Consider the following 288358-nt stretch of genomic DNA (forward strand, 5'->3'; position numbering starts at 1 on the left):
GCGAGATGGAAGATAAAGAGAAGCGAAATTGTAAAAAGAAGTACCGCGAAAGAAGGAAAGTAAATGAACGTTATCGACGTTAAACGCTCCACAGCCGATGATTTACACGCGCCTTAAATCGTCGACACCGGAGGATCTCCGGGAATCTGAGAGGTAGGTAGTCTCCGTGTATGACCGGTAATTCGTGCCACGAAATTACCGTCGCCGTTAATACACCGCCGGTGATTTATTCGCGAATCCTTTCCGGCCTAACGAGGATTCTACGTGTCAACCGTAGAAATACACCGACGCCACCGGTGGAAACCTGTCATTCTTATTACGACACGGAACCCCGACTTGGCGTGAAAGGGGAGAAAGAGAAAAAGAGAGAGAGGACGAGGAAGAAGAGGCAGAGGCCGCAGAAGTGCGGAGATGCGCGCGGCTTTTTCGCGAAGAGTATACACGCCGTACCTGTCCGCTGAAATCCTATTTCCATCGTGAACTTTACGACCCGCCTGTACCGTCGCCCATTGACGAATAAATCACTCTTCTCGGCGGAGAGGCGGCTTCTCCTCGGGACTTACACACATAGAAGCGAGAGGATGAGGAACGAGAGGGCGAGACGAAAGGGGAAATTCGATTAGATGGAGCCGTCTTCCGCTCGAGTTAGACTTCCTCCTGCCTTCCGATTCGATGGCCTTTGCTCCGCCAAGATTCGACGTGCGTGAAGAACCTTTGATCATGTCGAAGCGTCAATAACTGAATCTTTTCGTCACGACGAAGCCTAGTCTAATATTAAGTTTCATTCAAAGAAATACCACGAGAACTACTTTCCAGCTGTTTCATTCTCATTTCGTATTGACGTATATACAATTGCTATTTGTAATCGATGATGGAAACAATTTTTTAACTTCTTGAGATAAAATTTCGTTCCTCAGCACTTATCGAAACTTCAGTGTAAATTTGTATGTGTGTTTTTTCGTTTAATTTTATTAGTGCCAAAATTGTTCATAAGACGAAAAACAGACGGCGCGTAATTGCCGTCAGTTATGGATCACCGCCGACAAATTTCGCGTAACGGCAAATGAGGCAGTTCTAAGGACTATAAATCCTGTGTTTTTATGAAAACAGTGAGTATTTCGCTTAACGACCGATGAGTCGCTCCTTGCCGTTTTTTTCCCGCTTCCTCTCTTTGGAGAACACCGTTAGTGACTCCTTGTGAGGATCGGTGTCTTAACGCGCGGTACTGAGTACCGGTGTTCGTAAAATGGTCATAAACAATCCTGTTGACGAAATACATCCATTTTGGGCAATGTTCGAAGACGCGGTCGTGCATTCGCAGGCGTCTTCGACGTTCCGCGTACGTCGATGTGTCCTAGTCAAGGTTGACCGAGGCACAGCGACGCGACGACTGCCGTCACGCTCGAGGAGCTTCGTTTCCCAATTCGGTTTTTGCTGCATTGCCCACTTCCCTCGGTACGTCGACAGCTGGTGGACGGATGATACCGACGAACTGCTCGTAGAGAATAAAGTTCGTTTCGTAGATTTCGAGGTTACTAGGAGGAAACGGAAAGAAAAAAAAAAAAACAGCAACGTCGAAAATGCAAGGAGTATCAGCCTTTAACTAGAAACATATCTGCGAAAAGGAAAAAGTGTAAGTAAAGAATCTTAAATCTCATTCTCACATGGTATATTACACGCCAGCATTGATAACTTTGACAATAAAAATTTGAGATTTTCTTCTCTTTATTCGAAATGCGTTAATGTAATAATAAATACTTGATACAACTTGATATTCTTTTCCTGTTTCCTGATCCTACAGGATATTTACATCCGTGGATTCAGTTGGAATATAGTTAACGAATAGACACTATTCGAAGTGTTAACATGTAGCTCCGCGATGCTAACAATGGGCTAACTGTTACCGCGAGAATGATTTCCACGCTTCTTACTACTTCTCCTCGTCTTCCTCTCTCTTTTGCGCTCGGCGACTAAACCCATATAAAGATACCCCACGTACAACGCACGACGTGCCTATTCTTTTCCCGTTTCTTCCGCTTCTCGCTTCTCTTTGCATGCTATTCTGTTCATCTCTGTGAGGCCGGCAGATAGTCCGTCCGGATAGATCTATCTGCGCGCGCAAGCGTTCATCTTATAAAGTGCAACTTGTACGGTAATCTGAAAATAAGGAATCCTTCTTACAGTAAATTGAATGGTCAAATGGCAAATCGCATCATCTATAAACGTGATCGCACGAATCACGCGGTCTTGGACATGCATAAGAAGTTAAACGGGAAAGATAGGATTTATTAAGGAGCGTCAGATCAATTTTTGCACCTTCTCCTTTCACCCACAGAATTATAAACGCTCTTAGAATCATTATGGATACAATTCCAGAAATAGTTGACTTGAAGTAGTATCGGCCGGTTCTTCCTGCGACTTCTTGCCAGACCTGTCACGAGCGTGACACATCGCTTCGCTTCCACTCTCGAATCGCGACATCGGCGAAGCGCCGAAACCTGTCACGTTCATTAATCAGTCTTCTCGGAAAAAGCTTCAGGAAGAGGACGCGAGGAAGAGTGAAGTACGAAGAAAAAGGGGTGAAGTGGATCGCTGACGAGGAGGACCGAGAGGACAGGGAGGGGGGGAGGGGGGCCTGTCAGGTACCGGGCATCGCCGTAATATGTCTGCCCAAAAAGGTTGTCGCGCGTTAAACGCGTAAGCCGGGTGCAGGAAGATGGAACGTCGGGAACGTTCAGCGAATACCAACGGCTCATTTACCAATTTTCGGAGAGATCTCCGTACCAGCCGGGGGGACGTATCGCGAGAAAAAGTAAGAGGTGGAAAGGAAGAAGGAGAAGGAAAGCAGCACGAGTAGCAAAAAGGAAGAGGAGGACGAGTACCCTTCTTGACTTCCCTACGTACTCCGCAGGGTCTTTGATTCGCGGTGACGCGGTATAAATAGAAACCTGCTCCTTCTTACAGGCCGAACCACTCACGGCCTCCCCCTGCCGCCCTCCCCACGTCACCCCTCCCGGTCGTTTCACCGCATCTCGTTCTCCTCCTCGCTCATCTTCTTCTTCTTCTTCTCCTTCTTCTCTCATACTCCTCGCCCCTCTTCAGGAGTTCTTGCAGGACTCTGCCCTGCGCGCTTTGCTCCTCCCGTTTCACTCCGCTCCGAGGTAACCTGTTATTTCAGGATTGCGAATCACCGGGTGTTTTTGCGGGTCTCCCGGCGTACGGCACTATAAATATCAAAGTCTTTCTCTCTTTCCTTCTGCTCGCAGGCTGTTCGTCCGTACGACGACGACACGACGACGCGAGGACGCGGACGCGGACGAAACTCCTGCGTCTTCTCTTCCCAGAAAATCGAAACGAGGCGCCTCTTCGTGGCATCTGTCACGCGCGACTACAACCCCCGTAATTAAACAAGATCACTGCCGAGCCGGACGACCTGCGTGTACAGTATATACGTATCTACCCCCATGCGTATATATACGTTATGGAACATCGACGTAAGAAATACCTCGCGAGATGATATGCTTCCTTCCGCAGGATCCAATCGGACAATGGGCAATCCTTGGGAAGATTCCTCCACGGTCTCTCCGAGTCACGAAGATCCGTGTAAGATCGTGAGGATCATGTCTTCGTGACTTAAAAGAGTTTCTTTGCAGGGCACGATTATCAGTAATGAGCGGAGCAATTATTTTAATGTCGGCCGGGTATTACGTAAATATTCGTAAAGGCGACGTTTATTTAAACTCATCTTGTCGTACCTATCCCGCATATAAAGTCATAAATGGTAAATGAAACTCAGATAACATCCCCCTTCGTAATGTCGTGCCGCGTCCCCTATAATTTTTACTTGTGCACGATAGAAACATAAAATCATTTTAATAAAAACTTATAAAACCTACCTTACATTTTTCTTTTATCCTTTTAATAATATCATATCACGGAAACATGTTCTTTCCGACACGATGTGTTATGTCGTAGATTAAAAAAATAAAGCTGTGATAGTCGATTTAAAATATTAAAATGTTGCGCGGTTAAATGAAATATGCTATATACTTTAGCAACGAGAGGCACGCTATTAAAAATACGCTTGCTTTCGAAAGAAAAATACATATTTTATTATCTCTAAAATGCGCTGGCAAAAGAACGTAATTACAAAAGGACAATTAGATACGAGTGATAGCGTATCGGGAACAAACGGCTTCAGACTCGGTCCGTGTCGTAACCCCGCAGTCACAAACGCGACAGGAATCGCCGCGGTCGTTATTGGTATTCAGCGAGCGTCGCCGTGAGTAGCCCTGATTCTAGACGTAAGTCACAGAATTCTCGTTTTGGGCAGACCAAGAGTCCCTCTATTCCGGCACGCTGGATGCATTCCTGATTAACCCGCGACCGCGTACACAGAAATTCTGGAGAAGAAGGATGTTGATTTTCCGATCGGCTGCGGAGACGCGGGAGACGCATCGCGCCGGGCGGGATCGATTCTTCATGCATTTATTCAGCCGTCGTACCACGGGCATGCCCATTGGCGGTATCACTGATAACCGGGGACCGCGCTATATAGCCCCGGCACCGAAATTAATTGGCATTTTAATCTGGCGATAAGGATGTGCCACCGACCGCTCATTTATCTTTCGTTGTCGGCCGATTTACCCCACGCCGCCCGATTAATTTATTTCGACGCGCGGCAGACTCAAGCGAGAGAGCCTCTCGATTAATTGCTTCGGCTCCGGTCCTTCACCCCTGCGACTTTAATGGAAGAGCTTGTCTGCAGGGTCCTTGTACATACATATTGTTACAAACTCGAGTGTGCGCGCCAGTTCTGAAATCATTTAACTCTCGAGCGATGTATCAAAATCATAGATCATAAAGCGCTGATACTGATCTGAAAGTGAATCTTACACGAGAATCGTTTCACACGAGAGCGTAAAAAAGAAAACGAGTTTGAAGAAGATCGTCATCTCTAAGTGATCTATAAAAGTAATCTGTAAAAGTAAATCTAAATTTATTTAATGTAACATTACTTATGCTAGCTGCGCGATGGATATTCTTAATTTTTAATATAAATAATTACTATGGCAAAAAAAACTAACTATATAGGATAACTCGTTTTGAGATAAAGCATTGCTTTCCGCTTTAATTTATTGACTCAAACATCTGCTGTTGTTAACATTTGTCATCCTTCATCTCTCTTCCGCGGTCAATAAAGTTATTATTATTGCTCACATTACATTTGTTTTATAGTTACATTCGACCGAGTCAACGACTTAGCCAGAATAAACGGTTGGATCAAATTCTCATATTTTATCGACGTATCCCAAGTATACTGCCTCAAGGGTCGGTTAACCGTTAGCTTGCATCCTGGTTATGTCCTGGCAATGCGTTATATCGGATCCGAGATTAATCGGGTCTCTTTGTCTCAATGAACCACCCGCCGCTTGCTGGCTAACATCGCCGATACATCGATAGCGGTCTCGACGGCCGTCGTATCGCAATCTACGAGCGATTTCTCAGAACGAATCCGCGTATCGTTATGCACGAGGCTGCATACCCCTCGGCGCGGAGACGCTCCCGCGGAAGCGCAATCACGATGAACGCCTCGCTCCAATGATCCAGATCCATTTACCTAGTTTCCTGGAAACGTCACCTGGAAACGGCAACGGCACCGGCAACTCGTTCATTCGCGAATACGATAACCACTGTCTCCGCCGTGGTGTCTTGTCGCGACAAGTACCGCAGGTCTAGTGGACCCCCCGCGCCGCCGTCGGGCCCCATCGGGCGTCGCGCCGGCACGCGCTCGTGGCCCGTAACGCGCCGTATACGAGAAGGAGAAAAAAAAGAAAAAGGAACCGCTAGTCCAGTGGCCCCCTATCTAACTGGTACATCGTTTTCGAACGAACGAACCGTTCGCCAGATTCCACGCGAGATTTGCGTCCGGTGTGCGAGGTCGCGGCCACCGCGTCACGGCGCGCTCTTTAGCCCGTACGTCTTGCCGGACGCGACATTCCGGATGCGGCGTATCACCCGCGTGTGCTTCCGGTATCACATCACGGTCAGTGTCGGACCACTGGCCCATCTCACGTTATACATGTTGATAATTAGCAGTGTAGACGGACTTAAAGCGGAATGCCCGTTCTAAAAGTCACATTTGTCTCGTAGGAAACAAGAAGTAGTATGTCAAGTATAATAATTCTATATAAGATTATATCATGTACCATTTATGAAGATATTTATAATTCTTTTACATATTAAATAATTTATTATAAATTATTAAATTAAATTAAATATTATATTTAATTAATATTATGTATAAATAGTAACAAAATTTCTGTTTTAAATTTGAGCTTATGAATTGCTCGAAATATAGACACATGTTATCAAATATTTTGTTCGCCGTTAATATAAAAATAACTATTCAAATCGATATTTGCAATGCAGAGATAAATTTTACAAAAAATGTGAATATATGAAAGTGTATAGATAAAATATTAGTGCCGGTCAAACGAATAACAAAAGAGAATCTCTAAAATTAATTCATGTTATAAAAAAGCCAATTTTTTAAATCAGACATTAAATAGTTAACAGCTTAGCATAATTAATATAATTAACATAAATTCCGATCAGTTCCCAAGTCTCAAGAGAATTCTTAAGCATGAGAAATTGTCGGCCACCTTGCAGCTAGTTGTTATAAAGTGCCGTTGACTCTCTCAAAATGGAATCACGAAAGAGATATAGCTCCAGGCGAGCCGCCACCCAATCATCTGAAATTAAACGAATCTCTCGCATCTCGCTGTCGCGCGGCCAGCTTTGCCGAACGAATTAATCTCGTTAGGCGAGAAAATTAGATTCTTCATTCTTCGCGCGCTCGAGAATTGTAACCCCTCGTCGGAGGCCAACCAAATTATTATCATTATCGTGGAAATTTCATCGGCCGGTCGGGGATAGCTGATTCTCTCCGCGATGAGCGAGGGCTCTCGTTTCACGTCCGGTTCCATTTGGCTCGCCATATGACGTCACGGGCAGACACTAATAAGGGTAGTAATCGCGAATAACGTGGGACTGTTTCAACACGGCGTAAGTAAATCAATGTGATAGCTATAATCTCCGACAATCGCGTGCTCGCGTGAATATATATGAGCTCGATAGAACACTCACGTACACGCATATAAGGGGGCGCAGCCATCGGCCGCAAAAACTGTCTGGACCATCCCGCGTGTCTGATTAGCAGCTTTCGTCGGGTGTTCGGCAAAAAATTGAGATCGCGATTAGAGGGATCATTCTAAACAAGCTATACCATTAGGCCGGCGCGATACGCACGATTAATAAACATATGGACTCAATTAATAGTGCATCTCCTGGCGAATTCCGTGCCTTCGTCGAAATCGAGAGTTAGAACACGTGTGGTTTCTGGAAGATTTTCGAGGCGGCCGCTCTATGAGAGATGATCTTGCCTCAGATAAAAACTGCCTTCCTTGAATTAAAAAGGGCGGCTTAGGAAAGGATATATAAGAGATATATATCCTCCAACGTTCTTCATTTTAACTATGGACTTCTTTTTTATCTCGAAGTCAATTTTCCCCGAATATAGGAGGATCGACTGTTAGCCTCCACTGTGTTAGCCTCGATGCCAATCTCTTCCTTTCATTTCGTACTCGTCTCGGCGATCTTTAGATACGCATATATGTCAAGTATAGCCACGTAATTTCCAAATTTAATCGACACGCCGCCGACACGTAAGCCGATACTATGTGGAAATGGAGAAGGATTTCCTCACCCGCTTTCGAACGTGCCTCGCGGCGTTTCGCCGACAATTAATTGCAAATTAATTTCGGCGCCCACGCACAACGCACACCCCACGAGAGAGCCATTGTATCAGCCAGATTTAATCCATCGCCCGTCGCTCATGATGAAAAAACTCATTGGTCTTTCGAATTCCTCTCGAAAGATTCACACCATCTATTATTAATCACATGATACATTCATTTCCTTTAAGCAATATCTATAAGTCTGAGATATATCTTGTTTAAAATTTTTTTAATATAAAAGAGACTGAAAAAAAGTCAAAGTCTTTTATGTTAACACTTATTATTTATAACACTTCACTCTTTTTAAAATATATACAATTATATTTAAATTAATAACTTGAACTCTGTTATAGAATTAATAAAAAAAATAGAGACAACTTGACAAAAAATAGAGATATAGAGAGTAGGTCGCCAACTCGGATAACTAGGTTGCCACTATTCAAAAGAACCATACAACTCGGAAAAATTAATTTTGCCGTGCAAACGTAGTACGCGCGATAAAGGAAGCGAAAGCACGAAAGGCGGAGTATCATAACGTTTGCTCGTCGTCGCACGGGCTGCGAATTCACAACGAGAGTGAAGTTGCCGAGAACACGACGACGCGGAGGTCTCCCGCGATCCGCTTTGATCTCGAAAATTAGCTTACAGTTTATTGCATTTTTTACAGCGCCTTTCATCTCCGAGATTTCACACGCGCCAGCTAAAATCTCTCATCAATATGCAGGGAGAACTGGGGAAGAAAAAATGTGTAGAGAAGGGACGACAAGGGAACGGAGATACGAGTGAAAAAAAGAAACAGCAAGAAGAGAACGGATGAAAAAGTTGTTCTGAATCAGCTATGAGCATTCGATCGGGCGCTTATCGCTTTTTCGACTTATAGATTATTGATTATCGCACATATACGCGTATATGTAACTTTTGCAATAATTAGAACCTGATTGAATTAATATGCGATTTGTCACGGTATTAATAAGATGTCAACCAAGGTGTAATGTCAGTCATCGGCTGTAATGGCTAATAAATGAAGGCAAGGGGATAAAAGTTAATTAATTAAAAAAGTTAATTAAAATTCAAATAGATGTTTAATATTTAAATATAAGGATATTGATTCTTTAACACATCGCAAAATGTTTAATCATGCAATATGCGAATGCCGATAATGAAAAACACGTGAAAAACAAAACGAGCACACGACATCAATTTGCTTGAAGAATATTGAATATCCGCGATTCCTTGAAAGCGAAGTGTCGTGACATCATCATAGCGTTGTATCTTTATCGTGTGTGTATTACACGTACGCTAGCTTGTATTAGCTCATTGAACGACATAATGAAAATAAATTACAGTACTTAGAAGCTAATGAAAATTGAGTTCCGAGATACAGTAAAACTATTTTATTTTATCATGAACGATGATTATTAGCGCGCTTCTATTTCTCAGGACGGGTTACGTTATCTGGTCGATAATTATAGATATTTATAATCAAGCCATCTTGGAAAAAATGAAAATGTAGAAGATAATTTTATTCGATTTGTTATACTATATTTCTATTTGTATGATGTATCTACGGATATGTGATAAAAGGAAAAATATAAATCTATTATTTTTTTAACTAATTGTAAGATATAAAAAAAAAACATTTTATTTTTAAGAAAATGTTTCATTTCTCGAGAAATTTAAATTTACGAAAAATAATAAGATTCAATCGGCAGATTTTGTTTTTTACATTGCCAAAATTATAGCCATTTATGTGTTGATACTTACAGAATAATATTATTAAAAAAATTATTTACCTCTGTTTTTCTGTCTACTTCCTTACAAATAATTAGTGAAACAACATATATTTCTTTTTCTAAACTATCTTAAATTGACATCGTTACTCTCTTCTCATAGAATCATCTTCTCGCTTCGAGAATCTTTCTGTATTCCAAATTGATCGCGTATTATCTAATGTATCACAGTGTTACATCGCGAATCGGTCGCTGTAAATCGGCTCTTAAATCCCGCCTCACAGCGGGACGCTTTCGAGTATTACAAAACGATTGTCCAGATGCGTTGTCGGGGCGCTCCATTCTTTTCGAGTTGCCGACTTCGTTTCTCGGACGCTACGCGAGGCTCACCGTCCCTGACCGTTCGCGCCTGACAGGAGGATCCTTCTCACGTTTAGTCATCCTCCCGGCGCGGCGACGACGATCGCGCAAACGATCGCGGACCTAAGAGGAGGAAGAAAAGAAGCGCCGCACGCGGAGATCGCAATCGCATCCCGAGCTACGACATCGTCGACGAATCTCGAACCCGGGGATGGCTGCAACCTCCGCGATCGCGCTGACCGGTTCGTGATGTCATTCGGCATTTCCGTTTCGAAAAGGACGATACCCGCGTGGCCGCGTCATCCTCCAACCCTCCGTCTCCGAGTCGGGAAAAGGCAAATCGCGGTCTCCGGTTTGCGTTCCGCTGCGTGGAGTTCTTCTTCTCGGGCGTCCGTCTTCTCCTCGAACGTCGCCGAGGGAATGAACCCGAAGATTACACTTTAATTGCCTTCGCGCCGTAGAGATTGCCGCTTGTCAAATTTTTCGCTACAGACCACTGATGCAAAATCAGCTCGTCAAAAACACGTTTCCTATGTACATACAAGCCGAGTGGAATATGTTATAAGTCGATGCCGTAAAGGTGTCGTGCGTGTCACGGGGTAAAACGAGTTATACCGCGAATAACATTGCCAAACTGTATTTATGAATGCCGCGGGAAGCACATTTTTTTCCTCTTTCTTAACGAGAATAACAAGTTTTCTCTAGTCTAAATATAAAGAAGTGGACGTTGTAGATTTATTTTGGAACGTAAATCCGCAAAGAAGGGAATAAGGAAGCGCGAATACGCTTCGTGAGTATCGCCCAAACTATCGTGCTATCAGCTCGGAATGCCTCAGGGGTTTGACGAGAGCTAGGCGTGTTTTGTTTCTCGCTGAATGGCCCGCGAGTTTACGCGTAAAGTGTCCAATAATGGCCGACGGCGGACCTCGACATTGCTCGACGGCACACAATGTGTCCGTTGTCTTTTTCCCTCGGTCGAGAGAACTCACGCCTCGAAACAAGGCAGAGGAAACAAAGCGTCGGAGAGGGACGACATCCGGTGTACATCTTGTGTCGTTCAACTCGCGCCGGGTTATCTCGCCAGGAAAGCGAACCGGCCATCTCCTCTCCGCGTCGCCGTCCCGCGACTAATGGCACTCACGACTAATTGAGAACTTTGTTTTCCGGGAGCGGACGGAAAACACGTCGTGCCTCGAGTGCCCAGCGAGGATTTCGTCCCGCGCCATTGACGTGGACGCGAGAGGCGTGCGCCCATGGCAAGGAAACGTTCGCGGAAGTAATACCTTTTGTGACAGATTTCCCCGACGACTAACGAGAAGCGATGCGACTAATATCGCTCCATTAAAGTAATTTTGCGAGGCGAGGTGACGCCAACGTCTCATTGGGATCTGAGCTCTATTTGTCGATTACATCGGCGAAAAAGGACGAGCGACGGTTCCCAAGGAGTTAAAGAAGCGAGACGCACGTACGAACTTCCGTACCTCGAGCTGGCGGTATTCCTCTCCCCTCTCGACCGGAGGTCTCGCTCAACGTAAACGTATTAACGGACGAAAGCATATCGCATCGTCATACAATATAATCTATTAGCGATCAAAGGACTCGTGTTCCCCCGACGCCATCCGGCCTCCATGCGGCGGGAATTGGCTTTTTTCCGAGGCATGTGAATGAAACTGACACGTTCGCATGATGGGAATACCTTGGCGAACGCAGGACGACGGGCGCCACGGCCGATAGCACGGTGATTCACCGAGATGATAGCAAGTGGGAAAAGATGAGAAACCGGGAAGAGAAGCGCCTTCGGTGGGAAGAGCGTCGTCGACGACGATGGCGGGGATGACGACGATGATGACGAAGAAACAGCAGCGAGCTCCGCAAAGAAAAGAAAAGGCAGAGACAAGAGAGGAGGTCTAGGATATCATCGCCTATAAATACTCGTGCGCAGCCTCGGGCAAGGACGCGGTTGCCCGCGGAGAGGTATCCTGAGACCCTCTCGCGGAATGTCTTACGACGCTTCCGACGAGCTGCGCGCTCGACGTACGCGTCGGGCAACATTGACGCGCGCTAATTGGTATCCTGAGCGGCATGGAAAAGGGATCGTCCAGAGATAATAAAGGGTATTAGCAGCGGGGTGGATTCCAGGATATATATCCACGTACGTACGTACGCACGCGTGTATACGCACTCGCGTAGTCGAGGCGCATTATCCGGAGATAATGAATCTTGGAATATGATATATTACCGGTCGCCTATCCCGAGGACGGAAGGATACACCTCGTTGTAAATTTGCTCGTCAGCCCAGGCAGGAGTAACGGATCGAATCCTGCCTCCGTCTGCCATATCGCGACCGTCTATTATGCCTTGATTAGAGTCCCGATTAGAACCCGGGCGTTATTACGCAATGTTTTAATGCCGTGCCGTGCCGTGGAACAACGCGTAATGAGACCGCGTCGGGGTCGGATCAAGATCAAAGTTGAACCGATTAGACGTTAGCATACGCCGTCAGCGTTCTTGATCATGCGAAACAAAGTTTTAATCATAGTGTAAAAAAGAAAAATTTTTTCAGATTTGTTCTTCATTCTTTTTTTTTTATTGGATATGATTAAGATAATTGAATTAAGTAAGCCATTCTCTGTCGGTTTTAGAACGAGATGTTGAATTAAAATCAATTGGAAAGTAGAAAGAAAAAGTATGTCGATGATAATTAGAAAAAAAGTATATAATATATATACTACATCGTAAGTGAGGAATTTTCCTTTTTCGATAAAATATCTACTCGGTGATTCTCGTATGCGCCTTAACGACTCCAGGGCATCGCTCTCCCGCGCGCATCGACTTCCTTAACGATCTCTGATCTCATTGTGGGTTCCTGCTTAGCTTTAACAATTAGAATTCCTGAACGTTTCCGTAAACATTTGCACTTATATTAACGCTAATTCAAAAAGTAGCAAAAATAAATATTTCTACTTTTATTTACGTTCAATCGATTGGCTGAACGTCCGAAACGATGAAATTTTTATTATCAAGGAAAACCTTTTTGCTACGCACATGTCTCGGCTACAATCAAGAGAAAATTGACTTACAGAGTGACGTTATTCTTCAGTCGAATACATCACGATGCTATGGAATTACTTACGCCGATCGTTATCATCGGCTGCTGCCGCTGACGTAATCGTCGACTCGTGTCTCGTGTTTACAATGATTACGATCAATCAACTCCATCGAATGATGGCGACTGATACTTTCTATCCAATGACGCAGACATCGGCAAATGAAAGTTTGAGTCTTCGATCGTTCCTCGATAATCGCCGACGAATTTACTGGATTCCACCGATCATCGATGATCATCGAGCTCGACCTAGTAGCCAAGGACGCAATTGATTACAGCACATCGGTTAATTATCGGCTTTGGTTTCACGACTCGATTACTCATTGCATGGCGCGAAGATCGGGAACGGTATTATAGTCATGTTTACGACTCATAAATTCGTGACGCTTTTCAGTGTGGGAAAACTTGCATGGAGAAACGATTAAGGACTGCGGCTACGTTTGGTTGAATTATCACGTCGGGAACGAAAGAAAAAAAATAAACGGACGTTGCTGAATAGAACGACGTTGGTGAAACCGGCCCTAAATATGGAGAATGAAACGTTCTCCGGATACAGACTAGCGCCAAGTCGATTCTAGTCAAAGCGACACACTGTAACGCAAAGTTCCCTCGTTACGTTCGTTTGTTCGGTCCGAGGAAGTTACATTCTGCGTGCGCGGACACTTTTACCCAACTTAGCCCATTAGCGGGCCCTTCTAGGATAGCTTAGGCTCTCGGCTGTTACTCGGAACCAATTTCAGGCGGCAAAAGCCGCGAGATAAATTCTGAAATGGATGTCTGGGAAACGTCACGACGCGTACCGTCGTCGACGTTTGGTCAATAAATACCGATTGTTGATGGCGACGTTGAACCTCCCTCGTCGTTGATCCGTCTCCCACGTATCTTCACGCGCGCGCCAAGGACAACGAACGTTTTGTACGGAACATTTGACGGGAGGAAGGCTGCCGTGAAGTGCCGGAAGACGGTCGTTCCTGCTCATGCGTACGTACATACGTACGAGTAATATCTTAATAGGACAATGGCTACACACGCGACGAAACGTTATCCGGGAAACAATGTATTTTTCTCGGTGCCGGAACAGTTCTTCCTCCGAAGTCATTGCGCTGGGCGGATAATGTTGAGAGTCAACAACAACAGTTACACGACAGGACTGCTGTCGGGCGAGACTTTGTCACAGCCACACCGGGATTCCCAGTCGACTCCCCCGAGCGAGATTTCCAGCGACGTCGGCAGATTGTACAAAAATGATATTAGGTGGGATAATCAGTGTTTATGTCGCAGGCACACACATGCACGCAAAATCGCGTTGATGAAGCTTGCGTGATGCGCAAGCAAAAGATATGCGAGTGCGTTAGTGCCTCGGCGCTTACACGAGTTCAACGATAAGAGATACTCGCGCGTACGATGTAATGAGAATTTAATTCTCGAGAGCGAGGCGTTTTGCGCCCCGAGTCGCACACGGGAAAATGATTATACGTGTTGGAAAACCGTGTTACTGATTTAGAAAGAGAAAGAACGACGAATGATTATCCTTCGTCCTTCCCGTTGGTCTTCGATCCTCCTCGACGGATTTCGTGTTCGACTTGAATTAGACGATTGAAACTTCACACGTTGCGTGTCGTGCCACGCTAACCGACTTTGTAAATCGCGCGAGCCTTGTATCTCGATGTAACGCTACATAGTAGCATGAGCAACGCGGAAAATTAAACGCTCCAAAGCGTTTCCCTAACGCGATAAAGACACGTTTTCGTAACTGTAACTTACGTTAGCTCGCGAGTCAAATTTGGCCGCGTGATGGATTTCAAGGCCCTTCAAGGCGGAAACAGGAGAAATGATTTACACGAGGTATCCCCCGAAGCGGGAACACATTAATTCAGTAATTAGGCGGGACGTCATCCACATGAATGAAAGCACGTGTAATTTGCCTGGCAGTGATTTTGATTACAACTCGCATACGCGCGAGGGACGTTGAATTTCAAAATATCCCGAACGCCACGTGTGTAGCTGTCCGCGCCGTATGCCGGGGTTTCAGGATTTACTTCCCGCTAAATGACATCCCTCATGCGCGGCGCGAGGAGCCAATCTCTTAAAAAATTAGAGAGAACGTCACTCTTCTCCACGGATATCTCGGCGAGAGCCGTGCCGTGAGTCGCGCGCAGAGCGCAGCGCCGGCGCGGCGGGTCAACCACCTCCTTCTGGTTGCAGTTCTGGGTGATGTGCGCAAGCACGAGGAATGGTGATTACCGCGATGGTAGTCCTTTTCAAAGAATTATATGGTATTTCTTAATCCCCGGCCTCTGCCGCGACGAGCGGCGGCAGGTTAATGACCCGAAATCGTTGACGAGAATCGGGCAGCAGTTCACTTCCTCGTTTCGCGCCTCGTGTCAGTTGCGTGCCGCAATTAGAATCGGCGGATTCACGAAGGCACGAAGCATTAAAAATCTATCTCTGGCCCGGCTGTCTATCTATTACCACGTCGCCTTGAATTATCGCTAACGGTGAAGGCGGCAGTGCCGTTTTCTTCAGCTTTCTTTAGCACATTAAATTATATTTATGCGTTACGCAATTCGCTTTCAATTCGAGCCAGAGTTCTAATCAGACTTCTACTATTAGCTATATTGGAATTCAAGTCTATCGACGAAATTAGCATTTACATAGAATTAATGTTAATTTTTTTGTCCCGTCCGTTTCATCTAAAAAAAGTTATTTAAAAAAAATTATTTATTAGAGTATTTATTTGATAGCTGTCTAACATCGTTAAGGATATGATAGTAGTTACAATTTGTGATCTAACTGTTCCTCTGCCAACGAGGTTCTGGATTATTAAATGCCGCCAGACCGTAACACAATACTCTGAGAATTCCCAGTGCGACCCTTCTCGTGGTTGCTCGTCGGACATCCTGTTTTATTCGGAACTGACAGAGGGTCGTAGACGATGGAAGAATGATACGAAGATCCAAGAAAAAGGGGCCCGCACCGAGCCACGTGGTCTTGCTGAATGCTGCGCCGTGTGGTCTTGTGTAGTTTAGTTCGTGAAATAGTAATCAGTGTCATGTTACCACCTTTGACGGGCTGGCGAAGGCTCGTAAACTCTTCTAGCGGCGCGACACACGAAGTCAAGGTCTGTTGAAGTCGCAAGGAACCACCCACCATGAGGCACCGGCCGTCGGTAGTTTGGTCGCTCAGTAAAAGCCCGAGCCTGCAAAAACAAACGTTCGCGTGCTTTTATAGCGGGAAACTAAAGGATTTATTAGGTGCATTAGTAATGTACTTAATTTCTTTTTATATCGTTGTCTTTTTTTTCTTCTTTTCGTAAACTCTTCACAAAGGGAAGAAGAAGTGACTCTTAGATTATCTATTATTTTTCATTTATTATTATTATATTTATTTTTAGAATATAATTAGTTTCTCATTCTGGGAAATAAAATGCGCAATAATATTATTTACGTACACATAAAGTTGCCCTTGCAAAGTAAAATGATAACTTAAGTGGAATCCGTTGCATGCCGCAAGAAGAAACATTTCAGGGAAAAGAAAAAAGTTTCACGAGAAAAAAAGACAAAAATTGAACTTGACGAATAAAATCCATAGAATATATATGTTGTTTCCTCATTTACATATGTATAAATCTCTTCCAGTATACACGTCGTGTTGGCATTTCTATCAGGCGGTTGGAACGTAACGATGGAAGATACATTGCGACTGAACGGAATGGACGGGCATTGAAATAAAGATATTGAAATGTTATGATCGCTCTATTCTCGATTGATCCCGCATGGTTATTGAAAGCATTCGGAATCGCGCCCCTTGATAACGGGGATCGTAGATTGCTTCGGCGACGACGAAGCTTATCGTGGACCATCTAAAACCTAAATAGATGAAGTTGCATGTCGCGATCCTCGGGCTTGTATAACCAGTGTCGTCGCCGTGTGATCGACGACGACAATAGAATGCGCATCGTATGTGCTACAACTTTGTATCTACGTTGCACATACACGACGCGCATATCTTACAGATTCTACCATGATATTTTTTTCGACGATAGAAACTATCTGCAACAAAGTGTACATAAAAGACATAATATATCTTTGGTGACATTAAAATGGCAGTGAACGGTCACTCCACTTGCTTACATTCGAATCTTAATAGAATCTTGTCGTGTAAACGGAGACAGCCTAATCCGGAAGGTGTAGATTTCCCTTTCTCTTCTGTTCCTCGTCGCAATTATATCGCAAGATACATCCGCGTTCATGGGACCAAGATAGACGGAGCAGCATTCGAGATCGGCGATCGCGGAAGCGTGCGAGCATAGCGATCACCTCTGGTACATCCCCGCGTAAAGTAAACCCCGCTCGTGATACTTGTCCCCCTATTTTACCGTCTACGGCGAACGATTCCGCCACATAACTGGCTCAAGTGTTGCGTGTTTGCACCTACGCGAAACTCGTCCGCCGCTTCCTCGTTGGACCGTCGAATCATCCTGATGTCGGAAAGGAAACTAAGAATCGGTGCAAACTTGATATTAATAATTTTAGAATTAGTACGATAAGATCAGATTAAATTTACTTATGATATTGCGACGGTTATATATATATATATATATATATATATATATATATATATATATATGCATTATTATCGAAATGCAAGTGATGAATATGTTGACGAAATTCACAAAATCGTAATGCCAACGTATGTCAAGTCATACCTTGAGTTTAATAACTTTACTGGTAATAATAATAATTTTTTGTTGGTTTTAGAAAGAGTTGGCGTCTAGGAGATATGACATATGATGTATTCTTTTGGCCTTCTTTTATATAGATTTTGAAATATAAAAAGCAATATAAAATTATATAAAGTGCAAATAAAAAATCAAGAAAAAAATAACAATGACTAAAACATTATTTCAGAAGTATATTAAAGAATACGTTACACTTTTTCAGCGACAGCGACTATTGAAATTTAAAAAATAAATATCTCGCACGTTTATATATATATATATATATATGGTATATATGGATCAACAAAAAATTGAGCGAAATTCAACTGCCTTATCCATCTTGTTTACAATCCGCTTTACTGGATTGTAAGCTACATAAGTCCAGCGAACGAACGAACACGCGGCGGCTCCGCGTTGATGCAGCAGCGTTGATATCGGACGGCATGCACGGAAATCGTTCTCCCCTGCTAATTGAAACGAAGCTCATTGTTATCGGGATACGAACGGGAGCTTAATTGGCACCACGGATTGCAACGGATTATGCCGGAGCGTTTACGCGCGCGCGCGCGCGCGCACGCTCGCGCGATTCCATAAACTCACCGTGGAGCGGGTCGCGAAACGAACGGACGTCGGGAGGCTCGACGTCCGCTCAATGTACGTCGATGTTGAACGAGGAATGCCGCCGACCCGCCGCCAGGAGAACCTTCTAACTACGGTAGTGCATGCGTGTTCCGAGAGGATCGGTGGAATTTAATGGAACCTAATGGTTATAGCTTCGAGGTTAAAGTCTCGTGGAGAGCCGACGCTTTTTTTCTCGACGAGAGCTACCTTCCCATCCGCGGGTATTAAGACGCGTGTCCCGTTACGAAGCTTATGAAGTGACGACTCCGCATTGACTTCGGAATTAATGTACGTCCGATTGCTTTTTGTCTGGAGTAACAAAAGGTGCGCCGATGAGAATGAACCGCGTCTTGTCGTCGCACGTTCGTTGGGACAATAGAAAAATCGCGGCTCGAAACCGGTGTTATTATGGGGTCTGGAGTTCAATATGTGTTACGAATTAAGACAAACTTAAATTAGAATAATTTAAATATCTTTAATTGAGATAATTCACATGGATGCTATTTATTATAAGGACCGCAGCACTTAAGGAGAGGTGTGAAGATCACGTTAACATCCTGTCTGTATAGAGACTCACGATTTAATACTCGCCAATTTTCGTATACTCGTAAAGCAATGGCGAATTATCCCTCTAATTACATTAGCTTGCCAATGCGCGCGCGTTCCGGGAAGGACAAGGAAATTTAATGGAATCTAATGGCGCAGAAGGTTAAACCCGCGCGGGTTTATTTTGCCGATGCCGATTCCGTTGCAAGGACTGTCCACGGTCCTGTGAATGGAGACTTAAATACGTGTCCCGTTATAACAACGCGCGAGTTCCAGGTTCGCGTAGATTTTCCGTGATAAATTTCTTTCCTTAACGACACGATGGAAATTCCTGTTGTCGCAAATCTACGGCGAATGCTGCGTCATGCTGAGTTCATAGTCGTATGTGCGTTTCGCCTTGTACTCCCCGGCGAACATTCATCAACGGGATTTTCGTAACGAGTCGATCTTGCAAAACCGGGAAATAACGATGATCGCAGTCGCGAATTTTTGCTCGCGTTCGAGCCTCCCGGCTCAGTCAAGGTCGCCAAGTCAAGAATGGAATATACTTTTCGTGACTTTAGACGAGTGGAAAGTTTTTTTCTCGGTTAATTTAGTTCGTTCCAGAGCGATCGGACACCAGCTAGGCGAATAGTGGCGAGCTATTGTTATTCGAGAAACGGTACGATGGGTCACGATTGACAGAAAGTAGGCGCCTTCTGATTCCTAGCGATTTGCCAGAAACAGCGCGGTCTCACATCCCGAACGACTTCCAGAAGTCGTGTCCTCTTAAAGAACAAGAGCGTCGAAGTTAATGTGAAATAGTTCACAATGAGAAAAAGGCTCGACAAGACCCTCGATGACAATTACGTAGTCATACTTCGACGAATATGTATATCGATCCTCGTATCCAGGAAAATAAAGTAATAAACTTTCTGTTTATTCCGATGTTACGTAGAAATGGAGTCAATTATTCGAGACAATCAAATGTCAAAAATTCCCATTTACTTTATGAATTATATTGAACAACGCCGATCAAAGCTTTTTACCTAAAAATAGACTATTATTTTTGAAGGAGAACAATTATTATAAAACAAAATTTCCATTTATTATTAAAGAAAAAAATCCACAATCTGTACGTCTTTATTCGTATAATCTAATATTTATTTTCTTGCCTTTCGTTTTTAATTGGTCATAATATTGAAGCGAATAACAGTTTGTTGACGCAAAATCGAAATTTGCCAACTTCATTAATATCGCGTTAATCTCGCGTTCATTTTGTCGCGATTGTCGCGCGACACGAGCATGATTAAACGCATAATAGAATTAAAATCAATGCGTCCAGCCGCCTTATAATCCTGCCAGGACCTCTTGACCACGTCCATGGCTGACAAGTCGCTGAATGGCGACTATCGCCGATGATGAATCCAGTCATTAACTTGATCTTCGTCTGTGCATTCGATCGTCATTGGGCGTCAGAATTATTAGCGGTGCCTAACGTCGAAGTTGCATCGTCGTTACCGTTCGTCGAGCACGCGGGTTAACGAGTCTACGTATCTTCGGTCATTCGGGTTATTTCGTTATCGCAGCAGGAACCACGACCTCTCTCTCTCCCCCTCCCTCTCTCTCTCTCTCTCTCTCTCTCTTTCCCTCCGCCTTTCCAGCTTTGAACTCAATCAACCTTCCGTCTCTGTATGCATATTGCAAATAACAGAATGCGTTTTCCCGTTGGTCCGTATCTTTTTACGACCTGCTCGTCCACGTGTCGCTGGTCAGTTTTACTAATCGACAGTAGTTTTGTCATAACTGTTAAGAAGAGACCTCACTTTATCCAGGCGCATCCGCTTCGCTCGTTTCTCTCAGATTCTCATCAAAGACTCTTAGCAAACTGGTAATGTGTTTTTTTCAAAAGATGATACGCTTTTGTCTCGATCAAAAAATAAAACGTATGAAAATTATTTGAACAAATAATATAATTTTCTTAACCAAAAGAATGAAAATCTTAAAAAGTTTTGAGTTGAGTCTATAAAAGAAGTCTAAAGACATCTATCTATTTTCATTCAGATGATTGCAATTAGACTTTACTTCGATCGAATATTTATGTCGCATCTACGTCTCTACAATCTATTCTCTCTAATTCGTAAAACTCACCAGAATAACAAGAAAATCTTTCGATAATCGCCGAGGGTTAGCGATCTATCAAACTCCCGGAATGTACCAATCGCTAATTAGCCCTGGAATCTGTTTTGAAACAACGAGAATATTGCAACAAAACAAGGTCGAGCATCCAAGGCGAAATTTATCTTTGCCATCCAAAGAGAACGATGAATAACTGAATAAGCAAAATGCGTCGGTCATCATATTTCATAAACCATATTTCATAAATGTTAAATCAAAAACATAACTATAAAAATATAACATATTACGACATTCTTTAATATTAGAGAAATTTTAAAAAAATTATAAAATTAAGATATAAAAATATTAATATTTCATAAATAAAAGAATAAGCTAACACTTCCTTGAATGTAACTTGGCGCATTTACAAGGCGACTTTTCCTTTTAGCAATTTACCGTCCGATCGCACACTCGCCGTTCTAATCAACTGCAGGCGATCGCGAATTCATTAACACGAAAAGAAAACCGGATTCGGAATCCGCGCGCGAGGAATACACATTTGCATGAGTCATCGTCATTGGCGGCCGCGGCTGCAGCGCGCCGCGTCATCCTCCTCGGCCACGTTCGAGTCCTCTGGCGTTTTGATACATTAACGTGATAATCTGTAATCTATCTTATCTCATACGCTTTTACTTACATCTATCAGGAACGCAACAGATATAAATAATCCAACCGTATCATATCGAAACATCCTCTAGAATCGGGTATCCATGTTTCCACGTGCGTCAGTCGTGTTCTTACACACTTCTCTTGGATTTCGACAATTCTTTACAATTTCTCTATATTCAATTGTTATTATAATCTCCAAATTTAATTAAGTGTTGAGTAATAAAGTCTAATTATTATTTTTTTTAAATTTTGCTGACGCGGATTATCATCTATATTTGTGTCTCTAAAATTTAATTTCCGCGCGAGATTTTTTATTTTCAATCGCTTATAACATTAACAAAAATTTGTCGCAGCAAAATCGACTTCAGATTCACCAACGCGTCCGTCTATAACGTTCCATTCTGCGTGAGCCTTTGCACAACATCTCCGAAAGACTAAATGCGACGATTAAGGGCGGACAGGGTAGATGGAATCGAAACCAGGGTAAAGGAGTGGGACAAGCGGAACGAAAGCGGATGATGTATAAAGGTGGACGTTTTGCGCGAAGCCGCGTGGAAAACGAGCATGCACGAAGCGGGCCGAGCGAAACGGTACGACACGCACTTTGTACGGTGAAAGAGAGACAGAGAAAGAGAATGATGCACGCGAGGCGTATCATGGCGTAATTGCGTTATCGTCCATTAATCATGTTACTTATGTCCCATGTAGTTCTATGTATAGCGTGTAATTGTATCGTCCGTCCCGACGGACGTCCCTTTACGAAGGGGCTTCGTTTTAGCCTTTCATTTTTCGCCACTCGTTGTCGTCGCCTTTGATGGCAGATTGTGTCCCGGCCGGTCGGGTTGAATGTGTTTTCGAAGAAAACGCGTTCCGCGGCGCGAATGATGAAGCGCCGTCGCGATGAAAACCTGTTTTGATTTTTGATCCATCGCCGATACTATATAATAATTGCATCCGCGCAACGTTGTTAGCTCCGTCACACGCATGGTGACGTGATTTATGCGATCTTCGTACCGAGCTATTTTTTTTTCTTTTTTTTTTTTCATGCAAACTCGCGACGCGCGGAGTAACATTTTTTTTTCATGCGAACTCATGACGCACCGAGAGAGAGAGAGAGAGAGAGAGAGAGAGAGAGAGAGAGAGAGAGAGCCATACGCGAAGTCACTGTCGGAGTGCCGCGCCTCTGACCACTTTGGTTTTTATCTCTTTGCTCGAAATCGATCAAGCGCGCCGCGATTTCTCCATTTTCTTAGCCTCGCGATTGGCGGCCACAACGCGCGTCGTCGATCGTTCTTCACTCCACCCGCCGAGGCAAACGATTAATTATCAACCTGTTGACACGTCGAAATAAGTGATTATCGTTCTCTCGCCATTCCCTCGCGCGCGGGAAACCGGCTATCCGGAATAACCGCCGCCGTTGACAAATAGCGAGTGTCGGCGGGTGATTTACCGACTCGGAGATAATTGGCGACGAATGGCGAACGCGCGCGGAACACAACGCGCGCGTTTCGTTATCTCGCGGGAACACGACGGACACAACGAGCGGCCGGCACGGCGATTCCGTAATCGAACGTCGCGAAAATCTATCTGTATCGTACCGTTATGCAGAGATAACGCTAACGAGAGGGGTTATCGGCGCTCTCATTGTGCGGCGCCAGGCGAGAGTAGCAGCAACAAGAGCTATATTCTAATTACAACCTACGTGCATCTCGATAATTCCCGTCGTCCCGCGCGGAAAACGCGACGTGGGACACGCCGCACGCCGCGTAGAAAAATATCTCGCTCCGTTCAACGAATACATTAATACCCACCCATTACATCACGCGAGCATGTTTTAAACGTGATAACTTGTTCGCGCGTAAAATTCGTGCGGTCGTAACTTTCTTCTGTAATATTAACCATATCCGTAGCGACTCGTCTCGACTCGACTCGATGCGGCCTGACTGAATATACGACGGACACCGTATTGTAAATCACTCAGCACGCTTATTTAAAATCAAGGAAGTTGTTTATATGAAACTACCGGAGAAGTCGCGCGCTCGCTTGTCGATCACGATGACGGTTTACGAAAAAGTGGCACTTTTTACCCGCGGTTTGCAAGCTACTCACCTTGGAGTCCTCGTAATTACTAGCGATTAGCTGCATAACATGTCTACGAACAAAGACGCTTTTGTTGGTGCTCCTCGTATCATACGCCTTAAATTTTTTTACTCTTATTTTTTTTGTGTGCACCACCGAAAGAATCATTTGGTCCCTCGCAAACTCGTCGATATATTAAAATTTTTAAATGGCGATTTTTAAATGGTCGATTTCCGCATCTTTGCGCGTGCTTATCGCTCCTCACCATATGGAACATCATTCTGTAACTTGGAACAAGTACCGGTCTTCGACGGTTCTCCAACATGGGCGTATATAGTGAACGGAGCAAGTGAACACATCACGTTCGTTAGACACTTTCAGATCATCTCCCGTGCGTGTAAAATCTCATCCCGCGAGTTCCTGACGTTCAAGTTCTGATGCTGTAATCTGGAGTCGCTCTTGAACCGGCGAGTCCGAATAACTGTGATTATACAATCAGCCGCTGTCTATCGCGGAACTTGCCGCCATAAAATAATTTCCTCGCCTCGCGCGGACATCTCGCTTCATCAGGGGGAGAGGCTCATCAGGTTGCGGATCGCGATGCGCGATGTGCGTAATCGATCGGCGATCGCGAGGTCGCATACGCGGCGTCCGTCGCGCGCGCGCGGCTCGAGGAAGCTTTCTGTAGAGCGAACGAATCTCGTCCGGCTGCTTTTTACCATGTGTTATTAGGTGCAATAACTATGACGCTCGCTTACCATAATAGCTCGGACACGCGGTGCAGCGAGGAACAGTGTGTCGGTTGAAAGCTTCCTTCCACGTTTTTTGCCGCGTCCGGATGAAGCGCGGACGAGGCGCGACGCGAAATAAAAGATCGGATTCGAGTTCTTCGCGCGCATGATCGATGACCGAAGAAACGTCCGATGTCGACGACGATGCGAACGTCAGGGAACGGGTTTAATCGAGAATCTGATTTTTTTTTCACTTCGCGTGCGCGAGTGCGATCGCGAAGCGGAGAAGAGATCGCGTAGCGTCGCTGTAATCTGGACATCAAATGAACGTCGTAAGAAGTATCGAATCGACATGAATCAAATCTACCTTCAAATCTACACTCTTATATTTTCCGGAAATCGAAAAGAGAAAGATAGAGAAAAATAACTTCATAGGCGATAAATGAGAAGAAATAATCTAGTGATACTCGCCGATTAAAATCGCCTGGAGTTCTCGCGCAGCGAGAGTAAAATCCGATCGGCGATTTTCCACGGAGTCTGATGACGATCGGGGCAAGGTTGCGGCATGCCTTAGTCGGCGAAGGTACTTCGGGTAACTAGGATACATGCAACGTAGTTTTAGAATCCTCCCGAGCTATATTTAGACGAGAGATAGCCGTGTGCGCAAAGTGTCTCCCTCCCCGCCCCCTCCCGCTCAGAGCATAGATACTCGCTTATCGGACCATGACTGCATCGGCTTCTTCATCGTGCCTCGTTGCTCTTGTTCGCCTTCTTCCCTTCTCGAGGAGAGACTACATTCGCTTCTTTTTCTCGTTCCACCGCCGCCGTTCGCCGCGCCGCTGTTCGGAGCCTCGAGCGAACGAGTTTTCAATATGATATGCGTGTTATGGTTACGGGAGGATAATCAGCTACCGGATACTTGTTTTAGCTGGGTTTCGCGTTGGAAATTAGACGAGAATGCGAGAGAAAAAATCGCCATGTTGTATAAACAGATCGTTATCATTTTGCGCGGGCAGAGCGCGCGGGAGCGACGGCCGACCGGAGCGCGTCGCGCTCCGATGGCCACGAAGCCGAAGAACTCGAAAGAAAAGCGACAAAAGAGGAGGAGCGAAAGTTTAAACGCGGCTGTAAAAATGATACGTTTCATGATGTCGTTCTTTTCCCCCGCGCGCGGCGCCATGGCTCGCGGGGATATTACCGCGTGATTAAACGTTGCGGAGCGACCGGTGAAGCGATTCGGAATATGCCCTATCTAATGCCACAGCGTTCGGGTTTCCGATAGATGATGAGTCCGCGGAAAAACGGAAACGGAATTAGATGGGCAGTTTGAAATATAAAAGCGATTAACGACGATACTTACAAAGGCACATTAATACAACCGACGACGTTAATTTACAATGATGAGACTTACAGATGCGTTTTAAACGTTGAGCGTTGGCGTGAACGTGAAGGCTGATTCCGTAGCGAGGATGATAAGTTCCCGATGCGTGCCTCACGTTGCGTTTATGAGCGACGCGTGATAGGACCAAGAAATTAATTCCGCAGACAAGGTGCCTCATAGTTGCTAGTTGCTGCGAAACCGACACTCGGCGCCCGACCCGAGGACATTTTTCCTCGATTAATCGCTAAATTGACGTGCGGACGGGCGGCGCGGGGAACGTGACGAGTCCAATTATCATTGTCAGACGTAACGCGCGGGGTTACGCCCGCTCTACCTCGCTGCCGCAATTTGCCGGCGGTTATTTTTACGTATCGGCGACGGGCTTAACGCGCCTTAATGGGATGATTTTCCAGTCAGCTTTTCGCGCGATACGATGGCAACGCGACGCGACATACGCGCCACCGTCGGAGAGACGCGCCCGCTCGTTAAGCAGCCGTGCGTGCGTGAAGTCGAAAAATCGAAGGAGAGGCCAGACCTCTCCTCCTCGCGAGAGTGAGAAAAGAGAGAAAAGCGCGAACGTAGGCACGGAGGTACGGAGCGAGAGTATCTCCGCGGCGGAGAGGCGGGTGAGGCGGCGCGGGCTGTTTTCGCCGCCGCGTAGCGCGAGATTGAAATTAAAATCGATTAGCCTCGGGCGAATAATCGTTAATCCGTCAAGTTCTTTCCGTCGCGAGCACGAAGCTGAAGAGGGAGGCTACCGCCGCCGCCGCTGCCGCCGCCGCCGCCGCCGCCGCACCGCGTCGTCGGCGGTATCCAATTAAATGACCATCGTGACGCGCGATCGAGATCGATGAAAAATCTTATCGGGAAAATAAGTGCGACCAATATTATCCTTCATAATGCTCGCGTGCATAATATCGTTTTAAGGATTTATGAGGGATGCGTATTTCAAGCAGTCCATATACCGATTAGCTGGGTGGTGGGAAGCGAATGATACTATATACGTATAAGATCCTATCTAAAAATACTTTCTGGTTTTAGAGAAAAAGAAAGAGGGGGAGAGCACTCGATATTATTAAAAGTTTATTTAATTATTCTGTCTAATAATTATATCGGATATATTTTTAATCCAAATTTAAAATCTTATTAAAGGACGTCTTTCAATTAAATGCTAATTACCGACGATACCTAAAAAGTTCTCGATACTTATCATAAATATCAAATCAAAGTACAACACTTCGAAGTCGGCACTTAATTTGAGCATCAATATTCATTATCACGACTCCGAGTTCAGTCGTGCTCAATGTGATTTTTCCACGCTGTTATGACATTACAGATATGGAGATTATCGTCCTACGCGGCATTACCTAGCTTCGTATACTTCTTCGAACGACCGCGGTACGGAAACGTGAGAAACACGCGCTAATAAGACGCTCAACATCGCTTATCTTAGAGTAAAATAATCTGTATTATATTAACGAGATAAATAATCGTCACCGAGAGCGCGCCGCAATATGCCTCGCCGTTCCCTCGCTGGGTGGACGGGGAGGACGAGGAGGATGAGCGCGCGAGGTACAAAACTGGTCGGATGAAGCTGGAACGAGGGAGATCGCGCGGAATCCCATGAGACTAACGATGCCCGATGACTCTCGATATCCCCGTTAAAACGGCTCCTATACGAGGCTATCGAAGCCGGTTTACGACGCGTCCGAATCGAACTTTTGCGATTGCGCGGCGCGGCATAATCGTTACGTAGGGACATAGCGCCGGTCTAACCAGTCCCGATAAGATCTTTCCCAGGCTAAATATAACGTCGCACCGGCTAAATCCGTATCGCGCCTATCGGGAGGAATCGATCGGACATACGGAACACATACCGGGCGCGTCCATTCAAGTGACTTCTCGAATGACCGCCGAGTATTACGGCGGTGCGTAAACGCGCGGACTTGGCACCGATGAGATGTGGTTCTCGCCCAGTAAGGAACGGAGATCCGTCGTGATAACTTCGGACGCTCAATTCGACAATCCATATACAAATATTTAATAGCAGCTTAAACGTCTCGAGCCTCAATCTAGATATAATTTGACTAATCTAAACAGCTCTCATTTAGGACTATTTAGAAGAGCAATAATGCTTTATTCAAATACATTAAAGCGCGCGTTCTCTTTCAAGTCTCTCTCGAGAACTCAGGACGCTGTTCGTCAAAGGACTCGCTGTTTACATCGATCTATTCGCGCTGTCTGAAAGTCATTTTGTCGACGGTACCGATTATTCCGCACGATCGATTCGAGAACAGGCTCGTGATAATAAACAGAGTCAAGGCAGTCGACGATGTACAGCGATATCCCATGCTCCATATACTTCATATAAGACTAAAGCATTCCGACGATGGGGTTGGCATTTCCCAGTAGAATCCGCATAGCTGGTAACACATGAAAGGAGAAATCGAGATTTGTGTCAGGGTGTCTGGGAATTACGGCCGATGTCGAGCGAGTATATCAATATTACGCGCATTGATCCGATAAGCAAACGGCCGAGGATCTCTCTCGTATCGCCGTAAAGCGTCGAACTAACGGTTCGCCTCTCGCCGCTAAACACGAGAAGTCACAATTATTTTTGCCCGAACATTATCGCGGGTCTTTATCGGCCGGGAATTAAAATCAGCTGAGCGTTAGCGAAATATGCACCCATGTTTCCGACGTTGTCTTTGCGCGTGGGAATATCCCGCGTGTGTTACACGAGGTATGAGAAACGGCTCACACGCGGCCGCGATGCGCGCAATTATCCAACGCGAATAAATTTACGCGCGATTCCACGACGATCGACTTTCGTCTTTATACCGGCGTATGGCTTTCCGATGCTCCAACTCGGTGTACATGTACGTGTACGTGCGCGACGCTCGAGCTCATATAAGCTAGCCCGTTAGATATTATGAGCCCACGAGATACAACGAGGACGGGAGAAAGGAGAGAGTGGGAAAGACGCCGTCGGTTCGTGCCGTTATATCAAATCCAGGTCGTTACACGTGCTTCTAAAACACTTCCACATTGGGAGCGTTCCTTAAACTGCATTTTCGTCTTTCTCACGCCGCTCTGCCGAGTGAAATTAATAATACAGCCGGTTATAATTTAGAATTGTCAAGAATATAAATTTAGGATACTCGTTCGCCGAAATCAGTACAATTATGCGGAATTATATCGAAATATTATATTATCGAAAATTGCATTTTATAAAAAAAAAATTAATAAAATTAAATATTATAAATTAAATATTATAAATTTTTCAAATTTTTTTGTTTATTTATTGTTATATTAATTCTCTGTTTTAAAAAGGAAAAAAGATTCGACTTCTTAATTTGACATCAAAATTCCGCTAACTAGGATCTGCGAAGACCGGAAGACGCGATGCCATCACACCACCTTGTTAATTACGAGATGAGGACAATCATGCAATTGGATCTCAATGCCTAATTACAACGAAATTACGACGGGGAAACGTGTTTGTGCGGAGAAGAAACATTAATTGTCGTCGTCGTTGTCGTCGTCGTCATCGTCATCGTCATCTCTAGGGGCGGATCTCAGTTCATTAACCAGACGGCGTAAGAAAGAAAGATGCCGTACAAAGAGATCGACGGCGATAAGTGTACACCACTGGTGAACACTTACCGGAGGTAAACAAAGGCGAGTTCTCGCCCAGGTGACAATGAACCTGGAAGCCCTTAGGTTACATTAACAGACTCTCCGCGCGGCTCCAGACGTGTCGAAGACGTCTCGGACGGACGTGATCTCGTAATTATGCGGATCCCGTAGACGAACTGTCTCTGCCATCGCGCTTTTCTCTCCTCGTACGCGTCTCTATTTTCTTTTCGTCGAACGTGCACGCATTATGCATCGACGAGCGGAAATTGCACAAGCACATTTCTCTTTCTCTCTCTCTCTCTCTCTCTCTCTCTCTCTCTCTCTCTCTCTATCTCGAGTACCCGATTTCTTTTTTAAGCATAAGTAAACACTTATAAAGTGAAAAAAGACGCTCGGTCACGTAATGACAAACGGCTTTGTAAAAAAAAAAAATAACACTAGTCTTTTCTCAATGGTGTAAAATGTGCAGGAATAATCGTGAGAGATGTAAAGTTCATCATTTTACTTTTCTATCGAAGTACGCGAACTGAAAGTAATCTTCTGCAACCTAATCGAGATGCTGAAGGTACGCACTTGGCTCGCGAAAATATCCGACATCGCGGGCGAGCGTTCCGCGAGCGTGGCTGAGTTATCGATTCAATACGCATTCTATTTCAGAAACGTAACCGCGGCGATTTCCTGACCAATACATCCTCCCCTTTACTCCCCATTGTGTATCGTCCGCGCGCGTATCGCGATATGCGGTTATCATTCATCGGTGGCTAACAGTACCCCGCGACTGGCATCACGGGGAGGCATCGAGGATATACCCGACGCTTCTCCCCGACGCACCTATATATACCTGCTTGTCTCCTCCCGATCCTATCGCGGCCATACTGTGAGTAGTACCTGCTGATATTTTACTGTCAACCGATGCTTCCGAACCGCTGTCCCGGGATCAGATTGCTCACCGACACCGGCTACCGAGAAATCACGAATGATACGGGAGATGCCTACCGTCCGCTTCTCCGTCCTGTTTTCTAAACGTCCTCTCTCGAGCTGTTGACTCTTGTAAACTTTTATTACGATTAACAAGTATCTTATAAATTATCTAAGTAATCGCCATATCTGTCCCTCAGAAATCAAACGAGTCCTCTTCCTCTTTTTTTATAAATAGCTAAATATATCGCCTCAGTCACGTATAATGACGTTAATAGACATTCAAGCGCAAAGGCGCGTCATTTTTAGCGAGATGTGACTAAGAGCGTTGCATATATTCAGTCTGGTCCTGGTTTGGCACGTTCGCGGGACTATACACACAAGCGCTTTCTGAAATAAGCATTGATGAAAAAAGTAAGTAAGTAACCTGCCACTCGCTTCACTTCGCTACTGGTTGTGTGTAAACTCGCTGTAGCTAACTTGACGTTGTTCCGCATTGCCCAATTTTTATCTGTTCTCGGGCTAACGGCGGTTTTCGGTTTCGAGGAACTCTCTGTTTCCACGAGAGAACGTCATCCATGAAAGAGTGTCAATGTCCCGCACACTTTCGTCACATGTTCAGGGATCCACCTACCTGGTAGATCTCTCTCTCTCTCTCTCTCTCTCTCTCTCTCTCTCTCTCTCTCTCTCTCTCCCCCCCCTCCTTCCTCTAGTTATCTTCGTCGTGGTTATATGTTTGTTTTTCGCACACCTTACCGAGACATCGCCTCGCGTTCGTAAAACGATACAGTAAAACGCAGCAGGCAAAATAGGCGATTGCCCGAGAGCGAGAGGTCGATGGCCGGTCCGGCTTGGGCGTGAATGTTACGAGAGAGCCTCTCGCGTGTTATATCGATGGGACCGAATTCCGGATCCAAGATGGAAAGTGGGAAGTCTCGTCCATCAGTGATAGAGAAACGTCGCGATTCTTCGATTCGCGATCCTTACTCGTCTTTCTTGGCACTCCCTCCTCTCCCCCCCCTGTCCCCCCTGCCCCTCCCCGACCGGATGATTCGCCGATTCGCCTCGGGTGTCAATCTGGATCTTGCGAAAGCGTCACGGCATTGAACGCGACCTTTTATACGCGTAGATACTTGTGTCCCAGGTAAAGGTTCGTTCCAGAGGCAGCGCGGAAAAAGCGCGCAAGACGCGTTCCGAGAAGCGCAGTTCCTCCGAGAGCCGGCATTCATCGCGACTCCGCTCCGTCTTTCACATCGTCGTGCTCGGGACGTTTTTTCGCGAAATCGGATTTGTGCAGCGACGTTTCTTGCAGCTCCCTCGCCGGCCATCGCGATATCCATTGTTCGTCGTCGAGGACGAAAGAAAAGGCTCGTTAAAGATGCGCCCCGGCCTTCGCACCGAGCGACGGAGGGCGAGGAGGACCGGCAAGAAGGTGGCTCTCGAACGAGGCGACTTAATGGCGATGCCAATTGCACTCGCGGATAACCTACGACTGGTTTATCGCCCATCGAAGAAACCAATTGTGCAAATGGCTTAATCGCCACGGAGCCAGAAATCATCCGTGGCGAGAAATGGTTCTCCCGTTCATGACTCTTTCTCCGATGTTACCTCAATTGGCTACGGTGATTTCGACGTGTCAACTTTCTCTCAAGACCTTAAATATTACTTTTAATTCGGCAGGATTTTAATTCAAATCTCCATTAAATTCGAGAGCGGTTCTTTTCCGTTAATACAAAAACAAATATTGATACATCGTTTCGCGTTTCTACGAAGCAACACTGACTTGCTATTTCTTCTGTGTTTGTTCCTTTCCGTAACTCTCGCCGTAATATCCTCTTCATTCTAACGAGGAGTAAGAAATGATTACGATGACTCGAGGAAGCGGTTCATTTCAATGATTTCATCCAGCAGCGTCACGTGTTCTCGTATGCGCGGCGGCGGCGCGGCGTCGAGGCAATCGCCCCGGTGCGAAAATCGAATAATCGTCCCACTATAATGTAACGTCGTACCGGTTATTGGCTACGCATCGCGTGGATCTTCTTCTCTCGCGATGGCGATCGAATTACCCGGTAAAAATTGCCGACGTAATTGGTTCTGGACGATCGACGATCGTAATTACCGGTAACCGGATGATTGAGGTAAGAGGCGAGGTCTTGGCAGGTCGTAAAGAGCAGTTTACGTGCTGGGAGCACGACGTTGTACACGCACTTGAGCGTCACTCTCGTAGCACAGGCGAGAGATCGAGATCGATAACGTCTGATACGGGGAAGGTAAAGATCAACGACTCTCGACGCCGACGTTGAAACGACCGCGAGCATAAACTCGACTATTGATCTAGATAAACAGCTCGATTCCTTTCAACTCGCGACTAGTTTCAACTTGATCGCGAGGGTTCGATAAACGTGTATCCTACCGAAAGTGGTGTGTACGCAGATTCCGCGGGATTATTATATCCACGATCGTCTTAACCGTGTGACAGCCTGAAATTGCACTCTGACTACTTATTAATATGCTTAATGCAACATCGTTTCGATATGCCCGGGAAGGGATCTCTATCCATCCGAACGATTTCAACCTACCGACTCTTGTTCCAGAGAATCGGGAAACGCGGACACATGTCGAGCGATGAGGGAAATAAGATGAAATCACGTAGTGCGTTTTATGGCCGCACCGTGAGAATGTCCAAGATGCCGGGGGATGCGACCGACCAGGATGAGGCGCCGCGATCCTTCCGCGAGGAACGCTCCTGTGGAGTTCGTGAAACGGGTTAACGACATCTGCACGAGTCGATTCGCGATTAACTACGACCTACGTCGGAGTCGCGGGAGTCGTCGGCAACGACGATTCAGATGACCTTTTATAATCCGAGTCTCCGCTCTTCGGGGGAGGGTGAGGAGGGTTCGGCTGAATCGGCGAGAAAGTCCCTAACACCGTTAAGCACCACGAACGGTGTAGAACAGTGAACGATTATCACGGCGGGAATCTTTATCGGCCGATTGGCGTGACCTACGAACTCGCAATTATTATCACACGTACGCGCGACGAAACTACGGATTTGCGACGCGACATAACTATAATCTTCCATGTAAATACCGGCTTTGATTGATTCGAGCCGCGGGTGAAGAGCCGCCGTCTAAAGTGCCGGTCAAACGTAATCACTGTTATCCAGCGGGAACGACGTTGAGAAATGACTTTTCCTCTGTCCTTTACGCGCCGTAAATACGCAATGCGGGGGGATATAACGCGAGAGAAGTATTCCTTAATGCTTACAATAATACGACTCGCGATTTCAATGACTCCGCGATCATTACGGAGAAATAAGGGAGAAATACGGATCTTATCTTTACGGTTCAATCTTTCGTGTGGAATCATCGAGTCGAGGGTGGCCGAGGATCAACAGCGATAAGAGATAACGGGTCGAGACGTGGCGGTGCTATGCTCGAGTGTTTGCTTATCGATACGCTGCAAGCGGAAGAAGACATCTTATCCGTTACAGTTCAAGCGTTTCGTACCGCGAACAAAGTTGCGATTCGATGGAAAATTCGCAAATCAATTAAAAAAAAAAAAAAAATCTTGGTTTATTATTAAATTTTGTGGGATAAAATAAACAGTTGCTAATCCTACATGTAAGCGTACAAATTGAGGTCTTGTGAAAAAAAAAATATATATATATATATATATATATATAATGCTACCTTTTTATATATTTATATAACATTTTGTATCGCGCGATTTACACATTCACGCAAATTGATGCCGCAATGTCTGATGTAACAGATATAATTTATTAACAGTGTCTAGTCTTTTATATATCTCCTACAACACGCGCTCCACGCTGTACGTTTCTCGGCATTCGAAGCAGCCGCTAGAAACATCAACGTGTCCGAGTCTCAAGGCGACTCCATAAAGTATTCCCGAAGGAACGTCAGGTGAATTCGCCTCTCTACGAAACTACAAAGTGGCGAGCTTTCTAAAAAGAGAGAAAGAGGAAGAAAGAGAAGAACGCCGGCTGCTGAGCCGCTCTCTCTGTACTCTCAATCCACGTGATTCCACGAAGTCATGCGATTCCCGACAAAACGAGTCTACGAGTGATAAACTTACCCGGGAAATTAACTAGTCTCGAGGGAGCGAGCAAGTCCAAACTCGTTACAACTCGGTATTTGCTCTCGGCATGTGCTTGTCGGATATAAACGGCGCATAAACAATTTCCGTATAACTGGCATTCCGTTTTTAGAATTTCGATATAATTGGTAGAATTGAAGTCTAGAATTTTTTTGAGAAAATATTGGAACTTTATTGATTAAAATCTTTAGAAAATAGAGTATTGAGTATTTTCAAAGATTAAACGACCTCACGCCGAGATTTCGCTATGCCGCGAGAGAACCACCTTTTTTCGCCATAACAATTCCGTTATGTCAAGAGTGTTACGTTTGCAGAAGAAATCTCTCGGTTAACGATACAAGTGCGTAGCAGTTTCAAGAACAGTTTAAATCCAGAATATTGACTGCCAAGACGAAAAAAATTAATTTCCCGATTGTTTCGGAGAATAGATTGTCGACTGCCTCTTGTCGCACGCACAGTTCTAGAACTAAATAGTATCATCCGGTTTCATGACGGGTACGTGAGTAGATACGAGTGACTAGAAGTCTTAAGATCGTGCTGTATCGTCACAAGGACAAGACTAAAAAGTACGTTTAAACTTCACTCTTCACTTCATTCTGCCATAATGGACTTTCGTGATAAATTGAATAGAAACGTGCCTCGTGTGTTAAGAACGCGTGACATATTTCGTGTACGTCATGCGTTCGATATTCTTAAAGATATTCTTCAAAATATTCGTTCGTACGACAAAATTTTTAAGATGTAAAAAGTAGAGCAGAAGAAATCCGATTGTAATTTAGCGGCTTTCAATGAGAGAAAAAGTATACGCGAAAAAAAAAACACGAAGGTATGCATTATCTCGACTGGAATTTCACGATGCACGCGCCCTGTATAATAAATCTTGGCAACGTTATATGCGCGGATTCTTCGCTGGTCTTCTTGCCGCGTTTCTTTCGCCGGTACTTGAATCACGTGGTAATTGCCAGCAAATATTTTTCGCAGCGTCAGCTGAATAACGAGTAAGGAGAGAAGGTTTGCCGCAGATAAATAGACACGATTGGTCAATAAATAAATAAAGATCAATGTCGCTCCGCAATTCTCCTAATTAATTAGAACATTAATTATGTAACGCGATTCACGCACGACTGCTTTTTTCTAATACTAAGGATAGAAAATGTTTTCTAATTCCACTATTTTAAATCGACATTTTGTTAAAATTCCCGCATTTCCGCATTAATAATCGTCGTTTATCGATATGCGAGCTTGCGAATAGCAACGGGACGTCACGACGCGGCACGAAGAGTCAGAAAGAGAGAGAGAGAGAGAGAGAGAGAGAGAGAGAGAGAGAGAGAGAGAGAAAGAGAGAGAGTACCGCTCTAGCAGAGAGTGTTTACTGTTTGGTCGGGCTGTAGATCGCTTCTATCTTCGATCTGGTCTCTCTTCTGACCGAGGCTCAACCTGAATGGCAAAGAGGAACGAGCTACGTTGAAGAGATCCCCGCGTCACATGACCGCTACTCACCAGGGAATTTACAATCGCGCGCTGTTCATCCTTTATTGGGCGGCATTCGGCTTACATAGATCGCAAAATTCGCGTGGAACGCGCGGCGTGTGTCCGCGGCCGCGGGTATTCTCGATCGTGACCTCGAGCAAATCCCTCGGCAGGAAGCACACAAACGTCGACGGCGAGTTCGATTACCTCGGTCAAAGAGTCGCGAGCTCTCGACTAAATTTGAAACAAACCGTTCGACGGCAATACACGTGGTTTAAAAAGCAAAAAGACAGATCGAGGAATCGAAACGAGTCCTCGATAGAGATAGCGAGGATTGAATTACTCACGATATAGCATCCTTATCTTCGAATGAACACTCAAGGGAGCATTCATGCTCGAAGGTACACAAACTTATGAGAAATCAATTTCCATATATTTTTACATTAAAAAAAATATATTATTGTCCGAGAACGTCTACTATTTCTTTTAATATATATCTCAAGTATGTTTATACTGATTATAAACATTTTTATTTTTATTTCAGTATTATTTTTAACTTTTGAATATGAATATGATTATATATTTTGAATTTAAATACGTTTAATCTTTTTACATAAAATTTAAATTAAAAAATGAAATTTTTTTATCTCTCGCGTAGCTCAAATGAGCGTTTCGTGTACTCGCTTGCGTCATGGAAATCCCGTTCGTTTTCATTGACAAGTGACGAGGACTCGCTCTTGTCTTCTCGAGAGGGATCACAAATTCGACGATGTCTGGGCACGCCGTTAATATCTGCGTACGTAATAACGAGTGCTCTCGTGCAACATGCGGCATTATTCGACACTTCCACGCAATGAACGCGTAGGTGATGCTGAACACATCGAATGCCGATAGCGCGTCCGAGTGACGACGTTTCATCCCCGATGAACGCCAAAGAGTCGACGAATTTTTAACCAGTTTTTAGATTTAACGCCGTTATCTCGCGCGTTTTGTCGAGCCACGCGACAAAACATCGGAGCCAACGAATGGCTCGCCGGCGGCTGTGGCAGCGAGGCATAATTTAAGTTGCGTAATTTACAATCGTACGATGATTTACGGAATTTGAGTATTTCGATGTAAAAACACAATCTCGAATGCGAGAAGATAATGTGGTACCGTTACCACCGGACGCGCCGGATCGCCAGATAGGGAATTATTAAACAAGATATCTTCGAAATTATTTGGCATTCGACAAAAACGTCGGCGTTCTGCCAATCACATTACGGATTTACCATACGCTTCATCATTATTTCGCAATTTAGCGCCATCGGATGTCAAATAAATCGCAACGATGATCTAACAGGCTCATTATGAAAATCTTATTACGTTTTCATGCAAAATATTAAGGATATTCATATTGGTATAATAATTTATCTAATTATAATAAATCTTGTTCATCTTGCATTATAATTCCTGTAAATTTAACTAATAATAAAATAAACTGGCAGATATGTATTTTTCGTATCTTGGGCCACAGAATTCAGTGAAATCCTGTTTGAAAAATAATCTCTCACCTGTCTCTCTTTCTCTTTCACTTATTTTAAAGAATCTTTCAAAAATTCGCTTTCCTACGTGCAATAAAAGCTAAACAATTAACAAAAATAAAAAATAGTTGCACTTTTCTCAATAATTCTAAAATTTGATCGATTATAGTTAATCAGAGTGTCTCATTATTTGCATGCTGACCTTCCTTTTTGACATTGCTCATCCCTACAAAGTACACACGAACTCCGTTCGTCTCGGTGAAAAGACGGCGAATGGTTTATCTGGCCGATGTTTCTTGTATCGTTAAAACGTATGTCCGATCATTTCTTCGTAGAAGCGAAAGCGGAGAAGGGAAATCGCGCGCGTTGTGGCACGTTGGTGCATCGCGTGCAGGAGCATTGCGCGCCTGGAGGTCCCGTCCGAGGATCAGTGGATCAACGCTAGCAACATCCAGACTGGGCGCCATACCCCGCCGCGAGACGTTCGGCCACGTCTCGAAAGAATCGCTCGGTAAATTGAATCTCTGAAACCCGCCGGACGAGCCATCTTCTATTCGGAATATTAATTTCGACTCGGCGGCGCACCGCCGGAGACGCGACGGGATTTATTCCCAGCGCGCGACATAACTGGCATATCTCCGCTGATAATCGAGTGTAATCGAGAGATTTGTTTGCCCTATCGAAGATCGCGAAGCTATCACTCGATCGACGAATTCAATCTTCCACCTTGCGCATAAGCAAACGCGCACTCCACGTCGGCCGTTTTCATTCTGATCTTGGCGCGTCTCTCGCGTGCCGGCCAAACCCAAACGTTTAAGTAACATTGTTGCACTGCGAAACTATTTCTTAAAATATTCGAGTTATCAAGTAGCCCTCGAGATTCTATCCTATAAGGAATCTTTAAAATATTTCATGTATTATGCTATAAAGTATAATCTGGATTTTATGACCCCGCGCAAGATTCCATGGATAATAATTATGCGTGTTTGACGCGACTAAATAAATTCAAAATGGATAGGTACAAAACGCAAACGTACAATTCAAACGTTTATAATATTAAATATTTTCATCATATATATTTTAAATTTGCAAATATATTAATTTAAACTTTATAAACTTTTCTTAAATAAAGATCCGATTTCTGTTGCTTATTTGCATTTTTGGAACTTTATTAGTCATTTTTGGAACTTTATTAGTTTTCAATAAATAATTAAATTTATATATTAATACTGTTGTATAATTAAAACAAAATAACAAATTTAGATGTTTTACAAATCAAGGAATAACTGACTGAAAGACAACGTGTAAGAGCAAATATTTTTCCTGCGCTTTATCTACTTTTTTTTTAGGCCAGAACGTCACTAGTTACAAGACTTTATTACGGACTGATCGGTTTCGATAGAAAGATGCTCGTAAGCATTTTATATAAAGGTGACGTAATAATAACAGTATGTGTAAATATTTGACTGGTTACGCAGCATTCCAACCAAGCAAGGCGAACGTTGCCGCGCACCTTGACCTCAACCCTTTCTCAGATCGACGTATGCGATCGCGGATAAATCATTAGTCACGCTTCTCTCCTTTTTGTTGATTTAACGAAGATGTGCCGTAGGAATGAGTAAATATACATTCCCCGCGTATTTGCATAATTTCTGCGCGATATTACTTAGTAATTATAATCTGTCGATCAAACTTTATGCAACTTGAGAAATAATGATTAAAGAAGTGGATAAACGAATGCAAAACCAATTTATTGCTGGTGAACAATAAATTATCATTATCTTTAATATCTGAATTAATTGTTGTCTTAATCCCCCAAGTCTATCGCGTATCAGATATAAATATTGTGTCCAAACAAATCTAATCAACGATCTTTCACCCTTACAGATAATAAAGATGACTCGTCCTCAATCTTTAATAACTGTTCGGTCTTCGTTACAGCGTTATTACAATAAAGACCGAAGTATAAATTATTATTCTTTTCGATTACGATCTACGGCCTCTAATAATTTTTAAAAATTTCACAAAACTTTACATTTAATATTATAGAAATGAACGATATTTTATAATTGTAAAATCAAGCTTCTTTTCCTCTCTGATTTATCGTCCGACGACAAGTTTTATTCTTGCGTATGTAAATTTCTATCTCGGCGTACATCGCGCGATCTCTGTTAGAAAAAAACAATGACCTAGTAGAAATAACGTGACGCATAGGTATAATCGTTTGTAATTGTTGTCCGACTCTACTTCTTTCCGAGCGCGCGTATTGTGTATGGTACGAATGTTCACGCGTAAATCTACAGGTTAGTAGATAAAAAAAAAAAAAAAAAAAAAAGAAGCGACGGTTTGCATTGTCGAAGGTGATCGGTACTCGTCTCTCGCAATTACCCTTGGTACTCGTCGGTTGGTCGAAACCGATACGATCTCTCTCGCTGTTGAATCTCACGCGTCCTTGCACCCGCGCGATTCCCCGTGCACAATTTACGTAAGTAGAAATCCATTGCGATATAATAGTAACTCATATCGCCTACAGTGGTTACCGTGAGTGTACGAGCGAATCGTTTAATCTCGATCGCCGGTGAATTAAACGATCGCGGCGCGGACGACGCTAAAACGTTCATGGCAAACATCGTGTGATCGCATATTGAGATCCCGAGACAGCGCAGGCCGGAATAAACCATTGTACTGTAATGGATGCTCCATTAAATAAATATTAATGCGTAGAATAAAAAGCAATTAATGTCATTGTTATATATGAGACGATAATTTAAAACAAGGTTATACTTTTCTTTAAAGATTTATGTGTTTGCGAGATCTGGAGTACCGACCGAAAATAGGCGCGATTCCGAGTACGGGACTATGGGATGCCGAAGCTTATTCGCTTGTCCGAAATAATTGGCTCGGCAAAGTTACGATACGACGACGGCGACGACGACGATTTGAGAAATCCGATGCGCCAGATACTCATTACGGCGCGATCATTACGCGTTATACTATCTGCGTTATTTTTCTTTTTTTTTTTCCTTTCTCTCTCTCTCTCTCTCTCTCTCTCTCTCTCTATCTATCTATCTATCTATCTATCTTTTTTTTCGTTACCTTCAGCGCGCATTATGATTGCAACGGTGATTATTACGGCTTCTTATCGCTACGTAGCGCGCGTAATTAATTCCACGCCGCTCGTAGCGTCGGATTTGTTAAGGTACCGATAAACATGCGCGAGAGATTACATCGCATACGCGAACTTTTCTCCGCGAGACGCTCGCTCGCTCGCGCGTCCTCGAAGGACGCGTCGAATATGCGCGGGATTGCAGTTGTAAAGGTGATGCACGGACGACGCCGACGACGGTGGCGGTATGGAAAAAAAAAAAAAAGGCAACGCGGTGCATCGCGTTAAGAACGTAACTAAACTGTTTGCCCCGAAAGCCCGACTCACTTCACTTCGATCCGGATCGCTCGTATTATTTATTCTCTCTTGTATTAAATAACGCCTACCGCGCGGAGCGTATGCACTTTTTCCGTCCTTGAAACACGGAGGACTACGAGCGTATGGTGGTGCTCGCAAAAGTATAGGGCAGTAACGTCTCTCGGTTAATTGCTCTGGTTTTACGCTACGTCTCGATGGCGCCAGATCGTACACCCTATAGAAATATCATCTCTTCGGAGGAGCCAAGACCGCCGATTATTATCCGCGCGAGATGTGGATTAGCAATACGAATCATCGTCCGTTTGCTCGACCGCATAACGAGCCACGACTTCATCCAATACCGGTGGCGTTTTCTGGCAGGGACTATAAGAAAGACACGAATAACTTCGGCCTTCACATTGTAGGCGCTGCTGCTTTGCGAAGAAGTTTTGTCTATCCTTTTGTGCTATTAGAGTTAATATGTATCCTGTTATTGTGCTTGAAATTCGTTGAACTGGTTACAAGTCATATTTATTAACGACGAGACGCTACCAGCTCGTCTTTGTAAAGGTACAGCCGCAATAACATAAATCTCATCCTACATGAAACCTTGAAACGCGACTAGAATAACAATGAAAGATGTTTTATCAGGGTGAACCACGAAGCTTTTCCGTCAGCGTCGCTGACAGCTTTTCCGAGTCGCGGGGGCTGCTCGCAAGTAGTTCCGGGTGAACAGAAGAACGAGCCTGACATTTTGGCGACTGGCTTTGCTAATGAGACTCCTTTATGCTAATCGCTCGCGTGCTCGCTCCTGCGGATCCGCTTAACTCATGAATTTTATCGCAAGGTTCTATCATTTTCTTCGTAGGCCACGAGCCTACGGAGGAACGGATTGAGTCGTCAAGGTGGCAAGAAAGAAAGAGAGAGAGAGAGAGAGAGAGAGAGAGAGAGAGAGAGAAAGAGTGTTCTTCTTTTCCATACCAGGATGCGATGTTGCTAAGACCTCGATGGAAACCAGAGCTGTCGCAGAAAAATCGGAAACGTTCTCGAGGGCGAGGAGCACGACGATCCAGATAGGTAACAAACCGGTGGGCATTTTATTTCGACGCTATGGCCATCATCAGTTGGCGATAGAGAAGAGCTGTAAACTCGCCAATGGAAGTCCGTATCCTGAACTAAAGTTATGCGCTATTATATCGTGGCCGCGCATTCTGCTGATTTGCTGCAGCATCTGCCGCTCTCAGGATGATTAAGGAAGATAAATATGGAGCATCGAGCACATTAGCGCGCACGTAGAGAGCTAGAGAGTTACGGTGTAATCCCTGAAGGAACGGCGCAGTTTCTGAAGTACCTCGCGTAAGGTCCAAGGTAAGAAGGCAAGGATACCGAGAGAGAGAGAGAGAGAGAGAGAGAGAGAGAGAGAGAGAGAAAGCGTCAACACACAAAAGTAATCGAGAAATTCCAAATTTTTTGTGATTATTGGCCGATTGCAACAAGGTCGATTAGCGCCAACCTTGGACAAATCGATTTCTAAAGATACGGTAATTTCATTTTTAAAAATCATCAAGATGCTCCCGCGTTGCTCGAGCAAGTATTCGTCTGTTTAACGGACAAATACTTACCTGGGCTCTCTTGCATGTCGAAATCTCGAATTGGAAAGTATATCCGTAAATATTCTTTTTAACGCGCTACGCGCGTTTAGAATGCGTGTGGAGTCAAGGCAACGATATATCCTCCATATATCGCGCGCATTGAAGCTACACGGAGGAAGGACGAATTTTTCGTCGATAGTTTTACAAATAGACAAGGAAGACAAGAGGAATACCAAAAGAACTCTCGCAGCACGTCGAGGTGCGTTTCGTCGCGAAGGCGAGAGCGCGCGCTGTAGGAGTGCGACTCGGGCACAAAGGGAGGAACGTCCGTCCCGACGTTCGCGTATAACGCGACGGCCAAGAATTAAGCCGACGATACCTCGAAGGTCCTGACCTTGGCGTAACGAGCCACGCCGAGAAGACGAGAGTCACGCCCCGCCGTGAGAAAATTAATTGATATACATTTTTGTCCGGTGTTTCGCCTCTCTCGCGCCTCTCGCTCTTTCTCCCGCTCTTTACCTTTTCTTTGCCCTCTCTGTCTCGCCTCCCTCGTTACTTATATTACCGAGGATCGGCGCGCGGTCGCTACCGACCGCGGCGCAGCAAACCTCGATTACCAGCGACGGACGGCAGCAACAACGACAACGGCAACAACGAACAGCGGGAGCCCGCGCCGCGCCGCGCATCACGCCGCGAAACTCGATACAATGGGCGTAACAAATGGCGGAGCTTTATCCCCGCTGTCGTAATAATAAAGTGGTGGATGCCGCAATCGTCTTTGCGGTCGATTAGTAATGATTATGCGCGATTAAACGGCAGCGATTACGGCCACCGCACTCTGATTCGCCATAGAGAGGCGAGGAAGGGAACAGCCGCGCGCGTTCGCGCGCGAGCGAACGCGAACGCGCGTCCTTGCAAGGATAAAGAGAGCCGCTGAACCTGATGTAACCTGGTGCAAAATTCATCGCGAGAATATTGCGCCGCGCGAGAAACACTCGTGATCCCGTGTCTCTCGGGACTCGGGAAGGCGCCCTTACCAAGACCGATGGCATTCTATCAGGCGCGCGTTTCGCGTTGGAATGAAATTAATCGCGCGCAATCAAGGTCCAATTATGAGCGGAGCGGCGCGCGCGCGAGAATGCGAGCGACCGCCAGTCGAGGGCTTGATTCAAGAGAGCGGTACAAGCGAGAAAATGGCGATAACGCGCCTTGTGATATGTGTTTCGACGGCAATGAGAAGTATTGTAATTATAATGCGAGAAGCGTATTCCTCTATAAGAGCAGAGCTGTTAAAATCTAGACTTCAAATTAATACTCAAACGCGAATTTTTTTAAACATTTTTCATAATTGCAGCTTGATCGCAAAAGAAAGCCCTTTTTGTAAAGAAAAAAATAGCATCAGAAAGTGCCAAATATATAACTACGATATTTTTCTGACTTGCTAATGATAATTGATAATAAAAAAAATATAAATAACTTTAATCTTTAAAATGGGTTCTTTAATCTTTAAGAAGCACAATGCTTTTTAGGAATATCATACATTTTTCTTTCATTTGTACATTTCGAAAATCTTTAAATCACTCTTTAGTCATATTTTTACATATCAAACAGCACGATCAATGTTAGCTTCAAGTAAAAGAATCATAGTAATGCAGCATTTCTAAAATAGCACATTCAATAATATCAGAGTGAGATTATGATGACATTATAGTACGTTTGCCCGCGGTGGATAAATTTAGGTGGATTCCGCGACGCTCGTTCGCTTCAAATAAATCATTTTCCATCAGCGAGATGGAACGTCGCGCGTTTTCTTCTCCGAAGTCACGGGGGGGCCTTTATATATAAATCAGGAAATCGCCTCGTTCGAACGGCGTAGGAAGTGCAAACTCCGCAAACGAAGGACTGCTTACGCGAGAGATATATATATATTTGCCAACTTTTAAGTACTTAGTTACATGGTCCGGCGACATGCGCGGTCGCGGATGCCGAAAAGCGTTTCGTCGGCCGGTGCGGCTGCAGTCATCACGCGCATAATGATTCGTCGCGCGGCGCGTTCTCCGCCCCTTTCCCCTTTCCTTCTCCGCGCGCATTAATCTCGAAATTATAATGCGCGCGCGGTGATTTATTTGAGGTGCGCCGCACGCGCGCGTGCTCGCGTCCTCGATTATTCCGGGAAAGTAAGCACGTCGTGCCGTCGTCCGTCGAGGAGGGTCCTTCATCGTCCTTCATCGTGCTCCTTAAATTTGTACACGAGGAAACGCTCGCTCGTGCCGCTCGCGCGAGAGGGAACACCTGCGTCGCCGCGTAACGCAGCGCGAACGAAGCTGACACGCGAATACCAACGTCCATTCAATGACGCGCGAGCCAACGAATCGCAGACACATGCGCTCGTTAATCACGGAACGCACGGCCATCTCCGTTCGGGAGGAGGAGGAGGAGGAGGGGGGTGGGGAGAAAAAAAAGCCGACGAAGCATGTCGGAAAATGGAAATCCACGACGCGCCTCGATGAGAAACGACTTAATCCCGCGCGCGGTGTCGCAGGTGGTAGTATGGAAAGTACTGCGTTCGATCGGGCAGAAAAGGAATGCCGTACGGTGTCTCATTGCCACGCTAAGCAGCATCGATAAACCCCAAATAAATTCAAAGCCCCCCTTGCCCCGGCAGGTTTAAATAATTTTAACGAAGCTCCCCCTTTCACGCAAACAAATAATATTATTCCCCGGATTAAGTCCACGGGACTTTTTACGTCCACGGTTATATTATTCTAGCGTTCGCGGTGCATCGCGCCTCTCGTGCATGAGTCCGCCGATTAGTAATTACAAATATTGCTTATTAACGCGACAGCGAAGGAGAACAGGTTCTTTTGCAAATAAACGGTAATCGCCGGCCTTTATATATAATTTTTAAACTACAGCAGTACACGTAATCTTTCAACGAAAAGGTCAATAAATCTCGATTTCCCCGTGGTATCTCGCGCAATTAATCTCTCGCGAAAAGCTCTTGTACACTACAGGAACGGATCTACCACCGAAATCGATGAAGCAACACTTTGGGTCCTACTTTTTAAATTTCCTTTTTTTTTCAACTCACATACTTTCAATAATTATATAATTCTTTTTATCAGCTTTCTCATTGTCAGCGCATAATAAAGTAGAAAGGAATTTCTTGCGTTTTATTGCATCAAATTTTTTTGTTAAAGCTTACTTTAATCCCTCGTTTTATCACCTCAAGCTCTGGAATACGCACAGGATACAAGAGAGAATTATTGGATAATTATTCACGTTTTGTTTCGTGAAAGAGGATTAAATTTACAGCTGCATTAGTACACACAACTACACTAAAGATAGAGAGAGACAATGATGTGTAATACTTTTGTTACAATTATTACTATATAAATCCGCTCAATTTTACGATTATCGATACTAAACGGCTATGTTTGTAATCATTAGACAAATCTCTCTCTGGATTAGAGATACTTAAATTTAATGGAGTAATAATTCCTTAGCTTTATTCACATCTGGTATCAAGCATTATCTGATGGCCTTACGAAGAGAATAGATATCCCACAGAATTGGCATTGCCATGATAATAAAAGAGGAAGATTTTTGCATCGATAAGTTAACGAAGGATCAATGCGAATCCTTAAGATTTTATATATTAATATTACACATTATAATTCCGTGTCGTTTAAAAATATATACTAAAAGTTCAGAATTATTATTCAAATTAAATCTTTATTCCTAGCTTTTCAACGCGCACAATGTTTTCTGCTTGATATCGCTTTCGTATCAGTACATGACTAATATCAAAGACAAAAGACACGAGGTGGAAGCGAATATTGTAAGCAGGCTCTTCTCGCCAAAGTTGTTTCCTCCTGGTTTCCTCATTGAATCTTTCTTCTTTTTTTTTTTTTTTTTTTTTTTTTTATTGAGACTGCAACTCCACGCGCAGAACAGCGTAGCTAATAAAAAAAAGTTAATATTGTACAGCGCATCGTACGAGAGCCGTTTCATTGGAATCGGTATTACGACGGAGAGCATATACCCATGGAATCGGCGAGGTCACGGCGGGTGACGTCATTCATGGATGATCACTGTCTTTACAGAAGACGCGACCTTGAAGTGTCTCCGCGCTTCGATGTAGCAAGCCAGCTTAACGATCCATCGATCGCTTTCGATCGCAGCCGGCCGGCCTCCCGGCCGCTGGAAGTTAAGTTGATCGGTCGGTCAGTCGTTCGGTTGGTTCGTGTCCGCGAACGAAATTATCACTTTCCGACGGTTATTAATTTGTGCGCGTTAATACTCGAAATTACAGTTGTCTGCATTCGTAATGTGTTAATCTCTATGCTAATGGCGCGATTCCTATGCCTATAATAGCGTTTCTTTCAGAACACGCGTAAATTAATAGAGCATAAATTAATAAAGCAAAATATCTGTTTTACTCTCGATCTCGATACTTTTAATATTCATACCGATATCAAGTGTCGCGAAACACCATGCTGCTTTTAATCTTCAAGTGACATGCGTCGCTTTAAACTTCTAAAGACAACATCTACATTATTTGAAAAGTCGAGCTTACTCGAATTGAATAATCGATTACTCATTTCTAACTTAAAGATTGATCATTTGAGAAATTCTACGAGACGTATTTTTTTCAATCAGAATTCCAATTTTCATATAAAAAAAATGTCGTTATTTGAGATTAATAGTCTGTAATACGATGGTAATAACATCTCTACGTTTCACCGTACCTTGAGAGAATGCGCGAGAGAATAAAACGATAGAATGACGAAGGAGGTCGATTTCGTGATTGCGCGTGGAATAAATGAAAATCGATTAGTTCCTCGTACATCCGGTTCCATTACCGCGAGTATACCGATAACATTCCTCTCCTTGACACGCGTCTCGATTGGCTAATATAATATCGGCTATTTGCGGTCGCTTATCATAGATCCTTCATCAGTTAATTACCGTCGTGCCTTTTCGCGAAATTTTATGCTCCCTCGTTTTTCACAGTCTAAGCTAAGTTATGCCGGAGCGTCGCCGTTCCTTTTTTTTTTCCTCTTCTTATCGATTTGTCGCACGAAACTTAATTACGAGAAGGAATTAACGAATTAATGATCCTGAGTGAAGTTTACTTCTACTCTATGTACCGTTATTACCCCGTCGCGCAAATGCGTAAACACTTATGCATCGAGGGCAAGACGCGCGATCCTAGAGAGAGATTTATCGATCATTATCAACGTAATTCCATTATACGCAAGTTATCGTAAACCAAAGAATTTCTCGTTGTCGCGTTTGTTCACGTCATCGTGATTACGCATCGTAACAACCTGGAATTCCTCCATTTACAGCTACTATCAATAATAATTCCTCTCTTCGCAGCGAATATAAATAGATTATTGAGCATGCTTATTGCTAGCGATAATCGCGATTCTCCACGATTGAAATCATTACTTTATTAGGCGCTTAATTGCTTCGTTAGTTCTCCAACCATGTCCCCGTAAAAAATGCACACGTACGTCCATAAATACGTACTAAACGAGAAATGAAGTTTGCAATTCAAATTTTATAAAAAGATGATGAAATTGCATTACTCCTAAAAATCGCACATTTTTTTGTTAATCTCATTCCTTTATTAAAAACACAATAAATTATTCTCAATTGTTTTTTCATCTTTTCTCATTAATATGCTAAGTATACCAGTTTTTATTTTATGAAATAAAAAAGATCCTTCTTTTATGTAAATAGAGAAGAAGGAAGAAGTTTTGCTGTATTATATACTTCTATTTGCATAAGTTAGTTGATACAAGGACTATCGCGTTTTCGAAGTTTCGGGACAAAATCGTCTGAACAAGATCCATTTTCTCAGATTGTCCCGCATTACACAGATAAAGAGAAAATCGAGTAAGAACGATCGTCTAGCCTATTCTAACAACTAATCGAGTTAAGAGAGAATCAAGAAAATCAATTGCTGCAATATGGCATGGGCGACTCGTTCTCCCTTATACTTTTGAGTGAGTAGCAGCTAATTTCATTGTATATAAATACTGTCCTGAAATCCTCAATCAATAGTCTATTTTTTAAATACTATTTTTTTAAGCTTTAAGCAAAAAAAAAAAAACACTTGCCTCTAATAAAGTACGAAATAAAATGATTAAAAAAAAGATCAAAAAAAAAAAAAGATTCATGATAGTATTATATTATAATTTCAGCATTAGCGTTCAATCAATATTCTGCGAACGTCTTGTTCGCCCTTTTTTCCCCCTTTACCAAATGAAAATCTACATACTAAATCTCAATATCGCATAGGTGAGAGCTTTATGGAGATTCCCTCGAACCGAACCGCATCGGACGCTACAATCCGGGGGCAAGGACCGTCGAGAATGCGGGTGGTTTTTACAACGTCGAGGACGGGCTCGCCGCTCATGCCGCGTCGGGCGGCATAGGTCGAGTTTAATCGACTGTCCGGTCCAGCGCTCGCAGATGAGTTATCGATCGGCCTGTCATCGGCGACAGGTTATTGTTCCACGACGCGCGCGGATAAGGCGTAAGTCAGTCTCCGAGAGCATGCGAGAGCGCATACATTGTCGGTCGAGTCCCGATGCGGTGTGGCGCGGCGCGGCGCGGCGCGGCGCGGCGCGGCGCGGCGCGGCGCGGCGTCTCGCGAGATCACGAGCGAGGCCGGCTCGCTTGGGCGATTTGTCACCGCCATTAAGCTCACGTCAGATCGGTTTTTCATCTCTCGATCTCCCGGACTGCGCGAGGGGTGGATAGGCCTCGATTCGTCACAACGTCTCTCTACGCTCGCGGCCAGAAGTTAACAATAAATACGAACGATAATTAGTCACGGCGCGGAGGGCCGCGCGGGGCTCCGCGCGGTATGCGATACGCAAAAAGTGCATTAACTATCGGATCGCGATTCTCGCATTCTTATGTCGCCCGCGAAGATTCATTGAAGTTGCGTCGGGTCCGCATTGTACGTACCGCGCGGCGTGAAATATAGCGTTAGACGATCGCACCGTTAATGCACCGAGAATGCAGACTATTAAGGATCGGAAATGTGAAGAGATCCAAAAAAGGCTTTTCGGATTATTCCGAGAGTGTGTCCTCTGACGAAAAGGAAACAGAATATTTTAAATGAGATCGCGGAAATCAAAATCAGCTGAAATCTCATTTCTGGAATTCTCTTATGCATTTAAATTCCATTTATCAAATCGCATTTGCGAACGCAAATTTTGCAGAACAATTTTCCGTGATGCACTCTTTGTCGGTACCGCGATTGTAAACATCAGAAATGTTCAAAAGAGAAACGGAAAAATGTCGTTCTCGCTCGACGTTGCGATTTGTGTGCAGCTCTCGGCGTCCCTTAACGGGATACAGAGAGCAAAGGTGAGCGTACGAAGAAGCGCATCCAACGGATCCGCGGTCCGACAAGAAATTATTTACGAGCCGTCTAATTAGGAGCTAATTATTAATAGCACGAAGAGATCGACCATGGTGAACATCGCTGATTATCGTGCAGGACGAGCGCTATTAACGCCTAATTAACATATTCTGTGTTTCATACCTTCACGATTATCATCACCTCTCACAGAATCCACAAGTTTTTGTTTCATTTCACATAATTTTTCAATTTTTCTTAAAATTATCATTTTTTTATATTAACAAAATCAAATCCTTAAGATCATATCAAGAAAAAAATTTTTGTCCAAAGTTAAAAATGCTTGAATGTCTTTTTTTGTTAAAATTGTCAAGTATCAATCACTTCATTTCTTTCTTTTCGAACTGTGAGTCGTAGGCATATTCACAAAAAAGTGTCCATCATGTAGAAGAAAAAAAGTTATCCATGGTATACATAGTAGGTATTTTCGATATTATAAGCAGCGACAGGGATGCAATTGATGAGCAAACAGGAATTCAGTAGCTAGACAATCGTGAAATCCATCGGTTTTGAATTATCGTTATAATATTGACAGACGATTAATTTTTTTTTTCTCCAACAACTACGATACTCGTATATTTTCATTGAGAGCGTGACTCAAGCACTCAATTTTACAATAACGTCGCATATATTATTTTAATTTCCGACACATGCGAGAAAAAAAATTATCATATCTTGCAATAAAAAAGATTTACTATATAAAGTTTGTTAATTTTTATTTATTTTTTTCCATCGCTTGGCCATGATATACATGAAGGAGAACTTTTCTGCGGCGGACTTCGGTAAACAGTATGTTATTGAGACGCTAAACTGACGTTCCAAGATCGACGTGGCTTGCCATTAACGTACGAGCTCGTACGTCTGGAACGATCGGAATAAATTGCTCGATTGTAACCGCAATTAATTACACGCACCGGTAACACGGTCCCCGAGGCCTCTTTGAGCGAGCACCTGCGAACATGACAATCAATTCGCTCTGCGTATGGTAGTGCGATCATCTAATTTACCATGCGCCTTGTACCGATTTCCATTTACAGGAATCGCGTACATTCCTCCTGTAGCGTAATCGTAATTTAGTACCATACATTCGACGCCTTGCCTGCCTTAATATATTATTATAATCTTCCTCCCTTCCTCTCTTTTCTCTGCAACAACTAGCATCGTCATTACTTAAAACGGTACAATAGTTCATTTAGGTCACACGCAGGATATCCTGGGTTTTCTTCATTTCCTCCCGCCTGGAAATTCAATTGATCTGAAATGCATTACATATTCATGAACAAAAGAGATACTAATAAGTTTAGAGATACAAACGATTAAATGCATGAAAAAATATAAAAGAAGGTCCACGCTTAATCAAATTTAATTTTTTTAACAATCACGAACTTCAACGCTCGCGTTCAATTAAATAAACGAAAGAAAAAAAACGCCACCCAACATAAATTTTAATTGTATAAATTTTCAGAACTAGGGTTCTGTATTTATGTATTCTTTTTATATTTTGGCGACCAAAAGGGTTTCAGTTCCCGGCCGATAATTGATCGCGATTCGAGCAAACGCCGCGCAAAGTGGCGCGTTCCGCACGAGGCACCGATAATTACGTCTCGGTACCGGCGGGCATTAATTAGACGCGACGAAATAATTAATTTCCAGTACTTAGATCATCCTCAGGAATTCAGCGACGCCGTATACGCTTGCAAACGCACGCGCGGCAAACACTCGCCGCCGGGAGGCTCGACCTCGTCGTCGCCGTTGAACAGATCGATTTATCGAATTTATTGCCGTCTCTATCTATCGACGATCGCGCGTCGCTGTAATCGCTATATATAGAAATCGCGAAGACACCTGCGATTCCGCCTCTCCTTCCCCCCGTCTCTTCTAACGCGTCCTCTCCGACTTGCCTGTACGCATGTATGTAGATAAAATGCATCGAGCATTCGATCCGCGGAATCACGCGACACCGCAGAAAAAGCTGCTTTTCACGGCTGTCCGATCAGAAATTGTGGAGGCCTTTGGCCTTTCCGGTAGTCATCGACGGTGATTATGATGAAAAGGAATGCTACTTTGGCACAAATTCTTGGTGCACGTCGCGCCGCTGAAAAATGAATCTCCGGAGATGTCTCAACAAACGTTTATTTAATTAAACGACCGCCTTCGTTGCGTTTCCGTAGAAACCATCCAGACTTTAACGTTTACATTCGCAGTAAACAAACGCGAACGTGGGTAGCCGCCATTACCTGCCGCTCGAACAATTCAGTTTTGTGCACACAAATGATGTAGCTTTAATAAAAACTAAGCTAACAATTAAAAATTCGGCGCGGTTTGATAGCGTGCGCGAGAAAGGGAGGAACGGAATGCAATTGAACGTATTGTGTAGAATAGAACTAGAATAGAATCAACTCAAATCTGATAGAGCAATCTCGATGTTTGGAAACTAAGTTTGGAATCGAAGAAACAATCCGCGTGATTAAAAGGGAAAGGCGTCGAACTTAATCGACTCGAACACTATTCCTACCGGGATACACATCGCTTCAAATGACAATCAAACGAAATCGATTTCGAAAGTCCGACGTGTCTATCGAGAATGAGGTGAATTTACACGAGAGCGTTTGCTTAACAGTCTCGTGCAATACAAGGTCGTACACACCGGGAAACGCAATTGACTGCCGAAATTTGCATTTCAAATCGCGAGGGCGACGGCGCGGGGTAATTTAGCAAACGAACGTTAGAGATAAAAGCCGGTTGTACCGGGAGAGACTCTCGGAATTTAGATTTGGATTTTCGCGATTTTCTCGAATAAGACGGGGGAGGGAGGGGGGGGAGGAGGCGAGGCACAAACTTGATAGCGATAATACAAAGATTCTAAGTCGCCTGACGTAGTAATAAAGTCGACGAACAACTGTATAAGCCGCGCCCGGATTTGACGGATGATCGATTGACAGCCGTGGAATATCTCCGTCGGCTCCGAGAGAGACGCGCACACTTGTAAACACTATGCTAAGGCTCCATAACGCGGAGTACGCGACGTGAATAATTTACAGCCAATTATTTATATCCTTTCTGACGATCGCGCGTCTCTCCGAGCGGCGCCATGTACGCAGCTTGTTCAGTGATTGAACTACGCAGAAATCGGCGATGTTATCGACACGCGATCGCTAATATATCGTCGATTTAGCAGCGCGTCTCTCTCTCTCTCTCCCTTTCCATCTTATCAGGCTCATACGATTTGCATAACGGACTCTTCTTCTTCTTCTTCTTCTTCTTCTTCTTCCTCTTCCTTCTTCTTCTTCTTCTTCTTCTTCTTCTTCTTCTTCTTCTCCTGGGATTTTCATGTACCAAGTGCATAGAGTTGCGCCGGCTTGTATTATGCGCGCGTCGCGAGTTAGCCGCATCTCGATCCCATAATCAGGTAATTAATCGTCGAGTCATCAGCGTGAATCAGCTCTTCAGGATGGCTCATACATCGATTTACCCGATACGCATTTGCATTTCGACAGTTCATTCAGTAATTCGCGCGTCAAAGCAGAAAGCGCTCCGCCCCGGCAAACAGCCGGTTAATTACGCTCGTTACGTTCATAATTACACACCGCGTCCGCGCGTTAAGTCCAGATTATGAGGAGGTCCCGATTCCTCTTGAGGTGAAGAACGGAGGATCGATATTGGCGGCAGACATGGCGGGGGACAGAAACAATCACTGGTTTGTCCGCTGAAGCGCGACGCTATTATCCGCGAGATTTGATGACATAATGAAAGAGCTATTGAAATAATCGATGATATAATCACGGATATTAACGATAATTACTTTTACGCTCACTTGAAGTATGGCGTTAGACTGTCATCGGACGGCGCTCAATTAACTTATCTAATGGTGATTTATTCTCTTAGAACACGATTCTCTTTCTCATTGTGAGCTATGACGTAAACTCAACTATGCCAGAAATTAATCTCAAATGCAATTTATACCTACCTATCTCCCTCGAGCTTTATTTACAAATAGCAATGACATAATCGATTATTTTTAAACCGAAAGCAATTTATATTTTGCATTTTTAGGGAAAAACAATTGACAAGAAATCTTTCTTCGTTCAAAGGACTTCCCATTAATCTGATCTCTATCCGGAACATCCTTCCATTATATTCGTTACAATTACAATCGTGTCTTCCTGCTTTATTACTCATTCATAACGTGGTAGCGTGTGCATAAGTTTCAATTAGCGTAAACACAATACGGATTTAATCATCACTGTATATGCGATTATTAACATGCTACTTGGAATGGCAGACGGCTTTATCTGCTTGTATCGTGCTGTTGTTGGCACTGCACAGGCAACTCGTCGCGCGACCTTGTCTACTTAAGACACCTTCATTGTAGCTGCAAAGTGAGCATAATAATGGATACTTAACGATTCGGTATGGAAAACAGCCTAATTGCGCGGATACGTTTAGATGCGCCTGCCATCACCAGGAAACGTAGCTGCCAAGTCGCGCCGGGGAACATTGCGAAATGGTTTTCTTGGGAATGCAAATGACTCGACAAACGCTCATTCTCGCCTCTAGAAGCTGTTTGTTCCGCAAAACGATATCTAATCATCTAATTACTTGATTTCTATTTTTATTATTATCACTCCATTAGCGCTCGTATAGATCTCTCTTATTTAATTTCTCAAGATATTTTATTGTAAAAGTTTAAAAAAAAGCACATTATCATTTCCTCTCGTCACGTCGTTCTCTCGTCTGAAAACGGCATACCACTTTAATTACATTCCACAGAGTAATTTTAAAAATGTACTACACGAAAAAAGGGTCACTGCACTCATTTGAAGATATTTCCGGTGACTGAATGTTTACCGTATACCCAAATCTTAATTAACAAACTTAATAGATGAATTAACGGTGTTGCTAGCCTCCCACAACGGCGCCTAAGTTTCGGTTACACCATGAAGACGACGCAATGGATTGGATCCCACGAGCATTTGCATTTTTCTACCGGAACGGAGTGTCAAGTTCACGGAGAGTATGCTAATTGAGATTCTTCTCTCGCTCTTAATGGAACCTGTAATATTTTTTTGCTACCTGTAATATTTTTTTTGCTCGCACGTCTAAGCCAATTCCGAACTTCCACGGCAACTATGATAGAATTGCTCGTGCGAAAGCCGCTCGCGACATTTATCCGCGTCAAAATTTTCTTGAGGTATAACGGGCCATCATATATATGCGCGGAAATATAAAACTTTAAACTTTCGTCGAGATTTAGTAAATTTTTAATCAATCTTTTCCTCGGTAAAGCTCAATTTAAAGAGATCATTTGTCACAGGATTTATTTTTAAATATCCCTGCCATTAAAACCCGAATTAAAATTCCTCTTTTAATCAACACCTCGATTAACTTAATTTGGCTGCAATTTGTACCTCTTCCAGAATAAACGATTCAATTACACATATGCGCGATGTGGCGGTTATTACTTCCTGTTAACCCCGGGCTATTGACCGAACGTTTATAACTTCATTACGATGTTATTTCTGCGCGTTCGATATATAGCCCGCGAAATTTCGCGGCGGGATATCTCACGGTGAAGTCGGTAAACTCGTCGTTCGTAGCCGTCGTGGCTACGTACGTAGAGGTACGTGCTTAAGTTATACGTACCTTCGGTATCTGCCTCCTCGAGGCGTACAGGCCACGGGAAGAGGTCAAGTACTGACTGGACTTGGTCGACCTGCAATTTCGGTAATTTCGCGCGCGCGCACGTTCGGTTATCGAACCTCCGCCGAGACCCTTCGGGACCCTTTCGCAGGGCGGTCCGACCGATACCCCGCGTTTAGGTTGCCCGGCTCTCCTCATCCCACGCCGTTTCTACGTCCCCACACCGTAGATGCCGTCCTTCCCCTATCCCACCGTCCCCCGACACTTCTTCCCGATGTTTAAAATCGATGAGTTTGCACGAGATCGTTCGATACTCGTTTCGATACTCGGTCTTCCCGCCCACGTCAAAAGTTTGTCGAAAATTTGCAGAGAAATTCCGCGGAAGAGTGTACCATAAATATCCCGATTACGATATCGAGCAGCGAAATTACACCATTATTTGCGATTAACTTTCACTCGAGTTTGTTGGGGTTTATTTAAGTCTGATATATTAAAAGTGTTCTTTAAGAATAACGCATCCGATACACCCGCGTTAAAACAAACAAATATAATTCGTAATTTAATCAATTGAAATGATCTGAAAAAATAAAAGTGAAATCATTCTGTTAAAGGATACTCATCTATCTAGGAAAGAATATAAATTTAGAAGCGTAACTCTGTATTGTATTCTTCTAAAGTCTCATAATAATACTCTCATTAATATAAATAATGAATCATTAAAGGAACTTAGTGATGCAACGGGAATTGTTGTTTGATTCAATCTTAGATGGGAAATTTTGGATAGACTGTAACAAAGTTAAAGAATTTTATATCCTGAGGGATTCTCTTTAGTAACGAGGGATGTAACGTACGTATTGACTTTTATTTCTCGAGAACAATCGCGCGAACAACAGAATGGAGAGAGAGAGAGAGAGAGAGAGAGAGAGAGAGAGAGAGAGAGAAAGAGAGAGAGCAAATAAAAACGAAAGAGAAAACGTACCCGAGGAAGAAGAGAGAGTACGAAGTAGACGAAAGTTGAGACGTTGACCAACAGAAGAGGCAGCAGCGCCGCCGAAACGCCTCCCTCGTTAATTGATTTCGTTAACGGCGCAGCCATTAAACCGTAATAACTCGAAGAGTCCTGCCGGGCAGAAATAACCAGCCGCAAGCTGGCGGAAGAGGATTCGCCCTTTTTCCATTATCGGACCGGGAGATTTATCGATTGCACAACGCACGCTATCTCTTTCCCACAGAGCGGACGTGTCGGCTCCACGTGATTGGCGAACGCCTCTAATAGATATATCAGGAAACCGGGACGATTGAATGACTGCAAAGGAAGATGTAAAAAAAGGGACACGTCGAGAGGAAGCTGCAAGAACGTGCGGCACTCACGAAAATATACGAGAATTCGCTTAACGTACGACATCGGATCTGCAAATCAACTTTGACGTAGGAAACTGATATAGTAAGTTGCAAAATTACGTGGGAGATGGTACGCTCGGCAGAGATAATTCAATCACGACTGATGCCGCAACGATACGCCACTGCGTGTTAGACGAGTTAATATCTGTTCCACACGATACATAGATTATACTCACGATCGATCTAACGGAATACACGCGAGTTAGTAATGTGCAAAGCCGTCGAGCCGTCGCAACGTTTCCGAAACGTGTTGCCGTTAATAGGACATGTTAATTGCACGCATTGTAACGAGGACGGTAACCCCGAGGAGGTGTAACCTTCCGTCCGCATTCTTCCTTTGTGTTCTGTGAAATTAAATCATCGCAATTAACTCGTAGCCTTAAGTAGCGAACGCGATAACGAGGCAGATAATGGATAATAATAATTTATATTCTACACATCTAATTCGCGCCAACACACGCACATTACACATCTTAAATATAATAATCAAATTAAAGAGCGAAGAAGAGTTGCCAATTAAAACACAATTGCCTCAATTCGTACAGCAGAACAATAAATCTCGGTCGCGTCATCGTAAAACAGAAATATTCTTATAATTAGATTTCCTATTTTTATTCTCAAGCGAGATGGCTTGATTGTCTGAGGACAATCACGCAAATCGCTTTGCATTCCGGTATAAATAGTATAAGTCGAAAGATGTCGATCGCGATAATTCGACGTTGTTTACGGTACAAAGGCGTGGCGAGCATATCCGGCACATCGATATTTTCGATACCATCCTTTTTTACATGCTCTCTCTCTCTCTCTCTCTCTCTCTCTCTCTCTCTCTCTCTCTCTCTCTCCTCCCGCATCCTCGCCCGTAAACGATTATCGGGCGTTAATCAGGTTCTCGCGCGATACCATCAATTCGTCGAGTGAGTCGATTGTGGGTAGAGTCAACGAACCGAATCGGACGAGAAGTAATTATATGTTGAGACGTGACGACAAGGAATCGACAGAATCGAGGGCCGTGCGAATGGGTTGACAGTACGTAGGAATAGGCCAAAATCCGAGTGAGGGTCATCATCCTCCGGCGCGCGTAGCGCGCTTGGAGAACGCGCGCAAATCGGCCTCGCTCAATTACGGGCTAACCCATTTAGAGACGAGGCGGGCGCCGAATCGATGAGCGGGACGCGATAAAATTGCGCCGGCGTTTTCGCGCCGCCAAATAATTCATCCGTCTAATTTCGATCGCGGGCATCGCGCGCGCCCCGCGCGATTCGTCTCGGCTCGGCGCGTCTCCGCGCGCGCGGCTGCGAGGCCTATCGCCCTCGTACATCTGCCCCGGAGGATCTCGGGATTTCTCAGCTGGCGTCTTACCAATGACATACGAGCTAATTAAAGTAAACCGTTTCTAACTGTACGCGCGATCGTACGATCGCATCCGATCCGGGCTTTCATTCAGAGGGAATCGCACGCGCGAGTTAAGATATTTGTCGCTCCCCGGAGAGAAATCGTGATGCTTCGCTGACTTCGGATTTTGTTCGGGATTAAGTCCTGATTCTGTGAAGAAGATCAGAAAACGTATGTTCGGCAAACTCTCCTTTACTTGATGTGCTCTACTTGAATACGCTTCACTACCGTAAAGAAGATTCAGAAAAAAATAATGAAGCAGTGTGCTGGGCATATATCAATGATTAAAATCAATCTATTTTGTGTACAATTTATTCTCCTTTTTTCTATAAAATTGATTGAACAATGAAATATTCTTTAAACAAAAATCAATAAAGAGATATCGCAACATTTCATAAAATATTTATTTTGTATGTAATCTAATAATATGCTCTTTAAGCTAGAAATAGCGATTCGAAATGATTTTTATACCTCAGAAGCAAAAAATAAAGTTTGTCTGTTTATTAAATATTTTTTTATTTCTACTTTGTGAATATCGGAAAAATCGGAAAAAATTTGTAATGTGTTGTTAACAATAATTTTTAATTGGAATATAAAAAACGAGATAATTGTTTCAGCAGAAGGATCAGATGACTACTCCACGAATAAGCATTTAAATTAAATATTTGTATTACTCTAATAACTTACGCACATTAATAGAGTATATAATATAGTATGTAAAAAATGTATTTTATGTGTATATGCAAAACATGTGCTTTATAAACTTAGAATAGGTCATCTAGTTAATGGATCCTTTATCTATTGCAAACATAGAATCAGTGAAGAAACAGGCTTCTCGAATAAATTCTCAATCTGCATTATTAGGGTGGAAGTATCGAAGAATGCCGGAACGGATAGAAATCGAGTTATGTTAAAGAAAACGGAATCTGATTTATTTTATTCGGCCTCGATCCAAGTCGGCATTCCAAGCGAGGTCGATATCGCGATCGGCAAAACGAACGTTGTTATACAACACGCTGTCCTTGAAACGCATAATACGCCTCCGCATCTTACGTCCACCTTCGTATACGTTTCACCTTGCGTATCGACTTTCTTTATTACATAGCAGCTTCCCACAATGATGCTGCACCGGAAATAGAGATCAATTATATCTTAAAAAAGAGCTAATAATAAAATGTTAATGGCTTATAATAAATTTTCTTTTTTAAAACGTTGCGAATATTCGAGATAATTATTAGCTCTTTGATTAATTTATTATAAAATTGATATAATTGATATAATAAGCTTATATTGATTTTTGCTATTTATTTAGTTTTGTCTATATAATATTTCATTATTTTAAAAAAAGTTTGTATGTAATTGCCACTTTGATTTGTACAATTTTTTTCTCTATTTATTACAAAATTAAAGTCCAGTGAAAATTAAAAAAATTATTTAATGTAAATCACTCATGCAATTTGACGTCAAAATTATATTTTATTGTATTTATACGATAATGTATTTATTGATATAAAATATATTATTATGTGTTGTAATCACACATGATACCATCAATCGTCGATTCATCATCAACGTTATCGAATGACGTGAGTATCAAGATGAATTTAAAAGAGTTTCTATCTCGTCTTCTTTTTCTATTTACCTTTACATATAAAAACCGCTGCTCATCAAGATACTATGTTTCAATTCGTATACAATTCGGCGATATACCATATAAATCGAATTGCCGTGAAACCGGCAAGCAATTCGATGAAACTGATTGACTATTGAATAACGGGATTCAATTGTACCTATCAAAAATAGAGATCTATCACTTCTTTTTTACAAATGAACTACGTGTGTCGCAACTTCAAAGATAAGAAGTATAAAATCGATTCTTTTCAGCAAAAGTATCCAAAGAAAATCAGGAAATTAAATATTCTAATAATAAAGAATTTCTTATTTAATCTTAGACATCAATCTCAAAAGTTTTATTTCAAACTCCTATAATTAATTATCAAAATATTTACTATTAAAATAAAGTTGCACAAAAAAACGCCCAATTATTAGGCATTGTTGTTAAGGAATTAAAATTGAATGATAATTAATCTCACATTTTACGATAAATTCTTTATATAAAAAGTTTTTAAATCGCACAAGCGAAATGTTAATGTTAAAATGAAATATTAAATTAAAATGTCAAAAATATTTGATGTGATTAATCACAAATATATAATGTTGATACATCACAGTAAGGGAGCAGTTCATTTATAGTCCAAGGGGCTAAACGACGAGGGGACGATATTTGGGGAGTCTACTCTCTCATTTATCGTAAAAATAAACGCGTATTGATCGATGGCCAGCGGTATATCAAACCGTCGTTTGTTAAATAGAATACCAGGAAATATTACAAGGTCCAGTCTCATGCGTAAATCCCGACGAAGATACAACGATGGCGCTTCGCCTTAAGCCATTGTCGTAAAGTCATCTCAAGTCACATTAACACCGAAGTTGCTACTATTAAATCGATCGGAGGGCAGCGAAAGACCCAAACGGCAGTCAATTATCTTCAACGTCGCCATTCCGGCTACATAGCCAATTTTGCCCACTATCGAATATCCTTACTACGCTCCGTACTGTCGCATCCCCGATATTTATCGTCACTCGCGTTTTCGCTCAGGTTTCCTCCCGGCACGAGACTACTTAATGACGAGGAGAAAATCTGCAGCAAGGGAGACAATCACCGTGACAACAACAGACGGGTCACCATATTATATTGCGCGCGGGAGCCAACATCGGAACACCATCGTCACTAAGAGTCCAGTTTTATCGCGAACGAACTCTGTGCGGAGTGGAGAGCTGCCCCGAGCAGACGATACGCTTTTAGCATCGATATAAAATCCGTGAATCTCGCAAGTACGCCCGCTGGTCGATCGGCCATCTCTTGTTCGTACCTACACACGCGACTCCTGCCATACAATCGACATTTTTACGCGAGACACTTTTATGACCGGGGCTGATCGCCTAGATGGAATCGAATGTCCAACGAATATTTGCGCGCGATCGCATCGAGGCTCTCCATCAAGCTTTTTTTCCTCTCTTCTTCTTTTTCCTCCTTTCTTCGTTCGAATATACCGGTCCGATATACCGGTATTCCTCCTCCAAAGATAAAAGACAGAGAAAAGAATGAAGCAAAAGTACTAAATGCGCTTCCACAGAAATCGAATCGGACCTCTCAGTTACATCTCGGTTATCTTTTTTTATTAAGTATATGTAAAAATTAAACATCATCTTTATATTCTTGAAAATATCTTTCAGAATGTTCTTCTTGTTTTATCTCTTTTCATTTTCATTCAAAAAAATTACAATTCTTTACATCAAATTTATATTCCGTTCTTTTAATAGCATGGATTATTAATAACGTTTATTTATCCCTCTTGCATTTATTAATATAAAAACTTTGGAATTAACTTTCTACGTTTTTCTACTATCTATTTACTAGTATCTATTTAAATATTCTAATAAGCCGTTCTTACTTCGGAACCAAAATCAGGTTTATTCTCTTCCTCTCCCTCCGTTGATGTGCCAGCACTTTGGCAATTAAAAGATTCCTCCCTTGCGAACCAAAAAGACACACGCGAGAGGCAAGGACGAGAAGGAGAGAGGGAAAGAGATAGGGGGTCGCGGAGAGGAAGGAGCGCACGTACCCCGACATTATGATGGCGAATATAGCGCGAGTGTGATGTATGGTGCAATTGGTCGTTCGACATGGGATGCAGGCGGAGGTGGGGTGACGGAGGAGAGAGATACGTCCCTCCTTGATCCACCAAATAATTGATGCATGTTCGAGCCTCCGCAGGGATTCAACGGATAATGATGGGGGTCCGGATTCTGCCTGGACTCCCCGGGCTCCGCAGTTGCATCCCGCTCCTCCATCAACCGCGCATCTGTCCCCCTCCCCTCTCATCTTGACTGCAGACATAGACTTCCTTCATCCTTCGGCAGGAACGAAGGGTTTGAGGGAGATCTTCTACGCTATCATACTAAATTAGAATCCCGCGATAAAATGGACGTACCGTGATTGGTACCGCCACGGTTCGCACGTCAAATATTCCAAACTATTGTAGTCTAAATCACCGATTCATTGTGAAGCGATTTAACACAATTTACTATATGTATATTACATGAAGTGTTTGTTATGACAACTTATTATGATTTTTTAAGCTTTTACGAAAATTAATAGAGGAAATGTATCGCATTGCAATTGCACATTGCAATTTATAAGTACTTTTTCTTGGGTAAAAATATATATATTTCAATTAATTATATCTTTCATATATTTTGCATATTTCACAAAAATTAACATATTTGCGCCAGTATAAAAGCTAATGTAAAAAATTGAAAGTAAATAACAATTCTACCGATTGACTAATGGTACTGTTATTTTAGCCTGTCCTTTTTCAGCAAATTGTCACTTTGATAAGCAGATATAGTTAATTCGCAATGTATTTTCGCCGAGTGCAGAATCCGTGCAATCTAAAAATAGCGGGTTCGCAGCAACATGGACGTTATGTGAACGCTTGCTGATATATATTAGCATTCCGCCGGCAATCGCGCGAGGTATTTCGATAATTCGACGGAGACGTGTCGCCGATCGTGATCGGCGAGTGAATTCGCAAAACGGGGTGAACAGTATCGAGCACCAATGCGTCCCACGCACGTGGGTGTGCGTGCGAGTATATACGTGTACGTAACCTGAGAGAGATTCCTCCGTTTCTATGCTCACATAATATATCTCTCTCTTTGCGTATTTAATCAAGGAAGAAGCGACGAATATATTCGCGAAAACGCCATCGGAATATCTTTCCCTTTGAATAAGACGTCACGCCGAAAGCGGAAATTCCAATTACGATTACATCCATTAATTTCTGAACGCAATTGAAACTGCAAGGTAAATAATAAAAAGCAAGTAATAAAAAAATTAATATCCTCCATTATAATGCATCCATGCTGTAAAGCATCTATTATCCCGCTAAGAAGAATCCATATGACATAAAAAGATTTAAATATTGAAATATTCACCAAGCAAAATTCTTTATTAAAAATACTATTGAATGATCCAAAGCACTTTTTTCGTCGGTTATCGATCTTTCACGGGGAGACGAATCTAACATCTTTGTAAGTCTGTATTAAACCATCTCTAACTCATTCTCCATTATGACTATACCGCGATCCGCGTGCCCGCCGCGATAATTAATCGAATAATGGCATGGAAATATTGCATGGATTTTTCCCAACGGCACGGGGGTCGGCGACCTCGTGGCTCGTCGAGGACCCCAAACGTACGTACGTATGTATAATGCACCTATACGCATACGAGACGACGTTCACACGTATGACAACATAGAGTGTCGGTATCATCGCGCGAGAATGTCGAATGGAATTACGTCAAGAGGAGATATCCCACTCTGTGTTGCTGGGTTTACCGTTTTGCCTTCGCAGCCGAGCATCTCTTCTTCTTATTCTTTTTCTTCTTCTTCTTCTTCTTCTTCGTCTTCTTCTTCTTCGCCTTCGCCTTCGCGCGGCGCGACGGCTCAAAGGTTACAAACGCACTGACCCATGCGTGTCACCGTTATTCCCATTGATTTTTCTCCTCGAAAATCCCCAGAGCGTGCGATCGGGTATGCGAGCGCTTTTCTCTCTTCCTCTCTTTCGATCCGTACGATCGACACGTACGAAACGAATCGGCAAACTCGAGACTCTCGCTCCCGCGAGAAGGGAGATACGTGTCATTACCTTATATAGTACATGGGAAGCTGGAGAGCGGTTTTCCAGTGGCGGAGAGCTACTGTATTTGCATGATGAACGGACTCTCACGAGAGAAAGGGAAAGAGAGAGAGAGAGAGAGAGAGAGAGAGAGAGAGAGAGAGAGAGAAAGAGACAGAGAGAGCGAGCGATAACCCTCAATTGTGGACGAAGGTACGAACGGCGGCCCTCTCCGTCCTATTTGTCTCGATGCGCATACTTATTAACGTTGTTGCGGGCTTAATCATAGTTGCTGCTGGTTTAATCTCCAGTGTAATTCTGGATTTCCCTTCTGGCTCCGCTCGCGATTGATTAACCGCACGGAAGTCCCTTCTAATCTATCTTTCGTTCGTCTTAAGGGAACATAGAATGATGGATATTGTGCGATATTGTAAATCGCCCGGAGCTAAGCTGCGACTCACAACTCGCTATATCAGGACAATCAAAACTGATATAATTATACTCAAACTCTGTCAGTATGACGTACTATAAAATTGTGACTAATGCATGCCGTATAATCCGAATTAGGAGAGATACGTACCATTTCTCAAATTATTAATGATTGTATCATAAATAACGCGTTTGAGCGTTTGAACGTTGCTCGGTCTTTGCGCGAGGACGTCGAACGACGATAATGGAGAACATAGCTGATAATAGCGCTTACGCGCTATTTAAATTATCGGTTAAATAATTCGACTTCTCTCGCGTAATTGTGAGAGCCGACTTGACGGTGGAGTAAATCGTCGAGCCGAGGGATTCTCGGCGGCTCCTCCGGAGGAGGAGATCGTGCAAACACAGAGAGAGGCGGTCCCTCCGCCGAGACGATTCACCCTCGATATTATCGGAACGTAAACCCTGGCAACCCTCCTCGCAGAGTCGAGACGTTCCATCCCCTCGTGGCGGGGCGGATTTGCGACGTTAGGATCGATATGGCGCGCTGTGGTTGTCACTGCACGCGCGAACGCGCCTCTCGAGCACATCGATCATGTGCGTCGCGAAGATGCGCCCTTAGGCTAAGTTCCATCTTACCTTACGCCCGTCAAATTGAATCTTGATACACTCGGTTGACCGCGGCTGTCGCCTCTAATCCAGCTCTTACGGGACGAGAATCTTATCGTACCTACGTAGCTCGAAGGTCGAAAATTTCTCAGCCGGTGGCTTTCGGTATCTTCAGATGCTGGCGTAAGTAGGAGTTGTACCGTTTTAGAATATTGTCTGACGAAAGAGGAAGAGAGAGAGAGAGAGAGAGAGAGAGAGAGAGAGAGAGAGAGAGAAAGAGAGGTCGAACGATAGAGAAAAAGATTCACGAAGAAGACGTAATGTCCCAAGAGATACTCATTTATCAAATATCTAAGGAAACATCGACCCAAGGTTCATTAAAGAATCTATAATTAACGCAGAACTTACTTCGCACGTTATTTAAATATGAGATATTTTCGTTAAGGAAAAATGGACTTTAAGCTCGAAGGACACGTTAAAAGGAATCGTTTAGTGTCCCTGATAATAAATTTCATCAAATCCGGTTGCGGCATATGACTTAATGTATCGATCGTCGTAGTTACACGCGGCGGAACCCGCGTCAGAATATTTTAACGATACAGACGTGGTGTGTCTGTGCGTTGTTAGATTGCAGCGACCCGGGCATCTTAAGCGCGCGAGTTTGTCTCGAACGTCTTCCGGGCCTTCTTCTCAAGGCTGTCGCTCTACCGTGGCTCGGTTCGGATACCGTTAACCGGTGAGTTTTACCGGCCCGAAGACACGTAACCGTCTAATAACATTAATAATGAGAAATGCCTCGTAGGTGGCCGCGGACCAAGGGAGATTTTCATAGATTGGTTCGATCAGGGAAGAGTATCGTGCTCCGTCGAAGTGTCATTACGCGTAAGTACGGCATGCATCATATGATTACGTCTGTGATGTCAGGCAGTAAGGAAACGATACTCTCAAGCGACTTCAATTAAATTACCCGTCGATACGGGCAACGGCGAATACTCAATATTCGCATAGAGATTGCGAGTTATTATCTCGACACGTACTTTACATTGGGAGGAATTACTTTCGTCGGAAAAGTCTCCTCGCTATCGAAGTCACGTTTCATTTTTCGACGATGCGTAAAAGATGGATAAACATAATTCTGTTCGATCAAACGCAATCTTCTTTCGAATCCATCTTTCGAAAACGTCAAACGTACAAGCGGGAAGATAAATAAAATAACGGAACCCCGATTGCGTCTTATCGGGATTGCGATACGGAAGAAAAATCCTCGCTGAGTTATAAACATGACGGTCTCGCAAGCGGAACCCCGCGAAACGATATAAATCGTGCGGCTTTAGTAGATCCTTTATTTTCCTAATTTCGCTTCATGGAACCTCGGTCTTGACTCCAACGCGAACGAGACTGGCCGCAATGGCGCATTTGGCCAATCTAAACGAGCGCAGACACCACGAGCGTTGTCATGCGGTGACCGTTGGGTCCGTACCTTCACGCGCGATTGCCCGACAGATATCCCTCCTGTACCCGTGCCCGCTTCCTCGGACTCGCGCTCGCGCCCGCGTGCACGCACACAGCACGCATGCACGCACGCACGTACGCACGCGTGTACGGAACGCACGCAAGCTTCGTGAGAACGGCGTTCTCCCGATTCCATTGGCGCCACGCAGCGCCGCGACTGACGCAAAAGAAGAAGAAGAAAAAGAAAAAGAAGAAGAAGAAGAAGAAGAAGAAGAAGAAGAAGAAGAAGAAGAAGAAGAAGAAGAAGAAACATGGAATACGACAAATTTCAGCGCTCCTCGATGCTCTTATTCAGAAATAATTACGTGTTATCGATTTATATTCTGACGACAAATATTGATGTATCTCGTGTAGTAATTCGCATAAATATGTGTAATTAGATATAAATATAAGATGCGGGGATTATAAAGGAAAAAAGTATACTTTTCTGAAGTTGATTTTTATATGAAATATTATTTTTACATACATGCAAAGCATAATTTATGTTATTTGTAATTTTATCAGAGAGAGAAATCATTAATATTTTATAAAGAAATGTAATTTCTTCAAAGATAAATTTTCTTAAGTTCATTTTGTATCTTTACATCTTTATGTACAGGGTGATTCTAAATAAGTACGGAACATTTTGAGAGATGATTTTTTTATCGAAAATTAAAGAGGGAGGTGTTTCATATGAATGTTTCATATATTCCTATATATGGAGGGATATAGGAGCATGTAAAACCTTTTTCTCCTTAATTTTCGATAAAGAATCAACCTAAAATGTTTCGCATTCATTTAGAATCAACCTGTATATACACGAATGTACTTATTTTTTAATATATGCATAATAAAGAATATTTATTTTCTTGTTATAAATATTAAATACTGGATGTGTGGGAAGAGACTTGAATATCAACTTCTCCTTTCTTAATATCATCCCTAGTATAATACCTATTCCACCATCTGCTGTATATTCTATATGCTTAGCCTTTTATAAGAAAACAGACGCGATATTAGAAAGACATGATATTAGAATCTCTCTCTCTCTCTCTCTCTCTCTCTCTCTCTCTCTCTCTCTCTCTCTCTCTCTCTCTCTCTCTCTCTCTCTCTCCATACATCAATTTCGCAATTGTGCAAATATTGATACGTGCACGCGTATCATTCGCTATTTGATCTAAGTACTAAACAGCGCGTATCAAATTCGATACGCGCATATCTGCCGTGCATGCGTGCACACACGCGTTACGCACGTCTCGAGCACGTCGCGATAAGCACGTCGCTCTGACATTCGTTGCACAATTCCATCACGTGTGAACGAATTTGCGAGCACTTGGCCAATATAAATAAATAATGACTATTAGTATGCGGGACATGCGAGGCCGTTTACGTGATCGATTGTCCAACGCGAGTATCGCGAGTTGCACGTCTGTACGGTAATCGATCTGTAATCGTCTGCCAGAATCGCGAGAAGAAGAGAAAGAAGAGAGGAATTTGAATTTGAATTCTTAACCCCTTCTGCACTCACTTGATTTTTATATAAAAAAAAAAATCATTCAAATTTCTTCCTCATGGTAGTTAAAAATAATACATCGCTTTACCTGCATGGACTTTTCAGATTCAACTACAAAACTCTATAAAAATAAGTTGCAAAACGCGAAAATATAACATGTAGAGTGTCTGATTTCTAATTACGAAGTAAGAATCGTCGAAAATAAAGACTTCTATATCCGAGATCAACGACTTTATATCAAGTAATAATTGTTTGCGTACGTGTACTTTATTGAAGATTACGTTTCCTCCACGGCTAATTTTACTCGCGCGGTCAAACAAAAGTTCATTCGAGTACGCTTTTAAAGTAGACCTCGATCAAGATTTAATTAGTTAACGTTCATTTCGATTTAAATCGGCTTCGGGAAATTGCACGAGGCATAATAAAAACGGGAGGTTCGCCGTAACGCGAACGAGAACAACAAGTCAATTTTCACAGTGAGTTAATTAGCCAATTAAACATAACGTAACGAATACGAGAGAGAGGCATCGCGAGCGCCTGTACGTCGCGTCCATGCGCTCGCGTAGTTAAAATCGAAATGACAATATTATCCGGCTTACGTCAGAGAGCGAGCGGCTCCATCCAGAATCCGGATACGATCGATGACGTGCGCTCCGCGATACGCCGGCCGCGGCGGCAGCAACGGCGATTAACGACACTCGTATAAAGTGACGGTTGCCTCTGCGATGCGCCGGCAGTTTACGAGCGGTGACTCACGCTCACGCCAACTAACTATCGATAAAACCCAGTTAAATTATGTAAAGGTTCACACGCGCGTTCCGACACGTCGGCCGGTCGAGCCTGCGAGCTGCGCGGTTACCCGGGAGCTATCGCTTTTAATGAGATGCACGAAGAACGCAAAAGATCTCGCCGTCTATTTTCGCTCTTAAATTAAACCGGACGACTCGACCGGCATTTCAATCACCGCAGGTTTTCAAACCCGGTGGCAGCGAATCAGGCCACGGAATTATTAAATTCCCCATTTTTCGATATATCGATCGATATTTCTAAATACGTCGCGCGTTTCTAGTTTCGAAAGTTAAAGCATGAAAACGATATTATTCGAGTTGTTACATCGAAACGTGTACGGAAAAAAACGATTCCATGAAAATTTAGACGAATTTTGTAGAAAATAATTCATTGGACCACCAAAATTATATAGAATGATTAAGTATGATAATAATAATGCAAACGTTAATGTGAATCTGTAATTTAAATCTGATCAAATTTTTAGATTTAGCTTCAACAAAACTGTTGTTTCCGTAATTCTAATATCTAACAGTTGAAAGAAAAAAATTATCTCTTGCGTCTTTCGCTTAATTATTAAAAATTTTTAAACATTTATCTTATTTATCTTATTTCATGAATAAAAATTACCATAAAAAAGAGATAATAAAATTTGGATACTGCCAACTTACCGTACAGTCTTCTGCTCCTTCACGTTACTTCGACAATTACTTTTAGATCCAACAGCGTGGTACAGCGAGGGATTCCCCGGTCTTTCGCGATGATAAGCTTGATTCACTGGAGCATTGTCTCCGAACGATACGCATACAATGGCTCAAAGCGATCCGAATCTAATCTATGACTTATGGCCGCGATGCTCGCCTCTTGAATGAACAATGTGCCGCGATGCACACATTTTCCCTTCCCCGTTTTTCTTCTTTTATTTTACGATTGGTTCAGCCGGCTATACACATATTTCTTCTTAAAAATCGTGCTCAATCTTTTACTATTGGCCGATAGTAGTAATCGATAAAAAAAAAAAAATCATGACTTTTCGCACCTGCTTCCTCTCGATAAAAGTAAATGCGCTGAACATTTTAAGATATATATCGAATTCACATTTACAACTAAACCAATGAACACAAATTGTACATTCCCTTTATTGCTATATATTATATAACAAAAATACAATATAAAATTCAAAAAGTTAAATCAATTATATTGAAACTGACAAGAACTTCCATTCATTATTTTATATTGTCAAATCACCTTTTGCGCTATAACAAAATAAATAAATTTAATCGGTTATAATAAATATGCTAAAGCAAATAAATAGCTAAACCAATCTAAGAAATATATTAATTCAAAACAGCAAAATTTCGACGGAAAGACTTTTAAGATGACTTTTGATTTTCTTTTATGATAAACGGAGAAAAACTGATTAACTTCTTGTATTTACGGGATCTTTGCTTTTCGTCTACCTTTACTATATGGCATACAGCATACGGTTTTGCACCTCAGCATGGCAGAAGTTCCGGTCACTCAGCCGCTTTGACGAAAGGGAAAGAAGAAACAACCCGCTAACGCAAAACGGCATATTGCGCGGCGGCGACTTCAGTGCAGCAAGTAACAACAACAAAGTCGCCCAACGTAAAATGCTGGGCAAAGGGAGGAAGTCAACGGCCACGACGATGTGCATTTAGCGGTCGGAAAGAGCATTACCTAACACACGGCGTGAGATTGGATCTGCTTGCGCGGACGAGGACGAGGAAAAACGAGTGGATGTGACTTCCTATATAGATAAAGATCATCACGGACGAGTATCCTCTTTAAACGATGAGGTCGAGCCGATCCTATGCCCGGTATTATGCGATTTTTTTTTTTAAATTAATCGAGACATTTGACCTGATATGTGCCCGTTATCTCTCCTCGGAAGCAATTCAATGAAACTTCTCAATGATTCAAAGCGAATGAAAAACGATACGATACTCGGTAATTTTCTTTCTTTCTTTTTCATTCTTTTCAATATTGATCTTGTTCTAAACGTCAGTCTAAAAAAAAAATAGAATTAAGAAATATTAAAATAACCGAGTGTTCATCCATGACGTCTAATATTTGAATAGTTGACGGCTATATTTTCCATACTAAATTAAAATTGCAAATAAAATAATTGTATCAAATAAATTGTGCCATTTTTATATTCATTTGCAGTCCGACAGTCACAACAATCTTAGCTCTGACAATCTTAGATCTCGTCACCGTTTCCGAAACGCTATTTGCATGTCGTACGGGCGATGCACGGGCCTCAATGAGCGGGCTGTCGCGTCGCGGGAAGGAAGCATCGGGATTGCCGGGGGATGGCGAAGGGTAGGCAAAAGCGAAAAAAAAGGGAGGACAGGGAAAGGTGGAGAGTGCAACAGACTGCGAAATATAATAGGTCTGAGTTACGGCCGCGGCTGTGTGGTCCTGGTTTGACCCCCGGTCGCGCGAGGTAGTTAGCTTTGAGGCTTGACACGCGGTGCATGACGTACGCAACACGGCCGAAGCCGCGGAAGAGAGCAATGGTAGGTGGTGGTATAATGCGGCTCTTTCGCGAGGAGCTACGTCGCGCATTTGTTCGCCCAACGATGTTAACGCCAGATCGGCCCGCGCTTTTATTACCTTGAGATACCTTATCCGTGCCTCGCGTTATCGCGATGATGCCGGCCGCTGATCAACCTGCTGCTGCGTTTACGAGAGAATTTCTCGCCTGCGCACCTAGAGAAGAATCGTTGGGAGATCTCTCATCGCTTAAATTAAATTATTTAACACGGTCGCAACACGGTGTTTACTTTATATACTTAAACACTGGACGATAGTGACGAATAAATGCACGGATTAAGTGTATAAAAGAAATGCCAGCGTTTGCTTGAAAATACAGTAAAGCAGTAAAATAACAAATATGTTTTTTCAGACAAAGATTATTTTAACACATTCCGAATGGTTAATATCCTTTACAAAAATGAATTTTACAAAATTTTTATTTTGTAATTTATTAAATATGAATTATTAATTTTGCAGAAAATTTATAAAAATATATAATTCTATTTTGAGAGCACTATAACGTTATTTCTTAAGAGGCTTTTTGTCGCCGGGATAAGAACCGACAAGAGCGCACGATTACCGCATTCGCATAGTGTGCTTGCCGCATTTCGTAACCCAGACGAGTCAGAAGCGCTCCGACGAATGCAGAAAATACATTCACGAGTGAACTGTGCGTGAAAGGCGAAGAACATCGCCGCAACTTGCTTCTCGATGTCTACCTGCATCCGCAAACATTGCATAAGAGTTCGAAAACAGAATTCGCGTCTCAAAGGGAGAATGATGAAGATTTGTATGATTAAACCATACATGATGAAATCATTTTTACCGAAATTACGTCATATGTACTTCAACGGAAACCATAAAAATCAGTGTTGCGTCACTTATCGATTAAAAATAATCATTAATATAGAGAGGCCCAAAAAATTGTCTTTAAAAATTATGTTTTCACTTTAAAAATTATATTGTATTATTTCTTTAGGTTTTTTTTTTCTCTAAAGAGGATGTATGTACGTAATTCCAAAAATTTTAATACTTTGAATATCAATTTTTATGAAAAAATTATGGGAAAAGAAATATATACAAATTTAACTATAAAATTTAATGTAAAATATATACGTAATATATATTAACAATATCAATAAAATATGAATACTATTTATGTCTTGTAGTACAAATTCAAAAGAAAAAAAAAGCAAATTCAAGTTGAGGATTAACATAAAATGAATTTATACGTACATAGTCGTTTTTGCGAGAGGACCAAACTCACGAAAACGCGTGATCTCAAGATCGTAACCCCAGATCGACGCTCGAAATTCTTGAGGCTCGATTATTCCCGTGGCTTGGCGAGATAAAAGAAGCTACGTCCAAGTCGAAGTGGCTGCACGAAGCCCACCCGGCGCGATCGAGAGTCATCCAGTCGCCGCGGCATCCTGGCTCGCGGCTAGCTGACTTCGCGAGAATACACCACCGGCCGATCGAAGCCCCGCGTAGGTACACCCACACGCAAGTGGGCAAGTGTGAGAGAGAGAGAGAGAGAGAGAGAGAGAGAGAAAGAGAGAGAGAGAGAGAGAGAGAGAGAGAGAGAGAGAGAGAAAGAAAGAGAGAGAGAGCTCAATGTCTACCTACCACACGTGCAATGACCCCGTGAACTTGAACTTGCGCCAGTCTCGCTCGTCTCGGCGCGGCTCGGCCGAAGGATCGTTCGCCGAAACACGTTGTCAAGCAGCGCGAAAAGAAAAGGGCCCGGCCCGACCTTCATTCGAGAGCGACGAGCGACGAGGGGGCGAGGGAGCGCGCGGCAGCGGCGCGTATACACGAGAGGTACACGCGAGAGAAGTGCGTTTGTTCGCGGAAGGGGACAAGTGGGGAACGCACGATGATGTTAATCGCTACCAGGAAACAGCGGGGGCTCGCAACGCAGTTCGCAGCATCATCCGCGCCGCCGAGGAGAAGCGACATGTGTGCGTTTCCTCGCGCGTGTCAGGATCCGGCAGGATGCGAGCGGTCGAGATCCCCCCCCCTCCCCCTCCGGCCCCCGATTTGCTTGGCTCTTCCTCAGCTTCGAAAACACGCGATCCGGCTAGATTTCAGAGATGCGTCGAGAACGAAACGTGCATTCATACGCGCGTGCGGACGAATCTTTATGCCGCCATATAGCGACGGCGGCAGCGGCGGTCGGCCTCTTCCCTCTATGTTTTCTCCCGCTGGTTTTATACTCCCGTCAGACAAGTGCGGGCTGTTGTGAATGCGATTACGTGCTTCTCGCATAAACGCGATGCCGTCGTGGTCGCTGCCGCAGCAATGACCAACCGGTAGCCACCGTCGCTCGTTCCGATCGCACGAGCTCGCTGGCTCGCTCGCCAAATTAAAATTCAACATCCGTCAACCATTTAGAATCATTTAATCCTGTACTCGAAGAATTAGTACGAATGAACATTCCTGTCAGTATCGACAAAAGAATCGATAAGGCTTGATATAAATAATATTCGGACAGAAATGAAAAGAGGAAAAACGAACAGAGGCAGAAATCATTTAAATTTGATTTTTCATATCAATTTAAAATTTGGAAATCCGTTTTACAGACATTCAATAAATTTCTCGGATTCAAAAATTCTATTTCTGAAATATTTCTTCCATTTATAAATCCGGATGAGTAATAAAACATCTCATCTCATACTAAACATTTTTTTAATAAAAATTTTATTTAAAAAATCTTTATCACATCCAGATATTTAATGTTGGAAAATTTAAAAAATGCGACAGATCGGGATAAAATCCCGAAAGTGCGTACAAAAAAATAGACTTTTATTACGGAATTTTACACAACTGAGGAAACACCGCGATGACTCTGATGTTCGCGCTAATAAAGAGGATCTTCATCTTTGATATCGACGATCGACAATAGCAAGCGGCAAGGCAACGCAAACTCATCCTCGCTGCATCGGTCCCGACCGGAGGACGAGGTAACTCGGTATGCGGGTCACCCCGTTCGCCAGTGCGCGTAGTATCGCGAGATATTGTCCGATCAGATAGCACGCGCGAATTTACGTTATCTCACGACTGCTACCATATAACTCTCCGCCTTTTCTCTTTTGGTTTTTTTTCTCTCTCAATTCGCTCGAATTTTTGTTTGCACATAATTCGATTAAACTGACTTAATAAAAAGCCCGAAACAAGCACGTCTATCTGTGACTGAACATCGGAATTTTCGTTAACTCTAAAATTTGTAAAAAATAAAATCAATACTTGATATTGAGAAAAAAAAAATTTTAAATATCTACCTAATAACAGTCGTGAATGTTATAACGAAAAAGTAGTTTACGGATAAACACATACGAATATGACGAATGTCTTGATGAAAAATTTAATATACTTTTATATTTTTAGATTTATCATCATATGTAAAAGAAACGAAAGTAATTATAAAAATAATTCTGAGAGTGCTAAATGGTTCGCAACCATATCTCTGACATCGTCTGTCTCCCGACTAAGTTGTTGAGTCTACGTCACGTTACGTACACTTTCACGGTACAGCGTCGATGGGTATACGTGAGCACTTATACCTTTAGTCGCGACAGACGATCGTCTTTCTTAGAATTAGATAAGTCTCTTTATTGATGATCAGATCACTGCAGCAGCAGCAACAGCGACGGCGGCGGCGGCGGCGGCTTCAAGGTTGACTGGGTAAAAATAGCTGGATCTTGCCGGACTCTCTTGCCGGACGGAGAACGTGCTGCTTCTCCTGCTGTTTCTGTTGACTATGCTCAACCGGAAACGTACTGTCCGCCATTGATCGCTAAGACACTTCAAAGTTAATCCCATCGAATAATATAACTATCGCATGCTGACGTTAAAAGCAATCGAACAAATAAATATTTAGGACATCAAAAGTTGAAGCACATGAAACGCGGTATTCTCGTACTGTATATGTTCATTGAATCTTTATATCAGATTATATCTAATTAATTATATCTTTATAACAGATCATTGTCTACCATTTATTACTTATACTTTTCAATTACTTATACTTCTAATTTACCTAAAACTTTTAAAGTCACTGGTAATTACTGATAATTCCCTTTTAATAATTATCACTTTTTATCGATTGTAAATCTATAAAATTCGTATCGTTAATTAGAAAGAGTGAAATATAATAAAAATATCTTTTTATATGCAAATTTTTATTTTAGGCGAAACAGTTAAACTCAAAGATAAAAACGAATAATAGTCAAATATAGCTAATCTAAAAATGCGACAAAATCGTTAGATAATTAGTGACATAAGGCACGACTCACGCTTCGAAGGGAATCGTGATGCCGATAATGGATATTGGAATTTACCGATCGCGGCAAGAAACAAGCACATATTGCCGTGATGATGCTATAACGGTGCCTGTCGTCGCTCGTGGCTTTCCTGAAAAACGTATCTGCACACACCTCGTGAAGAAAAAGAGTAATACTCGAGATGACCTTAGTCGTGCACCTAAGAGAAATACCGTGCGCGAACCTTTGACGATGAAGATATAACGAGGTCGAGCATGTTAACGACTCTATCATGGGACGAGGATATCCCCTTCGCGTATCTCGCAAATCTAAATCTCGCGAACTAGGTAAAGAGCACGCAAGACAGGTCTAATCTCGAAAAGCCCGACGTGCCGGATTCCAATTTCGCAAAGTCGTAAATGGCCCGATAAAAATTACACGTTGTCGCCAGCCGAATAGAAGATAATTAAAATTAAAGATTAATTTACTAGAAAGCAGAAAATGAACAGGAACTGGATAGGTTTTGACGTAGATTCTGAAAATATCGCTCTAATAAGCAATAAAGAGTATTATATACTAAATATCATATAATTATAATAATTATAAGGTACATAATGTAATAACGCTAGTCTCAACTTTTTATTGAATATTCAAAGTGGTAACACTATTAGTAGCGACATTTTTCATAATATGTAATAAACGATTAGCCTAAAACTTTTTGCTCTCTCGTAACGTCATCCTTACAATTTTCTCACCATCATTTCATAATTTTCGTATCGCATTATCGGCAAATATCTTCTGAGACGAAATACAAACGAATCGTGTTCTTCTGCTTCGTCGCATAATAATACACGTATATAGATTTATTAGAGATATTGCGAGAATCTAGCATAAAATCGGTGAGTGTATTTATATATGTATAATTATATATAAGTGTGTTTAATTATATATAATTATATATACCTATATACAATGTGGATATAGGTACACTTACGGTGCAAGAGTTATCTCGGAAGCGGAAGGCGCGCCAAGAAAATGTAACGCGGGATTTCGCTTGTCCACCTCCGAGATAAATCGGCTCTAAAAATCATAACGTCTATCTTACGTCAAACGTCTATTTATAATTCTCAGGCGTTTCTCAACTTCTCTCTCTTCTTCTTTCTCTCTTTCACAAGCACGGGCTAACAATGAACTCGATCGCGCGCAAGCCGATCGTAGGAGTAGTTAATAATCGACGTATGCAACTTCAAAATTGGAAAGACCAGAGTGAGTGGAGTGAAGATATATGTTATATTAAAACAGTAAAAATGAATAATGATGCTCGGGGACGGATAGTCTTATCAAGGTGGCTTATTCATGGGTAGAGTCTATTGCACCGCTGTGACTATTGCAGAAGAGAACTATTGCGATAATATTGTAAATATATTGTGTGATTGTGTGATATGCCCGGAATACAATTGCAACTATACCCTGATCGTTATCCCGTACAGCTAGGTGTTAAAAATTATCACTAAACACTTTCATTAAAAACCGATCGTATGTGAAATGCAAAATAATTCGACAATTATTTAAATTTCATCTTTTAATATCTTATTTACACTCTTCCATTCTTTTCTGTAAAATAATAATAGATAGAAAAAGTAATAGATAATGAGATAAAAAGTGAAAAAAATAACAGATAATAAAGTGTTAACTTTATTTAAAAAAAAAATATGCAATATATTTCCAAACATATATAACGTATCACTTCTTATAAAATTAAAATTTTTACTCAATAAACTTTACAGAATTTGGAACGTTTTAAGATACTGTCCAACTTAATTGTAATTTTTTACGATTTATTTTAATCGTAAAAATATTTCGAATTGGTCGGTTTAAGAAGACGAGTGTTTTGTAATAATTCTTATTATATATTCGACTGCAAGGTGCATTCGCGCAATCGATTTCGCTCGCCCATCTGTCGCATACTTTTACATCTTGAATGTCTACCACCGATTTAATTGTCGGTCGCTTACGGCAACCGAGTACGCACATTAAAAAGGCTACGAAAGGCTATACTTAGAAATTAGTGAAACACAATGACAGTGTACAGTGTCGTCGGTGCTTCGAGCGGGCTTCATCAAACTCCATCAATATACGCCGCACTTTCTCTCGCCGTGGAGGTTCGAATAAAAAATTGAGCTAAAAACGACGACGAGGGGGAGAAGAAGGTGACAGGGAAAAAGAAAAAGACGTCAAAGCAAACGGACACGCCGAAGGACGAGAGGAATGGATAATTTCGCAGACGCGAAGCTCGCGTTTCTCTTTCTCTGAGTTTTTTCCCTCTGTCCTCTCAGCGTGCCGATCTTGGATCTTGTGAAGTATCGTTGACGAATGCTACTTCACCATCTCCTCGTGATGACATTAAGAAGTAGTACACTTAAATAAGACCTCAACGCGTTTCGCAAAAAAAGTAAATTTACGCTATCCTACTCCGCGCAATAGTATCTTCCTCGTCGAGAAATAATTAATCCGTAAGTAATAGTAGAGTCCTCGTACGCAGATATCCTTTTTTTTTTTGCAATGGAAAGAAAATATTTTCCCACCAGACAGTTCGGTAAAGATATTTTAATATGCTTCTTACATGGCCTTAAAATACCGGTGAACAGACACCCTTAATCGACAACACTTTCTTCTGCCCGAACGATGTGGTTTCTCAAGCGTAAACATCACGGTGTAACGAAACAATTCTGCCCGGGTGATGCAGTGGGTGGGCTCTTCTTCTACTTACCGATTCGATTTAATTCGCAGGAATTCCGACAAGACTTCGGACAGCATCGAGATTTATCGTAGATACGATTTTTAGTATGTCGAACGTTTTTTCCCCCTTCCGCCGACTCTGTCCTCCTCCGTTAATCTAATTGCCATTCTCTCGCTCTCTCTTTCTCTCCTTCTGTCTCTTTTTCACTTCCATTCTTTCTCTCTCACACGCATTCTTTACTAAACTAGGGAGCATTAAGTAACTATCTTATCTCTGTTGAAAAATAGGACATCGTGTTCGCTACTCGATCATCGGTCCCGCATTTCCTTGCTGGTCGCGCGCGTGCCTCGACCGCTGTGCGCTTCCGAAAGGTTTCTCCCGAAAGATAAACTCGTATACGTATCAGGCAAAATCGAGTAATATTTAAAAAAAAAAAAAAGGAAACACCGACGTCGGCGCGCAAGTCGCATTTGCGTTTTCCGGAGGATTTATCGTGACGGTAAAACGATCTCAGTACCTCCATTCGATTCGACGTCACGCGAACCATTTTTTGCAAATCTTCGCACTCAATTGTGATCTTGATCGCACCTCGACAAAGCCGAGTAAAAGTAACATCAAAAACCTTATCAACACGATTCCGACACGGAATGTTTATAATAGCGATCGTGACAACATTTGCAGGATACATTTATTCTTTACTTATCGATAAAAGCTAGTCTTTGATATTATAAAGAACACCATACGGTTATGCAATCATGTAACTCACTCTTTTCTCTGTGTAATAAAATCAGTTTTCGTCGTTTTCGTTATTTCCTATAATCTTAAGCCAGTAAACCAGTAAGTTATACCAATATACAGATATATAAGCAAATACTCGAAAGTAACAAAAAAAAAAGAAATATGTCAATTATATCCACTTAAAAACGATCGAAAGAAAATCTTCGAAAATCTATAACTAATATGTAAAATATACTTTCGATACTAAATACAAGCAATCTTCTAACCTATTTTAAATTATAATTATATTATCAATCATTAATTTTATTTAAAAATATATTTATATATATATATATATAAATATATTTTTATATATATTATATATAAAATATAATATTTATTATATATAAATTTTATATATATTATATATATATATATATATAATAAAAACAGAATATAATTTTTATCTAGATTTGATCGTAGTCCAACGTAGTCCAACGTCGATTTTCGAAAGTAAGCGATTTTCGATCGTTTCTAATGTTATCGAAGGTGATTATCGATCGACGACGATCGAGCACACGATCAATGATCACGTTACATCGATTATCATTGCAATCTTGGTGATATTCCTGACGACACACATAGTACTCGTTGGAAATAAATCGTCGTTAATAATTTACTTTATGGCAGCTTAAAGGTAATGATGTTAATGACTTCAACATTAAGAAACGGAGGGGGGGGGGGAATCGCTTCATGGAAAATGTCACGGTGGACTTACGCGGAACGCGTAAAAAGATACATTTTGCAATTACTGGCAAAACGACAAACGCATCATATCTTCTCAAACCACACACCGTATATAGGATATAAAAATTTTAATAATAACGTCTGAACATAGTAAATATGGGCGAACAAAATCATAGAAAATAATCATCCGGTCGCAATAGGCGGCCGTGCTATCGATAAAAAGAAATCTACAAATAGTGACAATACTTTAAGACAATAGTAGTATTTTTTTTTTATACCGGTTTCTTCGCTTTTTTTCGATACATTCACGTTCCCCTCGGATTGGTCTCATGATTTTACTTCGGTGTACACTATGAATGTCCTGGATTCGACGTGTCTTTCGGACCGTCCGTTACACGGTCCTCGTGTGAAAAGACTCTCTTCGGGATTTTTATGTCTGCACGTTCGAGATACACGGAACAGTTAGTGTTACAAGATAGGTAGTGTCACGCTCATTCTCGAGGAGCCTTCGAATAGCTCGCGTTTCCGGCAAGCGAAACGGCAAGCGACAGGCTCCGACATTATTTCTTTTCCCGTTTTGTCCGTACCGTACTTCATTCGCAATTTTACGCGACCGTGAGCGCTTTGCTTTTTCTTCTATAGAACTCGCTCCTTGCTCACCGCACTTCGCGGTTTCTCCGTGATAGGACTTTAAAAAAATTTAGAAAAAAAAAGGGGGGAGTACCATCGGGAGACTGAATCTGAATACTCAACCTGCGGTGGACTTATGCGATAACGTCGTGCCCGCATAGTCAACGGTCAATTGGCGAAAAAGATCCGCGACGAAGATCCATCGGCAATGACGGGCGTTCTTTTTTTTTTCTTCTTTTCTTTTTGTTTTTCTTCTCGTTGCGTTTGGTCTCGTTTGACGTTTGGTCGGGTTCGCGCGGCGGGAACACGGGAAATTTCTCAGGTGAGAATCGGAGTTTGTTGCGACCACGTCATGCCGTCTCAGCCGAGTCCAGCCCACAGCATGAAATCGGGAACTTCCCTCACGGGCACGTCCCTGGCGAGAGCCTTCACCCTGAGGTTCCGGTCCTCCGTGAGTAGAACCACCTCCCGTCTCAAACGCCTCGGCTGTCCCTCTTCTGTTCGGACAACCGGGGTTCCCAATTTTTTTATTAAGCTTACGATCTCCCGTTACTAAGTATTATGTATTCTCGTCTCAAAAGTTTTCAATAAATTTAAACTCACGAAATATTGTCTCTTTTCTTAGATATTCTTTAACAAAGAAGATTTCTTCTACATAATCTTTAATAAATTTAAATTTAAAACTATAGATTTAAACTATAGATATTTTTTGATAAATGTAGACTTTAGTATAGACGAAAATAATTTCTTCTGCAGTAAAAAGTAAAATCACAAAAGAATATCAAATATATAAAACATTTAATCGTGAAGTGAAGTTTTTTGTAAAACACGATATTTTAACGCGTTCTAATATAGTTCGAGATACTTACCTGCGTTTGCTTGATCCTTGTTGCTCCTGCAAAGGCTGAGGCACGTAGTTAATATCCTGTCGTCGTTCCGTGTCAATCCATCCTAGAACAAGATAATTGAAATTCCGAATATATCGATGAATTCAGTAGATAATTACATTCCATTTAAGTTGTGACAAGTAGTTAAAAGGACCGAGCTTCCGTGTTCGTCGCAGAATTATCATTAAAATTGAGTCTTCGATTACGTCACGAAAATTAGTACGGAAATAACTAGGTATAAACCGTAAATACCCGCAAAAAATACTTTGCACGTACACCACGTGGGTGTTCTCGGCTCGTTATCATTCGTTAACATTCGCTTCAATGAACACCGTGTTCGAGTGTCTGCCCCCTCTTCTGCCACCATTGATCTTCGAAACGACTGGTTTGTGCCATGGCTACTTTCCGCGTATGGCTGTTAGAATCCTATCGACTGAATGTCACAATCGATTTGCTTTATCGCTTGTCGTGGCATGCCACGAACGAATTTTTAGATGTAAAATCCCGATGAAAATAATGACCTCTCGATAATTTACTAGTATTCAAATCAAGTCGGAACGAATTCTATAATCGCTATTAATATTCAAAATCGTATTATCTGCTTAATGAAATGGAAATAGACAGATGTGTCAATTGGAATTGATAAATCATGACACATAATGACAAATATTGGATTAAAGAGTATTTGAATATGAATAATTAATCGGACTTTCTTCCTAATAAGTTAAGAAAAAAATGCGAAATGCAGAAGAGGAAAATCATATAAGCGACTCATCTTCGAGCCGCGGCAATTTCGGAAAGTCTTCTGAAATTATTAAATAAGAAATAAGTAAAAAAATGTAAAACAGATTTGTACATCGGAGTGCTACACCTAGTTGCGGTCAATGATCGATGCAAATTTACCTTCTGAATACCTCGGCCAAATACAGTTACTTAAAAGGCTAAGCGTATCGAATCGCTGAGGTTCGTCTTGTTTCTTACTTACCTTGTCGACGTCTTCCTCGACTGTAAAAGTACTGGATGTGAGAACGGTGCCCCTCGTGGTTAAGCACCGGATCGCCGGATTTCGGCTTCTCGCGAAGGCCAGTGCCGCCTTGGCGTTCTCGGCAACTCGCGCCACATGCTCGGGATTTAGAGTCGCTCTCGACGCTGGAGGACAATCTCTCGCGTCGGCACCTCGAGCCAGACCCTCGAGTTCATTTAGTACTGTAACCAAAAATATTTCCGCTTGTGAAACATGCGCGAGAGGACGCGCGTGTTGAAATTCGTGTCGCGTGCACGCTTCGCGAAATTACAAAGAAATCAAGGTTAATCATTGTTGAATTAGTTATTATTACGAAAAAAGCGTGAATATTCAGAATTTAAGTTCAACGACCGAGAAGAAAAGAAACTATGCGTTACAGAAAAACATTAATTTACTATAAAAAACATGATTATTATTATTATAATTTATATTAAATTAGCACATATTCTATTACATCAATTTATATTTATGTTGAAAGTAGCAAATCTTTATAAAATATGAGATATAAAAATAATACTAAATATATAATTATAAATACAAATTCTCTAAATTTTGTTCGCATCATTTTATTACAAAATTCGTCTAAACATTTAAAGATCTGATTGATTCAAATCTCTGATTGACAAATCTCCACACGAAATTTTCTATTTCATAAGTGAACAACGCAAAATTTAAAATTTTCTTGTTAAATACAAAATCTAAAGATTTAAGAAAAAAATCGAATCTGTGATTGCCACCACGCCTCTGCCATGTATTCGCTCGACATCGGATCGATCTCGTCTTCACGGACGAGATTGAGGAAAATGGGATGGCGATGTGCTGTTAAGGCAAAGGGCCATCACAGTTGTGTTCAAAAGCCACTCTCTCCGACGATCGGTGACTACCGTACCGATATCGTAGCCAGAAGGCAGTCTGCAGTATGCCGTTGCCATCGAGCTCCATCGCAAGCGTTTCAAGCCGCATACATGCATTCATGTATGAGCCGTGAGAACCTAACTGTGAACGCTCACCGTTGCTCGCCATCGACCAGAGCCAGACGGGCCCGTGGTCGGCCGACTAGCCGGCGAGGTCAAAGGGCAGCACGCCGGCCGATTTTGCATGAAGGCGCACTTTCGTTTTTCGACCCCACGACTCGCACAAACGACAAAAAGGAAAGGGAGAAACAAAGTGCACAAAGTGCGAAAAAGTAACCATCCCGAGCAGAAAATAAAGCTTTTCTCAGGAGCGATCTTATTATAGTTGAACATTCATTATCATTATTAATAACAAGTAAGGGCTCGTGAATGAAGAGAATATTGCCGACTGATTACAGTTTGGCAGTTAACTAATTTGTTAACTTTAGAAATTAATTAAAGACGACTTACAAGCTTTATAATAGAATTTTTACAAAGAAATAGAATCAAGAGTTTTAAATTTGTTCCAAACAGATGATGTGATAAATAAAATAATTTTAGAGTTTGATTTTATTTCGTAGCTCATCTTGTTATCTACTAATTTGTATTTCTTTGTACAAATAGACATATTGAGTTGTTTTAGTGGGATTATCGTGAATGTGTTATGAGGGAGCTTTATCAATTTCATTCGCCGCAGATTGCCGCGCGAACGCGCACAGAGAAGCAATCTACGGAAAATGCAAATAGGAGATTCACCAAACTTTCCCCGACTCGATAAATTAACCGGCTGCCAGCCTTATCCTCCTTTCAGACCGACCTCCGAACGAACTGGTAAGGGCGGTCGGCAGTGGATGAAGTTTGCGAGACAGGGGGGCGGAAATAGAAAGAATAACTGCGAGGCGAGAGAATAGGGGAAATGGTATTATTTATCATCTAGGCTTGCAGACATCGTTTATCACTACGTGATAAATATTCTGTTGCTGAAGTATCGACATATACGATAATTAATCTTTAAATTATAATATCCGGTTAGAATAAATTAAAATAATTATTCTACAACAAATAGAATTTAAAAAATCAATCTTAATTTTTTGCAATTATCTATAATATAATATATAATCTTAGCGATTTTCAGAGAATATTAAATCTATTTCCAGAGAATATTAAATTTTAGCATAATCTAAAATGTAATATTTGTACGTCTTGTGGGGCAATCTATATTTAAATAATTTATTTTAAGAGCGAAATTTAATGAATTTAATGATAATCCCAAAAAGCCCCAAATATTAAGACTTAGACAATCCGAAAGGATAATGTTCCGAAAAGGATAATGTTCATTTTGATCTATAATTTTTCGGAATATTATATCATTTTTCATATTTCAGGATTATGATTCCTTTCGGGATATTGTCTAATTTTTTGAGGTTTCGAGATTGTTTTTCGAGATATTGTCTTAGTTTTTCAATTTTCGTGATTATGATTTTTCACGATTATGGCTTTGCATGTTCACCAGTTCCCATAATAGCTAATCCTGTGAATTGAGGCTCCCTATTATTTTTACAACAGTGCATACAAAACTGTTTATGCATATAAATGCATATTTTCTAACCAAAATAAAATAATGCGAGGATAGAGTGATAAAACTTTCCAAACGGTAAAGATATGTTTTGCAAACTAAAAATTCTGTGAATTTTATGAACTATAAACTATTTCGTATAAATCTGCGAGTGTATATATGTAAATGTGTTATATTTTATAACAATCTCTTCCCTTTGTAACGAGTAATTAATCCATTTCATTCATTTTACATTCATTCATTTTCTTCTTCTAGCATGCTTATTCATCTCAACTTTTTTAAGATTCAGCTTTAATATTTTATCTGCTCTATTTCCTTATAACTTTTTCGTAAGTGACGTAAGCAGTCTAACAAGTCTAACAAATATGATGAGCCATGACCAATTGATGATCACTATAATACTCATCAAAATCCTCGAAGTAAGACGATTGTCCTTGCCCTAACGTAACGGCCACGACCTCGCCTAACAAACGTCTCGACATTCGAAGCTCTTCCGTCAAAGAAGATCGACGGATAGCTCATGACAAAATAGGACAGTGACGTAAGCTTCCGCAAAATGCCGTCTCCAGATTTGCACCGTGAATCGATTCTGCTGAATCAACGATTAGATCACCGTTAATTGACGATAGCGATGATGATTGATGAGCCTTTCGATTTTCAGCGGCCTTGAACCTTGACATCAGCCTTGTTTTCGATCGAACATTAAAGCAAGTGTGTCGCGTGCAACTTTCATGATCATCGTCAAGAGACTTCGTCAATACTGATTTATTAAAAAAAAAAAAAAAAAAAAAAAAGAAAGAAAAAGAAAAAGAAAAGAAAAAATCATTTTTCACATTACGTATAATACGATGTTTCAGTTAATTAAGTGAATTAAATGATTATAACTTCGCTGGAAAATGATTTGTATATATGTCTGAAAGTCAGATACAGGTTCTAAGATAACTATTCACAGAATGAATACATCACAACTTGAATTAGAGGCTCGAGCGGTCTAAGATATACGCTCTCGAGGCAACAAATGCTCCGAATGTCCGTCTTGTCGTCACAGCCGTAACTCCAGACGCATTACTATAAACCACCGTGAAAATGTCAGCCGCGCCGTGGAAGATTGTAAATTTATCGCTGATTGCGTTTCGCTGAGTAGCGAGTGTCTATAAACTGCGACTATTAAAAAAAGAAAGAACCGGTCGTTCCGTCCTGTCATGCGTCATCGTTGTTGTCATCATTACTAACTGATTGACAGAAACAAGCATCCTGTATACATATTATTATCGTATTGTAAAAGACATGCCGTGTACAACGTGCGATGTGTTCTATTGTTACGTTAGCCTTCTGTTCAATAAATTAACTCCGATTATATCAAATTGTTTAGGAAAAAAAAATATTTTTTTTCATTATAAAATAGTTATTTTCCAGAATATTAGATTACAGAATTATATTTTAAAAAATTTCCCCTTCTTGACTATAAGATCAAAGTACAAATAAATTCTATTCTATGTTTTAAAAAAATTTTTGATAAACTAAATTTTAATCTATATTTTAATCGAATTAATCAAAACTGAATATTTCTGTTAATTGATTAAATGAGAATTATCGTATGTCTGTCCATTAACATGTGTCTTTCTATATATAATAGTAAATTTAGTTACCGATATCTTGATGCATCAAATAATGTTCATTAAATTGATATGGAAATAATAATTAACAATTTTTATGACGTAACATTATATATCAGTCAAGTATCATAAGATTTAAATTGAGAGATTATTATGAACAATTTGCATCAAGGTTCCGCATCATTACCTTTTTTGTAAAAATAAATTCCATCTTGCGCCTCGAAAAAACTTTGATTAAAAGCCATCATCATCATCAATTACAATAGTTTTTCAACGTTAAATACCCCGACAATTAAACATATCGCATATTAAGATTCTATTAATTCTAAAATGAGATAATTTATCTCGGCGATATAAGCTGAACTTATAAGATTTTAGCTCGTAAAAAAAAATTGCAAAATTTATATAAATTTATACACATATATATAACCGTGCGGACACTGTTATATCCCCATAGCGGGAAACGCAATGTGTGGCTCCAAGTCGGTACGCTGTTAGCAAGGTGCTACGGATTTAACTGCTCGAGCGCGACGATGACTCGAGATTGTGATTTCGTTCAGGTCGTATCTCAATGTGGAACCGTTAAAGGAAACCGCGCTCCGACAATGCATGCGACTGATCAACGGCTCTCTCTCTCTCTCTCTCTCTCGAGAGAGAGAGAGAGAGAGAGAGAGAGAGAGGAATTGCTCAACGCTAATTGGAGCGGAGGAATTGACGGCGGTTCGCATTCCTCGGTGTCATCATCCTCCGCCGTCGAAAGAGAGTGACTGGGAGCTGACGCAAGCGCCGTTAATGACCGTCGGAGTTCGATCTGGCAAACGGCTCCCGCCGATTGGACAAAGCGTCTCGCGCATAGCGTATATATGGGACAATCCATTCTCACGGGAGCCGGGGGGGGGCCGGGGGGAGCGAGGGGACTGGAAAGTTGTGCGACAAGTGACGCGTAATGACGATGACCTAATGAACTATTCTCCGCTAGGGATCAACGGATAGACGATCGTCGGCGACTCCACAGCGCCTTAACTGTCGGGAGACAAGGCGAATCGAGTGTGTTTGCGCACCGGCGATTGCTTTGACCCGAGACGCGACCTCCGACTGGTCGCGTCATTTCTCTTCGATGACATTATCTGGACACAATCCTCGGGAAGGTGTGTTTGGTCATTGTACGATATTTTCAGATATTTCACAGATACGTTCGATGCGCCGATAGATGATTAAAGTGCTATAATAACTGATTTAACTGTACACGCTGACGACCGAAAAGATGGAGGCAATTTAATCTATATGTAAAAACAGGAATTCCCCTATCGAGATCCTGTAGATTTCCGGCATGTCGTAGGCGATTTCAAAAAAAGTTATGAGGATTTTATGACAATCGAGATATTCGATTTTCTTCCCAAAGATTACGATTTTACGTTCAATGAGGATCGTTTCGCAATGGCGAGATGTTTCCAATCTTTGAGATAGATGATTTTTACGAGATAAACGAAATAGCATGGCGATGAGATAGAGTCAAGTTTACGACAAACTGAGATTCTCCTTTATTTTTGTTCATTTGATATAAATAAATGACGGTTATAAAGATAGAAAGATTTTCTCGTTATTCATCGGTATCGTTATTTCGCAGATACGCGGTTTTTTGAAGAAAGGAAAAGAGATATTAATCTAAACAATATTATTGCAGCATCCATCTTCTCTCCGAGATAACCGACGATCTTCGATCAAAAAAATGATGGACGAGGTCGGAGGCCAAGCATGTGTCGATCCTTCTTTCGCGCTAATAATATGTTAACTTTTGTTTTCACTTACCGACAAGTGGCACCATGAGAGTGTAGATTGGCTGCGCACCGGAAGTGGCTCTCGCGATGATTTGCAGCTGCGGTAGGTAGTCGATGAAGCAGTTCGTGTCTGGCACCAATTGTCTTGGTCTTACCTCGATCTCTACCGATACCGAGGACTTTTGCAAAATTGCCTAAACATACAAATGCATAGATATACATACATATTTTAAATATATATGTAAATAAATTGCAAAATATTAATGCAGGACTTGAATAATGTCGCCTTTTTCACGACAATCGAAAAGAGAAAATGTATTTATAAAAACATATATATATATATATATATATATATGTGAGAGAGGTTTTTTATATATATATATATATATATATATATATATATATATATAAAATATGGCTGATGAATGAAGCAAAAATTAAAATTAATATTACAAAAACATACCTCTAAAATGCTACTGTAATTAATGACATTATTAGTCATAATTAAAAAAAACAATATTAGAATAGTAATGATATTCTCTTTCCTCTTTTACAATTGTAAATTTCATCAGAATTCTCCGTTATAATGAAAATCAAATCTTTTTAAAATTAAATAGCCAATCGAATTTTGTAGTTGAGTAATCGTCTCAATCTGCACCCATCTTTGCGATTCTTCTTCTCATCGGAGAAACGCGCCGCATCTCCATGCGCATTACATGCACCTTCCATTGAGAGAGAAACAAAAAGAGAGGGAGAAAGAAAGAAAGAAAAGAGACGGGCGCGTGTGCGTGCAGCGTAAGATGCAGTGGAAGACGCATTATCTTCCAATTGAATCCCACGTATGCGGATGGTGCTTCTCAAGAGAAGTAGTGGCGCACACTGAACAATATCGACTCGGCAATATAACGTGAATGCCAAGTGGCTATTGTCGTAACAGAAGCTACAGGCTATAATGAGGCCTCTAATATTGTTTCGGCAAGAGAGAAGGACGATGATCAATACATATAATTGACCTCGAATTCATTTGTTCAAAAACATGGCGATTGCATTCGATAACGAGAGAAGCTAGTTTCAAGACACTCAAGCCGCTTCATTAAAATTCAGCAAAGCAATTCGGTACATGTGTTATCTCAATTCGTTAACATATCCTGAGTGACGATTTAAGATGTTTACCGCTGTCTACGATTTTCAAGTAGAATAATATATGCAAAAATAGCTATTGAATATTTTAGAATCCGTGAATCTTCTCACTTTCTATTTTTTTTCCACATTCTTTATGATATACTGATTACTATTTAAAAGCAATTTGCTAACTGAATTAAAAATGTAGTAATAACTTAAGGAATACGAAAAGAGATAAAAGTAAAAATCCAGTCCATCGAATGTGTGTGTGTGTGTGTGTGTGTGTGTGTGTGTGTAAAATTCAATGGTATCTTCAATATTCAATATTATAAATCTATCCAAATATCAATATATATTCTTGCAAAGTTATTTTCCAACAACCTTCTAAATTTGCAGATATAATTTATAAAAATGTTTTTCTTCCAATAAATAAATTTTAAATAAATTAAATCACATGTAACATACATGTACAATTTTCCCCCTTCTCTCGTCTCTTTCTCCCTTTTCATGTTCAACATTTAAATTTTTGAAAGCTTCATAAAAAAAGTCTCTTAAAACGATACAGTCACAGTGGTACGTCGAGAATTATCCAATTTGAAGAATCTCTAGGATATGATTTCGTCGATGCGATGGCACGTCGCACGAGTCGACGAAAAGCATGCGAGGAATCCGAAGATAAACCTAATTGCTTGCGGGTGTACGCGAACGGAATGCAAAGCTAGAGATCGTGCACACGTGACGTCGTCGCCAAGCGCAGCCATGTCAAACCACATCATGCCGATGTGCAAATGTCATACACGTGTCGGCGAGATTTCGATCTCTATTCTCGTCTCCGCTGACATGTTACTCGCGGTTCCCGTTTTGCAAAGACTTAATAAATAGCCGACAGGATTGCCTATTCGCCTTTTCGACCAGGTTTGTGACGTGGGTATTCGAGATTGAGTTATTATAACATAAACTCCCTCGATGATTTAGGTATATCTTTCTGAGAATTCATTTCGAATATATATGCATATAAGTCGGGAAGACTGACGTTCCAGAAATATAGATACCTAAGCGAAAATGAGTCGGCACACAAAACCATCGCGTGAAAATTTATCACGATGGAAACGACGTGTTCGAGATTTTCTTTTTTTTTTTTTTTCCCTCCCACTTCACATAGTAATTTACGGGCGCTATCCCGTCGTTGCATCATCGCGAGAGATGAACGGCCGCGTCCGCGGCGTCCGTGAGCGTTCCTCTCGAATTATCGGACGCTTCCCTCTCGGCTCGCAGCACGCCTCGCCTCTCGTTATGGCGCACCATGCGTGCGACAGCGACGTAAAAAGTCGAGGAATTTACTCCCGTTTAAAGTATTCGTGAATTCCTAAACGATGTGGCGTGTACCGTTGCGCATTCCCGCAAAACATATAGCACCACGCTCGCCGTCTCCCTCCCACCCTTCTACCCACTCTCCTTCTCCATCCACCTCGTTCTCGTCACCTTTTTTTTTTCCTCCTCTCCGTGGGCCTGCTCGTTCCTCGCACCTCGCGCCTCGCACCTCGGCCAAGAGGAGCCCGGCCTGTGCTCGTGAGAACCCTCGTTGAATCACGCATCGCGGCCCCTATGCCCGCGCGCATATTAAGCGCACACCGACACGGGCCTTCACACGGTCGAGCGGGCCCGCACCCCGTAACAACATTGTAAATGCGCAACACTCGCGGAAACGTACCTGGTAACCGTCGAAGACGAGGCTCGCAGGTTCGTCCGGCGTCCGGCGAGCTAAGAACGTGCGCGCGTGCTCGAGCGTAGAACAAAACTTTTCTGATCGGACAGAAGAGGAAGACGGAATCGTGTCTGAATTGTTCGAAAACCGCGCGAAGGAGTCGATCGAGCAGCTTACGGCTGGTGTTTCTTTGACATAAGATGCTATTAGACCACATCTTATTATGTAAATTTATTCAAATTCACTAAATTCTAATAATAAAGTTTTACATATATCTAAATATGCACCGCTGCTGAAATGTCATTGGATTGTAATTCGCTCGTAATTCGAATCGATCTCGCGAAGAATCCTCTGTGAAACTGAGACGGTCTTCTATAAGTAGATTAGAATAAAGGGAAGAGGGAGGACTCTATTTCCGATCAAATATTGAATAAATAAAACGCGATAAAAGTGCACGAGGAGATAGGGGAATATTAGATTCGGATAAGAACTGCCTACATAGAACATTTCTTCAAAGTTGCTTCTGAATAATATATCGTCGACCGGAAAAGTACGCTCGATAGGTATCAACGTTCATGGTTCTGATATAACATCGCGTAACGAGCAAATTGAATATATCTACAAGTTGAGTACGGTACTTTTGAGAAAGAAAAGAAATAAAATCAAATTCATTATACATTCTAAATATACGTTATATCAAGAATCATAAATAATTATGTACGTTCCAAGATAATGAGTACCTAATAATAAGCCATTATGATAATAATCTGATAATTTTCAGTAATTATAATAACTTACTTTGCACATAAAAAATCGATCAAGAATTTATCATAGATATCTGTTACCATGAATAATTATATACATTAAAGTAATAAGTATTTAATAAGTTATTTACAACAATTATAATAATAATCTGATAATTTCTGATAATTATAATAACTTAATTTATATGCAGAAAGAGTAGCCAAGAGTATTTATATATTACAGAGATTTATTATCATAATTATATACATAATAAAGATGATGAGTGTTTAATAATAAACTATTTATAACGATTATAAAAATAATCTAATAATTTTTGATAATTATAATAAACTTAATTTGCACATAGAAAAAGCGATGGAAATAGTAGAGTAAAAAGCCCATTCTTGATAATAGTGATAATAATAACAAAAATAAAAAGACTGTAACATATAGGACAGCTCTGAAAGAACAGAAGTCGATGTCTTCCGTAAAACACGAAAGTCATTCCTAATAAACTAAGCTGAACCATTACATGCGTCGTACGCCCATCGTGTGTATTACGTTCCTATAAATCAGGCAAATACCCAACCTCACTAGTCGCGAACGATCGGCTCTATATATCTGTTGCTCTATAATCGTTACATCTGTTACATCGTAATCGTTATCGTTTCAATTATCCACAAACCTGACCGGTCGGGAGAGGAAAAGAGACAGGGGGAGAGGAGAGAGATCACGGCAAAGAGAGAGAGAAAGAGAGAGAGAGAGAGAGAGAGAGAGAGTCGACTTGCGCGCAGGTGCAGGCGTGGACGTGCGTTCGGTCCTGGTCTCGCAACTCTGCTCCGCATAATTCTCGCGTTACACCGAGGGTTAAGACGTTTTCCTATAAGGGAGGCGGCGCGCCGATGGTCGCGGTGATTTTATTGACCGACTCGGCCGGACGTTACCACGTGGCCGGGCTCGCGAGAGCGGCGCGCGTCAACGAACGCCGAGCCGACAAGGAGGAATCCGGAGTGCCGCGGTAAATCGCGAACGATACGATCTAAACCGCCCATTCTACCCGCGTATACGATTTCGCGAAAGCATTCCGGCCTCCTGCCCGCGAGTTATGGATTCGTCGCCGATAGCGCACATATACTATGAATATCTCGCTCGGCTTTCGGATGTACGAGCGCGTACGCGTACGCGCGCGTCTCTCCGAGGCCGATAATTTCCCTTCCACGATACCGATAATTAAACTTCTTCCGCACACTCTATAATAAACGCTAATTCACTACACGAGACCTCATTTGCATGGAAAACTCGTTACGCGTACACCACAGCGATCGCCGCGAAATAGATAACGAGTCGGCGGCCAAGTTTTCCGTAATGTCCCGGGAGAATCCGTGAAAATCGCACGCGTGTACGTTCACATGCCGCCATTAAGGCGCGCGGAAACTGGAAAACGAGAAATAATGATGATGAAAAGTATAACAAGGAAAATTAAAACAAATTTAAGCCGAGCGAAAGCGAAGGTAGCGCCGCGATTCCCACACGATGAGGACAAAAAAAAGAAAGATATAAATCTATCCTGATTTTATTGGTTACTTTACCCCAATGGAATTAGCGTGAGCCGGGTTACACGGGCGATATATTACGAGGAATCGCATTCATAAATGTAACCAACGATGGCGATCTACAACCCCGCCATGCGTTCGTAATGGCACTCCTAAATCGGATTGCTTTACCCCTTCGTATAAAACACTCCCACGTATAAGAATTGCCTGCGACAGCGGCCGGTTATCTCTTCAGCTTTTATTAAGTTCTCGGGACCTGTTACGGGAACAAATGGCGACCTCCAGTAAATCGCGGAGAGATTTTCGCGACTTAATGTAACCGCTGCAATTTGTGCACGCGTGCGATAAATTCATCAGTTTTAAAGATTATTGCCAGTATATTAATGAAAGTTTTATAAAAACAGAATGAATAAAGCCATAATTTGCAAGATCCATTTTTAGATTTTATATTTAAAGATTAAGTTTAAGAGTTTACGAAGTCTACTTATAAAGTCGTATCTAAAGTGGATTTCTCTTACAAATTATATTACTTCAGTTTTATCCCGAAATCTTTTAAATATAATATTAGCCAAATATAAGTTCGAATGTAAGTCCAGAACTTTCTTGGATATTCTTTGACTTCGTTCGATCCTGTAGGAAAATACATTATAGATCGTAATTAATTTAAGTCATTCTTTTTATTTTTATATTATTGATGAAATGGGAGGATAAAAAGAAGCATTAAAAATTATCCCAATTAAAAATAAATGTTTTCATTTCGGATCAAGCTTGATAAGAAAAGTTTATCGAAGTAATATATCCGCGAAAAACGAGCAGCTATGCAAATCTTCAACGTGTACCTGTGCTTCCTTTGCAACCCGCAGACTCTCGGCTTTAACTACACCGAGAGTACCTCGTTGCAACGACGCAAACATTGACATTGTCACGAACTACACGAATTTTTTTTCTTTTTTTCGCTTGTCTCCTCCTGTCTCCTTGTCTTCGAAGAAAGAAAAGCGAAAAGGCGAGGAAGAGAGAGAGAGAGAGAACAGGTCGAAGTGCAATCAAAAAGAAAAAGCAAAAGAGAGTCTGTTTACACTGTCAATGACTGAACTAATAGAAACGACGAGAAGTGGTACTCGCTTTTCGATTTTCAAAGCGACGCGTCGTCGGGCGCATTCCTCAGATATTTCTACCGCCGTCGACGAGGAACGGAAAATAAATTGAAAGCTGGAGAAGTACGGAAGATCCTGCAATGTGCACGTCATCGGCATCGATACAGAAACGCCAGAGAACGAGCCGAGGCGAGAAATGTCAACCTTCCGTGGAGCGCGAACACGGCGAATCGGAAGGAAATTCTCGCCTCCGGGGCGACGAGATGGTAAAGTAAATTGTCGCCTATGTTATACAAGTGGAGACGATGTCGTAGATGCCAAGCGGCTCGAAAGCTGTCGTCTAGAGACGAAAAGCCCTTTCCTCCTCGAAAGAAAAAAAGGAATCGCGACGAAGACAGAAAGAGAAATAACAGAAAGAGAGGGAAATGTCGAAACCAGGATATTCGTGCCATATGAAGTGGAAGTACATCAGAGTTTTATGTATTATATTTTTATTTCTGGCCTTCGGTATTTTAAAGGGCAAACCACCACTATTTATCGATCGAAAGTGGAAGATTCTTACTCTGGCTGACCTTTTCCTCGCGATAAGATAAAATGCAATTCAATTGCATATGATAAAACTACGCGTGTAAACGTAGGACTTTCATACAAAACTTTACTATTTTCTGTGTATACGATGAAGTATGACAAAAATTTCGACGAGTTTTTAAATATATCGGAAGAAATGTAAATAATGTCAATGATACGTTATAGAAACCGCTTAACGATACTGACCTTTGACGAGTCATTTGACATTAGCAACATTATTCATTTCATGGTAGATTTGCGCGGAGCGCACTTTTGGCAATGGCTACGACACTCTGGGGAAAGGAACGTGTTCCCTAATATCACAGAAATTAAAGATCTGTCCTCTCGCGGGAACGGGGAACAGCCATTACCGCGCCAGTGTCGGGGGACAATGGGTATACAATGTCCTTCTCGTCGGCGACAGACCCCTTAGAGTTCGAATCGGAGGAAGGGATGGGAGCCGAGAAAATGTTATCTCGAGTCTGCGAGTGATGTGACGAGGGTGAAGTCTGACCGCGTGGTGATTCCCGCGAGACTGTCGACTCTCGTAATATCTCGACCATAAATGTTTGAATATGTAGACCGACACTCGGCCATATCCTCGCCTGGATATACATCTTTATGCAACAAACGCGAAAATAGGAGCGGAAGGTTTTAGAGAGGACAAGAACAAGGACATCCCTAAAATAAGCACCATATACACGGATAAAAGATGATTTTTTTTTTTACAGTTTAAATTTTTACGGATATCTTGTTCTGTTGTTGTCTAAACTTTGAGTAAGATGTCGACAATTTAAACATTAATAATAGATTATATTATGATTATGCTAACATGATTATTACGTTTAATCGAGTAAAGAATTACGTATGTTCAATTTATATACATATTCTAATAAGGTAAGCAAAATTGTTAATAGACATTGTTAAACGTAACTTATTTATTTAATACATTGGTAATATATCAAGTAGAGTATTAACTTCTCACAGTGCAAGACACTTAAATAAATTTAACTGCATTATTAATAATCAAAAATAAAATAATCGAGCTGTACCACGCCGAGGAGTGCCAACGAGTGGTCCTACGAAACGAATATAAAAAAGACAACGTGGAATTTCGCGGACGTCCGAAACGTTTTACGTCCGTACTGCGAGATGAAATTCGGGACGTGCACCCCGTCGAGCCGCGCGCAGGGTGAAATATAAGTTCGCCCAGCGGGAAACGGATTTCCCGCGTAAGAGGAACGAGCGAGGGAACGTCACGACAGGTGTCTGTCTCGTTGCCGTACGTTCAGTGGGATTTATTTCTCTGATAAATATAATTTATTCATACGCGTATGCCGTTACGTACACACACACACACACACACACACACACACACACACACACGCGCGCGCGCGCGCGCGCGCGCGCGCGCGCGCGCGGAATGGGACGCGCGCGTCGTTAGTCTATATGCGGAGAAAGTAACGAGAGCAAACGGCGTAAATCACAATAAAGCGAATCGTTTATTAACGATCTCATTTGACCGCCGTGGAATAACATTCCGACCGAAAACCGTGTCTCGCATGCATTTTACATGGCAATCGCGCCGCCATTTGTATTCCAGCCGTTGCCCGGGCCTCGCTGCCTAAACGATTCTGCCGCGGAATCGCCGCCGAATGCACGATAAATTAACCATTATGCGGAGAATACGCGAGAGATATCGATTGGTACCACCCTCCCCGTCCAACGACGATGAAACGTTCACGAAACCCCTCCATCTCCCAACCACAATACAACCTCAATGCCCTACGGCTACTAACAACATAGGGTACCGACAACAATGGTGGACGTCAAAACGTCCAGGCCGTTACCATCGTCGACACCAATACGCCAATTGTTGCCCCTTGCCGTCGACCCGGCTAATTAATTGGACAGCGATATGAAGTCTCGTTGCGGTTCATATATTTGATGTGATAACGAAACGCCAATCCGACTTGTTGTGAATGAACGAGATGCTGTCGATGAAGGAAAGTAAGTGCCAATCAAAGGTTCTTTGCATCAATGTTGCTTTTAGCGACAGCGCTAATAAAAAATCGATTCGAGACAAAAAAAACGAGAGAGAAAGAGAGAAAGAGAGAGAGAGAGAGAGAGAGAGAGAGAAACGTCAATATTATAATAAATAAAATTGAGTTAAAAAATTGAGTAATAAATAAAATTTATAGCAAATTCTCAACTGTCGAATTTTTTGTTCTTCACACAATCTGGAAACTTTCAAGTAATTATGTCTTAAAATTCAAAGTGATAAAACATCGACTTATTCTGATTATCTACAAGACTCTTATTAGTTTAAGTAGCAATTTCGAGGCAAATAAAGACAAAAAGATTCTTTCCCGACAGATTTCGCCTCCGCCGTTGAATTTGATAAGAACGGTGTTATAAAAAGCGTAAATCCCTAAAGATGCTCAAACGAAGTCATGCTGCTATAGTAACTGGCTATGTAGCGACCGCTTGGAGCGGCGCCAAGAGAGGATAATTGCTTTAAAGTAATTAGCTACTAGAGTTCACTTTACTCTTACTTGACGCCTTTTCTCTTCATCGTCTTTGTGCCTGTCGTCCTCATCTTCCTTCTTCTCATTCTCCCCCTACGTCTCGCCATCGGTAGCAGATGCATGCCCATAAAACGTAATTGCTTTTCGGTTTAATCATGCTTTTTATCGACCGTTTGTCGCAAACGGATCTTCGGGCTCCCATTAGCTGCGCAAATCTCGTAAGAAATAAAATATTATCTCCTTAGCAAAACGCACCGTCATCAACGTCATTTGTACCACTGATTTCAAAGCGTCCTGTGCAAACTGTCCACGATAATAAGCACCGAAGGAATAATCCTTATCTATAAAATGTTATATGTATGTCCAAAATCGTAGAAATATATGCAAATAAACCTTTTTATTCGTCATTTAACCTCAGGCATCTCAAGAAAACTATGTTATATCTTTGTGAATCAGCTTGTTAATTTCAAGGACTTTATAGTATTGTAGGAGCATCTTGGGAGTACGACTACTCGTAGAATAATAATGATTAATTTCAAACATGTATCTTGCTATTTCCCACAGGACAATCTCTTGCGTAAGAGAACTTTCAGAATAATATATAGGGACTTAACTTCTGTATATAAAGTCTCACATAAAGATTAGATATCACGAGTAAGACATCACAAATAAACGTAAATGTCAAACAATAATTAAAATTAGAACGTAATTTCCGTTTTAACTATTACTTACACAACTAATAATAGCGGGAATGCATTAATCTTGGCTGGATCATGCCACTTTCATCAATAATTGCAAATTTAAAAAGAGCAAAAAGATAAGAGTAAATGAGAATAAAATCAGAAAATGAACATTTTAAGCTATAAAACATGAAAACTACTTTTGTTTTCTTAGATCTAATCACTTGAATACAGGAAATAAAAGACAGATGTTTGAACATTCATAAAAGAAAAAACTAAAAATATATGTGTTGTAATTCTATACACGTTCTCATACAGTTATATTATTGACACATTAATGATAGTAAAAAACGAGCAGAAATAAATGCTTAAAAATATTGTAGAAATTAAATGCAGTATCACGGAGGGCAAAATTTTATGCGGCCACATAATTTGAGTAGTTTACGAGTAAATGGAAGCAGTTCGTAGAAATTATCTTCGCAATTTTCGCTCGTTCGTAGCCCGGGAGAACATCGAGCTATTAATTTGTATACAAGATTTACACGTGCACGCAAGAACGCAGAAAAAACACGATGATCCACGCAGAGGACTAAATGAAAATTTTGCATACCAATTTTGCAGAACAGTCTTAATTATGGCAGGTAAATTAGGGGCTGTTTAGGTACACGATAATGCACATTTTCTCTTCAAGAAGTGTAGAAATTGCGCAAACATTCGAACTACAGGACGAATAGGAAAGGAAACGAAACCAAGAAGAATGCGGCCATCTGCTGGAGGACTAACGTCATGAGCGTGAGAAATCGTCTGATGATTTTTTTTGAAGCACGCGAGTTGAAATTTTTTGACCATCTCCTTCGCATTTCATCACCGAAGGCAAACTTAAAACATGCAGAATACACACGGAATAAAGTTTTATTAAAAATCTTGCAAAATTTTGACACAATATACAAAATAATCCATAAAAGATTCGTCAATAATAATTTTGTAATATTTCACTTGCTTTCATATTTTTCTAATTTAAGCTTGTAACAGAAAGTCATATATAATGGATGATATCAAGTTATCAAATTCTTCAAAATGATCTTCGATAGTTATTTTTTTAACTCCATTTTTTATAACAATAGATTTAGTTTGGCCAACAATTCCGATAATTCTCGCGATCGAAATTTTCTTTGCACATTGTGAATATATTATTATTTTTCATGTTATTCTCGTAGTTCTTCTAACATGCATAACAGCGATACACAGCGTAATTGCATATGGAAAGAATACAGATCTGAAAATAATTTTGTTGCACATCAAAATTATTACATAAGATGCTTAAGCATGAAAACAATATTGCAAAAATTTTTTATATTCTAGAAAGCAATTTGGATGTCCTAAATAAATACTTCGATTTTGACAAAATTATTTTTCATCAAATCAGATCAAATTTTTAAATATTTTAGCAAAGCTGTTCTTTAATGCAGCTGTTCTTCAATTCTTTAAATTATCACAATATAAATAAAAAAAAAACTTTTTATATCACGCCATCCTAAATTTTGCTGCAATAGTAATAAGATAACACACACATAAGAGTCAATATTTAAAAAGCAAAATGTCTTCATATCGTTCAGTAAAGGAAGTAAGAGATCTTCGATCTCAGATCTCAGGCCGATTGTTCGTTTATTCATGCTAGAAAACCGGACATAATCTTATGAATGTACGCGATCTAATAACAGAAATACCGAGAAAAGAAAGGGGCGGCGGTTCGAGGGTGCGCTCAGAAGAAACGGCAGAAGATGGAGATTCCAAGATAACCTTCGCATCTGCGGCGAGCACTTGAACTCACCGTATATGAAGCGGATTTAATTGGCATAATAAACCTTTAAATAGAAGCTCGGCGCAGAGGAGCGAATGGCGTGTTAAGAGGTCGTTGAAGCCGTTTTCTACCTCCTTACTCTCGCAGAGCCAGTTTAGATACCCGAGATCGGCGTGTACTTGCAAGTACGAGTTACGCCTGGAACGAAAGATTCGCAAGAATATTGATGCGTATATAATAATACGAGGGATCGTAATAAATGAATAGCACTTCAGTTGAGCGGACAAGCAATTATTTCATCATTATTTCGTCTTTGCGCACGTGCGAAAGTCGCGTGTATAAAGCAAACTCCAATTAAAAAATTTCAAACTTCATCATTTAAATTATTATTTAGGGTATTCAATATGCATTATATTTCTTTCCCCCTTCTCTCTCTCTCTCTCTCTCTCTCTCTCTCTCTCTCTCTCTCCCGCTTTTGCTTTTTTTTAAATTGCGGTTTTGATTAATTTAAATATTAACGTATGCTACGGTACACCTTCCTCTTAATTTCGAAAAATCGTTTAAAAGGAAATTGAATCCGGTTCTGAAACAAGCCGTCCCGATATTACATCAATCTCGCGATGGAAATTAAGGCGCAGCCTCGAGCCTATGGATTATTCAGTACGCGTAGAGCCAATGTATGCGGCCAAAAAATGTCTCGAGGAAATGAATCGCTTCTTGCAGCATCCTTCGTATCACGGTGCGTTACCGTTAGCTCGGCCCTTGCAATCGCGCCGTGCGCTTCTTTCCGTTCTTTTTCCCGTAGATCGCGCCTGGTCATCTTCGTCGTCCGACCGCAACGAGAAGCGAACCCGTTCGATATTTCAACAGAGACACAGACGCGGCGAGTGCTTGTTACATATATATATATGTAGATCTAGTCCACTCCATTTCTCTAAACAGTATATAAACTCTACATCAGTACATCGTACTTCCCTTTCTGCTTTTTCACGTATCAAACAAGTTTATCTCGATTTTAATCGAGTCTTGCAGTATTAAAGGAGGAAACTTTTTTTTACTCCAAATAATTTATAGAAGGGCAACTCTTAGTTTTCAGAAAAACAGAAAAAAAAAGACAATAAAATATTGCCGTTACAATTATTCTAAACGTTTTAAGCGATTGTTAAAGACAATGTGAAAAATGCGTACTTTCTCTTGATAAAAAAAAAAAAAAAATTCGGCAGAACCAGAAAAGGATGATCTTCAAATACGATGTTTTCTCTACGCCGAAAAAAATCTGTAGTTAAGACACATTAAGGCGATATTATTTTGGATCCGTGCGTCCATGGTTCATCGACCAAGCATGACGGGCCGCCGCGGTGCGTAAAAGGAAAATATCCTCGAAGACTACGGGCAATGCAGATAAAGGATTAATTGGTTACAGTTCGCGATGTATACATTTCGATCCTCTGACGCGACAGTGACGCGCGCGCCAGTCTCAGATAATGCTATTATCGTCGACCGTGGCGATTAGGCTGTGGACCAATTCAGCGCCTCTTCGGAATACTTTTTGTTACGTTCCATAAATTGCCCTCTTTTTTTTTTCATTCCATCCAACGAGAGAGAAATATCGTTTTAATCGACGTGACCAACAGGGTTTACAGCTTCTTCGCCGGGAGGGAAAAAAAATTGCAATAGCACGTGACGAGCAGCGAACAAAATGCGAATTTGATTGTTCGGCCGGGAGGGAAAAAAAATTTCCGCAAAAAGTCGTCCTGTGTAACGTGGCTATTTGCAAAACATGCGTCGAGAGTCGCGCTTTCGTTCGGCACATGCGAGCGTAAAATGAAATCGACGGACTAAAAATATGGATCATTCACTTCATCATGATGAAACCGATAACGGCATCGATCCATTATTTATATTGGACCATTATGCAATTAGAGTCAATACGGAAAATCAGATGAAATCGCCGCAAAAATGAAAAAAGGATTTATACATTGCCATTTTCGATATTACATCTTTCAAATTCAAACGCGAGATTATGGAATTTTTTTTTATCTATAAATAATGTATACGAGTGATTTATATCTACGTGATGCATATAAACGATAATATACAATTTCCTCCAATTTTCTATTTGAGAGAGTTGTATAATTTCTCATGTAACCAATTCAATTATCGCAATACGGTTCTCGAGTCCGATATTATGGGCGTTATGAAATCAACGCGGCGAGCAAGTGTACGTTAATTAATTAACTAATTAATTAATCTCCGCCAAAAGTAGCAGTTTACATATCAGAATTGTTTGCGAGTCTCGCCCATCGAGATAATGGAGATGGAAAACGGTATCTGTATATGCCTCGAAATAACGCTTAACCGAATTATACCGGAGCCCCGAAATACGGTAAAATTAAAACCTTACCCGCTTCTAGATGAACTAACATAATCCGGTCTGGAATTTACGGTTTAACCGGTTTACAATACTCATGGTGACACGCGCGAAATTTCGCCGGCCAATTAAGCGTAATTTTTCGCTCGAACTAATTTGCGTTAAGGTAATTCAAAGCTTGCGGGATGTGCAAAACGCAATTCACTCGACTCGAGTGGTATAATCCAGGTTCACCGTTGTCCGTGGAAAAACTGGTTCCAAGGTGTTACGCATGCAACAAGATTGTTCTAGATTCCAAGGTAGGTTCATTCAGACGTTAAAATTGACTCGCGAATTTCAGATAGTGTCATAATTGATTAATTATACAGGATTTTAACAGATAAAATAAAATAAACGATGAGAGAAGAATCTTATAACGAGTCATCATGAAAAATTATGTCGTATAAAAATGTATATATGTGTATCAGGAGAAAAATAACATCTTAAAAAAATTATATCATCCAATCTCATTTTCATTGCGAATATCGAGCAACAGAATATTGATAGGTGGATAATATCCCACAATCATTATACGACATTTTAATGGCGAATTTTGGAAATTAATTAGAGTCATAAATCCTGATATGAAAATGTCGAGATCATAATAGCTTTGGATTATACAGGTGATCAAAGTTGGCAAAGATAACATTGCATAGATTACACGCATTCAGTTCGCACCTGTGCTTAAATGCGTACCAATTTGTCTGATTGATTTTCAATGTTCAATGAACCATGTAATTATTCCCATCGAACTTTGATAATGAATATTGAATTATAAATTATAAGCAATAAGCAATGTTAAATTTAATCTGATTTTTTTTCCCTAAAACACGCTGCTAAATAAACAATTTGTAAACAAATTATTAATGAATAATCTCTAAATAAATCACATATAAGATTTATATTATTTAAAATTTGTATCTGATTTTATTCAGAGAGAAACAATACCGATTTGTATCTGATTTTATTCAGAGAGAAACAATACCGATCAATTTAACTAAAAATAAAAATATTATACTTACGTAAACACTGATTAAGAAATAAATTATTTTATGTTGTCTTGTTGTTGTTTTTTTATTCACACAATATCACTCATTCACAAAAGCGCGGTTAATTACAATCGTATGTGCATTAATTATGAAGATACGTGTAACGATCGTGCGATGTTTTGCGTGGTATACTGGAGTATAATCACGTAATATATCTTGTCGCATTGCCAAGAAAGACTTGTACGAGAAAAATTAATGACGACGAACGAGTCCAAAATAACCGAAGGTTTTATCAAATCATAAATGTACAAATGTTAAATTTGTATCATATGATTACCGAAATTATGTTATATAAAAATATAATATTAATTATAATTGTATTTAATTAGTAAAAGTAACATAATGTAGCTCGATCCAGAGTCAACTTATTCCATAATCATGATGTTTTATTAATAACTAAATAATAGCCGACAATTTTATTCTGACATAGCACGATACAGTCAAGAATTAATCAATACACGGCAATTTTGCTTCTGTTACACTAAAATCTCATTTTTATTCGCCAGATGTGACAAATCTTCTCGCATCTTATTCAATATTATATTCTATATTATATAACTTTAAATATAAAAAACAAAATATTCTATTTTGCGTTATTTTACATTAAACATTTCGTTATTCAACTAGTACTTAATGCGTGAATTGATAACTCATGATGTATTCCTAATCCGTAATCAACGCAACAGTTACTTATCATAATATATATATTTTATTTATCATGACAAGTAAAATTTTGCACAATTCATATACTTATTAGGATTAAAATCAAAGTAGGGAATGTAAGTTATAATATTATTATTATTCGATTTTACGAGCAGTAACTTTGACGTCTGCGCAGATTCGAAAATATTGCACTTTGTATTTTTCATCAATTTAAAAATAATTTTTTTTATTTCCAGATAGAGAGCGCAGAATAAACTTCGCAGAACAAAACATTTGACGCGTAAATATATTTTTAGTTTTGTATTGTATTAAATCTCTTCCCCCCCTCTTTCTCGAAACAAAACGAGTTGATTGACACGTGACCTTGATGTTTGTATATAGATGTTTCATAGCATTTGATAGTAGCGCGCTATTGTTTACGCACGGTCATTGTGTTATCATTCATGGGTTGAAGCTCGAGCCGGAAGGCAGTGAACCACTCAAGTGTCGCGTCCTATTCTTCGAGACACAATCGCGACAAGTACCAAAGAATACTAAAGACAAACTTTTATGAACAACGATAATCATTTATCAACTTTCATGATTAATAATTTATTAATGTGCCAAAATGACAGCTTTATTTTACGCGAATTACTTTCGATCTCTAAGACAAAAATCAAAATGATAAGAGAAGATTATAAATCGTTATGCTATTTACGGATAGTTGTTTCAAATCTTATTTAATTGAATAAAAAAATTATATTAAGCAACTTCGGCATATTTTAACAATAATAAATAAAACATTAATTAGAATAAAAAAATATTCGGAAAAAATGCTCTCGATGCGACTTCCGTTATTTTTTCAAATTCTGAAATCTTCGATCAGGGAAACGGGAGAAGAAAAATTCGATTCACTATATATAGATCTATGAGTACGATTTTAGCGTAGTCGTTATCTTGTAAAAGAAAAAAGCCGATCGTATGTGTAAAAATCCGCGCAAAAAAGTAGAGTATCGGGAGAAAGACGACCTACGATAAAACTGCATCGGTACTGTCGAACAAACTACCGACGGCTACGATATCGCGACTATTTATTTCGGCGGAGTCACACTGGTCTTCCACCGAACTTTATCCTCGAAACAATTCTACGACCGAGAGTTACGAAACGAGATCCGTATTTCGCCTCCAGTTTCACTCCCCGATAAAAGCGTCGGTCGAAAAATTCAAGAGATACGAGAAACGGCGAGAAATTTATATCACCTTTTCGAATGGTAGAAAAGCTCGATAAACTGGGATTTTCTCGAAAAGGAGGCACCCTGGATTTTGCCATATCATTTTGCAATCAACAAAAAATATATCTAATTTTTTTTTCTTTTGTTTAATATGTTTAGTCTCGATCATTATTTTTCAGTTTCTGTACTTTTTTCATTAATTTAAATATATGTGATATATATGATACTTGTATTCACACATAAACTTAAAATTATATAGATGCCAAAAGTTTAAATTAAAAAATAAAACAATCGCATATACAGAATATTTCTGATCAGTCTACCCTTTTCTCTTCTTTTTTTTTTTTTGTTCTTTAAAAAGATATCGCGTCGAGAAGGATAGAAAGTACTACGTGGCCGACCACAGTACATACAAAATCCGGCTCGAAGCTGGGATAAGATAATAAATATGCAAAAAGGAGGAGTTTCGATGCCGTAAATAAAAACGGCGGGCTTGCGTGCTGCGCGAGAGAGTCTGCGGTGAGAGAAGATCGTGCGATTCGAAATAAAAGGACGGCAGGGTGGTGCAACAGGGGGTGGAGGAATGCGAAAAGAAGGAGGAAAAGAAGGAAAGGAGAGATAGAGAGGCTGCGTTCTCTTCACCTCTCCACTTTGCAAACGCTGTAATCTCTTGATTTAGTTCGACTTAGCCACGATGAATGCGCTTAGTCGGTACTTTGTCGATTGGCTCTTTCGAGGCAAGAAGACAAGTCGAAGGAGGACAGAAGGGAGAGATGCATGATATACGCGGTGGTTAAACCAGTATCTCGGTTAGACAATCATTCGACGGCGATATTCGCGGAGAACGTCTCTATCGGCGGAAGATTGTGCATGGCGCGAGCTAAATTTGGAAACGATGAGATTCCTCATCGATCTCGAGCTTGCCCGAACGCCATTCATAGCGCATAATCTTCGAATCTATATCCGAATTTATATGCGCTTATTCGAAACAATAATTTGCATTGCTATACACGAGATTAATTAATCTTCCGCTTGATACACCTAAAAAATCTTGATATATAAATCAAATACGAAGAAATTTTTTAATGTCACACGGAAAGAAACACTTTTGTTGGCAAATCTAAAAATTTGACCAGATACAGATGATCTGAAAATAATTTTGTTGGCCCATCAAAATTATTTTGTAGAACACTTAAATATGATGATAATATTGCAAAAATGTTTGATCTTCTAACAATCAATTTGAACATCGTATAATAATTTTGAAGACCCAACAAAATCGTTTTCAGATTTGTATCTAGCTAAATTTTTAGATTTGCCAGCAAAAGTATTCTTTCTGTGCATTTGACTGAATATTTCGTTTTTTTTTTTTTTTTATTTATTTAAGAGGATGAAAAGGAAAATATATGTGAGATCAGGCATATTCTCGCGATTTGGAGTTACATGACCAATAATTTCGCTATCGAAATTTATCTTGATAATTAAATTTATATGGTTTACAAAATAAAAAAAAAACAATCTATAAAATTCACTGTGCCGTGAAATAAAGTGAATACGGTAAAGAGAAAGCATTTTTTTTATCCTGCGCATTAACATAATAGTTTTGCATATATATATTATCTATATATGTGTCAAATAGCGATGTAACGAGCCGATTATAGCATCTTCGTTTATTTATCGCTGCCGTTTTGCGCAATAATGTTCGTCGGTTAATGCGCAAGTTTAATCGGATATTACAACGTAACAACTGTGTAATAAATAGCGCCTCATCGCGACGCCGTTTATCGTGTCGACAAATCGATAGATCATCCCCGACTACGTACGCCAGGGTATCGTTATAGGGTATTCCGTACTCACCTGTACCCGCTGTCGATGCCGATCCTGTTTCCGCTGCCACCTCTCCAGTTCCTCTTTCCTCTGGATCAGCGACCTTATCTCGACAGCCGCCACGGGAGCCGTCGTATCGTCGGGCATATTGCCGCACGAGGGTAATCTTCTCAACGTAGAAATCGACTCGTCCTCCCCCTCGCTGTAACTTTCTACCAGGAATTCCGAGTCGCTCTGGAAGTAAATTAATTTTGAGGCTAACGAATCGTGGCAGCGATCGGATTAAATGGATTTTCAAGAAAGTCTCATTCTTCATTTTTATTTTGATATTTCGCAATTATTCCTTCATCATTGTTTACACAATTTTTAAATTAATACTTCACGCAATATTTATTTTTATTATATATATATATATATATTTTATATAGTTATATAGAATACAAAATACTATGAATGTTATATATAAAATGATCTAGGAATAACTCTAGAATTTTATTATAAAATTTAAAAGACTTTCGTTCCTTCGCGTAATATACATTTCTTTTATTACATGCCAAGATCAGCCAAAGATAATTTGAAAATAGATTACAGTCGTTCTTCCATCGCTTTTAGAAAATTAGATCCGTAAGGTTCTAGAACGTGCTGAACACGTTTTCTTTGGAGAGAATTCTCTTTCCAGTGATTTACGACAGTTACTACGTACCTGTGTCGGCGGCGAACTCGGCGAACTTGTGCTCGAAGCTTCGACCACTGAAACATATTCACTGACACCGGTCTCACTCTTCTGCAATTTCAGCACCGGTGTCTCCAAACCGCACAAGAACACTTGACCGAAAAAGAGGATCTTGCTTATCCTGAGGCACATCTGAGCCACTTCCTGAAAACGCAACATGAGTTTACCCAACCCATAGAAGTTGAGCGACCGCACGGAGATCTTGGTATAATACTGATATATACTAAAACTCCTTTTGGAACTTTGAAATTTCTCAGAGATACTCTGTTTTAAACTTGTTTGGAGTTCGTTATCAACTATAAAAGCACATACGTTACACATATGTACATCGGTGTAATAACCAAAGAATACAACAAAGTAAATTACCATATCTTCTGTTTTTTCCACGTAGCAAGGATCCTGTGGATTCAGCATGAGAGGAGTGAATCCGGCCAACGTGATATCTTCCGGTAGTTTCACAAGTTCCAAGTCTGAAATAAAAGGTAGAAATCCGGTACATCCTTTATGCACGAGGATCGATGTTTTTCGTATAAAGTTCTGCGATCGTGCCAAATCAGATCCCCTTTCAGAAGCATACGAATTCGTCCTGAATTTACGCGCACAAGGATCCATATCACGTATCGCGAAAGGAGCTCAAATGTTTATACTGCACGGTTTAGAATCAATAAAATGTGATCGCATTCTGGCGATCCGATATCCATCGTGTCTGACATTAAATTTTTATAACGTAACGCGAATGTAGGTAGTGATAAAATGGCACTCTTCATTCCAATCATACAATAATGACTAATAAAGATTTTCATTTTTGAAATTTTCCACACGAATTGTACAAATATTATACTTGCGCCTAAAAAAAAATCCGGAAAAAATACGAAAGCGAATAAATATGAATGAACAATGCTGCTGCTTCAATGAATGGTGAATGAGTCACGTCGCCAATTCTGATAATGCCACTCGCATCTGCCTCATTTCCGTTTTCGTTACAAATATTGTGAAATATTGTTTAAATTTAAATAATAAGAAATAAAAACAGAGAATTTTCATAGTTACAGATTGGTAGACAGCATTAATGTAAAAAGTTGAAGTCGAATTTACTATAACTTTGACAAACTCATGAATTCTATTCAGCCACGTGATCAGCCCTATCTCACCAATATATTCACTATGAGCAACGCGTATTGACGTCTGCACATACGTAGGTTTAGAGGTAAGTGTACCGTGAGCAAGGACGCGTCGCGAAACTGGAACGTCCGTTTCCAAGCGACCGGACCCGTTGGAAGACCTAGTTCGAGACCGAACTCGCGATTATGTCTACCTGATCTATCGAAAATAGAAAAATTTGTCACATTCCGTCCGCGAAAAGCGTATGCATCCGCGGCCGACCGCCGCGATTCTTGTCGGTCTGCCAATCACTGATAACTACTGCTGATGAACAATCGGTCACAGACTCATTGCAAAGTCGAAAAAATTTTAATATAACATTATAATTTTAATATTGAAAGCTAAAGAATCTAGCTTTAGATATTTTTTTTACAACAAATGAGGTATATCTATATCCTTTCGTTTAAAATATGTGTAAGAATCCTTAATATTCTTCTCAAATTAAAATTATAATTTTATATCCATTTTCATCAATGTAGAGTAACTTTAATCTTGATCTAATTCACTTTGTCTTTTGTTAATTTTTACTAAAGAACTAAAAAAGATAAAAAAAGATAAATTAAATCAATTAATTACAATTAAAGTTAACCTGCATCAGCAAAAATATTGGGGAGCTCATTTTAAAATAAAAAAAAAGCCATCAAAAAATTATCAAAAGTTAATTCACACACATGTATAATTTTCTACAGCTTAAAGAATCGAGTAACGCCATTCGGCCGGATGTATCGACGGTGCGTGCCAGATTCGTGCGGACGCGGTCGCCGAAAAATCAGTTGAGAGACGCCGTCGGGTCGTCTTCGTGGCGAGGTCTACACGTGAATGGGCTTCGGGGCAATGCAATTTGTGTATTCATAACATGCGCGCGGCGTGCATGTAGTGGCGATGTGGCTCGCACGCATGCTGAAAGACCATTGGCCACACGCTAGTAAACGACTGCAAGAGAATGGCACTACAGTGGTCATGTCGAACGTATTCACCGTTACGCAACCGTCGCGCCAGCTATCTACGGGTCAACAGACTGGGCACCGACTTCAAGGAACGCGACTTTTTCGATTAAGTCTGGTCCAGGTCAGCCCGCGAGAATCGCTAGCATCTCGGCCGAGCGTTTCGATCGGCTGCCATTTCTCTCGCTGTTCACGCGCGCCTAATCCTACGTGAATGCCATTACCATCAACAAAAAAATATACGTCATTGAAATGTGTAGTAAAATTGGTTAAGGATATAGTAAAATCAGCTTAAGGATATAAACTGGCGATATTTGTGTACCTAAAAGTTATTCACTAGCATTCCAAGATTCGGCAATAGAATATCAAAATTGAATTGAAGAAAGAATTCTTTGACCAGGGATGAATTTATCAACTAATTAGAAATTAATTTAGTATACAAACTTGTTAAATAATTAACATAAAAGATAACTGTGTTGCTGATACAGCAATCTTTTATGTCAAGAAATATGTCAGTAGATTCCTTAAAGATTTTAAATTTAATCTTTTTCAAATAATTTAAGATTCGCTTTTGTAAATTACTGTCGAGTCTATCTAATCAATTTTTCCAACATCGTAAATCGAATGTTACCATTTTTTGAATTGTGCTAACGCTATTTATTTCAGATATATTTTTGTACATCTCTACTAGAGTTTATATTTCTAGAATATAAAGAAAATCGATACTTGACAGCAATTTACAAAACCGAATCTTTTAAATAAAACAATCTGATTGATGACTAACGATGAACTCGCATAAAATAAGCGTAAAACTTTCCTTTACCTTCTTCACGATCCTCCGCATCCTTGCCTTGAATCAAAGTCGACCTCGTGTAATTTAATTTCTCTAAAAGATTCACCATTGTCGCTAGTCTGCTCCACGCGTCTCCTGGCGGCCTGTAAATAAAAAGATCGATTTAAGTCTCCTCTAAGTTTTATGATAAAAATAGAATAAGAAAAAATCACACACAGTTCCATAATAAAAGATCTTCGTGACTTAGCAAAACGACTTAGCAAAAAGATTCCATCGTTCTAATACATAATTCAATAATAAACGAGGAAAGAATTCGATAATACCAAGGTCTAATGTCGAATTCTTTCTGCACGATTAAACCGAGCTCACTTTAACGATTGAATCATCGAACAGTGATTTATGATTTACGTCGCATTGAGATGAGATGTAATGATCTTTAATTCCCTAAATTATATTTATTTATAATTTTCATCGAACTTTCTAACATCGCTTGACGTCATTTTGGCGCCGTAAGGCTGACGAACTTTTTATATCTCAAAATAATATTCGGGGCTAATTTTCTACGGCTTTCAGATTCCCCATTATTGTTTTTGTAAGAGTGACAGCGTAAATACCCGAGGACCCGGTGAGGTTGCCGGCTGTGCAAACAACACTTGCTCAAACATTTGCTTATGAAAAAAAAATAATCAGGTAATTTGCTACTTGATTTTCTTCGCTACCGGCTACCTGGCATATACCTTGACAAGAGGTAAATATTTTCGGTTCTGGATCATTCGTCACGCGACGAATTCTTGCCACAAGGGTACAATTACCGTGCCCGACGTGACCAAGACTCCCGATGAAATTCCGTTTGCTGAAAATACAGTTTCGATGCGCCGCACGAAAGTGCATCGCGATATTTCGAAGATATTCGCGGCTTTCGAGCGATCGAACGTACGACGAAACGCACGTTGAATTTTCGCACGCCTTCGCGTGGGACGTGGCGCGATTTCGCGTACTTACGACGAGATAATACATAAATCCGAGATGCAAATGGACGCGATTGAAAGAAAAAAAAAAAAAAAAAAAAAAAACGGCTAATAAAATTTATATCTGACCATTTGTGGCACGGAGAAGACGAGCTGGAGTCGCGGGAACGCGGAGGTCCTCGTGCTAACATGATATATCTCCGTGCGACTATTCATTATCAATGTCGAGAATTACATATTGGAAATTATTGCGGCGAGGAGACTCGCGTAATGCGCATGGTGGATAATAATAATAGATCACGGATTTATACATTTAATGTACTTCGTATGACCGGCGGTGGCTCGTTCCACCGACGTTATTAATGATCTACCCGCGGCAGGGCACATACGTTTCCATTTGCCACTTCCGTATTACTGTAAAGCCAAAGTCGCTCGTTCAATTAATTCTTTCATTGCGCGTAGCGGCTCTAAGATTGTGCAAACTCTCGTTGTGCAAAAGCATTTAAAGAGCATTTAAAGGTATCGTAATACCGGAAGTACCGCGCGGCGGAGCACATTCCGTGTATTAATGTCCCTTATAATGCTCCTTCACGAGATGAAGTTACATTACTCGTCGCTCGCCTCGCATTATAAAAAAAGACCATACCTGATCATAAATTTTTATCCGTGTAAACTCCGCGCCCCAATGTGCATGCTACGGAATCTTAATGATGCACGGCACGACCTCGATGACGATGCGCCAAGGAAGATCACGTGAGAATCGCGAGAGGACTTCGCCGATCGCTTAATTTCGCGACGGAGCAAAAATGCGTGCGCCACTCCGTGGTTTCCGGCGGGATTAATCGGCCGGCATCCTTAAAGGTCATCGGTTAATCGCGTCTGCCATGGGATTCACCATCGCGACGTCTGCGTCCGCGTCGAATCGTAGCATGCCGCACCGCAACGATGATCAAGATCAAGAGAGAGGATCAGCGGTCGCATGTCTCGCGCTGCGTGGCGTCCTTGCCAAGGAAACGCTTGACTCACGTAATTGTTAATCGCTAACGAGCAACGATGATTAACCTATTCCAGCCAGATAGTAGCTGTTGGTTACGCAAAGAAAAAAAAATCCGCGTCTCGAAACCGAGAACACCGAGAAACCGTTGCAAGAGAGAAAGAGGCAGAGAAAGAGAGAGAGAGAGAGAGAGAGAGAGAGAGAAAAGAGAGAGAGAGAAAGAGAGAGAGAGAGAGAGAGAGAGGGGGGGGGAAGGGAGCCTTGAGGCTCGTTTAATGGACGGTAGATTGCATCAGTCGGACAAGCGTGACTCTCGCGCTCTTTCCTCTCTCTCTCTTTCTGGCTCTTATTCCTCTTTTATTTTATCTCATTAGCGAAACTCGCACCGAAAGCAGCGACGACGCGCCGCGCGTCGATAAGATGAACAGCGCACTGCTCTCTCTCTCTCTCTCTCTCTCTTTCTCTTCTCTCGTCTTCTTCGTAAGCGCATGCGAAGGATATCAAAAAGTATGCACTCATGTTCGTATACGATCAATTCGAGATGCGCCGATTCAGCCCCTTTATGAAATGTTGGCCCTCGAAACCTTCGAATACCGCAGGGCATCGGGATTTCCCCGTGATCTCAGGTCCCTTATTTAGCAGCGTGATTCAGCACAGGGTACGCTAAAATTTGGGGATTTACGTGCAAAAAAGGATAAGAAATTCAAATAAGAATACATTATTCCCATAAATTTAACAAATAGAAAATCATCGGAAATCATGAAATTAAATTAACAATTACATCGTAAAATACTACATTCAAGAATCTACTTCATAATTTCAAATGTTACAAACTAAAATCCAAAATATTAATTTTTTTTTATCATTTCTCTATATTATTTATTTTTTACATCATTTTTCTTTTTTAAACTCGATATTGTATTACGTACTACTAAACGTTTCAATTAATTACATTCCTTCATTAATTTAATATCACGCACATTTCAATTAAAGTCAAAGCAAAAAATTTAAATTCACTTTCATGAAAAATAGTACTCTTTTTACGATTATTATGATTCCTTATTTCTTTAATCATAATAAATTAATTGAGCATAAATTAATTGAACGATACGACTTGATTATTTTACACAGTGACTTTCACGTTGATTCGTTCTTTTCTATCCTTTTCGAAAATTTGTCAACCACAAATTGCGGTAGCGATTTACGTACAAGAATTATGAATTAGAAACGGAGTGGAACATTACAATCACGAACACGTGTCGCGCCACGGGAAGGTCATCCGACACCGCCGCGGCGGTGTCGCGACATCTTCACCCGCGACTTTCTCACACCGCGTGCGATTCGCCGGGGCATCACCGCGCAAGGAAATTAATAGTCCGATACAATAGCCATAATTCAAAATACCTCAAGTGTCAACCTGAATTAATAGTCGCTACGCGCAGCTGCGACGAGACCGAGGCCGAATACGACGCGCGAGAGTTGGCGAAAGCCACCCTACAAATCTCTCCTTCTCTCCTTCTCTACTCTCATCGCTCTCCTTCCACGCTTCGGGGGATTAATCCGTTCGGCAAAAGCGCGATGTAGACCACCATATCTCGTGAGTTCGCCGCGCAAAAAACCGGCGGTCTCTCCCGGTTGAAATTAGAACTGATGCGGTAATAATTAAAGAGGGACAGTAACTTATGCATTCGCGACGAACGCGAAAGAAGCGTGGTAGAAATAGTGCCGCGGGAACCTGCGCGCGCGATTCGCGAGAGATCGAGCCTCGATACGATGCAGCGGTTGACCGTGACCTACGCCACGCTCACTTCCATCACTTCTCTCCCCCCCCCCCTCTCCCCTTTGTGAGATATCGGTTCTCGCTAGGAATACGCTCACGTTTATTAATCTGGCAGGGCCGCCGATCGAGAATAAGACATATATCCAGGAATTTAACGTCTCCCTGTGTCGATTTGTCGATACAAACCCCCGAGTTCGCCACTTTGTTTCGCTAAAAACAGTAGCGTCAGCTACTAAGTTCAGCAGACAGCAAAAATATACGAGGAAAGAGATTGGGAGATTTTTCGAGAGCCGGAGTGCCCGGGGCAGTCTTCAAACAAGCCTGATTACAGTTTATCTCAACACGGTAGTCAAATATGATTAAGTCCCGACGCAATTGGTAGCATTTTGCACGCTAATGATCCTGCTCGTTCCCAGAATCTAAGTTATCCCGAGGCCAGTGAGCATGACCGTGCTATGTGCTAAGTGCTTCCCAATTTATTCATGTACGACAGCTACGATCCCGAGGCTAAAGACGTTTTCGGGTAATAATTATTTTTGAATTAATATCGTTTTTCATAACGATCTCTAAAATCATAAAAAGATTTCCAAGCATATTTGAAAATTATTAATTTTAGGATCTACAATATTTTTCTGTATCTAATTTCTGTACGCGATAGCTTAAGATAAAAAATGAAAAAGTCACTAATCTCTAAGCTGCTATTTAAATATATTTTTTCAGACATACCTCTTTACATACATTTTTAAATTTTCACATTGTAAAAATTTTATTATTTATTCAAATCTAAAAAAATTGTAATATTCAAATTATTGTTTGTATTTCTGACTTTCGCTGTATCATTATTCAGTGTATAAATAACTATAATTGTATGTAAATTATTTCAAATAATACTTAACAAATCGATTCCTCCGGCAACTCGTCATTGCATGTCGTCAATGAATGCAAATTTTTATATAGCGCGAATTCCTGCCGCGAACGTCATGCTAGCTGAAAGCCGATGGGCCGATTCAAGCCACGCAAACCGCAAAACCGCAAGATCGAAAAGTTGGAGATATGCTGAATTTCTGTTGCACGCTACAATTCTGATACACGTGACATTCGCAACCGGCGTCTAACTTTAATCCCGATTGTATGACTTCGCGACGCACGGTTAACACACGCGCGACAAACTTGTATTTAGTCCAAGGTAGAGCGATCCATAAGCCAAATGAAATTTATGTTGCGAAACAATATAAAGAGATTAGGGACGTTCACCATGGTGACTAAAGGCGTACACGCGAATCTCATTTCCTTTATTGAGTTTAAGATTAAGAAACTTACCCGACTCTGTAATCCGTGCAAGACGGTGGGGGGTTCCAAACGGTGCTGTGACAGAGCATCCAGTCGCACCAGATCTGCAGAGAAACGTGAGAGAATAATGAAGTTTACATTCCAAATCGACGTGAGTACGTAAAGCTAATACGAGCTGAAACATCAATGCCGACAAATTGACAAAGCTTCCAATTAAATTTTTAACTTGTTGAAACATTTTGATGATTATAGCCTATTTTAAAATGGGAAAAAAGTGGGAAATAATAAAAATATAATATATTACAAGAAAATATAAAAATATTCTTAAATATTCTTAAAAAATTATTTCTTGATAAGAAACATCAAAAAAATTCCAAAATTATAAAAAAAAATGTCACAAGAGTATAAGAGACGTTATTTAAAAATGTTTGAATAGCATTTATAGCAATTATATAAAAAAAAAAGTTAAAGTTTTAAGCATCTTGAGTCACATTCCTGACATTCCTGAATTAATTTCTCTTTCTAATATAAAAGTATCTTATTATGAAAGAGGAAAATATATTTTCTGAGATTTTTATTTACAAGTTTTCATCAAGTTTTTCATTCAGGTTCTTTTTTTCAAAGTCGGAGAGCAAAAGTACTTTGCTATTTATAGACATTCCCGCGGGATGTTTTTTTCATCGAGTACGTCCATCCATCCTCATAAAGTGAAACATATTCCAGCGGCCTTGTATCGCGTCTACTTTATCGGCAATATTAATGGTCTCACCGCAGTCGTAAGAGAGCGCGAGTCTGGCTATTATTCCTTGTATCAGCTCGCATTCCGATAGTAATCATTGTTTTCTTTTTTTCCTTTGTGTGTTTTTTTCTTGTTAGATCGAGAAATACATAGCGATTATGCAAACGTATTAACTTCATACATACATGTAATATATTAACAAAATATTTATTTAACAAAGATTTAATATCGCAAAATTGATAATTAATCAGCGACAATCAATCATTTTCAATAATTCGAAAATTGTATAACGCATTAGCATAACATTAACATTTATTTAAATTTTTCATTTTAAACAATACTCTTAATCGCTTTTTTTAATGTTGCTCTAAGTCGCGCAATTCATATCAATGCTTTATACGACTTAATATCAAATTAAGAAATCAGTAACTTCAAAATACCGATGTCTGATTGCAGTACGATCATTAGTCGATAAAACATGCGCGTACATAACGATGTACGATAGGTAAATTAATTGCAAGAGCGTTGAGTTGCGTAATAAGTTGCGATGCGATCGAATCGGATTCTGTATCTGACATATCGGCCACCGGCGAATCTCACGTGGGTGTGAAACTCTCATGGCGCTCCATAAATTCTCCGCTGATTAGACATGTCGAGAGCGAGAGACAACGTCAGGAAGTAGAATCGGATCGAGCTGAGGAAGAAAAAAGCGATGCCTTCCAGATTGATGCAACTGCCAGGACCAATGATAACCAATCAGCAAACCGTCATAAATTATCCCTCGGAAATGAAAGCGAATAAAATAGATATAACGGTGAACGAGATTTTTTTTAAAGCGCTTTTTTTTTTAACGAATACGCGCGTATTTATATTGATCCTCAAGATGTGAAAATATTGTGATATGACTGGCAAAAAGTTGAGAGGTTGGCCGCCACTGCTCCAGATCTAATTATTCTATAATGGCAAGCCACGGACGATGGACGTGATCGAGGCAACGTTTCGACTCGGAAATTGACTTACGCTCGCCGACTCGCGTCGCGAAACGCAATTAAGACTTCGCTCAACTGATACGTATTGATGGGGGAAAGAGGGAGAGAAAGTACCTTAATAGCCGGTAGAAGCACTTGCAGATCCTCGCCGACCACCAGCCTCGGTTCTTGCTCGCTATCTAACTGAGCTTTCAACAGGGATACACCACGCTCCAAGATCAAGCTGAACATTTGCAGCGATACGACGAGAGCTCGTTCTTGGACCTCTGATCTATAGCCCTGTTCCATCTGAGAATCTGCAATCAACGGTTAAGGAAAATATAAAATAAGTTTGTATCATTTACTCATTTATCATACGTAGGTTCTAAATTAAATTCAGCAAAAGAAAAAGTATAATGTTATAAAAAAAATAAAAATAAAAACACCTTTCTAAAAAGATATAAGAGAACCTATTAATAACATGTCGTTTTATTTTATAGAAAGATAAAATTAACATTTTTACAGCTAGATATAATTATGTAGTTAAGTTTACGTAATTAAGATGTCTTTGTAGTTATAAAATAATACAATTTCTTTATATTAATATTAATTATTACAGTTTGCCGCTATCTTTTATGTATCTCCTATAAAAAAAATTCATTTCTCAGAAGTCACAAATTTTACAACCGTTATATCCAAGTGAGAAACTTCCTCGAAAGAAAGTTTATTTCTCACAGAATGCCATCGGGATCCGTCGGGATCGTCGTCGAGGAACATCATTTGATTGATTACGAATGACTCGCGGTGGAAGGAAGGGAAAGAATGCGCGAGGGTGCATCTACTACGCGCGGCAATATCCGGACAGCAAATTGGTGCTGATTGTTACATCGGAGGGGGGAAAACGCATAAGTTAATGCCGGTAGCGATCACGTTTCGGTGATGATGATGATGGCTGATCGGTGCGCAATCTATTCGGCGTCGCGACCGGATTCGCCATCGGCAGCCGCGCGTTTTCTCTCTTCGGGGCTGTCATTACGCGTTGTATCGAAGCTACGTGACGGGACGAGGCTCCTGGCGGATTCGAAGGAGCGAAGGTCACGGCACGACCTTCTGCTGCACTACCTCCATTTCCAGACTTCAGTTTCCTGAAGTGATTTCCTCGGAGGGAATTCACCGGTGGCTATATAATGAATCGATCCCCTGGCGAAGAGAAACGACGGGAAACAATTCTCTCGAAAAGGTCAGGCGATATCATCTATGAGAGAGAGGTTTAATTTGTAGTAACAAAAATGTCTCAAATATCATCCCCTGTAATTCTGGACCTTGAGGGAGAGTAAACTTTAACTATTTCGTCTGCCCAATTATCCTCGAATCGTAAAATTGCCATTTTGTTGTAAATATTAATTTAATTTACTAAAGGCACAAATTTGAAAATTTTGCTTCGGAAAAAATTATAAAATCTAATATTAAAAAAAGAATGTCTCTAAAACTGTCATACTTTAAATTTCGGAATGTTAAAATTAGAAGATAAAGTAAGAGCACATTAAATTAAATATAATAAAAGAATTTGATAAAATCAAATAAATTATGGAAAATAAAAAAATATATGGAAAATGCTACGTCGTTGTAAAACAATTTTTTATTATCTCATGTATTTAATTTTGATAATCTAATTTTCATAATCGATATGTGTTATTTTTTCAGCGTGATACTTTGTATGTTTTCTTTTATTTTAGAGACATCACGAAATATCCGGATCTTACTACTTCGCGAATACTAACATTCGCGCGAATATCATATGTCTTCGCCGAACAACCCGTCTTGTGCATCTTTGTGTATCTTTATTAGCAAGTTATAGTGAAGCTAATTAGATGAGCGTTGCTAACGCGCGATGGTGTAATGGATTCCGTACAAGAAGAATGCCACTTATCGGAATTAGTGATGTTTATCATGGAAAACAAGTAAGAACAACAAGGTAGATACAAATTTTCTCTACAGTAAGTAGTTATTTATATATAAAACAGGCAAAACTATTAGTCAAATATATAAGAATCTCCTTATATATAATATATGAAAACAAGCATTTTTATATAAGATATAAAAATAAGCAAAATAATAATATAATATATAAAATAAAAAATAAACAACGCATTACATAAATATATTAGATAAATAAATTAAAATTTATAAATATGATATATGAATTATGCAGTAAAAATTTACAACAATTTTATGCGTATACCAAAACTCTAAAAAAGGAAAAATAGTCATAGGAAAATTTTACAACAGGAGATAGACTTCACATGCATTAGTCGTCTCTATTTTTCGTCTCTATTTGCCATAAAAGTTGGCGGTAAGTCCAAAGACGTCCGAACATTCCGCTCACGCGCGATAGTAAGGGCGTGATTTCGCGTTGTGTGTGTCTATGTGTATGCACGTGTATATGTGTGACGCGAATTAACTCTGCAGAATAGAAGGCTAACACAAATCTAACAAGCGGGAGAGCACTGTACCACGTCTGTGCCATCCTCCATCAAGCGTCGTACATACGCACAACAGCCATATTCGAAAAAAAAAAGATGGACTCTGGCAGTTTAATTTATCGCGGACAGGGATAATAATTACCGTTTAACCGTGAGGTCGCCCCGAGAAAACCCGTGTGGTCCTCTCCTCATCGGGGATTGGGAGGGGTGTAAAGGATAATTAGTTAGAGAAGATTTACAGGGAGAGGCTTTAACTAATTGCCACCGCGATCATTAGCGAAACTCAGGCGGTATCGTCTCGCGTCGACCTGTACGATTTCCTCGTCTTTCGCGCGAAAAAAAAAAACCGATCTAGCTGCGATCGTTAATTCGCGAATAGATTGCGAATTATTTCAGCGTGGTGGTAAAAACTGTAGCAACCATCGATGCAACGTTGTGGAAATAGTAGTAAGTGACGGTGGCAAATTTCACTTTAAAATATCACAAATTAAACAGCGTAACACTCGTATGAACGTATCGCAAATGAACTTGGGCAACGAATACGAACGTTTCCTCCTACCGATATCCTTAACTAACGAAATAAACATGACAACGACGAGATCCCGCGAGAAGCACTTTTAATGAACCTAGTAAGTAAGCTCGGTCTTCCTGTTTTGCCTCGGAGCGATATTAACGTCGCGAAAATGGACGGAATCGAGTTAGCGCGAGCTGCGCACAGATAATTTGATTATTAATGATTCTAGCGGACACTACATCTCTTCGCTGGAGATTCGCGATGCATCACCGGAATATTCCGTTTTCACGAGATATTCTCTAATTTGAAATAAAATGGAAACCTCGTTAAAAGTTATATTTGTTCGGCAAAATTAATCCATCGTGTAATTCAAGATGAACAGGCTCTGAAGAAAGAAATGTTATTCCATTTTTTTTTCCTTCACTTCAAAAGATCTGAATTCTTTTTATACGTTTACGTAATACTATGTTCAGCAGGGAGATAAAAAAAGGTGCCTCGAACGTAATATTGCGTAATTTGTATTTAAACGTTTCCTTTCCCAATTACGTATTTCCAATTTCCTTTCGTGGAAGAGGACTTGTTACGTTTTTAGCGTCCGTTTTTACATATCTCTTCGGGCACTCGAAAACGATCGTTTTTTTCCCTCGTCAATGTTTTGATAGTTTGGCTCTTTAAGTGGTTAACGGTAAGGATGGTAATAACTGATCGCTTGACGGCAGTATCGACGATACCGTTGTCTTTGAAGCGCTTTTTTCGGACCCGGCAAATCCGTGGTACTCGTATGGAGAACGCCACTCGTTAATTCGGTTACCGCCCCATTCCCTCTAATAACGACTAGGGGAATGTGAGAGAGCTATTGTTTAAGGATAATCACGTCTTAATGGCCGACGAGAGAGTATAATGTATCATTAAATATAGCCGTAATGCGGAGGGCAGCGGAGTGCGCGCAAAGTGTAGGATGATTTTAATGGCCGCAAATATCGCGGCCGAGTGTTTTACGTATTATTTAAGCAGCATGGCGCACACACGCACATCGGTGCGGACATGTGGAACAGCGCTCGTTTTGCAGTTTAACGTTTCAATCTTCGCTACTACACTTTACCCGCATTTATCGTGCGTTGTATCCATCAAGTCGGTTATTATAAAGATATTACGCGACTCCACAACCCTTGTCTCAATCCGATAAAGGATGGCGATTACTTGATAAAAATATCAATATTGTTAATCAATTTAGTGGAATTGGCGTCAGTGCTCTGTCAAAACGATTAATTTAATCTAATGTGATATTTTAACGATATACAAAACGTTTCGAAAAATGAAGAACTACTTTTAAAATTGTTTGTTGCAAAATATTTAATCTTGATTTGTTTTATAAGTACTATATTACTTCTTGATAGAGTTTAAAGGTGACATTAATTTATAATTTATTTATGGAAGTTATCCACTAAATATATTCTTTACTTTGAATGCCAGCAAGCAAAAATTCTCTCTGTCTCATCCAAAGAATAAAATTACACACATTACACTACATATTTCATATATTTAACTAGAATTTAATCAGAGTCGCTTTTTCTTTATTAAAAAATACCACGTCACGTCGCCACGATTGAGTAATAAATCACTCCGTGATCCGCTTTTTCTCAAACGTGAAATCACGCGAGATAGAATTAATGCGTCGCAAGATCAAAGCGTTGGAAACGATTTTTCTCGCTATTCGGGTGTATTCCTCCTCTACACCGCGAACGCCTCAAGATTTGAACAGGTCGTCGCGACGTGTTTCAAACATATGTAAAAGATATAACGTTGCGCAATGAATTTAGCACCGGCGACCCCGTGGTAATGCCTTTCGAACGACGTACGCGGACCGCCCGGAGGTAAAGACGATGAGGTACGAGTGCGCCCGTAAATAATCGGGCATAGGTGAATTCTCGCCGTCGACCTTCGCGCGCGCGCGCGCGCGCGCGCGCCGTTTACATCGCGCTAATCACGCCAGTAGATTAATGGGTTCTCCTCATTAGGCCGGCCCGGCCGTAATCGTCATTTTATTAGTCATTTTATCGATGCACTCGCGCGCACGCATTTTCCGCCGGTAATATCCCGCTCGTGTCACATTACCATACTATTAACATAGTGCATACCTCGCGGCAACGGTTCAACGACTTTAGCCCTCTCCACCGCTCGCGGCTGCATTACTGTGTGCATTAACTTTTAACTTAATTTCCGCCAACCCAAACGCGCCTCTTCCGATCGAGATTCTCTCGCGCGGAGTACTTACGGCCGTTCATCTCTCTTTTTCTTTTCCCTCTACCATAATCCCTTAGATGAGACCTCTTATAGTAGTTTATCATGCGGAGAAGACGATATTTCTTTCTCTTTTCGTTCAATGTTAATTAAAAAAAAATCCTCGTTGAGGTAAATCAAGATTGTCTAATATATTGACAGGTAAATGAGCTGATGCAACGGCGAGGAATTTTGCAAAGATAGTCGCAGACGTGCGATCGTTTCTCAGTTCGCGCACGCAAAGAGCCACCACCATCGAAGGAGGAATCACAGGCGCCTGGCGCCTGGCGCCAAGAACACATTAGAGGAGGCCTCGTCGCTGCCAACTCCGCCATCGTGTGAACGAACTATAAGATCTCGATAACACGCATCGTGCTCGCACACGATACCAATATACTTTCCGAGGAAAGATACGCGCGTCCTTGATCATTTTTTCATCGATAAGGGAAACGTTTGGGGAAGATACGCAGGGGAGAAGCTAGGTACGCGGATAGAAACAGGAGGCACGAAGGGCAGCAAGTTGGCCTGTTAAGTTGTACACATGTAAGCCTGTTAAGTTATCGTAAACTGGTTTGCTCGTTGCTTTGCGCCTTACTGCGTCACAAACTGGAGATTTAATAAAACGGCGCCGAGCGACACTGGCCAGCCATTCGATTACGATATCCATATTCCCAGCGTCCCTCTCCGCGCATCCCGCATGTTTTTAATGCCACTGAACCAGATGGCGATGAGATAAATTTCGCAAGAAACGACCGTTTCGGGCCGATGACCCGTGTGTGATCGCCGTCCGACATTGACAGTGAGAAGGACGATCTCATCCGGAAATTCTCACGTCATGAGACTGTCATCTTCTTGTTAAGCATATGTTGTTTGGACATATGTTGTTTAGGCTCGATTAGGTATCTCTTTCATCGCAAAATATATTTCGAGAAATATATATACAAAGATATTATAATGAAGATTAATATCCTTAAGATTACATTTCAAATTTATTTTACATTATTTACATTCCAAACCAATCTTTGAAGCACTTCAATGTGTTCTGTTCGCATTTCTAATATTTATTATATTTGAGTTCGGAACATCTGTATATTTTATTACAATCATAACCGAATGTTCTCTATACTATAAAGAGAACTATAAAGAGAACTATATAACTATACTAAATATAACTATAAAGAACTATATATAACTATAAAGAGTACTATATATAATTATAAAGAGAATTTAAAAATATTAAAACAAAGAAGTGTATTTATCGTATTAAAAAAGGGTGCGGTAAACGAGTAGATTAAAATAAAAAAATTCTGTTTCTATTTTCTACTAGAAGGTCTACTATAGAAGTTTCCATTTTTCCTCACAGACCAAGAGGCAATGACTTTTCGCGAAGAACGATTTCCAGTACTTTTCAACATATCCTTTCTTAAGTTTCGATATAGCATGAAAATCCTAGCCTGACTGATGATGCGATTCGCACTTTTTTTTGTTTCGCTATCGACGATCAAATCAGGGTTCGAGTTCTCGTGTCAAGGTACAAGGGTATGCGCGAGTGTAACGTTTTATTGGTTCGCAAATGAGTCACGAAGTCGACGTGTTGAACAGTAACAACGACAGCTGGGATGCTAGTGGCGCTGACAATCGCGCCGGTGTAGAGATCAGCATATCTCGAGAGATGCTGGCGGTTCTCTCGTTCACTTGGAAGCTCAACGTTCGACCTTGGCGGGACCTTGCGAGGTCGCCGACATGATTCCGTCCTGTCCATTCCGCTCGCGCGGCTCGGCAGATCGGTAGGGATTAGGAGAGAGGAGTCTAGAGAGGAGCGAAGTTCAAAAGGGAGGGAAGATGGGTCGGCGTGTGAGACGCGCGACCTTTTATCATCCGCCACACCTGGGCAGCCGACTAGAGAGATTTTTGTCTGACTCATTCTTCTCGCGTCAGCCGCAGCTAGATGGATATAGTCCACTGAATAGGCACGTAATTGGGCTCGCTCGCGGCGCGCGTTCGCGGAAAAAGCGAGCAAGAGTCCCGGAGCACGTAGCACGAATGAGATCATCGGGGCGGGAAATCATCGGGATGACACGATGCCGTGTCGTGAACAATCCCATTTCGACTAATTACCACGGTTCCCGTGGTGAGTTTAACGACGGCAAAAAGCGACGAAAAGATAGTCGGCGGTTTTGCCATCACACGCCACAACAGCACGCGAACTTAATCTCTCTCCCTTGTCGTATCTTCGTTTACTTTACTTATTGTGGTCTTCCTATTTCAATTTCTAATATGCATACGCGATGGATTCGATCAACAGCAAACTCTCCGCAGCAGACAGTATGTAAATTAGGCAACCTAATCTACCAGATACGCGTGCATGTTGCAGCTGCATCGCGGAAAATTGTTCTTCGATAAAATAATGACTGTGTTACTTCGCATGATTAACGAGCCGGTCCAAAGTCGTAAAACTAGATTTGTAGGTCTTTTATTGCCATATCGTCGCGCGGATCGCTTAAAGCAAAATTGCATAATGTAACAAGCTTTTATTGCGTTACAACGACGCTGGAAAAAATGTAGATATCGTGATTATTAAAGTAAACCGTTCCCGCAGGACGTAGGAAATGTATAACAGCAGGTCTGGAAAATCAAGGATCTCTCTTCTCTGGCCGACGTTCCTCTCGAGACGAGCTATTCAATTCTTGCGATTTCTGCACGAACGGTTGTGGTGATGAGCCTGCGCTACAAGACTTCCGCGTAGATGGAAAGCCGCGACCACCCCAATAACAATTTACGAACAGATCCGTGATTTACGTGCGCTATTTGTTACGCTTACAGCAGTGATTCGTGAGGGTGTCGTCCAAAGGGGAAGAAACAAAAACGATGATAGCGAATGCATAAACGTATATCTCTGCAGACTGATATCGAATCGTTTCGCGAAGAGAAAACAATCTTTCATAACAATATCAAGAAATAGCTTTATATTGCATTACTTTAGAATCTGCAACCTAATTTCAAATAAAAAGATAAAATTATCGTTATAAATAATAATGCAATAGTAATCTAATTAGTAAATAAATTTTATATAAAATCAAAATTTTTGATAATTTTTTAATTAAGATTAAAATTTTGCACTTAATACATTGAACAACATTGAATGTTATCTATCTGGATAACGCGAAATTTTCTGCAAAGTTCCATCATCTATTTATAGATGACGAGTTTACTTTTATCCAAGAAAGAGAATTCTACTAAATATTTACGAAAATATTTAATAATAATAAATTTGTATAGCACATAGAACTTGATAGAAAAAAAGTATTATATAATTACATATAACAATTATAATCTACATTCAACAATGTCCTTCCAAAAAACTGCAGAAATATATTTTTATATATACCGAATGTTGTAGCAATAATAGATTTACAAATATTTTGCAAAGTATCGTGGTTATCGATTTAATATTGAACATCGAAATACATCAAAGGCACTTCGATGTATCTTGGCATCGCAACGCGGCAGATATCTGCAGTTATTGTGCAGTTTCTTCGGAGGAAGTTATGTATTAACGGTCGTAAACGAGCGCGTACGTTGCAGCCTCGCAAAAGGCCGCTTGTCCGAGGTTCATAAGTGTTCATGCAAACACAAAAGTAAATGCATCTTTCTCCGAGTTCACGCCGTTGCGTCGCCGGTACGTGCGGCGTGGTGGCGCCGAAAAATCCCGCGCCGACTAAATTTAGATTTATTCTACAAATCTAAGCGTAAGTATAAAACTTTTGCAGTAAAAGGAGGATACCGGGAGAAACCTGAAGAACTCGATTTCCGAGTGCCAGCGAGTTACAAATATTCGAATAAATGTCCCGATACCATAGAGCCAGTATAATAATATTTTATTCGCGATATCGTGACATACTTTAAACGTATGGAAGTTCTTTAAATAATTCCAGCATTAATCAAAAGCGCAATCCGGTATTTCTGGAGCATTCGTACACCTGACTCGTAAAGTTTCCTACTATGCGTTCGCAGAAACGAATGGTCAATGGGCAGCGCGTTAATAGACGCACGTCGGATCGCCCTGGGAAAGTTGATCTTGTACAAACGCCACACGTTTCTTACAACATTCTTCTCCGTGCGGAATCTCGGTAGGCATTTTCTTAGGATATCGTTATTCCGCGCGCGTCGATCACGAAGAAGGCGAGCGTTGATTGCCAGACAACATTCGCGATTTACGCTGTGACACCGCTTAATGACAGCGCTATTAATTTGCAAATTGTTATTTACCTGGCGTCACTGCAAAACCGTCCGTCATCTCATTCTCCTTGTAAACAAGAGGACCGTCGTCTTCTCGTTAATTGATTGACCGTTCACTAGATAATTGATTAATCGTCCTGTTAGTCAGTTTCTTCTGATCATCGTGTCGTGTGCACGTTAACACTTTCAATATTCAGATTTTACTTACATGTAGACAAGAGTCTGAAGATTCAATGAATAGTTTCCACTTGAGTGAGACACACGTCTACTTGGATTTACTTTCGTTAATCGTCGAGAAAAAAATATTTTTATAAATGTAGATCGTAACAGAAATCAATTGATAAAAACTTGATGTGTCATAATTTCGATTCTCATTAAAAAAATTATTTTAGATGACTTGATGTTCAATGAAAATATTTAACCGTTTCAAAAATTATGAATGAGGATAAAAAGAACATACTGAAAATGAATGTGGCGAATGTCAGGCATCGCGAGAAGCCAGGTCGAAGCAGAAGAGCAATGACGATTCCGATAAATCCGGTTCGGTAAATCGAGAAAGAAATTCAGATTGTAATACGAGCACGCAACAATGAGCTTGATTATCTATCTCCGTATCATTAGCGTCGCCGTTAAGTTCCATCCATAAGCGATAAGGACAAAAAGGAGATGCGCGCTTACGAAACGATATTAACGAAGCGCACGAGGTTTTCTGCGGCGCGATTATTATCTGGCATCGTGATACGTTTCGTGATACGCAATCAAGCGGAGGAAGTGAGTTTTAATAGCTGGACCGAATTAGTCGCGACGCTACCTGCGGAACGATCGTCAATTTGTCGGCTTAACGAAGGAACGAAAGCATGGAATCGCTGCACTCGTTAGGCAATCTCGTCCCGAGCGATCGCGAGACCGCGCGCGTGATTAGAAAGACAGGAAATGAACAGCGAGTCAAGCTGAACTGACTTTTGATTCGCGGCCAATAAACCGTCGGGACAGATGGATCGTCGCGATCAGCCTTTGGCAAATGCTCGATCTATCACTGTAACTTGCTTTATCTGGAATTTCAATTTCCAAGGCAGCTGCACGTTAATGAGGATGCAAATCGAGTTCGTTCGTCGAATTTCGTCGTTTATGAATCATTCAATTGTCAAAATTGGAACAAAGTTAATAATTTCATGAATGTTCTTAGGAGAAATCTTACAATGCATAAATTAAAGAACCCGCAATTAAATTTTGAAACGTCCATACCGAGACATATATTTATTGGACATATATTTATTGGATCTCATGTATATATATAGCATAGTATATACTGTTTCATCGCTTGAACGTTGCGATCTAAGGTTGGCATCGTCAACGTCACCTCCGCTGTTGTTACTGCTGTTCGTTCACCCGACCTTGGCAAGGTCACGCAGTCACGATAAAAAAAAAAAGCGAGGCAGAAGCGCGGAAGGTAAGCGAGGAGGGGTTGACTGGAAACAGGGGAGGTTGAAGAGAGAGAAGAGAGGATCTAATCAACGGCCGGCGTCATGCTCCAGAGAACATTGCGGGAAGAGAAGACAGAAAAAGCGGCGAAACTGCCGGAGGGAGACAGAAGCAATGGCGAGAGGTAGAAAGAGAAGATCGCACGAGAAGCGGAGGCAATGCAGGGCGCAAGAGAAATGCCAACCGACCCCAACTCAAACGATCTAGAAGTCCGAAAGATGTCGATGGCTCCCAGAAGGGTCAGAAAATCATAAAAACCACCGATATAGGTATCAAGAGACGACACGATTATGTCTACCATTTCAAGTAAAAAAAAAAAGTTAACGATTCGTCTTTCTGCATAGTAGCTCTGTAGCTGCAAAATTTTTTGTAATTCCAATATTTTAATTGTAATTTAACTTCCAACTTAATTTAATTTGAGAAATGTACTGCACCAAAGTTCTGCTTAACTTTCGAAATTTCGATCAAACATATAACTTTTCTATTTTTTATATTGTTTATAAACTGTATTGATTATTTTATAATTGTTATAAATTTTTATTAAATCTTTTAATTCTCTTTAAGCTGATTTAACAAAAATGAAATTTGTGAACAGATAAAGACTTATTCCTTAGTATTGCACCAGAGTTCCGAAAATCCTTTGCATGACCGCGTACAAATATGTTTTTTATATTATAGTATTTATGTAAGGGTAATTTATTTTCCATTTAAATTATGTTGGTAGTTAATAAAGATCTTGACAATTCAAAAAAATATTTGATTTGCATACGACTGCTATAGCAGTAAAATATTACCAAGATATTGCCGATATATTAAATTCCGAAAGTTAGCGATAGGTTAAAGACATAAATATATTAAGCTGGATGATCAAATCGATAATGACTCGATATAAATCTCGTGGTCTCACGTTCATCCGTTTGACATGACTTCCATCATCACTCGGCACGAGCGTGCGTCGACGAGGCGCCGAGTTAAAAATAACGTCTCGCCAGATATTTATAGCGACAAAGCAGTGGAAACGGATGGAGAGGGAGGGAGAGAGATAAAAGGGCGAGGGTTAACGGGATGAGAAAAGAAAAGAGAGGCGCATCTCGCGCCGATCGGCGGCGATAGCTCGGAGTCGCGAAAGAGCTCGCAAAGGCGTGGAGGAGTCTCGCGGAGACGCGGGACATACATGGTAGCACGGAAGACGGACAGGGAGAGGGATAGAGATGGCTGTAACTGTGTAACCTGTCTGTCTGCAAATTCAGCGGCGGACGATGGGAGGAGGGAGAGAAATAGTCGAGGCTGTATACAGCCTCCGCGGTACAGGGTAGCTGAAGTGGAGCGACGACGCATGGTACATTAGACGAGCCCGAAGCCGAAGAGAGAGAGAGACGGAGAAAGTGCTGCTGCAGCTGCAGCAGCAGCAGCAGCAACAGCAGCAGCAGCAGCAACAGCGACGGGTGCATTGCGCCCGAAGCAAGATGGCCTTGACGTGGGCCGACCGGCGAGGGCAAGGACGACCGCCCGAGGGATATCCTCTCTTTTTATCCTCTCCATCTTGGCTACGCGGCGGCAATCGCATCGACCACAACGACTGACGACTCCTCTTCTTGGCCCGCAACCGCGCCCATCCATTACAACATTGCGATAACAACGACGACGACGACAACGACGACGACAATATCCTTTGGCGATATTTGTCAGAAGATTTCGTAAGCCGCTGAACTACCTCTACTCAAAACATAGCGAAATTATGCTGATGGAAGGACGAAGTGGTTACATAATTATCTATAAGAAAGGTACGAGTCCTTTTAAGACTTGAAGTAGAGATTTATTACTTCTATTTTGATCTCAAAATAAAAATAGAAAATATTCTTTTCGATTAAGTCGATTTCAAATTGATTGCGTCCAAGCTTAAAAAAAATACAAATATCATCAGGCATATAAATAATAGATACTATCAATTCCAATCAGCGTACGCAAGTCTATTAGAATAATCTCATCCATCACCATTGTCTATTTCGCGTCTTTCAATCTTCCTTCAACTAGACGACGGAGTCGTCCCTGAAAAGTGCTCAACTTTGGTAGCCGTTCGAGGGAATAATTCATGACGTCGCGATCTTACGCGAGAACAGTTTATCGTCCGAATGGAAGACATCCGATCGGAAATCGATTCACGTACCCCGATAGCATGAACCCGACATGGATTTAAGCGGATGCAAAATGAAGGAAAAGAAAAAAGAACAAGTGGACGAACAATCGTCCGTTTGCTAAACACACTTAATGTGGAATATAGTCGGCTTTCGGCATCTCATTCGTCCCTTGGTAATTCATTCGAGCTCGTTTAATAACATGAAGGATATAATGGCTGCCTAGACACGCAGAGGAGCAAGAAATTCGAGCAAATTAGAGAAGCCGTTTGTCTAACATCGATCATAAATCGTCTACGGAAGTCCCTCATTGACTTCGTATCAAGATCAAGAAGCTTCTACTTCAGCACCTATGATATCCTTTTCAGTATCATCTTCTAGATCCCATCATTACCGAGATCATTTGAGATGAGATGAGCGATCGGTTCAACAAAATCGTATAATAAAAAGAAATAATCTTTAACACTAATCATCATTGTGTTAGTAGAAGATAACGAGATATAACAAGTTAAACAAGTCAATTACAATACTATAAGCTATTATTATAAACAAAAATTATTAAACTATTAAAACTATTAATTACAATAAAATAATAAATTAATAAATTAATTAGTAGGATTTGTTAGTAGGAGAGAGAGAGAGAGAGAGAGAGAGAGAGAGAACATATAGTAAATACTCCAAGTGTATTGTTATATAACCAACACTTTACATAAGAATAGACAAAAATCTATTTTGATATCTAATTCTATTCTACTTTCGCTTATTTTTGTCCAACTTCGTTTACCGAAAAGCGCAAAAACGCCGGACAAGTGTCTTCTCTAAAATTTCCAGAGTAACTACAACGCGTGTGAGGATGGAAAAGCGAGTTCCGAAGAAACGGAAAGTGCGAAAGCAAGCGGCAAATAGAGTTTATGCGAGGCGGTCGGCGTAAAAGTATCGAGGTGCGATGTAACGCGCACGAAAGTGGCGCGAAAGAGGCGTGCCGCTGCCGGCCGTACCGAGGATGAAATATCCGTGCTGACATATTGACACTGGGGAGCCGTAATTCGCGCCTCTCGGGCAAACAGAGGGCTACGTTCAGGCGCCGAGATGGAGTCGGTCGCCGACATACTCAACGGTGCACATCCGTGAAAAAGATCTCTCTCTCTCGCTCACCCAAGGGCGAGAATCCGTTTCGCTTCGCGGAGCATGTGTACGCAAAGAGCACGCGGCGCAAACACATCGGCGAGTCGACCGGGCTGTTTGTTCTGCGTCGATTAATACTTGGGCGCGAGCAAAGCGAAAAAGAAGATTCGGATAAAAACGACGAGGTAAGATTTAGATTATCCAATTTGCAGAAACGTTATCATCAATTTTTCCCGATTAATTTAACATCACGTAAAAAAATTAATATAATAATTTCAATATGCTGCATCAATTTTATAATTTGTCATCCACGCCGCGATACGTTCATTATACGTATTAAATAAAATGTGTTCCACAATAATGAAAAAACTACAAAAATTATAAAAAAACCTGAGAAGATCAATATTACAACATATATCGTAATTATGTACCATGAATAATGTCAGGAAATATTTCATAATTTTGTTTCTGTTTATAACTAAAATATCAAACGGAAAGTCCGGAAATATCCGAACGGAAAGTCCAGCCGATAACTCACGGCACGGAAACGTGTTAAAAGAAAGAAAAGCTTGACGTAAAAATTTCGCAAAATTTATAAAGACTAAGGAAAAGGGGGTTTAAAAATAATCCTCAAATGTTTTCGAGGTTCGCGAGATGCTGCCCCGCACTCGTGAGATCTCTCCGCGCGTCGTTACAGGTCGTGAGGGTCGTCGCGTATCAAAATGCACAAAATTGTTGCACTTTCCGCGGCGCAATACGTTCAATCTTAAGATCCGCACAGTGGATATTACAAGCCGCACCTCCGCCGTTGGATCGTCCATCCAACTCTCCGTCCCTTCCCCACTCACGCGCCCTTGCTGCCACATTAAAATAATTTAATTTAATACCCGGCAATTCCGCTTATTGCCATTGCAACATCAATTTTAATAATAGCCCTCTGAGCGAGCGAGAGCCTTCCGACACCCTCTCAGAATCGCCTGCTCGCTTCGTCCGGCGACGACGACGACGGCGGCGGTGGCGGCGGCGGCGGCGGCGGCGACGGCAACGTCAGTGTTTCTGCGCCTCCGAAGAGATCCAAAGCGCGCAAGCACATATTCGATATTACGACCTCGCCGGTAATGACGTTTTTTCTCCGATATTACTGAGAGATTTTTTCAGGGCGCCAATCTATTTGCGGGCCGCGCGCGCGGAATGGGAGATTACAGCCGTCGTTACAGATCACACAAGGCTCCGAGGACTCCGTTGTCTGGAAGCGCTTACTCGGTAATCTGTATACGTTAAACGCGAGACTAATAACGACTCCTTCCGATCGCGTATAAATTCCTCACCGAACATCGTATTTCATTATACATCTTTATATAAAGTGTTCTTAATTTTAAAGCATTTGAATTTAAAATAAGCGCAAACTTCGTAAACGCCAAAAAATAAAATAATACACTATAATACAGATACCTAAGACAGCCTAGATGCAAAAATGTTTTAAAACGTATTATGCATAAGTAATATATATCTGTCTCGATATCTGTTCGCGCACGTCTGCTTCTTGATAGACAAAATGAATTCTCGTGTATGATAGTCCTCATTAAAATTTTAATCGGGATGTAGGAACGTATGCGTTTCCACTGATTATGCTAAGTTCCTATAAGACGCTAGTGACGAAAGGGTTAAGAAAGCTCGCCTCTCCCGCACGTGGTGTCCGCGCTCGAGGAGATTCTTCCGCGGCGAAGCGGGAGCCGGGCTTCGAAGTACCCCGGAGTACTTCGAGGTTGGCGGCCAGTACTCGAGAAGAACACTCGGCGTGCCTAACATAAATTCACGGGCGCGTCGAGACGTGTTAGCGTTATTACGTGTGTCGAGGGGAATACCGATCTGTCGGTCGGCCGGCAGTTTTCTCCGTCCTTGCACCGTGTTGCACCCATAACCGGTGCATCCACCAACCGTTGCCGTAGTAGCAACAGCAGCAGCAGCAGCAGCAACGGCAGCAGTCTCAAACACCCGCTAGCGAAACTCTCCCGATCGCCGGACAGGTGGTAGCGGGATCGCGTTACAGAAATTGCCAATTACCTATAACATGCAATTCCTACCTGCCCCGTCGCGCTCTTCGCCCTGCTATCGTATTAATCCGCCGCTGCACTCGCCCGTTACAACCGGACCGCGTAATCGCGCGGGAAGCCGTCGTCGAAATTGAACGGCGTACCTTTCCCCGAGAACGTAAAAGGGTTTCCCAGGAAACAGGACGCTTCCCCCGACGATCCCCGTAGCTATTTTATTGTTTTTAGCAAACGTAACATGTGTGTGTGTGTGTGTGTATATATAATATGGTATGCGCGAGCAGCTGGCCCCTCTTGAACGTCTCTTTCGCCCGCGTCCAGAAATCATCCGCGCACTACCAGAAAAACCGCTATCAGACTTGTCAGACAGATAAAAACGCGGCTTGGTATTGGACTTTTGCACCACGGCGAGGCGCATCGATCATCCACTCGCGTACAGCCGCGTATGCACCCAGAAGGTTCGGCCCCGAAGAGAAGAGGTCTCGGCCACCAGCGGGAGTCGAGCGTTTATCACTTAATGACTTGGACTGGTGTACCACCGGTGGAAGAATGATAGTCGGTAAGCAAGCCCGACCGAGAGTCATCGGATGAGGTTAAAACCACTCGCTTAAAATTATAAAAGTCCATAATTGGCCGCAAAGACGTCAGAATGAGCAATGTTATGCCCGCGCGGCAAGGTCGAACACTTTTTTACACTGTGCATACTCCCCCAAATAAAGGAGAGGAGAGAGAGAGAGAGAGAGAGAGAGAGAGAGAGAGAGAAGCTGCTATTCGCGCGAAAATTATCTAATTAGCGAAACTAACGGAACGCGGCACACATCGTGCTTAATTGGAGAAGTCTCAAAACCTCCGTTATCCGCCTAATTAATTAACCACCCGCGAACTTTCCTTTAAAGGCCGCGAACCAGTCGGCCTTCTCGCTGATTGCGATTAATTCCAACCATCGCGCACATAAATCTCTTTTAAAGAGAGATAAAGGAGACATCGCTTCAAGTTCATAAAAAGGAAAATTACGCCTCTTGCAACGTCGCACGATTTACGAAAGATTCGGATTCAACTTCTCGATTTTAACGAATTTATTCTCGGCAATCAAATGAGTTCACACAAAATCAACATGACCGGACAGGTAATCGTCATTCACCCGGAAAAGTCTCGCTCTTTTTCTTACGAGTTGCGCTTGGCAAACATCCTGAACGACCGGCTGAGGAACCGGCCGTCAGCCGCGCCTCTTCGCCTCTTCAATGCGGATTAATGCGTGCTTTCGCGATCGCAAACGACGGAACGCAACGAGATGGCCTAACGATGTACTTGCTCGTTCGGAATGCCAAATAGAATAGCCGATCACGAATAGAATAAGAGGTATCATCAGTGATCATTGGTATGAGCTGGAAAGAACTTTCACGAAGAGATCGATACACATCTGATTTTTCCTCGCCAACGCGCGAACGACAATTTGATCGGCAATTACGTCAGAGTTATACCGATTGTACATTCTCATGAACAACTGATCGCCTCGCGAAATGCAACTTTCATTTTCGAAATTAATTCCGAAAGCACAAATATTGCACAAATATTAAACGCATATAGCCGCGAGCTACTTTCTCGATAAATCATCATGGACTTTTTTTTTTTCCGAATAAATAAAGATCTAGAAGAATTAAAAAACACATGACAGCTAAAAAATCAAACAAATGTGAATGCTCAAAAATTTAATTTATTTAAATATTGCGAAAAAATGTCTAACATTATTATTAATGTAAAATATATGAATAATTCAGTCAATACGTCTATTGAGAGGATGACGAAATGCTGCCAGTTATACAGACATACGGATATTTTTTATGTCTCGACACCGTCTACTATCATCCCACAGAATTGAACTATCCAAATAGTTTGGAAAAATTCCCGTAATCTTCAATCTGCGCACGCATGTAGAACTAACATATGAATAATTCAGTTTGTTTTCTTAGTACGTAAAAATTGAATATCGAGAGAGCTGAGAAATGCGGCCAACCGACGAACCGAGGAATACGTGAGCAACCAGCCACGGTAAGCACCCAAGCAGCAGCAGCAGCAACAGCAGCAACAGCAGCAACGGCGGCGGCGGCGGTGGCAGGCATCTTCTCGGTCACTTCTCGCGAGCGCGACGTGTAACGCCGTTCGCAGTTTATTATTAATAGGATGATAAGATCGCGAGGCATTACGTGAAACACACAGCTCGTCAAGCCAGTAACTGGTTCCGCGCCGAAGATAGAGTCCCTCATCTATCTCCGGCGAGGTGCGGTACGAGAACGCGGGCGAACAGAGGTGCGCAACCTCCGACTTACGTGTTGCGGCCCGGCGACTCGCGCGTAAACCGGCGGCCAATTTTCGTGAGAGGAGTCACGTCACGGCGCGACAAGTGAGAAAATGACAAACGTCGTCCCATCGGGGTCCGACGGGTGTATCGTCCTCAAAGAGAAACGAGATCTTCTTATTACACCTCTCGCCGAATTTCTCAGAAAAGCGCCTCTTCGGGTGCTTAATCTTTGACATCAGAAAGACACAAATGGTGAAATTCTTAAATTGCGGTTATTCTTCATTCAGTTTTACAATGCCGTGACATACAAAGATGTTTTTTCGGAATATCACGGTTACCAGATGTACCAAGAAATATTTTCGTTAATTTGGTACCACCGGAAGTCATTAGACGTAACTATAGAAAGACACACCACCGACAATACGATGCATTTGCACGCGTTCCCTCGCATTGCTGCCGAGCAGATTAGTAGAGCCTCATTCTGCTAATCGTCTTTGCCAGACTATAAATTATTTGCGGGAAATGAACTCGCAAAAACTCGCACAACAGCTCCGCACTAATCTCTTACGTAGGAGCACGAAGATCGTCTTGAGATCGTCTTCGCGGAAAGAATTCGCCAAAGAAACCAGAGGTAAAGATACTTTTTAAGTATTCTTACGAACGTTGACATTTTCTCGGAAGCGAAATATAGCGACGATGTCAAAACCTAAGTACTAATCATGCGACAATTTGGTAAATGTAGATATCAAAATGATCAAAATTAAAAAAAAGTCCGAGCTTCAAATTAACTTATTTCTTAAAATTGTAAAATTTAATAAATAGATTCTTATTTCTTCATAAACAGGAATGAGTTCAAAGAAAGTCGTAGAAAAAGGAGAAATAATAAGACATATTGCATTTAATTTGCTTAAAATTCTTTTCACATTAAAGAAGTTATATATTTTCTTTACAGATAAATTATTTTTTCTTGAGAAAGATTTAAAATGAAAAAAATCTTAAGTAATCTAGAATTTGATTTAAAAATAAAAAAAGAATACAGAAGATATCAAATATCCTATATATATTTATACATTATAATATATTTTTTATCATAATCATATATAATAAACTGACTGAAAAGACACAAAATGAACGAAAAGCATCATCTCTAATTAATGTGGCAGGTAATATTTTGCGTGAAAATACTACTATTTATGTTCGGCGAGTCGACTGAATTAATTTAGTTCGCAGGACGACACGTCGTGTCAGACGTCAGCACATCCAGGCGCAATGACAGGACGATATTCGGACACTGTGGTCGCCTCCAGGCGGTTAGAAAGTTCAAAGATCAATGAACCGACTGGTCACGCGAAAAGATCGCACGCAACGTGCACGCACGCACGCACGCACGCACGCACGCACGCACGCGCGTACGCACTGAGAGCTCGAGGAAGAAGAAAGGGAAGATATTGAAAGGTTCATTTTTTACCAGCTGACTTACTCTTACGAATTGGCCGTGCGAAGAAATATTTTCTTCACTGAGATAAAAGATCAAAACAAACGGGCGCTCGCGGTACGCGCATTCGTGACCGAGGTGGTTGCAGCAGCGACCAACGCAAGATTCTCTCTCGCTCTCGCGACAGCAAGACGTCGATGGCTGGATCCCGTTTGGATCCCGCCGTAGAAAAGGATGGATACTTCTAAAATAAGAAATGCAAAAGTAACACGAGTCGCGAGCGAGACAGAACGAAGCCACGGGCAATAATTCTCATATTTTAGGGAGGCAATTTCGAAGGCGAGTGCGCATACACGAGGGAAGAGCTGGATTTTCGAGGGCTGTACTTTTCGATAATTTATGCCAACGAGCCTTGCTTGCTCGGCTCGGCTCGGCTCGACTTTCCGAGAAGCGATTCCATTCGCCGTGCCCACGGTTGCCCATCCGCGGAATTCCGATCGGCAAAATATCTGCGGATTCGGGTACGCGCGCGAGGCACATATCGTGACATTTCCCTTATCGAATTGTGCGGCAATATCTAAAACTTGGTGATAATCTGCTCTCGTTCGACATATTTACAATCGCCAAACGAGATTCGCCCTTAGCATTGGGACGCACACTGAACAATCATTTAAACTTCGAGGATTCTTTTTGAGATAACGTTTCATCCAAACAATTTGATAATATTAAAGGTTTTGTTTCGGACCCTTCATCACATTAAAAGATGTATATATTTAGTTCCTCAAAAAGAATCGTCGAGACAAAATATGTCTTGTATAAATATTCAAACCAAAAATTTCAATTACATCGACACAGAGAATTCATAACGACAAACGGAAGTGTGATCAAACGTGAAGAGAAGAAAAAGGAATGAAGCAATAAAACAATTTAATAATACTGATACACGATGGGCGGAAAGGAGAGCGCGTACCCGTATTTATAGTAGGTACTCCGGTAGGGCAGTATAGTAGTACGTAGAAGGATTTAAGGTACGCGCGAGACCAAGCCAGATTGCAGCTCGGATGCAGATGATCCAAGATTATAGACATTAGAGACATTAGCCTTGGCGTTATGCGATTCTTCGGTGGCCCCGGGGTCCTTGGCTCTGCATTCGTTCCTCGCACACGCGCGTGCACCGATCTGCCCGCGTGAAATGATCTAGCGGTTGTGTTTCCCCGATACATATTCTAAGAGCTAAATAACATTTGTGGTATCATTTAAAAAATTCGAAACGCGCTACCAGGAATCCAAAGATTTTTACCAATGCTACCTTAATATACGTAACATAAACGCGAAAGAAAGTGCGCATCAATTACATCAGTCAGGGGAACGTGTTCGTGCGAGAGGGTAAATCGTCGACAAGGTGAGGTGGGTATAGAGGGCGAGTGCAAACCGCAATCGAAAGACGAATGAAATGTCGAAGGCGACGATTACAGAAGTGACTATCCTATAATCCACCTACGAGGATGGTTTCTTAGATCCTGCGCCTGATTGGTAATTGGATCCTACTTCGATAGGGAGGCATATATCTGCGGATATATCAAAGAAGGTCGTTTACCCCTTTCGATGGAGCAATCTCCTCGTGGCGAAATAGTCAATTCGAGATCAAATCATTTACTTCCTCCACTTTTGATATGATCGACCGATGTCTAACGCGTCGATCATATTTATTTAGCTCGAGATTATCACACAGTTTAACAAAAGATGAGTCAATAAAATAATTTTATCAAAAAATGCGAAGAGATGAAGAATTCAAAAGTTCAAAAAACAAATCATTAACTTACGTCAATGAATTTTTCACATATTCTTTCGCTTCCTTTTAACGTTAAATTTTTGCGTCACATTTTCGCATTGCGTCACTTTTCTCGTATGTAAAATAAGATGTCACAGAGACGATACACCACTTCAAGATCCACAGCGTCGATAGAGTAAAGAGAAAACCAAATCGGGGGAGCAAACCGCAGGGATGTGTCACGGTGGTTTAAAGATGATGAAGGCGGGATCTGACGTTCCTCGACGGACAACCGCAGACAGTGTCGACACGGTTGCATAAACTCAATGATCCATTACCGACAGTGTTTACGATTTTTCAATTACTGACTGGCTGATGGAGCATCATTACACTGAAGACAAAGTCTTCTTGAAAAGAGATATCCGATAAACAGATATTCGAGACTGAGAAATACATTTTATCGGCCTTAAGGATATTATATGAAAGCTTCCAAAAATTTTAGATACGAGGAGTCTGCAAAAATTCAAAAAAATATCCGATGCTATATTAATAAATAAATATTCAAAAGAGACACAACAAATTTCACAAGAATATTTTTGCTTTTAATCGAAACGATCAATAACAATCAACAACGATTACAAACTATTCTCGTGTCCATGGAAAAGTTCGTGCATGACAATTATCAAGTCATTCAAAATATTCAACCGCGAAAGCGTATATAAGAAAGCCGCTAAAGATAATGCACGTGCATTATATTAATATTGCGAGGTCACAGGTGTTGCCCGCATATGATGGTAACACTTGCTTAAAGATTCAGATACTAAAACCACGCAATATCGCTCGGGAACGCACGTTCATTCTAAGTCGACTTTTCTTTGCATGGTAAAGTCTTCGCTATTCTCTATTATTGGTATTGGAAGTTGGATTTTTAATCACTGATAATATCGTGATCGTTGTAACATCGTGACATCGATTAACAGAGATGCCGACAAAAAAAGGAATATATGCTTTTTACAAAATAGAGCAGCAAGACTTGCCTGATGTTAGAAACGCTCAATGTGCGGTCTTACATCCTGTAAAAGATTAGATAGTTCGTATGAGACTCAACTAATAATAATAATTTATCTTTTTTGGCCAATTAAAAATAAGATTTATCTTCTTATCTCTTTGTCTCGATTGATGTCAGATAGAGTCAAATTGTTACTTAGATATTATCTGTCAACCAAACTCTAATGTGAGTCACGACAGATCGAAGGACCTTTGTATAGGACAAAAACCACCACAGAAAAGATATTGTACAAATCACAATATTCACGACGCAAGAGCAACGGGGTTCTTCCCAAATAAGAAGGGAAGGTGTCACGACCACGAGCCAATCGTGAAAATAATTGTTATTTTTGCGAAAAACATCATCACCTCAACCAGGAATCGAACCTGGATCCCCTGCTTACCAGGTATCTTATCCTATCGACTACTGAGACATGTGGTGATATTCATCGCAATAATGTGTTTAGACACGGTAAACAATTCAATGTCTCATATATATATATATATATATATATATATATATGTGTATGTATGTATGTATGTATGTATGTATGTATGTATGTATGTATATATTCTCGAATCCTCACGGTACTTCAGAGAGATGGTGGTCTCTCTCTCGATAAAACAATTTTCTCTTTCTTTATTATTTTAATTATTTAGTATCCAGACTATTAAAATTTGTTAGATTTAAAACAAAGCTCAACATATCGATCTAAAAATCTATATACGTGTAACGATATGTAGGAATTCAAAATGCAAATATATTCTTCCCATTATTTTATTGAACACAACCAAGAGGCTCAATTTATACAGATTTTTCGAAATTTCTAAATGCGGCGTTAGTAAATTCACGTTATCCCCACGAAAAAAAACATCAGTTACTTGAGGTGCAACTTTGTGCAGTTAAACTCGGGCAAAGAATCGTCCGAGCAGGTGCAAAGGATTCGAGCGGACAGTTTTATCTCGAAAATAGAACAGCAAAAGATGGAACGCGCCTTGATGACTCAGGCTAGGTTCCATTCTGAGAAAAGCGAAACCTCGGGAGCGAAGCGGGGTTTCGCTCTCGTATAGAAATTAGTGATAATTATATAGCACCTGCATGCAGGTGCAAAAACTCGAGGAACGCTTGTTGCTGTCATAATGCTCGTGCTCTCTTGGACGAGCAGCCATGAGTCATTGTCGAAGAAGCGAGAGAAACATCCACCCGAACCGGATATACCTTCGTATCTCGGTTAGTCGTCGATGACAAGCTAAAGCGGAAGACGAGTCATCCCAGAAGATACAGAATGTATCTCGTGGCAGAAATTGACTTTAGCGAGTGTTTAAAAAGGTAAAAAATCTCTCAACTTTCATACGTACTGTATCTATAAATATATTCTAATTAATATATATTTCAATTATTATATTTCTATCTAATTAATAGACTTCAAAATATTTTTTATATACTTTATTTTAAATTCTTTTTAAAAAGTTTTAATTTAATTTAGAAGCAAAACTTCCAACGTAAATGAAGATCAATTCTGTGTGAGATGGAAATTGGATTTTCTAAGTTTACGCAGTAACGCACGGAGATACTTGCAACTTTGTCGAAGTTGGCCTTATATATGCGTTAAACACGTATCGTGCATAATGTATGCATTTAAAATAAATGGTAACCGGCTCGACTTCGCGAGTTTTTCTAGCGAGATAATACATTTTCTAGTTCACTTTACATGTTGCACTTAGTAGTCTGCTTTAAAAAAAAAACTTCACGAGAGGAATTAACATTACTAACGGGTACTACCAGTTCGCCAGTTAATTTTGTTCCGTCAGAATAACATTCTCTCATAAATATTATCTGGAATATTAGAAATTATTTGATAACTAAAAGAATGACAAAGTTATCTACGCAAAAAAAACGTGAACCTATATAACTCTACGTATGCATGAACTGATAATGTGGTCGTAAATTATCTCGACTTAAGATAATTTTAAATGTAATGTTAACATAAGAAATTTAAATTTAATATAAGAAAATATGTATTGTATAGAAAAAACGATTAGCATTATGTAAATTTTAATACATCTAAAAAGTTTTCCAACGTAAGTAAGGATTATTTTATATCTGTTACCGTTTTCTTCAAAATCACTTTTTTAGAAAAACTTGACACCTTAATCGTAACAAATTAACCTTAAACATAACAAAATTAACCAAAATCTCTATATTTTAAATGTTATCAACGTATATATACAGTAAACTATAATAAGTTATCATTTTAACATATTACCTGATATAATAATGATAATTATCGTATATATTTGTATTAATAGCATTTTATAAGCAAATGCAAAAAAGATTAATCGTGATACTAAAATATACACAAAATTCTGGCAAATTTCGACTTACCCTTCAGCTGCGTGGTCTCGATCGCGAACATGTTGAGCGCCAAGAGCTGCAATAAACGAGTACCAGGGAGTGGTAGTGGTGAATGCTGCAATAAGGCTCTGAATTCCTTTAGCATTTGTACACCAGCTTCTTGAAAAGTCTCCATTCTGAAAAAAAAATAAAATCTTGTTTATATGATGTCAAGAGATAGTCGATTAAATTCAGACTATCTTATTTGATTTTTATGTTTTAGGAAATGAAGAGAAGTATATATATTGACTTGTCAACTTATAATGTTGCAAATAATAAGGGACCAAATGGCGATAATTTTAGACAATTAATAAACAACTTTTTCTCGCTTTAAGCGATACAAGATTTACGTGTAATTACTTATAGTACAAAGTAATAGTTCAAATTTGATAAAATTTAAATCACAACATTTGTTAAAATCTTACATATTTCGACTTAATTTACGATAATTAAAATCTAGAAACCCAATATCTCTAGGACCACGACGCAAAATTTACAGGTACACTCCTACTGTAAAACCAATAAGTTTCCATCAACGCATCAAGACAGCTCTTGAGTGATAGGTAATTGAAAATACTATCCATTTTCCACCACTTTCATAAACTACATGCACAATGGGGACGATTAACGGCACGGAGAACGCTTCTCACGTGAGTATCCACATAAACATCTCTTCAATCGTTTCATCTCAAAGTAATCGAGTTTAGATTGAAATCGGTGAATTTGCGACCCACGTCGGCGGCTAATCCGAGACCGGTGATAAAAGAGGACGAAGGTTGGTCACGAGGTCTACAGCCGCCGAGGGGGCATTCTCATAAACACGGCAACGAGAGATCTCGCATAGCGGACGCTATCTTTCCCACAGCCTCTTTCGCGTAGCGTACCGTATCGTCTACATATATTTATATATATCGTATATGTATACACACAATGTATTAAATGTGTACATCTCACTTGATTCCTTATCCGCGACGCGCCACGCCGCGATGCGTTTGTAATTTGGAGTATTCGTAATGCAATCTCCTTTCAATCTTTCCAATCCTTCCTCTCATACATAACTGTTACCCCATCTATAATTTTTGTGTCTTAAACATAGAAATTCGAAAATATGAAAAATACCAGTTATCAATTTTTAATGTTTCCAATTTTTAACTTTAAAAGAAAAAAATCCAAAATTTTCCAATAAAATATCGAAATTTTAGATGAGAATGGTTTATGGTAATTTTGATCATTTTGATCAAGAACAATTTACATATTGTTTATATTAATTTTTTTAGCATGCCATGAACTCGCTTTTATACTTGAAGTACCAAGACTACCATTTTGCGTCGAATACAATGAGAAATACGATCAATATGAGATTCCAATAACGATTCACTGTTATCTAGTTATATTCGCTCATATATTTATTACAATCGCAGTTAACTTCTTACTTCTTGACTTTTGTGAACGTTGCACTTTGATCTACCTGTGAGATGTTCATAGCCATTGGGTATATCGAGATCAAAATTGATAATTAAAACTTTAAACATTAAAAAATATTATTTCTTACACTAATATTACGATGCATTTTTAAATACCATTTAGAAAGTAACAACTAACAAAAATAATTATGATAATTTTAACCAATAAAAAGTTTTTGTGAAATAGTTGTAAATAGAAAAACTGTTCATAGGCAACTTAAAAATCTTACATAAAAAATTAAATTCGTATTCCTTAAAGGTAAATTTGATGAATTTAATGCGAGAGATACCCTGCCTTATATTTGGCTATCTACATTGCACATGTCATCTATCCCTTTTCTAAAAATAAACAGAATGATCGATACATTCATCAAATACTGTGCTCAAAGAACAATTTGATGAATAATAAATAGTATCATTATGACAAAGCAAAACTGACATAATTTTCATAAGAAAACAAAGGAATCAATATTGTCAACGCAAGAGGAAAAGGGTTTACAGTTACCAATAATTGCCCACTTAGTTGCAAGTGTAATGCTTTGGCTGCGTCAGAAGGAATCGATAACTAAGTTTCTGTAATTTACTGCATGACAAACTATAAGAAATTGCCGATAGCTTGACGTTAGTATCCTACAAAATGACAGATGAGAAAGACGTTTGGAAAAGTCGGTATTATCGTATTCCTAGAACATATTTGATTCTATCGGGTTTATGGCCATATCGCAGACTTTGCGACAGATATATACACTTTATACCGACATTTATACTCTGTTTTAGTATTCTGATACCACAGGTAAATTTCTAACTTTACGCTCAAGAGAAAGAAATTGACTAATTAAATTATTTATGTCATACAATGAATTATAAAATTTCTTTCTTCTAATAATAAAAGCTTGAATATATTAATATGCTGTACAATACTAATTAGAATATAGTTACTATACGTACTAATAGCCTCAATAAATGTCGATGACGTAATGGAGAGTCTACCATCAGCGTTAATCAGCTTGGTATTCAGTTATAAAGTGGCGACTATAATGTTTAATAATAAAAAAGTAATAATTTTTACGTATTCAATATTTTCGTCGTGTAATCAGCTCCCTACTGTAAAGCACTAATGCGATAAAAAGTATAAAAGCATTGTTTATATAGGTAAAATATTGCCTCAAAAGAATAGAAAAGGATTGGCAATCGTTAAATACAGATGTAGAAAAGACTATTTTGCAACACCATTCCGAATATGGACAATATTTAGCAACGTCTTATGCAAGTGCGTGATGTGTAGATGTATCGTTTCAAACGTATGCACGCGTTAATTTATATAATAACATTTCTTAAATTATCATAAATTTTTGAATTTTTTAATCATTTATTTTAAATCTCAAGATCTGTATGACATCTGCATATTTATCATAAAAGAAAATATTTTTGTTAATTGAAAACGCTTTTCAACCCTAAAGAAATGAAAAGAAATGAAATGAAAAGATGAAAAGAACTTATTTAATGTATATAAAGAATTTATAAAATAAGTATATCATTTTTTTCTAGTCTTCATGCATATAGTGCAAGTTTGTTTCTTATTAAAACCAATCGCTCTGACGTTGTTAGAAAACAATATCACAAATTCTACAAAATCTATATCAAAATTGCCATTTCTTGTGGAGTACGGAGTGGATATAGATCAATATTTTTATCTAATAACGATTCACTGTTATCTAGCTGTATTCGCTCATGTATTTAGTACAATCGCAGTCGATACCTTATATTACACTTTAATTCAACATGCCTGCGGGATGTTCTCAATCACTGGGTAAAGATATCAGGATTAAGAGCAAACCAAAGTTAATAAATAAAAACTAAAATATTATTTTTTTCACCAATCTTTTGATGCGTTTACAGACATATATTGGAAGAAATTGGTAAAACTAATGACGCTAATTTTCATTTGAAACTAAACAAGATAACAGACAACGATTACAAGAAAGCATTAAATTGCTTACGTAGACATTTGCGAGTAATAAAGTACGTTAATAAAAATATTTTGAACATCTGTTAAAAATCATATCTGTTTTATCAATATTTTTATATCATAATCAGAATTCGCGATTTTGTAGATTTGCGGAATTAATCGAATCAACATTTTCAAATGTATTTCTGATCAGCATTAATATTAATATGATTTGTGGAAGTATATGCGGTATAAAAGTATGTATTATTCCCTCAATATTTTAAAATAACCAATAAATAACTAAGAATTTTTTAATTTGTTTATAATTAACATCACGCAAAAATAATAGTTATATCTTCAATGACAAACTCATTATTTTCGGAATATCGGGTTCACAGCAACAACTAATTCAAAAATTAGAAATAATATAGAAATTTCTGGAAAGAAATTAAATTTGTGTTCCAGATAATACTGAATTTGGGAAATGCTGAAGATATAACAGCACCTTTGGCAATCTATGTAGCGCAACTTGTTCATATTTTTCTACAATTTTGGCAAGCTCAGTTTTTGTTAGATTACAGCACTGTTCCATGCGAATCTATGTAAGAATATAAAATTTTTTAATATAATTTTAATATTTAATTAAATATGGTTGCAGAGAGAATGCCATAGCTTTGCATTATAGTTGCAGAGGAAACTGGTATTATACTTCAGAAAGATGCCGCAAACTCTTTCTTTTAATTATGAGTAGAACTATGTCACCATGTAAAATAACAGCTGGTAAAATTATAATATTATCAATTGAAAACTTTGCTACAGTAAGTAAAATTGTATATATATACGTTTACACTATTAAAGCATAAATTTAAAAACCGTATAAATTTTAAAATTATCTAGTCCGGAATTATGTATTTTCAAATTTTTAAATTTAAAAATTTATAAAGTTTATATACATACATACATACATATATACACACATATCATACATACAATAATGTTAAATGTCACAGATATAATAATGTTGAATTTTTATTTCTTAAAGATTTTGAAAACCTCGATGTCTTGGTTTACAATGTTACGTTCCTTCCAACAATAATGCTACGAAAAAAACTATAATTATATTATTAACAACATTTTCGTGTAATAAAGGTTTTTAATTAATAATATATTCGTGTAATAAAGATGTCCTAAAAAACGTTTTTTCTTATTCGGACTTCTATATCATAATATAATTAACTATATTTGTACTTTATGTAATTATCTAGGCCATATTAATACGAAAATTCAAAAAACTATATTTTATCATAATATATTGTTTAAACACTTTCTAAATCAAATTTCATTTAAATCTGAGCAACCTGCGAATTTTAATAATTCTTAAAATTCTATTATATATATTACCAATATTTTGTCATCACATTCGTTTGTTATCCATCTGCTATTCGTCTTCCATTTATTTCTGATTATTCTGTTAAAAAGGAATCTAAGATGCTATTTTAAAAAGTAAGATGAAACGTTCCATGTATTAATTATAATTTCATGTTCAAAAATAATTTAGTAGATAATGTACCGTATTATTGCGGGAAAAGAAAAACTGATACTAACTTCAAAGAGCAATTATAAAGAAACCGACTTACGAACGTAAAAAAAAGAGTCTACAGTCACAAGTGTAACATTATTCTGACTGCGTCAAAAGGAATCAGTAAGTGTCTGTAATTTATCGCGCGACAAACCACAAAGAATCGCTGATAACTTAATGTTAGTCTCTCATAAAATGACAGATGAGAAAGGTATATGGAAAAGTCGGTATTATCTTATCACTAGAACGTATATGATTCTAACGGGTTTATGGCCCTATTATAGACTTCGCAATAGATATATATGCTTTATACTGACATTTATATCGGGTATCAGTATTCTTATACCACAGGTAAATTTCTAACTTTACGCTCAAGAGAAAAAATTCACTAATTAAGTTATTTATGTCATACAATGAATTAGTTATAAAATTTCTTTCTTCTAATAATAAAAACTTGAATATATTAATATGCTACACAATACTAATTAGAATATAGTTAATGTACGTACTAGCCGCAACGAATATGAATGACATAATGGAGAGTGTACCATCAGTGATACTCAGCATAATATTCAGTTGGAAAGTGGTGATTATAATGTTTGATATCAAAAAAGTAAATAATAATTTTTTATATTCAATATTTTTGTATTTATGTAATGAGCAGTTTCTTCTGTAAATCGTTAACGTAATAAAATATAAAAACATTATTTATAGGTAAAATATTGCCTCCAAAGCATAGAAAAAGATTGGCAATTGTTAGATACAAATACAGAAAGAACTATTTTGCAACGCCACGCTGAATATGGGCAATTTTTAGCGACGGCTTATGCAAGTGTGTGATGTCTCCGTTTCAAATATATACATGCATTAATTTATATAATAACGTTTCTTATGTTTTCATAAATAACATTTTTAAATTTTTTAATCATTTTTTTTAAATCTTAAGATTTATATATGATAAGATTCATATAATGTATATTTATTGTAAAAAAATGTTTTTATTCATTTGAAACAAATGATCTTTAACTCAATAAGAATTTTAAGAAGCAATGAGAATGCTTTTATAAAAAGTATTTATTGATAAAGCAAATATATAGTTTTTTTTTTCTAGTTTTCGTGCACGTGATGCAAATATGTTACATATTAAAACCAATCATTCCGAGGTTGTTAGAAAACGATATTACGAATTCTACGAAACCTATACCAAAACTGGTATATCCCGTCGAGTATGGTGTGGACATAGACCAATATTTTTATCCAATATCGATTCACTGTTATTTAGCTTTATTCGCTCATTCATTTGGTACAATTGCAGTCGATATCTTATATTGTATTTTGATTCAGCATGCTTGCGGGATGTTCACGATCATTGAGTAAAAATATCAAAAATATTTAAAGAGGAATAATTACTAACAAATGAAAGCTAAAAATATTATTTTTTGATGCATTGATCCAACATTTTGATGCATTTACAGACACATACTAGAAGAAGTTGGTAAAGATAATAACGCGAATTTTCAATTTAAATTAAATAAAACAACAGATATTGATTATAAGAAAGCATTGAATTGCTTACGTAAACATCTGCAAGTAATCAAGTGCGTTAATTAAAATGTTGTATCTATAGATATTTGTTAAAAATCACATCTGCTTTATCAATATTTTTATATCATTCTTAATCAAGATCCACGATTTTGTAGATTTGTGGAATCAATCGAATCTGTATTCACAAAAGTATTCCTGATCAGCGTTAACTTGAATGTAATTTGTGGAAGTATAAGCGGTATACAGGTATGCATCAACCTTTTTAATTAATAAATAAAGAGAATTTTAAATTTAATTATAATTAACATCACAAAAATAATAATTGTATCTTCAATAACAACGGATTATTTTGGGAATAATTTAAAATTTTTTAGAAAGAAATTAAATTTATCATAATTCTAGATAATATTCTAGGTAATATTGAATTTAAACAATCCTGGAACTATATTAACACCTTTGGCTCTCTATACTGGGCAACTCGGTCATCTTTTTATACAATTCTGGCAAGCTCAGTTTATATTAGATTACAGTACTATTCCATGGGACTCTATGTAAGAATGCAAATTTTCAGTCTTATAATTCTAGTATTTATACATAGTTACAAATAGAGAGAGCGCTTTCTAAACTACAAATATACACGCGAATTATTATTATATCTTTCTTCGATATTCAGTGACAAAAAAACTGAATAACTCCTGTAAATTTATCTCTTGTTGAAAAGTTTCTAGAATGAGATAAACTATGTTCCGCAGAAAAAGCACTTTTGCTACTGTTGTAAAATTCTTTAATATGATTAATATGATTATATATTTAGGCTCAGTAAAGAAATAAGGCCAAAAATTAATCATATAAAAGAATCTTACAATTGCAAAGCTGTTTTCTTCTGCTGAATGCCTTGCATTATAGTTGCAGAGGATACTGGTATTATACTTCGAAGAGATGTCGCAAACTCTTTTTCTTAATTATGAGTAGAACTATGTCACCATGCAAAATAACGGCTGGTAAAATTATAATTTTATCAATTGAAAACTTTGCTACAGTAAGTAAAATTATATATATATGTTTACACTATTAAAGCATAAATTTTAAAAACCGCTATTATCTAATCACATTAGAATTATTTATGTATTTTCAAATTTTTAAATTTCAATTACAAGGTTTATATACAGGGTATCTCAAAACTATCGCATTTTCTTTTAAGAGCAAATTCTTTGGAACATTCTAAGACGAAAATCCTAATACGAAAATGTCGAGACTATAATAGTTTTTAAATTATTGACGATTAAAGTTCACTAATCACACTCTGTGATTAATAAAGATTAATCGCCAATAATTTACAAACTATTATAGCCTCAACATTTTCGTATTAGAACTTTCGTTTTAGAATGTTCCAAAAAATCTGCTCTTAAAAGAAAATGCAGTGGTTTGAGACACCCTGTACATACACACACACAAAATAATATTGAATTTTTATTTCCTGAAGATTTTAAAAACCTCGATGTCTTGGTTTACAATGTTACGTTCCTTTCAACAATGATGCTACGAAAGAAACTGTAATTATAATGTTAGCAACATTTTCGTATAATAAGTGTTCAATTAATAATATATATAATTAATAATACATTCGTGTAATAAAGACGTACTATAAAACTTTTTTCTCTTATTTAGACTTCTATAATATAATTTATAATATAATTAACTATATTTACTATATTTATACTTTATGTAATTTTTTTTTAATTATCTACATTAAGCCATATTAATTCGAAAATTCAAGAAATTATATTTTATCATAATATGTTGAAATACCTTCTAAATCAAATTTCATGAAAATCTGAGCAACCTGCGAATTTTAATAATTCTTAAAATTCTGTTATATATATTACCAATATTTTATGTCACCACATTCGTTTGCTATCCATCTGCTATTCGTCTTCCATTTATTTTTGACTGTTCCGTTAAGAAATAGCATAAGATTCTATTTTGAAAAGCAAGATAAAAATAAAGTGTTCCATGTATTCTTTACAAATCTCATGCTCGAAAATAATTTAGTAGATAATGTACAGTACTATTATAGAAAAAACAAAACTGATATCAATTTCAAAGAGCAATTACAAAGAAACTGACTTACAAACGTAAAAGAAAAAGAGTCTACAAGAGTCACAAATGATTGCGCACTTAATTACAAGTGTAACGTTACTTTGACTGCGTCAGAAGGAATCAGTAAGTGTCTGTAATTTACCGCGCGACAAACCACAAGGAATCGCTGATAACTTGATGTTAGTCTCTTACAAAATGACAGATGAGAAAGGCATTTGGAAAAGTCAGTATTATCTTATCCCTAAAACGTATATGATTCTAACGGGTTTATGACCCTATTATAGACTTCGCAACAGATATATATGCTTTATACTGACATTTATATCGGGTACCAGTATTCTTATACCACAGGTTCTAACTTTACGCTCAAGAGAAAAAATTCACTAATTAAGTTATTTATGTCATACAATGAATTAGTTATAAAATTTCTTTCTTCTAATAATAAAAACTTGAATATATTAATATACTACACAATACTAATTAGAATATAGTTAATGTACGGACTAGCCGCAACGAATATGAATGACATAATGGAGAGTGTACCATCAGTGATACTCAGCATAATATTCAGTTGAAAAGTAGTGATTATAATGTTTGATACCAAAAAAGTAAATAATAACTTTTTATATTCAATATTTTTGTTATGTAATGAGCAGTTTCTTCTGTAAATCGTTAACGTAATAAAATATAAAAGCATTATTTATAGGTAAAATATTGCCTCCAAAGAATAGAAAAAGATTGGCAATTGTTACAGATATAAAAAGAATTATTTTGCAATGTCACGCAGAATATGGACAATATTTAATGACATCTTATGCAAGTATATGATAAAAAAATATGTAGATATCTACTTTTTCAAATATATGCATTAATTTATATAATAACGTTTCTTGTATTTTCATAAATAAAATTTTTGAATTTTTTATTTATTTTAAATCTTAAGATTTATATAATGTATATTTATTATAAAATATTTCTGTTCATTCGAAACAAATAATTTTTAACTCAATAAAAATTTTAAAAAGCAATGAAAATGCTTCTATAAAAAGTATTTATTGATAAAGCTAGTATAAATTTTTTTTTTCTAGTTTTCATGCACGTGATGCAAATTTGTTACTTGCTAAAACCAATCATTCCGATGTTGTTACGAAACGATATCACGAATTCTACAAAAACAATATCAATGCTATATCTTGTCGAGTATGGCATGGACATTGACCAATACTTTTATCCAATAACGATTCATTGTTGTCTAGCCCTATTTACACATATATTTACCTCAATTGCAGTTGATATTAAAATATCAGGATGATATTTACCCAATGATTGAAAACATTTCACAAGCATGTTGAATCGGAATACAATATAAAGTATTGATATTGTTTTTGTAGAATTCGTGATCTAAAGACGAATAAATAATAACGAATAAAAAGCTAAAAAAACAGCTGGTAAAATTATAATTTTATCAATTGAAAACTTTGCTGCAGTAAATAAAAATATTTACTTTTACATCATCAAATCATAAATTTTAAAAGCCATATCACTATATATCATGTAGTTACTGATTATTTATGCATCTTTCAAATCTTCAAATTTAAATTATAAATTCACCTAGTAATATTGAATTATTATTTTCTAAAGATTCTAAAAGCATCAATGTCTTGATTTGCAATGCTATGTTCCTTCCAATAACGACGTTGTAGAAGAGACTATATACGTTTAAAATTAACAATATTATAGTATAGTATATACATGTTATTAGTCTTATAAAAATGTATATAAAAACTCTTTTTCTTCTTCTTCAGATTTCTATGTTATAATAAAATAAATTAACGCTACATTAATCTGAAAATTCAGAAAAACCTACATTTTATCATATATATTATATTAATATATTATATAATTGCTTAAATATCTTCTAAATCAAATTTCATTTAAATTCGGCATCCTGACATTTTAATATTTACAAACTAAAATTCTATTATATTATTAATATTCTGTGTCGTCACACTTGTTTGCTGTGTCTACTTATTATTTCGGATTGTTCAGAAGAAGCATAAGATTTTATTTTGTACAAGATGAAACGTTCGATGCATTCTTTACAAATACCATGTTCGGAAAATAATTTAATAGATAATGTACAATATTATTATGGAAAAACAAAATTAATACCAATTTCAAAGAGAAATTATAAAGAAATTTACTTCCCTTTTACAAATGTAAAAGAGAAAGGGTTTATAGTCACAAATGATTGCGCGTTTATTCTCAAATGCAATTACTACTTTACTGCGTCAGAAGGAATCAATAACTAATAGTCTGTAATTCACCGTAAGACGAATGTCCATAAGGAATTGCTGATAATTTGTAACATTAGTATCCCTCGAAATGACAGACCAGAAAGACATCTGGAAAACTCGATATTATCTTATCCCTAGAACATGTATGATTCTATCGGGTTTATGGCCGTACTATAGATTTTGCGATAGATGTATACATTTTATATCGATATTTACGTTCTGCTTTAGTATTCTAATATCGCAGGTAAATTATTAGTTTTACACTTAGGAAAAAACAATTGACTGTAAACTATTTATGATATCTAAACAAAACAATTGTATAATTTGTTTCTTTAAACAACAATAAAAACTTGGATACATTGATACGCTCCACAAAATATATTTAAATATAGTTACTGTACCTAATAATTGATTCAATGAACATCAATGACGTGATAGACAGTGCAACATTAATGATTATCAGCATAATATTCAGCTTTAAAATGATAGTTTTATTGTTTAATAACAAGAGAGTAAGTAATAATTTTAATAAATTCAATATTTCTTATTCATACAATTCATTTTTTTTTCTATAAATCAGTGATAACAAATATGTAAATATGTATGTATTTATATGTAAGTATGTATGTATTTATTTATTTATATAGGTAATGTCTTGTCTTAAGATGATAGAAGAGGATTGGTTCACAAATACAGAAACAAATGCAGAAAAGATTATTCTGCAACGCCATACTGAATACGGACAATACTTAACGACATCTTATGCAGGTATAAAAAATGTATAGATCTATTTTTTTAATGATACGCGTTAATCCAATGCCCGTTTCATTTTCGTAATTTCTTGAGTTTTTCAATTATTATATCCAAAAAAAATTAATATAAAATATAATTATTATAAAAAGAATTACTTTCGAAACAAATAGTTTTAAATCCAATAAAAAGTTTTAAAAAACAATAAAAATATATGAAAAGAATTCATTGATAAATCAAATATTATTATTTCTTTCTAGTTTTCATGCACTTGGTGCAAGTTTTTTATTTATTAAAACCAGTTGTGCTGACATTATTAGAAGCTGATATCACGAATTCTATGAAGTCTTTCGAAATTACCATTTTTTGTCGAATACGGTGTGAATGTAGAACGGTACTTATATCCAATAATGATTCACTGTTATTTAGTATTTGCTCATGTATTTAGTATAATCGCAGTTGATACCTTATATTACACTTTAATTCAACATGCCTGCGGGATGTTCTCGATCATTGGGTAAGGATATCAGGATCGAAGATGATCCAAAGTTAAGGATTAAAAATTAAAAATATTATTTCTTGCAGACATTTTGGTACGTTCCAGATACGTATTAGAAGAAATTGGTAAAAATAATAACGTTAATTTTCATCTAAAATTAAACAAGACAACAGACAATGATTACAAGAAAGCATTGAATTGCTTACGTGAACATTTGCAAGTAATAAAGTGCGTTAATAAAAGTGTAATATTTCTTAAAAATCATGTCTATTTTACCGATATTTTTGTAATTGGGATTTACGATTGGGATTTATTTTGTAGATTCGCAGAACGAAATCGAATCTACATTTACAAATGTATTTCTAATCAGTATTAATTTAAATGTGATTTGTGGAAGTATGTGCGGTATACAAGTATGTATCAACCTCTATTTTTTCAGATAAATAATAAATAAAGAATGTTTTAATTGATTACAGTTAACATAAAAATAATATTTGTATCTTCAATAATAAACGGATTATTTTTGGAATATCGGATATACTCGCAACAATAATTAATCGAAAAATCCGAAACAATTTAAAAGTTTTTCAAAAGGAATTAAATGTTTTTTCTTGTGTTGCAAAAATTATTTTTTTTCTAGATAATATTGAAGTTGGGAAATGCTGAAGATATAACAGCACCTTTGGCTATCTATGTAGCGCAACTCGTTCATATTTTTCTACAATTTTGGCAAGCTCAGTTTTTGTTAGATTACAATTTTGCTCCATGGGAAGCTATGTAAAAATATAAATTCTTCAATCTTATAATTCTAATCCCTAATTATATATACTTGCAAATAAAATGATATTGCTTTGCATTATAGTTGCAGAGGAAACTGGTATTATACTTCAAATAGATGCCGCAAACTCTTTCTTCTAATTATGAGCAGAACAATGTCGCCATGCAGAATAACTGCCGGAAAAATTATAAATTTATCAATTGAAAGTTTTGCTGCGGTAATTGAATATTTATTTTCAAATTATGAGTTTTAAAAGTAGTGACTGTAGTCATTTTGATTATTTTCATAATTTCAAATTTAAAGTATAAAAAGATTACGTAATAATATTGGATCTTTATTTTGTAAAGGTTCTGAAAACAATAATGTCTTATTTTACAATGCTACGTTCTGTTCAGTAATGAAATTATTATAAAGAAGTAACTATACATGCATGATAACAACATTTTAGTAACACAAAGCAAATTTTACTTCTATTTATCTAATAAATAAATCCAGTTATCTTAAAATCCATATTTTATCAATACATATAGTCTGCATTCTTCATCAATATTTCTTATATTTAATTTATATCTAATATCTCAATTTTTATAAAATTTATGATTATATTATATGATATCTCTGTGCTCTTTGTTCTCTACTTCTATTTTCTCCAAATATTCTAAAAAAAAAACGTATGATTATTTAATAAAATAAAATGTAAAAAATGCATTTTATAAATTTTGTGCCTGAAAAATGATTCGATATGAACAATATATATCTGAATAATTTTAAAAATTTTTCAGAATATACAATTGATTTTGTACCTTATATATCACTAAACTAATAATCTTAATAAGCTAGGATGATATCTTGAAGCAGTCAGAATAAATCTCAATAGTAGCCGTGGAGAACGTGCTACTTTTCCAGATAGAAAGAGAGAAGAGAGAAAGAGACAAGAGCAAGTTGTGCCGTTCCGACTTCTATGCCAACGTACCGTTATTACGTACTCTCGATTAAACTCCGAAGAATGGCTAAGTAATCGTTTAACCCCTTCGGCTCCCGCGGCTCCTCCGCGTAATGAATCACGAGGGATCGTGTCCCTCGGCCGGCGAGGCGAAATATCGGCGAAATATCTACAGAGACACGACAAGTCGCTGATAGTCCTCGATCGCGAGACCGGCGTTTCTTCCGAGGAAGAAGAGAATGCCGAAGAGGCACCATTCCCATCCGTGTCTACGCCGCGAGCGATTTCAGCGGCTGCTGAAATCGGACACCTCTAAGCGCGACCAGCGGCGCGGATCAAGGCGCACTCACACGCTCGTTTGCCTGCTTCGTTGTTCGATCCTCCGAAAAAGACCGTTAGCCGTCGACTGAAATCAAGCCGATACACTACCTATCCCACATCGTATGGTATAATCGCCCGTATTTATTCGCGACATTATCGGTGCCGATGATGCCTGCAATCCTAAACAAGAGAGTAAAACGAACAGAACGGCGTGCAATTCCACGCGAGCGTGCCATCCTTTGGCAGCACTCGAAGAATACAATTCTGTTCAATTCATCTTCAATCATCGGTTAAAAATTGAGTAGCGAATCACGCAATATTCAATATATTATAACTTCTCATATTAAAAAAAAAAAAAAAAAAAAAAATTCGTTGCAGGCATCAAGCTACAAAACAAATCTGTATTTTCTCTAATAATTGTGTGAGATTGAAATTAAATTAAAATTACCTGGTTCTTCTTTTCATTTTGAATATTCACTATTTTGTGTAATTTTAAATTCAATTAATCTAATTTTATTATTACCAAATGATAATTTATACTAATTCTTTCGTTATAAAAATTTTTAACTTTAAAAGAGATTATATTAGAAACCAAATTTTTAATATTACTAAAAAATTCTATATAAATCAAATTTTTATTAATATATACATTTATTAAAATTTTCCTATGTTAAAAACCTATTACATAAAAGAATTAATCGTTTTAATATAAATCTATTTTTAGCATAATGTTAGCACGCCGATTCTATTGACACGAAGATAAACGGACATGAACAACTAGTAATTTTCACATTTCTCAAGCATAATCGTAAATCCGTACAGTATTAATACCCCTTAATCGGACACATCATGGTATAAAATCCATCCACAACTCTATTATCATCGATTTCTTTATCTTATTCACGCTTTACAACTCTCTCGCGGCAAAGCGAACGACCTCATTCGGAATAATACAGGGCAAGAGTCGTACCTGTGACCAATCGATCGTAGATAACGATGATAATCTTACGGTTGATCGAATGAGATTGACCCGTGAAAGTTCGAACGCAAAGTAGCGACGTCGATCGATTAATTTTACGGCTCTTTGATAGACGCTAAGAACACGATTACGCTAGAGAGGATTCTCATATATGCTTATTAAGTCTGGCGTCACGACTGCTATCACACGTGAGAGTCAAGATAAGCACTCTCGTCGCCCCCATGTTCGATATTATCGTCGATGCCGCACAGCATTGAAATCACTATGCGACTGGAAACATTATGGTAAAAGTTACGAGATGACTTCTCTAGTTCCCGTTACATCATGAAAACCGATTGGAACAAAATTATAATAATTCTATGCGAGATTACATTACAAAAATCCCTTCACTAGAATTTGAAAAAATTCAATGAAAAGAACATTTAATCTAAGTGAGATATAAAAATTAGAATGTTATCAATAGCGCGCGAGTAAGAAAATAAAAATTAATATTATAAGCAATTCAATAAGTAATACTATCAATAATATAACAATTCAAGAAGCTTAATATATTTTTCATATCTCTTTATAGGTTTTCCAGTTATTTCTTTGAACTAGAATTACCTGAAAATGGATTATAATCATGGCCGCGATCGAAGAAGACACAAGAATTCAGTTTACTTAAGGAACGACGTCGCCAAGTTCAATTAAGCAGATTTATTTTCTTTCTGTCTAAATAAAATAACGAATCACTGAGCTATAACAGACTCGCTAAATCAAATCATCGGCATAGAGAAATCTATCCTATACAGACCCTAATGCACGCCCTACGCCAGCTGATACCTCACTGTGCAACGTCGATATTAAGGAGCCTCCTTGGCAGCCCTGGGTTGTCCCATCGACATCGACGGGCAAGTTCTATGACTAACAAGTTTGCACTTTAGCGCATAACGGGGCATTCCACCGTGTACCATAGATCATGGTCCATGACCCGCGGATTGCGTGGGCCGGCCACCATAATCATTCCTCGCCTCGATACAACGACGCAGCGGCGATGCGGTACCACGAGCATTAAGTTTCCGATTCTTTTTCTTCCTCTTCTTCTTCTTCTTCTTCTTCTTCTTCTTCTCCTTCTTCTTCTTCACCGCCTTTCATTCCCACTCCCGCTCAATCTCAATCGCGCTATCTCCCGCATCGAACTCACTCCTTTCGCAATGGTGCAGCCAATTTCGTCGCTTCGATCGAGAGATAATTACGTCGCGCGACTAATCTCTTCAGGGACAGTTATTTATATTGAAATGACAAATTATACATACACAGCATACATATAACGATTAATATAAAACACAGTTTAATAATATAATTAAAAATAATATAATCGCAAAAAAATATTTTTAATATAAATGTTAATGTTACATGTATATATCGCTTTCCCTAAAGAGACTGACATCGGGACATCTTCTCTCTGAGAAGATAATCCCAATAATTTTACAAGAAAATGCAGGTCCAAACGAAATAGTGCGTAACTCTGCGCGCATGAAATATTCGCGAGTGGTACAGGTTGTACTAACCGCGAAGATTAATTTAGCCGCAGCTATAAATAAACGTCGGATAGATAATAAATCGTCTCGCAAAATACGCGGATAAATAGATACCTTCGTAGTAACGAAATTCCATCGCTTTTTCATCGATGTTCGCGCGATTACACGATAATTAATTGATCCGGCGCGACATCGGTCGGGGATACGATCGCATCGTATTCAGATCTCTGATCGCTCGTAATAGAAATGTAATCCTGGGCTCTTGGATTTTATCTAGATTACAAAATCTAAATGACTCAATCGCCGACGACGATGCATCATCGTGGTATCGAAAATAATTACGACCAATACGTCGCTATCGTAATCATTGTCATTAGTGTAATTATCATTATTTATTGGCGGGCAATAATATCGTCTAAAGTCGCTTGAACACAAGTCGTTCCTCAAACGGGATACCGACGTCATGCATTTTACTTTGGGAATCAATTATAAGTAATGATACGGCACGCAAATGATACGAACGACGCGCGAGCCGCTCTGATTAAGCACTGTCGAGAAGAAATACACGGCGGCATAAATTGTAGGCTGCAACCAAGCGAGACGATATAAGTGTCAAGGACGTTTTTCATATCTTCACAAAATATGCATTTCCTGTGATACTACTTTGTAATAAGTAGATAAGATTTATTACGTTTACTCCCAACGCCATCATGTGTCCACTCTATATTCTCTTATACGATCGAAAAGTCAAGAGAAAAAGCCAATTAAACTTCGGTGTGTATGTTTCTTAAGAATAGCAAAAGGAGAACATTTAAATTAGGTATCTCATCATTTTAAATTAGAAATATAGCAGCTTGTCCTTTTCAGTTACAGTAATCTTCAAGCAATAATTATATTACTTGAAGCTTGCGATTTAAATCATCACTGATAAAAGAACTCTTTATCTCTTATTGCTTTTCCTTTTAAAATCTTGCTTCTATTTCGATACATTAGCCAAGCGAACCTTGCACGCAGGATTTTTAAATATCAACGCTTACAAACATTTTTTTATCTATCTACAATTATCTCGCACATCTCTTAAATTTGTCTTATTTTTCACACTTCTCGCTTCGCATCTCAAATCAAAGGGATTCGGTGGCTCGATGTTAAATCGAAGTTAAATTACCGTGAAGGAACTCTGACCGGCGAAATGTATCGTATAATCTGATCGTCCTTGCCAGCAACGCAAAGACACGTAAGCGACGGCATAATGAGCCATTAGCCCGAGAGTGTCGATGACAGAGCCTGATACTATACTCGCTATCTCTTCGTAAACTGAATGCGCCATGAACAACATTAAAACGCATGTTCCCCGACGCTTTAACGCTTCGAGAGTGAACATCGTTTAATCATCGATTACCACGGATTCTCTACTCTCCCGTGGAATACATCGTAAAACGAGCAAGTGGAAATTTGGAAGATATGCAAACGCATTAAGCGCAAGATGCGCGAGGAACGAGATGGTTTCAAGGACAGTTATAATCATCGAAATTTTTGGTCTCGTACAACAGTTACAAATTTGCAAGAAAGTAATTTCCCTTCCTTTATTATTTTTATATCATATGCCCGCACATTATAAGCGAAAGAATAATGAGCATGGCGATTGGCATGAATCGAGAAGACGTAAAATATTCCCTACAAATAATTTATGATACGTTATTAAACAATATTTTCGTCTGTAAACACTTTCATATTTTTGGTAAATAGATTTTTTGAAACTCAAATGAATGAAGTAACGTTTAGAATAAACGGCAAATGTTTATAACAATAATTATTCTACTTCAAGATCAAATCTAGAAAAGTTTCGAAACTATTATTAAAATCCTAAAGTTATTCATTCTCATTAAATGGATTCGAATTTGGATGAAGACGATGATAAAAATGCAAATCTCGCGATGCCGATCGCTCGGGTATCGCGAGAGCAGCGAGATTCCGTCATCGCGTAATTCATCGGACACGAGGCCAGGACGTCTGATGAAATTTCTCCAGGAACTCGAGAAAGGAGAAGATCGGAACAAACGGAAGGAATCCCAGATGGTCGCGATAGACGCACGATGCGTACGTGCAGCGTACGCCGCCGAGGAAGATAGCCGGGCCGGGTAGAGTCGGGTTCTGATCCGCGAGGCTGCGATATCCGACGAGGAGGGTGCCCTTGAAGCGGGCGGGGTCGTCACTCGCAGGGCCGCGGGTAAACGACCATCGGAAACCCATGTGTGTTACCAGCCGGGGCCTCACTGAGGCCTTATAGCGTAGCTTTACTTACTCGCACTACTTAAGTTTCTGGATGTGTATGCGCGTCTCACACCGATCTTCCCCTCTCCCCTCTCGTTCTTCTCTCTTCCCGCTCCCTCCCCTCGCGGGAAGCACCACCGTGGATCACGAGAAAACCTATCTCACCCGTGTACCCACTACCGGTGGAAGCGCCGGCGGACCGGCGACCACTTCTCCTGCCTTACGAGTGTTATGAAACGACTCCTGCCTTCTTCCTTCACGCTGCCAATTTATAGGTTTAATTACCGCCTCGTGGCGCGATGGCTCGCGATCCTCGCGTCACGATGAAAAAAAATCCGAAGCCGGGATCATACGGCGACGTTAAAAGCGATTTAATCTGTCGGGCTACTATTAATCGACGATAAACGATTTGTCCGCTTTACAAGTATCACTCGAGACTATCGACTATCACAAACAAGCGCGCATAGTGATAGAGCGCATTTGCACTCTTTCGCCATCGCCATGCCCGATCATAGTTGTGTCTCTTTACTTCCGATATGCAAGCATATATGATAATTCAAAAAAAAATATAATAAAAATCTTAGCATATAAAATTAAAATATCAATAGGAAGTAATATTAATAGGAAGTTATCTGATTAATATGCATTCCTAGCATAAATATCTTTCAATTCCATTTTCAATGATGTTCCCATCAAATATTTTTAATTTTTTAAATTTGAAGAAGTATTTTAATAATTAGTTATTAAAATATTTTGAAATTACTTTATTATAAATTATCGTAGATTGTTCTAATTGCGTAATGTCGCATATTACTAATGATTACTAATAATTCAAATTTTAAAATAGAATTTGTCAGAAAAAATCCTGATTTTCAGTCAGACAGTTAATACAAAAAATGTATTGTTTTTCTATCAAATTTTGTCCTTTAAATAAATTTGCAGTACAGTCGGCATTTTGCTATAAGGCAAAATTAAAAAAATTGTTATGTAGATGGAAAAATTTATCAAATAATCTTGATTAATAAAAATTATATTATACAGAAAAATTATATTATACAGATCGCAGAGTAACTTCATCTTTGACCTTAAGGCAAAAGTCGTAAAAATTTCGGAGTCTGTTCTCAACGAAAAAGAACTCGAGGAAGGAAGAGTTTGGTGGAAGGCGAAAAAGCGCGATGATACCGATTCCTTTCACGACGGAAAGGAAATGGTCTGCGATGGGCCGTGTTCCACGAGGGCAACCTTGGACATAACTCGGTAGAGCCGGACGTACTACGGTGCTCCTACAGCCAGTAATGAGCCAAATCCATTACGGCAGCAAGAGCAGTGGGGAGCAGCAGCCAGCAACACCGTAAGCCAACCATCCGCGCGTCCGACTCTCCCATCTTTTCCCTCCCCCGTCTACCCTCCCCGGTCGTCCGCTTACCAACCACCCATTCTGTACGTGTGTCTATGCCGCGCACGTATCGTGTCGTTAACAAGCCTCTAACCAATGGCACTGGTTCGGTACCAATTCCAATTATAGACTGTGCGAGTGCATCCTACGTAGCTCTAGTAGCGTATATAGAGTACCGAAGTAACGTTCCATACCTTCTCCTTCTCCTCCCCCTCCTCCTCTTCTCCTTTCCGTCTCTTCTGTACTGTGCTGCTTGATCGCGTCATTTCTCGATTTTAAGATTTTAATTACGTTTCTTTCATCGTGGATCGCGGAACCGATCGCGTTAGTCTACCTCTTGCTCAGAGTGAATTGAGAATTTATAAGGAGCGGAAAGAAATTCGCGAAACGATTCGCTTGTAAATTATCGTCGAAGGAACACGGTATTCGATCCGCGATGGTCGCGGAATATCGCACAAGGTGCAAGGTCACGATGTATGACCGGGGGACATCCCCGCCGCCGCCACCGTCGTTGCGGTCGATGGTAGCGCCCCCCCCCCCCCACCCGCAATTGTCAATTAACATTTTTGCCGACGTGCAAGAAAACAGGAATAAACTGCGTACCATAAAACCGTGTACATACATACCCACGGTTGGTCCATGCTCGCGGTTCCGAGCGATCGCGAAAACGTTGGTATGCGGGGGTACAAGTGTCGACATTCGGCAACGATTAATTGGATGATTGATTGTCGATGATTCTTACGTTCAATTCTATGAACGTGATTTTAATATGAATTTAATTTACTTTTTATCTTTTTCCAATTCTTAAAAATAAAAAAAGATAAAAAGCAAGTTTAATTATAGACATTAAACAATATTTTCTATCTACAGCGCATCTAACGCATCTATGTTTCTTCAAATCTTACGATTCTAAGATTTTAATTACATTGCGATCAATTTTAACGCAATTAATTTAAATTTTAATCTTCCAGCTGAAGAACAGAATTTATTATTTGTATCAAACGGAATAAGAAGATTCTTTGATAGGGATTAAAATTAAAAATCATAAGATTTCAGATAAAAAAAAATCGATATTTATGATAAACCTGTTATTTTTTTTAAATACAATACTATAGAAATGTATGGTGATCTCTTTAAAAATATGTATAGCTGCAGATTCTTCGCGCAGATAATTGCGTCTAGATATTTATACTTAAGAAAACAATGTGGACTTTTTCACTTGTATATTTGCAAGACATGATTAATGAACATATGTCTCTCCCTAATTTATTAATTTTCTCTTTGAAACGACTTGAGCTGTGCCAACCGACCGGATGCGATCCGGGGACTCCATGGCACAATATTTCTGGATTAGTCGATCTAGATTAAATTCCACAACGCTCTAACGGCGCGAATAATATCCCGTTCGTGCGAGATCGACGATAATTTATAAACTTGTCGGGGCGCAGCCTCGAATTTTTAAGCAATTCGTTATTTCTAGTCCGATCGTGATATCAGTTGTCTGATTATTAGAAGAACGAAATTTATTTATTCAGTTATCTTAATTTATCGGAATATTATTAAAATATTAACGATTTGAAACTTTCTAAAAATGCCATAAAATCAATATTTAGAAATTAGAATATAAAAATAAAATTCTTTTCTTTATATCAAATTTTTAGAATAATGAAAATAATCATCTTTATCGGATTTTTCTAAATGGACCAAATTAAAGTAAAAAAGAAGAGTGTATAAATAAATCTATTAACTAAAAATATCAAACAATTATTTCTGGCCTTTTATTTTTTATTTTTATTTTTTAAATTAATATCTTTTTTTCTCGCATTAAAGGTATGATTTTAGAATATTCTACCTTTTCATCAATTAATTTTTCATTTCATTCTAACTTTTATTATTCTCTTTATTCCTTTATTTTAATATTCGATATAAATATTAAAATAAAAAATTAAAAAATTTTATTTTTAATATCACAAAAAATATAAAAATTTTAAAATACAAAAATGATTAGAAAGAATAACTTTTAGTGTTAAAGTATTTTAGCACTTTACATTTAGTAATCATAAAAGTACATTTAGTAATCATTAATTTAATAATAGTTAATACAAATTAATAGTTAACACAAACTTATGTACAAAATAAGATTGCTCACAATTATTTACTTTACTGTAGCTTTAATAAATAAAAAGAATTGTAATTGTAGTAATAGAATACTATTTTTATATTTGTATAGTATTGTAATGCATGAACGATTCTGGATTAAAGGATATGTAGTGACTAAGAAAAAAGGGACAAATGCGTTATTCCAATAATGCAAAACTGGGCAACCGAGAGATATGGGTTAGTCTTATCAATCTTTAACATATGCGAATGGAATACAAAATAACAATTTGTTCCGCTCGGAATGTGCAGTGAATGCGTTGTTGAGATATATAACGGTGAAATACAGGATAAGTGTATTTATGTATGAATATAAATGGCACATTCGCGAGATGCAAATATCGGGCAGTTGGACAGCCAATCAATACCAACATCAAGCTACTTGCTCAATAGCCATAAACAAATCTTCGAATAATCAAAGAAGTACAATTGCCAATCATCAATTTACGCTCGTTTCTCTCATATTACAAATAACATGCAAAAACAATACTGATAAATACTCACCCTATCTTAGTGATGAGTTTTCCATGAACGTGGAGATACGAAGTGACGAATCGTTTGTTCACCTAATAAAAAAAACATATCGTAAATATCGAGGCAAAAGATAAATAAAACATTGTCTCTTTCGCTAAACACATTAAAAATGTATTAATAATAGTTTTAACAAAACATGTCAACAATAGGTTTTTTCACCATATGAATATTCAAGTTATATAACATACTAATATGTAGTTATCATTAGTGTGTTCATTAATTTTAAGATTTTAAGAAGTCATATACAACATATACAACATATCCGGTTTTAAAAAAGTTTTCCATTTAATTTTATCCGAATACGAAAGAGACGTACAGAGACTCTACAGATGTGGCTTTTGTTAGATAAATACAAAGTCGCAACGAAAATGGATACCTCGACACTCGTTAATTGCGATAACTCCTCCAAGTCGCTTGCGTGGGATAACGTTGCCTCATTGGCAGTGCTTGTTGTACGCCGTACCCGCCTACCGTCACCCGGATGAATCCACGTTTCTCTTCTTAGTCCGCCGCCGATGATGTTCGCACCTTCCTTCTCTTTCATTCTCGCCCGTTCCTTCGATTCCCTTTCCTCCTTCCGTTTACGTTCGATAGACTCGTACTAAGAATATTTCGTTTACTGAGAGAGTACCTCTATCGTGTATACTGGATGCATTTACGATGCATCGTGTAACAAATGCAGTGCATATAATTCTTTACAATTGTTCTTTACAATTGTCTTTACAATTGTTGATGATATGTTATATTTGTCTTTATATTTATATGCACATTTTCGTTATATATGTACAAGTGTAAAAGATATGATCACTGCATAATGTTATGCGGAATATTCTGCGACCAAATCCATCCTCGTAATTTTTCTAATTGATATAAATTTAATTTGCTTAATTACCGAATTGTTTAACGCGTAACAAATTAAAAAATCATGAAAATTGACCGTTTTCCATCAAGTTCTGTTACAACTTTGAATTTTATTATTGGGAAATAGAGAGGATGATGGTAGCAGGACTCGTACCTTTTGTATAGTCATACAAAGAGTGTCCATCGGACAATATTTGTATTTCTCATTTGTACAAGTTCCCGCATCTATGATAAGTGCATGCTAACGAAATGTGCAGAGCTCTAGCAAAGATAAGAAAAGTTTCTAACTTGGATTTACAGCGAAGCATTTCTGAAAATTTAGGAATATTGATTTTTACAAACAGGCAGTCTCAAAAATGCTGCAGGCTTATATCGTTAAGATTTCGTTCTTTTATGAATTTCTCCAAAAATACGAGTGGTGCACCCACCTCTACATTATCACGCTATTCTGTATACACTTTCATTCTGTACAGTGTTCTTAATCTTTTATTAAAGCTAATATTTGCATGAGCGATTACTACAAAAATTGCTATGCAGAAGTATTTAGCTAACGGCAGATGTGCAAGAATGATTGTTGTTTGAACCAATTAATAATTGCAAAAGGCATTAATTCGCCACATTTGCCATCAAGAGTTAATAGAAACTAAAGATTCTAAGTGCACAAATGGATTGAATCATCAAGGCTCGAAAAAGCATATAATAAAGAAAATATACAACGAGCAGTAAAATAACAAACAGGTAATAAAGCCTTGATCAAATAAATGATGAATGATTATTTAGAGAGGTTCACACCAAGTATCAAAATTTACTTACATAATGTAGATACTGGCGGCAAAAGAAAATCAAAATATTATTAACGTTAGTATAAATACAAACAATTTAACGCGATACGTTTTATAAGTTCTCTTACCTTTTTCCTATTTTCATCGAAGAGCCCTATCAAACTTTCTCTGGCAGAATGGAAAGGATTGGACGCCATAAGAGATCGCATGTAGTAATATACAGCATCCAATTTTCGTCTCTAAAAATACAAAAAATATGTTGAAAAAAAAAATGTATATATGTCAAATTATATTCACAAGTACATTTTGTAAATATATACCGCATAATGTGCCAGCACGGCGAGTTGATTGTAAGGTCTACCATTTTTGGGATTGATTTGTTGTGCTTTCAAGTACCATCTGCATAAAAAGATATTTTTATGCAAATTAAATCAATGTTAAATATTTAAAAATATTACTGTTGTAATTATTATAAACTTACTGCCTAGATTTTCCATAATTACTAGTTTCGTTTGCTTGCTCTCTGTATCTTGCCAAGTCTCCCAAAAACAAAAATATCTTTTGCGCGCTAACCAAAGCCAGTCCCAAAAAGCCGAGACCCTTAGGTAAACTTGATGATGCAAGAAATGTGTCTAATTTGAATTGGTATGTAGTCTCGAGAGTTGCCAGTAAACTTTCCAGATATGTAGTACCCTCATCAATAATATTTAACATTATTTGCTTGTAACGTTCTCGTCCCTCCGGGTTTTCTTTGGGCATTGCTTTTCGCAGCATCTCAATCAGATTATAAAATAATATCTTCCAAAAGTGTTGCTCAACATTCTCCGCTTGGCAGAATTTGATATCAGTTTCAAGCAAGATTTTTAAGCTCTGTTGAAGAAAATGTCGTATATACGAGACTCTATCCAAACGCGATATAAAGCCACCGGAACTTATTATCCATTGTAGTTCTAGATCGGCACGTTCTATGTCCAATAAAAGACAATGATTTTTTGCTGAATGAAAACTATCGAAAAAAATAAATAATAATGTAAATATAAAAATATATATATATATATATATACATATATAAATATGACAAAATCTAAGAATTATCCCAGACAATGCATATGTGCAAGATATCTTTAAAACATCTTTCTGATAATTTAACAAGACATCTTTTAGATATTTTATAAAATATCTTAATATTTTCTGGGATAACATACATGAAAATAAATAATATGTACCTAGCTGAAAACGGATCGTACCATGAAGGTTTTACGTTTCCGATTTGATCGTTCATGCATGGTGGTGACATACCGTCCAATTGAGTGTTATGGAAAGAATAATGCGGCGATGTAAAACCTACATTAGATTGAAATACTGGGACGCTTGAAACCTGCATGTCACTATCCCTTAAAGGGAATAAATTCTTGTTTATTACTTTCTATAACAAAAATACATGACAAAAAATGAGAAAGAAAATCGAAATTATACCTTTGCACAGCTGCTCTACTTCCGGGTGAAGTGATAACAATAGGTTTATGCGGATTATTTGGATCAAACAACGTTCTCTGCTGTTGCTGTCCAATTCCTTGCTGTGAAATCGTAGTTGTTTGATTAGGAGACTGACTAGTCTCGTTAGGCAAGATCAAAACGCCAGGTTGAGCATTATTATATCCCGTCGGAGATGATCGATGTACCGTCGGATTCGAATTTACACTCGAAAGTGGAGCAGTATGAGAGGAAACTTTAGGAGTTTGTCTTCCGTCATCTGACTCGCAAGTCGATATTTTCCTGCCTGTTCTCCAATCTTCGTCCAAATACCTATCAGTTCTAAAATGAAACATGTGTAATATAATTTTTAAAATATCTGTATAAAGATATCTCTATATATAAACATTTCATACATATAATCAAGTTACTAAAAAATTAAATACCTTCGTCTGTGAAGATCGTCAAAGTTTCTATAGCTACTACCATAACTTCTATCTTTACTCGACTCTCGGCTACGCTGAATGATATTACGCCTTCTATGATCATATCGCCTACTACTATTGTTATTATTGTTACTATTCTTTTGATTATTGTTATAGTTGTCATTTTCTCTGTTTTGTTGATTCTTCTGACGTTCACGGCTATTACCTCTCGCTTTGTCCCTGCTACTGCCCCTTAAACAATTTAAAACATAGTCTCGCTAAACAAAGAATTCTTCGATATACGTATTTATAATCATCTTTAAAAAAATAAATATGGATAAGATAAATAATGAGATATCATCCTTACCGATCACTACGATGCTTATCTTGTTTTTTTTTTTTACGTCGTTTGTGACTCTCGCCTACAGCCTGGCTTCGCGGAACGCTTGTGCTTTCCCGTATGCTTAATACAGACGAGCTACGGCTCAAATGTTCCTGTTCTAATTTTTCATTCAATTCAACTTCCTCACTCCAGTCCTAATGAAATATAACTCTATACATTTATATCGCCTGAGAAGAGTCTTTTAAATATTATTTTATCAGTTTATGTACTTACAAATGTTTCAGATGTAGTATAAGATGGCTGATTACATGATTCGCTTTTCATAGAATTAAGATTCGTATTTTGTTGATTATCCTGCTTGTCCGTACTTGTATTATGTTCGTACGCATTACTGATGATTGTTCTTTGCCTTAATTAATAATAATTATGTTATCAAATGCATATAAAAAGTAATATAAAAAAATAGATTGTTTAATGTTAAATATTTAATCACATGTTGCTGGAGCGATTGTGTGTTGGTGATGCGCCTTTGTAATAATTCTCAGGTGATCTATGGCCTCTGTTCGAATTGGACTGCGAAGTTGCGGGCGATGCAGACGATGGCGGCGGTATCATTACGCTATCGGCGCGACTTAAGCTTTCCATACTGGTATACATAGTACTATTGCTACCACGGCGATCATAAAACCTGTTATTCATAAATTTCATAAAATCCCAGTCAAAATTTTAACAAATTATATTTATACAATCATTTCGATGAAAAATAATATAAATATAATATATAATCATACCGATTCATATATTCTTGGCTAGGAGTATGAGATCTAGAACTGGGAGCAGAATATTGTTCAGGTGTAACAGGCCTAAAAATATTACTTGCTGCATCTAATTCTTCAGGTCTAAGTCTGCCTCTTCCTCTGCTTCTCGCTGGCACGGTATTAGTCCAATTAGATTGTGATAGCAATGGTCCGGATGGTGGCAGATTTTGCATCGTCTGTGAATGCTGCATCGTTGATGGATGATTATAATTGGATGAACCCTGCTAACAATACACATTGTGAAATACAATCATCATTGCTCCAATTATAAGTTGTCATAGAACATAAAATTAATGCTAGCACACAAAGTATAAAAATTAAGTAAATCTGAATACTGAACAACTTTTTACCTGAAATGTAATGCTGCTACCATTCCAGGAGTCCTCTGCGGATGTTCCCGGATTGTTGCTAGGTAATGCATATCCGTTATCAATAAGATATTTTTTTTGCAATCGTGGTGGCAGAAGTTCTAATTTGATATTTTTTCCCAAACTATCTTTTGCGTTGCCGCGTCTGCCTGAAGGTGGTTTCCCTTGAAATTTATCTAAATGTCCAACAGGTTCTACGCTACGAGTGTCTCGCGTACGATTAAAATCGTTCTGATTGGTCATAGATAAAGGTTCCGAACCCTAATAATATGCAAAAATATATTTTCCACGTTGAACAAAATCCACAGATTTCAACATTATAATTTTATAATCTTACTAATATCATAATACAATTTCATCATTTCAAATCACACAAACCTGTCTGACTTCACGTAAATTGTCCTTTCGATTCGCGCAATTTCTAGCAGACACCGGGGAATCAGATCGCCAATAGCAACGATCCTCGTTCTCATTGCTAAAACGATGTCGACGGTTACCGGAATATCGTTTACTGTCGTCTCTACCTTTGCTTTCGCTTTCGTTGTCTCGCGTGCTGTGGCTGTTTGCGCGATTGCGATCACTTTTGAAATTACGAGTAGAACGCGAATCACGATCATTGCTCTCTTCTCTCTCTCGTTCCCACACAGCATGGTTGGGAGATCTGGAATTTGATATTTCATATTAAATAATGCAAATGATGCAATGGACGCTACTATCGCGTTATTCTCTCATATTGGAAATTATTTTAATATCAAGATTTGCATCTTGAGTCAATGTGTGTAATAAACGTAATTATTTGACGTAATTTTACCTATTAGTTCCATCTTGTTCAGCCAATGCTTCCTTCACTTTTTTTGGTACATACAGCAACTGCTCAGGTTTCCTATTTTTTCTTTTTGGATCGTTTCCACTTGTTCCACTGCCAGTGTTATTACCAGTGCTCTGTGCCGGTTCGTTATTGCCACTATTTCTAAAGTTAATATGGGTATTGTCTAATTTCTCAGTTACATTATCAATTTGTGACAAAGGTGGACTGTCCTGCGCCTGATTAGATCTATTTAGTTGTGATTGCCTTGGGCGATAATGGACGGAGGTCGATCTGGATTTTTCTTGCGAGCCATTTTCATTATCATATTCATCAGTGGCACTGCTAGATCTACCAGACTTACGTAAAGGGCCGCTTCCTGGTCTGTATAAAGCTTGAGATGCCCTATTTCCTCCGCCACGAATCCCGGCTAATCTGTCCTTTTCCAATTTAGAAGTCATGGATTCTGAAAATTGTTATTCAATAATTTGTAAAAAATCAAAATTTCTCAATCAATCTTTTCACAAATATTCACAAATATTTTATTTAAATATTTTATATATGTCTTAAATAACTATCATCTTACTGATCACACATATGTAAACTGTTAATAAAATATTTCAATAATACTGATTATATATAATCACTATTACTGAAATATTTTATTAACATTTTATATAACATGTTTTATAAGATATATATCACAATAATTACTTCCTTTTAATCATATCTGTTCAATGTTTCTACTGTGGAATAATCAAAATGCAGTATAAAACAAAAACTGATCTCATCTCAGCTCGTATTAAACCAAGTATTCCATACATGTATTTAGACATATAATTTTAAAGTAAATACAATGTTATATTTTTTTTTATAATATCTTTAAAGAATTACCCAATATTATATGTAACATGTGTACACAGATCAGAATATTGACACAGTAAACAAAGATCTGGTAAACTTGTATACATCTCTCTCATAGCTCAAAGAACTTATAAATAAAATCACTTATTCCTTAAAGAATGTAACAAAGTCAGAAAGACGTGAAGGAAAATACCAATTTTTATGAAAATTTACAAGATCGTTTATGTTGACACTCTCAACGACGCCGGAATTTACCAAGCGGCGCGTTGCCTCCGAGACGAAAACGTCACCCAATCAAGAACCGATCGTGGATTATCAGTGCCGAGTCCGTCCCGTCAAACGAGGATCATCGCGGTCGCCGGATTCAGTCGTCGCGTCGACCAAACGCCATAAAATAATGCGACATCGCGATAGTGCTCGCTGTGTTTGTAGGTTATCTCGTACAGTGAGGTTAATTTCTCGCACGTCAGATCCGATCGAGCCACGGGGGAAAGATCGCGAACCCGGCCCGAAGTTAGGCGCGTGAGAGTGCCAGCTGCTACGCGACATCGTTCCATTCGCGAATTAGCAACATTTTCACCGAGATACCTTGTGAAAATCCTCCCCACTTTCTGCGTCCTTTGTCGCGGTTCGCCATATTGAAATGCTATCGCGTGAAGTCAAGATTTTTCTACCGCAGCGACGTCCGTGAACATAAGGAACGAGGCCTGCATTCCGATATTCACAGTACATAAAACCTATAATATATGTGACATGAACTATATATTTTCAGTACTGGCAGTGAATATCGGAACGCAGCCGAGAGATGTCGCGCGCCGGATTTGTTTTCTAAGGCCTTGTATTCACGATGTTAGAAATCAACCCGAGATCTTGGATGGAAAAAGAATTGATCAATTGCGTTTGAAAAATTCGGTCAGTTAGCCAATGTGATTGATCAATTCTCTTTCCATCCGAGATCTCGAACTGATTTCTAACATCGTGGACACAAGGCTTAAAGACGTTACAATCAGAGACTGGCCATGACTGATTCGCCATGTTTTGGCTAAATCCTAGCGAGAAAGAAATATACATCATCTCTCTAACCTATAATAATGTATAAAAAAAATAAAATAATGTTATAAAAAAAAATAATATCATTGTGCTGTATATCTCAAGATTACGTCTCGTTCTTTTTTTTAAGTTTTTTAAAGTTTTTTAATATTTCAATCCATATAAAAAGAATGAAAAAGGTATAAACTTTGAATCACAAATTATTCTTATATTTTAAACTATATAAGAAAATAATTTCTTTTTAATTAATTGAAGTAGAGAATACGTAGCCATAAATTATTATTATTTTCTAACTTATCAACAGCAGAAATTTTAAAAATAAAAAAAAATTGGGAGTGACGATTTTCCTTCTCAGAATATACTCTACGTATGAAAATATACAAATTTACAAAATTATCGGAAAATCTGAAGAGAAAGCGTTATACTGCATTTACTAAAAAAATTTAGCAAATAAACATAAATTTGGCTTATCAACCTGTTTTTAGTTCGCGTGTTTGACGAAAGAGGTTCTCCAATTATTCTAGAATCATCCAGAACATTCGCAGGATTTAAACCTTCCATCTCAGACTTATCTCGGCAGAATGTCGAGATCCCTCGAATTGTACATTCCTTCGCCGTGGATTTTAACGCCCAGTAATCTCATCGAAAATTGCCTAAACGCAATTCTAGCAAACAAGATTTTGGGAAAGGTAGGCAGTCCGTGAAACATGTACGAGTGGTGTTTCGGCAACCAATCGTCGACAGTTCACAGCGTTTACAGTTCCGCAGGAACCGCGGAGCTGTCAGTCAATCTGTTCTTGGATGTCCCAGAGTTATGGAGAATGCGAAAAGGGAGTCGAAATCCGTCCATTACCGGGCGGAAAAGAGTGCGGAGCACAATGCCAATCATCCTTGGAATGCTCTGACAACCGTAACCGCATTTGACACAGGTATGTTCGCATGGAAGATCGTGCTGTTGTTCTGCCGCTCTTTTTTAAACATACGAATTTATACTCCCCTCCCACGAATATTAGAATATGAACGCGTCAGCTGTTCATTTGGATAAACCGTTTGAGATATATCATCCTGGAATTTATTTGCCATTCTAAGAATAAAAAGATTTTTTTTTACAGAGAATAGCAAAAATTTCTAGTTGTCGATAAAAATTCGACTCGAAGTGATTAATCCATTTAAATGCGAAAGAGAAGAAAAAATCTTTTTCTTTCTGGAAATGTTTATTTGTAATAATTTTTTTCTAGTTTTTTAATCATATTTTATTATGCCACATATGTATCATATGTTGCATCATATTTTAGTGTTAAGAATGCAAGTGGACTAGACATTATTTTTTAAGAAGTAGAATGTAAAATAAGATATAAAATATGAAACTTGAAAATATCTTGTTTGGAAACAGGTAACAATACAGATTCCACCATTTGTTTGGACAATCTTAATGAAAATCAAACCAGAATTGTGCAGCAACCACCGCGTTTAAATCCTGCCACTAGTGTATTAGTTGAATCATTGATACAGCAATTATGCACTATGTTAGAAGGAGATAAAGTTCGTAGAAATAAATTATATTATGGTAATTGATTTGTATTTTTGAGGCTTTCATGGGTATTTTCTTCAAAATTATGGTTTGTGGGTTACCATCATGTTATGAACCATTAATACAAATATTTTATAAACATTACAGTTTAATTTCAAGGCAAGAAGCAATCTGCCCACAAGCCATTATACAATTTTGAATTAATCTGTATATTGTATTCTTTAAATGTTCTAAAGAAATATTTTTGTTTATAGGAACAATGATATTATTTGTTTTACAGCTATTTGTGATAAGCTTTGTGAATTGCAATTAATTAATGACACCTACAAAACAGTGGAATTTGGAATTTTACGAGGAAAATATCAAAAGGCTCTTTATCACCTGTTTACACTTGCTCGTGGCGAGTTTGGAGACGATAGAACTTTATCTTTATCTGGACCTGGGTATTGTAATATTTTATATAAGATTTAGATTTTGTGATTTAGATGTTGTATTAATATTATTTTCTTTTATTAATATTAATATTATTTTCTTTTCTATGCAGATTCGCAATCCCAGAATTATCTCGTTATCATTCAGAATTTCACGAGCTAAGCTTCATTGCTCGTGGAGGATTTGGAGACGTTTACAAAGCCCTACATCGCCTTGATGGTACTGAATATGCCATCAAAAAGATAATTGTACCTGCTGATCGTTCAGAGATCATAAAACAGCAATTGAATGAAGTAAAAGCATTGGCTAAATTAACTCATACTAATATTGTTTCCTACAAAGCTGCTTGGATTGAATCGATGTTACCATCGCTTCATACTTCAAACGTGTCCACAAATTTTGGATCATACAAGTTGCATACATCGAAATATCGAAGGACAACCAAATCGCGCAAATCACTTTCTATTGGGAATTTACTCAAGGATAATAAAAATGGTCTGAATCTTAATGATACTCAAATGTATTATAATGAGCAAAATAGTTTTTGATGAAAAATAACTGATATACAATTGATATATGTATATACAGATACGAGCAGAAAAGAGCGAAGAAGAAATGGGAGCTCTGTTGACGATGATGATAGTCATGATGTTATAAATGAAAGATTCGAAGAACTCAATTCGTCGATTAACATCATAGGAAAAAGAATGGTTGAGGAAAATATTATAGAAGAATATACCAATGAATCCAGTTCAGATATAGTATCTTTCCGAAATAGTAATAGTAATGAAATTTTGGATCAAACAAATTCAGATACAAGCAATAGTTCTTCGTGTGAAGATACTAGTAATCGAGAAATATGCACGTATGCTACCAATAAAGTGAGTAGATAATATAAAGATATAAATCGATATATATTCTGAAATAAACATTGCATTCAAAGTATATTGACAAACATAAATATTAATGTGTCACACATCCCATGTCAATAGAATCGACAGTATTTGACTTTATACATTCAAATGGCCTTATGCGAACAAACACTCGAGCAATGGTTGCGCCATAAAATAAATGTAACATCTGAACCGATGATTAGAGCAATATTTCAACAAATCCTTTGTGGAGTCAATTACATGCATTCCCGAGAAATAGTGCATCACGATATAAAAGTAAAAATGCGCATATTTTTTTTAATTGATGTAATTATACAATCTCTTTCGAAATATAATAGAATGTTACATTTTTCAGCCAAGCAATATATTTATTTCGACATCCGGACAACTTCAAATACAGTTAGGTGATTTCGGTCTAGCTTGTCCACGAAAAGAAAATCATCAGTCTGTGGTTGGTACTCATATATACGCAGCACCAGAACAGCTACAGGGAAAATGCGATCCAAAGGTAATGGAGAGAGAAAGAGAGAGAGAGAGAGAAGAAAAAAATTAATGAATAAAGCATATCTTTTTTAATCTAATCTTTTATATTCTATTCAAATGTGTTCTTTTTATTTGCAGAGTGATATCTACAGTATAGGGATTGTTCTCATCGAACTTTCAGTTTTAATAAAAACTCAAATGGAATTAAGTTCCATTATCAAGAGCTTAAAATATGGTAATATACCAGAAACTCTTGTAAAATATAAGTGGGTAAGTTTCAAATATATTTAGTTATGTCCATTATATTTTGTTACTATGTGTTAATTACATATATATTTACATTGTTTTTTATAAAACATAAATTGCTTTTTTTAGGCACATATGATCAAACTATTAGTGCAAGAAGATCCTACCAAACGACCGTCGATGAGCCAGCTTTTGCAGGATTTTAGCGAGGACAAGGATGTAATTATAACTGGATTAAAAGATACTATTATGAATTTAGAGAATGATAATCGCCATAAAGATCACACGATACAAGAGCTACAAGAAGAAATCGCATTATTAAAGAAAAAATTAAATGCATCTGACATGTTAAATGCATCATGACCTGAAAATAGAATAAGGTAGATGTGACTGATATGTTGAGGAAGATCTAAATTTATAAAAAGTTTTATAATATTGATGATTAACTTGAAACTTGTCTCTCTCGAGTTAATTTTATGATGTTATAAGCAAAAAATGGCATGCAATATATTTTTTGTGTAATATATATTTTATTTTAATATAGTTTTAATATAGTTTTCTAAAAAAAAATTTTTTTTAAATAAAGTTATATTATGCAAGAAAACTTATTACGTGTCATTTTTCGCTTATAACATCATAAAGCAATATGACTACGGCGAAATAGCTAACTTTAAATCTAAGTAAATAGTTAACTTAAAGACTGCCGATCTTTTTTTCGTGAATCGAGTTCCTAATAATCACATAGTATAATAAAATTGTTTTTAAAAAAACGTTTTAGAAATTCATATTTCAATTCATATCTTATGACTTAACTTTTTGTTAATAATCATGAACAATAACTAGATATAATTTTTACATTATTAGATACATTCGTAATCTCTTTTTTAAGAATATTATTTCTTAGAAATATATAATGATTCATGCACACAGCAAAATAATTTTTAAATATTTGATAATTTATATTTTAAATTAATATTTTTAATAGTTATGAATAACTAGCTATAAAATAATTCTTATAATTCGTAGTTTAAATCGATCAGTAGTCTTAAATATTTATATTGTGATTTAGTAATTATTTAACAAACTACAACGCGAAATATGGCATTTCCTCGGCAAGCAGGCTTTTAATTGCTAAAGTCTTTTTAATATGAAATAAATTGAATTAATTACATTACCAACTACGAAAAATGTCACCTCAGCCAGGGATCGAACCTGGATCGCCTGCTTTCCAGGCAGGCATTTTATTCACTAGATCATTGAGGCTATGATAATATTTATCGCAATTCAGATAAGTCAAAACGTCTTTTTCAGCCGACGTGCGAATAAACGATATCAATAATATTGATCATCAAATTATTATAGAGCCACTATGTTGAAAGTCTGCTAAACCAAGCGGCACATAGTTGGTAATATAATTAATTGAATTTATTTCATATTAAAAAGACTTTAGCAACTAAAATGTTTGCCGAGGAAATGCCATGTTTCGCGTTGTAGTTTGTTAATTAACATGTACTCGGCTTATATTTATGTATTGTTAGTAATTATTTGATGATTAAATAAGGTTGTCATATATATGAGCTACCAAATATAATTTAATGGTGCCAATTACAGCCGAATATGACTTGTACAAAACTCTTGTTACTCGAATCAAGTTTCAATGTTATATAGATGATAAATACATCATTTTATATATATATATATATGAATATATATTTATATTTATTATATGTTTATTATATTAAAATACATAAAATATTTTGTTTTTTAATTTAGTTACATTACTCCTGTATTTGACAATGCAGACATATGAATTGTCGATAATTTTTATAAATATTAAATAATAAAGTAACAAATTAAACAATATACAAACCAATATTCATAGTTGGTTCTCATAGTGATCTTAAAAGTGTCTTAAGTACATGCTTAAAATCTTGTATCAATCATAAATCTATATTAAGATATTTAATTTTTTATAATTGGTTATAAATCTATTTAAGATGTTTAAAACAAGCATGAAATAAGAATGAAATATAAATACTAGTTATAAATATTTTATTATCATCTTAAATTATAATTACTTACCACTTTGTATATAATTCTATTAACATTATTGCTTTGTATATAATTCTATTAACATTATGGCATAATTTGCTAACATAAGATTATAAATAAATAATATACATAAAATATTTTTTAAATTTTTATAAAAACAAACAATTCTCTAAAAATATTCAATAATGTAATGTTAAGAATTATCAAATTTAAATTACTTTAAATTATATTCAAGTTAAGAAAACTTTTCTAAAATCACATCCAATAATGCTTTAAATTGCTGACCAAAAAATATCCTGGAACTAGTAGAATCAGGAATGGCACATTGTTGTAGTAGATACTCAATATCTGGATATAGCTGTTGAATATTGATTGGTATATCATGAAGAAATCCACCAGGAAATGGATTTTCATTTCCTGAACTTAACAGAAGCTGTAATAACAAGTTTTTGACAAATACATTTAAAGTATAGTATATACATACGATATAATATAAAGATATAACTGGATGCAGTCAACTTGATGCCACAAATGTTTCAAAGCATTTGTAACAAGACTTTGCACTTTTTATATATAAACAAAATGGCAACTACCTGACAAATTGCATAATAATTATGATCACTAAGATGATGATTACAAATATCTTCAGCAGAAAATATGAAATAATTAGGATAATCAAAATGCATTGTGTTCATATGTATTTTTTGCCATTCTTTTGGTCTCTCTAAAAATCAATATTTTATAAATATGGTTTATATTTATATTTTATAAATATTTTTGTAATAAATTGTTTGTCACCTTCTTGAGAAACGTTTTTATCAACAACAATTATATTCTCTAAATCGATAAATTTTGCTACGTTTTCATGATCAACAGCAATATTATCAGCTGATACATCAGTTAAATAAAAAGCAAATCTTTCATTCTTGAAAGTGAATATATAAGCAGCGTTTAAAAGGCTTGAAGCTACTTTTACTCTTTGAATCCAAGGTTTGTCATAATGATCTAAAAGTGGTAATCCGATATATTCTTCAATAACAATTCGACCGCAAGCTCCAAAATATTTTGGCACAGGCCAATCATTTTCAGCTGATAATATCTATAAAAAAATGTTGAGCGAATACAAAATATATAATTGTTTATTTAAGAACAATTTAACATTATCTAAATATTATAATTTAAGAAAAAGAATTATATGTAATTTTTATGATTTCAATTTACCTGAAGAATTAATGGTTCTGGATTTATAGATATTAATGTCCACAAATTAATTAAATAGTGCTTAGGATTGATATATTTATTGTTAAGATGAACATTATAAAATAGATCATCCAAGTGTTCTATTGTTGGACAAAGCCTCAAGCGACGCATGTCATCCTCAGAAAAGTCAGATGTAATTGTCTTCTTGATAAGATCATAAAAATCTGCAGTGTATCTATCTATCGGAATGTTTGAGCAAGGATATTCCAGATATAGTTCTTTGCATAATACAATATCAAATGCTCTTAGCTCGGAAAAATGTGCCAGCTTTTTTAGTACCACTTTGTTTTGTCCATGTATTCCAAAGAATACGTTTTTAACGCCAAACAAATGAGAAATTATCGCGTTAACATCGTTCCACAAAAGATTTATTTTATGAATGTCATGGCACGCAGAAATCCCATAACACGCTGGACACTTGTGCAGCTCTGTCAGTTGTGTTATGGAAGGATATAAACTTGGTAAGATAACATTTAACTTTGAAGCAAGAATATAAATACCAATCAACAATAATATCTTCCATTTTTTAAATCTGAAGATGTTACGTACATAATGTAAAATCATGAATTATATAAAATCAAGATCATAATATTTCACTTGTCTTGATTTTTATATAAAATTGTTATATTCCATATATTTCACTTTTTATTTTCTTTTGACTTCTTGGATGAAGAATGAATAGATGCCTTTAACTTTACTTCTAAACTATAGCATAAAATACTCCACCTTCTCTAGCATTGTATTTTGCAATATATATTTATAATGATTTATAAGCAATGTTGTTAAATAAATGATTCATCTTCCTGTATATACATCGAGTATTGTATCAAAGATTTAAAATTTACAAAGTAAAGTTCTGTAAGTGTTCTAAGTTACATCCAAATTTTTATCGAAATTAATAAGAATTGGCGATAAAAATATTTGAATTCATATTACATAAATATTACACAAACTACATTGATTTATCCACTGGTAAAACTTTAGACATTTTCGTGTTTTTTTTTTTTTCTCTTTTCCTCCGGTTGGAGGATGTCGGATTAATTCCGACTATGTGTCTTCAACCCTAGGGTTATATAACACAGGTTTATCTAAATCCTTTATAAGTTTCTCTGTATTCTGTGATATTCTAGTTCAACTTTCTCTTTATCCACGTTTAGCTTTCTCTTTATCCTTAACAAATTGCATGAGTGTCGGTCCACAATAGGTGATTTAAGCTTTAAGAAGTAAGAAATTGACCAATTATAATCGAATATGAAAAGAATAATCGACTATGATTGGTCAATTTCTTACGACTTAAAGATTAAATACTTATTGTGGACCAACACTGACGCAACACAAAAATTCATGTGAGGACAAAAGACGTCCCACTCACTCGATGGCTAAAGACCAACTTTTAGACAGACATTTTCGTGATTATCAAAGAGGTTGTAAAAAGCCCCGAGGTAATTGAAGAGTACTGTTATTATCGACTAATATAAATTTTTGATTGTTATGTAGAGAGAAGCCTGAGAGCCGTCACGTCCGTTCATTTAAAATTGAAAATGTAGATTATTTTAATAAATTATTTTTTTTATCAAAATTCTTATTAAACTCTTTATCAAAACTCTTTAAAAATAAAATATTGCATTTTTGTTAACATAAAAGAATGAAAAAATTAATATGGACAAAAAGTTGTAGAAATAATATTCCTAAAAATTTAATATAACTAATATAAATAAATATTAAATATTAATAAATAAATATTAAAAAAACTAATAATGGAAAAATAATAGCGAAATCAATCGTTTATTTTGAAACAAGATGACAATTATGAAAGTAAGAAAATTCACTAGAGTATTTCCAACTTTATATGTCAAAAGCTAATAAATTTATTTACTTTTATTCACTTTTCTAATTTTCACCTCGTTTCAGAAATAGACTACAATTGGACTACGGTCCACTTAGTGCTATAAAAGCGTGCTATAAAATATTTCGAACGTTTGATTAACCAATCAGAACAAAGAATTTTATGTATTGACCAATCAAAAAATGCTTCGAAGCATTTGTAGCGCGAAGTGGACTGCATGATAGTGCATATTAGAACACAACCTACATTCATAGTGATGATTATTAGTGCCGCCATCTGAAGTCGTGGCTATTTATTCAACAGACTCATCATCTTTCTTCTTCCTCGCATATTGCTCGATGCTGATTATGCAAAATTATTAATATAATCCTATTCGCGTACAAATGTTAAGTGAGAATGGAACTTTGTCTTATCGAGTGATATCGTGAATAGTAGATATGATACGACACGATAACATTACTTCGACTGTTTTTTAGTTTTTCGTACACAAATTTGCGGAAAGTTGTACTACTAATTTTTCCTTATTCCTTGTGTTTTTTCGCTATTGCTGACGAATATTGCTATTATAAGCCGCAAATGTTACGCGTTTGATCCACATGGGTCTCAACGAATTAGTGCATTGGTGAGAAATTTTGATTGCATCAATTTGTTTATATTCTTTGTCAATGACATCGCTTTTTGAATGTTTAATTTTAATGATTGAATGATTTAACATTAACACGTTAGAAACTGACAATACAGAAATAACAAAAAACCTGAAAATAATACAAATGATTACTAGAATTAATGAGTACAAAGTAAATTCTTTTAGGTATCAAAAAAAGATTGGAACTTATGATAAACAACAATGGGAAAGAACCATAGAGCAACATATTCTTGACGGTCTCACCCATGTTCCAATGAGAACGACAAAACTTAAAACAGAATTGATTGATGTGGATCTTGTCCGTGGTACGCTGCAGAGATATTGATATACAGAATGTTTCAGAATTACTATCTGTCCTTTTGCTAACAGATTTTATGAAACATTCTGAAATGAGAACTTTTATATGAAAAAGTCTTAGAATATTCCAAAATCTATTATAGTATAAGAACATCTGGTGATATTGGGATATCCTGTATATAGAGTATTTTTCCTCGATAAGCATGTATATTTATTTGTGATATATCAATGTATAGGATCTTCATTTCCAAAAGCCAAGCCGAAGCATGGTTTGTCAACAGTAGCTTGCCTAGCATTTCAGCGGCTCTTGCTCTTGCCATTGTATAAAAAGTGGTGGATACAGCAAACAAGTTATCGCATTTTTGTGCTTTTCTTGTTACTGTATAGTTTACAAGCAGTGAACATCTTCCTGTATTACGTTTATGCGAACAGGGAAAATGAGGCAGAAGTATGAGAAAAAGTTTGTTAATCTAGAATGTGTTGCATTGCTATCCATCTTGATTGTCATGTCTATTTACAGATTGTGTCAATGTCCGAAGTATTAGTACCTGTTGTTATGATGTTTGTTCTATGTATTGTGCATTCGCATATTGTGTCAACCCATTCAGGTCCTACTATGATGTATAATCAATCCAGACAACGAATAACAAGACGATCTCGAAATGCCAGGTGCAGAAATGGAAAAACAAGACCTAGACAGAATTTACGTAAGTAAACAAAAGTATAAAAAAGATGTTTATCTTCTAAATTCTTCTTTAATAATACATTAATTTTTTACTAAAGGTATACATAAGGATGCAAAGTCTTCTCAAGATATGGCTTCTGAAAAAGCAAGTACAGGAAGTGAAGAAGTATTTACTGCGGTAAGATTTGCTAAGAAAGTGGTGATCCAAAATTCCTCGACTGTTAGTCAATCTCAAGTAAGTACTGATGGATTTTAAATTTATAATCTTTGTCAAATTAATGTATATAAGCATTTATAAATGTTTTATGTAATAGGAATCTGCAAGTGCTCAAGTAGTATATGACAAAGAGTCGATAAGTACTGGGGAAAATTCTGACACTGCAAATGAAAGTTTAACTAATCATGAACAGCAAGGTAAAAGAAGTGCTATTTATTCATTATATTTTGTGATTTTGACATATGGTTTTATACATTTTTCTTTATCTGTGACAGATGATATACCAGAAGAACATGTAGCAAATGTACATCAAGATGATGACGGCTTTGAAAGTTTAAATGGTAATGTTTCAAGCGATAATGACAAAGTAGTAGGTCGTGCATTGATGCAAGGAAATAAGTCACGATTAGGTGCAGCACGTCAGAATAAAGACCATATGTGGTCAGAAGACAGCACCAATCAACAAATTTCATTTGCATCACAGCATTCAGGTTTGATTTACAAGTACACGCTTGTAAAATAATTTGTAGACAGCTAAAATTTTTTATAAAGTTAAAAAGTCTCTTTATTTGTTAGATACGCTGTGCATATGTATGCTACAATAAATATCTAATTTTTTAAATATATTTAGTTTTTTATAACACTGCAAAAGTAACATCTTTTTTTCATTGTTTTTATATTGGGTTTGGCATTCCGAACCGCTAACACGCTTTAATCTTTGTTGGAAAGGTAAAAAATGGAGTAATAGCTAAATCATCGTTTTCCACTTTCCACGCAGCACCTGACCCATTAAAAAATGACGACAATTTTATGGATAGCAAAATTCACGACAATATTCACGGCAGTATTAAGGTACTATCATTTATAAATTTTGTTTATTTTCTTTTTTTTAAATCTAGCTCAAGATTTTTTGCAATTTATTTTATAATTACGCTTCTCTCTCTCTCTTTCTCTCTCTCTCTCTCTCTCTCTCTCTCTCTCTCTCTCACTCACTCATAAGCCAGTTTTTAGATATTTTTTTATATTCTTTTGTACCATTTTAATATAAACAATCTTTAATATAATTTTAATATATTAATCGGTCGGCTCTGATAAATTTTGTTATTCAAGGATAAAGATGCGTCATCAAAAATATTGGGATCGAGGGAAGCCCGACAGCAATGCGAGAGTGAAGAAGAAGGTGAATGTGAGGAAGCTACAACACATCATCTAACAGAGGCAACAACTTCTGCTACAGAATGGATGGGAGTAACAACCAACAGCGATGATTGCAGTTATAGGTAAGATGACATAATATTATCTTAATAAAATTATATCTTTTTGTAAAACAATATTATTATATATATAGTTCAGAACTTGGAGAATCTGATTTAGCCAGCGAGACTAATCTTAATTATGGAGAATTCGTGGAGCATCCTTTCTCATGGGAATTTGAATTGCCACCTTCGATATTATTTAATTCTACTTGTACATCATCTGATCGCGGTTAGTATGTAATTTAAATTTTATACATATGATTAAAAGAATAATTTATCTTAAGCAATTATACATCCAAAACAATAAGTAAACATGGATTGATAACATTTTCGCTTCATTTATAGTTTCATGTACGATTTGGACGCGGCGTGATATCAAAAAGGCTGAATTATCAGTGTTGGATATTAGTTCAGCAATTATTGCGAGAGTTGAATCCATGCCAGAGAGCATGAATTACTTTTATAGCGGTCTAATACTTAGTGTTGCATTATGTTTTATACCATCAATAAAACGACTAAGTGATCATATAAGCTCAGATAATATCAATAATGCATCCGTTAGTCTGTTACCAAGCGATATGATCCAGGTGAACTTTGAAACATATACTGATGTCTTGTGTAGAATAATTAGTATAGCATTCGGAACATCCTTATGGTAAGAGAATATTTCTTATATTTATATTTTAAAATATTTGCGAATTCGTAATTTTTTTAAAATAATTGTTCCTTTCTCAGGGAACGAACAGTGGTACTAATTTCAACGTTCGAACGATTTATGTTGTCGTGCTGTTTGTTTTTCTTGCTGGCAGTAGCGGAACGAACGTATAAGCAGAGACTTTTATACGCGAAATTATTTTCTCACTTGACGTCATCCAGACGTGCGCGAAAGTCCGATTTGCCACATTTCCGGCTGAATAAAGTGCGCAACATAAAAACGTGGTTGAGTGTTAGATCTTATTTGAAAGTAAGAACATTAAATATGCCCGTCAATTTAAAAATTAAATTTGTATGTTTATTTTTATGTTGTTATCTCATGTTTTGCAATTTCGTATTACAGCGGAGAGGACCTCAACGATCTGTGGATGTAATTGTTTCAGCAGTATTTATTGTTACATTATTATTGCTGTCATTTGTAAGTTTGGAATTAATTAAAGTAAGTACATTTTATTTATATATATATATATATATATATATATATATATATTTTTTTTTTTTAATGAGTTTATTTTTGCGAGTTTATTTCTATTAATATTGCGAATCTTATTTTAGGATCTCGAAAGTTTACACTCAAGATACAATGTCGAAGCATTATTCTGGAGCTTCTCACTTGGAATATTTATATTACGATTTATGACATTAGGAACGAAGATTAACAAAAAATATAGAAATCTTTCAGTTTTGATAACTGAACAAGTAGGTATTATAGACTTGTATATTATTCCAATGATTTCTTTTCCGAAATTTTCTCATTTTTCGATATAATTTTTAGATCAATTTATATTTACAAATTGAACAAAAGCCTCATAAAAAAGAAGAGCTTATGGTCGCAAATAGCGTATTAAAATTGGCGGCTGACTTGATAAAGGTATGCGTTTTTATAAGTCTAATAATGAATTAGTTTAATGAATGAAATAATTGCGGAAATATCTTACAGGAATTGGAGAGTCCATTCAAAATTTCTGGCCTCTCGGCTAATCCATATCTATACACTATTACCAAAGTAGTACTACTCTCCGCCCTCTCAGGAGTGCTGTCGGAACTACTTGGTTTTAAGTTGAAACTACATAAAATAAAAATCAAATAAAGCAATACATGGTATGTATACGGAAGAAATCATGCATTGTCTGATAATTTTAGATAGTTATTGAATTTGATTTTTCTTCTCTGCTGAGATCTTCTCTGATTATATTTAGTTAATTTTAATAATTAAGGTGCTTTAGTTTATTAAGTTTTGAGACTGTAAATAACAAAATCTTATTTACTAGTCAAATTAATGATAATTTAATACTCAATATACTCAAAAAAAGATATGATAATAGAATCTATAATGAAATTTTTACTCAAGAGAAAATTAATTTTCTTTTCTAATTTATTAAAAATCTGAAAAAAATAATATATGTCTTTAATTTTTTACACAATTAATAAAATGAAATTATATATTAATAGAACAATAAAATATTTCTTTAAATTGATTTTATAACTGACTAATTTAGCAATAGAAAAAATTATAATATATAGATTAAATCATTTAATGCATATGACTGACAAGGCAATATAGTTATTGTGTGCTATTAAAATGTTGATTAACCCATAACTCTTTTCGAGTTATCACATATGACTTATCATTGTTATAAGTAGCCTATTATTTAATATTAAAAATTGTGTAGATACAATTCTTATACTTAATGAGAGTATAAAGTATTTAGAAGTTTTCCAATAATGTACAGTGTAAATATTGGAAATTCTGGATAACAACAATAAGGGCTCGACAAATTATATAAGAAAAGGACTTCCATTAAGAAAGTGCTTTTCTTAATTTAAATTCTGATGTTCTCTCAATATTACAGTAAAACTTTATTAATGTTATAAATGTAAAACATTCTATTTTGTATATTTTTGTCTCGCATATATTTTGTAACTATCAATTTAACAAGTAGTAGTATCTATTCGGACGAGTGTGTTCGTCGAGTTTTGTCAAGCGCCAGATTCGACACAATTCATGATTCGCAGTTCGCTATTTATACGAAATTTATGAGCAATAGGGATTCATTCGAATTTGTTATTTATACAAATTTCCTAGTGAAATAGTTTCTCGAAATCAATCATATTAGTACAATTTATCTCAGTACAATATGACTTATAAAACTATAAACAATGAACTATAAACAATGAATTATACAAGTTACAAATAATATAAAAAATTATAGAATACTAATGAATGATGGACTTCTGCGAATCACGAGTTGCAAATTACGTATCAAGAATTATGAGCATGCTGTAGCGCTAGCTTTAACAAAATGAGTGCGATCATCGCGCATATAGTTTAAGATGACGTACAATTTGACAATTTGCGACATACTTTCGTAGATATTTTAAAATGCCTCTCAGATGCGTATATATTATATGAATTCGAGAATACATCTAAAAAGATATGTACATATTGTATGTATTACAAGAGAGAAACGAGAGCATGTATTATGAGGATAGTACCTGTGCAATAATAAGATTGAATGTAAATTATTTTTGAAATATATCTCAACTTGTCGCAAATATAAGAAATAAAAGCAAATATATGTAAAAAGTCTGTTGTGTAAAATATATTTTTAATATTTGAATATGTCTCATATAGATTTAGTCAGTTAATTTTTTTCAAACTTGTAGCTCGCTTTTATTTTATATCAGTATAGAAAAAAAAAATTTAATTTTTGAAATTTCGGTATCTTCTCGCACATATAAAGAATATAAAACAAGATTATATGATATGTAAATTTCATAATTTGCATTCTTAATGTGCTTGAAGACATATTTGATAGGCAATTAAATAATTATATAATCATATAATTCATGTTATTCATCATACTGCATAAATTCTTTTTTTAATTTATCAAAAAAAAGAACGCAGCGTATGCTCGTACCAGACACGCGCATGTACAAACCCCCGAGTCAAGAACAGAGAGTATTTTTTTTTTGTTCACAAGTTCAGATAGTTAGCATTAATAATAAATCGAGATCAATTGCATGATCGAGACTTCGAACGGTAGATTCGTCGAAAAGTTTCGATATAACAGTCCCGTTCGCTTCCTCATCCCCCTACGGCGGTCCATCCGTACATTTAACGCATAAACATGTTGTTTATGGTATAGACCGCTCGCGCTCGCGGCCGATTGGTCCACGGCGACCGCGTGACGCGCGATATGAGCACCTCCGGTTGAATGCCGGCGCGTGCTCTGGGCTCTGGTTTCAGTTAGTTGTTAGTTCGCAATCGGCCGTCTGCGAACGCGTGTGGTTTTTATACGCATGCTCGGGAACGCGTTTGCGATATCGGCATATCCGTAGCGAACGTTCAGTCCTGAGAGCTGTTGGCTCGTTCCCGATTCCACCCTCTCCTCGCGTCACCGCGTTATTCGTCGCGCCTCGTAGTCGGAGACGTCCTAGCAATCACGAATTGGGCCGTTCCCGGCGAAATCCTTGACAATGGCCGCGGCCATGGACCACGACTATTACGACGGTTTTCGCACGTTCTCCTGGCTTGCGGATCTCGTCGGATTACCGATTGACCAGGTGAGACGTCCTGTGTCGGGACTTCGAGCAACCCGAAGCGCCGACACTCGCGGGGGAGGAACGACCGGCCGTTCCCGCCGGTGCCACTCCATCCCGGGACTCCTGGGCGGCAACAGGGAGATATCGATCGCCGAAAGATCGCACTCTGTTGCCTTTTTTGCCTGTTATTATGCACTTCGCGAATGCGAATCTCAGTGTAATTTCCCGATTCTCTCGGTCCTTGTCTTCTTTTTAAACAGACGGTCCCTCCGCGAGCGTGTCGGACCGAGCATGTCTCGGTCCGAAATTATCAGCATACGAATCGAAACAAGCGACGAATTATTTTAACAAATGAAGGATGTTCAATAAAAAGATTGATGGTAATTGCATACACTGAATGATGCTGATGGAGAAAAATTTATGGTCTTGTTTGTATATATTATGATTACAGTTGCGATTGCGATTTGATTGATAGATGATTTGATTATTATCAATAAATTTTGAAGTTTGTCTTGATACGAACGCATTAGTTTCTGATTGTGAAACAGAAGGTTTTATAAAAAAAAAAGGTCTGGTAGTTCACATAAAGAACTTTTTTTAAATAAAATTATGCATTCAAGATATCAAGATTCTTGATGCGGTCATATAATGATTTTTTTATTTTTTTCGCGCTATGTATTTTCGCGTCGACTGGACTTTGAATTCATTTACGATTGGAATAATCGATTAAATATACGAACAATGATGATATGATATATTTCCCGCTTGACATCGAGTTTAAAGATTTGTAAAACATTGTTTCCTCGAATTGGAATGAAAGCGAAAATGGGAAATGGGAAAAATAAAAATTAGGAAAACGAAATCGATAAAACTACGTGAATTATGTTTGCTCTAATTTAATGCAACGCGCAAAATTGCGCCGCAAATCTCAAAGTAGCCGGTGACGTAAGCCTCGAGATCGGAAGATGCATTTGTCATGACGCGCAATGTTCCGTTTCGGAACACTCTCGACTTATTATTAAGTCCAAGACGATTATTTTACCGGCAATTTCCATTAGTTCCTTTGTCAACTGGATATACGCCTCTCGGATTTTTTGAATGCGTATTCAAGTATTTGGCACGTGAAGCTGCGCCGATTTCAATGATGAAAATTTGACATGCGCATTTCATGTGTGTTTGATTTAAAAATTTCGAAATTATATTTTCATCAGTTAATTTATGTGATGTTAAACGATGCGAAAAACGAATTACCATTTATTCTATAATTTTAGTCAACGCAAATTCGCGACATACGAATGCCTCGACGTTGCATTAATTTCGTTCGTTTGGTGCAGTGTGAATGATAAATATTACTGAGTCATCTGAAAATCATTGGAAAAAGTATTAAAATTTTATAGATCGTTCTACTATTCTATTTTTTTTTTTTTTTTGAACATTCGCGTAAAAACTAAACATAATTTACTGAATTTAGAAATTATTTTCTTACATTTACATTGATTTTTATAAAGAGAAGATTGTATCTTGTACACGGAGAAAATTTTATATTAAGTTTTAATACAATTTTGAATCACATTTTACTATTTTTTTATTATTAGTGGATCATCACGACTTTATGAACTAAATTACAGTACAACATAGTAAAATTTAAATTTAATGAGAGTTACTGAATTTGAAACGTTTACATAGATTCCGATATAACTTTTACTATTACAACATTAATTTTTGTCACATAAATAAAGTAATTTTTGTGAAATCGACGCTCAAGTCATTATTCTAAAGTGTAGCAAATCAATTTATTTTATATTCCAAATAATATAAACATAAATATATTTTTTGATTTTAATAATTTTTTATAAATTTTATTATATAAATCCAATGCATCCTTAATATTCTCATTATTCCTAAATGAAAACAATCTGTGGATAATTTTATTTGAAAATATATATATCATTTGTTGCTTGTTTTGAAAAGATACTACCGCTTGGATTGTCATATTGCTTAATTGATATAAATTTGTTTTTTTTTTATCTTTTAAAAAATCACAAACGTTATCTTGAGAATTAAAAAGATGCAGGCGAAAAAAGAAGGAATAACTGGGACATAAGCGATAAGAAAACAGTTGATTCACACTGTGATAAAGTTCGCAAATTAAACCGGAGTTTTCCGACTTTACCAACAGGGAAACTTCATCTTCAGATGAATTTATATTTCCAGAAGAAATATAAATATAACCAATACAATTTTTGAGAAAAAGAATCAAACTTATTTATTTCAGTTTAAGATAATTGTATCTTGTCATGTAGCTTTTGAGAAAAATTTAAAAGTATTAACGGTAATTGAGGATTAAACAGTTTCTAGAACCATTCGGTAATGAGAGGGCAGTACCGTTTCATTTAGAAAAAAATCCGCTTTAACTATCTATTACTATTTTTGTTGAAAAGTTTATCCTTTATTTATCTTTTAATTTTTTGAGGGCGAAAAAAGTTTAAAGTCGTCATTAAGCGTAACAGAATACCAGCAGACGCAACAGGTAATAAAGAGATTTGTTGTTATGCTGTTTTGTATAGTTTTTACGAATCGCCTCGGGTCAATTAGGCCAGGCGGTGGTGTTAAATTATCTTTTTGGTCCAAAAGGAAAGGTAACATTGTTATGATGAACTCGTAACAAGCGGTTGGATCATTTTACGATGCGGCCACTCCTCACAGAATGATCGACACGCGCGCCATTGTCCGTGATTTATTTTTAGCGAGAAATCTTTATCTTGCTTTTCTTGGCGGTGCATACAAGTGGCAAAACGAGAACAGCTATTTAAATAAATATATTCTTAAAAATAAAGGCGAGATTAGAAAAGTGGGAAGAGGAGAATAGGGAATTAATATTTCTTTTGATAATAAAAGGAGGAGAAAATAAATTTCTTTTAACAAAAATTAATGAAAATAAATTAACAAAAATTGGCTAAAAAATAATAAAAATAAAGATATGTATCTAAGAGAAAAGAGTATTTTTAACAAGTGAAAACATTGAAGAATGGACTTTGTTCCTTTTCACATATTTATCAATAACTCATTAAATAAACGAATAGAAATCACCGATGATTTGTATTCATTATTGTCATCGTAATGATAATTTATTTGACAAGATATATATTATTCGTATTCGCGATTTTATCCTTTGCAATATTTTTTTCTTTACATTCTTAAGAATGAAGTGAATTATGAATTATATAATTAGCCACACTATTTTTCATGTTTTATTGTAATTATATTTTATTATATAAAAAGAATTACAAGAAATTTTACAATAATTAAGAAAATATTAATAAAAATTAAGAAAATAAAACTTCAAATTTTTTTATTACATTCAAAAATTTTATAATTTTTTATATTATTTATTGTAACGTTTTTCTTTTAGATTTTCATATAAAAGTTTATCGGTTTAAAACACAATACTTACATATTGATTTATTCATAGAAATCATAAGTCTAATGATAAGTTTTCACTCCAGAAAAAGTAATGCCTCGTTGCAAATAAAGCAATTTGCTTGGCAGAAAAACAAACGGAAATGTACTCCAATTTAGCACGGTGAAATTACTCACGGTTAAATTACTCATAGTCACTGACACAAAGATCAATGACCTCGTCGTTCGCATCTCTCGGCAGCATTTCGCAAAGTTAAATGAATCTAGCACCTGAGTTAGGTACATATCGTTAGGATGTGTTTGAAAGCATTTCCTGCGAAAGGGAAGAATTAATAGGTACTTTTTAAAATAAATATAAATAAATGCCATTGCAGTGGTACTTTTACATTCAAAACATATAACTTAGTAACACACACAGATGTTATGATGAGCATGACTAGGATTAATAAATTTACTGCAATTATGTTTACCTTTTATGTAATTATTTGTTAAATAAATAGAGATTAAAAACGTCTTGTTAGATAAATCTTATCTTTATATTTAATTTCTTTGATGGATAAAATGTTGAAAAAATTGAATTACAATATATATATATATATATATATATATATATAGATTGTATTTCACAAATATAAATTATCTATATAAATTATATAATTGTTGTATAATCACAATTATACTATTAATTTTTTATATAATTATAATACAAGTTACATATACATATTAAATTTTATATGTGAATCATCTGTTATGAATAATGTGAATATATCTGTTATAAATTATGTAACAAATAATAATTAAGAGGGATAATAATGCAATATTTTAACGAATTTGTTTTCTCTTTTTGTGCAGGTAAATTTTGTCCTCACGCAATTCACAGCCCTCATATTAGCCGCTTTATTAAGATCATCACTGAGCCCCATCGCTACTACTCCAGCTGCCAGACATGTTTATGGCCTCACTATTGGCCTTGCTCTTGGATATTTTTGCTTTGGCAGGTAAGTTTATGTGTTTTATGTCGAAGTAATGGGAATTTTCATTTGTTGCAAAATAGTTGTAACTCGAAATACTCAGAGCAGAAATCATTTGAAAAGATTTTAATTTATGCTAATAATTTTTTTTCATTTCTCTCGCTTGCCTAAATAATACTTAGTTTAGCGTTAGACAAACAATAGACTAGATTTAGATTCAGATTAATACATTATTAATACATTATTAATACATTATTATCAGATTATTACATTCTAAGCTAAGTAGCATTTTGTGAAATTTTATGATATTTTCATCTTTTGTATTAATTCGATTTTGCGACGAGGAGTTATCGCAAAGAATCGGTAAGCACATTTGACATAATTCCGTTTTAAATTACTCTTATAATCTAGAATTAATTCTTCCAGTTGCAACTGTTTTGCCATGAATATCGAATATCGACGCATGTCGGTTTTTAAAAGAATTCAATTTATCAATATCTTTTTTTATCTTTTCTTTCAGGCAGGCAATTCATCTCGCTAGTCTTCCTGCGCTATGTTACATAGCGATGCGCACACAAAATCCACGCAATATGCAGAGGTGAGTTGAATATGTATCTCGGTATGCATTTTAAATCAAGGATTTCTATTTATCTCCTAGTTATCGACTAACAACTTAGCATAATGATAATGCACGTTTTTTGTTATTATCAAGAATTAAATAGCTTCATCGTTTATTTTGTTAAACGATGAATTTTCGTATACGTATTTAATTTTAATACGCAGTTATTATGCCTTTGTATGCCTCCTTCCACCGAGATTAACGAAGACAGATTGTTCATGTCATCGATAACAATGAGTCACCTATTTGGAGCGTGAAGTGCACTCTCAACGCGATCGTTTGCATTTCTGACATAATAAATCGCGTGCTTATTGTCAAATTAATCACGTTTAATCTCGCGTAAAACACGCGAGCAAAGATGATGGCCGCGCGAACTTGACTCCTCCATCTGAATGTGTTTCAGGGTCGTCCTCGCAATTGCCTTAATCTATTTATCGTGCATTCACTTTCACCGACAGATCTACGATTATGGCTCGTACACGCTCGACATCACCGGTACGTTCAACTCACAATTTCACCCGGCTTATTCGAAGAAGACTAGCTGGCTCTTTTTATCTTATAGTTTTGATTTATGTCTCGTATAAGAATTCCCTATCGCTATTTTAATGAAATCTATATGTGAGTTAATATTAAAGAGCTAATAAGTTTTAGAAAAAAGATCTTTTTGTATGATTTTTTTTATAATTGTATATATCTATGCTTTTGTTCATATTTTTTTGAATGTTACGCGACTGCGAGAACACATTTTACGGTCTCCTAAACCTGACCGCGTTATTGAAATGGTAATAAATATCTTCGCGATGTTGTTACTTTTTACTATCTGTGATTATATAAGTTTCACGCTGAAATGCAATGCGCGTTTAAATTTATTTCTAAGTAAACAAATGTAATTTATACGTGATTTTATCATTACGTAATCTCATGTTTTATGAAATGTTCTTTCTACTTGTTGCTGCCTTTATAAGTGTACATCCTTCACTCTTTGAGAACGACATTTTATAAATTGAGTCACATTCAGCATGATATATTGATTATTGAACAGTATGTGTATGATATTGAATGACTATTGTGTCATGCTATTGTGCGCACGCCAATACGTCTCGTTTGCAAATGTTTTGACATTATCGCGATAAGTCTCATTATTATACCGTGCATCGCTTTTGTAACATGTATGGATATTCATTTCAGGCCCTCTCATGGTTATAACGCAGAAAGTAACTAGTCTAGCGTTCAGCATTCATGATGGACTAACGCGGCGCGAAGAGGAGTTGACACCGATGCAACGTCATCAGGCTGTACAGTAAGTGCACGTGCTCTTTTAACAAGCCTTATATGCTTGTTATTCATATCAAGCACAAGAAATATCAGGATCATAATTTATATGAAGAAATCTGATAACTTTTATACAATGTTAATATCATATTACTTATAAAATGTATTTATTAGCAAAATAAGTTTTATATATAAATGTATTTACATATGTTTGCTTTTACACTCGTAATGATTATAATATAAATAGATTTTTTAAAAAAGAAGAATAATGTATGGAACTTTCAGTTTTAAGAAATTTTAAAAGGCTTATTATAATAGAAATAAGCTGTTAATGAAATGCAAATGGAAGAATAGTCTTAAAGTTTATTATTAATTAATAAGTTTATTATTAACTAATAATAAACCTTAAGACTATTTTTCCGTTTAAGTTAATAAACTTAAAGTTAATAAAGTTAATAAACTTAAACTTAAAGTTTATTATTAGTGATTTATTATTGAGTGATATTAGTGAGTATGCTATTATGCAAACATATTTTTTTAATATTTATTTTATAGGAAGATGCCAACTACTTTGGAATATTTCAGTTACATCTTTCACTTTCAAGCTTTAATGGCTGGTCCAGTGATATTTTACCGCGATTATATTGACTTTATACATGGTCATCATTTGCCTGGCGCTAAATCTTTAGCTGTAAGAACATTAATATTGATATAAAACTTTGTAGTGCCTGTTATAATTTTTCAGAATTTATATGTATTCTTATTTTAAAGTAAAAATTAATTAAGTTATTGTTTCCAATGTAATATTATAAACCATAATATAAACTTATGCTAGCTTTGCAACTTAATATACACAATATATTCAAATAAAAGAAATAATACTTATACTGATGATGATTGTTTTAGGGCTTCTATGACAAAAATAATCAAGAAAAGGAGATCGTTTTGGAGCCGTCACCAACTCTGGTCGTCGTGAAAAAAGTTACGGCGAGTTTAGTATGCGCCATTTTATTCATCACATTTATCCCGATCTTCCCGATACAGCGTGTAAAAGGTTTAATTCTTCATCTTCGAGCTTGTAGCATATAACATATTTCTATACTTAATCATATATTTTCAGAGGACGAATTCTTGGAGAACACAAGTATGCTTTACAAAGTGTGGTACTTAATGCTAACGACTATGCTCGCGCGCTTTAAATACTATCACGCTTGGTTATTCGCTGATGCCATATGCAACAATTCCGGTCTCGGATTCAACGGCTATGATGAACGAGGCAAAGCGCGTTGGGATTTGGCATCCAACGTCGACGTTTTAAAATTCGAGGTTTATCTGCTGTTTATGATATATAAGTAAAAATTATTAAAATTTGTCAAATGTTTTATGAATGAGCAGGGAAACGAAATGTTTGAACTCTTTCTTATCGTCAATATACGCAACGAAATCAATGTTTATCTAAAATTATTCTTATTGTTTGATCAATTTTCAGACATCACTTAATCTTAGGGACAGTATTGACAGCTGGAACAAGGGCACAAATTTATGGTTGCGATCGATCATGTATGAACGAGCTGGTCATAACAAAATAATCTATACGTATGCCTTGTCTGCTCTATGGCACGGATTTTATCCCGGTTATTATCTCACGTTCGCAAGCGGAGCGTTTTTCACAGTAGCGGCACGTTCGGTAAGTATATTGAACATACACAATATTTTGTTTTACAAATTGTGAATGAATCAAATTTAATCACATTCATATCTTGTAATAGATCCGTCGCCATATTCGACCGCTGTTCCTTGAGTCTCAACGAAAGAAGACTCTTTACGATGTTTTAACGTTTATTACGACAAGAATTATAATGGCCTATATGACGTTCAGCTTTGTACTATTAGAATTTGTACCAAGCATCAAAATGTACCTGTAAGTCATCACCGAAGTCATTAATTGAAAAATTATAATCTTTGATATTGAATATTTGAATCAAAATTAGTCGAAGAATACAATTTAATTATCAGAATTGACTTTAATTAACATGATTTTTTTTATTGCTAGGTACTTGTACCTGCTTCCGCATTTATTGGGTTTAATTGCGATATTACTTCCACCCCATCTGGGGCTGTCGCGGAAGACGCACAAACAGTCGACCACAAAGATCGAGACTGATCTCTCCGAAACAGTCAGCAACGGAAACGCACACAAAACAATGTAGTCTTCTGATTGTGCATTAGGAAAAACAGATATTTTTTATGAATGTTTTTAATATATATATATATATATATATACATATACACACGTGTGCGTGTGCGTGTGCGTGTGTGCGTGCGTGCGTGCGTGCGTGCGTGCGTGCGTGCGTGCGTGCGTGCGTGCGTGCGTGCGTGCGTGCGTGCGTGCGTGCGTGCGTGCGTGCGTGCGTGCGTGCGTGCGTGCGTGCGTGCGTGCGTGCGTGCGTGCGTGTGTGTGTGTGTGTGTGTGTGTACTATATACAATATTTCTTGTTACAACGCATTACATATGTGAAAGTCTATCGATAATGTGCCACTGTGCACGTTACATTTATGTAAAACATTATCGAAACTGGCGTATCATTTTTATATATAATAGATAAGAAAAATTTTATAATTCGCCTAAATACATAGCTGTTTTGTTTACTACTCTATCAATCTTCCATTCTCTTATACGTCTCCATGTACCGTAAAGGAAAAAAGTGAAATTGAAAAATTTGTACGAAAACAATTTGAGAGAATAGTAAAACATTAAAACTATTAATTCCAAAAAAGTTTTGAATGATACATTATTGAAATGTTCTCATAGTGACCGCGAAGCTTCTGACGAGTTTAAATACAATTATAAGCTGCGACAAATAGACTTAAATTTAAATTTTGCGCGTATAATTCGATCTATTCGATCATCACCTAATGGAATATTATGTTTGTAATCGGGTAAAGAGAAGCACCGAGACTCAGTATGGATGCGAAGCCCTATTGTGTGGCAATGACAAGCGAGCACATCGCGAATGGTTAGTTAGTGTTCGTTGTTCGATGTCAATGGAAGAATAAAACACGAGGAAAGAAACGAGAGACAACTCAAAAGAGCATGGTAAAATATCAAAATTATTTGTAATTTATATTTTGGCTACAATTTTTATTAATAGTACTGAGACTATTGAAGATTGTCGGTATTATTTTCAGTATACGGGAAATTATTATTATTAAAGACAAAGATACAGAAGGCGTATAATTTTGGAAACTCAAAAGTGCAAATATCTTTCCATGTCACAAAAATCATAAAAAAATAAACTTTAGATTTTACTATTTTTACATAAAGATTTCTTGGATTTTTAAAGCAAAAAAATAAAATGAATGAGAAAGTTATGAAAAATTAAATTGTAACAATTAAACCAAATTAAAAATTCAATATCTGAAGTCAAATATTAGATGAAGTCGAACATTTAGGAACATAATCTTTAAATGTTTAAAATAACAATTATTTAATATATTGATTACATGAATTATAAATATTTTGATAAATAATATAATCTGATATATGTCAGTAAAATTTATTCTTTATATTCGTACTATTCTTGAATGATATTTTATGCTAGAAACTAAGCTATATATTTGATGGAAATTTTAATTATGATAGAAAAGCTTCCTTACACGATGTCGTTTTTGAAGCGAATTTGATATACGGAATCAATTCCGTATATTTGCAGAAGCTCTTTACTTTGGTGAAAGTCGCGTACGCTATGCTGATAATCACCTTGCTATTGATGATGTGGGCATCCGTGGTGCGAATGCATGAGCTACCGGTCCAATATCCACCCTGCTTCTTTAATCCACTCTGCACTTGTTCGAAAGCCATACCGGATCTCGGCATAGTGGCGTGCTACAACGTGCCGATGCCACGAATACCACAATTAATTAATTCATCCAAGGTATTCATGCTCCTACTAGAGAACAATGGATTAAGATTTCTACAACCACAATACCTCATGAACACTGGTATGCAGCTGTATTAATATAATGGAACAAAATATTGCTTCGTGTCTTATTTCAATTCTACATCTATATTTTCTTCTAGTGTTTATTAAAAATTTAATTCTATACATTTAATAAAAAAAGTATCTTTTATTAAAAAATACATGTACAAAATTTTTATTTTTTGATATAACTATATAATATTGTTTTATTAAAATTTCCCTTTTTATCTAAAAATTATTGTTATATATTATTATAATTATTGTTATATTTTTAATTATAAACTCACTTTTGAGCTAGGGATAGACTGTAAAGAATCCGTAAGAGTGATGCATATTGTTTTTCATATATTTTAGGTCTTTACAAACTACAGATTAAGCATAATCCTCTAGCCGACATTCCAGAAGAAGCCTTTCTAGGCCTCGAGAGATCATTATGGGAGCTCGACTTGTCCTATAATCAACTTGCGAACGTACCAAGCAAATCATTTAGACATTTACAAAAATTGCGACTACTCGAACTCACAGGTATTTGCTATTCGCTTTCAATTTGAATTAAATTAATTATAAATTATACCAAATTAGACATTTTAATGACTTCTATATATAAATCTTTATTGACATCATAATTATTTAAAAGCATTATATGAAAGATAAACATTTATATTAATTTTACAAACATATAAAAATTTAATAGAATAAAATAAAAATCACGTAATTTTAAGTTTAAAAAATATACATAAAAATTACAATGACATAATAGTTTGAAAACTCTAGTATTATCGTGCAATTTTATATACAGGTAACAAGATATCTCGTATAGTACCAGAAAACTGGCGTGGTTTGGAGAACTCCTTACAAACTTTACGTCTAGGAAGAAATGCGATCGAGAAACTACCAGCTGATGCTTTTGTTAGTCTTACATATCTGGAGATCCTAGATCTTCGTGAGAATAGCTTGAAGGAGATCGACCCTTCAGTGTTCAGAGATGGGATGGCTCACTTAACACATCTTTATCTGAATGATAATCAATTGACATATGTGCCATATGCTCAATTGGCTTTATTAAAACGCATGAAAATTCTCGATCTTAGTTACAATAGGATATCAAAAATGCTGCAAATTCAACAGGAACCAGAGGTCAGAGGTATACAAATGTCCTTGGACATGCTGCAGCTAGATTACAATCAGATCGAAACCCTTGAGTCCGGTGATTTTCAGCATTTTTTCAAGGTCAATCGCACGTATCTCAGAGGTAATCCTCTGACGATGATCGAGGTACGATGCTGAATTAGAGCTCGCAATTCAAAGTAATGAGTAAAAATTAAAAGAGTGTTTAGGAGATATTTGAGATATTAAGATTTAATATTAATAATATTAAATGATAATAATTGATAGTTACAAATGTTGAATATTTATAATTAAAGGAGAGTACATTTAGAGATTCACGCATTCGTGAGCTGTATTTGAGCGATTGCGATCTGTTGGAGATCAACTCAGCGAATCTTGCCGGTTTGGAATCTTCGCTTGAATTATTGGACGTATCAGGAAACAATATAACTGTGCTTCCTAATCGTCTATTCCGAGAGTTCGATTTCCTGCGTACGCTGGTCTTTCGTGAAAATCGTATCGATACTTTTTCCCCAAGTAAGTAACGCACATTTTTTACAATTGGCGGACACGAAACACACATCCTCATGATACATACTTTCAGCCGAAGTTTTTAATGGTTTCCAATATTCCTTGTATAACTTGGATCTCAGCGGCAAGCAGAACAGCATGATTTCCCTTCAAGATCTGCGGCAAATGAGAAATCTACGTTTCCTCTCGATCTCCCGAATGCCACAGGCGATCTTATCACCGAATGATTTTCTAGAATTCGGTATGGATATTAAGGAACTTCGAATAATTAATAGTAATTTGAACACGATCAAGGGTCATACTTTCATGCACGTTCGTGGGATCAAGTACCTTGATTTCTCTGAGAATTCAATATCGACGATAGATGACGAAGCTTTTTCAGAGGTACTGATAAACTTTTATTATACTTTTTGAACTTTCTCATCTTGAACTTGAGACAAGATAATTAAAATTGAAAAAAATTAATAAAATAAAGCGAATTTGTAAGATTAAATGTCCTACGTACAATAAGAAAATTATATAAACAATACAGAGTTGTCTAACAATTTTTTAAAACTCATACAGGTGGGCCATTCTTTGTTGATGTTAAGAATATCTCACGGCCTTTCCTCCACAATTTCCGAAATACCAAATCGACCATTGAAATCGTTGACGAATTTGCAGCATCTCGATTTCAGTAATAACAAAATTCGTTCCTTACCTGCTACGTCTTTCCATTTCTTGAAAAGGATTAAACGCATTGAACTACAGGATAACGAAATTGATAATATACCGAAGGGTACCTTTCAGGTAAATTGCTCGTTCTTACGGCGTATGTCTTTTATGATAAAAAAAAATTATTTTATTTAGGGTGATATCCATTCGTCGCTAGAAGAAATTAATTTTGCGTTTAATCAAGTGAAAAATCTGCAAACTCATACGTTCGTCGATTTGTCGACCTTAATGATAATCAATTTGGAAGATAACGCCATTGAAAAAATCGAAAGACGGACTTTTATGAACATGAACCAACTTAAATATATCAATTTGCGCGGCAACAAGATTAGAGATATCACTGATGAAGCCTTTCAGGTAATTTAATATACGAATACACGTGCGATTCTAGAAGTTCTGATTACTAGAAGTTACATAGATTGTATGGGTGAGTTTGATTGTATTTAAAGCTAGATAGATTCTTAAAATTAGAAACTTAAAATTAACTAAAGATAAAAATTCTATTGCTGTTAGTTATTGTTAATATTTAATGCAATTAAAATTCAATTACATTAATTTGTACAAATAAATTAATTTAAAACATGTCAAATACATTATTGATTTTTTAGAATTTACCTGATCTTGAGTTTCTTGATCTTGCTTATAACAATCTTCATGAATTTGACTTTGCATCGTTTGATCAAGTGGGAACATTGTCATCATTCAAAGTTAATGTTAGCCATAATGAAATTTCAAAATTATGGATAAATAACACTCTTTTTACATCTTCGTCTATCGGTAAGTTTGCAATCGTCAAATACTATGTTTAATAAAAATAGTATTTCATCTTTCTATTAACTTTAATTTTAATTTAGCAATGATATACAATGGATATATAAAATTTAATTTTTAATTATTTTGTCTGGTTTTATTTAAATTATTTAATAAATAATACTAATGTTATTTCTTTATTTATTTACTGTTATTAATATTCTTTATTAGCTAATATTTTTAAGTTTCAAATTTCTATTTTTAGTTGGCGGCAATGTGCAATCAAACATCAAAGTTTTAGATTTGAGTTACAATAATATCTCTGATATCGCCAAATATTACTTCAAGCCAGTTGAGTACTCGCTCACTCATCTGTATCTGTCAAAAAATCAATTGAGAAACATTACTCAAGGTATCTTCAGCAACATGCCTCACTTACAATGGCTCGACTTGAGACACAACGAACTGATGGAAATTGACTTTGGTTGCTTCAATAATACGAAGAATCTGCAAGTGTTGTTTCTTTCCTGGAACGAAATCATGGATATTCCTGCAGAGATTCTAAGACCACTGCAAAAGTTGCGCATCGTGGATTTATCTCATAATAAACTGAGAACATTGCCAGACAACATATTTACAGACTCCAGCATAGAGAGTCTTGATCTCTCGCACAATCAATTTACAAGGCTGCCCGTTAAGAGTATGTCAGTGACTTCTACTGCGAAATTAGCAAGTTTAGACATGTCCTGGAATGTTTTGTCAGGGATTCATAGCACCGATACAATATTTAGACTCAGAGTAAGCATCATTTTCAGAATATTCTAAGGTACATTGAAATGAATCTGAATTATAAAAAGAAAAGAAGAATATGATTACTTACTGTTTTTTATTATTATCTAATTATATACTATTAAATAATTATTATAGATTTATATCACACATTTGTATATTTTTAATATATTATTTTTCAAGGGTCTCGTGTGGCTAGATCTTTCATATAATCGACTTGTTAGATTAGACGACGGTGTATTTTCCGATTTACCATATCTAGCTCATCTCGATTTAAGCCACAATAAGCAACTTGTTTTGGAAAGCCGCGGAAGAACGTTCTATGGCTTAGAAGATACGCTTCTATATCTAAGTCTGAGTAATATTTCTCTTCTAAGTGTGAGTATTTTATTAAATGATAATCATATAGAATGCAACATATAATTGATAATATAGGTTCCAGAATTACCTTTGAGACGATTACAAACTTTATATCTGGCACATAACGAGCTGGCATCAATTCCTCCGGAAATGTCATTGAATCTGACGTCTCTTCACTATTTAGATTTAAGTTTCAATGATTTAACAGTAGTACCATTGATCACTCACACATTGCCGGAATTGAAGACCTTCAACTTGGCAAACAATCCCATTACCGCCATTACGAATACCAGCTTTCTTGGGGTGACCGACAGTCTCGAAGAGCTTGATATACAAAGGCTTAGTCTATCAACTTTTGAAGTAAATTCTTGACTTATATTTTGAATTTACAAATCACGAATGATATGTAAATTTGAAATCTTATCACAAAGATGAATTTTGTAATCAATTTTCATAGGCAGGTGCATTCTGCAAAGCCAGCAAACTCCGTAAATTGCACATCACTGCATACAACGGTATAAAGAATTTCAATTTTCCCAACATTCTGAAATATAATCATGGTTTAAAACATTTGCTCATTGATGTGAGTATTAAGTAAAAATATTATACTATAAGAATTAAATTTACTGCATTTAAGCTATTTGTGATAGGTTCAAAATGACACCGATTTAGAAAAGGAAATGAGGGGAAAATTACCCTATAAATTGTACAACATTACATTGACTGGTAAATCTTTGAAGAATATACATCCAGAGATATTGCGCGTAAGTTTCCGCTTGATTAATTCCTCTTCAAACTTTATGTAAAATTTTGTCAGATCTTAAAATAAATTTCATGAACTTTTCTGTGAATATTTTTTTCCATTTAAACAGAAATTTAACTAATTTTTTAGCTCAAATTTAACTTGTCCAAATTTTTATTTAATCTTTATAGGAAAATACAATTATTGTCATTAGTATGTAAGAGTCTTAGATATTAGTATTAGTAAATATTATTTAGAATTAATAGACACTTATTTTGAAGTATATTGAAGCATATTGAATAACTTTTTAGGGCATGCGAAATCCGCATCTTCATTTTGGCTTGTACAATACCAGTGTGACGATCGTGCCTCGGGAAATATTCAGAAATGCACAACATGTGCGCAACGTAACAGTGGAGATTCGCGATAGTGATATTCGAACGCTGCATAATCCATCATCCGGTTACAAACCAGGAGTACCAAGCGAACGATTCCTCATGAAGCTTCGATTAGCAGGCAGTCATCTCAATTGCGATTGCGATATTGGGTACGACATAATAAAATTGGATTCTTATGATAGACTATTTATAAACATTAATGGTAATATACATTTAAGAAAAACGAAATTAATAAGCTATAATGCCATATCGCCTCAGTAGTATTTTAATTACAAAATAATGATGAAAAACAAAGTGCATATTATTTTGTATTATAGTTGGATTTCAAAATTTGTAAAGTTTTTATGAATGTTTTCTTGTGATTTTTCTTATGCAATTTTTTTTATTTGTCAAATTTTTATTTGTAAAATTAATTTACTAAAATAACAAGTAATAAACGATATTATTTTTTTTACATAGATGGATAGAAGTATGGCAGAGGAAACACAGACAATACCGAGAGGATCGATGTATCTCTTATGATGAATTTCATAATTTCGAGCATGAAGAGGATGACAAGTTCAATTGTTGGGATAATGGTTGGGATGATGATATCCGCGAGACATTTTGTCTAAACAAAAATAATGTATCGTTATCGAACTTGTTAAAAACGGAGCTAGAATGTGGCTGGGGCGCGGCAAGTCACACTTTGAGACTGAATATTATCGTTTTCTTGGTATTTTCGGTCGTTTTAGTTGTCGTTTATTAATTCGATTTCATTGTTTTCTATTTAATACCCTCAAATTAATTTATGATATTTTATTATATTAAAGGAATAATTAACAACTAGATTATTAGGCGTGTTCATAAATTTGTACAAAGCAAAACCACAATTAAAACTACAATTAAAAAATTTCTCCAAAGGTAACACCGTCATATAATTTTATTCATATTTTACAATATCGCAATTTCATTATGCATTACAAGTTTAGCTGCAATGTTAATTATCATTTGTATAATCGGCAAAATGATAAAGCTAAATATAAATATAAGACAAATGTATATGCTAAACAATTGTATGATGAGGATTGTAAATTTCACTGTCGCTTGCTGAAAATTCTTGGTCCTGCGTATGTTGATTATCTTGTCCAACACAAATCTCAATATGAAAGAAAACATCTGAAATATTTCATAGGATTATACATTCAATATCTTAGTTTTGTTTTACTGGCATAGAGAATTTAAAAATGTGCTGATAATCACTTTAATAACAGGAACGACATTAACGATCACATATATTAATGCCAGAAGAGATCGTGCCGTAGCTTGAGCCATAACTACAATCAAGGCAGCGTAAGAATATTCAGTGCGCGGTGTACCACAGGATTCTTGATAGGTAGCTAAGTATTCTCGACAATCAGAGAGAATGCTTCGCTTTGTTCTTCCTTCCTGAGGCTCGTCCTCTTTGAGAACATTCTCTATAATATTGTACAACGATACACGTATGTATGATGTTTATTTTTTTCTTATTCATTTTTCAATTATTTCTTAATTTTACATTTGCACTTTAAAAGATAGACATTTTTCATATATATTAAATCAATTTGAATTGTCAATATAAGATTTTGATTATTGTAAAAATTTATACATCAAACAATAAAAATATATAAGCTAATATTGAAAACACATCAAGATCAAGATTCAAAACAATCAAGATTAATTATTTAAATAACATAGCTAGCTATTATTAAATTATCAGAATTTTATTAAATAATTGATTATTGATTTATAAAAAAAGAGTAATATTTCACCATTTCAGTTATTGTGTTTGTGTATTTATTTACCTAATGTATTAATGGATTTTTTACTATCCATATGATTATTAATAGAAATGCTATATGGATTTTTATATTTCCATGAGATATATTCAAGTTGTTGAATCACGTTGCTTTCAGATATGGATGTATCATATTTTCTGGCAAATGAATTTTCTGTCTTGCTTGACGTATTCGGAAATTTTTCTGTATCGATTACATTCATTGATTGAAGAGACAAATTTCTTTGAGCCAATGCAAATCTATCCTTTCTATTAGAATACTTGAGCTCATCAAAGATCTAATAACAAACAAAAATTATATTTGTATATATCATATTATTTATATTAATAATAGTGTGTAATAAATTTTCGTGTATTCATATCCCTTTTACTTTTCTGTGCAAGCCAAAATCATCTGCTTGTTGATATTGTTCATTTCTTACAATAGGATGAATGGTGTTCAATTCACAAGGAGCAGCTTGAGCGATTTGCTTTTCTCCGACATGCATACTCGCGAAATTTATATAAATTATTTATATAAAGCTTGAAATTACATGAGAAATCAAAACTAAATAGATTTATCGAATCTATCAAACATTCATTTTTCTATGAATTGTGAATACAGCATGTTTAGGCGAAAAATGTGAAGTTATCGCTTCGGCATCGATTACTTTTTTTTTGTTTTTTTGAAAACAAGTAGAAAATAGTAAAAATTACATTAGTAGAATACTCGTATTATTTAGCGACTGTATAGCTATTAATATAGCTAAAATAGCTGTAGTTGTATTTTACCCCTTTGTAAATAAACTGTCGCAGTCGCTAATTTCTTTAATATTAAAGATTATAATTCTTTAGAGAATATATTTTTTTATCAATTCTTTAGAGAATTTTAGACTATGCATAATATTTATTATGTTATTAAAAAATGAAACTGCCGATAATAATAATTAAATCATAATTAATAATTTAATCATATATGATAAGCGTTTTTTTGGCGCTCATATGGCGCTTTTTGTTATCTGTGATATTTTATTATCTGTAAGTGTCGGTCCACAATAGGTGATTTAAACTTTAAAAAGTAAGAAATTGACCAATTATAATCGAATATGAAAAGAATAATCGACTTATTTTTCTGATTGGTCAATTTCTTACGAAAAGATTAAGTATTTAAAGATTAAATACTTATTGTGGACCGACACTAATTGTAGCACGGAGACAAAGAGTCTGTTCTTTTTAGCTGAACTAGCTGCACTAGTTCAGAGTTTATCTTTCTTCTTCTAGTGTAAGAAAGAAAGATAAATTGTGAACTAGTACCAATTCAGAAATAAAAAACAAATCTAAGTGTCGGTCCACAATAGGTGATTTAAGCTTTAAGAAATAAGAAATTGATCAATTATAATCAAATATGAAAAGAATAATCGACTATGATTGGTCAATTTCTTATGCCTTAAAGATTAAATACTTATTGTACTGAGACTAAAGTATGCTCGTCAGGTAGATCCAATTTGAATCTAGTCTGCGCAGATATGGTGTTGGAACAAGTCGCCTTCCATATGGAAAAATAATAGTAAAATTAACTAAGATTTGTAATTACGTGACATATGATTTGATAATTTAATAATTATTAATAATAAAGTCACAATAGTAGTTAATTAAATAAATTCATTAATTGTTTATTCCTTATTTATGCTACATTTTGAATATCGCTAATTGGCTGATTAATATGGTCGGCTACTTGTTTCACCATCCTCATTGGTCCATCCCCGCTTTCATGCGCAAGAGCACACTTTGTTTCTTTACATCATGTGTGATACGTTCCAAAACTCTACTCGACGCATAGAGTAAAATTCGCAGCATTTACTTGACCAATCAGAATAAAAAATGTGAAGATTTCTTATCAATATTTTTTTAGATCTAAAAGAATATACCAATCAAAAAGATCTAAAAGATTTAAAAGAATATACCAATCAAGAGCTTAGCAAGCACGCAAATCCAGTTAGCAAACCAGCAGGAAAAAAAGCATCGTATGTCGCTAGCTTTAGTTCTGATTGATCAATTAAATACTTCTTTAGTCCCGGTCTACGATAGGTGATTAAGGCTCGATTGCACCAATGTTATTTTGAATTTTAAGTGGTATTTAATATATAATTTGTGTCACGTATATTATGTATTAAGTCTCGCTTAAAGTTTAAATAATATTGGTGCAACCGGATCTAAGACTTAAGCCATAAGAAATTAACCAATCATAGTCGATTATTCTCTTATTCTGCGATTATGATTCGTCCATTTCTTATAGCTTAAAACTTACTACATCTATTGTAGACTGGGATTTATCCGTTGAGTAGGATTTTGGAACGTAATCTTCTTTGCCGGTGCTTATTGATGATGCCGATAGATTTGGCGGTTTAATGGCTCCATCCATTAGCTTGCTTCTTTTCAAAAGAGGTTATATAGCTGAGGATCCGTGAGGATTTTTCGTGACGAATTTTTGTAACATTGCTCTACGTTAAAAACAATCAGTCAAAATGGTAAGCGGCGAAAATTATCATTATTAAGTTAATTATAATTCAATGGCTTTTTAAGTCTCCGAATTGATCTGCTTGAATTTTTCTGCATTGGAAACTTGAGCAGGCTTTTCTAATCAAAAAAGAACACTAGACGAATAATTGAATGAAAATCTGTAAAATAAGAATTATATGATGTTTTATATTATATAATAAAAGACAAATGATGAGAATAGATGCTAATAATATTTTAACATATTTTTTGTACTTTCAAAAATAAAATCATTTGTAGTTTTCAATAGACATATATATGGATAAAGTAAAATTGTATAAACAGTTTCTTTACTTAAAGTGCTGATATAAAAAAGACCAAGAACAGTAATAAAAAGCTTTCATTTTAAAATTTGTAACCTTGCTAGCATTCATTAATTGAGATTTAAATAACAAAATGTTTTTATTGACATATATAAAGATCTCTAAATAAATTATTAATATAATATATATTTTTTTAATGTTTTATGAGTATACAATTGTTAATATATGAAGCTATATATCTTTGTATAACAATTTATTATTTCTATTTCATTATTCTACTTTATATTTATTTGATATATTTTATTTTTTAGACGATTGGCAAGAATAATAAGATGCTGCAACATATTAATTACCGAGTTAGAATCATTCTACAGGATTCTAGAACATTCATAGGTACATTCAAAGCTTTTGATAAGCACATGAACTTGATACTTGGTGATTGCGAAGAATTTCGTAAGATCAAACCGAAGAATACAAAACAACCAGAAAGAGAGGAAAAGCGTGTGTTAGGTTTTGTACTTTTACGTGGCGAGAATATAGTCTCCTTGACAGTAGAAGGTCCACCACCTCCTGAAGAAGGATTGCCCCGAGTACCGATTCCAGGAGCAGCACCAGGACCAGGCATGGCTCGTGCTACTGGTAGAGGTATGCCTGCAAATGTTGCGGGAGTACCGGCTGGATTGCAAGGACCTGTGAGAGGCGTTGGAGGTCCATCTCAACAAATTATGACACCTGGCAGCAGGGGACAAGTTTCAGCGCCACCTCAAATACATCCTGGTGGTCCACCACGTATGCCAGTTGGTGGGCCGCCACCAGGTATGATGGGACCACCAGCTGGAATGATGGGTAAGATCTTTTTTTTTTTCTTTGAGCTGAATATCTTTTCACATTGACTGCTGCTGAAAAATAGAATATCTTCTTGAAGCACTTAGCTTTTTTATTTGGCAAAAAACTTTAATTTTGTTTGTGCTGTCAAATTCAATTATTAAACAATCTGATATAAATTAGTATCTGTTTATAAAGTTCTTTACTAGAATAAGATTTATAAAAACAGTTCTATATTTAATATATTTTTTATGTAAGATACTACAGAAAATGCTATGTGCACATTATTTTCTGGCGTTATATTTTTCAATATTAAATATAAAATTCAGATCAGTTCTATTAATTTATGTCACAGTTATATGTTTACATCATGTTATGAGCAAATGTCATGATATGAAGAAAATTATTTATATAATAATATATTTTTAACATTTAATTGACTATAAAATACTCTGAAGAAAATATGAAATGAAATATTTTCACACAACTTGTAATCTTATCCGTAATGACAGCTACATACACATATGAAAAATATACAAGTTGTCAAAATATATGATCTTTGTGTTAACTATTTCTTCACACAAATCAAAAATGCGGAAAAATGGCAATAATTAAGGCTACATTTTTCATTGCCAATACTGAAAATATAATAATTCATATCATATAATTATAGATGTTCACTGGCAATGCATAGAATGCATAATTTCTTATATGGCCTTTTTGAAAGTGGATAATTTTAAATCTGTTAAATCTGTAAATCTATTAAATTATATAATTGTAGAAGTGATTATAAAGTGCTATGTTTCAATGTATTTACAGGTATGCCTCCAGGAATGCCGCCTATTGGACGTGGTGGCCCACCGATGGGACCACCTGGCATGAGAGGTCCACCTCCAGGATTGATGCGTGGTGGTCCACCCCCTCGCCCGTATTAACAATTAGATTATTAAGAGATATTCATGAATGGATGAACGCATGATTGTTTCTTTACAAAAGTATAAATTAATATTGTATAATTTTGGCACTTATATACAATAATAATATCAATTAACACAATTGGAAGTCAGATTTTTACAAATGATTAAATTATCCTATTTGTTCTGCATATATATCGATGAGATATCGATTATTTTCAATCCTTTTGAAATCTTATAAAGAGTGAACATAGGCATACGAATATAAAATATACACATATAAATATAAACATACGGATATATATTTATAGATGATAATTATATCAGTATGCTTTCGGAACGAAAATATCAGCCTTGCCGTCGTGCAATGATGATTACGAAATACGTAATGCGAAATACGAGATCCTTAATTGTTACGAGTCACCATGGTCGTCTATCTGATTTACGGTTACCACCGATCTTGATGATTTCTCCAAATCGCAATTTTCATCATTGTTCATTAGGTACTGGAAGTTTTGCAGATTTTTCGTCAATTCAAATGTTTTTGTGTTAAGTATATTTGCGTCCTCATCGGATTTTTCTACTCGAATATTACCCTCAATGTTATCTGTGGAGAACATAAGTAAACGTAATTTTTTCACAACATTCTTTTGATAATTTGATTAAATTTTAATTGAGATACGTGCATTTTTTTATATACTTGTATAACTAACATACCTTGCAGTTGCTTCGATCTGACGAGTATTTCTTTGCTGCCCGGCGATTTCGGATCTAGCAGGTTGATTTGAGAATTCATGCTCGCGACAATATCATTTTTTGTTCTATAAAAGAAAGATAAATATTAATGAAAATACTCTTAAAATTTGACATATCAAAAAATTAGTTGTTTTATCTGCGCATGATATCACTTTTGTACTAACTTATGCTGTTTTTCTTCCACTATAGAAGTAATCGCGGAATCTATTTTCAGAGACGACTCGCGATCAATCGTATTTTTGTCGCTATTGCATTCTTCATTTGGCAAGCGTGCGTTTACATCTTGTATCACAGTTTTGGGTTTTTCAATATTAACAATAGCGGGCGAGTCGAAAAGCTGTGAGAGAACCTTGTTCTCCGGAACGTCGTGTCGTAAACGCGTGACCACAGACACAACCGCTGCTTTTCCAGACTGCAAAATGTAATCATATATGCATATATAACATTAAAAGATGTAACAAATTAAACAAAGATAATAACGATGGAAAATATGAAATATAAAAAAAAAATCACCTTTATATTCGTTTTAACAGATTCAATATTTTGTGGCGAGTTTGCAGTCGGTAGTATAGTCTTTATTTGATCTCCATTATTCAGAGAAATATGATGGGGTTGAACATTGATCGAATTCGCATTATGTTGGCTCGTAACGCATAGATTCTTTCCTCCCATTATTACTTTCCCCAGTACTTCCTGGAATAATCAGTAGAGCAATCAATATGATAAAAATCTCGAGTTTTATTTTATCTTTGGATTTATTATTAGAATACCTTGCCTGCATGTGATAGTGTTACAGCTTTTGCTTTCTGGATGACAATCACGTTAGTCTTATTTAATTTAGTATTAGTATAATGAGGCATATTTACAACTTTCTTGGGAAAAATACCCTGAAAAAAGCATTTGTAATAAAATATATACATTCTTGATAAAATAATTATAATTAAAATAATTTATAATATTCTTATAATACCTTCAATATGAATAAAAAAAAAGCAGGATATAAAAATATTTCATAAAATCACTGCAGCGTATTTACATTTACCGTTTTGGCAGTGGATTGATGATCAAAGTTTACAATTTGTTCGGATGGCAGTTTCTTACACATTAATGCTATGGGAACTTGTTTAACTTGAGGTGGCCCAGGGCCACTCGATACCGTAGTACCAGGATACACAGGCACTGATTGCGTAAGCCGAGGACCTAAAAATTTATTTAATCTTGTTTATAAAATTTCTATATTTAAGTAAAAATTAGAATAAGGCATACGAAAATTAGAATAAAGCCTCATATGAAAGCAGTTAACTTGCAATTAGTAAGTTTTAAATTTGAATCTCATTTTAGGTAAATATTTTATTAAAAAATTCTTAAAATGTGAAAATTCAAAGACTGTGAAAGAGTACAAAAGTGGATGGAAAATTACTGTCAGGTGTTTTATCATTTTATAAAACATTTACATAAACGGATGAATAAATGTTCAATACTTACTCGATACGTTAGTATTTTGTATGATTGGTGTCACCGAGCTTTTCACGCATGATAAATTTGAACTAATATCGTCAGATACTTGGATTTTCTGTATGCTATCTGTAACAATAAAAGAGACTAGTGTTTAAAATTGTCCAAAAATCAATTGTCACAAAATTCTAAAATTAAATACGATTTGAGATACATACACGTGCTATTTTGCATTTCTTTACTTGTAGAATGCAACTTATTTGTATTATCGGATACATCATTGGATATTTCCGGTACTACTTTTGTACTGATTTTCTGCTCAGTGCTTACTACCGTCTTAGGATTGTTGGCATTGCTTGTATATACGGAAGTTGTTGTAGCAACTATAGGTTTGTTTAATGGAACTACAGTGCATTCGTTTGGGTGTTCTGACACTGCTGTGTTTTCGTTCGAATCTGAGTTTATGAAAATAAAATAATTGAGAAAATTACATACGTAAAAGATACATATAAAATATTAGAATATATAAAATTTTTGTTCATCAATTTTGGTTTTAAAATAATCATTTGTTTGCTTTTTATAATCCAATAATGCACATGAGGATGATATTAATTTAATTTCCGAGGAACTTATATAAAAATAGTAAGATAAAAAAGAAACTAACCTAAGATCTCGTTACCAGTAACCGTAATTAACGCAAAATTTTGATGTTTGGTTACTTGTAATACTTCTGATGCTTGCTTATTTTCAGAGGTCCACAAAGTATGGTTTGGTGATTCAGATACTATTAAAACTTTATTTGGTGGTGCCGTCGGCAAGGGGGAAGGAGATTTACGTTTCAGAGAAAATTTCTTCTCATTAATTTTACCAACGACATCTTTGTTATCTATCCTCTCATTTTCAGTCAAATTTGAATTCTACGAATTATAAATAAAATTATTAATAAAACGTAAGATATATTGTAAAACGTGGATATAATACAAACGTTTATTTACAAAATTGCAATTAGGTAATTGCTTTATCATATTTTCACTTACTTCCTGTAAGGTTCTACTCAAATCATTGAACTCATTTTCAAAGCTGTTCAATTTTGCATCAGTAGATAAATTTTCTTCCATTTTCATTTTAGAATGAGATTCAGTTTCAGCAGCTATTAACATAAAAACATATAATAAATATAATTAAAATATATAATTAAAATAAGCTATCATCACACTTATTACTTATACCTGTCAAGTTCCCAGATTGACTAATAGTATTGCATCTATCTAGCTTCTCGTTTGCAATTGCAGTTGTAAGAGACAAGCTATTTGCTAATGCTGTAAAGGCAGATCGCGCCTTTAACCTTGGCAAAAGAGGAATAGTTCTGCGACCTTCTAGAGTCCAATCCGTACCAGTATTCGGACCATTAAGTCTATATAATCATAAGTTTACATTAAAGAAATATCAATTTTCCATAATATTGTGCTTATCAATTGTATTCCATACTACCTAATTTCATTAAATCTTATATAATATTCTTATACACATTATGCAATCAACACCTCTTTTGCAAGCCTTAATCAGCCTTATTCTACAGGATACATACTGTTCTGCAATTGTTGCAAGCTTTTCATCATTTACAGCTCTCCGTACTTCAGCACGATGTCTTTCATTAGAAATATGTAATACTTTAGCAAGTTCTTGTAACAATTTCTGTTTCTCACTGGTAAAAGGGCCTTGAGCTCGCAGGACAGAGACCATACTTCCATAAGCATCTAATTCTGTAATACAGAAAAAGAACATGTTCTATAAAAATTAATAAATCATGCTATATATACATAAATATATATGTGCATATGTATGTATGCGCGCATGTGTGTATTTGTAATTCGTATATTTATCTAAAACTGAAATTTATCATTAGAAAAATAAATTATATTCTAATAAATAAAATAATCAAATTGTGAGTCATATCTATGTAAATTTTTTTATATTTTTATATAAATTTTATTTAATTTTAGATCATATAATCATATATCAAGTTTTTTGTATTAAATATATATATATATATATATATATATATATATTGTAAATATGTATATACTTTTTTAATATATTTTCTAAAAAAATACTTATTATAAATATATAGTTTATTAGATATGTTTTAATATATCTAAAATATTTGTATAAATTATTTTGATAATTCATTAGAAGAAAATGTGCTTTTTGCCTATACTTCGTCATCTTACATGCGCATAGAAAATGAGCTCAGAAATAAGAAATTGAATGTTCTTATCATCATCCATGTACAATCTAATTCCATTGCTATCTATGCAATACAAAGGTTATTTTCCAAATTTTTAACATGAAACAAGAGTACATTACAGTTAGTTTAGACTCTAAACATTGCCAAAATAATGCAAGCGTGCATTTGTGATATCTTCCAATGTGATATTTTGTTCTCCTTCCTTGGCCATGGTCCATCAAGGGACCGACACAAGTCAGAGAGTATTATATTTAGAGATCGTCAGAGGGATCAACTTAATGGATCATCATATTTAAGAACCAAAGAAAAGATGAAAACTCGGCTTTCCTGTCAAGTCATAACCGCTGTCGCTGGACGCGTTATTGGTTTCCTAGAACTCTCAGAGCGAGTTCTATTCTCGCTCCACAGAGGAACACATGAGGCAAGAATCGTAGCCCTCAATGAGTCGCCCTACTTCGCCATAGCAGACGAGTGCGACGAACAGAATATCTTTGCGTCCAGCGACAGCATTTTTACGGACGATATGAGAGTCGAAGTGCGAACGTGAGACAGTAACAAGGCCGACTCGCTCGCTCGCTACGCTAACAAGGCTAATAATCAATCTACATAACCTTACCGAGATATCGTAGGCACTTCCTGCACTCGTCGCGAGTCATCTCTGGCCGCATCGGCCACATGATTCCACGACTCTCCCGCAGCCAAGTCCAAGTCACATTCACAGAGCAAAATCGGCGCGCGTCTTCCAGCGCATTTTCGAAAGCTCCGTTGACAGTCGTGCGAATCGACGGCGTGAAGTTGTCGAGCTAGTGCTATTTTATTACCATAGTTATTTGTGACGATCGCCACGACGTTGGCAACTTCGGTAAATTCGTGCGCATGCACGTCACTGCCGTGCAATGAACTTGGATTCTGTTGGCCGCTGCGAATCGATCATCCAAAGGTTCTCCAATCCGAAGAGATATCGATGAATGTCGCGAGTCCGCGTTTTTCAAAATATTTGTCTCTGGCCCATATTCTGACTCCTTTTTTTATCAATAAAAATGCCTCTAAAAGTGATTTACAATCAATCAGAAGGGTTACAAGCCATTTTTAAAGGCATTTTCATTGATAGAAGAGGATTTAAAATATGGACATTTATTTTTTTATTTTTCTTCTTTCTAATTTTAGAAATTAATTCATTTAAGAAATAGAAAAATTTATATTTTAATTCGATTATCTTCCACTATGCTTCTTTTCCGTTCCGTTTTTTTTTTCCTTGTATACGTGAAATTGCATTCTGATTTCAATTTAAAATTAGGTTTTGCGAGTTCATTTCGATTCAAATTGAAATTTGCGATCTTGACAGAACTTCAAATCATTCTCGACAATCGGTAGTGTCATCAGTTGCAGATTAACAATGCTTATAGGATAACGAACATGGGGGGTCAACAAAGAAATAAATTTATTTCATATCATCACGCAGCAGAGATTTCTCTGAATCATTGTTCATAAACATTATCAAACATTCTCTCATATGGCGCGGCTTGTAGCAATTCGTTATTAAAATTTTATATATCATTATATTCAGAGAAGCACAACTGGTAATAAGAAAAAGTGTATAATCTAGAAGTGTATAATCTAGAAGTGTATAATCTAAAAGTATCATAATCTAGATTGATTTTCTGACAGGTTTTTAAAAAAGAATTTTTGTTATAAATTTTGTTATAATATTTAAAACCATGAGAAGATGATTATGACGTACTTTACATATATGGTAATTATTTTCTATTTAATGTACACATAATTATATGTTGAAGATCAATTTGAAAAAATAAGAACAGATGATATAAAAAAATTGAAGTCATGCGCTATACCTATCAAATTTCGAAAAGCCTCTTAGTGATTGAATTGATTCTAGAATTAATAAATTATATTATTACTACTAATAATAATAATGTTATTGATTATAATTTAATAAATATTTTTATTAAATCTAAGATTTCGCATATATAAATTTATATAAATTTCATTCTCAAGATGATATTCCGTCTGCTTTATTAACTACCACTATTATCATTTCAATATCTTTATTATCAACCGTCTCAGCAATATCTCCACACCATCACAATCTAAAATCTCCAGCTGATCAATTCTGACAGATGCAAAGAAATTCTTTGTTGATATATTATAAAAAAAAAGATAATAATAATTTAATAATAAATCTGCAATTTAATTATTTGATAATAATTAATTAATAATATTACTCATACTAATAATTTATTCATAATAATTTAATCAATATCTTGCAAATTTCACTTGGCAGCCAATATGAACACACATAGATAAATATCTAAGTAAATATTGTCCTTGAAGAACTGATATATAATTTCTTCGAAAATAATTTTCTATTCTGTAAGAATATTATCCATCTGCAAATGATGCCATTTTCAATTCAGAGCTCATTGCGATACTGACATAAGTTGGTTGCGTTTCTGATCGTAGTGATATGTGGGCCTCTACTCGTTATTACCTGACGCGCGCCCGCGCTCACGCTGCCGTGCACGCGCGCGCGCGCGCGCGCGCGCACGCACCGTTCAGCTGATCCACGGTCGAGGAGTGAAAGTGTTCCGCATAACTGTCGAGCCGTGAAGACTGGTGAAGACTGCGGGGCTTGATCCGTGTCAGTGCGTGAGCACGATGCGTCGGATCCGAGATGGTGACGTTCGGCCGAATCGAAAGTTCCTAATGCAACTTTAGGTAGTAACACGACAATATTGTGCAAAAGTAGAAGTCAATTTCTCGTAGACAATTAGTGATATATATTCCTCTCTTTTTCTTTCTCTATCTCTTTCTCCTGTGCGAGTTTTTTCTCTATCTCTCTTGTGTAGCAAAGAAAGCAAATTATACTTAGCTTTTTTCTTCACTCAAGAGTTCTGTAAAAGTGATTTTCTATTCCAATATTGCAATATAATAATACATAATAAATTTAAAACAATTATATTTTATAATATGATTAAGAATGAGGAACGAACATACATAAATCTGTTTCTTTATATGACTGTAATATTTAGATTCATTCTCTTGTTTGTATATGATATTTTAATTTACATAATTTTTTCAGCAGCCTGTTTCTTGAGATTCGCTCATGGAAGATAGATTTAGATTAGACGGGGTTTTCAGCAGTTGTGGCTCTAATATATGCATTTGAAATTTCTTGCCAAGTGGATGTAGAATGATGATACAGCATCTGATGAACACATACTTCGATATGTCCCATTGTTGATATCTATCATAGAAGAATTATTTCTTTAACAATTCTGCCTTTAAATATGGATGTTGGGAATTTTTTTTCACATGTATATAATGCAATGTTATTCATGCAATAATCTGGATCACGTTTATATTTCATATTTGTTGTGGGATAGACTGCATCCTCAACAATAGTAAATCTAATATGGAGAGTTTGCAACTGGTTCTGGTGGCTATCTTTACATTTATCTGCGGTGTAATATGTACCCTTGCATTGCAATTTTACCTATTCAAGAGATATTTGGAATTGGGCCCTCAGGCCGATCCACCACAAAAACAGTTACAGCATGGCAAAGCGCAATTACCTAAAGAGCTGATGGAACAGATGAAGGAGCAACATGTAAACTCTAATAATAGTATGACTCGACAAGCAATGTCCCAAGGCAACGAGAATCTGGCCATAAACCTCACGCTACAGTTCCTCTTTAACGAGCTGCGGAACGCCGAGCGAGTACGTCTGTGGCTTTATAGGAAATTAAATAACGAGTTCAAGGAGCTCCTGACACAGTCGACCACCGCCAAACTGTTAGACAGTGTGAAAGTAAGAGACTTAACAATTGAAATAATTTTGAAGCGACATAATAAATTGGTTTTGTATAATATATTTTCTGGAATTCTTTACAGTTGAGAGACTTGAACCTCGGTACTCAATTTCCTACGATAAAGGGCTTGGAAGTCGCCGATTCAAAGATCGATGCTGATACGGGTTTACTGGAGTCTCTAGACTTGGCCTTAGATTTACATTATTCAGGAAATTTTCAATTATCTATAGATGTTAAGATGCTGCTCGGCAAAACAGCCTATATGGCATTGCAAGGTATTATCATGTATAGTAAGTGTGTAAAAAAAGAAAATATATAAAAAAAAAATAAAATATCGATTATCGATTTTCATTTCAGTGAAACGTGTCAGCGGTAAGGCTAGGCTACAGTTTACTCGTGTACCATACACGCACTGGTCGTTGAGTTTTTATTCGGATCCTGTTTTGGAGCTGGAAGTACAGTCGCAATTCCAAGGTCGTCAGTTACAACCGCAGATAATTTCGATCATCACTGGTCAGATCAGGAGAGCGGTGAAGCGGAAGCATACTTTACCTCGTTATAAGATGCGTTACAAACCATTTTTCCGAAGATTGAATGACGAAGCTGTAGATCTCTCCGAGGTAAAACTTCTTACGTTTTACTTAATAAATAAAATTCACTCGTACATTCATAAAAATTTTGGTTTGAAAGAAGAAAAATCACAGTTTTTATAATTTTAATTTCTTGCATAAGAGATTGTTGTAAAGTATTTCTAATTATTCCTAGTACTTTGTTACAATATACATTGTCTCAAATTCAGGTCGCCAATACTCAGCTCACTCCAGGATACTTGGAGGTCGTATTACTGGAGATTAGCAGATTAAATCTTGCACCTATCGTCTTCAGCAATGGCGAGGACATATCGCAAGTAGAAGTGTACTGCACCATGAGCATGGATTCTACGCCATGGATTTATTTAACGCAGTATAACGGTGTTCCATACATAGTGCTAGATTTAATCATTAGTAAGACGGGCTCTCAGCAACTGGGTGTGGTGTTTAAGCAAGAGATAGTGCCCGAAATCGGTCAGATGTGTGTGCTGGTGGAGACCATAATATCTGGCAGTCCGGCAGCGATCGCCGAGATGAAAAAAGGCGATATTTTGATAGCAGTGGACGGCAAGAGGGTGTCGAATATGAACCAAGTAGCGAAATTTGTCAAATCCGCTGTACAGCGGCGTTTCATCATCAGAGTGGAGAGGCGATACTCGAAAGCAGATTTAAATGAAAAAGGACAAAAAACAGATAATGAGAAGATGCTTTTTACAGAACGGAAAGCATCGAAAAACGATTCCGTAAGCAGGATGGACAGTCCAAATGCGGAAGATGCCGGAAAGATGAAGTTTGAGGCACAGATTAAGTTTTCTGATCTACGAGATTCCGACACTGATATCACAGATACCCGGTCGGAAACCGGTAAACTATTCAAGAGAAGAAAGAGCAGCATTCAAACAGAGGAAGTTGCCCAGACGCCCGACACTACGCCGTCTCGACGGATTTCCACGATCTCCACGTCCTCGGCGTCATCCAGCAATGTTCAGTTCTATCTTCCGGACGATAGTAGCGCGATCAACATTGCCGATTTATGCCATAATACGAAGGAAAAGCCGTACGCTTCCCTAATTACCTTTGAAGAGACCAAAAGCTTTCGGATCGATTCCGAATTGCAATATTTGAATGTGGGTGTGTGGGGTCGTGTGAAAGGAGGCGATACACCACCGAGATTGCTGGGTTACATAAACGCACCTGTGAAATTGATCTTGGCGCAATGTTGCACTTCCACAACTGGGCATTACCTAAAATGTCATGCTTTGTTGCCTCCAGAAAGTAGTAAGTTTTGGAAGATATTTTTTAATCGTATTTCTTATATATGTGTGTAACTAATAATTTTTAAATCGATAATTGATTTAAATTTTTTGGATGGAATTCAATAAAAAGAGAATAAATTTTTTGCATATTGGAAATTTGTTTTAATTTTTGAATTAATTACAATTAATTAAAATAAATAATAATTATAAATTTTTTTAAAGCTTCTTTAGCGACGTCCTACATAAAACTGCAGGGTTATTCGGGATTCGATCCGACACTCTGTTATGGCGACATTCTGCTATCATATGTATGGGAGTCCTGTCAGCCAAGCGAGCATACGACCAGTGATTTCGGAAAGAAGGAGAACACAGAAACTGCCAACATTCAACCGATTTCAAATGAGGAAATCGCCGACAGAAAAATGCATGATTTTATTAGGACGCACTTTCATAGGGCCACACATTGCGATTTTTGTACGAAAAAAGTACGGATTACAAGATTAAATATATTCATTTATAATTTTTTAAACTACTTATGTGATATAAAAATCCCAGTTATATATTTTTATAATGTAAAATAGAATAAAATATTTATTCCTCTTCAGCTTACAATGCCAAGAGAGGATATAATTTTTGTAATGTAAAATTTTATAATCCAAGAGAAAGAGAGAGAAAGAAATTTGTGTTATCTAAATTAAAAAAGATAAATCTATTTTTATTTTATTATAATTTCGTTTTATTCTACCTGAAGATTATCTGGAATGCTTTCTGCACAGATTTGGTTAAAAGACGCGGTGCAGTGTCGAGATTGTGGCTTGGTGTGTCATAAAAAATGCGAAGCGCGTTGTCAGGCATCCGGCACATGCGGCGCGGAGAGTCTTGCAACCCTAGCATTGGAAGCCGATGAGGTCGAGACAAACGTCGGGGATATCTCTAGCCCGGAGATTTCTCTGACTGGATGCGAAGATAACGTACAGGTATTCAAGACATAGAATTTTAGGGCATTTTGTTATCCGCGAGTGAATCGACAACATTTTGCGATACTTACATACGATGCTTACATACGAAACAGCAGATTCGGACCGAAAAGGAAAAAGACTCTTGTCCTTTGATATTAGCATCTTTAATATTCATTAATTTTTTTCTTTTTAGAAAATATCCATCTTGTTAGTATTTTTTAATATTAAATTTTAATATTAAAATATTGAAAACGTAATATTTATATACTTTATCTTCTAGTCCGATCCTGTGAATCTTGTGATAATTGAATATTAATAATATTATTTTATATATTTTATATATTTTTATTAATTTATATATATTTATACACTGCAATGTTCCTTTATGTTTATACAAATACGCAATTTATAAATTTCATTGCGACATCGATTTAATCGTCAACTGTTTTGCGAATGTTTTATGACTTATAATTTTTTAGGAATCGCACTCTTTGTTCCGTATTATAATTTAAATCTTGCCTAATATTCATATTCTATAAGTGTAAATAAGCAATATCTAGAAATGATACATATATATATATATATATATTTATTATTTAAAAATGTTTTTAGGAGTATAGTAATAGTGAACTTAGTTTCGCATTTTAAACATATCCAATTTCTCCGATTATTTTTATTTATTTATTGCTTTTATTCGTCGAGTTATATTAATTGATTATTTATGTGACATCCATTTTCGATGACATACTATTTTGAGTTGATCACGCGGACAGATCAACAAGTATTTATCATTATTACATATCGATGAAATATAAGAGCGCTTGATGACATGTCGTGGTTAAGGGACTGTACAATTTTCGAAAACACACGTGTGTCTTTAAAATGCATTTATCTTGGTATTTTGTATATAGAAAGCAGAGATTGTTAAGCGTGACTTGCATTCTGTTGTTGGCAATAAAACGAACTGAACATATGCACTTCGGGGAGGTGAAGGTTCTTTATAAAGCTTGCACCTTGATCCTTTGTTTTCAAAGAATTATACAAAAGTAGATAAGTTTAATTTATTTTCTGATACAAAATTTATACAAAATCAAACATTTTTTGGTTAAATATATGATCGATAAAGTATATGATTTTCAAACATATATGATATTCTTTACTATTCTATAGAGAAAATATTTCAAAATACTCATTCTAAATACATATCTTTATATTTTGCAACGCAGATTTTTAGAACATTGATGGTACGATATTCAGTAACTTTCATTTTGGTCTAATGTATTTTTAAAGTTGCTGGAAATAAATCGACAAATATAAAGTGTTTCGTTTAAAGTAAAAACTTTGTAGATTCTATACTTTATCGATAAAACAATATTTTATGTGATGAAATAGTATCATCAGTTTTGCACTTTTACTTTATTATTTTATGAATAGTTTGTTACCGTGAATGGTGAAAAGGTATTAATCTATTTGAAATCCATTGCTCGATTAATCAGGGCGCAAGTATGATGGCCATGAAGGCTAGTATAGCTAACACTCTATTGGGCCTGAAGAAGGCTGGAAGTACCAGTTGCTTGGCCCCACCGGCTTCCGGTGTTAATCTGGCATCTCGAAGTCTCCCCCCAAGTCCCTGTGCATCCCGCAAGGTAGAATAACAACACACATTTTTGTTCGCCCGAAACGGAGAAGAATCATACGTGCTCGAGCTCCAAAACATATATATAAACATTTTAAAGTGACAATAATAAAATCTAAATGTAATTATAAATTATTGTATATTATTACTTTTAATTAAATTAAAAAACATTGTACTAAAAATATACTAAAACAATTAGATTATCTGGATTTGAATATTTGACATCTTACTTTTCCATTTTTTAAATTAAATCTTAAACAATCAAGAAACTGGCAAACTTTTTTTTTATTAATTAATGAATCTTTATGTAATTTGGAATTGCATCAGATCTTCTCCGCTTCATTTTTTTTTCACGTGTTTTCAAGTCGATACCGAAGGAAAGAATATGGAAGATATCTTGCAGTTCTTATGCTTGTGTTTCATTCGCTTCAATCATTCCTTCATCAATCATGCCTTACAATCGTCATCGAAGATATTTGTTAACTCACACACACACACACACACACACACACACACACACACACACACACACACACACACACACACACAAGAATGCAAGATACAGTGATTAATAACTGTGCGTAATAACGAGAAATAATAAAGTTTGAGGCAATTTTTTTCAATTAATTATTATATTCATTTTTTTAGATCATCTATTACAGATTATGAATATTTAGATTATGATTTTTGTTTCTTCAACGACCGGTATAATCACTGTCATCTATAAATTATTATATCATAACATGTTATTTTTATCACATGCCCGAAACTGCTGCAAATTTTCTCATTGACGAGGATTTTCAACAACACGATGAGAGCGCAGATTATGACACTGATCACACTGCAATTGCATCTTAACACTGGAGGCAAGCTTGTACACGGTGATCATATAGACATAGGAAGACTAATGTGATTCACACGCATGAAACGGTTCAACCGCTTGATTATATTTCATTATCCGAATCGGCATAACAACACGGTCGAACGAGGATGCCTCTCATAGAGACCATGCCGCATTAATCGATCTGATTGAATCGTTGTTGAAACGTTTAGAGTTCATTGGCTGGAGGTTTGGGAATAAGTCCTGACCTCTTGGAGGGTGCTGAGCCAAGTGTTGCAGCTCCACTTATGGCCGGCGATCTGGATGATGGTCTTATGTCAAGGGCCAGGGACACCGGAAAGTTCTTGTACAAGTACTTGAAGCCACAGGAGCGCGTTGAAAAAATCAACATCATGGTAAGTGGAATAAATTTTTTTTTACAAGTGATATCATCTGAAGTCACTCGAGCAACTTATTCTATGGATCTAGAAATCCAAAGAATATTGAGATACTGAAAGATTTCTTGATGCAAGAATTCAGGAATCAAGAATTTATGATTCCTCGAACTTTAGATTACTATAATATTAATAATGATATAATTTCTTGTGTATGTTTAATATAAAGATGTAATTATACATTTTTTGATCCATTAGAAAAGTATACATCTTTTGCAGATGGGCAAATTAAAGAACGCGCTGGATGCCGAAACTACCTCAAGATTGGAGCTATCTCAGAACGGAGACGCGGACAGTATGAAACTAATCGCACAGAGCGACCTACGAGTACAGGCACTAAGCGTGCTGCTTCTGCATTACTGCGCCGGCCTGCAACACGCGCAAGAGGCGGTGGACCGACCTCAAGCTAGCAAGGATTCTTAACAGGAATGCGTCCGATAAATACGGCTTTAAGATAATATCGTATTTTTTCCCTTCCCTTCTTTTCTCGTAAAAATGAATATGGAAAATGTAGCGATATTTGATAATGGCATAATAATGATTTGTTTTCGCCATTTATTTCATAATGAGCAACGAGACTAGATAACACTAATGCAACGTTGCATCAATTTTATGATGTCGACGTTTTTTTTAATATTAACTTAATATTGATTAATTATAATATTACAATCATACTGTTGTTACCAGGTTGTATAAAGTGCACAGAGATATTTATATTATTATGCACACTGACAAATAGGGAGCAAATATCTAACTATTTATAGGCATTCCATCGGTGGAAATATCGGAATTACAATTATATTTCATATGTGTTACTTCTCTTCATTTCTACTATTTACTTGTATAATAGTTTAGAACACATTTACTTACATAGTATTATTACAACGTTACATAACGATACATTTTCCAAAATTTAACGTTAATGTAACATTACATAAACATACATATTATACTGGTACAGAGACAGAATATGTGTGTATGTGTTTGAATACACATATAGCTATCCAAAACTTATTCTACATTAGTCAATTGATTGAATTTCAACACTATTGGCATGAATATGGCCGCGATAAGAAGACAGAGATGATGAAATACAATTATTATTTTATTCATTCTAATAATAGTAATTACTTAACAAATATTTAACAAATTCTTCTCTCAAAATCTTTTTAAAGAAGCTTGATATTATTTTTTATATCTCCTTTATAATTTATAAATTTCAAGGTTAGCAATTGCAAATGGATACGTAATTGTTTGCAGAATAGAAATGACCGAAATTCTGCATGTTTTACGTAATGCACGTAAATAACATACATATTCTAATGATTTTAACAATTTGCGTGTTACAATTAATATACGTAGCTGAATAATACTCAGAAATGATGTATCATTCACAAAGAGAGAACACCAAACTCGTTAAAATTAGTATTAATAGATTATTATATTAATAATTATTGCATAATTATTGTGTATTTGTAGAAATGTACGCTTACAAGGAGAGTATTTTGGTTTGGGAAACAATGCACATTTAAAAAAGGCTTTTCATAAGAAGCGCGATTACTCAAATGCCTAAATTTTATCTGATTATAGTTTTACGCGATATATATATATATATACATATATTAGATTCGCGAATGTAATGTGTGATAAACATATATTATTATAACATGAAATTTATAAGACTATTTACAGGTTGAGATGATGATCTGTCACGATTGTAAGATGATGGTCTGTACTAGTTATTGAATATGATGCATGATTGTGCATTCCGCCAAAATATGTGTGATAAAAGAATATTTCGCACATTTTTATTAACACTGTCAGACTTCATATCTCTCTTGATAGAGCCATCGAACCAATTTGCGATCTTAATCAGTTTTAAAAAAATTGTTTGACAAAAGTGATTTTAATATCTATACTACTTTCTACGTCTCGTTAATTACATTACACATTCCACCGTTTACCATTTTTATTTATTAAATAATTCACTTTCGGAATTATTTAAAGAAAGTGAAAATAGATGCCATGATTTGATGTTTTTCAGTATTTTATTTAAGAATCGCAGATGGTGCCAAACTGAAATCACAAACGCAAAACATATCTATGAACTGGAACAATTATACTGAACTAAACTATATATTTGCACACTGAAACTGAAGAAAAGATGTGTTTATGATATTGAGAAAGTTGAAAGTGAAAAAGTTGGCGTTATAGTTAACATTAGACATGATTCTCTCATGCCAATCTCTATGTGCGCGAAAAATATAATTTGGCTTGCTGATGGCAATTGAGTGATCATGTAATGCTAAACGCGCTGAATGCATACAGATCTTTGACTGTTAAATCTATAATCAAAGAAGTTTACCGCTTTGGCCTAAGTCGATGTCATTGATACGACGACCAGCGAAAAAATTACATAAATTTTGACTGTATTTAACTTAATTGTTCACAGTGCATTTAATAGACGAGGCAGCTTCGTATTATTAGCGAAATCCATCCATAAGCATTTTCTGTGTGGCTGTAATTTAAGATATTAAGGCGTTTCGCAATTGCAAACTAATGTATTGTCGCAATTGTTATTATACATCAAGCGAATATAAAAGTGAATATAGATTGTTAAAAGTCGTAAATCTCTCTATTTATAATACATCCTGAATATATCTCCTATTTTTAATGATTCTATTTACACTTAAAAATGCATGATTGCATGATTTATAAAAATATATGTTCTTATGTTCTAAAATTAATTTTTATAAGTTGACTAATATTCTCTGTAAGAATTCGAGCGAGTATTAAAACGAGACATTATGATGTATTAACGACCGGATGTTCACTGTGTAGGATTTCGTGCATCTTAACAAACGTGCATTTCGTACAAGCTGCACTTTGTTTGCGCGAGAGAGATTTTTGTATCTTTACTTTTTGATTCACCCTCGTATAAAAGCGCACGTGCTCTACGAAAGAGCCTGGCGTCCGGTGGTGCTGAAGAGATACAGAAGTCGCAATAAAAGTCACCAAGGCAGGCACGGGCCGCGTCGTCGGACCGTGTTGTTCGCGCCGGGGAAATTCCGCGATGAAAAATAGACATTCGCGAAAATCGAGGTCGCGTGAATGCGCGTCACAAGTGCGAACGACATTTCTGTCGCGGTCTTGTGCGTCCTTGATGAGAACGCATGGATTAAGTCTTTCGCAATCAATTAGTCTCGTATTAGTTGTACCTGCTTACCTGTTTTTCTCATAAATTTTCGCTTTCATTCCCGTTCCGCAATATTGAAACAAAAATTAATTTTCAAGAAAGATTTAAAACAAATCCCTAATAACAGATATTTTGAGAATAATTGAAGGATAAATAGATTTTTGTGATATTCCCTGAATATTTTCAAAATCTACAAGGAAAGAACAATTTTGCTAAAGTATTGAAAAATTTGACCATATATAGATCTGAAAAGAATTTTCTCAGGCATTTTTTAAATAATTTTATATAGGACGTTTTAAATAAATTATTTTACAATATAAAAACTTTTTACAGTATTACCATACTTAAACGTTTAACAAAATTATTTTCTAGATAAATTTTAGGGGCGCTTTAGAAAAGCTATTCTTTGCCGTTTTCCTTACATGTTTCGTTACGAATCTCAAGGATATAATTCAAGGATAAATTGTAATATCAATTTGTTATCTTAAATGAAAATGAAGTGACACAGAATAGGAATAACGTCAAGGAAAGAGACGCACGTGTTCGCCGTTGCCGTTTGTGAAATCATCATTCGTGTGGACGATTTCCCGGTAAACAGCGAAAACCGAAAGACGCAGTAGTGAGAACACACGCGGCCGCGTGCTACAAAGAACGAACGGACGTCAGCGACGACGATTCCGCAGGGCCAACGTACGCTAGTTGGCGAGGGTGCGAGCCAAGGTGTCTTCCTCCGACGTTTCCTCCTTCTCCCCCGTTTTTTCCCCCGTTTTCTTCTTCGTTACAGAAAGAAAGAGATGAAAACGGAAGTCAGCCGACCAACGCAGAAACAGTAAAGATGCTAGACTTCCTTCTGCACGTGCATCCATTGACCGATAGAAATTATGAAGGTCCATAAATTTAAATATTAATGCAGTTGAAAGAAAACTTAAATAAATTATTTCTTTTCTCTCTCTCTTCTCTGTCCAGTCTAGCTAATATAATAATAATATAATATAAATATACGTGGTTCAAACGTGGTTTAAAAATGCCAGATCAAGATTCCCAAGGAAATTTAAAAGCTCAGGAATTTAAAGTGTTGGAATATCAAGTCCTTACATTTATAAATTACAAATGTTTAAAAATCTAAGAATTCAGTGATCTAAGAGTCTGGAAGATTATAAGGATTCAAGAATACTCTGATACTATAAATCGGATCCTCGACTCCTCTCCTCCTCTTTATCATTTCATATCCGACGTCGCAACGAAGAGGCGAAAACGACGAAAGAGAAGTCATGGGGGATTTTGGTACGCGGCTGTCTATTTTCGTCGACGAGATGTACGCGCAGTATCCTCTGGCTGCGGGCCAAACATACCGCGGATCCGCATAAACGTTTTGTCCCTGTTGAGCACTGAGCTTCACAATGAATGGAGAGCAAAGTCCTCTAACGCAGGGGAAGAAGAAGCGCTTCGAGTGGGGTTGCAGACGGTAGCGAGATTCATCTTACCAACGCGTCTCTGTCGTTTTTCTCTTTTCTCGTCTTTTCGAGAAATACGCGAGACTTCAATTACGAATGAAACGTTTAAAGAAGAATCAGCGAAAGGAAGATAAAACAATGGATTTCATTTTACATATTGAGTATCGTGGACGTTTTAACAAAAAACAAAAATATAATTTTGTAAAAGTAATTCAGCTTTAAATAAAAAAAAAAAAAAAAGATAGTTTGACAATGCAACAACAGATTTACGGAAAACACCTAAAGACAATTGATCTCTCACTTCTTCGCGATGTTGGCCAAAATTAAACGTGATTGCACACTCGCGTCGTTTTGTACCGCGAGACACGATTTAATTTTTGGCAATTTCGCAAATTCATCGAGACATTTGCACGATAATTCACTATTACAGCGAAACAGTGACGCACGATTTTCTCTGATGTGATCTTCCAAATATTGCACTGAATTGCACATAATAAACTAACTTGCACGTGGCAAAAGTAGTAAACATTTACTGCGAGCTTTGAATTATTTTGCAAAGTCAGTTTCACAAGACTTTTGAGAAACTCTGTGGAAAAATATAAAAGCCTAGTTTATATCAATTAATTTTTCAATATATTACAGTTTGTAACAAACTTGTTAAACAAAGATAAAATAGCATGCTATATTTTAGGGATAGCATTGATAATGGAATCCGGAATGGCGCAGTGGGCAGTTTGCCCTGACGCAACACGATTTACATAGTATTATCGATCTTCATTTCGTATGTCAGTTTAGTGAACAAATTCACACGGAGAAACCGGATGCATCTGTTCCGTGTACACGAATGTATCTTCGTATCTCTTCGAAAATTTTGACTTAACGTTTAGCATCACGATCTTCTTTTGATATCTTCTTCTATTTACGTTTCTTGAGAATTATACATATATATTATTTGTCATTCGTATAACAATTATAATTAAGATATTTAAACAATAATTAAGTACAATATTTTTATGAACAAAAAAGATATCTATGGAGATTATGTTTAATGGCATGAAGAGTAAAGTTACAGAAGAAATAATAAAGTGCTTTGTAGCAGAAGATATGTACCTTGTTATGAAAACTTCTTTGTTCGGAAAACTACGCCGTCGAAAAGCTCGATGCGCGTCAAGATTGGAGCTTTTTTACTCGCTGTGTAATCTTGAAAATTTTTTCTTTAATGATACTTTGTCAACCTGATTGCTACGTGATCATGTCGCGAGATGAGTCATATTCTATGAAGTGAAACCAAAATTGTATCTGACGAATTTTTGAGCTTTAATCTTTAAGCTTAAAATATAAATTAGAAAATATTGTATTTGATAATTTTGATTTTTTTATATAACAGTATAATTTCATTATTTAGGTTTATTACATAAAATTGAAATTGATGAATTTCATACAATTTCAAAATTAATTACATTCTTTATATTAAAATTCTGAGAAATCTTTAAAGAATTTTATTGAATTTAATTGAAATTAAATAGCTAGTTTTTAACGTTGAAGTTTTTTTGTTCTTGAAGAAACTTGTTTTCTCCTTTAAAAGAAAGCAGAATAATTATAATAATTAGCGTAGAATAATTATAATAATTATGATACAATTTTAACAGAAAAATCTCAATGGTAAAGAGTTTAAAGAAATTCTAAGAAAAACTTTTAAAGAACTTCTAAAACAGGAAAGAAATAAAAATTAACACGTGAATTTAACACGATTTTAATTTAAACGTTGAATTTGAGGCTTAAATCGAATTTAACTTATTTGAAAAAAATAATTTATTAATTGACAATTTTTCTCCAAGTTTCAAAAGACTCTGAAGAGACCTCGAAGAAACTCTGGAAACATCAGGAAAGTCTTGAGCTAAACGCGGAAATCCCGACGTCGAATTTGACAGCTTGCATGTCGCGCAGTCATCTGGCTGCGTTTGTTTTCAAACAAAGAGAGAGACAGTGAATACAGACACAAGTCTCAGCACAAGTAGTCAGCTGTTTCGTGACGCTTCCACGATGGTAGCAAGGGGAAGGGGGAGGGGGAGTGGCGAAGGCTTAAATAGCACCACGAACACTCGTGCAGGCTAGTGTCGAACGGAGTCACCTGAAACGAATCTCGGCGGTCGTGGATAGTTTTCAGGTACGAAACTCCGAGGACTAGTGAGGTCCTTGCAAGTCGCGCGGGAAGTTGACCGGATCTGCGTCCCATTGAAATTCGCACGCGAGTACGAGGATTTTTCGAGAGTCGCGCTCGGGGGTGGATTTGGTCCTGGATTTAATCCTGAAATTACACGAGATCCCAAACGACCCCGTATCATCGGTGAAGAAATCGGAAATCCGCGTCTCTTCAAATCCATCGAGAAATGCTTCAACCTTGTCCGAATTAAATTCGAGTCCCGAAAGGAGGTTTCGCAAGAAAGAATATTCTTTGGAAATCTGCGTGGACTTTCGCTCTGAGAAAATCTTTGCGCACAGGAATATCCATCTAAATTGATTTCTTCCACAATAGATTCACTGGATCTTCATCCGACTGAGTTCTTCCTATATCTTCAGTATGCGGACTTGCCGATCGCTTTGACTTTTACAAGTGACTCACAGCGATTACCTAACAAATGTAAAAGTCACAAGAAGATATAAGAAGTCATAAGAAGTTATAAGAAATCATAAGAAAAATAGTAAGCATTTAATTGAAGCTTATAGATATTCTTCTAGCGGTTACAATAGAAACTGAGTAAGACAAATTACTGCTAGTGTGCAAAGATCGGTGCTGATTTTTGTCGCAAACTCAAAAAATTGTCCCTTGCGAGTTTGTTGCCGTAAATTCTAAATCTTGCATATAGCGAAGAAACATGAGGCCGCCGTATAACGAAGAAGAGGTGCAGCAGATCTCGCAGGAGCAGGGCGAGAGGAACGTGGCGATGGCAGTTTGTGTGCAACTCGCTGGTCGCGCGATCATCAGGGTAGTTTCACGATGTGAAGAAGCCCAGGATAATTGCAATTTAGGTAAAGTCGAGTGTGAAGAATACCAAGTCATTCAAAAAATGTTTCTTTTTGGAATATTGAAACACATATTCTGAATCTTGACAAAGTCGCTTCTAGACAAAGTCGCTCCTAGATAAAGTCGTTCGTGAATCAAAAAACAATTAATTATCGATAACGAGATAGCGAATAAACGTCATATATGCATACGCCATTTTCAACAGTGCTTCCTGATTCGAGATAATTTCCACCCCTTGCCTTATCTGTAACGCCGTCTGCGCACACCGCGACCTTGATCGGCAACGCTTTAATGTACCGGTATTTGTGACTCACTATCTTTCATAAAACGTACTTCATAGATTACATCCGCATCATACGCAATTTCATTATAAACATTGAAAACATTGAAAACATTGAAAACAGATTGAAGGATCTTAAAAATTTGAAACATTTTTCGGAGATTAAAAACAGATAACAAATGTTGGACAAGTATTCGTGATAAGTTGGTCAAAATCATTGAAATTAAATTAAAATTACAAAAATTTTCAAACAGTTTTCAGAATTCATAATGTTAGTTTCTACAGAAATCAGAAATCTATAACTTGGACACATCACAATCACAAGATCTTGAAATTAAAAAATTACAGTAATTAAAAATCTGTAAAGTAGTAAGTAAAAATTTATGGTATCAAACATCTGACGAGAAAACGCTAAGAGATTCATAAATCCTTTAAATTTAAAAACATTTAAAAACATGATATTTATCTATTTCATTGATTTCTTTGTTTCAATTAACATTAAAAATTTAACTAGCAAAAATCTAATTATTTATGGAATCGAAGATTTATGGTATTAGTGATTATAGCAAAAATTTGTTAAAAATCCATGCTATCGTAAATCTGATTGAAAATTCTATCAAAAGTTGAAAAATGCGGAGATATGTAGAACGCAATTTCTATACAAATGTGAGACTTAAATTAGTATAAATGAATTATCGGATTGCGATAAGGTAAAAATATCGCAGGTGACAAGTGATAGATCGCAACAACGGCTTTCTGCGTATTGTCATTAATTCTGTCTATCTTATCTATTGCATTATCGGTGACTCAGTTTGCTTTATACGGCTAACGAACTCTCTTACTTTCTTCGAGATACGCTCTTTCTCACACGCGTAACACTACACACGTAGTTACGCATTGCAAAAAAAAAAAAAAAAGAAAGGGGAAGCAAGTAACGACTAATAAAAATTGATCTACAATCGCCGAGCGTCGGGACGCAACGATTTCCTGTGTTGCGGCCTGACAAAAAACATTATAACATAGTTCCGTAGAAAGTACGGATCACGCCAATGACGCACTCATCGTGCAAAAGCAATCACGTAGTACGTGAAGAATATTTCCGTTCTACCTTAAATATCAATCTTGTTAAAGACAAAGAAGATAAATTCAAGATTACGCTATAATAAAACGCTATAATATGGAAAGAAAATACGTCAAAAGTGACAGAGAATCAAAAGATATGTTCTCTCTCTTTGTCTTCCTCTCTCACTTAATGTTTCTGAATACATGATTTATGAAACAGATCATGATGATATAATTACAATATAATTACGATAAATTAATGTCGAGAAGTAAAAGAAAGTACGTGAGTTTTAAAGATTTTAACATACCTTGATTTCTAGTTGATTAAAAACGTTCTACGTTATTTATATAATATATTTCCGATGTTTGTAAGGTGGAATTCTTACTACATAACGGTTAATAAAATTGAAGACTTATGAAGCTTCCAGTGAAGTTACGCAGAAGCGGATAAATAAACGGGTGGCGTTTCTCGAGCATCAGCCCGGATAAAAGTGAAATGCTCGCTTCGCAACTCCGGCATAGATAATTGACTGGATAAACATTACATTACACAACGTGCGTATCCGGTCTTTGTCTCTTTTCTTCTCGTAAGCTTCGCGGAACAACGATGATCTCTCGGTCGTATCTTCATCTGATATCCGATTGATCCGTGCGTATTTTTGAGACACCCGATGCACAAAAGGTCGATCTCGGAATAGTAAAGTGGAGCCTTGGCAATGCTGTTCTATGCGTTCCGAATATCAGCTAGAAGGCTGTTCCTGTTTTATGAACCTTTTTATTATGTCATTTTATATATATATATGTAAAACACGATACAAATGAAACGATAAAAATGGCTACGTAACGTTAGCAACAAATCTCACAGATCTACCAGCATCATCTCTGATTTCTTGGTTTACAAACTGATAGTAAATCATAGATTTCTAATTCCGTACGTTTATGTATGCTGGCAGAGATGTAATATAAATTGATATTATTATATTATAAATTAAATATTAAGTCTTCGATATTGATCTAGAAAAAAATAAGTTTATTTCATAAAATATTTCTCTTTGTCTTATCACGTTTGATCTACGTAAACATTGCTCCGTTTAAGGCCGAGAGTAAGAATGTGTGCAAAAGAAAAATACGGTGCAAATCCAGAAACGCAGAAACTTTCCAACGCGATACGCATAAACGTGCCTACGAGAAGTTTCCGTATAGGGTCTCGCGACCTTAAATGGCAGCTTGTTATTAGGTCCTTTTTACTTTGTGGCAAAGAAAATCGATCGTACGTACTATTAACTAGTCGTAGAAGCAATAGCGAAAAGTAACTTTCGTATTAATTGCACAATGACTTTTATACTAATTGCACAATTCCCCCGCTCGAACGCTTCACTCTTGCTTAGCTTTTGTGCAAATTATATAAGATATCCAGCAATGGTACAATATAATTAATACAGTTTAAATATTCATTTGCAAAAAAAAAGAATTGTTTTCAATTTATATAAAAATGAAAATTAAAAGGAATTAAAAGGAATGAAGAATGTTATTTATAAATTAGTATTAAATTATGCCTTTCTCCTTTCACCTTGTGTTGTAAAATCTATTTAATTTTAAATTTTTGATAAGAATTATATAAGATGTCATGCAACAAGTAAAATATATCATCTATAATCTAAAACTTAAATACTTACTTTCGCGAATTTTGCATTAAAATAAAAATGTTCAAAAAAACAAAAAATAATTTTTGTAATATAGTAATATAAAATTGTATCTTCTTTTTCTATTCTTACATTTAATATCTAAAAATCTAAAATTATTGATAAAAAAAAACTTAAGGAACACAATCGTACAAATTCAAGCTTCAGAGCTTCAAGCTTCGACAAAAACATTATGACTCATAAAAAATAAATTTTATCAAAATTAAATGCAAGACCAAATGAATCAGAACAATTGGTCTTTCCGGAAATGACGTGGCAAACAAAAAGTGATAATTTGATGTCTACTTTCACATCTATTTTCTTATCATATGTTAAAAAAACATCCAGTAAAATTTTTATTTTTTTTAATTTTTATTTGATTAAACTCTTACAAAACATTTACGAGATCACGAGATATCCTAAATTTTCGATTTTTGAAATAGATGCAGAAATGCGTTTGGCTATCGTGGAAACTTCGCGCCTTTCCGATTTTCCGCTCGATTTCCCGATTATCAAGAACGAAACGCGATGAGTGACTATCACGGTCGGTCAGGTGGTGAGATTTATTTTGGCGAGCACGCACGGAAATAAATGTTTCGAACGCAGTCGGAATCGCATCGGTGAGTCAGTACGACGACGGTGAAGATGGCGAACGCCGTGACGAGAGTGGTTCTTCGCTGCGAAGAGGCGCAGGAGAACGAGAGCCTTGGTAAATTACAGAATTCGATGAAAGTCGTTCGCCATTCCTTCTCCACTCGCGATTTGAAATTCGGCAGAAAATTTATTGATACGCGACCACAACGTGGATTCATCACGAGCGCGCGATGGCGATTTCCGGTGTGTTGTTCCCCTTTTTTTTTTTTTTTTTTTTTTTTTTTTTTTTTTTTTTTTTTTCGTAACGCGCCCCGCATTGATGCGCGACCGGGACAGGTAGCAGGAATTACGAAAATGCGATTGGCGTGGCACAACAATGCCTTAATCCGAAGAAATTTGATTGTATAATTGTATAATCAGTGCAGTTTTCTCTTTGCGTCAGATTTACGGATTTCGATGTTCCAGATTTGCGAAACGAGCGTTTCTCATCGATATAAATCAAACCGCGCGATAGCCTCGGAGAGAAAGAGGATGATATGTGAAGTTCCAGTTTTTTTCAGTTATTGGAATTCAGTGAGATGCAATTTTGTTTCGACTTTGCGAAGCGTTAACGGATCCACGTTTGTTCCACGGGTTACCAAATCCGTACAATTCCGTGTACGTTCGTTATCTTCCCGGAACCTCGACGTTACGATGATCGCGATGATTGATAAATATATAACGTGGAATACGTCTGTTCCGTAACGCGTTCAAGTTAGCTTCAGCGTTTTCCGTGCTGGAAACCGCGCCGGAGAAAGCGTGAAACGTGGCGCGCTGACGTTAAGTGTACTTTCAGCCGTTATGATGCACCTAGACTGGCGTTCTCTTATTTTTTTCGAATGACGGAACACTTTTACAATTTCATTATTATAGCTTGATACTGATGCACTATTGGATGTGATATCAGCGCGGAAGGATGATGTGTTCTCTTCAAGTTCGAGTCGCTTAAGTAGAATTTTGTTCATTTCAATCAACATCTGCAAAATAAAATGTTAGAATAAAAATATATTTTATATTGCGCAAAAAATTGCGATTTTGTTTATTCCATTTAATATTTTTTTCATTATCGATATTTGTAGATGGATAGACTCTTGAATAATATTTATTGACAATGAAGAAAGATTCTGTATTTTAAACAATTGTGTATATTAAAGAATTAAGTAGTGTAATATTATTATATTCATTTCTGTTTAACAAAAAATAAATATTTGTAGTATAATAAATGGCATAGTAGACTGGTCTACTATGCCAGAGGTCCCAAGTTCGATTTTCGGCAGAGTCAAATATTTACGCTCGTTTCCTCTCGGAAGGCAATGGCAAATTACCGAAAGTAACTTTGTCATGAGTCTCTCATATCAAAAATTTGCCGTTCGAAATCGGCTAGATAGATCCCATATACCTGTGTATAATCATCATATGTACGCACCAGGTATATGAGAGACAGAGATCACCACGCTCGGACATGAGCAATAAAACTGAAGAAAAAAGTATAATAAATAATAGAATATGTGTAATGTTGACAAATATATGACTGCGAAGGATAATGGTCCTCGCTTTTATTATTTACGAAAAATATACATGTCGGGTCTTCCTGAAATAGAACACATTAATTCTATTTTTAAACCATGACATTCGTTTCATAAAATTTATCACTAAAATTATGTAAAATGTTGATTTTGAAATTTGTTGATTTTTAATGTACTCTGTAACTTTTGTGCACAGCAAAAATTTAACGATAATCCTGCAAAATTACATTAATTAATTCAAAGTGACGTATGTTTGTGTTATTTTTTTCAGGAAACTGTATACATTCTTTCGTTTTGCTTTTTAGACTTGTCGGAGTGCCAGCTCATGCAAATTCCGGATGCCGTCTACCATTTGATGCGACACACAGAACTCAAGAGATGCGATCTCTCCGGCAACGTAATCACGAAAATCCCACCAAAGTTTGCTGTGAAATTCTCGTTGATCACTGGTAAATGAAAATGCAATTTCGAACAGAAAATGCAATTTCGAACAGAAAATGCAATTTCGAATTGTCTTTTTGTTGCAATTTTTATTTTTGTAAAATTTGGCAGAATTCCTGCTCGCGTTATTCAAAATATCATGTCATTTGCAGAACTGAATTTAAGCCACAATCAGATGAGCAAGTTGCCTGAGGAACTGGCCGAACTGCAAGCTCTGGAGAGACTTGATATCTCACATAACACTTTCATCGCTCTACCATCTGTCGCCTGGCGGATACCACATCTCAAGCGACTTCTCGCCAACAACAATTTCATAATCGGTTGGTATCCATCATTTTAGCATTACGTAAAACTTTTACCCAATATTGTCAAATAACGAACAGGTCGTTCAATATATACTTATCCTTCCTGAAAATATCCAAAGTATTCTAAAATTACTTTAAAAAAAAAAAATGTTCCAAATATTTAAAATTATCCAGTTACTAAAAGATAAAAATATATTATAAATATCAAGTGTTTTAATTCAAGGATTAAAAAATTGATGTAATTTTGATGAAATCCAATTTTGATCTTTACAAATCGAAAATAAATCTCACACGAATATATCGCGTTTCTATTATTACAGATAAACACAAAAAGATAATTTTCTTCAGTGTGCCCGATAGATTTTCTTGAAATCGTGCTAAATGCATTGGTTTTACTTGCAGATGTTGACGTCGAGAAGCTTAGGCACGCGCCTGCCCTGGAGTACATTGACTTGCAAGCGAACCCGTTAACGCCAAGATTGCATGATCTCCTGAGCACCCTGACCACGATCACGATCGAGCTTACTCCTCGACAGATCGAGGATTGGGAAGATTTGAACGTTTAAGTCTTCTCCCAAGCGAGAGCAGCCCATTTCGCGGAGAACGACGCAAAGGAGATTTCCGCTCCCGCGTTCGCTCGACGAAGATTGCTCAAGACTTCGCAAACTAGAAATAGAATCAATATTTTGTACAGTGATAACGCGAACTGTGTGATAACGGGTGCCGTGGACCGTCAGTCATTACGGTCCGTTTGTATCTTTTGTAAATGTCACTAGTGATTTTGTACTTAATACCGCGGATCAGTTATTGATCTCGTGGAAATCGATCGATCCCTCGTTTTTCTTTTATACCGGATTTTTAGATTTTATCGCGATACTAGCCATGAGCGACGCAATTGTGATAATTAAACATTGTAATCGTTGAATTCAAGGAGATTCTCACGGATCTCACGAATATTTGGATATCAGAGCATTTGCAGTACCCGGATCCTTGAATTTTATATCATTGGATTTAATTCGTTTGACTTCTCTCGTATTCATAGATTTGTAAATATACATATAAACGTGTAGTCTCTGAAAATCGAAAATCTCGGATTCACGAACCTCAAAAATATCTGTAAGATGTCGTCATATCGTTCATGATTATCAATTGTATCGACTATTTTTAATATAATTCTTGTCCGTCAATGTAATGGACAACTTACCGCTATGGACTGCCGATATACGTATATCATATAATGCGAATTTTCTCTATATAATAATTAGCATTTTGCACTCGAGCATATAAAAGTGTACTATGAAATAATATTATATTATTTAATATCATTATACATTTATAAAATATAAATAAGTATAAATTAAAAAAAGTAATTTAAATTTTATTAAATTATAAAAAATATAAATTAAAAAGAATAACATACATTTTCAAAAATTACGTTCTATATGTGAGAACGTTTCTATGTTTTACATGCACACAAATTGAACGCGAAAGGATTAATTTTAAATAATGGATTTCAAATGAATCTAGACTTTATGGCTCGAGTATAAAATGTTAATAGGGAAAAAATAACAAATAATAAAAATATTATTATAAGTAAGTATTAGCGTCTTGGATGTAGAAAGAAATACAGATCTGCAAACGTAGGTTTGCAATGAGTAGGTTTTCTGCGCGTATTACATATGCAATAACGCGCGTCGAATAATGATTGCCTGTAAATCTATCTTCCTGTGCTTTTGATCTAGTCAGTTGTTCTTGGACGTATGGATCTCAAGATTCATAGACGCATAACTCTATCGAATCTCGAATCCAATTACATCCATTTTGATATTTACATATCTTCACAGATCTCTTGGGTTTATGAATTCTTGATTTTCAAAAAGTCTTAAATTAAAAAAAATACAAAATTATATTAGTAAATATTCGTAAATTTTAAGTTTTATATTCTCACAGATCCGTAGAAATTTGAATGCAACGTGAGACGTCGCAATGCAATAGCATGAAAAGCACGAGGTCGCATTTTTTTCAATCGTATTTCACAGGACATTATTCTATACAGTCCTAGTCCGTATACATCCTAGTTACAATGATTATTATATTGCAATTTGTACTCTATACGAACGTATCGTATTCTTATAGAGAGGACTTGCATTACGGGTCAAAAGAATCATTGGTCATGTTTTATGTTTATTCGACAATTGTTCGATACGTCAATCGTGTTAGAGAGAGTCTTACAAGATCTTGTAAGATATGTGTCACAATTACATGTATATACAGTTTTGACAAAAGAATGGAAACTGCGCAACGTTTCTTTTCGGAATATAGACGGACAATTTTCACAACTTTAATTGCTTGTACATTTACATTCTGTATTACGCAAAATAAACTACTTGAAAGATGTCGAAATAATTTTGACACGTGTACGTCGCACTATTTATTAATAGAGAACGTAAATGGTGCACTTATAAAACTTGTTAGTTTCATTGGATAGAAGGTCCCTACCTTGATTCACTAAAATAAATCGTATACGTATGTACAGAGTGTATCAAAACAGAATGTATGAAAATATATGTCCAAAATAAAAAAAAAAACTTGCTAAGTGAAAAATAATAAAACAATATTTCACAAAAGACAATTTCGGAGTCGTTATGCTTTCACCTATTTTTGATCATGTATTCTGAACAAAACGTTTCATTCACAGTTTAATTGCATCAATTGATATTAAACTGCAACTGAAAAAGATAGATATTTCTTTTATAAAATTTTATAAAAGAATTTTATGGAAATATTGCATAAATGAATTTACTCACCGAACCATTGATGCCTCGGCTTCACGCTGAAGCTGCACGCAATCTCGACTCGCGCGATTAAAAAACACGGTTAATTACATGATCGTATTAATAAATGAGTACTGCATAGTGCACGATTGATACTTTTATCAGTGTTTGCGATATTTATTCGCACATAGAATTTAGCTTTAATAATTAAATAACACAAAATAAGTGTAATTTGGACTACAAACGGATGCAGCGCAGCACGAAATAAAAACAATGCCAGTGCATGCCACAGTCTGCTCGTTCTAATTGCACCTTTTATGTTTTCGCAACTTTTTTAAACATTTTTTTAATCGCAAAGCAAAATCTCAGTAAGTGATTAAAATACATTTTACTTCATACAATAATAGTTATTAAATCTTTGAATATATTAAATATATCCTAATTATATATTCGATGAACAAAAAATATAATATTCATATTTTAATAATTATGTTACCACTATGAAAAATATTTCTCAAGATGTATTCAGGTAAGCAGAAATATTATATTCACGATTTAATAACCATTATTATGGTCACTTTTACATATTTTTGATTTTTATATAACAATAAAATTGTAAAATTTGACATTTAAAAAAATCGCATAAAAGATACAAAGTATAAGTTTTCAAAAAACTGAATTAACATTTCAAACAAACATTTTCTATAAAAATAAAATTGAATATCATAAACATATCAAACGCAAGGAAGAAATCTGGAAAGAGACGCAGATATGTCAGTAATGTTAACGTGTATCCGAAACAATTATATTGGTTTAGTACCTATATTTTTTTTTAATATTAATAATAATAATAATAGTAATAATAAAAATAATAATAAAGTATAATAAACCGCAGAATTAATTATCTACAATACTTATTCGCGCGTATAGAGAATCACAAAATATACATAAAACAGACACAATTAAACGTCGGGACGCACAAACGGCCCGTTAACTTTGTCTTGATATAATCGCCGTGCAGTTCCCTTGTTTTCGCCGTTAACGAACCGGAAGCGATCAAGAGCGGGGACAGGATGCGCGTATGCGTGTATGTGTGTCTGAATGTAGATCATATTTATTCGTGTACTTGCATACGGCTATTGAGTGAAGCTACGCTTTTTTTCCCGACGATCGAATATATAATATCTATATATATGTCTATATATATATATATATATATATATATATATATATAATATATACATATACATTCAATACGCGAGAAAGTTACACGATTCGCGGATTTTGCGAAAAATTAGACGAACACGCCAGATCTCTCGCGATCGCGTGAACTTTCTTCCGAGATAAATCGAGAATTAGATTTAGATACACCATTTCTCTATGCTATTTTGGCGATATTCGTCGGTATCTTCGCTATTGCCTGTAGCAACGATAATGACAAGTCGATAATGTTACATCTTCTAAAATTACAACTTGTCGCTATAATTCTTGCAAACGCTATTTTTTGTTCATTTAATATATCGACGTATAGCACCAACGCAGCATAGAATATCGCAACAGGACATTCGGCTTTTTTAAGGACAAAGCTCTATTTGCGATAGAAACGAATCCTCCGCGATTTAATATAGATTCTGGCACTCGCATGCTGGGGGTAACCTCGCTCTCGCTTCCATATTTCTGGCAATATTTACATAAATCTATCACTAATTAGTCACATTCAGGCAACTTCTTAAATGCGATACATTGACCGATCCACTGGAACGATCCACTTTTCATTCATAGATCAACGTTACACGTAATCGAGTCCTGAATTTCAAGATCCTTCTCTATGTTTTAATTACACAAGCTTTAGATTATACAAGCCAAATAAGCTAATAACCTTACAAAAAAGCTTCAATAAGCAAATCTTAAGTTGTTAATAAATCATTAAAGGATCAAAAGTTTTATTAAGATAAAGAGATCCTGAATTATACAAAAATTCAATTTCTAATTCTTAGCACATTTAGATATATGAATTTATGAAGGTTTTATTAAGCTTTTTAGAAGTTCAGCATAAATTCTAAATATCATAAGATCTGGTATAATATACTTCTTTGAATCAAAAAGTATAACTTTAAAAAGTCTCAATTTCTTGAAACTGAAATGTATGTATTCAATTATACAAATTCTTTATACCAATTTTTTAAATTATTTATTATGTATATCCCAGCTTTTATAAAAAAATGTCTAATTCTTATATTATCGGTGTCACTACTTCTAGAACTTCGTCAAATATCATAATAATTTCGATTACGGGTAAACGTCAAGATTTCACTCGACTCGCATGAGTATAACGAAACTCTAGCAGCAATCAGTCTCGTATTCTCTTCAGCGCATAGTGAGCCGTGTCAGTGAAACAGTCAGGTCGCCTTTTACAACGTCGAGTCGAGTAAGTAACAAAAGAACGATAAAACTTCGGTACGGCGACGATTACAACAGTCGTGATTAATTTGCGAGTACGAATAGGCGGAGCGCATTATTACTGGATAGTTAATTTCTTTGTAACGGGATCATTAAACGCTTCGTTTGTGCACAACTACACAGGAAAAAAGACACATCTCGAGATGCCACGAGAGTGCATTTAAGAATCGTTTTGACTCTTCATATTTTAATTCTTAAGCAGTCACATTAAAGTAATTCTGACGTAATCTCAAAAGAAACTAAAGTTTTTACACAAATAAAAGATTTACTTCAACATCTTTAATTAGAATATTGTATTTGCAATTCATATATCAACTATTTCTTTTGATAAGAAAATTAAAATTTGGCATTCTCTACTGATGATTAAATATTTAATATTTAATTAATAACATAATTTTTCTGTTTTGATTCTTGCATCTGCTCAAGAATTAAAAGTGCATACAATTGAGTATATAATCGGACATAACGCTATCGTACAGCCTAAATTCAACCCTTACCTCTGGATTCGTAAGTTTCCTGCCGTAGATAGACTTTAGAGCCACTGTAGCCCTTCGTATAAGAGATTATTGTAAAATAAAAAAAATTTATTTACAGAGTGAAATATAATACACAGTCTGCGAGATAATACAGTATTGCTAAATAAAACCTTTCGAGATTAATAAAGTAATAACTATTGTTATCAGTAATAATTTCAACGTGAATCAAAACGCAAAGTGATGCAGATTCAACTGAACTTTATATTATACTGAAATGTTAAGTGCCATGTAAAGATTATTCTAAAATAAAGGATAGAACATAATTTTTTTCTTCTAATTGGTCAAAGATTTTCTATAATCTTTTCTATTCGAATAGTATGAGAAAAGGAACATAGATGAAATTTCTCTTCTGTCGCTTTCCTCTTATGCATCTAACGTTTCAATATAGTATAGAGTTCAGTGTGCAATGCATTCCTTTGCGCGTAGAATTTTTCCCCGCGATACTATAATTGTATTTTTGCGGTTTAAAAGTTTATAATTAACAATTAACAGCCATTAATATCAACTTATAATTTCAAAATGACGCAGATAAGGCTGGATCGCAGCGAGCGTTTATAAAAAAAATCACGTGATTAGAATACGAAAGTAGTGATCTAAATATAAATTTAAATACTACATTCGCTATAATCTGTTAAATATTTATTTAACAGATAATTGCTAATATTATTTAACAAAGTATTATTAATAATTTTATACAGGAAAATGTCGCGGCATAATTGGCTTAAAGGCCGAGGCTTAAATAAATCCGGATAAGGGCGAAATTGTCTCTTGGGGGGGAGGGGAATCCTTAATAAGTCCAAAAATGAGCTTGACTCTATCGCTATTACGCTTAGATTGATTGATCACAAAGCCGGGGTATTTGTTCGTATCGTATCGTTCCTTTGTTTTTTCCTAGTTCATCAATCGATCGATCGAACAGGAATCCTTTGGAGGGAAATGTGTTGGAAATGTATTCGCGATTTCGTTAAGAATATTATCACTTAATTGGCATGCGATAATCCGATTTCGCGGATCCTTTACTTCTATAGATTATGATGGATTCTTCGATTGATGAACAGTTTCCCGCAAATACGCAAATGAGAAATCTTATTTTCATCAATTTTATCGGATCGTTCAGAAAAATCTCGGGGTATTTGTTTTGTCTGTAAATATTCACAATCTTTAGCGATACAGATAGATCTTTATCGATCTGATGCTAAAGTTCGTAGATTCCCAATTATATTTTCGATTTTAAAGATCCTTCCATTTTGTTTGTTGTTCGAGTATTGATTAGGCCGTTGATCCGCCGTTGATGTCTCAATATCACGTACCAATTCATCCAACACATGACCCTCTTCGACCAAATACTTTACGCGCCTTCGATAATCTCCTTCGAGCGATTCTGCGTCACGCAGTTCTCCTTTAACAACTTAGGAGAAGCGGCTAAGTGTTGTATAAGTGACACTCTATATACGAAGTCGGCACAAAACCCTCAATCGGCTGCGAGATGCGTCGTACTCTAGTCCACCCGTCTCCCTGATCTAATTCGATCATATACAGCTCTTCGCCATCGTACATTGGTATGGAACCTTCGCTAGTCGCTGTAAATAAAATAATAACGATTATTACAACAAGAAAATGATCGTTTACGGTTTTTTATCTCTTTCGGACTTCAACATTTTTATCTTCGTTCCTAATACTGTCATAAAAAATAGAGATCATATATCTTCTCATAAATTCGGAAGGACTTACCGTCGAAAGGATAAAGTGCTCTACATGTTCCCAATGGTGGCTGAGCATCCACTTCGTCATGATAATATTCCTCACCACTGCCGGGTAGCGACGTTCTCGACTCGCCGAGACCAGATTCCGGGCTGTTCGTGGAACTGTGCATCAGTACCATAAAGCGAAAACCGTGGCTATTTGTCTAGTGTGAAGTGTCTAATCTACTAAACATCGCAAACCAAACGTTTTCGCGAAAAGGACTGCACAACTAGATCGCGATTTAATTTGCTTCTACAAATGATTATAAACGTAGCAGAATTCCAATTCGTCACACTAATAATTTGTGAAACATATCAAATGACAATAACTCATGTAGTAAAACACTTTCTGTATTATCTCTGTTGATTATATTCCGATAAGATAAGAATGATTGCATAAAAGCTGAAGACTGCATTACCGAAGATTGCAAATTTCTTGGATTTTTTAGATTTATGGAGATCGAAAATTATGAAACACGAGGAATCTACAAAGCAATCAGTATACTAATGGAATCTAAAAATAAATTAATAATAATAAAAATAATAAAATAATAGTAATAAAAAGAAAAAAAATCATAAAATATAATAAAGTAAATATAATAAATATATAAAACGTATAAAATGTATAAAAACTGAAAATTTTATGGATTTCTTAAAAGTTCCGAAATTTTCAAAGTGTATGATGTGACTTGTGCATTACCCCATCCTATGTCAACGAGATAACTTACCCATGAGTTGGTTGCGGTGTGCCTGGTGCACTCTTCTTGTGAACCGGCTGATTGGCGTTCACATTACAAACGCTCGAGTCAGAAGCGGATCTCGAAAGGCTTTCTTCGCCACCCGAATGACTTCCTCTTCGTGAACTCAACGGCCTCGTTGCCGAACCATTAGTAGTAGGTTTTCGCATTGCTTGACTTGGGCTAAAAGCACATCACATTATTACCTTGTCTCTTTGATAAATTAAAAATTAAATAACACATATATTATTGCTATTATATAAATTTCTCACTTTTATTTAGTTAATAGCGAATATCAGCACAGATCTTTTCATAGTTTTAGCAAAGTTTCATTTACCTAGACAAACTGGCGCCAGCACGCATTGCTTCTTCGAGGTAGCCTTGAAACTTTGCCAATTCAGCTCCGAGCTTGTCTAGTTTATTACTAGACTGATTTAATTGTCCCTCTATACTCATCGGGTCTCCTAAAGCGGGATTCTGCTCATATACTCCTTTCATCTTCATCAGACCATCCCTTGCAGCAGTCTCCTGCTGAATTTTCGCCTGAATCTCGTCCAATCGCTGTTGCAATCGCTTCTTCCGCTGATTTGGTGGTAGATCGCTACAATCCTCCTTGGCACCGTCACCATAACCAGGCACATTATTCTGGAATTTATTTTAATAAATATTGATTCCTTTAAAATTGTCAATTATATTCCTGAGACCCAAAAATTTCTTTGAGGCGAATCCTCTATAATAAAATTCATAGACAAAATGTATTAAGTTAATTACTGTAATAATTAATATTAATGTATATAACAGTAATAAATTAGAATATTTTAATAAAATTGCAATTATATAATTACAAAATATGAGTTTCTCTCTTTTTCTTCTTTTCTCTCAATATATTACAGTCTCTCAATATATTACAGTCTGAGTCTCAGGAAGGTAACAGAAGAAAAATGAGAAAGCTTGAGAACATATTTTGTTGCAAGAATAACTCATTTCATTAATGATCTGCGAATTGTTAGTAAAAACTAGCATATACAAATTAATATTGATGAACAACTTCAATATTTAATATCACTCGTTGTTCTAAGCGATAAGAAAAATAAAATGTATTCTCTATAACATGATAAAAAAAAATATAAACAAATTATTTCAGAAATGGGAATAATATTTAACCCTTTTGGTGCTGAAAGATTTAAAAGAATTGGTAAAAAATAAAATTTAATAAATAATTAAAATTTACTTTCCCTTTATTTTCAGAATTCATAAATTTCAAGAAATTCATACATTTTTATATTGATGCTACTAGATTTAAAATTCTATAAATATTTAATATCTACGTTATATAGACTCTCAAAAGTTTTCAGCTTTACAAAAATTAGATTTATTTAATTAATTCGTTTATCGAGTAGTAAATGTAGGGATTCCTTCAATTTGATTTCCTATAAAATAATCGAATTGATGCAATTTTATTCTCAAAGAAGCGATTACCTGCTTCTATTTACTACTGCATATAAAGAAGTCATAAAGAAGGCAAGCAAGTCGAGCACTTGTAAGCATTCAATAAGCACCAAAAGGGTTAATTGGTAAGTGACTTGGCGATTATATAAAGGACAGACCTTTAAAGCTATGCACACCTCGATCAACTTCTGTCGTTCGCATGAAACAAATCCCAAAAGCGTATCATTCAGCGAATGAACGAGATAGACTTTTAGCAATAGCGTATGCGAGAACACAGATTTCGGAAACGTTAATTCCAAGTATAAGATATTTTATTTAAATCACAACATAAAAAAATTAAACTAATTTTTAGTAAACATAATTTCACATTTATAAAATCTAAAATTTCACAAAATTATTGGTATTTATAATAGTACATTAATTTTATTTTGTTTTCTTGTTGAATATTAATTTTAATATAAATTCTATTTAAACTATAATTTTAATTTTATATCATTTCAAAACTATATTATTTTATATAAATCTCCTCAATCCTCGACGTAATAAATTTTAATTTAATTCTCTATGATAAAATACTTTTTCTATTTTTCTAATCATAATTAACTTAATTTGATTACAATGTAAAGTGTCAGATAATTTGTACATATTACACTTAATAAATGTTATAGTTAATCAATCTTATACTAATTAGAATTAATGTATCCGCTGAATTCACGCTCTTCTAGTAAGACGTTTTAATATCGCACGTATTTTATCTTTAAATTGCGGATAAGTAATTGTTATTATATACGCAATTGCGAGCGAAAAAGCGGTCTACGAAGTACTTACTAAGTGTGACAATATCCCAATTCATAGAATTCCCATGATGATTGGAAACAAGAAGACCACAGGTAGATTGAACCATCCACCAAATTAATAGAAAGTACAGAAGAAAAATAAGTTATGTTTTTCGTTATGCAAGATCAAATGAAAGATTGATTGCAAATTATAGTACGAACATACCAAACATATAAAAATAAAAGAAGATACAGTATTAAACTCAACTCATCACAATTGGTATCACAATTTAGGAAATCTAATCATCATTTATGTATTTGCACATTATCTGTAAATTTAAATAAGTATATAAAAATATTTCAATTCATTATGAATTCTAAAAAACTAACTCTAAAAAATTTGTTTAATAAAAATTGGAATATATATTAACAAAGACGTTAAATACTTGTTACTTTTTTTATAAAATAAGATAATACAATTTTATATAATAGGAAAATGAGTACAAGGAATTTTCTCTATTTTAATTGTAATTTTAATTGTCATTATAATCAAGATTTTTTTAAATCATATTGTTGATAAGCTTATATTTTTAAAATCATGTTATCAATAATCATGCTATCAGATATGAATAGAGTTTGTTACTGTATCGCAAAGCGTTTGTAAAGTATACAAAAGTGAAACTCTTCAAATAATAATACTAATTTAGAAAGGCAAAAACCGCTTCGAGTAATTATAGATAACAGTGCGCAAAACATAATTGAGAAGTCGCTCGTAAATAACATCACTGTAGCCGGACGGAAGAATGCGGAGTCTACTAATATGCATGCGCAATTGAAATTTGTGTGCATATAATAAGAGCAGGCCTGTCGGCTAATAAGAAGATGCAAGTATACGTACATAAATGATAAGTTAAAATAATAAAATGATACTTCAAACGATTGTCGTGCATGCTGTAAAAAATAATCTGCAATATCCTCGGCAATTATCCTTTTCTTCTCATGACCTCGCAGATAAATAAATAATGCAATAAATTATGTTAGTTCTTCCTTCGAGTCGTGCGAGTTTTCAACTTACAGAATTACGAATCGGGATCAGAAATTATATTTTCATTTCAATTATATTATATTTTTATTGCTAAAAATCAATATGTAATCATGAGATACGTGTGGAAAAATCGCAAAAATTTAATGCCTACTCGACAACTTCACGAGAAGTAACATAAGGTTCCTCAAAAATGGTATCGTTTTAATAAAAATTCATAAAAATAAAATAATTAAATAATGATGACTAACTCTGTGATAATAACTTTGTATTTTGCATTAAATTAAAATGACTAGACAAAAATTAGAAAAAGATCTGCGAGAGACGCGCTAATTATCAATGATTTTCAACGTTCATCAGATTTCATTCAATTTAAGGAATGTTCAGTACATCTTTTTATTATATTATATATATCATACACTCTATCAATGATCTCAAAAGATTTGCAATGATTTTTATGCAATGAGTTTCCTCAAAGCGATATGGATGAGTAGCTACCTTATTGCTGCCGAAGATCCCGAAGAGACCGACCCTCTTCTTGATCTTGCCGCCAGAGACGGTGCCCTTGACCGTGAGGTGATTATGGATCGGCTGCATGACCGGCTGGGCTAATTGACTGTTGCTATCGTAGTTTTTGGCGACTGATAAGTCCTCGAAGGGAAAGTCTCCAGGCGGCTGAAAACCACTCTTATAGCGTTCGATCACCAGCATCGTGTCTTCCTTCTCATTGATCTCGTTCGCCGCCTTCTCGATGCCATCCAAGCACTGAGCAATTATCGGCGCCACTGCTCGTTCGATCTCTACCGATTTCATCATGTAATTCCGCATATTTTTTATCCTCTTCTCGTCCAGTTCCTACGACAAAAGCGTGATATACAGAAATCGTAAGGAAAAGATCAATAAAGGTAATTGAAATATTGAATCGCATGAGTAATAACTCACTAACTATTGCAATAATTTCCACAACCAACTTAATTGAATCGATATTGATTTGTAACTGAACAGACAAATTAAAATCGTTTTGCAATAAAATTAACTTAAAATTAAAACCATGCGAGTGATTAATACATAATTGGATCCATTCTTCAAACTTATCAACTATATCAATAAGAGTTTAATCATCTCAAATCCTTTCTTTTATTATATTAAACAGTCCAACAAATTGTTTTTTTGTATAATAACACGATGAAAATCTTTTCAAATAATCAATGTTATATAAAGATTACGACAAGTAGTACCTGAAGATGTTGAAACACTTCTGGCATCGCCGTGTGATAGTGTAACGTCTGCATGTCATTCGTCTTTTGCAGCTGATTCGCATACTCCGTTTTGGCTTCCTCGCTCTGCTGAGTCTTCATAGTCATATTCATCCTCTGCTTCTCGACCTGTTCGTTGTAAAAAAAAAAAATCAATGAGAAAATGATAAAAAAAAAGGAAAATGGAAAATGATGGGAAAAAAATCGATGAGAAATCATGAAGATTCAATATTCATCAATTATTTTTAATTGGGAAGGAAAATAAATTAAGATTCTATCTGATTCATGTAACGATATTATAAACTTTTTCTCTCAATTATATATCCATCAGAAGTTGAATTTCTCCTAGAAAAAAAATCGACGATAAGAAACTAAATAAAGCTAAGCACGATGCAAAAGTTAAAGGAATTTGTCACATACCGATTAGGGGATTTATTACCGTACCTCTGCTCTCGAGAGATTGAGATCCGCGTCCGCTCGCTGGTAGTTTTCCACAGCGCGCTCCGCCTCGCGGAAGGCCTTCTCGTAGGCCTTCCTGGCGCGCTCCAGATTGCCGATCTGACCGGCCAGAGTGGCCATCAATCGCGCACCTTCCTGGAGATGTTTTTTGCGATCCTCTTTGAAATCTTTAACCAGAATGTTGAGTTCCCGCAGAACGTTGGCTTGGAGATTCTCCGCGATCACCTCTCGCTGACCGGCCTGATCGTTCACCTCGTTCAACTCCATCTTGAACGCTCGGCAGGGACTATACCTGAAGAAAATACAAGCTCCGTTCCTTTCCTCTTCTTGTTTTTTTTTTTCAATCTCTTTTTACACTGCATTCTCTCCATCTCCATTCTCCATTGTTTTTAAAGTTCATCGCCGTTTAATTAAAATTCCTAGTCTTTTCTTTTCTTACTATTTCCTTCATATTTTCAAGTTCGCCTTCTATTTTTTATTCTTTCATTACCACACCCTGAATTTTTCGTTCGATACTTTACTTTTCGTCATTTTTTTAATCATTAAATTTCTCATTTCTCTTGTCAAGAGATATTAATGGCCTAGCTACTTTACACAATTTACACGCTTTATATAAGGCAGACTCTTGCCTTAAATAAAGTTAACATAATTGTATTTTTTTAAAATAATTTAATATAAAACTTGCATATTAGACAAGAATAATTTCCAATCTACACCAACGCCAACGCAGACTGCTTTCGCAGAACGCGAGAGGCCTAAATCTCGGCCCACGCCGATTCGTATGACGCATTCTTTATACTGCTCTATAAAGAACCGACCGGGAGCGCAAGAATCTCTTTTACCAAGTTATTGAACTCATCTCACCTGCGAGATATATTCTTTGCAACGTTAGAATAATCATTTAAAATTTCAACATAATTAATAGAGCTCCAGCTCTTTCTCGAAGAATGTTAAAGTCTTGATAGATTTCTAAAAGAGATCTGACGATTAAATATACAAAAAAAAAAAAAAAAAAGACAGAACAAGAATTTAAGATATAAGGTTTTAATATCACGGTTCTAATGCACAAAAATTGATTGGAACTTTCTAATTTCAATCAGGAGTGAATTCTAGGTCGCGAGATAAGCAGGTTGCTTCTATTTTCTTTCCCCCATTAAACTTTGCAAACGTGTTTGTGTTGAACGTTTTGCAATTGACGGATGAAAGATTTTTTCATGGAAATGAAAAGCGCAAACAAGTTGACGGAAAATTTCATCGAGGCAAAAGTCGTTTTATTTTATCCCTGATTTTACCTTAATTCCTGTTTTATTTTAACCCTGATCTATACTCTTATAGTTCTATACGCGTTTAATTACTCGCGCGCTGCACATTCTGTGCGTCCAGTTAGAAAATTAATTATAGTTTTATGGAATTCAGAATCCATGAAAGAATAACTCTGAAGATTGGTACACAGAGAAAGAAAAATTTTACTGAAACTACCTAAAACTACCTAAAAATATCTAAAAATTGGATCAAACATCTAGGAAATAATTATATTAGACTATCAAAATAATTCTGTAAGAGTTACCAAATAATTTTGTAATTCCATTTAAACATAATGAATTTAAATAATAAATTTGTAAAAATTTTTTCAGCAATCAATTTGACTGTTTTATGAAGTTATTTCGATGACCCTACAAAATTATTTTTTTTTCATATAAAAGTATAGAAAAAATATCTACCAAATATTTTTTTAATTTAATAAATCTCGATTATATTCGAAAATACAACAAACTCCAATGCGTTGTATACGATTAGAGAATGAATTATTATATATACCATGAAACTTCATAATTGGAAAATATATTGAAAAATATACCGAAATATACTGAGTTATACTATTTTTGCCTTCAAAAATAATCACCGCAAGAAGGGATATTACTACTCCATTCGTCATGTGCAATTACCTACTTCTCCCGATTAGCCACAGTGGTGTAATTTATCTCGGCCACAGACAATTTAAATATATGTTTGTTATTCTTTGATGTTTGGTACACAAAAACGGATTTAATAATCTATCTAAGATCGTCGGTAACTCGAGAAGAGAGAGTGGCTTTATACTTACTGATAATCCTCCTCCTCCTTCTTTTTCGGTTGATAACTCTTCACGAGACGTCTGCAACAGAGAAGGGAGAAATGAGATTATTGATGCACGCTTCTCACGAAGGTGAAATGACATCGCCGATAACATCAGGCAAATAGCAGAAACTATTGGATTACCCGGAAGTAAACTACCTGGAGAAACGATCTCTATATTACCTCAGGGTTTCTCGTTTACGACTTTTTTTTATTCAACTGGTAATTCTTTTGAATCGTTGAACTCTAATTTCTTTTGAACAAACAAAATTATATTTTACACGAAAAAAATAATTTTGTTAAAGTGTCCAAAACTTTAGCCAAGTGCAGATTTAAAAATAATTTTGTTACTATCAAAATATATATTTATATAAAACATTCAAATTAGTTGCTAAAATATTAAAACGGTATAATTATCATGTTTATTCCTCTAGAATTATTTTGATGGCTTAGCAAAATTATTTTCAAATTTTTGTCTAGCCAAATTTTTAAGCACTTTAGCAAAACTGCTTTTTCAATATAAATATAATTAAATATAATTATAATATTGTAATGACAATATGTGACAGCATGCTCAGAATTATATCTCGCAATTTTCACACATTTCAACTCTCCTCCTTTTATGGGAGAAATTATTGGTGCGTACAAGCAGAAATTTATTTGATGACTTACGCGGTCATTCCAATCCGTCGGAGTGCATCGAGAGGTCAAATCGCGAGCTATGCCGCGGCGCAATAATCGAAGAAATATCAGATCGCGAGTGTGCGGAATTATTTTCGGTTGTGGCGTAGATTAAAACAGATCTGGGCGTGCCGTTTTGATTTTTACGTTGCGCCACACGTCGGTCTATAAATATACTATACACGTTGAATCTCTACGCGCCCTTGATATATCAAAGCGACGCGAAGAGGATTCCAGGCAGAAAAAAAAAAAAAGAGAATAAACAAAAAGATGCCGGCGCGGCAAATCGCTTATACAAGAATAGATCTCGTGTGCAAAATAAAATATAATTGTAGAATTTTCCAAAGGGTCAGCCAAATGCACGCGCGAAATTACTTCTCGAGCGAGTTCCGCGAGTAACCGGATACTGTTACGGATGATCTTCCGGTTATCTAACCGGAGTAATTTTTTTCGGATGTTACAATTTTCCCAAAATCGTCCTGGAATACGCGTGCGCTGGCCGCCGCGGTTTTATACGAAAGCGAATAAAGGGTCGCGCTAGACGTGGAAATTGCAGCGCATTAAAACGAAGGACGGTGCGGTGATTCGTATGCACCGGCAAGAGCGAACGTGCGCGGCGAAGCGCGTGAAATCATTTCTCGCCGTTGCATAGTCAGCTCTAATTAACCCCTTCGTCAAAATCGATTCTAACAGTCGGAAACGCACATTTTCTCATCAGTTTCCTCATCAGGCATGCAAATTTAATTGCGAATTCATGCAACTTACGGTCCATGTAAGCATTCAATTGCGTTACAATAATTGATTATATTAAAAGTAATTATTATTACAACTAAGCTCCTCATCAAAAATCAAGACGTCGAGTCACGCGAAGTTAATAATTTTCAAATGTTTTTCATTATGATAGAATGCCTGATTATAAATTCCGATTATAAGCTGCGTCGGAAAATAACACAAGGAAAGAATAGTTTTGCTGAAATATCTAAAAATTTAATCGTATACAGATCTACAAATAATTTCGCTGGCATCAAAATAATCATGTGGGATATTCAAATTGATTGCCGAAATGTCAAAAATTTTTGTAATATAATCATATATTTTGCATGATTCTTTTGATGATTTAAAATTATTTCAAATCCTGGTTAAACTTTTAGGTACCTCGACCGTTCTTTTCGTGAAGGAACGATAAAAATATTTACACCTCAATAAACCTTCAGTACAATTTCGATCCACTTTTGTAGATTATGCCAAAGAGCAGATGGCGGAATTAATTACGACTAATGTTGCACGCAGCGCACATCTTGGGACGTACGATGAAGTAATTAAGCGTAATGCAAAACGGAGTAATTAAGCGTCCGGAGTGAATGGATTTCGAGACACCCGATAGAACAAAAGTGCGCCACAGTGGACGGCATTCACAGGACGGACAAGGGACTCCTTTAACACAATATTAGTCGCTACAGATCTCGCCTCGTCCCTGAACCCATGGGGTGCGTGAGACACGCTCGTTACATAGAATGTCCCATTGAAATCATTTCGCCTCGTATGTCTCATCCTTTGTCAAGGCACTTTAAAAAAAAAAGTATCATACACGTTGAGCACGTCGAGTCGCACGACAGGGTGCAAGGTGCAAGATATACGAAAGCAGGGACCCCACACACCTGTCATTGGCCTCTCCTCCCTTCTCTCTGTCGATTTAAATTATTTTCAAAAGTAAAGAAAAATACGACTGCGCTATTTTTTTTCACTGTTTTTTTTTATCTTTAATAAAGTATAAACGAATAATTAATAATAAAGAAAAGAAAAACAAATAAAAAATTAGTAAATAAAAATAACTATGTTACAAATAATATATATAAAAAGACAGAGATAGATTCAAATCTTTATCTCGCAGTTCTTTATATAACAAAATTCTAATGCAGAATATTCCAAATTAATATCGTGATAAATCCTTGAAATATAAATTATTTAAAAAATTCAAAGAAATATTCAGATCACTAAAAAATCTTAATGTTTTTTAAGTATAATTTATGTTTAAATATCTCTATATATAATAAATCAAAATTTATACTCAGTCAATATTCACATTTTGTATATGGAATATAGTACCTCGAAAAAATATCCGGGTACTTCTAAAAATTCATCCCTCTAAATTTTCCGTATCCCTTTATGATCTTAGATATTACGTTTCTCACCTGAGCTTCGCTGCGTATTCGAATTCGATCGCGCAACGATCACGTATGAAGTGGCCATACCTCTCGAGAAATTCTATCCCTTTCTGTGTGTGTAGGGACAGATTCTCGAACTGGTCCTGAAAGCATAAAAAGAAAAAAAAACGATAGAAAAAAAATCAATGTTTATTTATTTATAATACATAAAATATGAGATTAATTTACAAACTTATATTAAATAGAATATACGAATGTACGAATATATGAATATATTTTTATATTAATGAAAAATGTCCTTTAATTTTCAGTATTTTAATTACATTATAATTAAATTATTACATTAAAATATTCTACGTTTATATTAATTAATTAGCTTGCGCTAATATTATAAAAATTGAATTGTAAAATATTCCAGATACAATAAGTATTTAGAAAAATTACAAATTTAAAAGGAAATGATGCTTAAAATGTGAATTATTTTATATATTTTGAAGAGATCAGAAAAAGAGGCATGAGATAATCATTTGAGTAAGTACATATAAGAAAGCTTTGAGAACTAAGACTTATTCTTAACGAAAGGGAAAAGTTTTTCCTTTTTTTTTTTCTTTCAATTTCTTAGAATATGTTTGTCTAAATTGTCGATTTTGCCGGCAAGAGAGTGAAGACTTTTCTCCGTCGAACGAACAATCCGACCGTATCTATCGCGGTCGACGACTGAGAAAAACCTCTTGGCACACATACGCCCCTCGTTTCCTCCTCCTCCACCTCCACCTCTTCCATCACCACCGGGACAATGAGGAATTTCGCAAGCAACGTGCGCGGAAAGATTTCTGAACGTCGTTTAGCGGCTCGGCACGAAAAGTGAAACTGGACATACTACCGTTTAGTTATCCAAAGTAAAGTATATAAATGAAGTTAATGCCTACATTTGCAATTTTGATGGTCTATTATTTAGCATCCTATAAATTAATTTTCAATATATCTGCAAGATATATAGAGATAATAACTGTCTGCCTTGTACGTTTGTAAACCAGACTCATGTAGCAATTTTCTCACTAACTCTTCCTCTTTCCACATCTTTATTATGATGAGATAACAAATGCAAAATCATACTAATCATTATAATAATAAACATTATAATTTAAATTTAAATCGATAATTTTATTTATAAAATAATAAAGTTCTTTAAAATCTTTTTGTCCCATTTCTTTATCTCAGTGTTGCATTAAATTCGCCAATTGCGAAACTGACGTTGCACCATGACACAGTTCCCTAATACTATAAAATTCGTTCTTTCTTTTTCTTACTAAAAAAAAATCTTTTTCTTCCATATTCTACAAGAATTCAGAAAAGATTTAGATTATCAATTTCGAGGCTGAGATATCTTTGAGTTCTCTCTTTCTCTCTACTTAAGATGGAATGCGAGCTTTATCGTTCAAGGACGATCCTATCTTTCGACATTTATACCACGGCGCTGGCTTAAGGATAAATCGGGTCGCCGCTACAGCGCGATAAAGAGAGAGAGAGACGAATGATTCTCGGTCCACACGGCCGGCATTCGAAACTTACTTTCATTTCCAACGAGCGGCTATTCAAGGGCCACGCGACTTCTTACGTGGCCATACGCGGTGCGTGCGCGTCCTTCTGAGTTGCTGAGTCCTCTCGCGATGTCTCACCTTGCCACGTTGCAGCGCAGCAAAAAGAAAAGGGACGAGATCTCGACCGGAATACCGGAGTCACGTGTACGCGATTTGCGGTTCGGTAAAGCCGAACGGCGCGGAATGGAAGAAGGAAATCGCGCAAAGAATTTTCTCCACTCGACCGTGAATAACTTAATAAACAAGTAAGATTAACTCTCTCCCTATAAGTGAGATAATAATAATCTTCAATCATCATCCCAATTGCGCCCCGTAAACGCATGGATGGATCAGCTCGAGCAATTAAATTAGATCAAAAGAAATTTTATCGCCTTCTACTGGTTTTTTTCCCTTACTTTTTCTCCCAAAATCATGTAGAAATCTCGAGTTCTTTCATCATTTTTCTAAACATTTAAAATTAATAAAAGCCTTTAAAATTAATAAAAACTCGTTTGTGAAAACTTGTTTGTGTAACAATCATATAAAATTTTAACAAATACATTTGCGGAATCTAGATTTGTCAAAATCTTCCGTTCCGCGAACTCTGACCTTTTAATTATCGGCTTCTTGTCTCCCGTCTTCTTTCATCGATCTATCACTTCTTTGTGGAGGATTCTTCACATGAAAAGTATAAAAATAACGCCATCATACTACTCAATCAATCAAAAGGTGATATCGTAGTCAGAAAATAGAAAAATTTCCCGAGGAAAAGAGGGTCGAACGAGAATAAAAAAAAGAGGAGAAGAGAATTAGGCAATTCCACGGACCGCTATCGCGCGCTAAGAGTTAAACGGTAAATTTAATTCGCGATTTCCACGGCGATTTTCTTCCATTCGTTCAAGGTTTACGGCTTACGCGCGGTGAACCCGACTCGAGTCACACTCGAGTCGCAATCGCGCACGGACGAACTCACTCGTGCGTCTCTACGTCTCGGATCGGAACAACTTTCTCATTGTGATAACTGTATAACGCGGCTCGTGGTTCAGCAAGTAATTTGCAATGAAATAACGGAGAACCGGTAGCGCAGGTGATAGTCGCGAACCGCGAACCTCTCGAACGTACACGCCGTGGTACGAACGGCGCGCCTCGGCGTCGAAGCAACGGCGACGGGCAATCAAATCGATCGAGTCGTTCTTTTCAAATCCTCCAAGATATACCCGCGCGCCTGGCATCTCGGCGCTTGATTATTAGATTCCGTTTTTCCTTCACGCCGGATATAACGAACGCCGATAACGCCGCTGATTGCGAAGCAGGATTGCGTATCGCATATTTGACGTACTGCGAACTCAGGTCTATTCAGCGAATTTGTACACAGCCTGAGTCACACTAGAGATATAACGTTTAAATGTCCTTCGGTCCTAATGTTTACAGACGAAAAAATGTGCAGAACGAAGAATGCGAATAATTTCCCTTAATCATCTTGAATATTTCTGCGTATATATATTTTAATATTTAATAATACAATATAAAAAATTATTTTATATATATGTATGTTTTAAATATTTATACATATATTTATACATATTATTTTAATTTGATTTTTATTAAATTTTAAGATCATTTCGAGATTATATCGTAATATATTGAGCTTCAAGCATTCGATGCAATATATGCAAGAAATAGAAAGGTATATGTAATATACATAAGTTTAATAAAAAAAATATTAATAAATTTAATAATTCTGAAAATAAATGATCTTATACTCGTTTTTAGCATCTATACGTTCTTTTTATTACATCTTTAAATAAAAAATGTTTTTTTATTTATCGTGTGATATATTTACATAAATTTAATATTTATTAAAAATAACACGAACATATCGCATATATGTATTTAAATATAATTGAAATATATTAAATATTCAAAGTTTATAATTATACTCGCAATATTCCTCTCTATGTGCAACATCCTCTATATAATTTATTTAAGAAAGATTATTTTTGCATGTTCGTGGGATCGAAATCTGATCTATCAATATTATAATCATTTCAACCCTTGATATAAAAATGAAACAGTGTTTGGATAATGTCGTCGAGTGAAGTGCCCCAAGTATCAATGACAACGATGCTCATAATTCATCGGATGACGTCACTATTTCTTCTTCTGCAAATCGATCATGTGATTTGATGGAGAAATTAAATTATATTCCATTATATTGAATCGATTCCTTCCCGCGGGGTGACAGCCGTGAATTCGCTATTACGATGAACTTCTGTCAACCAATCGTACGTTTCGTTCGTGTCGCAGGTCGATACACGGGAAACGCATCGACAAGCTATGACTCATTGCGATGTGAGCTTGTCCAAAAAGGTGCGTTGGCAAGAGAATGGCCAGAATTAAATAAACAATCAAATTGTAATGCAATATCAATAAAATCCAATAAAATCAATTCTTCAAAAATATTAATATTTATAATACTCCCTTTTAATACTTCGAGCTTCGATTTTTTTTTAATATAATTGTTTCTTTTTATATCAAGGGTTGCACGAGCATGCAAAAATAATCTTTCTTAAATAAATTATATAGAGGATATTGCACATAGAGAGGAATATTGCGAGTATAATCATCCTCCAGATGCAAATATGTCAAAATTGAAGCGTAATATAAAAAGATAAAAATTCTAGAATGAAACATGAACAATGAAAAAATTTAAGAAAAACCGATTCCTCGGATTATACTATGTTGTAAAGCAACAAATATATTAAAACAAAATCCCTTCTTTCGTGGAAAAATTTTCTTTATATTTTTATTTTCAGAAAATTTTATAAAATAAATATTCTTTTTCAATTCTAAAAGTTATAAAATATATATATAAAAAAAGATACATAATTCCGAGATTCCGAGAGTCTAGCTCTCAAGCTTGAAAAAATTCATCCTCTTTAAGATGAAAATGCTTCGTTTATTTTTTCCCACTCTTCTCCTTTTCATAGATTCTGGCACAGCTCACGTCTGCAGTAACAAAAGTAGTAGAGGAAGGTACTGTTTATGAAAACAATCAATAAGAAAAACGTGCTTTCGGAGAGTCAAAATAAATAAAAAGATATATCATATAAAAATAGTTTGAAAAACCAAGAGTCACGGGGTAAACGTACCATGGGTTCCAACAAATGTGTATTATGAGTCATGGAATAGTGGGGTGGCTCCCACACCCTCCACCCTATTGATCCCACATTTCTGTATACTCACGCAACTCAAGAGGGACGAATGTAAAAATAAAAAATAAGTAAGATAGATAAGAATTGTGATAAGCAATTGCGAAAAAATAAAGAAAAGATGAGATAAAAAAAAGAACAGAAAGAGGAAATACGGAAGTTCAGAAAATGTAGTTAAAAACATTGCAAAAAAATAATGTATAATGCTAACTTAATGTTTACTATATTAAAATTCTAATATTTAATTTCTATTATTTAACTTTTAAATAACAAAATTAGACATTTAAAATGTATGAGTTAATGATGAGAAATGAATGAGATGATGATGATATGATTTTTTTATATTCTCAAAAAAATGTAATTAATAAAAACTAATTTTTTCTTACGTATTTAATAATATCTAGTAAAATTAAATTTTTTACGTTATTTTTACTTCTATTATATTTGTCTGTCATCGTCGATTTTATCCTTAAATATGAGACAATAAATGTATAATTGTTGGTTTTTAGGGGTTTTATAAAAAAATCCAATACTTATATAAAGTTACGCCCTCGTTTTTTTTTCAATAAAGTGCTGTTAAATATCCAATACGTCGTTAAAAAAGTTTAGTGAATATTACAACCTAGTTTTTTGTAATATTATGATATAAAAGAATTGAGTTTATGAAATCGATTTTAAATCACTGTAGAATAACTTTAATGGCAAAATATAAAATATATCTATTTAATAAAGATTCCCTCTATAAAAAAAATCTATACTTTGATTTTTATTTTCAATCCAATATGGTATTTTATTTTTATTCGTATACGAGATATATTTTTCTTTTTACCGAAAAAAATAATACAATTGTAATTTTTGTCAGATAAATATAAAATTTAAAAAATCAGGAAACATTAGTTTATATGCATATCAATTAGAGAAAAAACGAAAAATGGTGAATAAAATTCAAAACCGTGACACCTTCGTCCAAAGCCGCTTTTATTGCGCTTTGCTTTGTATTGTGAAACTCATAGAATGCATTCATGGGCTTCACTTCGTAAACAGGCACAATACGTTCAGTGTTCGCGATAAAATGCAATCGTAGATCATGCACTTCGAACCTTCGCGACGGTCGGCACGTGATAGGATTACTATCGAGGACACGAAATTGAAATAGATTATAGAGGTTTCATCTATACAATCAAAAACAATGATCCGAATATTGCTGGATAGATGAGTGAATGCTTTCCAAACTTAACAAATAAATAGACATTTAGTGCAATTATTACAAAATAACTCATAAAGCTAACAACATTTTCTATTCACGGTTTCTTACGAATTTCTCGTGAATGATCTCGAAAAAAATCTCTAGATTTTCCTTTTGATGCATGTGAATTTTACGCGTTATTTTATAGGTACTTATTAAGTATTGAGAATTCTGGCTTTATTTTAAATAGTTTTACAGTTCTATGTAGATTAAACGAATTATAAGTAGCATTGGAATATCTTAATCGATATTTCCAAAATTCTTGATCGATCAGCATTTCATAAATATGTTCGTCATTCTTTGGCGCTAAAGAAATTATTTACGATAATAAAATAAAAAAGAATAACATTCACAATTATCAGAATTCTCTGAAACTTATATGCGTTTAAATTATACATTTTTTTGAAACTTGATAATAAATATAATAAATATAAGAGATAATAAATATAAGATGATAATAAATTGATAATAAATATAAGAGCATTCACGCAGAACAAAGTGAGATATTATGTGCACTTGCTATCTCAGTTTGTCCTGAAGCAGATTTGTGCTCTAGTGGCCATAATTATTTATCTAACGTATATGAAAAATTGTAACTATAAAACTGTTGAAAAATTATAAAACTGTTAAAAAAATCAAACTTTCAACAGTTTGAATTTTTGTAGACTGATATACTACTAGTTTCACATGCACAAACTAATCTAATCAGTGTCTTTTTGTCAATGCTGACTATGTGGTAATTCGTTTCTTATTAAAGAAAATATAAATTTACCCATTGCTTCGTTGGCACACGAGCTAAAGCAGAACGATCCTGACCTGGAACAACATTCCTGTGAATTTGCGGGTATCTCTGACGTCTCGTCTCTTTTTCTGACAACGAATGTCTTCGCTTATGACATTAACACCGATATATATATATATATATATATATATATATATATATAAAATTAAATAAGAAAGTAACATTTGATTATTTTCACATCAACATGTCTCTTTTAATCTTCTTTTATCAAAAAAAAAAATAAAATGCAAATGGATTTTAAAAATAAAATCTCAATCTTAGAGTTTCAATAGTTAGTAATTTTGTGTTAAATTATCAGTATCACTTTCCTGACTCTTTATCTCTTTATCTATAAAATCAGAAAAATATCAATAAACACATATATTTGTGGTTTACTTATTCACTTGTCTTGTTGAACTATTCTCCCATTATTACTGTCATTTTTCGCGACAGCGAGCGTAATTGTACACGTAAGAACTCAAGCACTGTTATATAGAAAATATTCAAAGGTCGAAGAGGCAGCCGGCATGCGCCGTGCTTTTCGCACATTCATGAGCACGAACAGATCCTTGCTCTCGAGCTTTTAATAGACACCGTAAATCCTGCAACATCTCCGCACAAGTGCGGGCTCGATCGCAAACGTTAATCTTACCCTTGACGCTAATTAATTTGTTGTGGCTATTTGACGCTATCACGCACGATATTGTTAAGTTTAGAATTTAGAAATTTAATTAATCGCAGTGCGATTCTTGCAATTTTCAAATAATATTAAATGAGATTATGCAAAAAATATAATCTATACATAATTTTGCAGCATTCCAAATTTTTAACAAATAAATGCATAAAATAAATATGTAATTAGTGCTAGGAAATTATTTTAAAAAAAGTTGCAACAAGATCACGTAGTGAGTAATAAATTACTCAATGATTAGCTAAGGAAAAGATATTTGAGTAATGTTAACGTTAGTTATTTTTCTACTAAATATTCTAACTTCTTTTAAAAATAATTTATTTGTTCATTTAATTAAAAGATCAATATATCAATATAAACGATAAACGATATCAATATCAATATATAATTAAATTAATATCAATGTATAAACCTACATAGATATCTTGGGAGATAGGATAAGATTTTTTTAAAAAAATATTCTTGTTGGATGCCACGATTTTTTCTATCAATGAACATCAGAAGAATGAATCTCGGCGGGATCTCATCGATGTATTCATCTGCACACGCGAGACGTAATATCAGCGGTGCATAATGAACCGTACACAAAGCATCGTATATTTATAGACAATGAACATGCTGAAGTAACAATAACGACGTAAATGATTCTGATGACTTGTATTATCATTGCGATTTCGCAATTGCCTCGCGTTATACTTATCTAATCTGCGATTTATCTGGAGATCCTTATCTTTCTATTTACTGCAGTTTTTCTCAGAACAAATGTAATTCTTGGATCTTATCGATCTTATCGCGTTTTCATTGAAAAATATTTACAGAACGTAATGTATCTTCTGCACAAAAAGTGTCACGTTTCTCTGAAATTATTTGCAAGTTGTCAATTTAAAACGCTATGTAAATATACTAATATATTATTTATGAGATACTATAATTATCTTCTATTCTTTCTCCCTTTCCCTTTTATCCCATCATACATGTATGGAAAAAAATAGTTTGGTTAATTGGTGACTGTATCAAAATTCTGTTTAAAAAATAAACGAATCAAACACATTTCGATTAAAATTATCAGATTTCCAGATTTTAAATTAAAAAGTTTTCTTAATTGAATTGAATTGAATTGTGATTCATTTCTTGATAACAGAATTTTGATACAGCCAAACAAACTATTTTTTGATATAACTAAATTAATTAATAAAAACCATGCTCCTTTATTTACTATTTAAACATAAGATCGCGACGCCGTAAAAAGAAGATAAACATTACGTTTTAATTATTTGCGATGCGTCACAAGATACGGTCATTCTCGTCCGATAAAGACATCGCGAGTACGAACGACCGCAACTCGATGACCGTTTGAAAAAAAAAAGAGATAAAAACGATAGAGAAACGATGGAGAGGGCCAGTTGTTGACCACAGCACGTCGGAATGACGAACGCCACGTCGATTCTGCGTTAATTAATTCGTGCCGCATGTTTATGCGTACGAGGCGAGACGGAGACGCGTACGAGGCGAGACGGAGACGCGTACGTGCGTCTCGGCCCGCGACGTGCGCACGTGTCAATGGTCTCATTACCGTGCTACATTCGTGAGAAATTATGGAAGACCTCGACAATATTCTCAGTCCAAGCTATCCCCGCCAAACCGCTCTAATGACAGACTCCTCGATCGAGCGATAACTCTTTAAAACCTTAGGCGATTAAAAGCGAGCGACGTTAGGCCGAAAATGAAAGCCCGTTGCTCGATGCAATTTCAAGATGTTTATTACCGGAATTTTAATTTGAGATTCGGTTACAAAGAAGATATTTATTCTATCGAATTCGATTGAGCTACTTTCTCCTCCCCCCCGTTCTTGATTGGGTCACGATTCCAACGGAAAATAACAGCGAGCGATTCTCGACTTTTAATCAGACTTTAAGAAGTCGCTGTCGCCGCCATCGCCATCGACGCGATATCACTTTCACGCTTATCAGGATTTATAACACGGTCGCACGCATGATTCATTCATATTTTCTACTGCACTTTTTAATCACCCAGCCATTATGAATCACAGTGTGAATGTTCGTCTCGTTCGCTGCCGCTTGAGACGAAAATGATGAGATTAAATGAGAATGACTGTCCCGAGAGGAGACACGCCGGAGGAGAAGTAATCTAGGCCTCGATATCAGCGGAGGATGCGGAGATGATAAGAAACGCGCGTGGGTCTCCCTCGATGTTGCTTTGTTCCTATCTCAGTCGAACGTGTTCATCTCTGAACGTAAATTAAATTCGCCGACTTTCACACACGGAATAATTCTGGGATATTAAAAAGAAAGATATTCGCGAGATTGTAAAACGCACAGAGAAATATCTTTCTAAGTTAACAACAAATTTTTTTCTTAAGCCGCCGCTAATACCTACAATACAAGCAGTTTACGCGCCGAGCAGCGGCACTATATCGTTGCATGCGTTATTACTGGGTAGATCGTGCTCTAACGTATATACGAAGTAAGAAAATTAGCATACTTTATCCGTTACGTAAGATCGTCTAAGTGTACGAACAGCAAAAATAAAAAAGACCAAATGGCCGCCGCGAAAGGAGCTGAGTCTTTCAAAGTCTCTCGTATAGTTATGTCTCGTATAGCAATGCAAAGAATTTGTTAACATTTTGACATTCGCTTCCGTACATATATTTTGGTAGCTTTCAGTCTCCCGAAGAGTGTATTTAAATAAAACGCAAGAAGAATCTACAATGTCTTATTGTTACATTAATATTAGCTTTCTGTGTGTTGAAGGAGAGTTCTAAACGATTTATTTTGAGGGACAAAGTAAAAATCACACGGCGAGGGGAAGGGAGGGGAAGGGGGAGCGGCGGCTTATTAAATTATAACTCTCAAATTCACCTCATCCGTATAATCGCATGATTTTTAGAGCGCGTGTGAGCGCGTGTGTGCGTGTAAAAAAAAAACAATCTCTCCAAGTCGCGCGCATCAAAAGCCGCGAGGTCCGCGCGACCTTAATCAATGCGGACACATCTCTCTCGCTCTCATTACGCGTTTCACTCTCGCACGTGCACCCGCGAGTAAGTACGCTCTCGAGAGTTCGGATATTTATAGAGATTCGTTGCGATGCGTGGGCGGGGCAGGTTCTTTCCCTTTGCAGTTCGCGGCCACGCGGCCACGCACGCTGCGTGCTCGAGGAAAAGGCGAGACGACAGACTGCTACAGGGTGTCACGCGCAAACATGGAATCTCGTTAATCCTCGCGTCTCGAGGAATCTGCATTTTCCTGGTTTCCCTAATTCAAAATCAATGTATTACGTTTCCGGAATCATCGCAGGAATCGTCCGGAATCATCCGGAATCGTCGCGTACTGCGACTTAACGTATTAATTTCGATGTATATTTTCTGAGAAAAATGGATTCGTATCATAAGCAGATATTTAATTATATGCTTTATAAGTACATGTATTGAGAAAAGGCAAATATTTATGCGTTGCAAAATTACAAAGGCCTCGTCACAAAAAATAAATTATCGCTGCGTGTCTCGTTCCGCGAGACACCCTGTACTTCGTGTAAAAATACTCATCTTCGCGACAAGCGAGGAATCACCACATGCATGATAATCTTGCGATACCATCTCGATGTAATTCTCATTCCCAGGATATATATTTTAAAGACTCTATTCTCTAGTAATGAAGGATTCATAAATAGAGATATGTATATATTTTATATATCTATTTATATATCTTCAAAATAAATTTATAAAATTTCTGTATCATTTTCTATATCATTTTCATTATCAATTAATATACATGTACAGAGAGGGAGAAGGGAGAGGAAGAGAGAGAGAGAGAGAGAGAGAGAGAGAGAGAGAGAGAGAATGTGTATAAAATAAAATATTATTCACATAATAATTATGATGTATGTAGAGCATATAATTTCTCTTCCTATAATTTGATATGCTGACCTACTAACTATTTCCCGAAAAAAAGAAATTATGCGAGACATCGTGTGTGCATTTCTGTGTTGTTTGTGTGTTATACATGTGTAATATAATAAACATATATAAAGTTTCTCCGGAGAAATCGGAGAACCCAAATAAGAAATTGGAGAAGCCAAAAATATATTTAGTTTATGTTTACAAAAAACATTAATTAATAAAGCAGAAAGTATTTCTGAATTTCCAACAAAAAATCTATTTAATAATTGCTTTCTCATGAAACAGATTTATTAAAGCTTCCCAATGTTTCCAAATGTTTATAAATTTCTAATCCGCTTTTATCAATACTCGAATATACGAAGTTGATTGTTGTAGTTTTTCTGCGATAGCAATTCATATCAATTAGGTCTCTTGCTTCCTTTGTGAAATGTTATCATTAGGAGATAACATATTTCATATATCTATCATATATGTCATACGTAATTGTCATCATAAGAAGATCACAAATCGGGTAAAAATATTTTATTTCATATTTCTTTTAGAGTATTCTAAAGTATTTTAAAGTATGATCGATAAAATAGCAGATATATGATTGTTTTTTTTTAATGTCTCACACACACACACACACACACACACACACACACACACACACACACACCTGCTCATAATATGAAGTAACATATAGATAGTTGCGCGATACAAATTGATAGAATTTTAATTAAAAAATATATAGTGTTAGGAAAGAAATAACACGCATGCACCGTGCATCTGTAATATTTAGTATTGATAAAAAGAAATATTGACGATATATAACGTGATGTTCGTTTTATTTAATATTGATTAAAAATCGAAATATCATGAATCAAATATTCTTGTAGTTTAAATTATTGTGGAAACTGTTCTCACACTGTTTCCACCTTGTAAAATTCCGCAAACAACTGAGATGCGAAGCGTGTAATCATGCAACCATCTTCGATCAACCATAATAATGGTCACTGTCCATAAAACCTGGAACGATAACCATTTAAATTTCGGACTGGAATAATTCGTGACGCGCGTAAAAGAGCTATCAGCCGTGACGAATTTTCTGTCAGCGGATTTATTTCATTCTTAATTCGACAAATTTATAAAATAATCTACTCTTTCCAATCTTTTGTCTATTTATAAAAAATAAAAAATGTTTTTATTACGATTTTATCTTAAATTATTTGCTTCTAATTCAAATAAAATTTTCAATAATATGTAAAAAATACTCCAAAAGCAACAAAAAAGTATTTTTATAAAAATAAAGTTTTTAGGCTATTTTAAATTTTAAGTTTCGTTATATATATATATATATATATATATATATATATATATATAAAACATCAACATTATGTGTTATCCGTATAAATATAATATAAATTGATAAAATGATATTAATGCAAAATATTTCTAATGAAAGATGAAATTATTGCAAATTAAAGGATCAAAAAGACAGGGATTTCCGCGGATTTCAAGCGAAAGTAATGCAAAGCCGGGAAAAGCAAATAATAACGGTGTTGACTGGAATTCGCCAAACCGGACAAACCCGTTTAGGTGGTGGTGTCACGCTAAGCCCCGATCACCCCGGTTAACCCTTTCGCCGCGACACGATCCAATCGAAAAACACTTGGATTGTACTGTAATAAATTGATACAAAAGTGCATAAAGACATTTCCCGTTAATTAAATGTGAAAATACATGGGGTTTTTCAAAAATCAAAACCTTGGTAATTCATTTTCCTAATTTCAAAATTATAATTAATTAAATTATATTAAATTATAATTATAAATTAAATTATAATTAATACTTATAAGAGAAAACGTATTTTAAAAATTAATTAAAGAATGTAATTAATAATTTCACAATCAGCGCAATTAATTATTCATTAAAATAACATTTCTCCATTGATTATCTCTTTTATTTTTCGATTAAATATTATTTATCTCTTGCTTTATCATATCGAAGTATATGAAAATATATTCTATGTATATATTAAAATCTTTTCTAATGAGGGAAGGGGAATTGATCCAAAAAATATGCGAGAAATAAAGCACGACTTAATGATAAGAGCAATATCCGGTCGAACAAATCCTAGAACTGAAAACAGTTTTCGCTGCGTGATCATAATTATGCTATAAATAAGTCGTTACTGTTCGCCACTTCCTCATGCCTTTTCTTTACGGTAAATTTAAATCACGTCACGCGTTTCGATAAGAGTTTCCACTTGGTGCACTTTGTCATTAAAAAGAATTTATGGTGGTACAGTTAGGAACGATCAGCGGTTTCCTCTACAAGCAATGAGGGAAGATACAAACATAAATTTCTCCTACGATGTTTTCTCAATATTGCAAATATTATCGAGAAAATTTTAATTTAATGTTTTACTAAAAAATTTTTGCATTGTCAAAAACTGTTATTTTTTTTTATTGTACTAAAAATTTGATAAAACGATAAGATGAAATGTTTCCGGGAAAATCCCTTTTATGATGATAATTCAATGCCCGATGAGGTCAAAGCTCATTCATCTAATTCCCATTAGGGAATTTCGCGAAGCACGTTTCATTTCAGCGAAAAATGATGAATAACCGTCTTTATCTCATAGAAGTCTCGCTTCGGAGATTCGCATGCGTGGCGGTGATTTCACGATTTGACATATTCCTGAATGTCTTCATTTCCGGACAGTCTTTTCTTTTCGACGAAAAATGGGAAAAATGTTGGAAAAAGCCGACAATTAACAGCGAATATAGACCGTCAGAGAGGACACAGCGTCAATAGAGAATAGCACATTCTCGTAATAACAAACGCATATTTGCAACTAGAGATACCTAGCTTAAGTTTAATAGAGCATCGGCACTTTTAGAGAAAGTACGTCTTTATGAGAACAGTATATAATAATAATAATAACATAATAGCGACTTCCTTCCGGAAAAATAGATGATGGAGAGATTAATTCGGATGATAATCGAGAAAAATTTCTGTCGAAGTTGATTTGCACACAAAAGAAAAACCATGCTGTGACACATGGATTGGCTCTCTCTCTCTCTCTCTCTCTCTCTCTCTCTCTCTCTCTCTCTCTCTCCCCCCCTCTCTCTCTTCCGGTTCGCCTACGCGTATCATTATTCGGACGGAATGGAAGGAAAACGAATGTACGAGGGAAAAGCTGTGAAGGTTACGACGCATACGCGTACTTTCTCCGGCGCGAAATCGGAAATCGCCGGTGTCATTCTCGAATTGCGATACCGTACACGAGTGACGTAAGTGCTCGTGATTATATCTCCCATTCCCAGTCCCGTACCGCCCACCCCCGACTGTCTTCGTGCTATCGATTCCAGGGTGCCGAGTGCGTTGGGGAACCGAATTAATTCGTCAGGGTCAGCTGGCCATCTGGTTACGAGGTGAATCGGACAATCGATAGTTATGATGACCATGTTTTTTTTTTTCCCAGAAAATAAAAGACAAATCTGAAAACTTTAGAACTTTGTTCCTACACGTCTCCAAGCCCTTTGAGTGACAGTTTGTGACTGTCAAATCTGTACATTACGAAATTTTCTTATGTATGCCAACAAGAAATATTATGCAGTTTTCTGATAGTTTAAAATTGATTCGATTGTGTTGAAACGAATCTTTGATTTAAATTTGGAATAATAAAAAAGTTCGAAATAATAAAAAATAAAAACGGATTTAATCTGAATAATTTTAATTAAAAAAATATATAAATATAAAATTAACACAAGACAAATTATATTTATATGTATTCATATTTTATACGTTTTATTTTAAAAATTTACTCATTAGTACGATATTAGATATTGAAACGGTAATTAGAAAAGAATTTCTTGTAAAATAAAGAAACAAAAGATTAAAATAATGAACAAAATTGAATTTTGAGAAAATATCTACAGGACAACTACCTAAAATAAAGGACTATCCTTTAGAATAAAATGTACATACGGTCATCATACGGTCATGGATGACCATAATTCGGAGGAAACGCACGTCACTTCGTGATACGATTTGAAAATCGTCCGCAGCGACACTTTCGAGAAGAAAGTATTCTGCGGAAAGTAAAAGAGAGAAACTCCGTATTCGACCGACGTTTGGTGCCATGAATAATTTTACTAGGATACCTCGCGTATCCCTTTCACGTATCATTTTAGAGTGTCAAGCGCAATCGGTCTGGATACCGATCTGCGGGATCCTACGTAAGCCACAGTAAACGGCAACGTCCGCTAATAAATTTAAGTGGTGTCCCAGATCTCTATCAGGTTGCAATCAATAAAGCTCGATCAGCGACGTAATCTTCGTTATCAGCTGTTAAAATTGACACGCGGTCCAAGGTATGCGCCGTCGACATCACGAGTCATCGACGTGTCGTACACCTTTTTGTGAATCATGATACAAGACGCGTCCATGTTTAAACCGCTAGCTGCTGCTACTCGCGAGCATATGTACGAGACGGGCGTGTCGCCCGTCGTATCTTTACAAAGAAAGAGAGAAAAGGACAATCTGTTTTTAGAGTAGAACAAAGAGACGAAGAAAGTCATTATTAAGTCGTTATCAAGTCACATTATCAAAATAAATGTAAACATGCGTTTCATCACAGTTTTTATATAAATTTACTAAAAGGAATTCGTTGAATTCAAAATGTGCAACAAAATAAATCACATATTATAGCTGATATTTTTATATTTATATGTAAAATTTTATATTTATATGGAATTTTGCAACATGGAAATCCATTCTGTGAATTAAAAAGAAATCAAACGCTAATCGGATAAATGTCGTAATAATTGAGATTAGAAAATCGACGTTAAATATTAAGTCAAAAGATTCGATCACATTTTAAATTCTCATTTTTCGTGTTTCAAAATTTTTCAGAGCTTCGGTATATTTTTTATGACGATCGAAAGACCAAGGGAACAGAACACAGGAGACAATCCGAAATACCGTAATGATTTTTGAACAATGCGTTGTTTGGCACACGATCGAATGAATCGAGCCCATAACGGAGATGAGTAACGAAAATGATGGCGCGCGGTATGCGCAAATGAATTATTAATAGAGAGAGACCGATGGCGCAGGGACGTCATTGGCAAGCAAAGAGCGAATCGATTTTACGCGCATGCAAGGCGTAAGAATTTCACGGAAGATGAACGCGTGCGAGTTTTAATGCCATTTAGGGCTTTAAACGTTCGCGATTCCCTGACTTTTATTCTTGATTCGCAGAAATCCGCGCCATCCAGAAACATCGCAGACTTTTCGTAACGGATTTTTCTTTACAATTTGAAATAAAAATATACATTGCGCAATCGTTTCGCCTCTGTAGCCAACTGCAACGCTCGTAGCGCTCCTGTTTTTGTTTTCGAAAATAAAAAAAAAAAAATAAAAAAATAAAAAAATAAAAATACAAAGCTGCTAAAAATTTTTTATAGTAATGCGAAATGTTCACATTATTTAGATGTAACGCGTACCTAACGTTGATTGTTGACTATCTTTGTTGAAATATAAAATATATCTTTCTTTCTCTCTCTTTCTTTCGGGATGCAAGTCGGTTGCAAAGCCGACGTTGTCACCGTCGAGGATTTCACGGGAAAGGAAGCAAAAGAACGTATGCTCCTTCATGGGCAAGATACGAGGGGAGAGAAGAAAGACGTTGTGCGAGGGGGGGAGCAGGAAAGGTGCGGGCAGAAAGAACACCGTGGTAGAAGGAGAGAAGGACGAGGGGGGGAGGAGGAAACCGCGGGGAGACATGAGGAACGTCGCCCGCGGCTAGCAACCGAAAAGGCAAAACTCCCGGCGAGCGCGAACTGGTTTTCGGGGATATCGCGGTTACAGGTCGTCGTCGTCGTCACCGTCGTTGTTTTCGCCGGCGAAAACAACGACAACGTCGACGATAAGATGATGACGACGACAATGACGACGGCAGGCAACTCGCGCGGGAGGAGAAAACAATATACAACTCCAAAAATGTGTCCTGTACAGGAAAATAGCGCAGCAGGGAAACGGCAAAACTGCCGACAAAAATGCAATTGTACGGTCACGAACAGACGAAATCCACATTAAGAAGACAAGTTTTTTTTAACTTTCGGGCTAAAGATAGGCGGTCTGTCAGGTATCTCTTTACGAAATACCATTGGCGTATATATTATTGTAAAACAGAAAATCTACAATGTACACTTAGTAACACGAAGTAATTCTCCTTAGATTTGTCTCGAAAATTCTCTTTAATTGAGGTCATAGAATAAAATATTAGATAATATTTAAATATTAAATAGTATTTTAGATAGATAGATATTAAATAGTATTTTATCAAGGCAAGAGATGAGGATATATAGATAAGACAACTGTTAAAAGGAGAAACAAAAGAATGGAAGGTGCTATTATCTAAAAACATGCGATAAAAAATTTACTTAGCTTTTCCATCCTCTAAAAAAATGTACTGTATATACTGTAATTGTGCAGTCATCAGATTATAATGAGTTCGCCTAAGGCGAATTGGAAAGCTTCAGATAGATGGATAGATACATAGATGAAGTGTTTAATAAGTAGTTTGAAGCAAAAGGCAAGTATATGATGGAGGATTGGTATTAAAAAAAAAAAAATGGAAATTGTGAAGTCATGATTACGCTCGTTCAGGGGCGAAATGAAGATTGCGGTGGAACCAGATAAATCGATATTAGGATGAAAACTAGAACACTCGAATCAGTTCATTAACATCAATAATATTAAATCGATTATTTTAATAGCATGATATTACGTTTCCAGATTTGGTATAAAATGCGTTTCAAAATCAAATGATGATGAAAAGGTCCTAAATAAATTAATATGATTGACAGCACATAACTGATTGAAATTTTTATAATTATTTTATGTTTATAAAAAATATATTACATAAAATTACATAAAATTTATATTTAATAAATTTAAATTCAAAATTGTTATTATGCTGTAACGACAAATTAAAAATTAGTTTCAGCTTGTGATATTATTTTTATATCGTTATATAAAGCATTTTATTTAATAAATGCTGCTAACTTCGTTCATATTTCAATTTCGTTTTTTTTTTAATTTTTAATTATGACTACCTGATAAGACACGACCCTTTTGCATAATTAATATAAGATAAAATTATGGTATTGAATTTATGTACATTCGTCCATTTGTTTGAAATAATTCAAAAGTAAAGAACGGAATATATAAAATTTACAGAAATTATTATTAAATCCCACTCGACAACCAAAATAATGTTGTTTAATAATCATCATTATTGATTAATCAAAGTTTATTTCCATGGAAAACTAGTACTTTATCATACGTGAAGAGAACACATTTGATGGATCATTAATCAAGTGAAAACAAGGTATGTTAAAAATTTTCGTGATTCTAAATTTTTGAGATGACCGTGTAAAACGATCACGTGAATGTGTGCGCGCAGCGAAGATAACGATAAGAAATCGTTTAACAAATACAAATGACGAGACATACCGCCCGCGACATAGACAATCCACGAATTACATCGGAGATTGTCAATGCAATCCTCGATTCGACAGCTAATGACAAGTCAATGAAGTCTCTATTAACGTGACATAAAAGGAAAAATCCAAGCACAGAGAAACCTGGCGGACAGAGAAATACGCGAATACCATTTGAAACTTCAAGGATCAGCTACAGATGAATCACGTTTCACTGCTGACTGTAAGAAAAGAATTGCATTCAGTTTGCGGATGAGATAAGAATGACGCAGTCTCGACAACGAGAGAATATTGGAAGTCTTGAGAATATTGGAATATTTTACCTCGACAGACCTACAGCTTAAAACTGCGATACACGAATTTTTATGATCATAGGACGAACGGGACGGATGGGACGGACGGGACGGACAGGCGATCAAAGGTGGACCGAAATCTAGTTTTATAGCCGAGCGTTTCGAATTGCAAGACGTCGAGAAACGGCATGTAATTTTCCTGAAGGGAAAGAAACTCGGCTATACGAAAGTCGCCGAGGCGCACGTCGCGCCGTCGGAATCTGACGTCGGTGCCGAGAGAATCGACATGGTATATCGCTCGCGAACGTGATTAAAGCGTATACATACGACTGGAAACGGAGGGCGAGAAAAAGGGAAAAGGGAAGAGAGAGAGAGAGAGAGAGAGAGAGAGAGAGAGAAACACGCGCGAACGAACAACGGCGTTGTTTACTCGTGAGGCGGGCCGAGAGCGCAGGGAGGGAATTTTGCGCGAGGATGAATGGGACGGGCGGCCATCGATGATGAGCGGACCTGGCCTTTTGGGTCGGGACGAGAAGTAGGTACGCGGCTATATCGGAGAAACGTCACGCACACGTCGGCGTTCGGCTAACTGAGCGTGTCGGGCCGGGCGAGAGGAGGTCCGCATATGCGGAATACGCGCGACTACCGAGATCGTTGGTCCGAGATCAACCAACTAACTGACCGATCGATCGATCGACCGACCGACCGACCGTTGCTCGCGACGCGATCGCGAAATCTGCGAAATTCCCGTCACAGCGAGGAGGATCTGGAGGACGTGCTCGCCGTAAACAACGAGGAATGGCAGCTGGACGAGATGAGCGCGCGTCGCGATCGTGTGGGCGATCGCGAGATACGAGGGACGACGGGCCCATTTTCGGAACGGCTCCGAGGACTCCTGCAAGGTGGAAGCGGATCGTGACGAGACAGATGAAGCGGTGCGGAAGAGGAGCGACAAGGACGAACGTACGCGGCGGTCGAGATAGCGAGAGAGAGAGAGAGAGAGAATAGACGAGAGAAGAGAGAGAGAGAGAGAGAGAGAGGGTGGGAACGAGGAACGAGACTTACCCATAGCTCCGTGCCCCAGCTCATGTTTGCTGGGCCGGGTAAACCAGCGGGCGCGACGGCGAATAATTATCCTCGCGACACTTCACATGTAGCGGCGACGTGCGTGCTGCGCGCCTCGCTTCTCACTTCGTGCACCTCGCGGCCACGATATCCGTTCGTAACCGCGCGCACCGCGGCAACGGTGGGAGGGGGAACGAAAAAAAAATGTAATCCCCCGAGGAAAAAAAACGCACGAAGATCGCGCGTCAGAGATCACCCGCCACGCGCACGGTCACACGGACGTGTCCAACATGTCGCTGCTATAACCACCGACTGTCCACCCGCCCTGTCTGTCTCCGCCACTACCGCCACCGTCGCCGGGACTGATCGTCACTGAAAACCGCTTGGAATTCCGTCATGGCGCGCTCTACCGGCGACGCGGGGCACCGCTCGGGTGCGCAGGCGCGCACGCGCGCGCAGATTTCGTTGACGCGCGAGATTTAAATCTTGTTCAAATTTTTTCGGCGACGCACCGACGAGATTTAAAAGAGTCGATCCTAAATTAATTTTCGCAATTATTAAATAAGTTCGATAAATCCAAAGATAATTAAAGAACATATTATTAAATGTTGATGCAAATTTCTCAATAATTGACGTAAATATTAACGGAAAACAGCTTATAATGTGATATTAAATATTAATTATTAAATACAGATGTTTCATAATTATATAGTTATAAATAAGTATATATTTATGATTATAAATTGCTATAGAATTACATTTTTTATATTTTATAATATATATATATATAGATAGTCAAACTTAATTGATGAAAATACAGCTTTAAATAAAAATCGAATGTTATCGTATTGTACATATTTAAGAAACATCAAAATAATAAATAAAATAAATATATTACAAACTAATTTAATTAGCTATTATATTATTTTTTAAAACTGGTCTTTAATAGTACTGCATTTTTGAATGATATATTTGAATGTATTTCAATTATTTTAAGAAAGAAAATTGTTAATTGATTATGACGTTTTCAATAGATTATCAATGCGTGATCTGTACTAATGTATTCTTGCAAAAGCTATCAACTCTTTTTATAAAAATTCAAAAGGTCAACTTTATAATAAGATAATGATATATTTCTAATTGGCATAACTGTCGACAGGAAAATCACTCGAGATTGAAATTAGAAGTTCATCGGATGCAGTTTGTATTTAACTTATGGGTTGAGTTCGGGGAGCGCGCTATTAGAACTATCATATCATTTCATCTTTATTGCTCATTATATATAAATTAAAGATAAAATGATGTCCTTTGTTTGTTGTTTGCAATCTACGTTTGTTGCACCTATATAAATTATTTTAAATCATTGATCTCGCGCGACCGCTCGTACAAAATGGCGCTGGATGACTCGAGTGAAGTATCAAAGGTCATTTACTTGTGAGATTGATAATTAATTTTTCATCTCGACGGGCACAATTAGCGGTTATACATTCCATCCACCGAATATATGCAGTTTTGGTCGTGACACGTCCTATCCCCGGACGGATTCTTCGGCGAGGAGGGAGACATGAATACATTATGGAGGTTGTATTTCAGATATTTTCATTGTTCGCTGAATTTTTTTGTTGATCGATATGTTTCTCGAAATGGCATACTGCGTATAATTGTATACATTAATCTCGAAAATTATTGGCAAATATATTGGCAATTGCAACTGAATTTTTACAGTACAAAGACCGGAGATGTAACCTAAAAAGGTGTCAAATGTTATTCGTAATGAGATTTATAATATTTTTTTTTGTGTACATGAGAGAAAAATTAAATCATTACGTAAATTTTAAAACGACGATATGTCGATGATAGTAGATAATAATGTCTTATATTTTACAAATAAACAATATTAATTTAGAAATATCATTATCTTTCAAAATCTGTCTTATATATACAAATATTTCTGATTGTGATAAAATAGATATTTACATTAATCTATTTTGACAATAAAAATTGGAATTCTTCTTTAATAAATCAAAAACCTCACTATCAAAATGGAAAATTGATAATGATTTTAATTAATATTTTTTATTTTACTTGTTCAAAAAATAATTATACATGAAAAAATATGTTTTATATATTTTTTTTGAGAAAAAAATTATAAAATTAAATATATATATATATATATATATATATATGTATATTTATTTGAAATATACTAATGATAAAATATATTAAATACAGGTGTTAGAATTATTTAATAAGTTCAACGAGAATCTGGGATCATATATATTTTCAAGATGGATTGGAAATTTTATAGAGGAATACCAGACATCAAGGACAATCTTTATTATTGCTACGACTTTATTCCTTATTTTCTTAATTGCATCCATTTTTGTGCTACGCAAATGGAAGAACAAAGAATTCTTGCCAGAGGTAAAGGAGTTTGTTGGGGTAGGCACTGGAAAGCCAAGATTCAGAAAGAGAGACAAAGTTCTCTTTTATGGCAGAAAAATGTTGCGCAAAGTGAAATCCATCGGTGGTCAAGTACATGCTACTGGACAAGGGAAGAAGAGAAGAGCAGTTATGAGATTTGCTCGTCGATTGTTGCAACTTAAAAAGGAAACTGCCCCACAACAACTTAAAGTATATTTCATAACAATTAAGCAATAAGTACTGCTTTTATCTGAGATGTCTAACTAAACAAATTATGTTTAATAACAACAATATTATGTTTAATTTTAAGGTATTAGAACCACCGGCTGAATATCTGGAAGAAGATTTGGGGCCTGGTGAGAGAGTACCACCAGATGCTCTATATATGTTGCAAAGTATTAGAGTTTTTGGCCACTTTGAAAAACCTGTGTTCCTAAAATTATGCAAATACACAGAAATTATGAATTTACCTGCTGGCAGTACTTTGTTCAAAATTGGGGACCCCGACGAGAATTTATTTATAGTACAGCAAGGTTTAGTCAATGTATATATTACTGGACCTGATGGTTCTCAAATATCATTGAAAGTGGTCAAAACAGGTGAATCAGTTACCAGTCTTCTTAGTTTTACCGATGTACTTACTGGGCATACAAGTACATACAAAACTGTATCAGCAAGAGCTGTAGAAGATTCTGTTGTAGTGAAGTTACCAATGAGCGCATTTCAAGAAGTGAGTTACATATTTATAAATTGTCTTACAAGATAGAAAAATATGTAAAAAAAGATTAAAGACAGTTCTACTTTTTAATTATATTATTTTTCTTTTTATATATTATATCTTTCATATATTATCTTTCAACATTCTACGATATTATATAAACTAAAATTAATATCTTATATATTATGTAAATCAATATTGATATTTTATTTCAGGTATTTCAAGATTATCCTGATGCCTTTGTTCGAGTTATCCAGGTCATTATGGTACGTCTGCAGAGAGTTACCTTTACTGCTTTGCATCAGTATCTTGGTCTTTCCGCGGAATTAGTTAATCAAGGATCACATAAGAAGAAGCAGAGTCCCTTTTCTGGTTCACCAGTGCGGTCAAGAACTAGAGAGAATTTTGCTTCACAGAATACTGAGATTATATCTAGTGTATTACCGATTGGTGTATCGGAAATACATGATACTAGTGAGATTTCTAATCGCGACGCATCTAATACAAGTAGTTCTCAACCTGTGCCTATAGTCATGAATCGACGGTAAGAAATTTTTGAGATTAAATATTGACTAATAATATCTCTTTTAATCAATATATTAAGTAGATTATAAGTGAATTTTGTTAAAGTAATTAATCAGATCAAGTATTTGAAATGATTTCATGGCAGGGCGAGAAATAGTATTGATTGGAAGAATCAGGGTCCCAATTTGCCAGGCCCGAATTCGCCAGATATGGTACCGGAATGTGATTCTCATTGGCCAACTCCACCTATGGCTCAGTCCACACATGGCTCACATCCGGAAGTCTCTCATTCGGGAAGTACTTATTCTAGTAAAAAGCGTCAGGTCAACGAAGCAGTGCAACAACAGCAACAACAGCTGGATGAAACACAGCTTGTGCAAATAGCTACTGACGCTTTCGTTCGTGAACTCGGTATAGAGGATGAAACAGTGCTTAAAGACAAGGTGCAGATCAGGGAAGTGCCGGCTGGTACTTACTTGATGAAAGAAGAGTCTCATAAAGTATGCCGTTTTTCATTTGCCAAGTACCAATAATTATATATGAAGAAAAAATATTTTTTTATAAATATATAAAAGTATTATTCAAACTGAATTGCATTACAGGATGTCGCGCTTGTGTATGTGCTTTCGGGTTCACTGATAGTAAGTCAGCGCGTATCGGAGGGTCGAGATGCTGGTCAAGAAGTACATATGTTTAGCGCTCATCAAGGTGAAATTGTTGGTGGTTTAGCGGTATTAACCGGTGAACCATCCTTTTATACAATAAGAGCAAAGCATGCCAGTCGTATTGGATTACTTAGTAAATTGACATTCTTCGCCATTATGCGTGATCAACCTACGGTTGTATTGCACGTGGCACATACTGTTGTTCGTAGATTAAGCCCTTTCGTAAGACAGGTAAGAATCTGTAAAACAAGAAACTTTTATTATTATCTATATTAAAAACTTAATATTTGACAAATATATTGCTATTTCTCTTTCTTAAATAGGTGGATTTTGCTCTCGACTGGTTGTTTCTTGAAAGCGGACGAGCCGTTTATAGACAAGGGGATGAATCAGATTCGACATTTATTGTATTGAGCGGACGTTTACGATCGGTAATCACTTATAAAAACGGCAAGAAAGAACCAGTAGCAGAATATGGAAAGGGTGATTTAGTAGGAATCGTAGAAATGGTTACGCAGACTCCAAGATCGACAACGGTTATGGCGGTTCGAGATTCCGAACTAGCAAAACTGCCGGAAGGTTTATTTAATGTGATTAAACTCAGATATCCCATTGTTGTCACAAGATTGATAAATCTTCTTGGCCATCGCATACTCGGTACCTGGCAACAAGCACACACGAAAAATGGAAACAATGATACTCAGTAAGTATCATATATCAAAAGTAGTAAATAATTGACTAAATTGTTACTTTTTACATAAATCGAGATTTTATAGATATGATATTATTAACATGAATTGATTTTTTTTAATTAAAAATCGCCTTTATTTTATAGACGAGCGGCTGCAACTGTTGATGCTAGACCTGCGCAAGTAAATTTCTCAACTGTTGCTATAGTACCCGTATCGGATGATGTACCACTGACTGCGTTCACTTACGAATTATATCATTCTTTATGTGCCATTGGACCTTGCCTCCGTGTAACGTCAGATGTTGTAAGAAAGGTATTATATTTGCTTATCTTGATCATTATTTATCTTAATATAGTTTAATTATGAATATAAACAACTTAAACATATATTCTTAATTTATTAATTTGGTTATTTTTTTATTTTTTAATAAAAAGGCATTATTGGATATTAATTTAATCGATTTCTCGAAAAAATTAATATTTCAATGACATATGTTATTATAATCTTGTTTCTTTTTCTTTGTAGACTTTAGGAACAACTATTATGGAGCCTGCGAACGAATATCGGTTAACTTCTTGGCTCGCGCAGCAAGAGGATCAACACAGAATTTCTCTGTACCAATGTGATTCAAGTTATACACTATGGACTCAACGGTGCGTGAGACAGGCTGATTGCATTCTTATAGTGGGTTTGGGCGATCGACCGCCATCGATTGGTCGAACGGAACGCGAGATAGAACGACTGGTAATGCGAACGCAGAAAGAACTTGTGCTATTACACAAGGAACAGAATGGTCAAGGACCCACAAACACCGTTCAGTGGTTGAACATGAGATCATGGGTATCCAGTCATCATCATATCCAGTGTCCAAAACGGATGTTCACTAGAAGATCGCAATATAGAATTGTGAGCGATAGTCGATTAAGAGATTCATTCTAAATACAATCTCTTTTATTTTATGTTTTATTTTATGTTAGTAAAATAAAAAATATTTAGTACTAATACTAATCTAGTACTAATTTTTAAAAAATGTTTATTTATGAATATTAATAAAATAAAAATATAATGATTACTTTAAAATTTAATCTGGAGTACGTTTCAGAATGAATTGTATTCCAAAGTGCTCATGTCTGAGCCAAACGTGCACAGCGACTTCAGTAGACTGGCACGATGGCTGACCGGCACTTCGGTCGGTCTCGTCCTAGGCGGAGGTGGTGCAAGAGGTGCTGCTCATATAGGCATGCTCAAAGCTATCATCGAAGCAGGTATACCCATAGATATGGTCGGTGGTGTCAGCATTGGTGCCTTTATGGGTGCATTATGGTGTATGGAGAAGAACATCACTACTACCACGCAAAAAGCTAGAGAATGGTCTAAGGTGAGACAAAACGAACTCCATGATTCGTATTGTGTATATTCTTATGTGTACATTCTTATCTATATTCATATAATAATATGTGTATACATATAATAATGTGTATATTCTTATCTATATTCATATAATCTATATTCATATTTGTGTATATTCTTATCTATATTCATATAACTTTTAACACCTTAAATTTTCAAGTATAATAAGTGCAAATTTACAGTGCAGAATTATAACTCTTCTTTTCAACATCGCAAAATCTATAGATCTATTTTATTTAAATTTATTTTTTTCTCGTAATGATTTGAAATTATTTTGTTTTTGTCGTTAATTTAAGAAAGGATTGTATATAAAAGTACCATATTTATTTGCTAATAGAAAATGACGCAATGGTGGCGTCAAATTATGGACTTGACTTATCCAATGACTTCAATGTTCTCCGGTAAAGATTTCAATAAAACGATACAACAGACTTTCGGCGACACGTATATAGAGGATTTGTGGCTCCCATATTTCACTATAACCACAGACATCACGGACTCTTGTATGCGCACGCATAGACACGGTCTGTATAAATATAATGCCTTGCATTTTTTATTCTAAACATTGAATTGAACAAAGCTTCTTGTTTTGTTTAACTTTTGTTTAATTTTCGTACATTCGTTCACTAATTTTACCTATTTATTTTAATTTTTTAATTTAAAATAAATACTATTTATAATAAATTTTTTTATGATTTTAAGGATTTATATACGCGTGCGCGAATTTTGATATATGATATAATAAATTTTTTAGAAATATAATTGGAAGCTTTGATAACATTAAAAACACTTGCAGACTCAGAGTGAATCAAAAAGTAAATACGTGAAAGATGTTTCATTTTATAAATAGTATCTAAAACTATTTGTCTTGGCAATCGATTTTGGATGCCTATATTAAAAAAAGAAACATGAGAGAGCGTTTTTTTCTTGATTCACACTATAGCTTTGTCGTGGCATGTAGATTTTTGTTTTAGATGCACATTATAGTATAAATTATAGTAGTAAAAACTTTTAACGGGAGCGAGCTTTCCGGATAACCATTGTTGACGTACTCTCCGTTTAATGTCGCTTTTAAAGAGAAAACCGAACGAGATAATTTATTTATTTTTATGTATAAAACAGATGTAAAAAAAATTGTTAATTGATGTGCATATACTTCCTGTATGCTTATTATTGAATTGCAATATCAAAGAAATACGATATTAATTAATTATAAAACATAAATATTATTTCGAAATTAGGATATAAAGTACAATATACTATTAATTTTTTTAGCTATGAAAAAAAATGAAAGAAGAGAAAAAAGCGTTCAATATGAACAAAACATTTATATAGAGGTTTGATTTCCGGATATCGAAGATTTACATAATGATTGATTATATTATTAAAATTTTTCTTGTAATTGACTCGTGTAAATGTTGGTGATAATCTCAGACAATTAATTTCGATTATCTTTTCTCGTTATATACACACATACATATATACACATTGTACGTATACATACGAGAAAGTTTATTTAATTACGTTGTTGTTCATTTACTGTGTTATTACACTTAATATAATTTAAGAATACAGGAAGTACTTCGAATGTATACGGGCAGAATATTAAAGAAAATGATTCGTCGTCTTTAGGATCGCTGTGGCGGTACATTCGGGCCTCGATGTCATTGTCTGGTTATATGCCACCCATGTGTGACCCTGTCGATGGCCATCTCCTGCTCGACGGCGGGTACGTCAATAACCTTCCAGGTAATCCAGATCGCACTGATAGTCAACTGCAATTTTCGCACAAATGGAGAACCTAAATAAAAAACATTAAAACGTTAACAATGGTGTCAAGATAATATGAAATTTAAAGCACTATCGGAAATTATGCACTTTTTTATATTATATTGATTATATCAAATTTATATATAAATTCATATCAATATAATTTTACAAATTCACAAAAATAATTTAAAAATTTGATGAAAATTACATTGATCGTATTTGTTTTCCAACGAACATTAACTCTTTTTCAAAATTTAATCACATTGATCATCTAATTTTAGTTTGATTCTATATCATTTCATATTTACCTTGGCACGATATTGAAGATTTGTTTACGACTGTTATTGAAATATGAATTCATGAGAAACATCAAGCTCACTCCCGTTGATAAAAAAGATGCAATTATCGAATTCTGAATAGTTAAGTCCGCTTAGGTTTACTATGGAGATATATTCGCGGCAGCATGAGTATCGCGGGGGTCTTTCCTCCGATTTGCGATCCCCTTGACGGGCATCTTTTGGTCGACGGGTGTTATGTTAATAACGTGCCAGGTATTCGCCTTTATGTTTAATCGTGATTGTAATCTCTCAATATAACTCTTGATAATCTTAGTCATGCAATTCGCATCATTTATTCGATTAAAAAAATAGAGCATGATATAAGACATAGCAATAGAAAAATAGAAATAATGTATCTAAAAAAGGAGTAATATAATTCCGTAAACAAAATATATAATAGACATAAATTTTATAATTTTTTTCATAAATTAAATCTTTTACGATGTTGAGACTGCAGCGAGGTAACGTTCTTGATTCGTGCATTTCCCTTGTTTTCGTTTAAGCTGACGAAATGCTGCGGCAAGGAGCACATCACATTCTGGCCATCGATGTCGGTTCGCAGGATGACACAGACTTAACTAATTACGGGGACTCGTTGTCTGGTTGGTGGTTATTGTGGAAACGATGGAATCCATTTGCCACACCCGTAAAGGTGCCAAACTTACCAGATATCCAGTCCAGACTAGCGTACGTGAGCTGCGTACGCCAGCTGGAGGAAGTGAAAAGCTCGGATTACTGCGAGTACATTAGGCCGCCAATTGACAAATACAAGACTCTTCAATTTGCCAATTTTGATGAGATTAAAGATGTAGGCTATCAACACGGTGAGAAATTTATGTCAAATTCAAATCCATTGTATAGACTATCCATTATAAATCACTGCTAATAGAAAGCATAAAGTATATAATATAAAAATATTAATAAAATTTAATAAATTAACAATTATAAATATAATGAATAAAAATTTATATACTTAAGTATATCTGGTAAAACAAATCGTGTTTCTCAGGAAAAACGTATTTCGAGGGTCAATCGAAAGCCGGAGTTCTGCCTCGATTCAATGCGGATCGAGAAAATGCGAGAGCTATGCGAGCGAAGCATCAAGCGGCTAATCAACAATCACCCTCTTCATACACTTTCACCGATCTTGCGCAGATGGTGTGTAAAGTTTCGCGTGGTAATCGATATGTCGATCTCGACATAGATTCAGATTCGGACGAACTCGAGGAATACGAAGCGGATCTAGAAGAAGATGCACAAGAAGTAGGATACGCATCTGAACCCACTGCCGGTATTTTAGATCAGGTGATATATTTTCTATTATTTATTTTGATCTAAGAATATATATATATATAGAGAATAGAGAGTAGAGAATAGAGAGAGAATAGAAAGAATATATCTTTCTTATTCTTTCTTCATTTAAAATAGATTGTTTCACTTTTTAAGTCATTTTGTATATTAATTGTATATTAATAATTTGAATTGAGAAATAAAAAAAGTCTCTGAAATTGTGATTAAGCATATATACTGTAAATATAATATAAAACTCAAAATAATTACTTTTCATATATTATAAAATAGTAAAGTTTTATTAAATTTTTTTGTAATGATTTACAATTATATTCTGTTTTAGAGCCCCGAGGATAATCGCCTGAGGCGGAGAACTGGCGTTTCACTTAGTCTATCTGACACCGAGGCAGAGTCAGAACTAGAATACCATCCAAAGATCTTTTGAAGACTTATTTACAATTATTCATAATATCGTATTTTACTGCGTTCAACAAAATA

At 36.8% G+C, this 288358-nt stretch overlaps 17 protein-coding genes across 42 annotated transcripts in view; 10 read left to right on the plus strand and 7 right to left on the minus strand.

Moving 5' to 3' along the window:
• Window positions 1-15712: 15712 nt before the first annotated feature.
• LOC148936072 (uncharacterized) lies at window positions 15713-55628 on the minus strand. The gene is made up of 2 exons (XM_089080090.1): window positions 55594-55628; window positions 15713-16194 (listed from the first exon to the last, which is right to left on the minus strand). The coding sequence occupies exon 2, from the start codon at window positions 16146-16148 to the stop codon at window positions 15819-15821; it is 330 nt and encodes a 109-aa protein (XP_088936216.1). The 5' UTR covers window positions 16149-16194; window positions 55594-55628; the 3' UTR covers window positions 15713-15818.
• Window positions 55629-76392: 20764 nt separating this feature from the next.
• Window positions 76393-173530, minus strand: LOC105422558 (Smg6 nonsense mediated mRNA decay factor). 6 transcript variants are annotated; one of them, XM_011631979.3, is made up of 28 exons: window positions 173376-173529; window positions 171930-172389; window positions 171497-171779; window positions 171101-171379; window positions 170724-170971; window positions 170426-170620; window positions 170206-170341; window positions 169957-170126; window positions 169611-169841; window positions 169168-169506; window positions 168918-169085; window positions 168173-168697; window positions 168012-168090; window positions 167820-167930; window positions 167723-167734; window positions 166425-166649; window positions 166019-166080; window positions 142960-143105; window positions 117848-118029; window positions 116036-116109; window positions 111004-111116; window positions 108442-108545; window positions 108046-108219; window positions 107373-107576; window positions 88420-88582; window positions 82487-82707; window positions 81484-81565; window positions 76393-81111 (listed from the first exon to the last, which is right to left on the minus strand). In XM_011631979.3, the coding sequence occupies exons 1-28, from the start codon at window positions 173422-173424 to the stop codon at window positions 80975-80977; spliced, it is 5172 nt and encodes a 1723-aa protein (XP_011630281.3). In that variant the 5' UTR covers window positions 173425-173529; the 3' UTR covers window positions 76393-80974. The 6 variants fall into 6 exon arrangements, 5 of the variants coding, with proteins under 5 accessions (XP_011630281.3, XP_088936214.1, XP_088936212.1 ...); XM_089080088.1 differs by having other exon boundaries at window positions 168939-169085; window positions 170724-170974; XM_089080086.1 differs by having other exon boundaries at window positions 170724-170974.
• On the plus strand, window positions 140790-147745 carry LOC105422556 (uncharacterized). Its single transcript, XM_089080092.1, has 10 exons — window positions 140790-142224; window positions 143468-145224; window positions 145367-145486; window positions 145584-145701; window positions 145980-146241; window positions 146331-146453; window positions 146546-146636; window positions 146845-146981; window positions 147065-147197; window positions 147422-147745. Exons 2-10 carry the CDS (start codon window positions 145069-145071, stop codon window positions 147473-147475), a joined length of 1194 nt encoding a protein of 397 aa, XP_088936218.1. The 5' UTR covers window positions 140790-142224; window positions 143468-145068; the 3' UTR covers window positions 147476-147745.
• On the plus strand, window positions 147883-151153 carry LOC105422557 (odorant receptor Or2-like). Its single transcript, XM_089080091.1, has 9 exons — window positions 147883-148309; window positions 148455-148571; window positions 148673-148790; window positions 149070-149331; window positions 149434-149556; window positions 149659-149749; window positions 149918-150054; window positions 150410-150542; window positions 150987-151153. Exons 1-9 carry the CDS (start codon window positions 148136-148138, stop codon window positions 151038-151040), a joined length of 1209 nt encoding a protein of 402 aa, XP_088936217.1. The 5' UTR covers window positions 147883-148135; the 3' UTR covers window positions 151041-151153.
• Window positions 173531-174361: 831 nt separating the features above from the next.
• On the plus strand, window positions 174362-178622 carry LOC105422553 (eukaryotic translation initiation factor 2-alpha kinase 1). Of its 2 annotated transcripts, XM_011631971.3 has the most exons (10): window positions 174362-174526; window positions 174598-174766; window positions 175231-175404; window positions 175649-175811; window positions 175913-176295; window positions 176389-176681; window positions 176793-176969; window positions 177049-177201; window positions 177315-177446; window positions 177552-178622. In XM_011631971.3, the coding sequence occupies exons 1-10, from the start codon at window positions 174419-174421 to the stop codon at window positions 177783-177785; spliced, it is 1986 nt and encodes a 661-aa protein (XP_011630273.2). In that variant the 5' UTR covers window positions 174362-174418; the 3' UTR covers window positions 177786-178622. The 2 variants fall into 2 exon arrangements, with proteins under 2 accessions (XP_011630273.2, XP_011630275.2); XM_011631973.3 differs by lacking the exon at window positions 175231-175404.
• Window positions 178623-179457: 835 nt separating this feature from the next.
• LOC105422554 (divergent protein kinase domain 2A) lies at window positions 179458-182059 on the minus strand. Its single transcript, XM_011631974.3, has 4 exons — window positions 180696-182059; window positions 180273-180573; window positions 180068-180198; window positions 179458-179907 (listed from the first exon to the last, which is right to left on the minus strand). The coding sequence occupies exons 1-4, from the start codon at window positions 181296-181298 to the stop codon at window positions 179710-179712; spliced, it is 1233 nt and encodes a 410-aa protein (XP_011630276.2). The 5' UTR covers window positions 181299-182059; the 3' UTR covers window positions 179458-179709.
• A 797-nt stretch (window positions 182060-182856) lies between these two features.
• On the plus strand, window positions 182857-189016 carry phtf (putative homeodomain transcription factor). Its single transcript, XM_089078808.1, has 16 exons — window positions 182857-183202; window positions 183392-183531; window positions 183760-183971; window positions 184044-184230; window positions 184307-184443; window positions 184523-184622; window positions 184701-184916; window positions 185204-185277; window positions 185536-185705; window positions 185774-185910; window positions 186027-186336; window positions 186417-186645; window positions 186739-186834; window positions 186951-187094; window positions 187171-187266; window positions 187336-189016. Exons 1-16 carry the CDS (start codon window positions 183177-183179, stop codon window positions 187483-187485), a joined length of 2424 nt encoding a protein of 807 aa, XP_088934934.1. The 5' UTR covers window positions 182857-183176; the 3' UTR covers window positions 187486-189016.
• A 618-nt stretch (window positions 189017-189634) lies between these two features.
• Window positions 189635-198878, plus strand: oys (lysophospholipid acyltransferase 6). The gene is made up of 11 exons (XM_011631970.3): window positions 189635-189962; window positions 194214-194359; window positions 194853-194930; window positions 195355-195446; window positions 196140-196251; window positions 196779-196914; window positions 197130-197277; window positions 197344-197549; window positions 197713-197910; window positions 197993-198144; window positions 198277-198878. The coding sequence occupies exons 1-11, from the start codon at window positions 189876-189878 to the stop codon at window positions 198431-198433; spliced, it is 1512 nt and encodes a 503-aa protein (XP_011630272.2). The 5' UTR covers window positions 189635-189875; the 3' UTR covers window positions 198434-198878.
• Window positions 198879-199027: 149 nt separating this feature from the next.
• chp (leucine rich repeat containing G protein-coupled receptor chaoptin) lies at window positions 199028-207261 on the plus strand. 3 transcript variants are annotated; one of them, XM_011631968.3, is made up of 16 exons: window positions 199028-199320; window positions 199937-200225; window positions 200558-200728; window positions 201003-201478; window positions 201628-201847; window positions 201915-202225; window positions 202406-202630; window positions 202691-202912; window positions 203164-203332; window positions 203571-204103; window positions 204278-204472; window positions 204530-204814; window positions 204912-205037; window positions 205105-205218; window positions 205508-205743; window positions 206054-207261. In XM_011631968.3, the coding sequence occupies exons 1-16, from the start codon at window positions 199318-199320 to the stop codon at window positions 206340-206342; spliced, it is 3864 nt and encodes a 1287-aa protein (XP_011630270.2). In that variant the 5' UTR covers window positions 199028-199317; the 3' UTR covers window positions 206343-207261. The 3 variants fall into 3 exon arrangements, 2 of the variants coding, with proteins under 2 accessions (XP_011630270.2, XP_088934933.1); XR_016139724.1 differs by lacking the exons at window positions 205508-205743; window positions 206054-207261 and having other exon boundaries at window positions 204886-205037; XM_089078807.1 differs by lacking the exons at window positions 205508-205743; window positions 206054-207261 and having other exon boundaries at window positions 204886-205130.
• LOC105422550 (uncharacterized) lies at window positions 206499-208175 on the minus strand. Its single transcript, XM_011631969.3, has 4 exons — window positions 207782-208175; window positions 207418-207688; window positions 206837-207051; window positions 206499-206752 (listed from the first exon to the last, which is right to left on the minus strand). The coding sequence occupies exons 1-4, from the start codon at window positions 207896-207898 to the stop codon at window positions 206528-206530; spliced, it is 828 nt and encodes a 275-aa protein (XP_011630271.1). The 5' UTR covers window positions 207899-208175; the 3' UTR covers window positions 206499-206527.
• A 1563-nt stretch (window positions 208176-209738) lies between these two features.
• SmB (small ribonucleoprotein particle protein SmB) lies at window positions 209739-212089 on the plus strand. The gene is made up of 3 exons (XM_011631965.3): window positions 209739-209917; window positions 210520-211054; window positions 211853-212089. The coding sequence occupies exons 1-3, from the start codon at window positions 209915-209917 to the stop codon at window positions 211966-211968; spliced, it is 654 nt and encodes a 217-aa protein (XP_011630267.1). The 5' UTR covers window positions 209739-209914; the 3' UTR covers window positions 211969-212089.
• Window positions 212013-217227, minus strand: LOC105422548 (uncharacterized). Of its 2 annotated transcripts, none has more exons than XM_011631966.3 (13): window positions 217023-217227; window positions 215747-215921; window positions 215388-215572; window positions 215196-215308; window positions 214823-215075; window positions 214377-214613; window positions 214189-214287; window positions 213740-213903; window positions 213474-213590; window positions 213217-213396; window positions 212868-213115; window positions 212665-212768; window positions 212013-212554 (listed from the first exon to the last, which is right to left on the minus strand). In XM_011631966.3, exons 1-13 carry the CDS (start codon window positions 217081-217083, stop codon window positions 212361-212363), a joined length of 2130 nt encoding a protein of 709 aa, XP_011630268.2. In that variant the 5' UTR covers window positions 217084-217227; the 3' UTR covers window positions 212013-212360. The 2 variants fall into 2 exon arrangements, with proteins under 2 accessions (XP_011630268.2, XP_011630269.2); XM_011631967.3 differs by having other exon boundaries at window positions 213746-213903; window positions 217023-217226.
• Window positions 217228-218926: 1699 nt separating this feature from the next.
• On the plus strand, window positions 218927-228582 carry Pdzd8 (PDZ domain containing 8). Of its 3 annotated transcripts, none has more exons than XM_011631961.3 (10): window positions 218928-219142; window positions 219507-220235; window positions 220319-220511; window positions 220594-220856; window positions 221036-222104; window positions 222305-222567; window positions 222859-223059; window positions 224538-224687; window positions 225731-225913; window positions 226172-228582. In XM_011631961.3, the coding sequence occupies exons 2-10, from the start codon at window positions 219840-219842 to the stop codon at window positions 226373-226375; spliced, it is 2922 nt and encodes a 973-aa protein (XP_011630263.2). In that variant the 5' UTR covers window positions 218928-219142; window positions 219507-219839; the 3' UTR covers window positions 226376-228582. The 3 variants fall into 3 exon arrangements, with proteins under 3 accessions (XP_011630266.2, XP_011630263.2, XP_011630265.2); XM_011631963.3 differs by having other exon boundaries at window positions 219510-220235; XM_011631964.3 differs by lacking the exon at window positions 224538-224687 and having other exon boundaries at window positions 218927-219142.
• Window positions 228583-232690: 4108 nt separating this feature from the next.
• On the plus strand, window positions 232691-242188 carry Sclp (leucine rich repeat containing protein 20 sclp). Of its 3 annotated transcripts, XM_011631959.3 has the most exons (5): window positions 232691-233304; window positions 233470-233632; window positions 239116-239259; window positions 239404-239571; window positions 239959-242188. In XM_011631959.3, the coding sequence occupies exons 2-5, from the start codon at window positions 233479-233481 to the stop codon at window positions 240120-240122; spliced, it is 630 nt and encodes a 209-aa protein (XP_011630261.2). In that variant the 5' UTR covers window positions 232691-233304; window positions 233470-233478; the 3' UTR covers window positions 240123-242188. The 3 variants fall into 3 exon arrangements, with proteins under 3 accessions (XP_011630261.2, XP_011630260.2, XP_011630262.2); XM_011631958.3 differs by having other exon boundaries at window positions 232691-233632; XM_011631960.3 differs by lacking the exons at window positions 232691-233304; window positions 233470-233632 and adding an exon at window positions 237056-237360.
• Cip4 (formin-binding protein 1-like Cip4) lies at window positions 241721-278395 on the minus strand. Of its 9 annotated transcripts, none has more exons than XM_089080522.1 (12): window positions 278029-278395; window positions 264559-264602; window positions 257776-257891; window positions 254892-254942; window positions 252773-253079; window positions 252311-252457; window positions 251571-251927; window positions 249413-249442; window positions 248143-248450; window positions 247797-247988; window positions 247058-247191; window positions 241721-246906 (listed from the first exon to the last, which is right to left on the minus strand). In XM_089080522.1, exons 1-12 carry the CDS (start codon window positions 278030-278032, stop codon window positions 246749-246751), a joined length of 1848 nt encoding a protein of 615 aa, XP_088936648.1. In that variant the 5' UTR covers window positions 278033-278395; the 3' UTR covers window positions 241721-246748. The 9 variants fall into 9 exon arrangements, with proteins under 9 accessions (XP_088936648.1, XP_088936644.1, XP_088936645.1 ...); XM_089080518.1 differs by lacking the exon at window positions 278029-278395 and adding an exon at window positions 274670-274835 and having other exon boundaries at window positions 249413-249439; XM_089080519.1 differs by lacking the exon at window positions 278029-278395 and adding an exon at window positions 274670-274835 and having other exon boundaries at window positions 247058-247179.
• Window positions 278396-279393: 998 nt separating this feature from the next.
• Window positions 279394-288358, plus strand: part of sws (patatin like phospholipase domain containing sws) — a 9303-nt gene continuing 338 nt past the window's right edge. Inside the window, exons 1-16 of one of the 3 annotated variants that reach the window (XM_089079214.1) lie at window positions 279394-279609; window positions 280261-280662; window positions 280763-281182; window positions 281386-281714; window positions 281841-282195; window positions 282298-282591; window positions 282684-283063; window positions 283196-283364; window positions 283578-283958; window positions 284155-284430; window positions 284800-284986; window positions 286095-286211; window positions 286667-286783; window positions 287074-287394; window positions 287580-287875; window positions 288204-288358. The exon at window positions 288204-288358 is cut by the window's right edge and continues 338 nt beyond it. In XM_089079214.1, the coding sequence (XP_088935340.1) occupies window positions 279604-279609; window positions 280261-280662; window positions 280763-281182; window positions 281386-281714; window positions 281841-282195; window positions 282298-282591; window positions 282684-283063; window positions 283196-283364; window positions 283578-283958; window positions 284155-284430; window positions 284800-284986; window positions 286095-286211; window positions 286667-286783; window positions 287074-287394; window positions 287580-287875; window positions 288204-288305 (4152 nt within the window). In that variant the 5' untranslated portion in view covers window positions 279394-279603 and the 3' untranslated portion in view covers window positions 288306-288358. The remainder of the gene's footprint in view (window positions 279610-280260; window positions 280663-280762; window positions 281183-281385; window positions 281715-281840; window positions 282196-282297; window positions 282592-282683; window positions 283064-283195; window positions 283365-283577; window positions 283959-284154; window positions 284431-284799; window positions 284987-286094; window positions 286212-286666; window positions 286784-287073; window positions 287395-287579; window positions 287876-288203) is intronic. The other 2 variants (XM_011631956.3, XM_011631957.3) reach the window with 2 other exon arrangements.
• Fpgs1 (Folylpolyglutamate synthase 1) overlaps window positions 288127-288358 on the minus strand; it is a 3970-nt gene continuing 3738 nt past the window's right edge. For all 3 annotated transcript variants that reach the window (XM_089079236.1, XM_089079235.1, XM_089079237.1), the window contains one exon: window positions 288127-288358. This exon is cut by the window's right edge and continues 2137 nt beyond it. The gene's annotated coding sequence lies outside the window, so the exon portion shown is untranslated.

The sequence above is a fragment of the Pogonomyrmex barbatus genome, unplaced genomic scaffold (genome assembly GCF_055798465.1).
Source record: "Pogonomyrmex barbatus isolate J1 unplaced genomic scaffold, ASM5579846v1 scaffold3, whole genome shotgun sequence".
NCBI classification, from domain to species: domain Eukaryota; kingdom Metazoa; phylum Arthropoda; class Insecta; order Hymenoptera; family Formicidae; genus Pogonomyrmex; species Pogonomyrmex barbatus.

Bases quoted from the DNA above. Each gene is read 5' to 3' on its own strand.
- LOC148936072 (XM_089080090.1), bottom strand. From the start codon at position 16,148: ATGGTGGGTGGTTCCTTGCGACTTCAACAGACCTTGACTTCGTGTGTC.
- LOC105422556 (XM_089080092.1), top strand. From the start codon at position 145,069: ATGACAGATGAGAAAGACGTTTGGAAAAGTCGGTATTATCGTATTCCT. The intron at 145,702-145,979 runs GTGCGTGATGTG...ATTTTTTTCTAG, and splicing joins TTTAGCAACGTCTTATGCAA to TCTTCATGCATATAGTGCAA. The intron at 146,637-146,844 runs GTATGTATTATT...TTTGTGTTCCAG, and splicing joins GAAGTATATGCGGTATAAAA to ATAATACTGAATTTGGGAAA.
- LOC105422557 (XM_089080091.1), top strand. From the start codon at position 148,136: ATGTTAGTCTCTCATAAAATGACAGATGAGAAAGGTATATGGAAAAGT. The intron at 148,572-148,672 runs GTAAATAATAAT...CATTATTTATAG, and splicing joins TAATGTTTGATATCAAAAAA to GTAAAATATTGCCTCCAAAG. The intron at 150,055-150,409 runs GTAAGAATGCAA...CTTGCATTATAG, and splicing joins ACTATTCCATGGGACTCTAT to TTGCAGAGGATACTGGTATT.
- LOC105422558 (XM_089080086.1), bottom strand. From the start codon at position 173,424: ATGGCGAACCGCGACAAAGGACGCAGAAAGTGGGGAGGATTTTCACAA. The intron at 170,975-171,100 runs GTAAAAAGTTGT...GTGTATTGTTAG, and splicing joins GTAGCAGCATTACATTTCAG to CAGGGTTCATCCAATTATAA. The intron at 108,546-111,003 runs GTAAAGGAAAGT...CTTTTATTTCAG, and splicing joins TGCGGAGGATCGTGAAGAAG to ACTTGGAACTTGTGAAACTA.
- LOC105422553 (XM_011631971.3), top strand. From the start codon at position 174,419: ATGTCGAGATCCCTCGAATTGTACATTCCTTCGCCGTGGATTTTAACG. The intron at 174,527-174,597 runs GTAGGCAGTCCG...CAGCGTTTACAG, and splicing joins CAAACAAGATTTTGGGAAAG to TTCCGCAGGAACCGCGGAGC. The intron at 177,202-177,314 runs GTAATGGAGAGA...TTTTATTTGCAG, and splicing joins AGGGAAAATGCGATCCAAAG to AGTGATATCTACAGTATAGG.
- LOC105422554 (XM_011631974.3), bottom strand. From the start codon at position 181,298: ATGATTTTACATTATGTACGTAACATCTTCAGATTTAAAAAATGGAAG. The intron at 180,574-180,695 runs GTAAATTGAAAT...ATTTTTTTATAG, and splicing joins CAGAACCATTAATTCTTCAG to ATATTATCAGCTGAAAATGA. The intron at 179,908-180,067 runs GTAGTTGCCATT...TTGTTATTACAG, and splicing joins ATTATTATGCAATTTGTCAG to CTTCTGTTAAGTTCAGGAAA.
- phtf (XM_089078808.1), top strand. From the start codon at position 183,177: ATGGGTCTCAACGAATTAGTGCATTG. The intron at 183,203-183,391 runs GTGAGAAATTTT...AAATTCTTTTAG, and splicing joins CTCAACGAATTAGTGCATTG to GTATCAAAAAAAGATTGGAA. The intron at 184,231-184,306 runs GTAAGTAAACAA...TTTTTACTAAAG, and splicing joins AAGACCTAGACAGAATTTAC to GTATACATAAGGATGCAAAG.
- oys (XM_011631970.3), top strand. From the start codon at position 189,876: ATGGCCGCGGCCATGGACCACGACTATTACGACGGTTTTCGCACGTTC. The intron at 195,447-196,139 runs GTACGTTCAACT...TATTCATTTCAG, and splicing joins GTACACGCTCGACATCACCG to GCCCTCTCATGGTTATAACG. The intron at 196,915-197,129 runs GTAAGAACATTA...TGATTGTTTTAG, and splicing joins CTGGCGCTAAATCTTTAGCT to GGCTTCTATGACAAAAATAA.
- chp (XM_011631968.3), top strand. The intron at 203,333-203,570 runs GTAAGTTTGCAA...TTCTATTTTTAG, and splicing joins TTTTACATCTTCGTCTATCG to TTGGCGGCAATGTGCAATCA. The intron at 205,744-206,053 runs GTACGACATAAT...TTTTTTACATAG, and splicing joins AATTGCGATTGCGATATTGG to ATGGATAGAAGTATGGCAGA.
- LOC105422550 (XM_011631969.3), bottom strand. From the start codon at position 207,898: ATGCATGTCGGAGAAAAGCAAATCGCTCAAGCTGCTCCTTGTGAATTG. The intron at 207,689-207,781 runs GTAAAAGGGATA...GTTTGTTATTAG, and splicing joins ATTTTGGCTTGCACAGAAAA to ATCTTTGATGAGCTCAAGTA. The intron at 207,052-207,417 runs GTAAATAAATAC...ACAATATTATAG, and splicing joins AAAATCCATTAATACATTAG to AGAATGTTCTCAAAGAGGAC.
- SmB (XM_011631965.3), top strand. The intron at 211,055-211,852 runs GTAAGATCTTTT...ATGTATTTACAG, and splicing joins ACCACCAGCTGGAATGATGG to GTATGCCTCCAGGAATGCCG.
- LOC105422548 (XM_011631966.3), bottom strand. From the start codon at position 217,083: ATGTGGCCGATGCGGCCAGAGATGACTCGCGACGAGTGCAGGAAGTGC. The intron at 214,614-214,822 runs GTTAGTTTCTTT...TCATAAACTCAG, and splicing joins TACTGGTAACGAGATCTTAG to ATTCGAACGAAAACACAGCA. The intron at 213,591-213,739 runs GTAAATACGCTG...TGCTTTTTTCAG, and splicing joins CCACTGCCAAAACGGTAAAT to GGTATTTTTCCCAAGAAAGT.
- Pdzd8 (XM_011631961.3), top strand. From the start codon at position 219,840: ATGGAGAGTTTGCAACTGGTTCTGGTGGCTATCTTTACATTTATCTGC. The intron at 222,105-222,304 runs GTAAGTTTTGGA...ATTTTTTTAAAG, and splicing joins TTTGTTGCCTCCAGAAAGTA to CTTCTTTAGCGACGTCCTAC. The intron at 222,568-222,858 runs GTACGGATTACA...CTTTCTGCACAG, and splicing joins GCGATTTTTGTACGAAAAAA to ATTTGGTTAAAAGACGCGGT.
- Sclp (XM_011631958.3), top strand. From the start codon at position 233,479: ATGAGGCCGCCGTATAACGAAGAAGAGGTGCAGCAGATCTCGCAGGAG. The intron at 233,633-239,115 runs GTAAAGTCGAGT...TTTGCTTTTTAG, and splicing joins CCAGGATAATTGCAATTTAG to ACTTGTCGGAGTGCCAGCTC. The intron at 239,572-239,958 runs GTTGGTATCCAT...TTTTACTTGCAG, and splicing joins CAACAACAATTTCATAATCG to ATGTTGACGTCGAGAAGCTT.
- Cip4 (XM_089080516.1), bottom strand. From the start codon at position 274,820: ATGAAGGAGCATACGTTCTTTTGCTTCCTTTCCCGTGAAATCCTCGAC. The intron at 254,943-257,775 runs GTGAGAAACGTA...TCTCTGTTGCAG, and splicing joins GAATACGCAGCGAAGCTCAG to ACGTCTCGTGAAGAGTTATC. The intron at 253,080-254,891 runs GTAAGTATAAAG...TATTTTCTTCAG, and splicing joins AAGGAGGAGGAGGATTATCA to GTATAGTCCCTGCCGAGCGT.